General features: G+C 30.9%; 18 protein-coding genes, 1 long non-coding RNA gene and 1 pseudogene across 25 annotated transcripts; 11 read left to right on the top strand and 9 right to left on the bottom strand.

The window, feature by feature from the left end:
• Nucleotides 1–2,561: 2,561 nt before the first annotated feature.
• Nucleotides 2,562–4,211, bottom strand: LOC132942153 (zinc finger BED domain-containing protein 5-like). Its single transcript, XM_061010463.1, has 3 exons — nt 3,899–4,211; nt 3,242–3,739; nt 2,562–3,166 (listed from the first exon to the last, which is right to left on the bottom strand). Exons 1-3 carry the CDS (start codon nt 4,209–4,211, stop codon nt 2,562–2,564), a joined length of 1,416 nt encoding a protein of 471 aa, XP_060866446.1.
• Nucleotides 4,212–64,773: 60,562 nt separating this feature from the next.
• On the bottom strand, nt 64,774–71,947 carry LOC132941598 (probable serine/threonine-protein kinase DDB_G0281745). The gene is made up of 2 exons (XM_061009724.1): nt 71,774–71,947; nt 64,774–66,117 (listed from the first exon to the last, which is right to left on the bottom strand). Exon 2 carries the CDS (start codon nt 66,101–66,103, stop codon nt 65,234–65,236), a length of 870 nt encoding a protein of 289 aa, XP_060865707.1. The 5' UTR covers nt 66,104–66,117; nt 71,774–71,947; the 3' UTR covers nt 64,774–65,233.
• A 21,466-nt stretch (nt 71,948–93,413) lies between these two features.
• Nucleotides 93,414–117,743, top strand: LOC132940296 (uncharacterized). Its single transcript, XM_061007808.1, has 12 exons — nt 93,414–93,993; nt 111,303–111,464; nt 111,559–111,757; nt 112,031–112,157; nt 112,263–112,470; nt 114,198–114,418; nt 114,488–114,692; nt 114,790–114,974; nt 115,050–115,245; nt 115,384–115,599; nt 115,693–115,923; nt 116,976–117,743. The coding sequence occupies exons 1-12, from the start codon at nt 93,843–93,845 to the stop codon at nt 117,122–117,124; spliced, it is 2,250 nt and encodes a 749-aa protein (XP_060863791.1). The 5' UTR covers nt 93,414–93,842; the 3' UTR covers nt 117,125–117,743.
• A 4,040-nt stretch (nt 117,744–121,783) lies between these two features.
• On the bottom strand, nt 121,784–126,906 carry LOC132940298 (venom carboxylesterase-6-like). The gene is made up of 10 exons (XM_061007809.1): nt 126,580–126,906; nt 126,356–126,493; nt 126,127–126,283; nt 124,204–124,389; nt 123,912–124,102; nt 123,655–123,820; nt 123,391–123,575; nt 123,176–123,326; nt 122,321–122,447; nt 121,784–122,255 (listed from the first exon to the last, which is right to left on the bottom strand). Exons 1-10 carry the CDS (start codon nt 126,766–126,768, stop codon nt 122,051–122,053), a joined length of 1,695 nt encoding a protein of 564 aa, XP_060863792.1. The 5' UTR covers nt 126,769–126,906; the 3' UTR covers nt 121,784–122,050.
• Nucleotides 126,907–138,685: 11,779 nt separating this feature from the next.
• On the top strand, nt 138,686–147,006 carry LOC132940094 (esterase E4-like). The gene is made up of 8 exons (XM_061007513.1): nt 138,686–139,092; nt 141,049–141,186; nt 142,166–142,514; nt 144,442–144,632; nt 144,717–145,058; nt 145,835–145,991; nt 146,064–146,190; nt 146,628–147,006. The coding sequence occupies exons 1-8, from the start codon at nt 138,889–138,891 to the stop codon at nt 146,836–146,838; spliced, it is 1,719 nt and encodes a 572-aa protein (XP_060863496.1). The 5' UTR covers nt 138,686–138,888; the 3' UTR covers nt 146,839–147,006.
• Nucleotides 147,007–148,499: 1,493 nt separating this feature from the next.
• LOC132940095 (serine/threonine-protein kinase STK11-like) lies at nt 148,500–154,290 on the bottom strand. The gene is made up of 7 exons (XM_061007514.1): nt 153,650–154,290; nt 152,403–152,576; nt 152,191–152,323; nt 151,975–152,111; nt 151,729–151,914; nt 149,431–149,597; nt 148,500–149,367 (listed from the first exon to the last, which is right to left on the bottom strand). Exons 1-7 carry the CDS (start codon nt 153,991–153,993, stop codon nt 149,249–149,251), a joined length of 1,260 nt encoding a protein of 419 aa, XP_060863497.1. The 5' UTR covers nt 153,994–154,290; the 3' UTR covers nt 148,500–149,248.
• A 1,318-nt stretch (nt 154,291–155,608) lies between these two features.
• LOC132940838 (glycogen debranching enzyme) lies at nt 155,609–169,006 on the bottom strand. Of its 2 annotated transcripts, none has more exons than XM_061008625.1 (21): nt 168,363–169,006; nt 165,700–165,803; nt 165,398–165,629; nt 165,135–165,318; nt 164,503–164,637; nt 164,212–164,430; nt 162,802–163,040; nt 162,507–162,719; nt 162,261–162,443; nt 161,767–161,896; nt 161,544–161,667; nt 161,204–161,469; nt 160,435–160,757; nt 159,425–160,369; nt 159,146–159,362; nt 158,706–159,069; nt 158,428–158,645; nt 158,175–158,360; nt 157,889–158,107; nt 156,688–156,784; nt 155,609–156,571 (listed from the first exon to the last, which is right to left on the bottom strand). In XM_061008625.1, exons 1-20 carry the CDS (start codon nt 168,386–168,388, stop codon nt 156,704–156,706), a joined length of 4,608 nt encoding a protein of 1,535 aa, XP_060864608.1. In that variant the 5' UTR covers nt 168,389–169,006; the 3' UTR covers nt 155,609–156,571; nt 156,688–156,703. The 2 variants fall into 2 exon arrangements, with proteins under 2 accessions (XP_060864608.1, XP_060864607.1); XM_061008624.1 differs by lacking the exon at nt 168,363–169,006 and adding an exon at nt 166,033–166,079.
• A 2,306-nt stretch (nt 169,007–171,312) lies between these two features.
• LOC132940839 (uncharacterized) lies at nt 171,313–179,140 on the top strand. Its single transcript, XR_009664105.1, has 3 exons — nt 171,313–171,675; nt 171,732–171,828; nt 176,889–179,140. It is a non-coding gene; the product is annotated as an uncharacterized LOC132940839 (long non-coding RNA).
• A 3,192-nt stretch (nt 179,141–182,332) lies between these two features.
• Nucleotides 182,333–195,243, top strand: LOC132942043 (cytochrome b5-related protein-like). Of its 6 annotated transcripts, XM_061010327.1 has the most exons (7): nt 184,149–184,272; nt 188,088–188,209; nt 190,680–190,899; nt 191,394–191,791; nt 191,905–192,093; nt 192,499–192,702; nt 194,518–195,243. In XM_061010327.1, exons 3-7 carry the CDS (start codon nt 190,696–190,698, stop codon nt 194,813–194,815), a joined length of 1,293 nt encoding a protein of 430 aa, XP_060866310.1. In that variant the 5' UTR covers nt 184,149–184,272; nt 188,088–188,209; nt 190,680–190,695; the 3' UTR covers nt 194,816–195,243. The 6 variants fall into 6 exon arrangements, with proteins under 6 accessions (XP_060866308.1, XP_060866310.1, XP_060866309.1 ...); XM_061010325.1 differs by lacking the exons at nt 184,149–184,272; nt 188,088–188,209 and adding an exon at nt 182,333–183,552; XM_061010326.1 differs by lacking the exon at nt 188,088–188,209 and having other exon boundaries at nt 184,153–184,272.
• A 942-nt stretch (nt 195,244–196,185) lies between these two features.
• LOC132942046 (calmodulin-A-like) lies at nt 196,186–200,378 on the top strand. Its single transcript, XM_061010332.1, has 6 exons — nt 196,186–196,817; nt 196,897–196,930; nt 199,263–199,364; nt 199,687–199,971; nt 200,034–200,076; nt 200,239–200,378. Exons 1-5 carry the CDS (start codon nt 196,725–196,727, stop codon nt 200,063–200,065), a joined length of 546 nt encoding a protein of 181 aa, XP_060866315.1. The 5' UTR covers nt 196,186–196,724; the 3' UTR covers nt 200,066–200,076; nt 200,239–200,378.
• On the bottom strand, nt 200,019–205,094 carry LOC132942042 (general transcription and DNA repair factor IIH helicase subunit XPB). The gene is made up of 12 exons (XM_061010324.1): nt 204,695–205,094; nt 204,109–204,198; nt 203,780–204,021; nt 203,393–203,704; nt 202,530–202,774; nt 202,351–202,457; nt 201,753–201,875; nt 201,516–201,689; nt 201,179–201,447; nt 200,943–201,107; nt 200,519–200,854; nt 200,019–200,449 (listed from the first exon to the last, which is right to left on the bottom strand). The coding sequence occupies exons 1-12, from the start codon at nt 204,720–204,722 to the stop codon at nt 200,213–200,215; spliced, it is 2,328 nt and encodes a 775-aa protein (XP_060866307.1). The 5' UTR covers nt 204,723–205,094; the 3' UTR covers nt 200,019–200,212.
• Nucleotides 205,095–205,368: 274 nt separating this feature from the next.
• On the top strand, nt 205,369–208,210 carry LOC132942045 (WD repeat-containing protein 46). Its single transcript, XM_061010331.1, has 13 exons — nt 205,369–205,657; nt 205,839–205,939; nt 206,055–206,177; nt 206,243–206,371; nt 206,514–206,664; nt 206,765–206,900; nt 206,966–207,065; nt 207,134–207,290; nt 207,348–207,495; nt 207,561–207,655; nt 207,723–207,815; nt 207,912–208,019; nt 208,088–208,210. Exons 2-13 carry the CDS (start codon nt 205,839–205,841, stop codon nt 208,196–208,198), a joined length of 1,452 nt encoding a protein of 483 aa, XP_060866314.1. The 5' UTR covers nt 205,369–205,657; the 3' UTR covers nt 208,199–208,210.
• Nucleotides 208,211–209,476: 1,266 nt separating this feature from the next.
• LOC132941445 (uncharacterized) lies at nt 209,477–215,326 on the top strand. Its single transcript, XM_061009498.1, has 2 exons — nt 209,477–209,819; nt 210,983–215,326. The coding sequence occupies exon 2, from the start codon at nt 211,194–211,196 to the stop codon at nt 212,085–212,087; it is 894 nt and encodes a 297-aa protein (XP_060865481.1). The 5' UTR covers nt 209,477–209,819; nt 210,983–211,193; the 3' UTR covers nt 212,088–215,326.
• Nucleotides 215,327–243,717: 28,391 nt separating this feature from the next.
• LOC132940486 (torso-like protein) lies at nt 243,718–246,685 on the top strand. The gene is made up of 5 exons (XM_061008128.1): nt 243,718–243,943; nt 244,143–244,377; nt 244,527–244,711; nt 244,995–245,227; nt 245,992–246,685. The coding sequence occupies exons 1-5, from the start codon at nt 243,940–243,942 to the stop codon at nt 246,385–246,387; spliced, it is 1,053 nt and encodes a 350-aa protein (XP_060864111.1). The 5' UTR covers nt 243,718–243,939; the 3' UTR covers nt 246,388–246,685.
• LOC132940487 (zinc finger protein 91-like) lies at nt 246,594–251,842 on the bottom strand. Its single transcript, XM_061008130.1, has 4 exons — nt 251,603–251,842; nt 250,056–250,433; nt 249,687–249,875; nt 246,594–249,510 (listed from the first exon to the last, which is right to left on the bottom strand). The coding sequence occupies exons 1-4, from the start codon at nt 251,616–251,618 to the stop codon at nt 249,416–249,418; spliced, it is 678 nt and encodes a 225-aa protein (XP_060864113.1). The 5' UTR covers nt 251,619–251,842; the 3' UTR covers nt 246,594–249,415.
• A 3,079-nt stretch (nt 251,843–254,921) lies between these two features.
• On the top strand, nt 254,922–258,430 carry LOC132941201 (dihydropteridine reductase). The gene is made up of 5 exons (XM_061009142.1): nt 254,922–255,433; nt 256,753–256,836; nt 257,276–257,381; nt 257,487–257,820; nt 258,128–258,430. Exons 1-5 carry the CDS (start codon nt 255,350–255,352, stop codon nt 258,225–258,227), a joined length of 708 nt encoding a protein of 235 aa, XP_060865125.1. The 5' UTR covers nt 254,922–255,349; the 3' UTR covers nt 258,228–258,430.
• A 63-nt stretch (nt 258,431–258,493) lies between these two features.
• On the bottom strand, nt 258,494–260,550 carry LOC132941200 (negative elongation factor B). The gene has a single exon (XM_061009141.1). It carries the CDS (start codon nt 260,294–260,296, stop codon nt 258,524–258,526), a length of 1,773 nt encoding a protein of 590 aa, XP_060865124.1. The 5' UTR covers nt 260,297–260,550; the 3' UTR covers nt 258,494–258,523.
• Nucleotides 260,551–263,244: 2,694 nt separating this feature from the next.
• On the top strand, nt 263,245–264,324 carry LOC132942147 (ATP synthase subunit b, mitochondrial-like; annotated as a pseudogene).
• Nucleotides 264,325–266,667: 2,343 nt separating this feature from the next.
• LOC132942146 (ATP synthase subunit b, mitochondrial-like) lies at nt 266,668–269,138 on the bottom strand. Its single transcript, XM_061010457.1, has 5 exons — nt 268,988–269,138; nt 267,885–268,151; nt 267,154–267,317; nt 266,890–267,078; nt 266,668–266,832 (listed from the first exon to the last, which is right to left on the bottom strand). Exons 1-5 carry the CDS (start codon nt 269,136–269,138, stop codon nt 266,668–266,670), a joined length of 936 nt encoding a protein of 311 aa, XP_060866440.1.
• A 3,762-nt stretch (nt 269,139–272,900) lies between these two features.
• Nucleotides 272,901–277,096, top strand: LOC132941009 (glutamyl-tRNA(Gln) amidotransferase subunit B, mitochondrial). The gene is made up of 10 exons (XM_061008855.1): nt 272,901–273,144; nt 273,318–273,462; nt 273,543–273,656; nt 274,082–274,254; nt 274,589–274,737; nt 275,571–275,803; nt 275,872–276,030; nt 276,108–276,244; nt 276,316–276,439; nt 276,527–277,096. Exons 1-10 carry the CDS (start codon nt 273,047–273,049, stop codon nt 276,746–276,748), a joined length of 1,554 nt encoding a protein of 517 aa, XP_060864838.1. The 5' UTR covers nt 272,901–273,046; the 3' UTR covers nt 276,749–277,096.
• Nucleotides 277,097–288,358: the final 11,262 nt, after the last annotated feature.

Below are 288,358 nucleotides of genomic sequence, written 5' to 3'. Positions count from 1 at the left end.
ATACAATTCATAATTTGTCTTGCCTAGGTCAACTATAATAATCGTTCGGCTTTCTTGTACCTATATAGGAAATGATTTAAAATGTATTCATGTCGTTATTATTATACCGGTTTAACTAATTTGAATTGTAAATATTTTGTTACCAAAAAACCAAATGCCGTTAATTCCTATGGACAAAATATGTTTTACTGTTGGTTAAATGTGGGTTAAATATGGTTTCAATGTTATCATAACATATATATATATATATATACAAGGCTGGGCATTAACGAGTTAAAAAGTTAAAGTTAAGTTAAAAAGTTAATTTTATTTAAACTTTTTAACTTAACTAGTTACTTTTGGCTTTTCATTAACTTAACTGTTAACTTACTAAATTTCTTTCTTAATTAACGTGAAATTAACGAGTTAATTTTTCATTTTAAGAAATAAGTTAAGTTAATTTATTTTGTTTTCAATTTTATAATATTTCACTATTTCAGTCTATTTCGTTTTTATGTCAAAAAATATGTATCGTAATTGTTTGAAGTTAAAAATCGAATCTAGGTTATATGGAAATACTGTATGAAGTATAAACACTAGGTATATCCTATAATTATTTAGTTTTGGGTTGGAAAAAAATTAAGTACGCTAGCGTTGTATAAACAAATTAACTTTTTTTTAACTTAATAAAAAGTTAATAAAAAGTGTGTATTAACTTTTAACTTAACTGAGTTAACCTATAGTTAAATTAACTTTTAACTTTTAACTTTTTGTTATTGGTGCATATTAACTTAACTTAACTGAGTTAAAAAAAGTCATTAACTTGCCCAGCCTTGTATATATATATATACACGATATTACATTTATATCGCTACATAGATTATTAAAGTGTAGTATTTAGTAGTAATTGTGTATGTGCTAGGTGCATTTGGTGGTTAATACTTAAACCTACTATTATTAGTTTAATCGCATCCGTTTATAATCGGACAAGGATAATATACGAATAACCTACTGCAAAATAATTATAGTGTGTTTTAAAATCAAATACTTCAATTATTTGTACGTGTAAACATAATGTAAAGTTACCCATTTGGATTATTAGGTGCGCTGCAACATTTAGGTGCGGGTTAGATACCTATAGTTACCCAATTTTTGACATGAGCAATTCACTAATAGACTGCAACGTTATAATGTTAGGTTTTTCGAAGTAATATTTTCACTACAGTATGTAAGTATACCTACGTATTATACATACAGATATATTTTTATAAAGAGAATGTATTAATTGTACAAATTATTGATTAAAAGAACCAGTTTTGAGAATATTGAAACTACATTTTTAAATTTGTAACCTTAGACCATCTCGGGTTGTATATAATGCGGGGATATAAAATTACATTTTCTTATTTTTCAATTTGGCTTACACAGCCTTGAAAAACGTAATTGCTATATTCATAAATTGATACTTTGTAATGTCATATTATTATAATAAACTCTTTAGCTAACATTGATTCGATAAAATAAATATAAAACTCTAACATTTAAAATTTGTTTTTAAAATATTAAATGCAAACACATTAAAAATACGCATATTACAACATACATAATATAATCCAATATGTAATATTTGAAAAATGAAAATATCAAAGATTATTTGCCACAATATATTTTGTTTTATAAACATTAGGTGGTAGTTTACTTTTTGAAACTTGATGTAAACAATTTGTTCAGAAATACACAAGTCATAGTAATATAGGGTTTGGCTACAGAAGTTAAAATCAATAAAATATTATGCTCATAAAAAATCTAAAATATGACAAAAATGTATCGATAATATGCGGAAAAATAAATATTCAAAATAAACTATAACTTGTTATTTATTAGTTGTTCAATAGGAATAAATTTAAAAGATATTATTTTTTTTATTAAAAATAACTATGATATTAATTTTAGTAAACTTGGTGGAAAACTGGTTGGAAAAAAAAACAAAACGCCGCCGTCGTCGTCGTGGCGTATACTTCGGTCTATAACAAAAACATTGAATCATCAAAGGGTGTTGGTACGGGAAAATTGGCGTTTTGCTGATATTCTCAAAAATTAAATCCTCCGTTAATTAGGCGGGAATCGAGAATATTATAATTATTATACTGATGATAAAAGAAAAAGGCGATTTTTTTATAAGGAAAGGTTAATATGGATACAACTAATAATGAAATATACACTTTGTTTCTAAAATTGACGGAACACGCGTACGCTATAAGCACTATTAGCCCATTTTTTCGAGTTAATATTTGTAATTTGAACTTTCAGACTTTGAAAATATTTTAAATCCTGTCGTCATTTCTTGATTACTGTATAATGTGTACTACATAGGCTATAGCAGCGGTTCCCAAACTTTTTAAGTTCACGCCACCCTAAAAATTAAAAAAAATAATTGCGCCTCCTATAAAAAATTAAATTACAAATTTATAGTATTTAAATATACAAACACTTTTATTTTTATGAAAATATAAGTTAACAGTAAATATTATTAAACTTCAATTAAAAGTATTACAAAATACAATGCGTATTAATATTTAAACTTAATGTGAACAATGTGCTTGTTTTCTGTTTAATAATTCTTCAAAATTAGGTAGCAATGTTGTGACAGCCACACGCATTTCTTTTTCAATATTAAGTTTTGATCGATATTTTGATTTCAATACAGCAACTGCAGAAAAGCCTGCTTCGCATAAATACGATGTCGCAAATGGTAGTAGTACACGCAAAGCTTTGTTAGATATTTCAGAATATTCATCTTTAATGCTGCTCCAAAATTCTAAAAGTGAAAATGAAGAAAATTTCATTCGTAACGAAGAATCAGATGAAATATCGATAAATTGTTCTTCTTCAGTAGTTGTGAAATTTGGTAAAGGGTTTTCACTAAATGGATCTTTAATCCAATTGTATTGTACGATGTCTTCTGGAAAATATTTCTCGAAATGATTTTTAAGAGTCATCAGATGATCAGAAATTATGTTTAGTGAGCTCATTGGTAATTCAAGATCATTATCTTCAAGAAAACTTTTTAAAAATGAAAAACACGTGGTTTTACCGTTTTCTTCGGTTAGTTTCCTTTGCCATAACTCGATTTTTTTAATAAAAGCAACCACTTTATCATATAATTGCAGAATATTAGTTTCTTTACCTTGTAAAGATGTGTTGAGTATATTAAGTTTTTCAAAAATATCACATAAATACGCTAATTTAATTACAAAATCACTATCAATAAACTTGTTAAAATCATTATGACCTTCTTCACTCAAATAAGTGTAAAGTTCTTGTCTAAGTTCGAACACTCGTATTAGTACGTTTCCTTTTGATAGCCATCTAGAATTACAATAAAACAGTAACGCAGTATGCTCTGCTCCCATTTCTTCACATATTTTTTTAAAGAACCTTGCTTTAACAGGCCTTGTTTTTATGTAGTTTACTACTTTTATAACCGTTTGAAGTACGGTATTTAACGATGGACACATATTTTGTGATGCTAAAGATTCTCGATGAATAATACAATGAGTCCATATCATTTCTGGAGCTTTTTTTCGTATTAAAGCCTGAAGTCCACCATAATGACCAGCCATAGCTCGAGCCCCATCTGTACATACACCCAAACAGTTTTCCCAATTAATATTATTACAATTCATAAAGTCATTAGTGATATCAAATAAGGTTTGAGCCTTAGTGTCTCCGAAAATTGGTTTACAAAATAATAACTCTTCTATAATATTTGTTTTGTCCATAAAACGAATATAACATATCAAGTGTGCGTCTTTATTACTATCGGTAGCTTCATCAAGTTGAATTGCAAAATTTTTGTTTTTTAATTTACTAATAAGCTGTTCATTTATATTTTCAGAAATATCATGAATTTGCCGACTTATTGTATTATTAGACAAGGGAATATTTTTAAGTTGGTTTGCAGCAGATTCCCCGATCATAGTAGAAACCATATCAATTGCTGATGGTAAAATGAGTTCTTCAGCAATTGTATGAGGTTTTTTACTCTGAGCAACACGAAATGCTACCTTATAAGAAGCTAAAAGTGCTTTGGTTGGAACACTTGTCTGTTTAATACAACTGGTTGATTGTTTTTCTAATTGTTCACGTTGCCTTACAAAATAATCACGTTTTTTATTAATTAACGATCCATGATTAGTTTCAAAATGACGCTTTAATTTATTTGGAATCATACTATCGGCAGCTTATTAGTAATACCATTGATTTTATAATACATAGATAAGCAATTCTATAGAGTAATTTGGTTTATTATTATTTTTTTTCATCAGTATGAAATATTTGTTTGGAATAGTTATGACATTTCAACAAAATTATTGTTGATTCAAAAATATCAATATTTACCACGCGGCTCGCGCCTCCCCTGCCAAAAGCTTGCGCCTCCCAAGGGAGGCGCGCCTCACAGTTTGGGAACCGCTGGGCTATAGAATGATATTGAATACTTACTATATATATATGTGCAATGTGCATGATAATAATACATTATAGTACCTATCTGTGAAATCTGTTTAAAATGTAATTGATTTGCAAAGGGGTAACATTATATTCCCCCGTGGTACTAATTATCGTATGAAGTTTTTTTGAGACCACGTGACCCGTTGAAGGTTAACGCGAAGAGATTATTTTTGCATGGATGTTATATAATATTATATGAGATGTATGAATGGGCGTATGTCGAAATAAGCCTGAAATGGCATGTGTACGTGAAAAGTCAAAGGTGACCGAAAATCTTGTCCGGGCACACCTGTTGTATATTACTGTCAAGGTTCCATTGCAGCCGTGACTGCCGTAAACCTTATGTTTACATGCCGATATACCACCTGTATTGATTTAAAAAATAATTCATCGGTTCCGCGAACGAGAAAAATCTCTAGTCCGTGCATAATACAATTATACATGATATAGTGTTCGCAATGTCATGACAAATGCCGAATGGAAACAGTTTACAGGTAGTTGCTATTGAGTAACCGCGATTTTCAGTGGACGTCGCGAACGACAACCGACCGGAATATTATGCGAAATGAATTATATTGCTTCACACATTTTTACATTGATTTGGATATTTTTCGTATTTTTATCCTGCTATGTCATATTTAAACTATAGAGAGGGGAGGGAGGGGGGTATCACTATATTTAAAAATTGCTCTCACTGTTCAATTTCAAATATCCGCATGGAAAAATAGGTATAGCGGTATGCGTGTACGAACGTTCATTTTTCAAAAGATAATAATAATAAGCGCCAGATGCAAGGGCGGCCATTGGCGGTGGTGTTGGTGGTGGGAAGGAGAGGGGACACCCCCCTAAAAAATCATAAAGCATGAAAAAAAAAATGATGTATATGCTTTGAGTTCATATACTTATTTCTTAAATTTTAATGCTACACTTGATACCATGGACTTTTGCTTAATACTTATCACTTTTAAGAAATACCAATTTAGTATCTATATGCTATGAATAGGTTTTGGAATCTAGTTTAATTTTGTCCTCCCCCCCCCTCTCCTGAAAATTACCCTATGGGCACCTTCAGCCAAACGAGAATAAGAAACAAGTCGTCGATAAAAACTTATAAGCGCTCCTTAATCCTTAAAGCACTTTTGATGCTCTGAACTAAATGCGCAGTACACGGCCACTATGTAATCCCTCACAAAAACAAAATATATCCTTGACATAAATCAAGGCACTTTCGTAAGAAAAAATGTACAGTTGTGACGGTTGACTTAAATCTAGACACCTATGGACACTATACATGTTCTTTTTATTCCAGTATTTTAAATATTTTATAAAGCTGACATCATTACTCAACCATGTATTACAATCTGAAGTCTTAATACTATATAGACACGTTTTGTTAACGCCAAGACTTTGGATTTAACAATAATATTAATCATCTCAACCTAAGATAGACTCTTACTTTTTTAACATTGAACAGTTTTCAAACACGGTGGTGTATACAGTTTATAAATAAGCACTACAAAACAATATTTTTTTACCTCACACGAAATTGGTCCGATAAAAAGTGGGTTGCCTCTAACATTGCATATTATGTTGTGCTATTATACTCTTAGCGTATATAATGGTAATTTTTTAAACAACTATCGTTGAGAAATATAATATGAGATAAAAAAAAAAATAACAATTAGTAGAAAACATTGTAAAATACAAGAATTTTAATGATACAATAATAATCCATATCTTGCAGGGAACGCGTTATTCCTTAAAAAATATTTAGATCATTAATTCAGGGAGTGTCAATACACGATACGCTATATGTTGTGCACTACAACTTTTAAGTATAGTTATTAACAGTAATGAGCTAATCTAAATATTTACACCCAACATATGAGTACCTTGAAACCAACGCAGTATTTAAAAAAAAAAAAATTGTAACCTCATTAAATAATGTTATGTTAATATTAAAAAACGTTCAAGTTAAACAAAAAAGATTTTGGTCAAACTACTGTGGAGACTTCAACAGTGAGAACTATATGTTATATCACTTTAACTGTGTGTATAGGTATTAAGTCATACACAGCCTATTGGGTAGTATTCTGAATAAAGTATTCCAAATGAAGTATTCGGAATACTTTTTAAGTATATATAGAATACTTTTCAAATAATTTTGCCAACAGTATTCGGAATAAATATTTTTCTAAAAGTATTTTATTCCTATAAAAAAATACTTAATATTTACAATAGTTATTGTTTTCTTGTTTTTCTGGACATTTTTACAATATAATATATACACGCGTTTTAAAATTTTAAATTAAGTATCAACAACTTAAATTGTATTATATTTAAAATAATTATTAAATTTTATAATAACATATTATGTTGGCAAATTTTCCCGAAGAAAAGTATCATTGGTTCAATATTTAAAACAAAAATTAAAAATTATTTTTAAAGTATTTCGAATACTTTTGATTTTTGAAGTATTTGCAGACTCTGAATACTATTTTTCATAAGTATTCGAGTATCGTACTCCAAATACTTTTCAAAAGTATTTTACCCAAATCTGTCTGTACGTTGGTATTTTAACAGTTTTGTGTGAAATTATGAAACAGTCTAATGTGTTTCCGATATCGTTCGACATTCGTTTAAATAATTAAATACATAATATCATTATTATTTTTAAACAATCAGTTAATTATTGATTTATCGTCATACGCAGCAGTTGACACGCGACAGAGGGTGAAAATGTAGGTAATAACTTTAATACCGTCCAAAATTCGATAATATACCTACTGAAATATAACTGAATTGTATCTCTCTTTTTAACTGTACAAATTATAAATAAAGATTCGCGTCTCGATTTTTGTTGTTGAATCATTCAGCAAATTTGTTCTTCTTGAATGAAATTTGCTGAAGACTATCGACGTAACATTATATTTATTAATATACTCTATAATATGTACCTTGGATAGTATTAATTAAGTGATAAATCAAACTATCCGCCAATGGTTGTACTTTTACACACCGTAATAAACTCGGACCAATAAAATGATTGGATTTATGAGCACGCAGCGATCATTAATAGGGGTCACTGCCCACTGGTCGTTTCTATGCTCACTAAATACTGAAAAGTGTTAAATTACCTTTCTCGAAACATATTTCATATAATGTTATTCAAAATGAACGCACTTGGTGTTTAAATTTAATACATTTCTTAAAACCATTTTTTTGTTTTTACTTATTATAATTTATGGTATACCATCGTGTTTTAAAACATATACTTATGGTACCTATATGTTTTGATATATTACATAGTTATGACGTATTCTATACATCTTACTTTCTTTTGATTTTTATATTGGTAATTTTATATTTTAGCACTGGTTTAATGTCATTAAATGCCGCATTACGTTTATTTTCTTTGTGAAATGCTTCATAATTTTGTTGAATTAATAAATAAGTTAAATATTTAGAAAATATAGTAAAAAATGTTATCAACTTTCATGGTATCAAAACCGTAAATAGCTTGGTGTTGTTCTTACACAATCGTTCAAATCCGCTGTCACTTAAGCTTTAAAACTAAAACATAACTATATCAACTAGGTTTATTATGTTATACCTATATGGGTGTTATTCTGAACGCTTAATGGAAATTAATAATTCAACATTGGAATAATTCGCATAAATTAGTTCTGTGGGTACATAATAATTGGCCAATTTAGATTTTTTAAGTAGCACGAAAACAGTAATATCGTAACCTTTTTTTTTTTTTTTAATAACCACACAACTTTGGGTATAAACCAGAAAACACACTAAAAATCGTAACGATTTGCCCGCGGCGTGCCACTAAATATTTATTTTATGGACAATATGGCCCTGGTTGGACGCCCTCCTGCGGTAAGTATACATCGACTTTCATTATGCATGTCCGCGCCTCCGCGGGTAACGATTGTCTTGAAATGCTTTTGTCGTCCAAAGTACCTACACACGAAAAACAATATAGGTAATATTATTGTATATTATTATTATATTTATCTTATAAAACCCGTCACGAACTATAATATTACGAACGTCAACCGCGCAGATATTGTGCACGTGGTATACCGTATAGTATAACCTAATATATCACGGAGTGACACCATGACGTACGTTTCCCCCCACCCCCCTCTTCCCGCGGCCACACCGTCTATACGAATTTCGAAATAAAAAAAAATGTTCTCGATATTAAGCGTGCAATTAGCGTGAATTCGTCATTGACCAGTATTGAAGTTTGCATTTAAAGTTTAACTTTTGGGCTGCAGAAACGATTCTCATATCCAAATTTTAAATTTAATATTTGAAGAATTTTTTTTTGAAATTCGTGATGTGTGAAGGGGAGGGGGGAGCTGGACAGACGTACGTGACACCGTGAGTTGTTACGAGATACAGCGCCATTACGATCTTTCTGCCTCACCGGACAAATAAATTAATGATATGTACGAGTACAGGACGATCACGGAGTGACACTGCATGACGTACCTACGTTTCGCCAGCCCTACCCCACACTGACTATACGGATAAAATTTAGAAATAAAAAAATTTTCTCAATATTTAGCGTGAATTCGCCACTGACCAGTATTGAAGTTTGCATGGTACCCGCATTCGCGTTTAACTTTTGGGCTGCAGAAACGATTCTCATATCGAAATTTTAAATTTAATATTGGCAGAAAATTGTTTTGAAATTCGTGATATGTGCCATTACGATCTTTCTGCCTCGCCGGACAAATAAATTAATAATATACGAGCACCGGACGATCTCGCGGCAAGAATCGCATCCAGGTTTGAATTAATATTATTATTACGTTGTTTTCAAAGCTGAATATAGAACAATAATAATACATTGCCCGGTGTGACGCGGTGGTTGACTTCGGTCGCAAAACGTGTTCTGAATTCAAGCATCGGCCGTGGCCACTGCAGTTCCCGGATGGGTGACCGCCCGGGCTCTATATAGCAGAGGTGGCCACGACGAGGCTCTTAAATCAGTTGCGCGTGTGGCTCTTGAACCAAGCTTGGACTAAAATTAATAAATATAATTCCGTATTTCCGTTATAGAATCATGAGATGGTGTTTTTGTTGTCGTCGGTTTCGTTATCATTACAGTCGTTACTAATATAGATTGGAACGGCGTCGGTGACGTTGATTTTTAGTGTGTGTAGCCCAAATTGTGATGGAGCTCATGTTCCGGAAGCAAAATACCCACTAACAAAAGCGAGTGTGCTATAAGAGACTTATTTCAATCTTTGGGACTATAAACTTATGTGTGTGATAAAACAACGCTTAAATAGTTAAACTCGTTAAATCTAAATATAGCAGTGTATATTATTTATGCGTAGTGCAAAATAAAATTGATATAAAATTAAAAACGCGTCTTCGTTTTATAAGCATCGCTTTACGACGTGACTCGCCTCGAAGGTGGCTTTAGAAATTTTCCGCTCCAAAAATTAAGGTTAGCGGCCTGCACCCCTGCTCTACAGTGACAAATCTCCGTCACATGTAAACACAACGTGTTCAGGTGTTCTAACCAACTTTATACCTTCCCCCGCAGTTAAAAACCTACCGAAAATAACCACCCAACGTTTTCGCGGGTTATGCTTGATAAAAAAAAAAAAAATAATAATATTATATCGTACCTACTACGGTAGATTTGTATTGTCTGCGTGCAGCCGTCGCACCTACACACAATAAAATAATATCATAATAAATGCAGTTTATAACGCACGTGCAGATGGGCAATAATAAAACACACGGCCAGGTATATATAATCAGTGTTCGGACTTATCTAGATAAATAGTTATAAGGTATCTAAACGTTCGTCTTAGATAATTTTTTTACCAATCCAAATAAATTCATGTAGATACATTTTTTATTGATAAAAATCGCGAAATTGTACAAACGCATTTTAAATATTTATAAAAATTTCAAACCAAGTTTATGGTTTATAAATAATGTAATTATTTTTATTTATATCGTTATTATTATTATTATTATTATGTTCCTAGTGCCCAACTAAAATATACCTAAATTTAAAACCCATCTAAAAAAAAAAATTGTTTCTTTTTTTATCTAGATAAATATGAGTTAAGTTATCTGTTATATCTATCTAGATATATTTGAGCTCCATTATCTTTATCTAGATAAAAAAAAAATACTTGTCTAATCCGAACACTGTATACTATAATACACCATGATAATATAATATGGGTATAGGTTAGGTTAGGTATGCATAATATACCCATAACACTGTCCGTCGCGTGTACTTATAGATATTATATTATACACGTTGCCATTGATCCAATTCGCGGCCGGATCGTATGCACTACTATACTATACCTATAATATTATCATTGTCATATTATTATCGTTTATTATTATTATTATTATGTTCTCGCGGCTCACGCGCATTCCGCCTCCACCTCCGCCGACGCCGGCAGTGTCGTCCGCGAAAAGCTGCGATGCCCGGGAGACTATCACGTATCACATGTGATGTGGGTTCGAGGCTCAGGTCGCGGGCCAAAGTCGCGGCAATAAAATTATATATTTTATTACGTTTTATGCGAACGTCCGCGCGACACGTGTAAGTATATCACCCGAACGACAAGGCGGCGTACGTCGGGTACAAGGGAAACGGATAGGTAAAACCGTGATCGACGATCGATGTGCGTTCCGCATAGTGGTGGTTGGCCAGGTATATACCGGGGCGACTATACCTGGTCTGGCGGTCACATCGTAACCTCGGAGTTCGGCCGAAGGCGCTTGTCTGCAGGATAACATGTGTGGCCGGTGCTTAAGTATATATTTTATGCTCGCGATTTTTTATTTCCCCGTCACCTCTCGACACGCACACCGCCGCCGACACGACGGCAGCTGCGAAGCTATTTCGACCACCGCCGTGTAGATTATAATAATTAATAATGATATATAATATATATATAACCTAATCGTATGTACCATAGATTTGGTATGTATACCGGGCACAAGGAGAAGAATTAAAAATATAAAACGTTCGCGATGCAGACCGCCGCGGCTTCAACAGGTGTATAAGCTGATTTTAAATCTCATTTGATATTTTTATTTTTGAATAATAATAATAATAATAATGCAAAACTACGTTGAACCGCATTCTTCTCGACTCTACTCGGCTAGTCAAGTCAATACTATTTTCTGATACAAAATATATATAATAAAAGCCATTGCATATATTATTTAAATAACACATAAACATTGAATATATTAATAAATTATTGTACTTCAAAAATAATGTCATAGCGTTGTACTTCGCTATACTTACTTTTTAGTTTTTAAGTTTAGCACATTTATATTTATTATATAATATGCTTTAAATTAAATGTCCAATAAGTGTATCGTTTTCATCTTAAAGCATTTGTAATATTATTATATATTGCGTCTTAAATTTAATTTTAAAATTTTTTTAAAAAACAGTGTGTTTCGCCATGCATGACACACCCATTTTTCATTTAATAATACATTATTCAAATTCTGATTTTTTGAATAATTTTTAAATGTACTGGAATGAGAACTCCTCCCTCTCTTTTTTTACTGTTAATTATTTAGTGAATAATATCTTTTAAATTTTAATGTATCTAATACAAAATTAGATCGAGTATAGTTTTTTAGTTATTAAAATTTGTATATTATGTAACTTCATAATTTAAGGGTTGAACAAATGTTGAAACCTTCTCCGCGATATCGTTTAATAAAACCACACGAGTATCTTTACTACAGTGGTATCAAAGATTCTTTTTTTCGCATTTATATAAATAGATACACTGTGTAACATTGATAAAACAATGAAAACATTAAAGTCATAAATATAATATAATAAATTGACGTGAACCGTAATGATTTTATACTTGTATATGTGTTATTTTAGGTAACCTATTCGCATACAGTCAAACTCCATAATAGTTCTATATTGATAATACAATTTATAAAACCACATATTACCTACTTATTGTTTCCCGATAGAAATATATTTATTTTATTCAAAATATTGCACCTTTAATACACATTTATTTCGATGAAAATATAAAATACTATATTACAATATTATAATATACCTTTCGACGTTTTTCGGTGACATGCATACTTTGAGGTCAGTGTCATTTTAGATTTAAGAGGTATTTTGAGCGTGAAATGCCCATCGTGAAATTATGGTTTTGAAATGGATATAGCAGCTAGGTAGTCGAAAATCGAAAATTCCACGTGAAATATTTCACACTCACAGCCCGCAGCTGCTTTGGTATACAAACAACGAGAGTGGATTTTTGGCCGCCGACGGACACGCATGGCGGAGCCGAAAATCCGCGGCAGGAGATCGTTCCGCGACAGAACGCGCACAAACTTCAGCACGTTTTTGCAGCGTTAAACATGATATTATAATATTATGGTATGTACGGTATTAACATTATTACCATAGCATTCGTAATGTTTATTTCGTTAGTAATCTCGATGTTTGTCGAGAAAGTTTCCGCGAGGGTATTACACCGAGTTGCAGGATAGTACGCACCTACAGAGCAAACTTGTTTTTTTAAATACCAAATTGTCATTAACGTTCCCCGTACAGTAACTGCTGCGATATAAGTTCGCCTCCGATCTAATTAATAATATGATATAATAGCGATAGTTTTCGCGTGCATTCGTCGCGCGTTATTCGAGCGAAATTGTTTTGAAACAGCGCTCGCTATCAAAACTGAAAAGATAAAGAAGTATTGCATTTGAATATTATAATACTTGTAGTCTGCACGGTGACAACATTTAAATACCTCTGTATAATACTTGATAATACAATAATTTCTCCATAGTAAATAAATGTTGTTTGACTTAACTTCGATTTGCGTTCTTGCCAACACAATCATTTATGTCGCAAAAATAAAATCCGCTGTCGACATATTATACGATTTGAAATCGTCCGAGCTTCAGACCGAGACGGTTATAGACTTTTAAAATGTAGCCTATATTATAATAGCTGGTGACTTATACTATTTTGTTATAATAACAGAGTAACTTTGTAAGCTATTTGCTCACACTCATCGGACTTGTATTTTTCCGCCGTCAATCAAACCGTCCGCAGTGTTGATTATACAGCATTACACGTTATAATTTATAACGCAAAGAATGTGTAACTCAATGTCGTCGGATGAATACACAATTTATCGGTACGAGTGCGAAGCGACCTAGATTATTGTTCCGACCGATCTAGACACCGATTCGGGTAAAAATATTGAATGAAACGTGGTAAACCGTCGGATTGTTAATACGATCATCGTATACGAGCATAGCTGTAAGTCTATTCAAATGTGTAAAGTTCGTTATGAGTTTTGGACTTACGAAATTGAGAATTGAAATCCTTGTGCCTGAATTCATGCATGATTCGAACCAATACGCCACTGCGAAATAAACCTACCTATAAGTATTTCGTATATCACAGCATTTGTATTGCTCAAATCATAATAATATTATACACTAATATACCATATTATGCACCCACTCATTAATAATGGTCAGTTTAACTTTTCGCAATTTAGAACACTCGTTTACTCCGCGGATGAATTTATTATTATTTTTTCGTTCACGCGTTATGATTATCGTTTTCGCCAATAATTATTATTGTCCGTTGTGTTCAATAGTGCGATCAAATGCAGTTGGTACTTACACGCAAATGCATTATTAAGATCTGTTCGGCGCACATAACATCATTATATATATAACAATATTATATTATATAAAATCGTGATGATAATATCTCGTGTATTTTACTTGTTATAATGTTTTTTTAAACTTTCAAAAGGTTATCGGTGTATGTGGAATACACAATATTCCCGTTAACAATAATAACATGTTAAGTGTGAAAACAGGTTGTCGACCGGCAAAATATGATGTGAGTATCGATAAATTGTGTTTTGCGTTTGAAAATTAGCATAGGAATGATAAACAACTGAAACAGTTTAATATGATTCGCTCAGTAACTAAAATATTATAAGTTTACATCGACAAATTAATACTGTTCACTTGCGAGTATTATGAATATCGTTTTCTTCAATAATAAATTATTAATTGGCGCGTGTTCACTATTAGTCAATAGTGCGATATAGTGGCGCCGATCTCTATACCCAAGTGTAATGGGAACTGCCATGATGAATAATTTTTTTTATAGGCTTTCGAAAAGTTATTGTGATGTATGGAGGACATTTCTGACCCCCGAAAATTTCCAAGAGAGGTTTCAAAGAAAAATTTTTTATAATTTTGTTGCGATTAAATAGCAATAGGCTGTGAATGCTAAAATATTTCCGCGTAAATATTATATTGTCATTACCTCTGTGATTATGTACTTTTTAATTACGTTTAAAAACAAAATACTTAAATTAATATACGATTATTCGTGCAGTATATTTTGAACGTGATGAAATATACTTCAAAATGCAATGAATATTTCTAATTTTTACACGCCTGAAGCGTAAAGAAAATAAGCCCCGCCGTTAAAAATAAAATTTAATTTCAGGAATTTATAAAGAAATATCTCGAACATTAAATTTCTGAAATTTTACGTCACTACATTATACTACAGGTATAGTGTGTGGTATAAACAATAATAAACAACGTTGAGAGTAAAAACAGGGTGTTGATTGGCAAAAATGCAAAATAGCTGGCGTATATAGGCAATCGATAAATCGTATTTTGCGTTTAAAAATTAGCATATAGGAAGGATACATAGCCGCAATACGTATGCGATATTGCACAATTTCCATTAAGTACCCATGTTGTGATGATGTATGGAAAACGGCAAAATGTAAATATTTGAATGTAGCAAAGAAGAGTGTTCATTATTCACTGTATTTCCGACGTGTATATTAGATTGTGAGCGGAGAACTACGCGTTATTGGTTTTACATTTTCCGTTTTCTTCGTTTATGCTGCACCTACATACTTACCCGTCGTCCTTTTCGCGTGTGTACAACCGTAAGTGCTCTCCGAAAGTGTCGTTACGTATAATAACATGATGGTACATATAGTCCCTCGGTTTGTGTGGATTGAAAATTGGGCGCAGACGTATCACTTTATATTATATTGCTCACGTCAAACGGGTAACAACAATATTAATAATTGTACATGTATGTTTTTAAACCCATAAAGTATAACAGTGCTAGCGTATAGTGTCGTAAACACAAAAACAATTCGAGATAAGACGTTTTCGCGGGATGACAATTAGCTAGGTGGCGTGCGTAATTATTTTCGAATTATCAGTTTTGATAACGATCGCGTTGCATAACATAATAATATACCTAACATTGTTTATTACTCGCGCAATCTGCAGCATAATACGCGAATCAACATAATTAAAATTATATACAGTCGCTCTGAAATACCTCTATACCTACTTGCCTGCCTACCTTATTACCGACCGACCAACCTACCTATTTACCTACCTACCTATCTAATATGTGTTTTGATACGTATAAAGTATAACACAGCCAACGACCGACGGCGATAGCTTAGATGAATGACTGTTAAAAACAGCTCAAAATAACTGAAAAAAAAAAAACAAATATGTACACTCATAATGCACACAACATTATATTATACACTGTTTCGGATTACACATATCACTAACAACTCCGCAGCTAACGGGTCTCGGCGAGATATCAAAATAAATAATTCGTGAACAGACTTACATAAGTAGGACATGGCCAAACTTATGTAAGCTCTCTGTATAATAATAGTTATCAACAATATAGTCTAGCCTGATTTAGTGTAATACACACCGCCGCCGCCGCCGCCGCCAAGTTTTCTTCTAAATGCACTTGCATTTGAAACTAATCCTCGTTATACTGTCCGTGTAATGATATACCCCCACGTATTGTATCGATCGCGACTTCGTAAAATAAGAGAAAAAAATCAAGTTATATAATAAAGTATAATACAGTACCAATAACATACGTAGGTACTTACATTTATTACGAGTTTCAAAAAGAAATATTAATTTTACGATTTTTAAAATGTACCTGCTGAACGTAAAATATAATACAAAATGTATTATAATATTATATACCCAATTATCTATTCATTTATCGCATATAAATATACAATGTTATAATTTTATGTAAATAGGTACTAGTAAGAACACTATATGTATATCACGCACAAATTTATTCCAGAGGAAAAATAACATTAGACGATAAGTCTATAACGGCTTTTTCTATAACGATAATATGTGGGCGCGAATGTCCAATTTTGTGTTAGTTGCAAAATATTTCGAAAGAAAGCTCTTACTCCTTAGTGCAACTATCAAGCCGTTTTAATTCATAATATTATTTTCATGTTCGATGAAACGTGTTACAAAATGTGTGGTATTTCATGTAGCAAAAATCAGTTTCATAAACGTACGTCTTATATACAATAATATAATACGCGGCCATTATAACTATATTATAATGTGATAAACATTAGTGTAGACATAAGTGTGTTATTTACTTACTTATATCATGGGCTAAAAATGATTTCATGTCTTCGATTCCGCAATTCAGCTCGATTAAATGCAAAATAGTAAAAGTACAAAACACGTAGGTACATGCATTACGCTTGTTCTCAAAAAATACATAATGCTTATGCATAGACGATTTTGAGTTTCGAGACGCTCTATATTCATCGATCAAAATAATGCTTCCTAAAATAATGTTCTGAGGACAATATTGATGTTTCTCTATAGTATTATTTATTAATTAATTGTGTTTTAACATTATTCTTAAAAAGTGAAAATATATTGATTGTCTTTTTGTTTATTTTCTATAGAACCAATAACCAACATCCGAAATGATTTCATAGCAAAAGTCAGTTTCATAAACTTACGTCTTATATACAATAATATAATACGTGGCCGTTATAACTATATTATAACAGGATAAACATTAGTATAGACATAAGTGTGTTATTTATTTACTTATATCATGGGCTAAAAATGATTTCATGTCTTTGATTCCGCAATTCAGCTTAATTAAATGCAAAATAGTAAAAGTACAAAACACGTAGGTACATGCATTACGCTTGTTCCCAAAAAATACATAATGCTTATGCATAGACGATTTTGAGTTTCGAGACGCTCTCCGCCGTGCATTAGGTAAGTATATAATATTTATATTATCAAAGAAATTATGTGTCGATTCATCGATCAAAATAATGCTTCCTAAAATAATGTTCTGAGGACAATATTGATGTTTCTCTATAGTATTATTTATCAATTAATTGTGTTTTAACATTATTCTTAAAAAGTGAAAATATATTGATTGTCTTTTTGTTTATTTTCTATAGAACCAATAACCAACATCCGAAATGATTTCATAGCAAAAGTCAGTTTCATAAACTTACGTCTTATATACAATAATATAATACGCGGCCGTTATAACTATATTATAACGCGATAAACATTAGTATAGACATAAGTGTGTTATTTACTTACTTATATCATGGGCTAAAAATGATTTCATATCTTTGATTCCGTAATTCAGCTTAATTAAATGCAAAATAGTAAAAGTACCTAACACGTAGCTAGTACATTATGCTTGTTCTCAAAAAATACATAATGCTTATGCATAGACAATTTTGAGTTTCAAGACGCTCTCCGCCGTGCATTAGGTAAGTACTTATATAATATTTATACGTTATAACTTATGGGCGAATGGGTGTGTCGTGGGTGAAGTTAGGGATGTCATAGAGTTATTCACATCATCAAAGAAATTATGTGTCGATTCAATGATCAAAATAATGCTTCCTAAAATAATGTTTTGAGGACAATATTGATGTTTCTCTAGTATTATTAATTAATTGTGTTTTAACATTATTCTTAAAAAGTGAAAATATATTAATTGTCTTTTTGTTTATTTTCTATAGAACCAATAACCCCGGCGTGAACCTGAATCGATTCAAGTGTGTGAAAGAATCGGCGTGAAACACGAAAGTAACGTTTTTAAAATCCTGGAATCTATAGTATTACTTTTTCGCTACAACTCAATAAAAACGTAGTATCGTCTCGTGTTTTTTTCATAAACTGAAGTTAATTTTTTTTTAAATTCAATCTTTTAAAAAGACAACAGGCCCCACTGCCCTCCCCCCCCCCTGAAATAGGTTCATATGGGGGCCTACGAGATTTCAGATCTACCATAGTTGCAACATCTATGTACTGAATACAGTGGATTGATGAATGTAAAATAATCTATACTGAATAAATACACATCGTTTCCGACAAGATATAATACAGACAAAAAATATTTGAAAATTTGTATAAAATGATTAAAGTAAAGTAGTAGAATATGGCAAGTTAGTCTAGGAATATCAAAGTTCTCTAGGATAACATATGATGATGGACATTGTCCGTAGTGGACAGACCATACTCCGTATACAATCTATAAATAGTACTCACTATACTCTAGATATATTTCTTAATATATCGTTATTTGTTTATGATAAATTGTACTTTGACTTTGAACGACAAACATACCACGGTAGTATCTATACATCTAGCACTTACTCCCTGTGAAAAGAACCTACCGTTGGCAATGGGACATTTTAATATTGGAAGCCCTTGAAAAAAAAAATTGGCACCTATTATTATGCCTTGCATGAATCTAAATCATAAAATTGTTTAATTATTATATCGTGTCGAATGTTTAATTATTGTATATCTGATATTAGATCGTGTCTTACGGTTAATTATTATTTTAAATCTGGAGAAATAGAAAGGAGAAACTTATGAATGAAAAAAATAGATAACACAACCACTGCACGTCGTTAATTAGTCCTACTCTGGATCGCTTCCTAAACACACGCCGCCCACGTGCGGGGGGGGCGCCGTCTATTTCGATATCATAACTAATGCTACCGTCGTATTCCTTTTCAAAATTCATGTTGACATTCCTGTCGAGACAATTGCGTTTTTCTTCTTTGAATGATGATAAAAAAAAACGAAGACGAACACGACGGAGGATTAAATACACACGCTCGCGTTTATCTTTATCATAAACCCTCGTCTGCATTATACATTACATAATATTATATTTACACTGCGACGTATTTATCGCTGCAATGGTGCAACGCGTTATATTTATTTGAGTTATTTTTCTGTTTTAAGCACATAATATATATTATATATATATGATCATACATTCATACAGGTATCCATATGTATATATAGACTTGCCGATCTATAGCATCATTTATCGTTATTGTGTTATGTCTTTCATTTGTCATCACTTTATTATGTTATACATACGTCGTATAATATACGTCGTATATACGTGTATATTATGTATACGCGAGTACCTAAACAAATAAATACATTATGTGGACAGTGTATAATATAAATAATATCATGATATACACTGCAAGCAATCTCCGCACGTGAAATATATACGTACCTACCCACACCGTGGACTATACCATTTCTCCGGTATATAATATAGGTGGGTGTCCGACACTATATTATTATTCCAGTCTCAGTTGCATAACGCAAATTATTATTCTAAGGTATTCGATTCGGCGGCAATATGAAATTGTTGTAGGTAATGATATTCTAATTGACAAATACCATAATAATATTATAACATATTATATTATTATTGCAATATGACGCGGTTGTAAACACACATAAAATGCGTAACTTTTTAAATCACTTACACATTTTAACATGGACATAATAATATGTTATTTAATGACGTCTAGTTATTTAATCGAATTCAAATGTTATATTCGTCGTTCTGATAATTACAAATAGGTCGATAACATATGATTCAAAATATGAAAATTATATACATTATATATATTTTTTTTTTTTTTTGGTGGGTTATAAGCTGTTCAAACTTGTGCAACTGTATATTAACTCGCCGAGTGTTATGACGTTGTGCTGTGGACTATTTACATTTAGTAGACAGAACGGTTTTATTATTACTATACTGTACAACAACAAAGTATTATATTACAAACAATAGTAGGAACTTATATGTGTACGCTATTTTCCAACAGAATAAAGACGTGTCGCGGTACCATACGCACAATATATACGTTGAAAACATATTGTTTAAGACGCTGTCTCCATCTCTCCCAATCTCTCTGTATAATATAATATACGTATAAATATATATTGCTTTAAAAAGTCTAGTTAAACGAGTGTATCTCGAATTATTCTGTTTATTATTAATATTACAATTTATTAAGATTTTGAAATACTTTGAATTCATAGAAACTGAAAAATATTCAGATCAAACGATAAAACAATTTATTCAACGGACGGTTTTTTGAAACGAATCTACAAAAAAACTCTATGGAAAAAATCGTCACGGGTAATACGTTTTTTTCGCCTTACACGTCATGGGTAGGTATAGGTATACACGATTTGATACATTACCTACCCAACAATTATTTTTGTATGCAGAAAAAAATATATTTCAAGAATATTAATTGCTAGCAGCACATCTACATTTTATTTTTTTTTTCGTTAGGATACAGCTAAGCCAAGAGCTTAATTAGGTTTACATTCTTACCGCTCCAGTTTAATGTAGGCTGTCTGTTATGTAACGCAATTTCCTCTGTTATACTATCTTGCAATTATTTTATAATAATATAGGTATCGCGTTAATTTCATAAAAAAAGATAGCATGCAACTAATGCTATTGACGTCATATGCGACTAATGTGGAAACCACTGTATAAGTACTGCGTTTGGTGTCAATGAGAATATTTCAGTTTTGTGGAACATAATGTATGTGCTTACTATATTATGTAGATAGATACTCACCGTTAATAGAATAGAGAAATTTTCTCTCTCCGCACAGCGAAAGATCAATTATTTTTAGGCACCACTCTGCGTGGACAAAAAATGACGGGTAAACGTTTAAATCCAATTACGACTCGAAGTGATTATTACCGCATTGCAAAGATCGTACACGTTCCGAGTAAATTATAAATAATAAATTATAAGTCGTATACGGTATAATTCCAGTAGCTTTACGCTCACTCGTAAAATTCAAAAATTTTTATCGATTGCTTATCATATAAATTGAATTGTTTAGAATTGAACGGTTACCTATATGGTTATATAATTTATCTACCTACATTTTTTAGCAATCGCAATTACTGTCTCAACTCAAACAAATATAATATGTAAACATTATTCAAAAAATTGTCAATTCTATTAAATATCTAAAGAATATGAACGTAGTATTGTATAGTGATTTGTGGTTGAAAAAATGATTGAAAAACTTCTTGCCTAATAAAGTAAGTACTTACACGTCACATGGCTTCCGTTTCGCCACGAAACGATGTATAATATGTTCATCGTGGTAATTTTTTCACAGACTAACTAAAACTCGAAATACCAAAATTTAATTTAGAAATTCGAACCATGCAACTCGAAATTATTGTTTATTTATTAAAACTGTTGAATACGAAGTCTCGTAGAACACCTAAATCTGAAACGTCAACGAGATACGTTTTTTTTTTTTTATTCGTGTCAGCAAATAATAACCAAACATATCTCACTAAAAACAAACAAATAAACTGTCGTATTATATTTTCGGGTTGTAGGTGTGTCTTACCGCTCGAGCTGGGCCACCGGAGAAATCCGATCTCTCGACTATAGTAAACCTAAATTATTATTATTTATTCCGCATTATGCAGCAATCGGGGCAATCGTTGAAGAACTTCTTTCGTATGATATAGCTATATCGAAATCAAATAATACGATTCGAGAATACGACGACGTGTGTGTACCTGCCCATAGTTTGAAGGAAAAAAAACTTTTTTATTTTAAGAAACAATGAACTCGATAAGAGCCGGCCACACGACGGAACCCACCGAACGCTTTGTAAAAATTTCCTCGCCGCGTACACAATTAGTGGTGAACGACATAAGACTTATGCGATAATAATAATAATAATATAATGTACAATATATATATGTATATATATGGGTATTATATATTATATACTACACGTATTGCATCGGGGCAGATGGCATGTTGGATAACGATATATTATAAAGATTTTATTCGGCTCGGCGTGATTTAACGAACCGTAACGCGGATTTTTATTTTTTATTTTTTTTATCTTTCATTCCAGTTGTGAACACACAAACGGTCAGAACAAACTTTCCCCCGCATGATGTAACACACAATATAATATCATATTACGTTTCGAATGCAGATTTAATAAAAATCGACGGTTTTATTATTATCATTATCCCGTATTATAATAATTATTATTATTGTTTGTTCGCTCGTTAATCCTTATTATATTGTTTCGTTTCGTCACGTATCGTATTATTATCATCATCATCATCACGAGCGACCGAGAGCATACCGCAGCGGACCATTGTAACTATAACGCACTCTGCGGGTGTTTATGTACATATTGTAGCGCGGCGAGATGCTTGCTGGCGGTAGGTATATACCAACGATACCGGGCTATTACCGCGTGTACTCGACGCCGGGGCACGAGGAGATCACGATGACGGTACACGGACGACGATAACGTATGTAATGCCGCGTGCGTGTATACCAATAATATTGTTATCGGTGTGGGGTGAGATTAATATAGCGATACGTATATTATATGGGCACGCGACGGACGGAGAGGGACACGTATAGGCAAGCGAGTGAGATAGGTATGATAAAATATATCATGCACGCGTGTAGGTACCTACGACCGCGTGAGCTAGGTGTATATAATATTATTATGTAGGACATTTTGTAGGAGACTCGCAATGGCCTTCGACAAAAAAAAAAAAATTGAAAAAATACGACAAAAATGCGAATACACGCGTACACTTGCGCAGTACCTACATGGCTATAAGTGAGCGCATTGTGCACAAGCCATAATGTAGGCGGCGATAATTTTCACGCTGTACAGTAATATAATATAATATAATATAATAATAATTGTACATATTATTATAATATATTATATTGTGCTGTGCACCGGTAATATACGCTTTGCACACGTCGTCGGCCGCATAAATAATATTATGTACTCTGTATTATAGGTCATTACCGATACAACACACATTTTGTCGTTATATTATTATTTTTTTTTTGAATATTAATGCGAAAAAATAATATCATTGCGTGCTGTAGCCCGCGCGAGACTGTATATAAATTATAAATTATTTTATTACAATATCATTATAGGGGGCCGAGTTTTATCAACGAACTGCAGCACGGCTTATGTATTATTATTATTATTATTATTACAATAAAAGTAATTCGAAAACGTACGATTTTTCCGCAGAGCAATATTATAATATTATTATTATTATATTACACATTTACGCGGGTTTGATTGGACACATTCGATATGACCGCAGTCCGTTTGAACAAACTACTGGAATAGATCTGAGCGATGAATTTTATTCAAATGAGTAGACGACACACATTAGAACGTCGTCGTCTTCCACAGCAGTCTTCGGTTTTCGGGGAGATCCATCACTCGTGTTTAAATTTTGACATTTCGTTAAATACTGTTACAATGAAATGTCTATTTGAATAAACATATTATATTGTTATTATTGATATCATAATATACCTACGTTTAAATCAATATTATAATAAACCACATTTTCCGATAAGCGCTGATAATATTATTCTAAACGAATTCAACTATACAATATACATGTCATCTGTTCTATAAGTTAAAAGCCAAAGCGTGTCGCCGCTGTTTTCAAATCGTTTGCTATAATAGATGTTAGCTTTATCAGAAAACATAGCACGCGTCCTATAAATATTAAAAGTAAGTGATCACAATATAATATAACAAATCTCGGCGAAGACTCTTACAGGTTGTATATTAAGTCGTATGTTATAATATTATGAACGATTCGAAGGTTTACCGATGTCATAATAACTAAAGGGATGATATTTAAAAAAGTGTTTTCAATTTATCTGTGGAAGGAGAATTGCGATTAGGTACAAAAAAACTCAGCTCCGCCAGACGATAATATTTTAATGTCATTTTTATTTTGTACTCAGATTATTGGCCTTTTTAAACTCTTGGATTTGTTTCAAATTATTTTGATTTGTTTATAACGACTTGCGGAGATAACTGATCAATTTATATTCTACCCGTAAATCGTATGGTCAATAGGGATTAATAGTAATATTGCCACCATAAAAATTTGAAATTGAAACACTTAATGTATCTGTTTAAGCGCATATTCGTTAGATGAATTAAAAAATGCAATTTTTTTCTATTTGAATCCGATCGATTTTAAACATCGTATCGCAATAATAATGTAGTGGAATTAATAATAAATCGTTTTTATCGAGTACTTAATCGATTAATCGATTATAAATTATAATCTATTAGTATAAAATAATAAATAATAATCGAACAGCCTATAATCATGTTATCCACGATGGCGCTACCGGTATAATATAATATACCTAACGCCACCGAAAAACGTGTAATGATTTATGTACAGATTATATAGTTAACCATCGGACGTTTTATTCCATTATAATATTGCACGGTTATCAGTCGTAATGCGAAACCAATAGCAAACGGGCAATATTATTATTTTGATGTCCATCTAGTGGCGTGGAACGTTCATCGAATCGGTAAAATACCGGTAAAATGCATTTTCAGACTGCAGTTGCAGGAGTGTTGATATAACATATGAATATAAAATTTTAAATAATAATTAATATAATATTATGCGCGGAATACAACAATAATTAATGCGGTGTAGATATTGAAGTACGTATATATGGCAGGGGCGGCGAAACTTTTTTTGATCGAGATCTGCAGAAAATATATTTTTCCTTAGGCGGGGCCGACTAGTGTAAAAGAAATATTTTATATTAATAATAAACATATTATACTTATGTACAAATAAAAATAATAAAAGTGTGAACTCATCTAAAATTAGTGTTTCGCGTTAAGAATCTAAATAATTTCGAAATATATTAACTTTATACTGTTAGTGCGGAATCGTGCCATTACGTCATATCATTGTCATTTGTTAATGATTATAATTTCGCAAACTCTTAAACGTAAACGCTGCTCTGAATGATCATCAGAAAGACATAATATATCTAGCTCGACGACATTCAGCACTTTCATGTGAGAAAATTTAATTTCGCACAAACAGGTGAAATATGTATATTTAACGACTATATATCTACTAAATGCATAACGATATATCTAATATAAGTTCTAACGAGGGCGATCGATTTCGAAATCGTCCGAATCGAATATCTACCGACCATCTGGGGCATCCCCTGATATATCGTGTGTTAGTATGAGGTGCATTCGCGATGTTCCGTCAGTCGACCTAACCTCCGCCGCGTTATCATAATATTATTACACTACTGACCTATATTGACCGCCAAACCGAACATAATCGCCAGAGTCCTGCAACAGTCGGTCGCCGGGTCACGTGATTCGTTTTTCAGTTTTAGTCCTCGTCTAGAAACAATAATTATTATTAGCTGTGCATTTTTAACGAGTGTAATATTACTATAATGTGAACGTCGACAGTATATTATAATAATAATAATAATAATATGATCTACAGGTGTTTTTTTCGTTTCAAATTTTCACGACGGACGTTTTTTTCGCGTCCTTGTATGTATCATTGCCAGTTAATAATAATAATCTCGATAATAATATGGTCGCAAACTGCTAAACGAAAACGCTGCTCTAAATGATCATCGGAAAAACGTATAGCTCGATATTCAGCACTTTCGTGTGAGAAAATGCCATTTCACACAAACAGATTAATCTGAAATATGTATATTCAACAACTACATCTACTAAATGTGTAACAATATATCTAATATACGTTCTAACGAGAGGGTTCGATTTTGAAATCATCCGAATTGAATACCGACCATTTGCAATCTCCTGATATAATATTGTGTATGAGGAGCATTCATACGATATATGTTCCGTCAGTCGACCTAACTTCCGCCGCGTTATCGAAGTATTATCATATAATATTTCACTACTGACCTATTGACCGCGGAACCGAATAGTCGCTCGATCCCCACAACAGTCGGTCGCCGGGTCACGTGATTCGTTTTTCGGTTTTAGTCGGCTTCTAGAAACAATATAATTATTATTAGCTGCGCATTTTTCACGAGTGTAATATTATACTATCGCGAACGTCGACAGTATATAATAATATTATGATTATGATCTACAGGTGTTTTTTTCGCTTCAAATTTTCACGGCCATCAATCAGAACCTAGGAGGGTGACAATATCATAAAAATATAACTAAGAACCAACCAAATTGATTTTATTAAATAACAGAAAATAAATACACAACATAGATAAACGATGTACCTGTGTAATATTATGTCGTCTATTATAATATCATATCAGTAAAAATAATTTATCGTTTAAAATTACAAAAAATTACAATCATTTCAAATTTTTCTAGGGGGTTGATATGTCACCTCCTTGCACCCCCTAGTGGAAGTCCTGTCAACCTAACTTCCACCGCGTTATCGAAGTATTATCATAATATTTCACTACTGACCTATTGACCGCGGAACCGAATAGTCGCTCGATCCCTACAACAGTCGGTCGCCGGGTCACGTGATTCGTATTTCGGTTTTAGTCGACGTCTAGAAACAATATAATTATTATTAGCTGTGCATTTTTCACGAGTGTAATATTATACTATCGCGAACGTCGACAGTATATAATAATATCATGATCTACAGGTGTTTTTTTCGTTTCGAATTTTCACGACGGACGTTTTTTCCGCGTCCTTGTGTATGTGTGCATACGATGGCGGTTGTATAGCCACGCGGCTTTCACTAGGCACGTATACAATTATTACTATTATTATTATTATTATTATTATTATTAAAAAAAAAAAACCGTCATTATTTCGTCATTAATAACAATAATTTCATTGCGGCCAACCATAATATACCGATTCGATAAAATTCCAATTCGACTGTGCATATTATTTTTCTCGATCAAAAATCTTAACCGTAGGTATACATAATATAATGTTGGCAAATTAGTTGGTCTGACTTCGACGCCCTTGGCGAACTAAATTTGCATACCCATATTATACTTTTTCCGCGGCTGCAGAGCTTATAATATTATTACCTATAGTTCTACTCGGGCGTCCAGTATTACCCATGTGAGTTTAATTATGGATTACGTCTTAAACCTATTGTATAAAACACAATAATTACGGTATACATAATAAAGCTTGGACTATAATTAAAATACATTTCAATTGATCATGATGAAATTCGTTGACAATGTCGTAAGTAGTAGGTTAAAACGCCTTATTAAATGAAAATAAAACAACATTAAAATCGAAAATGATTAAGAACCACGAGAACGCAATCCATAACGAGTTTTATGAAAAACTTGAAGTACATTATAGTAAGTACATAGTTCTAACTTACAATAATCTTAAACAAGTTGAATAAAACATTTAAACTGCACCCACACTCGTGTCTTTAATTAATTTAAAAATTCCTCGACGAACCGCGTTCGGCATTTTACTACCTTTGTCCTTTACCATTCCACTATCGACGACAAACTATATATATAATATATGAGAGGATGTCAGCGCACTATTTGTTTTCTCTCTCTGGTCAACGCGCAATATGGACGAAACGCATTACCGCAGAATCAATTTTCCTATGTTTTTTAAGTTATCTTAGAGTAAAATCACCCATTACAAAAAAGATAGAGAATAATATTTTTGTGGGAATGACATATATCGATTTTATATTTTATTGTTATTTGACTTTGTATTCGACTTTCAAAATAAAGACGAAAATGTTGTGAATTTAAATTATGTTTAAATTCTTTTGAAACGATTTTCAGACAAATCGATACGTCGTTCCTTCAAAAATATTATTCTCTATCTTTTTCGTAATGGGTGATATTACTCTAAGATTACTTACAAACATAGAAAAAATGATTCTGCGTAAATGCGTTCTTTCTATGTTGCACGTGGGCTGCAGGAGAGAGAAAACAAATAGTGACATCCTCTTGATATAATATCACATGCGTATTGTTTAATGTCCATTTTGCCAATGTGGACCCGTCTCACGCCTTTTAAATTAATTTCTGTGTTTTATAAATATTTAAATGTAAGCACTATCTTGTAAATCCATTTGTTTGTTATATTATGTAAATGTGTAAATTTAACAAAACCGCTCAGCCCGTTTAATCTTAGTAGATAAATAAATAAATTATGAACGCCGTCTCGCACACCCCTCCTTCACATCGGTATCTTATTCCGGAAAAACTAAATTGAATTTAAAAAAAAAAAAAAAAAAGGTCAAGTATTTTCGCGTTACAAAAACCAGTATATTAGGTACACATTATAAGTACAATATATAATTTATTTATTTTTTTAACGCTGATAGGTACGAATACAATTAACATAATAATATCCCATTTAGATTGTCCAGCGATAAAATATAATATTGAAATCTGTCCAACGAATCTGTCGTAACGCGCGTTACCGCACCTAATTTGCCTATCGCAAACGCCGTGCGAGTGGAGGATTTGCGCGGGAACGCGAAAGAGAATAATAATATTACAATATTATATTAATATTCCGACGATTTACGATTAGCGAATCACGTCTGTTTATAATATTATATTTCCACGTATGCATAATATGTGTCGTGAATTGGATTTTCCGGATCCGGGAAATCGGCTGAAGACCGAAATATATTATTCTCAAACGGACAGCGAAGACGACGAAAACATCTCAACCCGTTCCCCCTTAAAAAACGCGACCGTCAAACACACAATTCGCGATCGTTCCCGCACAGCATTTCCTAACTACGATACAGATATTTTCGGGAAAAAATATGGTTGTCAAAATATTTTTAAAAGTTAAATAAATAAATAGCAAATATTATTGTAGTTATATCTTTGGCCGGAAAGATCGTATTTTCGAAAATATTTTATAAATAACTTTTACAAAACATTTTAATCATATGTTTTCGAAAAACGTTTTTACGGAGGCCTAATGAAAATAATATCAAGTCAACACTTTCATGCGATCATATCATAGCCTGCAATGTTTTGTTGTCATGAGAAGAAAATGTCTATAAAATATTACTAGCCGATTGGTATTCAATATACAAGCGCACTTTAAGATATTCACAAAAATATCACAATAATTTCCCAAAGTATGCTGTATGGATGGGCGGTCGTGCGTCATTCAACAAAATATTCGATAAATTCGGTTCGGTCGAAATTCGAAAACTTTACGGGGCGTCGCCCGCCCGCACCGACGATTGTCCGGTATAATAATAATATACGTCCGCGGTGTACATAGTGCGCGCGATTCGGTAAACACATACCAGGTACGTCGGCCGCGGTTTTTTTCTTTGTGAGCCATTGCGCCTGTGTGTTTGCTGTATCCGCCCGGGTGCGTGCGGCTGCACAAGGACCAATATCATGATAATAATTGTATTATTGTGCACCACGGGGCAGACGCGGTGGCGGTTTTGACGGCGGCGGCCGTGAACGAGAAGGCCAAGGACTCGTATACTTCCCATACGGCCAATTCGCCGGGCACACGACATGGTATAGCGGACCAGGATAAGGTGTAGGTGCGAATCGTAACGTAATGCGCCTGGATTTCCTATTCCGGGCTCTAAACGTAATAACAGAGAGCGAGAGATAGGGAAAACAGACAAGCGCTATAATACTGTGTGTGTGTGTGTGTGTGTGTGTGTGTGTGTGTGTGTGCGTGTGTGTGTTCTTGGTCCGGGAAACGCCCTGTTTAATGACCGATTGTTAATAATAATAATATAACGAGACAGTGTCGAGCGTCGGTCGTACACGCGCACGACATTATCTATTATATAGGTGCCCACTGCAAGTACAGATCCCGTTCGCGATATTTATTTATACATTTTGTGTTTTAATATTATCATTATTATTTCATGTTGTGAAAAAAAAATATGCAATTAGCTGCACCAGTAATATCCGCCGTGCCCGTTCTCCTCGGGTCCGCAAGTGGTTGCAAAATATTATTATAATATGTCCAGTACACAATAACAACATTGACTCCGACGGATATATTTTGTAACGTCCAATGCACTACGACGGTGTGCGTTTTGGTCTGTATAATTATATAACACTCGCGCGTGTGTGTTTTGGGGGTGAACTTGTACCGGTTATATATTATTATCATGCTTGCAGCACTTGGGTTTTATGTTTAAGTGAACGAGACTATATATCAGTGGTTTTCAAACTTTTTTTATTCACGGCACACCGTACACTTCAAAAAATTTTCACGGCACACTGACCTTTTTTTAGACGAACAAAATTGTTTTGAATTAATTATAATTTTATATACATTTAATTAGAAATGTGTGATTGATGGGATAACAAATATTTATTAATTATTTATTTATTTATTAATATTACAATTACAGTATAATTAGTTATTAAATTTATTTATAAAAAAAAGTGTAGTTTATAAATAAGTATATTTAATGAGAAATGTGTGCCTGATGGGCGTTACAAATATTTTTAATTCTTGGACGAATAGTTGACAGACATACTCACATTTCCACTGAATTTAGTTTTTCCACTCTTCATCCCCAAGAAAGTTGAATTCAGTTTCTTCCATAGTTAAAAACCGCGGCATACCTAGTGGATACTCGCGGCACCCAGTTTGAAAAACCACTGCTATATATGTTATTTTTTACGTAAACATCGCGTTTTGCAAATAAATTTAAGAAATTCATACCACGTGATAATATCATGTTTTGTACTCTATATTATTATGCTGCGACGTTTGGTGAAATGGTATATGATGGTATACCCGGCGGCAATGATGATCCTAACCATAGCTAACATTGGCATAATAAGAAATATTTCGTATCCATGTATTTTTTTATAAATATAAGAAGATGACTTTTTCTATGCAACAATCTCGTTCCTAATTTCGTTTTTTATCTGGTTTTTTTTTAAAAAAAGCCTTCTGTATTACACAATAATATTATAACTCAATAATAACATTAAGCAATAATACAATATTGGTGGGTATATCAATATAATATTTGAAATTTAATGATAACAATTAATGTTATTCCTCTGATTAATGTCAATATTGTAAAAAAATAACATGTACATCGTGTAATTAAATACAGACTTTTCGTCTGATATGAAAGGTAGAATGATAAAGGTAACCGTTTTTAGCGATGTTGAATATAATTTTAAATTATTAATTATGTACGATAAATAATTGTGGCACCTATCGATAGTTATTATAATTTTATTATTCGTAATTTATGGATCGTTCATGGGTTTATATTCTCGACGAATATGCTATAACTCACTGCTAAATTGCCGTCGATGGATGGTCACTTCACCTCAAGCCCACATGCCCGTTTATGTGTTCAGAGTTGCGCAGTCGGGATCCTAAGGTTGTGTTGGGGTTAACAGGCATAACGACGTAAGGAAGCTGTTCTACCGTTTGTTTATTGTTTAGTGGTTTTACTATATTTTATAGTTTTTTTCAATTTCAAACTAATATTTAACGATTTTACAATTTGTATAGTGCGTATTCAATAATTAATAGTCAATAATATTTTTAATAATAGTATTATAAAATTAACAAGTTCATAAATACGAATTGAGACATTGTAGAGTTCAGATTTTAAACGTGACCGTGTCACGACCAACAATACTAATATTGTACCCCGAAGCTAAGCCATATTTATGTAGTGTGCGATCAATCTATTGTAAATCTTTTGAATATTTTCGTCGTCGGTTTGAACCATTATGGCATCATGTCTTTAATTTCCGTGGACCTATTACAGCTGCAAATACGTACCTATGTTTAAGGTGAGTTTAATCGAAAAATTTGAAAAAAGGAATGATGCGAACAGAGTATACCCATTCCAATTAGAAATATTTTATATAATTTAATGGAAACTTGTTGACATGTCAATATTTACTGCGAATATCGAATTCGAGATTTTAAAACGAATAAGTGCATATTTTATTGTTTAAATGCGAATACCTATTTATTTGTCTTTAATTATGCGTAACTGTATGCACTGCAGTTAGTAGTTTCTTACATTTTTAGAATATTAAACATAATTTGTAAATAATAAACGCATGTGTAAATTAGTATGAAACGTGCTAAAAAAAAATAAGTAATGTACTTTATTCGCGGAGTGAAAGCTATAAAATATCGCCAAAACTATAAGCCGAAACTCGTGATTTGTCGGACTTTAATGACGGATTAATTCTTCCAAAATATGTCCTAAAATGTTCATATTATTTGGATTGACTTTAGTAAACGTATTGAGATAAAAATAATATTATTGTTTTCGATTGATTCTGATGGGACTATTGACGATTTGCCCAAGTTTTCGGGCAAATGTAAATGTCATATTCAATTTACACATAGTACCATCGATTGTTGTGGATTAACTGTAACTTATAAACACACGTGGGACACGTCCTATACACTCATATCTAGTGTTAGGTGTTCAACAATTATAATTAATTTGCTAGTTCATTTTGTACAAAATTTTATCGTGACTAATGTCGTCCGGTGTATTCAACTCAAGAGGACGCTACACACAGTCATTTGTTTTGTTTCCGTCTTGCAAGTGCGTTACATAGAAAATGTACGCTCAGCAGATCACGTTTAGCTCCGTTGGTTTTAAAATTGGAGTGAATCGATCTATTGTGCAACTTGATGTCAGGGACATTATCTGTGTTTGTATTCGGGTTTTCCACGATGATTAAATTTTTTAGCAAGTTATGGGTACATAACAAAGCGTAAATTAAAAATGCTCATAACTCACTTACAACCCGAGTTATCGTAAAAAACTCACACAGATAATGTTCTTACCATCAAGTTTCATAATAGTTCGATTCACTGTAATTTTTAAACTAACGGAGTTAAACATGATCTTCTGAGCGTAAATTGCCTACGTTACGCACTTGCAGTAAGACGGAGACAACAAAAATATATCAGTGTAGCGTCCTCTTAAATATAATTTTACATCATATTATAATAAACAATAGGAAAACATGCTAGAAATATATGAATACTAGTATTTAGAACTGGGAATTTCTACTTAAAACCAGTTTCGTAAAAATCTATTTTGTTTTTTTTTTTAGTAACTCAAAAATGAATAACTGTAGAGACTTGACATTTTGACCTAATAAACGTAATAGCATCTACTAGACATGTTATTGTTTTCAACATAACTATTTTTTTTTATTCATAGAAATTTTTAAATTTCTACTTATTTTTTTTTTTTTATTCCATTATATACAATCTGTAATGGTATTTATAATAAGCATAATATGTTCGAAAAAAATATGTATATTTACAAGACGTGGAGACGTGAAGATAGAAGTCACCAAGCAGTAACACTCAGATTCTACTTACCTATTTAAGTTTTTGGTCGATTTAGGCATTTTATGGGAAAAACATTTTGTTTTTGGATAAAATTCTTGAATATTTCATAGAAGGGTTATGACGTATGAACACTAATATAAATATTTGGTGCGAATTCGATTTTTTCAAAGATTTTGAGTAAAAATCTATTTCGATACATATATCACTGAAAGTTTGAACGTCAGTGAACCAAATATCGATTTTGATTCCATGAAATTCAGCTCACTAGATAGTAGATTTTACAGTATATGAATTCGCGTCAACAGTTGGCAGTCGAGATAACAGATAGGTAGCTGTCGGTAGTCGAGTTATAGGTACGAATAATTAACATTCAAGAGTATTATTCATTTCACACACAGTTTTATAATATTTATTTATATTTTATTAAAACTTCAACTGTTAATAATTTTAAATTATTCGACGGATATAAACATATTATTTAATATTAAATGATTTAAATGTTAAATGTTTGCAATATTTAATGACGCGCTCACTAAAAATGTCACAAATAATTGTATATTGTATAATATAATCAATGATTGTTTATGAACATAGGTTAACTCATGGTCATTTAATATAATGATAAATGTACTGTAAAATGCAATTGAATAAATTAAATATAAACATATTATTTTTTTTTTATCAAAAATTATTTTATATTCAACTTTTGTTTCGAAAAATGGAAAAAAAAAATTGAAACCTAGTGTACTTCATCCGGTTTATTGTCTTATCGATCATATTTCATAGAGACATGACATATTATGGTGGGGTGCTAAACATATTTGCACTTAATAAAATTTTATCGAAACTTTCATTAAATATTCAAAATTATATACCTATACTTGTAGCATAAAATGTCGTATCTTGAGGGGTAAAAGGTGGCTGAACATGTGAAATTTGATTTACATATAATTAATAGTAGGTTACTTTCTTCAAATTTCAATAGATGTATCTGAAACCAGTTTCGGCATCAATAACTTCAAAGACACCATTTTAGGAGTGAGAAACATTTTAGAAATAGCGACACGTTGAGTCGCGGACTCGTGTATAATATTATGCCTGTGATCACCTCCATCACAACAATATACGGTATTAAATGCTCGGATAATTATACTTGTATATGTCAATAAAAATCACTTTCAAATCTATGGTTTGAAATATATAATTCTATGTAGACATAAAATGTCCTCTATATGTAACACGACATATCTTAAGTAAATCATATTATATATGGTACAGTCGCTGTGTGCAAAAATAATAACTCTACTTTAATTTAACCCGTTTTAATTAGCATATATCTCTCATTACAAAAATAGTTAACTAACTATATGGGCACGGGACCTGTTGATTTGAACATGGTACGAAATCTTGAAAACGTTAAATTTTTATTTTTGAACTGTAAAAAAAAAAAACAGTTTACCCAACGACGCGTGTAATTTTTTTTTTTTTTTTGAGGGGTATTGCAGTATTCGTCGCGATTATCAACGGCAATTTAATATAATATATAATTTCAAACGTATCTCTGAAGTCCCGCGCGTCATCTGTAGTTGTCTCGAAACGCAATAATAATAATAATAATAATAGTAATAATAGATAGGCACACTGCTGCGAATTTATGGATTTCCGATCACGTTTTTCGTCATTTCCTGGAACACCGCACAGTGATATTGCAGGACGAATGATAAGAAATCAGATCGCACATATTAGAGTGGACGTGCGCCGTTTCGACGTGGTTCATCGGGCATAGGTTTAGCACAGCAACAAGTGGTGTTTGTGTGTATGGTGATTACGTTTGGTCACGAAGAGAACGATGGAAAAAAAAACATAAAAAATAAAAACGGACAAGGAGAGAGAGAAAGAAAGAGTACAAACGAGGACAATGACACTGATACGAATATATACCTACGATGAAAATATAACATAATATCCTTTGGTTATGTACCTATAGATATAATATGTACCGCAGTAGACACATATACGCATTTCTACCCGTGTAGTAACGAAATCGTAGGCCATACAATAATATTATTCTATATTGTTTAACCTACCTATATCAAACGTCATTTAAACATAATATAATGAGTTACAATAGAAAATGGTTTAAGTAATTACTTGTTTTTAGTTTAAATTTTGGAGGAAAAAAATATCGTTAATTATAAAACAAAACAGCTATATATAGGTAGTATATAATATTAATTTATCTCCGTACATCAAACTTTCTTTCGGCAAAACGAGTTTAGTTTAATTGTTGTATTATAGTTTCAATAGAGGTTCGTTGACCATCGCATTTGAATAATCGCGTACAAATCTGGTCGCTTAGTATACATATATACCTATAGTGACCTTCTATACAAACATAGTGCAAAACGAGTATTAACAGCTATAATAGTAGTGGGTCGGTGTAATTCGAAAATGAATAATTCGTGTCGTCTTCGGGTCTTCGCGGTCTTCCTATATTATATTTTAACATAACTGTCGAGGTCCTTCGCCGAAAAATGGTTCGCATAAGTGGGCTCATGCGACCTAACTGAAACAGAGTAACAGAAGATATTGGTATATAATATCTTATGAACTTCACCTCTAATGACTGCAGGCGGCGGCGACCTCGAACAAAATATCCAATATATCATTTTTTCGTGTTTTTATGAAATTTATTACAAACGTTTATTTTATTTTTTTCGTTCCACTGAGAGAACACGTTTTTTTTTATTACTTATTAGTTATTACCATACGAGAATAATTTATTATCCGATGTATAAATCATGGAAAAAATTCGGAAATTTCTTACGGTGATCGAAAATCGCAATGACGATTGAATATTCTAATTAATTGCACGTGTCGAACCAATTAATATCGAACTGAATATTCATACACAGTATGCTTCTGTTATTATCAATCATAAGTTTGTCAAGTTGAATAGAAAATCACCATTTCAAATAACTAATGGGTGTAAGTATTAGTTAAATATCACACCTGGTCACGAAAATATGTAATCAGAGATTAAAAATTTGATGCGTCAATATTGTCGTTGACGTTTTCATTATCGAAAGTGAACGTGTTTTTACTAAAACAAAAATTATATGACGTATAAGTATAACCTTGACTTTAGAAAGCCGATAACACGCATACATAAAATATATAGGTACTTCATTTCACTTATATATTTCGTTTTTTTCTGACGAAAATAGGACGATGACTCCTTCTTGGATATCTTATAATTTCGATTTTTAAAATACTAAAATATAATATACAAATAATTAAATATTAATTTACAATTTACAATTTTTAATAATTACATTCGAAAATTTATATTTGATGAAATTACTATTACTCGCCTACTATTAATAAATATAAATGTACATTAGCGCTATTTTATAGTTTTAATTAAATATAATTTAAGTAAATATCAGCAGAGTAATGTGTACAACAATTTACTAATTACTATGTATTACATAATTATATAGGTACCTACGTATATAGTCTTTTTATACTAAGGTTACATAGTACCTACTTACAATAGTAACATACTATAATATGTCTAATTAACAATATGTCAGAAAAGTATTTTAAATACTTTAAAATTTTAATAAAGCGAAAATATTTACACAACTATTAAACAGGTAATTATCGTTATAACATGGGCGGATTGGGAATACAAATTGGCCCCGAGGAAACAGAAAATTTGGCCCAATTTTGGGCTAATAATAAAATATTTATACGTTATCGGCCCAAATTTTCCCCAGGCTCAGGTGGAATTTGCCCACCCACTCACCCTAGCTCATCCACCCCTTATAACACATATAATAATTTAACCTGAACCCTCTTCACGTTTAGGATAAAAATGTATGTATTATATTATATTATGCAATAGAATGATAAAAATAAAACGTTTGGTATTTCAATGATATAATATTATTTGAAATAGTACAAATCGATGTGAATTCGTACCAATGTGTCTTTAAGAAAACGTTTTGATTTATTTTAGCTTTAGACATAAACGGTCTGTATATAGTTAAAGCAGAACATAAAATACGACTTAAGTGCATATAACATGGTATTATATCACGCAGGTACTTAAATCGATGCAATAATATTTAAAAGAAAATGTCGGACGTCGGTGTAGAGGAATGTCCAGACGAAGCTTTCTACTGCGAACATTCGCTGCACGACGTAGGCACTTTTGTACGTACCGGCTTACACGAGACAATAAGTTCAGGTCGACACAAGATATCGGTAACAGGGTGTGGGGCCAAATGAGTTGCTTTGCTATGGCTCACAGCAATAGAGCTCCAGTGTCGTGTAAATCGAGCAACTACAAAATACGTTTTATATTAAATATGTATTTACATTTTATTACGGCGTACCGATAATATGTAGGACTAGTCCTAAATCTCGTTCGTGGATAAATCGATGCGCCGATCAGAGCGGTCGAGGTATTCGAACCACGAACCCTACCATATTTAAAATTTACATTTTTAACGACGGCCTTACACGAAACAATAAGTTCAGGTCGACACAAGATATCGGTAACAGGGTGTGGGGCCAAATGAGTTGCTTTGCTATGGCTCACAGCAATAGAGCTCCAGTGTCGTGTAAATCGAGCAACTACAAAATACATTTTATATTAAATATGTATTTACATTTTACTATGGTGTCCCGATAATATGTAGGACTAGTCCTAAATCTCGTTCGTGGATAAATCGATGCGCCGATCAGAGCGGTCGAGGTATTCTAACCACGAACCCTACCATATTTAAAATTTACATTTTTAACGACGGCCTTACACGAAACAATAAGTTCAGGTCGACACAAGATATCGGTAACAGGGTGTGGGGCCAAATGAGTTGCTTTGATATGGCTCACAGCAATAGAGCTCCAGTGTCGTGTAAATCGAGCAACTACGAAATACATTTTATATTAAATATGTATTTACATTTTATTATGGTGTACCAATAATATGCAGGACTAGTCCTAAATCTCGTTCGTGGATAAAACGATGCGCCGACCAGAGCGGTCGAGGTATTCGAACCGACAATATGGTCCTTCTTATGTCCTACATGAACTTTGAGTTTACATTCTTCGACGACTAGTTTTAATAAATATAAATATAGGTACGTCGAAAAAAACGTATTGTTGTTTCAGTTGTCTTGGTACTTGTGTAATGGTTTTCTAGAAATTTTATTGTTATCACATTTTTCGTTAGAAAAAAATCCATTCGGCATTACATATACCTAATAAAATAAAACGTATCATGCTGAACACTACGCATACAGCGTGCTTAAATTGTTGCGATATTTCTTGAGCAGTTTTACGACCACCAAACTCAAAAAAGTGTTCCGTAAAGAAATAAATAATCGTCCAAACACGAATACGTATATAACATTTCAATATCTTCTAGCAGCACAGTTAATACTTTATTATTATTCTATCGATTTATGAATCAATCATGTGTGTCCGTGAGTAAATCGACTTGTCAAAAAAAGCGAAAAATATTATCGTGCGAGTCCTACTACATAGTATACTATACACCATAATATATATTGCGTAACTTTGATTACTCCACCGACGAAAGAACTGACTGACTAAATAAACTAAACTAACCACAGCTATAGACACTAAATTAAAATCGACAGTTACACCACTCGAAGCCGGTTTAGATAGGTGTGCACCTACTATGCGTAGACCGTTAGGTGGGTAGTCGTGAGAAAGCTTCCGGTTTCCGAGTTCACATCGATCCAAAAATACAAAACTCACCAGTACGTATACAAGGTGTACGGAAAGACTTGACGGGGAAAAAAAAAAACTTAAACGTATGACAAAAATTGTTAAGGTTATATGATGAGTAAATAATTTAAGAAATATACTCATGTCAGCAAATTCCCGAAAAAAAAATATTTTAAAAAAAGTCATTACCTTCCGAATTCATTTAATCAAAAAAATATTGATGTTTAAAAAAGTTCTACTGAATAAATGACTTGACTTATATATAAATGTTTTTACTATCAAAATTGTTCTTATAATCAGATTCAAAAATTGGCTATTTTGAATATATCCAAAAAAATTTAAATCAAATTTAGGTTTTTTATTTTCAGTGTTAAAAAATGAAATAATTTTTTGTATAGTATATATTATGTCGACTATAAACTATATATGTAAAAAAAATAATTTGAAAAAGTTATTCCAAAAATCAGTTCTATCTGCTACACCCTATAATGGACATTTAATTTTGTCAATATAGTCGTACAACATGGCCCACTCTTAGAATATATTTTACTATGCGGACGGGGTAAGGCCACTATTGTTGTTATCAGCGTGCGCAAACACTTCGCAACATCTCGAAAAAAACGTCAAAACCAAAACCTAATAAACATATCGCAGAAAAAGCGGTAGAAACGCAATTAATATTACCTAAAAGAGCCAACTGCACGCACGATGATTCCGCCGAAAACTCGTTACTCAGCAGTCGATAACATAATGTAACGTGGAAATTTATGAATCTACGACAACAAAAGATAGTGGAAGAAACAATGCAATCACTAACCGTCCAAAAAAAAAAAAAAAACCAAAAAAACGAAAATTACATATTATACTATGTTACCATGTTACCGTCAATGATGATAATATTCAGAGTTCAGACGTATAATTAAAAATAGCTCGTCCATAATATATATTGTCAACTATATACGTTATTTTGTATAGCAATTTTTTTGATATTATATTGGCTATAGTCGTTTTACCGAACTTATAAGGCAGGCAATGTCACAAACCTCTAAATAAAGATAATAACTTATTGTTGTTGTTGTTGTTGACCACCTGCCGTTATAAACGATTATAATCATTATTATTGATTTCGAGACGGTGTCAAAGATGAAATTAACAGGGCTGTAACACGACTAATCGGGTGGTACCTATTATTTAGCAAAAAATTATGTACACGGTAAATAAATTATAATTATTAACTGTGAAGGCATTAGCAAATTTGTATTACTGTAATTTTAAAAGAATTTATGTACATAATAATTATTATCGTATTATTATTATGTTATTATATATTTTAATTTGAACATGATTTATTATGGAACGGTGAGCTGCGGCTATGGTATTTTGAAATGCAAAGCCGCTTAGCTGAACGATGACAATAGTACGATATATTATTAGATTTGAATTTCAGTTTTCGGTGACATCGTTGAAATCCTTGATATCCTATAACACTATTGTCCTCAGCAGTAAATTAAGTCATTCGTCGTCTTTCTAGAACCTATAATAATCTAAACTTGTACCCGGGAAATTTGCTGAGGCATCATGTTAATAGGCGCAAAGAGTGTTTGAGATTTGGGGAAGTCACAGTGACTAAAGATATAACAAATGATAACACTGAATAAAGTTAAAAAAAAAGGACATTTTGAGGTGCCAAGTCCCTAAAGTCCCTCTCCCTATTTGCGCCTATGATTGTATTATTGTTTCACTAGCTATTTTCGATAATATCTAAACTTACGACATTTACGGTCACGTACTAACATATATTATTATGTTATATGTATTAGTAAATTTAACTGATAAAAGGACCACCCCCGGCATCGTCTATCCGATCTTAATGAATTTCCACTCGTCAAACACTTTCACGTGAAACTTTTTCGTTGTAAAAATCAACTCAAAATATGTACACACGCTATACCTGAGCGTTATTAGATAAGCTTGCGAAATGAGGCCGAAAGTATCATTTTGTATAATATTTTAGTTGACGGGATCGTAAAATTTAATCAAACGCGAATTACAAATTTAATAATAATAAGCCTTCGGGTATTTATTTTGAAAAGTCAACCACACTAAATCGTGTTTAAATTAATTTATCAATAATTTATTATATCATTACGTAGGCACGAGATGTTTGTACAACTTGTACGTTATATAATATTGGTCTTGCGTTAAAACGACTATAGAATCAACTAATTATCAGTGTTATGATTTACAATATTAAAGATCAAACAATTTATTTAAAAAAAAAAAAAAAAAACAGATAGGTATACGTCATGGACGGTATGAATGAAAGTGTCTAAAAAATGTAATTAGATAACTGTAACAAATATAATGAAAACGTATTAATATGTTACATTACATAATGGGCAACTCGCGCGATCAGAAACAATAATATCCAAACACCAATGTACATATTTGGTACGGTAAAATGTGACATTGATATACATTAAAAGGTTACCATATTTGGTAACTAAAAAAAAAACGAGAATTTCTACTTCCTCCCGACATCACACGCATTTACACACCACACAAACCCATCGCGATTTTTCGCATTATTAATTACGCGGAGTTGGTGTAGTGATTTTTCATAAAATCTCTTATCTTGTGCTCGATAAAAGTGGTATCTGCGTGTATGATAAAAGGTCGATATTAATATTGTTTTTAATAATTTTAATAACAATATGCAAACATATATAATAATTATTAAGCTGTTACGAAATGGATTTTTTAGGAGCACGGTGAAGTGACATGCGGCAAATTCGAAGGAATATAAACCTTGTTTCTTTTGTTTATTACTTTTGTGTAAGTAGGTAGGTACCTATATATTTTTATTTTTATTTTTAAAATATTTATACTTTTGTTCTTCAAATTTTTATTTATTTCATACTTTAATTTTGTTAGACAAATAAATGAAATTATTTATCTCAGTGATGTTTTGTTTTGAACAACTAAATTCAAAAAAAAACAACATATACTTTAGATATATAGTACAGTTTGTAAACTTAATTTGGATTATTCAAGTTTTTTTAGTAAACTTCATTTGTAAAAATCCACCCAAAAAGTATTATATTTGTTTCAAAATGTTAAAAAAAAAAATAACACGCCATATCAATAGGTGAACGATGCTCGATAGACGCCTGTTATCTGTTGTCTTGTCCAACTATTTATCTCATCATTATTTATCCTATTTATTTCAATTTGTTAATGCTATAGAGGTAACTCAAAAATATATTTCACTATAATAATTGTACGTTAAAATATGACACTATACTATGGTGTTATTGAATTCGAACCTTAAAATTGAACGTCCTTACCCAATCGTTTATGAAAAATATTATACAGTCTAAAGGTAACAATATTCCCAGCATTGGCGCACAATATTGTAATTAAACCCATTTGGCGCGCACGTTCTACGTTTCAGAATAAAAGGAGAAATTAGTTATGATGAAACACTCAATTATCCGCGATAAAACATTTTTGAGTATAATTTATAAAAGATTATAGGCTTCGGAGGTTGTGAAATGTGACCAAATCAAAACTAGGACCCGATTTAACCCCTAACCCTGGTCACTGAAACGTGAAAAACGCCAATCAATTTGAACGGGTTGATTGATCAGTGCAATACGATATATTACACTACAATTATTTCCGATTGTTTCACTATATTGTATCAATTATATATCAGTATCATCTACAGTCTTAGTAAAGGTACCTCTCGTCTCCCGCGCCACAAATAAATATCGTTATTAGTCTGTCAAAAGGTAATACCTACCTTTCTTATAAACCTCTGTACAAATCTACTCGGATTGCTCAATTCGGCGGAAAACTATAACATGTTCGATTTTATATAACGACGCAAATATTTAAATTCTTACGGATAGCGGGGTGCTTAAAAAATTTACATTGCAGTTAGTATTTCATATAATAATGGTCAGATCATGTTGTGCAGCATCTTTATGGAAAACGGAAAAATCGACCGACCGTCTGTGGTAAAATATGTGATCGATCTTTAGAGTGAATCCAGTTTCTATCAGAACAATTATATTGAACTTGATAAACATTTTTTGATCGTTAAATTTAAAATATTTGAATTAAAATAAAATAGTGACTTGTTGATTTGATGCATTACAACAACTGTCAACTGATCAGGTAGGTACAGTGCAGTTAGACGATCGATTGCCCGACACCAGTGCAATACAATATTACACTACAATTTCCGATGGTTCCACTTAGTATCAATTATATATCAGTATCATCTACAATCTTAGTAGGTACCTCTCGTGTTACAAATAAATATCGTTATTAATCTGTCAAAAGTAATACCTACCTTTCTATAAAGTTCTGTAAAAATCTACTCGGGTTGCTCAACTCGGCAGAAAACTATAATTTTGATTTTACAACGACGTAAATATTTATATATTCTTACGGATAGCGGGGCGTTTAAAAAATTCAAATTTCAGTTAGTATTTCATATAATAATGGTCAGATCACGTTGTGCATGATGGAAAACAGAAAAATCGACCGACTATATCCGCAGTAAAATATGTGATCGATCTTTAGAGTGAATCCAATTTCTATCAGAACAATTATTGAACTCGATAACGATTTTATTGATCGTTGAATTCAAAGTATTTAAATTAAAATAAAATAGTGACTTGTTGACTTGATGCATTACAACAACTGTCGACAGAGCAAGTAGGTATGTACAGTGCAGTTGGACGATCGATTGCCAGACACCTGGTTTCTGTAACCTGTCGGCACTTCTTTTTTTTTTTTTTTTATTTATACATCTTACATATTTATTATATCAGTGCATATAAATTGTTTTTTTCATATTATATATCGTAAAAAGTAAACCATAAATTATATTTTATTTTTGCTGTTTTATTGGAGAACGGTAGGTAGGTATTCGCGCAGTCTCAATAGAGTAATAAAATAAAATAAAATTAATTTTCCCGTACTTCTTCGACGGCAAACCTTAAAGTGTCATATAAATAATTTAAGCGTATAGTGTACTATATAACAGTATATAGGCTGATAAAATCTATCGGAGAGAATACATACGTCATCCGCAAGTTGTAACAGCTTTTCACGTTATCGTACGGTTAAGAATGCAAAATGTGTGTGTGTGTGTGTGTGTGTGTGTGTGTGTGTGTGTGTGTGTGTGTGTGTGTGTAGGAGCTGGTAGTGACCGTGATAGAGCAGTCTCAGTAGTGACTGAAATAGGAGCCGTCTCAAGTTAATGTAGCAGTAAGAATAATTTAAAATTATAGTTGAATAAATCTATATCATTGTAAATGTATATACTATATAGCTATATATAGGTTATAATGGAGACCGAGCTTAGGAGTATTGAAAATGCTTCAATATTCAACTTCGAAGTGGTTTCTTCTAGAAATGTGGATCTAGTTGTTACTCTTTTAAAGGAAGAGTCAAAAGTAAAAATTTGCAAAAACGTTTCATAACAATAGGATAATTTACAGAATAATGAGGGTATTACGTGTAATACGCTACACAAGTTTTTGATTTTATTATTTTGTTGTAATTAAAAAATGAACAATCGTAGATATAGGTACCTAAATGCAATTTTTACTAATTATTTATATTAGTATTATCTGTACATGATATATTTAAAAAAAATATATTTTGGCTCTTATTAGAGTTGTAATCATTTTAAATGTTCGACTTTTTAGTTTTTTTTTACTAATACATAGAAAAAAAATATTTTTGATAGTAAATATAAGTTATAAGTAAAATATAACTTTTACATATTAATATTTCATAAAATATTTTTAGTAATTGTATTAAAGTCTGACACACCTCAGAATATTGCTTTTCGTACGCAAGATATATCATTGAATTTAAATGAACATATATCCATTAATCCATTATAATGACCTACTCGTTGACAGGTTGTGCACTCGAAACCTACCATGGAGCAGAGTGACTTGCCAAGTATTTTGTTTTTATTTATAAATGTCGTTATTTTTGAACGGCTAAGTTTCGTCACGGGTAATTACTACAAAATTGTCAAACAAATAGCCGAACCGTTGCAAATTTTAAGTTTGAAACATATGTCACGTTTCCATACGCCTCTGTTCGGCAGACTGCAATAATATGAAAAATTAATGAAAAAAGTTAACCATTTAATATTTTAAACATTATAGTCTGAAGTGATGTTACGTCACTCGTCGAGTCGGTATGCTCTTACAGTGTGACGTCATAGTTCGGATATAACATTATTTGTTGACTACCAGCTATTAGTGACGTGCTTTTTCTGGCATTGACAACGTGCACCAATATTGTATTCGGATCGCATTAACTGCTTCTGTGTCTCGTTATTCGAGTCTAAATTGCCGCCCTAGAAATCGGTACCTACCTATATCGTCCGTATGATATTATAATAGTATCATATTATTATTATGATCGGCATTGCAGATCGCATGTAAGCGAGATGTTGGACGACTCCTCCCTCGATATATGGGCCGACTCGTAAAACCCATACGGGCTACGGTGTGCAGGTGCGTTACCTAGACCAGCGGTTCTCAACCTTTTCATATTCGCGTACCACCTGACCATTTTTTTGCTTATTAATAATGTATACGTTTATGTTATATGTATAGAATTTTCAGAACCAAATTTTACAACGAGTCCGAATTGTAAGTAACTATCGTCATGTTTACGATTCTCCTGTGTTCTCTGTTTTTAAGTATTTGAGCTTCCGCTTTCTGCAAATCTTTTCATTTTTACTTAATTTTATGTCACAAAAAAAAATTACGAAAAAATTACATAAAAATATAAAATATACAATTGATGCAAACAACTCGTAAGGCACTCGTGAATAAACTGAAAGAAATTACGAAACTAATGTAAAAACGCATTATTGTAAAATAAGAATAGGTACGCTTTATCCGTATTTATCGGATAAAGTTTATCGATTTATATTACCCATGTCCTACACTAAAGAGATATATCGTTATCTTAATAAATTGCTACGATTACAAACGACCTCCACATCTCCAAATAAAATAAATAATATTTAATGTTGATAATGTTTCATTCCAATTTTTTTTATAAAGGGAGATTTTCTTCGCGTACCACCTATTAGCATTCCACGTACCACTAGTGGTGCGCGTACCACAGGTCGAGAACCACTGACCTAGACAGTATAAGGGCCAGAAAACAGTGCTGCGAGTCGATACATATCGATATTACATTACACATATTTCGGATCGGGACGAGAAAATTCGATGACGCAACACGCTGGTCCGGCGCGTATCGTATTATTTTTCATTCCGAGGTGAAAACGAACCTCTCGCGAGTGTGTGTGTGTGTGTGTGTGTGTGTGTGCGTTGCACGTATGTGATACTGTGTGTCTTGTGCGGTTGGACGCAAACCTTGCGTACGATACGTGTGTCAACGCATAATGGGTCCGCACAACGTTACGTGTACGCAAGTGGAGCGTGTGTGTATGATATCACGCGAGTGTGCAGGTGGGGCAGAGAGAAATATTATATTATCATAATAATTTATGGTATGTATCGCAAGCGCAGCGGACCGGCCAGTAGACCTAACCTACACTATATAGGTACATGGCGCGAATCCGGTCAATTTGCAGCGGTATCGCTTACGCCGGGCTGGCGTATGCACACGACGATATTTTAATGTGTTCGCCGGTGACTTCAACGCTCCCGAGCGCGTACCTCCGTTGTAATATATTTCATATGCATAATAATATTATAGTAACACACCTATTAATTGTGGCCGCAGTGTTGTTTGCACAATATTCCGCCGCGGCTCGTTCTCGACTCGCACGACGCGTTTACCCGCGATATCATATTAATATTACTATTATTATCATTATATGTGCCGTTTCTGCGCTGATCGGACCGAGGAGCCTGGACGTGGGCGATGATGGTGGGGAGGGTGGCAGAGGGATGAGTGATGTACGATGATGATCGTATCGGTATAAGAAAATATTATGTACCTAAAGACACGCGAAAACGCACGCGTACGATTCCTGCAGTCGCTTACAGGTGGTCGCGTAACTCTGCAGGCAGCGCGTGTTTTTTCGTTCTGAGATCCCGATCTTAGCTATATACCTAGGTAATACATAATATTTATTATTTACGCGGCGAACAGGCGATTTTTTTTTCCATAACGATTAACGCGGTATAAAAATATATACCTAAACGAGCCGCGAAAACGCACGCGAACGATTCCTGCAGTCAATTACAGGTGGTCGCGTAACTCTGCAGGCAGCGCGTGTTTTTCCGTTTTGGTATCTCGATCCAGGTATCCAATACATGTTATCGTGGCGAATAGGTGATTTTTTTTTTTTTTTTTTTCGTAACGATTAACCAATTAAATGTACGTCGAGTACAACTACGGCCTACTTCGCGGGTCATAATTGCTCATAACATTTTATTAGATCGTTACGATGAGATTTACGGACACAGTATAATAACTATATTATATTATATACGCACGTTGTCCGCAATAAACGGTCAATGTACAGCTCGGGCCGGATTCTTGGGCAACAACGTGGGTGTAATACGCGCAGAGTATTTATTTCATATATATATAGCGCCCGTTAATAACCATTTGAACCTATAGGTTGTGTTCGGAAAACGAACCGTGTGAAACATTTTATTTTCTCACATCTATACATCGTATAATATTCAATTATTACGTATAGATATATTATTACGATTACTTTTCATAAGCTATTTCTGTATTTAACGATATTTAACTGATTTTCTGTTTTATGATTCTACGGGGCTATACATAATAATATTATATTGTATACATGCAATACTTGGGTAAACATTACATGACGCGCTTCAATAATTATTTATGTATTCTGTACAAGCTTTTAAGTTGAAAGCACAAATAAAAAATGTTTTAGTACGTAAACTGAGTAAAAAATAAACACGTAAGCTATTAATTTCAAGCTGTTTGCATAGGACCTCGGCGCGTTTGTTTCGCACACACCGCAGGTAATTGCACATCTATAATTTGCTTAACGATTTATTATGTATGCTTAACTAAAATTAATTACTCAACTTGAAATAAATATTAGATTCAAAATTTGGATTTGTTATTAGCTTTTTAAGAACCACGAAAATCAAATTTTAATTTTAAAATGAAAACTAAAAATACGGTAAATATATTATTAATTGTAGTTGAAAAATATTAATTGGAAAACGAATCATTTTAACAGTGTTTGTATTACCTAAATGTTATCATACAGATGTACTAGCTACATCCAAGTTTGTGGGTTGTGAAAAACTGAAAACCATTTTCTAAACTCGCCGAGCGTATATATAATAATATTATGATTGTTCATAACGAATAGCTATAACTAATAATTTTACAACACATTCATAAATATTCAAAAAACAGGTAAATTTGTCATTTATTTTGTACTGCATTCGATCACTAAGGTTTCATATGTCTGCAAAATTGGATTATTTATTAGCTTTTTAAGAAGCACAAAAATAAAATTTTAAAATGAAAACGAAAACTAAAAAATACAGTAAATATATTATTAATTGTAGCTGAAAAATAATAATTGAAAACGAGTCATTTTAACAGTGTTCGTATTACCTACCTAAATTTATTTTCTATACTCGACGAGCGTATATATCAAGGCTGGGTATTAATGAGTTAAAAAGTTAAAGTTAAGTTAAAAAGTTAGTTTTATTTTAAATTTTTAACTTAACTGTTAACTTACTAAATTTCTTTCCTAATTAACGAGAAATTAACGAGTTAATTTTTCATTTTAAGAAGTAAGTTAAGTTAATTTATTTTGTTTTGAATTTTATTATATTTCACTATTTCAGTCTATTTCGTTTTCATATCAAAAAAAATATATCGTAAATTGGTCAAAGTTAAAAATTAAAATCATTCGAATCTAACTTATATGGAAATACTGTATGAAGTATAAACACTATATCCTATAATTTAGTTTTGGGTTGGAAAAAATTAAGTACGCTAGCGCTTTATAAAGAATTTAACTTTTTTTTAACTTAATAAAAAGTTAACAAAAAGTGTGTATTAACTTTTAACTTAACTGAGTTAACCCATAGTTATATTAACTTTTAACTTTTTGTTATTGGTGCATTTTAACTTAACTGAGTTAAAAAAAATCATCAACTTGCCCAGCCTTGGTATATATAATATTATGACTGTTCAAAACGAATAACTATTATTAAAACGAAAACAAAAAAATACGATAAATATATTATTAATTGTAGTTGAAAAATATTAATTGGAAAACGAGTCGTTTTAACAGTGTTCGTATTACCTACCTAAATTTTATCATACAGATGTACTAGCTACATACAAGTTTGTGAAAAACTCGAAACTATTTTCTATACTCGACGAGCGTATATAATATAATATTATACTGTTCACAACGAATAATAACTATTACTAATCATTTTACAACACATTCATAAATATTCAAAAAAACAGGTAAATTTGTCATTTATTTTGTACTGCATTCGATCACTAAGGTTTCATATGTCTCCACTATTTATACGAGGTCAGATCAAAAACGCACTTAATATACACTCACTGTTGACAACCTACTTACCCTTGATCTATTATTTTTCAATACCGATTTTAGCGTTCAATTTTCATTTCATAGCCTTCGATATTATGTGCAATGTCATCTGCCTAAATGAAAATTAACATATTTACTTTTTAATTTCCATCCCGATGAGCTGTTTTTACCGTAGTATTATCGACTGCGTTGTATGAAATGTACGTTTTTCATTTATTTTTAAACGAAAAAAAATGTATCTCGTTCACTGAAAACATTAATATTAAAAAATATTATTTTACAAACGTTTAACTAGATTTTGTCCAAAGTGATTTGGCATAAAACGAGAATGTAGCACAATAACAGCAGTCGGTCAGTCTGTGTTTGGCACTGAAAACTATATTATGGTAAATTGAAAAGCGTATACCTTTTTGATAAAATGTAATTTTATGTTTCGTAGTTCGTAAAAAAAACAAAATTAATGACATAATTCTCAAGCGTGTATACCTAAAACGGTGTTTAATCAAAAACTATTATTTTTCATTTTTGCGATTGTGTTTATGAAACAAATTTAAATTTAAAATTCTATATGTATATATTATGTATTAAATCGATAGCGCGTGTTCCGCGTGGCATGAGAATTCGTTTTTTACGTATATGTCTTTAATACAACTATAATAATAAATATTAATTTGTTCGATGTTTACAATTGCATAACATATTATTCTGTTTATTCAACAAAAACGCCCGTCGTAAAGACGTGGACACGGCGGAGCTGCGGTGCGTGGGTAGTATAATAAATTGAGAAAGTTAAATTTATCAAGTATATTAATCTCAATATATTATAGGAAAAAAAATTACCTGCAATGTATAAATTGAAGAGTGAGAATTCTGTCAAGCGTTTCCGCGTGAGAGGAAATACCGAACATCAATATTATATGTATAAGTCGTGCAAGACGAGGTTTATGTGTTCGGTAAAATATAATATGTTTAAAATATTGTGTTTTAATACAATACGTTTGTAAATAATATCCGTTCAGAATTAAGCTGCAGTGTTTTAGAGAGGCGAAATGTTTTCCCGGTTCAAAAATTTTAAAGAGCATAATATACGAGACAGGTTTCCTGCTATAATATTAATATGAAAATAAAAAAAAATTTAAGTTTCGAACTCGACGAAATAAGTCTTCCTATTTCCCAACGATAGGTTCATAATTACGATCAATTATTGCAGTGATCCGGTTAGGCGACTGGGAACCGGTAAGCCGCAAAAAAAAATGTTTTTTCGAACTCGTTCGCGAGACTCCGAGGCAACTTATCCAATCAACTTGGTCGTACTTGGTCCCATGTAAAAAAATAAATTCTGAAATATCAAAATGTCAAAAAGTTTGACGCAATCTTGATTTCTGCAAACTCGTAGATTGTGTGTAGAACACATTCTATACAGACAAATTAGCTAAGTATAGCTAATAAAAAAATACTTGGCAAATATATATATAATAGCTATATACCCATATAATTTAACGATCAAGAGTAATATCGTTTAAAAACCGTATAGGTAAGTAACTCTTGAGTGGTTAGTGATTATAATTGTGTTTTAAAAATTACTCGACGTGAAGTTTTTTCTGTTTTTTTTTTCAGAAAAATGTGAAAGTTTAAAAAGTGAATAACGAGTTGGATCTCCGTAAGACTGGGTGTCTTACGAGAGGTAGATTTTCGCGTTCGCAGTGATATCTTCCCTGAGAGCAAAGTCCTTAAAATAAATAAAAAAAAAAACGGATCGAATACTATACAATTTAAAAAAAACAAACTTAAAATCGGCATTATATTATGAAAATATAATATATTATATTGTATTGAATTCATAAAATTGTTGTTGTGTGGACATGAAATAATATTTTCGCCGATTATTTTTCCATCGATTGTACAGTTTAAACTAATGGTTTATTTATTATAATATTTATAAATAATTCATCAAGCGCTGTTTTAGATATTCCTACCTTATAATCAATGAAATATTTATTAACATAATAATTTAATTACAATGCGCACGTTAGCTATACAACAGTATATGTATATGATAATTTATTTATAACTATGGCGTGGAGTATATAACGTTATGTTTAAGATCAACTATGTAGCTAGGTAACCACATCAGAGGTGCGCTCACGGGTGCAAGTGCTGCATCTGTTATGTGTTTGGGTTCGGTTGATGGACTGATAATCTACCTATAAAGTATAACCGCAGACGATTAACAGACATTATAATATTATTCTGGGGCAATCGTTTGCCAATTGATTCACACGCGTTCTTAAAACGCGCAAGCGACCGTTTTGATTTGAAACTAGGCGGAAATAGGTGACTGCTCTGCTGTACAGTCGTACGTGTCAAGTGCAGCGTGCCTCGTCATCGAGTAAGTCGGAGTAATGTGTTGATATTGAATTCAATGATAAATAATTGCACAATACGAAAAACGATTCCGAGCTGTGACTAAGTTCTGTCGGTATAATATATTTTTGATCTTACGATATATATCCTATACTGCTGCAATTATTAAAGTAGTAGGGTTGGAATAATTTTTCCCAAAAACACTGCATTTAAAAACGTCATCGTGAGTATAAAATATATGATGAATCATATTTATAATATAAGTGAAAAGTTTTTTCAAGCGTGCAGGTATTCACGAATATTATTTTTGAATTACAACAAAATACCTATAACTAAAATTGTTAACCTTCGTTTAAATAATTTTTTAAATGATACCTTATATAGAAAATGCTAGTATAAATATATTTTGGTGAACATTTTTGAGTTAGGTACGCCAGAAAACCAAAATCGGTTTCGTCGAAAACTGGTTTTGTGTGAAAATTCTCGTTTTTCCCAATTAGTCGAAAAATGCTTTAGACCCTATGCACGCTTGACGTATAATTCGCTACCAGAAACATAGATGGAGAACGGGGGGAGGACGATCTTACGGGGGCTTAGCCCCTCTAAAAGTCCGTCAAGCCCCCTAATATTAGCCCCCCCCCACCTGTATTGTTAATGGATTCCCGCCTATGAGTCCAAAAACCATCTTCAAAGAAGACAATTTAAGCATTTTATCTACTAAAAGAATGGTCTGCAGACTAAAAAAAAAACTCACACACGTCGTTGTAAAATCATACATTTATCATCGCTCGAAATCTAAAATATATAAAAAACAATTACATGAGTGTGCATACCTACAGAGTGTCGGTGTAACGGTACAGTGAATCGATACAAATTTAACTCACCATTACAGCTATAGCTATTGTTAATAAGAAAAAAAATTGCGAATAACTGTGGGTAATCCGACAGTAATAGCATCGGTTATAAATAGGTACTACTATTCGTAATCAATGGTAATCAATGGTAATCAATGGCATAAGACACTTGGCTGTTGTGAATTCGGCCATGTGTGCTCGACACTATGTTATCGCTTACATTACGAGGGTGGTTCGGGAATGGTTGAGAGGTATTTACAAATATTGAAATATGTATAACTTGAGTAGATAGCATATGGTAATATTATATGTAGATACTTGGTTCGTACCTAATATTTTTTCTAATTTACTAGTTTTCTCGAAACATTTTGAGACATAAAAATTTGTCTGTGGCGGGGTGTCGCTTGGCAACCGCATATTCCGACTTATTAATTTCGGACGAACCCAATTCGTTCGTAAATCTTATCCATGTAATATGCACTGCACACAGGTTTGTTCCAAATTCATGATTCCGACTCTCCAGTATTTTACACTGCATCAGGGGTCCGCTAAATACTCACGAATATGTTTGAATATTGGATCCACCATTGGTAAATGTTATCCGCGACGTATTGTAGAAAGTCGTTAGTAGTTAAGATTTTGACGGCTCCGCCGTGTACGATAACTCGCAACAAGTGTGCGTCGAGAATATTAGCGAACAACCATTTTCAAACGTAGGTAACGTATCAAATGATTTTTATTCCCATCATTTTTCATTTTATCCGTCCAAATAAGTTCCGATGTTAAACGAATCGCAAAATGTATCCTCGCACGAGATTCGAAAGTGGAGATTTGTCGGTGAAATGGACATTCTCATTTTCTGGTAGCACAACTTTGAATATAAATGTGCACTTGGGAATATCACTTATCCCAGTCCGATGTCCAAAACTGGGTCCGAAAGCCGGGGGAAATGAACCAATCAATGTTCAGTGTGTAATGTTTAGCGAGATTGATATCTATTCGTAAATATTTATCTTATATTTTTTTATAGGTATTTTTTTTTTTTTATATAATTAGCCCTATAATTTAAATTTCATAACCGATTTGTTTAAATTATTACCTACCTACTTGTTTGCGACGAATATAATTATTTTCTTAAAGATAACCCCAAAGTGCAGTCGGTGGACGGTGCGGTTAGTTATACCAATCGGCAAACACGTTGCATGATATTTTTAGAACACTTAATAATCATGTCCAAATAGCAAAAAAAAATTTAACATCATTTTTATATCTCCCGCTTGAAATCTAAAACAGTATTACGGCAACATCTTATATATTATATGCAAGGTGATTTATTAAGCGTAAAACACTCATTATCTCAAAAAGTATTAATGTTTTTGAAAATATTTTTTTACATAGTTTCAAGTTGTTAAAAAAACAACATTTTTATTAAAAAATTATATTTTTAAACATTTTTTATCCTTATCATTTTTAAGTTTTTTACTTTTTTGAATGACGGCATAGAGTATTAATTTCATTTTCCAAAGCAGAATATTTTTCCAAGTATTTTAATACATAAATATCGAATTTAGGACGAGTAGTTTATGAGTTATAAGTATTTAAGGTTTAGACAAGCGGAGTAGTGGACACACATTTGCGGGGTAACCCCATACCACTCCACTCCGCCAATCTAAACTTTAAATGCTTATACCTCGTAGATTACTCGCCCTAAATTAGATTTTTATGAATCAAAATACTTAGAAACATATTCTGCTTTGGAATATGAATTTAAAACTCTATGCTGTCATTCAAAAAAGTAAAACGCTTAAAAAATTATATAGATAAAAAATATTTTAAAATATAATTTTTTAATAAAAACATAGTTTTTTTAACAACTTGAAACTATGTAAAAAAATATTTTCAAAAACATTATCACTTTTTGAGATAATGAGTGTTTTACGCTTTATGAATCAATCTGTATAGCCAGTAAATAGCCTATATTAAAACCGACGTTCCATATCTCTGAAAGAAATTTGTCAACAAAATAACCAACGCTATACCTATCAAATATTGTTCTACTAAACTATGTCCACTAATATTTTTTCGCATTGTGTTTCTCAGCCATTGTATAATAATACAATATTGACTAATGTATAAATCTATTTTTAAAACGTACGCTTTATGACGGCTTTTATTGCGTACATAATAATTATGAACGAAAACCGGCCGATTCATATTTAATTTGAATCATCAATACTACATTTAGGCACGGTGAAATGATAGTAACTCTATTAGACGTTAATTCCATTTAGTGACCCCGACTAACAATAACCTTAGTATTTTTTAATTTTATTTATCAGCTAGTACCTTATTTTAATGTTGCATTGTTGCCCATAATTTCTATGAGCGTATTAAACGGTAATATTATCTGTAATCGTGATAACGTTTTATGGGAACGATTTAGATCAAGGAGATGCAGTGAATAATATGCAGGTACCAAAATTCTCAAAAACACTGATAATTTAAATTTGATTCGATTTCAACAATTATTGTAATAATAGGGTAAATGTTTTGTGGATGTGGCATTGAGAAGACCATCAGTGATCACTGAATAATGGGTAAATTAAAAAGGTTGAATCGGATGAAAATATCCAAGTAGGTATCAAAATATAACAAAATTTCACTTCAAATATTTTGTTACTAAACCAGTGATATAAATCATATAAATCAACATAGGTAGGTTAGATTAGGTTACATGAACTTTCCCATCTCACAATTTTATTACAGTTTTCAAAGCGAAAGTCGTGTCGATATATAGGTAATCGACAATCTGAAATGCTCCGCCAACTAAAAATGTATTCTTCGCAATTATTACTTAGATATTTTTAAGATATTAAATAGCTATGCCACTACAACGTCGAACGTTTAGATTTAAAAATTAAACGTACGACAATAGATACACAGGAGGTATAAGCAAATGACATTTGACAAACGACAAAACAAAACTCGGGAGAAAAGTAGGTACTTTAGTCCAGCACGATCGTATAGTTTTAACTTTTTAGCAATACGCAAAGCTAATGTGTCATTATATACTATACTTGAAACGAAGTCCATGAATACACTGTTTTGGACTCGGCTAATCGATTTTGAAGTCAAACGGTGACAAATTATTTGCAGACGAAAAGTAACAGTGTTTCGTAGTACCTATAAGATATTCAGTTTTATTTGAAACGGAAATATCTCGTACAGCTCATACGCATACCATAAATTATTCAACGTATTCCTTTCAATATAAATAATTCAATAAGACCTTTTAAAGTTTTCCTCTGTAAAAATCAATTTGTATGATTTGTTAGCTAACGTTTTTTTTCTGTTGTAATAATATTATGTTCATGGTTTATTCGCGTTTGTTGAACCTGTTGTACCTCCTTACGGTCTTAAATAATCTAATATAATATAATTGTTATATAAAGTATAATATTATGTAGATAATAAACCGTGTCATTGAAAAAATATCTAAATGTGCAGATCAATACAAAAAAAAAGCGGGCAAGTGGATGTCGCTCTGCTGCACAGTAGGTTACAAATGGATCAATGTATGATGTATTGTATTAAACTTGAATTCAATGATAATATAATATCATATTGTATAAGAAAAACGATATTACTATATATAAACTATATAAACTATATTACGTTGAAATGGAAGCATCCTTCTGGTAGAAATCTTGTACAGAGGATAAAAAAAATAAACAAACACCATTGTAAAACCACTATAGGGTATAAGATGTCAAAACCACGGCTGATCACTGTTATCATTGTGCACTCCTCGAACTAACAATAATTTTATTGTATCCATCACTCGTATCAATACGTCGTGATTCGGATGGCGTATATTATTTCCGAAGTATTTCCTCGACTAGGGGGTGTTCATAAGGTTTAACATTGGTCTCCTCCATTTGAATGCGTCACTGTCGTCATTTAGTGCTGTCTGCTAAACGGACAATAATTATTATCTAAGGTACTATTATGTTCACGCGCGCAACAAGACAATAATATTATGTTTAACATAAAAACGCTATTCACATCCGTTTATAGACTTCATAGTTTCATCACTCCCTCGTCGGATTGTTTTAGGCAATTAAATCGAACGTAAACAATGAAAATAAATTGCTATTTCACGGAGACAGCGGAATAAAAGGTCCCATTTCAATGGACACCGTTCTGTTTAAAATATGACTGGCGTCATTGGGAGAGCGTAATTCGATGTCCGTTTGAACGGTTCGGGAGAATACGAATTTTACAAATTTAGCGTGAACAGCGGGATATGTAGACATACAAAATAACATAGATACTAAAATAGTATATCGTAGATGGTTTATAGACGAGAAAAGATACAGTTATACAATACTATAATGTCATTAAGAATCATTATTAACTATGTTTTTCTTTTTATGCCTTATAAATTAAATATTTAAATAAACGTGATATAAAAACAATACAATACAATCACAAAATTTCGTGTACAATTTTCACCCAAAACACGCATCCAAAGGAAAAAAAATGAAAAAAAATATAAAAAGCTTAAGACCACACCAAACATAGTATTATATACAATATTTAGTTATTTATCAAAAAAAAAAAAAAGATAAACATATTAACACAATACGGTTTTATTTTACTAATATTTAAATATTTTGGACTAATAACCGATAGCCAGCTGTATAGGCAATCTTTTCCGAGCACTTCCAAATCCGTTGTTGTAATAACGACGACATACATATTTTTTTTTTTTTGATATTAAGTGTTTTTTAAGTGTCAATATAAATCGTATAGTGACTAGACATAATATATTATATTATGTGACTTATCGATTGCAAAACTATCAATAAAATAAATTGCCTATATATCTATAGGGTTATAGATACAATTTGTCCGCGGGCCGCCGTTTGGTGGCTCCTGCAATACTATACATTTGGATTTAGGACATAAGTTATAAGTACTGCGTGTTACATTAACGCAAAACTACTGAATTAGGTACTAGGAATTAGCTATTAAATATGTTTCCTATATCACTATATATATATATATTATTTATACGAAACAGTTTGTATTCTCAATAAGCCATAGGTAGTAATTCATGGACAAGTGCACTCGATTGGTCTAAATTATAAAACAAAAAGTGTGCTTTTTAACACTTTCTAGTGGAAAAATTTAACCTTACAATTACTATTATCACTTACACCGATACATATTTAAAAAATAATGTACAACGCTTTTATGTGGATGAAAAAAAAAATTTGAACATTTCCAAATCCATAATAAAACGTCTTAATCAACCTGAGAATAAATATTATGTTATAAAAAATCAATTGGATTTAATTTTAGAGCATAATATTAATAATATGCTTACAGCTGATTGGAATAAAAGATATAAAAATGATATACTTATATGATATATTTTAATACTCAATAAATTATTTTATTACTGTATATATTATGTTATGGATAAGTGCTCGTTTTGAATAATTTCTGTCTATTTATTGAATATTAATGAGTTTCAATAATTACATTCGAACGTAACACGAGTGTTACTTCGTTAAAAACCTGTTTAATATGATTCGATGTGCCATAGTGACAGAAATTACTGTGTTTATAGTATTGTAGGTCAACTGCAGAACAAATTATTATGAAAACCGGAGCACTACTGTGGGTAATAATACGCAATGCTCTTTACGAAAATCAAAACTGAATACTATATAATTGTTTTGAAAAAAAACGAACGAACCAAATATATTATTAATCTGTATGGTTATCAAATAACATATTAAAATGATATTATTATTGTATAATAATTAAAATTTAAACGCTTTCACGTATCGCTAAATTCAAATATGATAGGTAGATATTACGCCGTTGATTACAAAAACTATAGTATTTAATAAACCGATGGTATTACTAATAATTAACGAACGAGAAAAATCTGATCGGTGTACGATAAAACTCTCGATGAGTAGTGGAAAATAAATCGAAAGCTTTAATATGTACATATATAAGTGAATCGAGTAAAGAAAATTGTATCGATACCGTGGGCTAGCCAAAACGTGCCGTCGACCTAGGAAAGAAATGATTATAATATCGTGATGAAATACAATTTTGATTGACATCGAATAATTTAATATAGGTACCAAGATAATGAAGGTCGTAGATAATAATTATAATAATAATAAAATAGGTAACCCGCACACGTGATACTTGAACATATCTATAATTTGAATTTGTATACAAATTTAGTAGCATAATATGTGTAGGTACAACTATACACGTATACTGTGTAACCTAAACTATTTATGGAGGTAATAGACTATAATTAAAAATTTATAAACATTCTCAACGATTGGTGCGTGCATTTTATGCAAAAATATCGAACATGAACATAATCATGAGCAACATTATACTTTTAAAAACAATCCGCAAGTCTGAACAATCTATATATAAAGCTAATCATGAAATCAACTGACTTGTAGAGGAATAAGTCCAAGGCTGGGCAAGTTAATGATTTTTTTTAACTCGGTTAAGTTAAGTTAATATGCACCAATAACAAAAAGTTAAAAGTTAATTTAACTATAGGTTGACTCGGTTAAGTTAAAAGTTAATACACACTTTTTGTTAACTTTTTATTAAGTCAAAAAAAGTTAATTTGTTTATACAACACTAGCGTGCTTAATTTGTTTCCAACCCAAAACTAAATTACAGGATATAGTGTTAATACTTTATACAGTATTTCCATATAAGTTAGATTTGAATTATATACATTTTTAACTTAAAACAATTTACGATACATATCTTTTGACATGAAAACGAAATAGACTGAAATAGTGAAATATAATAAAATTCAAAACAAAATAAATTAACTTAACTTACTTCTTAAAATGAAAAATTAACTCGTTAATTTCACGTTAATTAAGAAAGAAATTTAGTAAGTTAACAGTTAAGTTAATGAAAAGCCAAAAGTACCTAGTTCAGTTAAAAAGTTAAAATAAAATTAACTGTTTAACTTAACTTTAACTTTTTAACTCGTTAATGCCCAGCCTTGAGAATAACAAAGTGTTTTCCTGATAATATATCGACAATAATGTTATATGAAAACAACACGATATGTATTATATATTATATTATACCTACCTATTATAATATTTATATTATAATCGTTTTATAAAGGCGTGCGCAAGGTGTCACTGCGATTCTAGAAAAGACATATTTGTATTCTCTATAGAGTTAAAAGTCAATTGTTTATACATTTTCGAAAATTCGCCCATGAAATATGTACATCAAAGATGTTGTAGACGCGAGTTAAAAATGCTATGAATATTGTTTTTTACAACGTGATTATTTTTTTAACAAATTGTGTACGTTTTTTTTTTTTTATAATTTTTTGATTTTATTAATATGGGCATCTTATTCTACTTTAGTGGGTAAGCGCTAAATTTTTTCCTACCCTGGCAATGATGATGCACACGCCTATAAATCGTTTGCGTTGGAATTGTCTATTTACGAAGAATCGAAGCCACAAGACGATATCCATCCTTTATAAATCAATAATCTTATGTGATGCGATCGACGAACTACACATTTAATTTAACCACCAGTTTCTAGTGAGTAAGGAGAAAACAAGTCAGCGGATGCAACAGGTGTACCCATAACGATATCGCAGGTGGGCTAACCCGGAGCAAAAGCTGCATGAGGTTTATAGGTAAGTGCAATGACAAACGGTGGTATAGAAATTGAGGTATTATAGTTCCACAGAACAACCGTAATAATGGTATGAGTCAGAAAACTGGTCAACTAGGTAACAGACATAGTAACAATATACAAACAAGTAAGGCACGAGAACGTATATGCTCGTGTAACGATGAGCGTCCAACACGCGTATTGTACCTATATTGTTTAATTTTTATATCCGGTCCACTTTAATGTTTTATATTCATAAGTAAATTCATTTATTTGAATTAACGATTATCATTATGAATTCAACTGTGCGAGCTATAAAAAAAACATATATTATTTTTACAGGTGAGTATATATAGGTATTTAACGTATATTTTATGAAAATAAATATAAATCTATTAAATATGAATACTAATTTGTGTAATTTACTGGATGCGCGTATACAAAGCAGCTGATTATCAGTGAATTATGGACAGTATAATATAATATTACCGGTAAACCCGACGACGGTATTTTTATTTTTAATAATTTTTTCCATAGTGATATCGAAACATCGATGGTATGCCGGTTAAAAAGAAAAACGCAAATATTGGCAGATAATCGACAAATCGCCGAATATGCAAAAATATGCAAAATAAAATTTCACATATCATTTTTAATCGCCTGCGGCATCTTGAAATGGATTTCGCCTAGGATTAAATAGGACATGGCGAGATTGATATGCAAATGCATTAGTTTACGATCCCCGATAATAACTGTACGAGTATACCATATCATATATTACTCGTAAGTCGTAGTCCACAACTGATGTATACGAATGCAGATTTTCAAATAATATTATTATTGCAATATTTTTGCCTTCTAGCTAGAACTTTTGTGTAAACGATGAGATTAGATTTTTGCTTCTTTTTTTTGAGCCAGAAACTTAAGCCATTAACGAGTTCGAATCGCGTTATGCGGTCGATTATTTTTGTCAAAAAAACTTGTGAGACGGCTTATCGACGACGATATTGGTCGTTTTGACCGAAAATCGACAACTGGTCTATTCGGTTGCGGGATGGCGCATCATGGTGCAATAATTTATTTAGAAACTCGGACGCGCAGAATCAAAACGACTTTATTGAATTCAGGTGGTATAACAGTCTGCGCACAGTATAACTTGAACTCGTATTACAATAATATGTACCTGTTGGCGGCCATTCGTAGTTTTAAGTCGTCGAATAGATATTTTGACGCTGTTTAAACACTTACAACGTACAACATAATTTTATAAAACGTATAGCGATTTCGTTATAATAATATTTAACTGTCGACATTTCACACGAATCCGCGAAGTTTATAGTTGACAATCTCACAAGTTACAACTACAGTGGATTCCACTTAATGGGGGGGGGGGGGCAGTGAGCACGTTGGGACAAACGCTGTTTGCCCACATTAAGTGGTTGTCCAAAAAAACCGAAATTAGTTGAAAAAAAATTATGATATCAAAAAAAGTTTTTTTTTGCACACGTCAATTATTTAATCGAAAAAAATGTTAAATTACCATATTATAAATAAGACTAAATATAACATAATATATACTAAATAAAACAACCGAAATCAGTTTTAAAAAAAAATTATAATATCAATAAAAATTTTTATATTCAAAACTAAATACATAATATATAACATACAAGATAAGATTACTATATTTCGATGTGAAAGATATCCTGCAAAACGTTGTAATCGCTCGTCGTCTAAGGTGCTTAGTGTGGTCGTCCGGTTTACATTTTATTTTATGTATGTACATTTTCTATTTCGTACCTGTTATACACTATCGTTATATGCAAATAAATCATCGACTACAAATAATAGAAACGACATTTTTAATTTTACCAATGTACAACGAGAGCAAACAATGCGTGGTAAATGATATCACATTCTAACGACTGTAATAATATATTATTAGATTCCTAGGACTTTATATAGGTTAAAATACAAATACAAAGTCGTCCATAATTCATAAATATTTAGCAGGCAGTGGTCGAACGGTCATGGCGAATAATCTTGAATAACAACGTGGAAATATATAATATTATATCATATTTTGCTGTGAGCCGTAATAATAATAATAATAATAATATAATCTATAGTTATATACAATAACACTGTTGTATACATTCGACGACTTCGTGTGTATACTTTTCAACGAAAGTAAACCTTTTTTTTTTTTTTCATAATATATCCGTTTCATAAAATATGTATTCAATCCAATAATTCAACAATTATACATTTGTATACACTGTACCGTATAGGTACTCGTGGACATTATTATATTATGGACACTGTCTATCAGACTATATATAATAATAATAATAATAATAATATGATTTATGGAACAATGCCATAAGACTCAATAAATCGATAGTATTAAGACTCTACGTAGGCATAATAATGTAATATGTGTCCGATTCGGTTAAACCACAGTATTGGGCAGTGTGTGTGTGTGCGTGTGTGTGTGTGTGTGTGTGTGTGTGTGTGTGTGTGTGTTTGTTTGATTTGAACGAAAAAAGTCTTCGACCGTAATGCAACTTTCCAATACATTATTATTATGGAGTTGTTGCTCAATATTGTGATTAGAGTGACATAATAATATGATTCGGATAATAGGTGTAGAAAGTGAACAGGGCGAACTAAAAGTTTGATAGATTAAAACATTAAGAGCGGTTTTGTGCTGTTCGTTTGTACATTATATTATATTTTACGAAAGTACAATAACGTATACGGACCATAATGAGTCTATATGTAGAGATAATATTTGACACTATGTCAGATCACTTCGAGGGTTCTAGTTGGTTATCACTTTATAGGTTGACTTTCGGCGACTCCTAAAATATTCTGATTTCATAACAACTAACCTCACCAAACACGATGTTGTTTACGTAAAAAAAGACGACTGTTGGAAGGATTGTAAGAATGAAATGGTATTTTCAATATTATTATAGAGCATATATTGTGCACAATATCATTACGATAACACTGCAGTGTTCAATGCAGTAAAATCGTTGTTTTTGAGCATGTCTAAGACCACAGTACAGAAATCGTATCAATTTTTTTACTATAATTATTATTACCTGACTAATTGTCTCGTCTTCGTCGTCGTCGTCGTACCCGATGAGCAATACAATAAAATAACAAAATAAATTTCGAAAAGAAACAATATTATAATATTATTCCGTAATTAATATTATACTTGTTACCTATATAATATAATGTTTACGTATTTCTAAATATTGTTCCGATTTCTCAAGCACTGCGTACTAGGCATTGTCGGGCTTTGGTCCGTTTTATTAGTTTGAATAAATTATTATTATCGAAATAAACTGACGAAATATTAAAATTATTCGGCGCGCGCGGGTACTCGACTATGATGTCGATCACTTTTTTTAAGTCGTAATTTAGTACGTGCAGGTGTGATGCGGGCCTAGTGAAGGCCGCGTGGGTGCGGTGATGTTGAGGTAGAGGTTTCACACGACAAAACAAATAAAGAAAAACACAAGTTTTGCGATGTGAGGGTTAAATTTATTTCGCGGGTGAACAAACAAGAAATCCGTTTGTGGCCCTGTCGGGCACTGAACAAAAAAAACAAATCAAACGGAAAAAAAAAAGAAACAGAGACGATCGGCCGGGGACGTGTGTGTCAGTCTCGTGCGGGTCGTCGGTAAAAAACTAGTGACATTACAATCCGGTTCCCTCAACGGCCGGCCGACGGTTCACAGCGCGGGTGTCGCGCGCCGGCGTCGACCATCGTCGATTGGCGGTTTGTTTGAGAAGCGTTGCGCGGCTTTCCGCGTAAAAGGCTATTTGAATTCAAACAGCTATTACGCGGGACCGCGTCATACTCCCCCCCCAAACTGCCAACGGCGGTGGTGTTCCGGCCGTTGCCGGTGTTGTCAAAGGGTGTGTGTGGAGGGTGGGTGTGGTAGACACCTGTCCGTGGGCACGTTTTTCCAGCTGTGTTCAGCGGACGTGGCCCTGGTGGTGTCTAGTCATGTTGGGGGGACGTGGGGGGACTGAAGTACATGAGGCTGACCTCCATGTCTTCAGTGCCAGCCATGCCTGCGTCGGTCTCACCTAACAGGTCCGCCTCCTCTTCCGGGGATATTTCCATATCCGCGGTTTGAGGGGTCGCGGCTGTTGGTTCTTCCGCGGTTCCGGTTGTTCCGGAAGTGTTTGTCACTTCCGGTACCGTGACCACGGTGAGGTCCGGTGTCGCAGGTTCTGGCTGTGGCGGGACGGGGGCTGGTGTTGGCGCCGGTTTTTCCAGGCGGTGCTGCTGGGACGTCTGCTTTGACTTGTAGTCCCGCATCCGCTGTTTGTTCCGGCGCTGGCGGGCGTTGAGTGAAACCGGTGGTGTTGCGTCGGTGGTGTTGTCCCTTATTGGCAGCGGGTTGACGGGCGGTCCTGGAGGCGGGATGGTTGATGTCCTCGGTGCCGGTACTGGTCTCTCCATCAGTGGGTGGGGAGGCCGTCTCGCCGGTGCCCGATTTGTTGTTGTTGGTGGCGCCGGTCGAGTTCGGGTCGCCGGTCGTGCTGCGGCTACCGGTCGTGCCGTGGCCGTCGGTCGAGTCACCCGCCTGGGGCTGCGCGACCTATTGAGCCGCATAGCGGTTGCGGGTTCGCCGCTCGTCGCCCTTTGGAAGACGACGGTCCGGTCCTCCCACCCACGCGTGTAGGCGGCCCACAGTACCGGGTCCCGCTGCAACTGCGCCGTGGTCATCTGGCGGACCCGTGCCGCCGTGGTGGTGTTGGTGCCCTCCTCCATGCTGACTGACCTCAGCAGCTGCTGGCTGCGTTCCAGCAGTTCCGCCGCTTGTTGGAGGGTGCTGGATGTGGCTGGTGGTTGGCGCTCCATTGGTGCTATTCCGACTGAAATGATGTACACCAAATGCTATTGTGGGTTTATGGTTGGGGTGGGGGTTGGGTGGGGGGTGTTTTGGGCGCTGCGGTGTTTGCGCGTTTTAGGCAGGACACGTGGATCTTGCGTGTTGGCTGTTGGTCTGTGGTGAACACACCTTTGCCTACGCGTTTGTGTAGCTTTACCGGTCCCCACCATTTCGGTGCGAAGCCGGCGTGAAATTTTTTGTGCGCGTTTGACAGGTGGTGTGCCTTGTAGTACACTGTGTCACCTGTTTTGTACTTTGTGTCCGTCGGCCCACCTGTTACCGGTGGTGTGGTCAGTACATTGTTTTCGCGACTCGCCCTAGCCATGTTTATTTGTTCGATCGGGTTGTCCGCTGTCCGCGACAGTATCCAGTCCCCCGGCCTTTTGCCCTCTCTCCCGAGGACGAGTACCGATGGTGGATATCCTGTCCGGTCGTTACGCCTGTTCCTGATCGAAAAAAGAATGGGGGCTAGCTTGGTGTCCCAGGTGTTGTGGTTGCCGTCGATGAGTAGCGCGCGTAGACCTTTTTTTAATTCCTGGTTACGGCGTTCGACTGGGTTGGCCCTCGGGTGATATACCGGAGTTGTCCAGCCCTCGGCCCCCCACTGTTCGATCGCTTTACGCATATCGTTTGCTACGAACTGTGGGCCGTTATCGCTTAAGCACACACGGGGGTATCCGAAACGTGAAAAGAATTCTCGTTCAAGCGTTTCGGTTATTGTTTTTGTAGTGGCTGTTCCGAGGGGGTATGCCTCGGTCCATCTACTAAACAGATCCGTGGCGACCAGTATGTATTGTTTTCCCCTACTCGTACGCGGGTAGGGGCCCATGAGGTCTATGCTAACCACCTCCCAGGGGTGTCGGGGTATTCTGGTGGTCGCGGGGTCATCTGCGCGCGTGTTCAGTGGTTTGGTACACGCGCATATGTGACACGACTTGACGTACAGTCGGATGTCGTTTTTTTGTCCTTTCCAAAAAAACCGTTGTTTTACCGCTCTGTACGTTTCTTTCCAGCCCGGGTGGTTTGCGAGTACGTGATCGTGGTATGTCCAGATCACGTTCTGCGTCTTGTCCTTTGGGATGACTACGGGTGTGTGTTCGCCCAAATTTATCCGCAGAAGACCGTCGGTAAAAATGTATTTATTTTTTTTATCCGTGGTACTTCCGGTATTGTGCGCTGGGTCGTCCGTTGTCATGTTGCGCGCTGTGTCTCGTGTGTTGGGGTCATTGGCCTGCCATGTCACGAGCATAGCGTGTGTGATTGTGGGACCACTAGTGGTGTTAGCCGGGTCCGTCGTGGCGAACAGATTGTCGGCCGGTGAGCTAGTAGCAGTGGTGAGTGGTGAGGTGGGTACTCCTACTAGTCGTTCCTCGAGGTGTTCCTCGTCTACCGGTGGCCCGGTGGTTGGGTTGCGGGATAGCATGTCCGGCGCCTCGTTCTGTACGCCGGGCACATGTGTGGTTTTGTAGTCCAGGTTAGCCAGCTGTAGTGCCCACCTGGTTAACTTGGAATTTGTGTTTTTGGCTCGGTGGAGCCATGTGAGTGCCGAGTTGTCGGTGAATAGGTCAAAGCGGCGGGCCTCTAGGTATGGTCTAAACTTGTCGGTTGCCCAGATTATCGCGAGGCACTCGCGTTCTACCGCGGCGTACCTTGTTTGCGTATCACTAAACTTTTTGCTTGCGTAGGCGATTATCCGCCTTTCGTCCGGGCTGTCACCCCGTTGGAAAAGGACGGCACCTGCTCCTATTTCGCTAGCATCGGTTTGTAGGCAAAACGGTTTTCCGTAATCTGGTGTCGACAGTTTTGGCGAATCGTACAGGGCGCGTTTTATTTTGGTAAATGCGGCCTGTTCGGTTTCGGTCCACGACCATTTGGTCCCCTGTTTGAGTCTATTCGTTAGGGGTGCTATGGTGTTCGCGTAGTTGTCGACAAACTGGCTGTACCAGTTGCAAACGCCCAGGAACTTCCGTAGGTCCCTCAGTTTGGTTGGTGGGGGGTAGTTTATGATGCCCTCTAGTTTCTCCGGTTGTTTGTCTATTCCTTCGGAGGTGACTAGGTGTCCGAGGAATGAAATTTCGGTGGCTCCGAATTTGCACTTTTCGGGGTTGCATGTGAGCCCGTGTCTCTGTAGACGTTCTAGAACTTTGTCCAAGTGGCACTGGTGTTCGTCCACAGTGTTCGAAAACACTACTATATCGTCTAGGTATACGCGGACGAACTCGTCCAGGTACCCCCTCAGGACTTCGTCCATTAATCGCACGAAGGTCATGGGGCTGTTTTTGAGGCCGAAGGGGAGGACTCGGAATTGGTATAGGCCCCGACGCGTCCGGAATGCCGTGTATTTTCGCGCGTTTTGGTTAAGTGGGACCTGCCAGTAACCCGACTTAAGGTCCAGGACGCTGAATACTTTTGCGCCTCTCATCTGACGTATCAGCGTATTGAGGTCGGGCATTGGGTAGGCGTCAGACTCAGTGATATCATTGAGCCGCCTATAATCAATGCATAGTCGGGGTGAGCCGTCTTTCTTTTTTGCTAGAACGATGGGTGCGGCCCACGGGGATGTGCTCTGTTCTACCAGTCCCTGCTCTTCCATGTCCCGTATCATGGTGTCGATTGTGGCCTGTTTTACCGGTGGGTAGGGATATGGTTTGAGTGCTATGGGTGTTTGGTTTTTGAGGAGGATGTCGTGTTCAATTAACCTGGTGCGTCCTACCCTACCGTTGAATACGTCCGGATAGTTGCGTACTACTTCGGCGAGTTTCGCGCGTGTGTGGTGGTCACCGTTTATTGTTAATTTGTCGACATCTAGTGCTGGGGTTGGGGTGGGTGTCCGCCCTTTCCAGCACGCTGTTGTTCTCCTATCCGAACCTAAATGGATGGTGCTCGTTGTGTAGTCCCAGGTGACTTCGTTTTGTACGAGAAAGTCGTGACCTAGGAGCATATCGCAGTACAAATTTTCCAGAATGGCTGCGTTGAAGGTGACCGTGAGGTCTCCGATTCTGGCTACGAATGTGGAGGTACCACTTGTCATTGTGGTATGTCCGTCCGCCATTCGTACCTGAGTTGGTTGTCCGTGTGGGGGTGTGCCATATTTATGTGCTATGTTCGGGCTTACATACGATTTTTGTGCTTGTGAGTCGAGTAGAGCTGTTACGGGGCCTGACCTAAATTCGAGTTCGACCGCGGGGGTCGGAATTTTGTCGGGGCATACACGTTTAGCGTTATTCGACGGTGGTTGTGATGTATAGCTGGGTAACTGGTTCTTAACCGCGTTATCGGTACCATGGGGAGCGGTTTGCACCGCCATTACCAGAGCATCCGTTTCGGTTACCTCTGTGCTATGGGTGTGTACCGTATGAGTACGTGTTAATTCCGTAGTAGGGGTCGTTGTGTGTGGTGATGATGACCTGCTACTTAACGGAATTTTAATGTTTTTGATGGGTGATATATCTGATGACGCCGAGTTTATCGATGCGCGTTTGATAGTTATATCCCCGTCTGTATTGCCGAGCGTTGTGTGTGGTGGCGTGGTTGTATGTGTGTGTGTGTTTGAGGCGGCGGCGTGGACAATTGTCCGTCGACTCATTTCCCGTTTCCCGAACGCGGCGTGTTCCCGGGGCAGTCACTGTTCCAGTGAGGACCTCCACAGTACCTGCACGGGTTGGGCGGTTGCGTTTTACCTGCAGTACCGTCCCGTGTACGCGGTTGCGGCTTCGGTTGGGGCGGGCGGGTTTGTGAATATGATTTGTACGCCGGTTTCTGCTGTTGTTGTGTGGGCGTTTCGTCTGGTGTGTATTCCAGGATTCCAGCGACCCGGCGGAGGTCTCCGAAAGTCGCTGGTCTCTGCAATCGGATATGCGTGCGGTATTCGTTGCGCGTTAGACCGGCTATCGTACCGACTAGCTGTGTTTCAGATAGCCCGGTATTGACGCGGCGCGCGAGTTGGTTTTTTTGTGTCACGAACTCCGTAAGCGATTGCGTTTGTGTTTGTCGGACGGATACTATCTCAGCCCGCAGTCGTGATTGTATTTCCACGTTGTCGAATTTTTCTAAAAATTCGGCGCGGAACTCATCCCAGGTGAGGTCCAGTAGTCTGATGGTGTTCCACCATGTACTGGCTGCACCCTTCAGCTGCTGCGTGACAATATTAGTCCAGGCCGACCTATCTATACGCGTTTGGTACAATATCGATTCCGCTTTGTGTATAAATCGTACCGGGTCCTCAGGCGTTGTTCCGAGGAACTCCGGCAGCGAATGTTTCGCTGCACATACGTCGTCGTATGGTATCAGCGTCGATTGTTGTGACGCATAGGTGTGTGTGGAGGAGGGGGCATGGTATAAATTTGGCGTGTCATCGAAACGTACCGAACGTTCGGCGTGCTGGTTACCCGCGGACGGCGGTTCGCGTGCCGCGGAGTACCTCGTACCGTATTCCGTGTTGTTCGATGACACGTTGTGGTGGGGGCGGGTCGGTGCTGTCCCTTCCGGTTGGTGTTCCGGTGCTTGGCGTGCCATACCCATTTCCAGGCGTCGCATTGTTTCTGCAATGCGGCGTTGGTCGTCGCCAAAGCGGGCCATGCAGTCCTCGAGCATGGTCAGTCGCGATTCCAAACTGTGCCCATGCGCCGAGTTTTCCGCCGCTTGCCGTACCTCCTTAATTATGGACCGACTCGCTTGAATCATGTCCATAGCCTGTTGGTGTGTGGGTGTGGGTGGGATGTTGGTGGTGATGTTCGATGGCTGGGCGGGTGATGATTCGACCGGTTGGTTTTCCCTTTGTCCGGCGTCAAGTATTTGACCTGTTGGCGGGTTGTTTCCGGTATGCCCGGCGGGTTCCATAGGCGGAAACCGGACTTCATTGGCCTGTAGGTTCAGGTCCGTGAAGTGTTGTATCAACCGGATTTCAAGATCATCCTTCGCGCCCGTATCCGACAACTCGCGCTGCCTGCATTCGTAGCGCAACTCCGCGGCGGTCAACTCATTAATATATTTTCCCGACATGACGTCCGGTTGTTTTTCCGGTGTTGTTTACGGGAAAATATAAAATGTGGCTGTTGTCGGTGGAACGGTCGTCGCGTTCCTTCGATCAGCTGTGTTGACCGTTTATCGGTGTTTATTTGCGTACGGAATGTAGGTCAGTGGGTTGTTATTGTTTTGTTATTGCGCTTGCCGGGCGATCACAGTAACCGGTTTTCGCGGAGTGTTGTCGCGGATGCGCGTGTGTGCGTTATCCGGCCCACTACTGCGATTAGGGAAGACGGCGGCTGTCGCTTTGGGCGGCGGCGACGGCAGTCCGATTATGTGGTATTTCTGTCCCAGGTAATCGCGTGTTGACGTTATCGGTGGTGGTGCTGGGCGGTGGTGGTGTGACCCTCTCGCGCTCTTGCGTTCCTACCTACCTACGTCGTGTGTGTGTGGACTTTGGAGCGTCGCGCGCGGTGTAGTCGGTGCGTCCGTAAATCGGGCGGCGCGGCTGGTCGTTACGTCCTTATGTAATATATTACGTAACGCCGGTTTTTCCGTTTTCGCCAGCTAACCACGTTTTTGTCGGATCGCGTCGGGGACTTTTTTCCAAGTCGCGCAACGGGAAGGGTATATGATGGTGGTAGTAAGGGGTAAGTTAATAAGTTTTCACTTACCGGTGATTCCTGTACGGGGAGCCAGTTGATGCGGGCCTAGTGAAGGCCGCGTGGGTGCGGTGATGTTGAGGTAGAGGTTTCACACGACAAAACAAATAAAGAAAAACACAAGTTTTGCGATGTGAGGGTTAAATTTATTTCGCGGGTGAACAAACAAGAAATCCGTTTGTGGCCCTGTCGGGCACTGAACAAAAAAAACAAATCAAACGGAAAAAAAAAAGAAACAGAGACGATCGGCCGGGGACGTGTGTGTCAGTCTCGTGCGGGTCGTCGGTAAAAAAACTAGTGACATTACAATCCGGTTCCCTCAACGGCCGGCCGACGGTTCACAGCGCGGGTGTCGCGCGCCGGCGTCGACCATCGTCGATTGGCGGTTTGTTTGAGAAGCGTTGCGCGGCTTTCCGCGTAAAAGGCTATTTGAATTCAAACAGCTATTACGCGGGACCGCGTCAGGTGTAGTCCCGTCGACTATAAAAAATACGAACCTAACCTTTGGAATGATTTCGAAAACGCTACCGACCAGAGGTTGGGTTCGTTGGTTTATTCGAAATGGCCCGTCAACGCGTTATAATAGACGTGCATAATAATATCATTATATTCTCTCTCGGTCGACTGTTATATTGTTATGTCGTCGTTTTAAACCAATTTCGGTTGTTCCGAATCTCACACGATGCGTCTGTTTTCGTACCACTCATTATTATTATTATTATTATTATTATTATTATTATTATTATTATATATATTTACTTCCGTCAGAACTGTAACAATTTAATCGTCCGACATCAGCTATGCGCCCGAGGTCGGAAATACGTATTTTTCGTGCGCTTTTCACTCTGACATCAATGACATTTTTTATACGTAGACAATTTACTTTTGCGATTCTCCGGTCGACTCGAGTTTTGTTTAACGCCAGTCGAGTTATCTAACAATGCGTGCCGTAATATGTGTCAGTGATATTATGCATGTCACAAGTCATCGGTGTATCGCTGTATTATCGCAGTGCATACGACGTAACGGTGTTTTCAATTAAAATATATATAATTTTATCGCGTCCGGCCGTTGTCACTTGTCGTTTCAAATTTAGCATCCGATTGTGCTGATACCGGATATCCATCATACCGATCAAATAGGCACACATAATATTTGGTCGTCGAATACGTCATATATCATATCAGCACTTAAAATCAGCTGCAGATTTCACCACTGACCATAGTAATAATAATAATAATAATAATAATGGTATCATGTTTCGTAATAGTCCAGCCATTCCTCGAGTCACGTATATAGGCCATTATTTAATAATATTGTCGTTATGATTGTTATATTGTAGATATTTTTTCAGCTAATAACAATAATAGAAAAAAAAAAAAAAAAAACGAGACAAACTCATATTATCCAATTATTATTTATCAGACGGTATTGAACGTGCGCACTCGGTACGAAATACACAACATTTGTTGTTATTGCTGTGGCCGTTTTCCGAAATCGACGAGGTATTCGGTCGACGGGCGGGGAGTAGTGTCCTACAATACAAATTTGGTCGGCGATAGATTTTCATTACGACAATATTATCTACCGATAAAAAACCTTGAATATAATATTATAATATTTTATTTTAATAACAAAAAAAAATTATTATAAACATAATATCATAATATATATATATATTATTTATAATATACATTTTATTATCGTAGACAATAATAATAATAACGACGACGACGACGACGACGACAATAAGAATAATGTATAATTGTTTGTATAATGGTTATTTGTCGTGGGTCAACGAGTATGTAGAACGTGATGATGCAACGGCCGCACACGTACGGTCGGTGCTATTTTCTCCCGGCACACGTGAAACGCGTTGGCCGACTCTCAGACGCCGCCACCGAAACACGCTTTTCCTCCCCAGCCCGTAGGTACGATGGGCGTTCAGCTGGAGGTACATTTATTTGTTTTCGCATCACACTCGCGCCCGGTGGTGACATTGTTGTCGGAACAATACGACGATAAACGGACGACGGTTTTCAAATTTTTTTTTTTTTTTTTTTAACGATTTCGGAATGAAAAAATACACAACTCCTTTTTCGAATTCATTCCCACACTCGTACGCCGCCGCCGCGAGACGAGTGCTGCAATAAACTATACGTTTAAGAATATTATAATATACAATATTAGATAACCGTTTTTCCGTTCTGACAGTATACTCGTACCGGAGCCGGATTCAAAAATATATTCTAAACAGGTACCTATAACCGTTGGCGCAAATAGGGAGAGAGGGCTCGAGGAAACCTAGTCCCCCCCCCAGTTCAAAAGTCAGTACTTAGTACTGAGCGTATATAGTTTTTTAGAAAATGTTATGGGAGGGGCCGCTATAGTCCCCCAAAATAATTTGCCAATCCGCGCCTATATATGCACCCAAGGTGCAGGCGTGTAGGTACTCGAACCGACCGAACGCTGAAAAAATATTATAACATTATATTATTATGGTCTCTATAATCACAAATTACGTGCACAATATTATTACAGCGACACAACAGTGCGTATATTGACTTAACGCCGCCCCTCGGGCTTGGGAACCATTGCCGCCGCCGCCGCCGCCGTATGATGCACGCACGACGACCACTCTGAAAGGACTACCTGTCGACTCGATATCGCAATGCACTTCGCAATGAAATTACATGACAAGTACTTGCCAATACGACGACGTTACACATCCGTAATAACAATACGACACTGTTTGCAGCGTTCCTACAGGCGAGCCGCGCATATACTGCGATATAGTTACATTAGAACAATATAAATATTAATAGACGACCGTTTTTGCCGTACTGTCGGTCACACACACACACACACACACACACACACACACACACACTACATCTACATATAGATTTAAAAACATATTCTGAATATCTATACCTAGGTGCAGGTATAAGCCACGAAGCATCAGTCGACAAACCAACCGCAAACACTGGCTTGATCTCGCAAACCGCAGCTGTGTAATGCACACACGACCACCTGCGAATGCACCCCGAAATGGCTGCAGTTAACTCCGTATCGCAATACACTTCGTAATCAAATTACACCTAGGATGCTGCAGCTAGGTACTAGAAAGCCGAGACCGCGGAACACCTGTTGAAAAACCAACCGAACAAAATATGGTCAGTAATCACAGATGATATGTGTATGATAATATTCAGGGGCGTCATGTGGAGTAAAATTACGGTGTATAGCAACGTATAGGCGTGCGCAGACTTTTGATTTAACCCCATATCCCTGCCACCGTAGATACGCTACTCGAAGGAAGTGTTCAAGACACTTGATAATATCCACCTTCGTTATCATATTATTATCATCTCTCGATAAATTGTTATTTAGTTTATACATACCATATATTATCAAAAATGTCAACCGAGGTCGGACGATCGTTTATCTTTACGGGAAAAGTTTAAACAAAATCATTTATAATATGTAATACCTATTTTTTTACGAAATATTTTTTTGCGACCCCGTTCAAATTGGCGGGGTAACAATTGCCACCCACCGCCTGCGACAATATAATATACTATGACAACACGTCAACACAACACAATAGAGTGCGTATTGTCTTAACGCCTTCCGTCACTCGTGATGGGAACCACCGCCGCCGTAATATGCACGCACGACGACCGCGCTGAAATTTAGGACCGTCGTCGACTCGGTATCGCAATAATTGCACTTCGCAATAAAAAATTACACGACGACGTATTTTTGTAACACGTCCAAAATAATAAAATACCGTTTGCGGTGTTCCTGCAGACGAGCCGCGTACTGCGATGTAGTTACATCAAAGCAATATAAATATTATAGATGACCGTTTTTGCCGTTCCGTCGTAGATTTAAAATCCTATTCTGAATACCTATATACCTAGGTGCAGGTATACCATATTATAAGCCACGAAGCATCAGTCGACAAACCTGCAGCCGCGAACACCGGCTTGACTATGATACGCAAGTGTTCAAGACACTCAATTATACCTATCCACGTCCGTTATCATATTATTATCTTCTCTCAATCGATTGTTATTTAGTTTAATGCCACAATATATCAATATTACCACAATATTATATTACAAGTGTCGACTATAAGGTCGGACGACCGTTTATTTTTATGGAAAAAAGTTTAAACAAAATAATTTATAATCGCATACCTATTTTTTGCGATCCTATTCAAATTGGCGGGGTAACGATAAATCGCTACCCGCCGCTACCCCGTAATGGCGCCAATGACAATAATATCGTGGCAACACGTGTCAACACAACACAATAGAGTGCGTATTGTCTTAACGCGCCTTCCCTCACCCGCCCCGCCGCCGCCGTAATACACGCACGACGACCGCGCCGAAATTTAGGACAGTCGTCGACTCGGTATCGCAATAATTGCACTTCGCAATAAAAAATTACACGACGACCAATACGACGACGCACTGTCGTTGCACATCTGCGACAATATAAGAGTCTCTATAATTTGCAGTGTTCGGTTTTTTTCCTAATAGATATTTCGCGGTTTCTCTAGCACTACGTGTATATTGACGGGGCCGTTTACGTCCGCGTACAGTCTAATATATTATTAAATGGCACCTATACATAGGTATCATTAAAAAAAACACAAAAATACAGATTCGTATAGATACGCACTCGATAGTAGGTACCTATAATATATATTATTATTATAATATTACAATATCATTCGATATCAAAACATGCTTTCCATCCGATTTTAATCACATCAAAATAAACCGCACAACTAAATTATTGTTTTCGATATTGTTGTTATTAATATTGTATTAATTTTTTTAATCGAATTTCACATGTTTCTGTTGTAGTAGGCAGATCTATAATACTCTGCAAACGATCTCCGACGCGTATTCTCCCGTCACGCGTAATCCAGTGCCTGACGAATCAATGTCTTTTCACCGTTATTGTTTATTTTCAGTGTAAACCATATTTGGTTAAAAATATTGTAAGTGTCAATTTACGTCATATTATTATATGCGTCGCAAGTACCTACATGAAAAAATTACGAGTTCAATCGTATGCGACGCCGCAGACTTGCTCACACAGTCATTAAATCATCAAAACTCATATTGTTATTCATTTATTTCAACGATATGATTCGTGTCCCCGCAGCCTATTTTGTAATCAACTATTTGATCAACGTCTTTACCAAAACTCAATATTTTCATGTTTTCCGCTACATTTCGATTGAAAATAACGACCCGCCTGGTTTGATCGATAGTCCGTTCATATGATATCTGTATTATATAAGTAGCCTCGAGTCGTTAAATGTCAATATCGATTATCGATAAAATATAAGAAATGTTGCCTGACACCTGTTGATATAGTATTATATATTTATATCCGCTGTCATAATACCAGGTATACATAATAATGTATTACGGTTCCATAAACGCAATAGTTTTCTTCGATAATCCGCAATAATTAGATTTAAAACCATTTTTCACCGAAAATAATTTATAAATATTGTGACAAAAAATAGTGCATGATCGTGTGCAGTAGTGTTGGTGTCATAAAAATATATAAAACGTGTCAAAATTATTCAACGAAAATAAATGCCAATAACACCGGGTCCGTCCACCCCATAAATCATTTCGGGTGGGTACTGTATTTTTTTTAATACTTTTTAATTGTTTTCGACACAACTAAAGGTTAAGCCTATGAAAGTAATCCAATAGTTTAGGCATTGAATAAAATTAACGATGCATCGAACGTAATTGATATATAAATTGCATATTAAATTATTCGGTCTGCCGCTGAATATATTTTATAATTTTATTATAAATACTTTCTCCCTTCCGAAACACTTATTAATAAGAAAAATTTGAAACGTAACAGTACATATTTTGTAAGGTTATGACGTCATTTTAAATTTCATTATAAATATTAAGTTTCCAGTAAAATTTGCACGGACCTGACTTCTTCAATCGTCCGTGAAAAGTATACGCTTTAATGAGGTAATCCATATTCTTTGTTAAATAAATATAACAATTAATAATACAAAATTTAGTGTAGCCTTCTAATTGTCTAATAATACAATTTTTGTGTGTGCGTATAGTGCAAGTACAGTTCACGCCCCATATTATTTTGTTCGATCGATTAAAAAAATGTGCTGATATTTTGCAAATTGTTTTTTTTGGAAATATTTCAAATATTTCAAGTCAAAAATCATTTCGGGTGGACAACTTCCACACGCAGTCCGATCGATTAAAAAAATCGAATGTCAATTGCAAATTGGTTTTTGGAATCGGCAATTCACCAAAGAAAATAAATATCGACTTGGAAATTCTATAAGCCGGATTTGCCGAAAAATTAGAGGCCTGCAACTCCACGGACACGATCCGAGTTCTTACCGTTTATTCTTTGCACGAGAGCAGTGTTATCTAGATAAAATTATTTCTTTAATTATCTTATCTAGATGATAAAAATAATTAAATCATCTAATTATCTCATCAAGATAAATGTAATGGTTATCTGTGGTAATTTATCTAGATAAATAATATAATAATAAGAATATTTTCGAATACTGAAATAGCCAATAACTTACGAGAACCGAGTACAGATTTTAAATTACAATATTATTATAGTTAAAAAAAGAAATGTTTACCGAAATATTGTCAGTTTTATTTTGTTATTTTATTTTTATTCAAGTTGTATTAAAAATTAAAATTGCATATTATTTTAGTTGAGAAATGACATTAAAGATTTATTAACTAATAAATATTATCTAATTATTAAATACTAATAAATTACATTATTTATAATATAATTTAAAAAAAAAATTATCTATTTTTTTCTCTAGATAAATGTATGTGTATTTTTATCTTCATCTAGATAAAAAAAAATGATGTTATATTTTATCTTGTCTAGACAAATTTTGAGTGAATTATTTTGTTATCTTATCCAGATGATTTTTTTGGTTATATTTTCCCAACACTGTACGGGAACGTCAGATTTCAAGTCTGGTCAAACTCATCTATATATATATCAGTTTCAGAACGTATTATTATGATGACTTATTATTCGGTCTGGTATGGAGTGTATTTCCAACTTTTTTGATAAATACCTTTCTCCCCTCTGGACTTGTCGTCAATTCAAACCGTGGGGCAAATCACTGAACGTATATAAGCCACCGAATAAGGTAGATTACAGAGTGGGAAAGACCTGTTGACAATATTGCGCGCGAACAAATAGAACGTGCGGTAGCAATTATAGCCGTGGAAGTAGCGTTCTGATTGTTTACCTTAAAATAATTACACACTCGCATGGTGTAATTGAAAAATGAAAACGTTAATTATTCGTTTCTAGTTAAGTAGGTATTTATTTTTTTTTTTTTTTGTAATAGGTAATAAGTGTACATAATACAATAGTATATTAATAGTGACAAAAAAGTATACTTGCGGATAAATTTATTGATTTGTTATAATTTTTTTCAATGAAATCCGAGTAAACCGATAACCATGACGATCGAGTTTTTTTCAGCAAAATTCTTAAGTTTAGACGTCCCGACATTCGTGTGGCTATTATATATTATCCTCTTATAAATAGAAATACTTTTCAATGTACATTAATATTTACCTAATTAAAAATAGTTTTGAGCATTTGCAATTTCTTAAGATGATACGGCTTGAGGTAGTTTATTACAATAACATATTGTGTGTCCACACTCCACAAGGATATTACAATTGAGGCATTTTAGCAGACGTTTTATGCCGTTAGCTTAAAAATTAGAATGAATCGATCTATTTTGAAACCTGTTGATAAGAACATTATCTGTGTTTTGTCGGAAGTTTTTTTTTTTACGATAGTTCAGTTTTTAAGTGAGTTATGAGCATTTTTAATTTACATTTATTATACACGCATAACTTTGAGTCAAGTTAAGTTTATTTTCTATCTCAACTTTAAACATATCTAGTTAATTTTTTTTTTTTTTTATTAACTTTTGACTACTGAAGGCAATTTAATTGAATTAACACAACTTGCACAGTTAATTATTTTCATTGACTTGCCCACCTTTGCACATAGAATATATTATTATTATATGCGGGTGTGGCGTTTTCTCAAAAGCTGCATAACTCCCATACGACGGCGACCCGATCGGTCAAACTTACTATTTCGACACGCTCAGGTTAGGTTTATTGGCCCAAACTGTTGCCCCATTATTGGTAACACATAAGTATAATTAAACACAATTTTAGAATAGATAGACACCCAGCTGCTGCATTATTTTATGCGGAATATTATGAAAAAAAAAATTAAAACAGAATTGTTGATCAATGACAAAAACGATTATAAGTTTGGGCGTAAGCCGTTTTTAACACGTTTGATCGAACGTCGTATACGTTATTTCAATATATTCCTCTACCCTAAGACTTTCATTTATCAATGCTACCGTTGCGTCATTTACTTGGATGGAATAATTATTATCACTTCCTTGTCCAATTATATTTACCAAGCAATTATAACACACAAATATGCATACCTACTTGTTGAATACAAACTTTTCTCTTATATAATGCGCGTGGCGAAGAATTGTCCATCATTTTTTTTTTCTTAATTATCCAATAAGCTGAAACAAAATGTAATTCCCAAGCAGTAACAAAAAATATTTAACATGGAATTTCACTTGTTTAAATATAAGTTAGGTATACTTTAATAACTATAATTATGGTTTTTAATATTATATTACGTACCAAATTAGTAGGTATATCGTATAACCGAAATATTAAACACAATAAAAATATATTCCACGTCGCTGTTTTCTTTTTAATTTTAACTTGATACCATAATATTATGATTAAAATTGAATTGTTTTAATTTTAATTATTCGTTGTAAACGCGCAGAGTCGAGGAACGATTTTTGAATTGAAACGGATAATAAGATCACACAAATTACTAACACTATAGTCATCTGAAATATTTGAAAAAGTTTTTGGAATTTTCATCTTCAACATAGACACCTACAGTATACTTTTATTGATTATTAAAATTGACTCCGCAGAGACTTGAATACTTTCATAACATTTTGAACAAATTCCGTATCTATATATTATTAAGAAAACAATTTTACAGTTGGAGGCTTTTCCTAGAAACCATGCTATACTATATGCGCTACGGAAGAATCCCAAACTCACAAACAAAGTCCTCTTCTCCCGGGGGACATTTTTAACCTTTGCCGAGAAAAAAGTCCTTATTAAATATTTTATGCTCGAACAATCTGTGTAACTGGTTTTCTAAGAATTAGCTATGCGTATGAATTATTTACTAACAAGCAACGCATCGATCGATATTATACTCATATTAAATATGAAACCCATCAAATTAAATAGGAGGTACTGTTGATGGACGGTTTTCCCCCCTCAAGACATTCAATTCATTTTAATTACCCATGTTATCAAATTTACTTATTGTACAAATTGTATAGATTGTAAATATGTTTAAATAAATTAAAAAAAAAAAAAAAAATATGAATAATATATTATAATATTTTTAAACAAGTGTAGGCATATTATTATGTCATGTACTCATGTGTACTCAAATAATCATTTTTTTTTCATTTTTTTATGTTTTTGTCACAAAAAAAACCGAATCTACATAATATAATTATAATATTTAAAAAATGAAAAAATTACAATACTGCATGCCCATATTATATTTGAATAATAATTGTTAGACTGTGGAAAAACGAGAAAACTAATAAATATACTTACTACGCAGTTTTCCTGCTATGTTCGAGGAAGTCCATTTCTTTCGTTCAAAACGGCGGTCGCGATTTTATTCAATTATTTTCTAACGGCCAACTACGTCCCAAACATAATATTATTATCATCGTCGAAACGCTATTCCGTATAATATAATAAACATATTGTTAGCGCCTCTCACAAAAGCATAATATTATAATATAAGACACATTTCCCCGTATACGTCCGATGCGAGGATTCATCATTATTATAATAATATGGTATTGCCTAAATTATTTCCATTGTTGTCCTAAACGGTATCATAATACAATAATATATCGGGGATTACGAAAGATCAATTATTATACGATTTATCGAGAACTGCAACTATATAGTCCGCATTATTACAAAATATTTACGATATTATCATCGTCATTAACGTCATCAAGTGTCGTTATTAAATCAATAACGAATAAAACCGATCGAAAACCCTACTCGTATGTCCGTTTAAGGGTGGACTCGGCTCACTCGTGAAATCTTTCGCGATGGAAAATATGTTTTTGGAACCGTTTAGAAAGTGGCAGGTGTAATACTCGATGCTGCGAGTAATTTTTTTTTCCCACTACATTAGACATAGTCATTGCCGTGTGGCTCGTCTTTACCTTATTCGTCTAAAATATATTCTGGTTCTCACGACCGAGCTGTTTGTTATGCATACATGAATCATAAACAGTGAAACAAATGAAACACAAGAGCGCAAGACGAGATGGGTTCTCAGATTGGCGTGATGAAATTGGAACACCGCCGTGGTCGTTTCGAAACCGATCGATGGAAATAATGTAAATTACGGGTACCTGTGATACAACATGGTGAGTCCAACTGTGCCTCTGCCCACAACTAGATCATCGTCGTGACTTAACGCGACGATCGGTGGTGGATCGATCCACCCGGGGCAAATGACACGCGGGTATTTCTGTTTCGTATTGAAGATTTTAAGATGCGGTTGCCAGACAAACAGCTATTGCGCCGGTTTTACGGCATTTTTTTTTTCAAAACACTTTAGGATGTCCTTCAAAAGTAATCGGTGCGGGGAGAGGGGTACAAATAATTTATAGCCGACTCTGCCAGTTACACTGAAAATTGAATTCATAATATTATAATATAATGTATATAAAAAATGTCGAGTAGATTTCTAGAAAGTAGTGAAAGACTTTGAATAAAAGTAAAACGTCAAGTGTCAAGTAGGTATAGATTATATATACTTCCTATAAATGTAAAAAATTCGAAAAATATTTATTCATTTGTACCGCAGCGTACGTCTTATCATTATAGTTGTGAATTGGTAATTGGTAATAATAAAGTGAAATAAGTGATTGCAATTTACATTTTTTTGTTAAATATTTAAAGTTTTCTGCACGTTTTTCTCAGATTCGTTTTTCAAATGAGGCGGTTCATTGTGGCTTCCAAATAGTTGACGATAAATATTGCAATTAAACAACGACTATACCCAGTAATATAATTAATTATATTCTTATAGTAAAGTGAAACGAAATACAACAACGAGTCTCTATATTTTATTCAAATCGTATGTCTCTGCACCTACCCGCGTTTTAGATTCTGAGCGAAGAATATATAATATTATTCGCATTTCAATTTAATTACATTTTTTTTTTTTTATGGTTTCCGAGTAAGAGTTAAAAGTTTTGCGCGTAATCTTTTGAAAATCTAAATACAAGTTTTGAACATATTGTCAACGAATATTATACATCTATAGATGGGTTGTCTCTCCGAGCGCGATGAAAAAACTACCTATACCGCGGTAACTGTTGGCAAAGTATCCAAGAGATAATAATGAGCGCAGTCTTCGCTGAACTGAACTCGGAATAATTGTTTGGCGCGATGTACATTATATTATCATTGTTTTGAAATTTTATATCACAATACGGTAAACGCGACCACGGTCTTGTTTCGCGGTCAGTGAAGCGAGACGAGTGCAAAACACCGGCCGGTTCCTGTCCGGCTTTTATTCGGTTATAATTTATGTTTGCGCGACAATTTATATTGTACCTATGCATAATATAAACAGCGTAAAACATAATTTTTAAACGTTTTAATTTTATTATATTCAACGCACAGTTATCGGCACCACGCGATGCAGTCGAAAAGTTTATAGGCGATGACGTGTAGGTGCTCTGGCGTGCTAAAATGCGTAGAACTGAGTAGATGTGACGTATTTTAATTATTTGCGAATTTCGAGAGTGTGCGTGCGGGGAGACGCACATCCGGTTGGAGCATAATATGTATATCATGTTGAACTGGTTTTACCACTTTTAGCCAAAGGTTAAGATCGAGGAAAAGTAGCAAATGGGTTATTTCGTTAAAAACACGAATTATTAAATGTACAACGACGATATTCTGGGCCGGTATAATATGCAACCGAATAGAACTCGGTATAAACTGTTACACCTAGTTGGCTAAAAAAATAAAACCAATAACAATAAACGCATTATAGTATAGATAGATTCGTGGGTCTAGAATGAAAAGATTTCAAATCGCGTTTTTTTCCAAAACTCACTCTTTGACTAAAACGGTTTTAGAATGCAAAGGCGCATCTCTTAAGCTAACATTTATGATTGTACGATCATTATTGACGATTTGTTTAAAAGTAAAAGGTTCTAAATCGCTAAAAATTAAATGATACATAATCACGATTTAATCAAATTGAAAACGCTCGGTTAATGGACCCAAATTATAAACGATACACGTTAGTGCGGAAAGGTTCTAATTAAATTAATCACTACCAATAGTATCTACCAAATAATTATTACATCTATCCATATTCAACGGAATTTTACGATCGAGATACAGATTTCGATGTTTCATAATTTTCACATTGTTTCGTGTTAGAAGATTGATAGCAATGAGAAAGCATTATTCTGAAAAGGGTTCAGCCAACAATAATAAAAAATAATAAATAAGAATAAAAAAGTTCTAATATTTTTTTTTTTTTTGTCATATTCATTTAGTTTGTACAATTTGCATAAAATATATTTACAATAAGCACAATGGAGGGATAAATATAATAGGTCATGGTTGACTTGATTGAAGAAGCTATTAAATAATAGCACTTCATGAAAGTTCTAATTAAATATATTTTTTTTTATTTTAGGATGAAAAGGGTCCAATACATAGAACCTTTTCAAACTAAATATTTTATAATTTGTATTTTGTTAATGTGTCAAACAGTCAACCAATACAGCAAATTATTATTATAATGTTGTGAATTAAACTATACAAGTTGCTGCATTCCTTAGAACTTAAATTTTCAAAAATTGTTATTCAAGGAGTAAAATATGAGTGAACTCAAACCTTCAAATTGATCTCCTGCAGGACAATTTCATAAAAAACGATTTGGAACCTTTTCATTCTAGACCCACGTATAATATATACTGTTTAGTGCAGTGGTAACCAATTAATATTTTTGAATGGCCGCATAAGGAATATCTGAAAATTGTTCGCGGGCCGTCAAAATTGCTGACGTTTGTAAAAACCAATTTTACAAAAATGATAAATTATTACAACTCCAGGACGTACAATATTATCGGTCGGTTTTTACTTTGTTTTTCTTGTCCGCGGGCCGTCATTTAGCATTTGGTGACCCCCTGCAATATTGAATATACATTTGGATTTGGGACATAAGTAAGTATACAGCATGTCACATTAACGCAAAACTACTATATTATGTTGACCGAGTACTAGGAATTAGCTATTAAATATGTTTCTAATATCACTAAATGTATATATTATTAATATGAAACAATTTGTATTCTAGAAATTTGAGCTCAAAGGCATAATAATTTATGGACAAGTGCACTCAATCAGTTTAAATTATAAAACATAAAGTGGCGTGCTTTTTAACACTTTCAAGTAGTTAAATTTAACCTTCCAATTACTTATTACTCATAGCAATATTTCAATATTTTTGAAGGGCCGCATCAAGAATATCTGAAAATTGTTCGCCGGCCATCAAAATTGCTGATGTTTGTAAAGACCAATGAACAAAAATGATAAATTCAACAACTCCAGAACGTACACGCTATTATCGGTGGGTTTTCACTTTTTTTTTCTTGTCTGCGGGCCGCCCATTTGTTAGTACAATATTATTCCATAATTTTATTCGGCATTAGTATCAGTATTTATATTTTAAATTTATATATACGGCTGAGGTGCTAAGGTTGTTGGCTCTTGTCGTTGACATTACATTTTAAAGATTTATACAAAAAGTATGATACACGAAAGGCTCGTATGTTATTTTGATTACACGGTGATATAATCTAAGTGTATGCGTCATATTTTTTGGATCAGGTTCGTCTGTTCGAGGAATATTGAAGAATGGAGGAGAATCGATGTCGTCTCCGACTATAGTATTTCACACGGATTTCTAGGAGGGGAGCATCGGTCTATTCCTGTAGTCCCTTGGCCGGAGGCATTCGGTTAACAGGTGTTTTTCGTATATATTATGTGGTATGATGTGAAAATAGGATGTGCGTGCAATACATACCGTATTTAACTCTTTTTATAAGCGTAATTCGTCATATTATATAATATCATCTAACACTTAATGTAGCACGCGTACATTTAGATAATATGATGTGTAGCTATATACTCAACACTATGAAAAAATCTCTAACAGACTCTTCAATTATTTCGACGCACCATAAAATAACATAAATCAGTATCTATAGTCATCGCGACCAGAATGCGTTTTGAACGTTATCATTTTTTTTTTTTATTTACATTACCAATTTTAATTACTTGAACAAACGGACCGTTCACGAAAGCATATTAAGATTATACCTATATACGAATAGGTACGCCAGCACTTTCGCTTTGATACACAATAATAATAATATACAAACGGTACACTTCATGAGCACACGTCGTGTTATTATTATTATTCAAGTTTGACCATATATTATAATCTACAGTTTTTTTTTTTTTTATGAGAACGATCTAAGTCATTTCTACTATAGTAGTATAGGTAATAATAGTCCATGAGCTGCGTATGATTTATGCGTTTGATATTGCCAATCACGGGCGGCTATATATTAAACAATTTAATGAGTGAAAAGCTTGTGTAAAAAACCGTTAGTAAACACATAATGTTTTATATAATTTGTATGTAACGCACATGATAATTACAAACCGAAACGCTAAAATTATTTGTAGATGCAAGAACGTAAACGATTTAGATTATGATAAATATAAAATAAATATAACGAATGGGAAGCATACCTAATATCATACTATTATTATAATTTCTCTTATGCGTACACGAACATGTACACGATAATATTGTGTGGCTTGGAAAATCCTTTCTTATAATTTTATTTAAATATGCAAAACATATTGTATCAGTTAAACACTTTTTGCATACAAACATAATATATTTAAATGTGTATTACGAAAGCACGTACGGCAGAATAAATAAAAAAATACCTAGGGAATACTGAACAAGTTGAAATGCATTTAGAAAAATTGACATTTTTTAATAACATTAACTCGTGGATGCAAATTTATAATTTATACCGAGTTATATAATATATTATGTTTTTTCATCACATCTAAATATTTAATAATATTATAGTCTTCGCGCGCAATTGTTTAATAATCCCTCGAAAGCAAAATTATTAATTCATATTTTATACAGTGTTATTATCGTAACAAAAACTTAAAATACATTATTGTAATACCTGTCATATATTTTAATCTTCGAAAATTGCAAGAGCTAATGATCAAATATCGAATTAAAATTACGAGTAAACGTAAAATAAGTTTGTAAAAATTATGTCACTAGGTAATCATTAATCACCGTGAAAATCCACGTCTATATTGTATAAGAAATTAAAAATTATAGTTATCGCGCCGAGTATTTCTGAATGAAACATGATTTAAATAATTTCAATTTGTATAAACCATTAATAATGTTCTTTAAAATCAATCAAAATAGTCAAAAAAAAAACTAGTGAATTAGAAAAAAAATCACCTACCTATATAGAATTAATAAATGGTCGAAATTGAATGTATAATAATATTATAATATTATACATTACTATACAACACCTCACATTTGTGATTAAGCAAAACGATATAATATTATGTGTAAGATGTTAACCAAAAAATGCAAACAACCATCATGACTTATAAACTTATAAGTAAAAAAATTGGATTTCTCACTTCTGCTAGATACTATTGCAAAGTAGTTTTTGAGTATGGGTGGTCACTGCAGCAATGGATGTGTTATATTTTTTAGTTCAATAACGGAATCATCATATACGAAAAATCTATTCTGATCGAAAATAATAGTAAGTTCATGTTTTATTATATTATTTGCATTAAGATTAAGTGTAGAAAATAATAATATACGTGATGGCAAAAGGTTTCAAATAGCTGCGGGTAATATTTTCTTTAATCACAACAAAATAACTAAAATCGATTGAAGGAAAACCGATACGATTTAATTTGAATATCCGATATTAATCATCCAACTTATAACACTTACCTATAAGAAATAATAGTACCACGAATTTTCGATATGTCTTAACTTTTGTAAGAACAGCTTCTGTTGAAGCTTGCGTTCAATTTTCAATTTTTTTGACCGAAAAACAAACATTTTATTAACATAAAATACAAAAAGTCAAACATTTCAAATATCTATAAATAGCTATAAAAAGAGCCAACATTTCATTACGTCTTGTAAATTCCAATAGTTAGAATAAATATTTGGTGAATATTTTAAATCTTTACAGCTGTTTTATCATACTTAAATTACAATTTAAATACAAAAGGAGGATAAGTGGATGTCGCTCTGCTGTGCAGTACGTTACAAGCGGGTCAACGTATAATGTATTGTATTATAATATTATTATTTTTGATTCGTTTCTATAGTGATAGACAAAGCATCAGAAATGAAAATCCCATTTTTAGCGGTTTTTCGTAATTAGTCGGTGGTTTTCCCCGTGGTATTGAGAAAATCGAAAAATTACCTCTTTAAAGTACCATCTCGATTCAATTATCTAAAAGAAAAGGTACTATATGTTGAAATCGAAGCACTCGTTCTAGTAGACATTTCGTATACAGAATAAAAAAAAATTAAAAATTAAAAATAATAAACCCCATTATAAAACCACTATTCTGCTCATAATCTAATTACAAAATTTAAAAAAAAACAGACATCATTGTAAAATCAATACACTCATTATCGTTCCGCTCTGAATCTAAAATCTATTTTATCGTAAACTGGTGTTTCGTAAATATTGCACACTACAGGGTATCGTTGGTCTTGACCCCCCCTCAAAGTACCAACTATATCAAATTTACTACCAGAAACCATCATCAGTATTCAAGATTCAAGTGAATCCAACTGCTCCAAAATTCAAAACGTTTTTTTGTTATGAACTCCTAAAAGCTTAAAGTATTATAAACAAGGTATAGTATACACCAATATAATATAAAAGAGAACTAATAATTTAGTAAAATTTACAAAACGACAAAACAAAACAAACAAATATATGACGGACTGAAGAAAACACACATCATCGTTGTAATATCAGCAATTCCTCGCTCCACTCATAATCTGAAATAAATCTTATGTTATTAATAATCTTACATTAAACCATATAACAAATCAAATCCAAAATATAATTACGGTTGTAAGTTGTTTTTAGGTCAGAACATTGACAATCGCAGCAGACCCAGTCAAAAATCTTTTAGTCATACTTCACATAATGAATCCAGGAAAAAATACTCTGGGAAGAAATACCCACAGAATAAATGACCAAGGAAATAACAACCAAGAGAAAAAATACCCGAAGAATATTATTATTACGACAAAGTAAAATATCCAATAAAAAATGCAATAAAATTTAAAAAACGCGAATTGTACACGAATGTTATACATTGTACACAAAATACAAATTATAATATTAAGAATATATATTATTATTATGTGTTATTTTTCGTTTGGATATTATTATTAATTGTAAGTGTTTTTTCCTCGGACGTTAATTCTTCCCATTACCGCATTCATAATATAATAAGTACATTAGTTAATCAAGGGGACGTCATATCTGCAAGTGATGTCTCCGTCTCATAAACGTAGCCAATATTTGAGTTAAACAGAACCAATTATGTGCTTTTACCTTCGATATTAGAGTGTATCAATTTTGATTATAAGAACATTATCTTGTTTTTTATGAGTACGACGATTCTTACAATATTTTATTTTTCAAGCGAGTTATGAGTATTTTTAAATTGCAGTGTTTTACACACTCACATTGGATAATGATATGCGACTCAAATTTCACTAAGAACTGCACATATCGCAAAAAAAATTACGTACAATCACAGCGTTAATGTTTTTAGATTTATGTTCATTATAATATAGGTCAACTCACTCTATGTTATTAATCCGACGACACAAAATTTGTTCTCGTAAAAAGACGCAAAGACAACGAATATATTGCGTACGGGCGGACATGATACAATTGTCCTCTTAATAGTTTTATTTTATAAATATTTCTCAAAATCGTTTTCTCCAAACAAAAAACATGCCAATTTCATGCAATCACACAACAATTAATCAAAGTAAATTTGAACACAACCGTTTAATTTGATTGAGGAATTTCTTCAACGTGATAATTTTTAATTTGTATGGATTGGTTCTACGATTATTATATACATACATTTACACATAGGTACATTATTACATATGTATTTCATATTATATACTTATATGACTATATTAGTATATACGACACTCTTACAGCGTATTTATTTTGAATATGTGTATCGGATAGTTTAGTACTCACCTAACTAATAAATCTGACAATTGTTGTACATATTAGTTTTACCTGAGAAGGCGTTCATAAATCGGATCACTTTCATGCGTACATATTCCCACGCACCTTGGATGATAATAAAATGCATTTAATGTATATAATTTAATATATATATATATACAGCATTGACCACAAACTTGATGCGTTTGTAAATTACCTATATATATAAATTATAACGATATAAACAGGTAGGTAAATAGATACATGGAAATATCCAGTGATTAAAATGTAGAACGTTTGACGTGCGCGACTATAAATACGTATTAATACATATTATATTTGCTTATCAAAAGCTATTCAAGGTCGGGTCGAATTAATTGTATGTACTCGATGCTTATTATTACTTACTAACAGATTACCATAAAGTATTATATATATAGGTACTTAATATATTATGCCAACGCTATAAAATTGCAGCGTACCTACGTCTAACCTATCCTAACTTAACCTTAAAGTACCTGTGATAGAAACACACATTTTAATTCTGGTTATACTATATACTATGCAGCTACTTACTTTAGGTATACCAGATGATTTCATACACTTCATCAATTTTTTTTTATAACTATGTTTGTGTAACGTTTAATTATATTTTTGATATTTATTATTATATTATATTTGAACTTATAATATTCAAATTTTGAAAAACTTTGGTTTTTTTAATATTAATAAATATAGTAAGTAAAATATTGATATAATTTTTTTAAATATTAACCCTTTTATAATTTGAACATTATTAAGTCAAATTTTGGAAAACAGAACGTTTGAATATTAAGATACGATTACTCGGAGGGAGGAGGGAATTAGTAATTTTATAGTTTATTATTATTATTACCCCTGTTCATTATTTAATATTTACGCACTACTCCAAACATTTAAAATAAAAAATCTTATCTGGATTAAAAATGTAAAATACAAAATGTTCTATTTAAAAAACCCATATCCTTCGTTAACTAGAATATATAATGGACAAACCAATAACTGTTTTGTTTGATTCCGTGTCCGGTAGAGCCGCACTTAGGGGGCTTGAGGGGCCCATACCCAGGACCTCACGCATTGTAGCAGAGGCCTCGCACTTGGAAGTCAAACTTTTGTTTTAACTACCTGTCAATTGCAGTAAAAGAAATATTACATGATAATTTAATGTTATATTATTTAAATTATTATTCAATTTGAATTTTAAATGCTTATAAAAATCTTGCCCATATATTTTTATGAGGAGCCTTGTATTAAATTTAAATGGTTCATTAACAGCTCAAAACAAGTCAAAATATTTTGAAAATGTTACCAAGTATAGAAAATAATAAAATAAACATATGGGCTAAATTTATAGTATATACAATTATTCGTTTTTGAATTGCAACAAATGGTAAATATACAATGGTGTAAAAATTTGAACTTCAAACGTTCATAACAATTTCATTTGACATTCCGGTAATCATTTTTTTTTTTTTTTTTATTAAGGTAGACAAACTTTTGAGGAATCTTATATTAATGTTCAAATTTTAGATATTAAAAATCTTATGTATTTACAACTCGAAATAATTTGCAAATGTTCGTGATTCTTACGAATTTTGTAAAAATTCTAACTTCATAAAATACTATTGCAAACTTTTTTTTAATTTCTACTAACAAAAACTTACAAGAAACTTTGTATTACATTTTCAAGTTTTTTTACCGAGTAAAAATTTTTTATTATCATTAAGTTTAAAAAATATAACAATAATCGAAAATTTCATATGACTATAAACAGTTAGTTATATTATACGTTAGTCAAAATGTTTTGAAAATTGTATGGTGTCTAGAAATTCTAATATAAACATTCATTGAAAATTCCATGTATCTACAGCAATTTTATTTCGGAGTTAAACCAAAACCCAAAATCTATTTTGTTGAAAACCGATTTTGCGGAAAAGTTCCCGTTTTTCCTTATTTTTTTTTTCCGCTACGTCGGAAACTTCTACTAGGAATTTAAACCTCCCCAAAGGTTAGGTTAGGTTAACACGTCAACTAGATTTACTTTCCCACTGGAAAAGATGCTATAATGTTGAAAATCTAAGCATTATTTCGACTACTTATCGTTTATACAGACATAAAAAAAAATTAACACATATTATTGTGAAATCATTATATTATTTATCGCTCTGCGGAGAATCTAAAATTATAATTTTAATAAAAAGTTTTCTTTACATTTAAGTATTTAGGTGAAGACTAGCAGGGCCTCGGAATAATATTTTGCCCCGGGCCCGTAAGTCCGAAGAGCGGTACGCCATGTCGTAATGGCTAATATGATATATATAGGTACGTATTTAAATACGCGTGAATGGTAATAGTATTTAAATATAATATTTTCCAATAAGTATATTTAAATAATATGCAACTATGTACAGACATAAAAAATATTGCAAATATTTTTAAACATTTACTTGTCTGTCGACGAGGGGTCTTCGGGCTATTTAGTGCGTTTAGTACCTATTATACTTATACTTTTCATTTAAAATTATAAAATCGCAAAATATTATGTAGGCATTTGGTGTACAACAAATTGTATTACCAGATATGGCGATAACTCTGCTCTGATCTACGACGGTTTTCACTTTTAAGAGCGTCTCATTTTTTGTGACCGTCGCCGTGAACACGTGTGTATTATAATATACACTAACAACAGGTAGTAAGCGAGTACTCGACATTTTCCAAACGCATACGAATGACATATATTATACGCGTTTGCTACGGATGTACTTGTAGATTCTTATATCATATCAAACCGAACGCACAAATATGGTCGAAATGAATAATTGTTATACATATTAGCCGGTTCAATAGTAATAATAATAATAATAATAATAAACGGAAGGCCGATGGAGCTGGGCGATGACGAAGAAATGGAAAGGCGAAGACCGCGGCGCTGCAGCGTTCGAGCGGCGGCGGTGGCGGTAGCGGCAGTGGTGAGGTCGTTAAAAGAGAGTAGTACCTACCTAGTAAATTATTCGCAGCCGACAAGAAATTCAGTCCATTCGCGAGTGTTGGTCCGACACGAGGACCCGCAGTCTATTTCTTCCCGAGTCGAACGGTTTCCGGCCGTCGCCGCCGACGTTGTAATATAATATAATATATTGTCAGTCTCTGTTCGTCGAAAGCAAAACAGAATATAATATATAAAAAATATATATAAATTTAATTTTTCTTCTCGACGCTGCGGCGTTAATATAGTAGCGATAAAAAAAGAAAATAAACCAAATATAATAAATAATACGATTAAAAAATACGCGCAGTGTCATTTCATGTGAGCTCACATCACATCGGTAGACGACCGCCGCCACCGCCGTCGGTTTTCTCGACGTCGTCGTTTTTGTTTCATTTCGCTCTTATATATATACATAGTTTTCATTTTTATTCGACTGCAGTTGTAGTTACGCGACCGCGAAAATGAACCATCATTACCATGTGTGGTGTTTGGCCGTGTTGGCCACGGCATTGTATTTGGCGCCGGCTCCCGCAGAATCGACCATAGTCCTTGCACACACCAACATGGAGAATTCCACCATGTTCGCCGGGACGAGGGTCAAGAAACGAACAGGTAATAATATAGTCGGTAAATATACGCGCAAGAGATAGTTTCTCACAATTCGCGTTTGTGTAAAGTTATTAGTATATTTCATTTATATCATGTTCACATAATATATAACGCACATTTTCTAAAATTAAGGTCATAAAGTGCTCATATTGTAATTTATTGTAAGTGGACATGATAATATTGTCAATACAAAACGTTCGTCACTTCGCGTTCGTTAAAGTCTCTGACTTTTATTTAATTTAAATAAATATAGTTTTCATAATTTCTTTATATATTTTGATACAATATAACATTGTATAGGGTTTTTGCTTTTTTTAATGCACTCGTGTAGTATTTCGAAAATAGAAAATAAGTAATCCTAAAAGGGTATTTTAGGTTAGGTTAGAACCGATCGAAGAATATAATATAGACGTAAGACGATGATATTATTATTACGATTCTGCAATTTATAGACGGGCAACGGTCAAGAAAATTCGATTTACGATGATATTATATCTTTCGCGACAGTCGTTTAAGTGACGTTCACAATAGTTAAGGTATTAACATCGTCATATATATACCTACAACGGAAGAGTTATTTAATTTCCAATCAATATAATATATAAATAATATATACAATTTTCTTTAGTATCCATTCAACGTCTTAATAGTTTCCGATTGTCAAGAACATCATTATACCATAATATATTATATTAGCCATACCTACCTCTATCTATTATTTCGCCTGTAATACGCATTTAACTAGATGAACGATTTCGTTGCGTATAGAATTTAAATAGAAACATAAAGTGAAAACTCAAGACCACGCGCCGATTTGTCTATTGATAATAACCTCCTATATTATTTCGTTTTCGATAGAAATGACGTCCGCCTGTGTACCTATAGTAAAATAATAATAATATAATCGTAGCTTGGACGTCTTTAATCTGAATGTCCACTGCAGTATGTTTTTTTATCGAAAAAATCATTTTCATTATCACTGAAAATTATTTATTATACCTGTTGTTAGTAGTATACCTGCAACAGTATATTATGCCGTTTCCGCGGGAGCAATTTTTCAGCTGCAGTCTGCCGATTTTATACACGTATTATTAATATATTCTCGTCGGCCGTTTATTTCGCGAATTCAAACAGGTGGATTATTATTATTATTATTATTATTATTATTATTATTATTATTACAGTAATCATACTGTCCGAATAAATGATTCATTGACGGCGTAATAATAATAATATTGTGTCTCGTGCGCAACGCGCGTATAGTTAGCCGGCTGCATTGGCCGGGAACAAAATAAAATAGCAAATCGGGACTACGGTGCAAGTCACGAACAGTGCAGTGCAGTGTCGCGTGTGGTGTACGATCGCAATACGTTTTCCACGCAACAATATATATTTTTCTTTCCATTTTGATTTGTTTCTATACGTCCGTACTATACCCCTTACACGTTATACTATACCGCTTACACCGGCCGGTCCGGGCCTTTCGCGTCCGACCGATCTCGACACCGAGCGCGGGCTACATGCGAATCGTGACTGTCGCAACCTGTTGCCACCAGGTACGCCGCGCCGGGTTCCTTACTGCATGCTTTTCCGTGTCACGGTCAGAGTTGATATTATTATTGCGATATCGTTCTCGCGTACACACGAGGGTACCACCGCCAGTGATCCTTGGTGGTCTGTGATGGGGAATAATGTAACGATATTAGAAATAGAAAAAAAAACAATTATCGACGTGGTCTGACCTAGACCCGACCGATGTGTACCGGCGGCGTTCCTACCGATATATTATATTATTATGTGCGTACCGATTTTTGCATGTTACGACGACGATCGATGTTCTTCAAAATTCCAAAACGGCGATGAAAACAAAAAAAAATAACGTCGATTGAACAATGCCTATAATATAGTATTGTATATAATAGCTGCACCGATCATCGTATCGGCGCCGTCCTCGGTTTGTCGTGTCCGGTGAAAATATAGAGACGGAAGTTTGTCGTTTTCCGCGGCTGCGTCCCAATAACATTATTATTTTACGTAATTGAATTATTATTATTTTGTCCGCGGACCGTTCGTCCGGCCGATCGGTTTATAGTATAAACCTGCTTTCTGAACTGATATACGTCTTATAACGATGATTTTATTGAATAGAAAGTGAATCTTGAACAACGGTGAAGATTATAAATGTATCGCATAAAATAAATTATACAGGTATATCCTCGTAAAGCAATAAGTACATAATATTTTATTATACAAACATTAAAACAATATATTTGTTTTGTATGTTTTGAATCTAAAACCGAAATCATTTGTACCTGAAGTATAATCGAAATAGTACCATTTTATTGTAAAATATTATCCAAAATACCAAGTGTTGGGTAGTAAATATATTAGGTAGGTATACTGCAGATTTTATAAATCCATTGACACTTGTTGGTGTGAGTGTGGTGGCCAAATCGGAAAGGAATACACGCCTGCAAATGTATTAGAGTGGCCGGAAGGTAACAAAAAAAAAAAAAGACGATGGCAAATTAATACGCATAAACTGTAATCACAAACGTTTGGATTTACGTTGTACCTACACGAGACACGACATTATTATATTTAAGTGGTTTCGGGATATCCTATCACTTATTTCACAACATGTATCGTTTAAAGTGTGATGTTTCAGGGAGTAACCGAAAGTAGGTATATATTATTGTCCAATTCATTTCATCCAATTTTTTTCAAGTACTGCAAATCCTTTATAGTCCGGAGTTCTAACTTCTGAGACTATCGTTATTATATGTACCTACATATTTTATATTATTATTACGATGATTTGGCGTTTTCATAGGTACCTCTACTTGTCACTAAATATGACTATATGATAAGTTTAATGTACTTGACGAATGTTATACTTGTAATGTTCTAAAATTTAATAATTGAGGGTCAAGTGCCACTAGTGGATGGCTTATTATTAAATACTCATGTATTATAGCCTTATTATCAAATATAATTATTGAGCATCAACTTACAGATTGTATATATTATTGTGCAAAATAAAAAAAAAATTGAGGACCTCTATCATAATAATATAACGCACATATATCTGGAGAATTTGACGACTTTGCACTGAAATCATAACGTTTCTATAACTATTCAGATACATTATAAATCGTAATATTATAATATTATGTGAAAACACATAATAAACCACTCAAATTTAAAACGATTCGAGCATTACAAGGAAACGGAATTTATAAATGGTATACAGCTGGTCCTTACCGCTGAATGCACAGTTCCTGCTGCACATAATAATATAATACACATGTTGCACGCATAATAAATTACTTGCACAAGCATTATTATTATTTGTGAAAATATGTAACTATATCATAAATAGGTATTTAAGTTGTTGCGGGTATTAATTTAATGTTATGTGATGACGATTAATAATAATATTATAGTAACAATAATAATAAAATATTTCTGTAATAATGCGCAGTCCAAGGTGGACAATTAATTCATTATTCAACACGATAATAATACCCTCGCTCGATATACCTAATATACCTATATAGGTAGGTAACGCAATTATGGGGGGAAATAACCGTGCCCGAGACATTGGAATTAAAATGTAAACGTGTTATTTGTTTGATTTCGCGTGTTAAATGTAATGTAAACAGAATCCGCAGAGACTTGCGTTCTGATTCGTTTTATTCTATACCTACAGCATGATAATAATGATACACCGATTGTAATTATTATTTTTGACTTGGTACTCGCGTAATTGTCTTACCATGCGTTGAAGACCCGGCCACTTTTCTTTTCCTTTCCGATTCTATTATTTCTGAGTCTGCTGGCAGTCTGCAGGCCACAGTCTCGTAGACTGTTTTATATGAAAAAGATAGACTATAGGTACTTCTCTGAAAACATTCGAAACACAAATGTATAGAAATATCAAATACTTTCATTTTTTTTTTCCATCAACTCTGTTGTAAAACGTACCTATACCATGGTATATACACAATATTATATAAATATATTATATATTGTGTGTGTATAATATATATTTTGTGATATATCAATGTATGTTATATTTATATGTATCCACGAGTCACAACACATACGATAGGATCGCCAACTGTGATACTCTGATTGAATTTCCGTCATCGTGAAAAATTAAACCCAATTTATGACTGCAATTGGAACTCGCGTCGATTCAACAGGTACTACCCATATAATATGTTATTGTACGTACACATTGTGCAGCTGTAGCAGTATTATTTTTAGTGAATTCCATTCCGAAGGTGAATCTAATCTTCGTTGAAAACCTGAATAATATTCACGGGTAAAACGCTCACCACTGCTGCAGTCTGCGGGTCAAAGGTCCCGAAGCTGATATATTATATGAACACCAAAGAAATTTAGGGCAAGGATATCGCATTGTTGATGTAGGTGGTATAACGTAATATTAATTATTATATTATAATACGAACAAATACGAATTTTATTAAACGCTCCTTAACAAACAAAAAGAGAAAAGGAAAGAAAACTCGTGAACCTATTATACCTATACATTATTTTGTTGGTAGAATCATCATAATATTTAGTATGAATATTATTATTACTATAAAAGTAGGTATACTGATGATAATGAACAAAATTATAAAATGGGTTATTTATTGAAACGAGGTTACACTATGATAATAGCGTAGAGAAAGAAAATCAATTGTCATTTTCACACGATTAACTGCGGAACAACGAAATGGTGTGAAATATTGTGAAACGTTACTCCATCGCGTAGGGTTAAGGTTTGTAGAGTATTAATCTATTTCGCTCTGTCGCCAACACGCGTGTACCGCCTACCGTCGGTTTTGTTTTTATTTTGCCATGATAATTATTAGCTATTTACAAATAATTATTAATCGTTTCCCTCGCGTTGACGGATTACCACCTATCCATCATCGCAATTTACGCAGTTGTAGGCACCTAGGTATAATAATAATATAATGATCATATTAATGACGGTCGGATGCCATGTGATGTTTACTCGCGTCTTGGAGACTTAAACGGTCTACTCGCGTAATCGCTATAATCTGACCTTATAATAATATTATACTACCTATATTTTTACACTGGTGCAAGTGTATAATATGTATTATTATGTACACTAATGAACTGGCGATTATTGATCATGATAAATATGATTTAAATGTTGTATACCGCGCTCTCGCGCATCATGTTTACACGTGTGCACCTGCCTATATATTGTGTACTTACACACAACACACGATAATATTATAATATTGTAATGTGTGCGCACAGTGTCTATTATTATATACCTAGGTACGTTATATAACCGCGTGCGTGAATCTTTTCCCAACTGCGGTAATTCCACAATGCATATAGGTAACGAATCGATTGTGACCGAACGAGACACGATAATAATAATATAATAATATATCGATAAACGATTTAACGCACTTTTGTTTTCCATGTTCAATCGGTTGTCTTTGACGTGCGTTTAAACGATTCGCCATGGATCTGCGGACAGTAGGTAGTCGTTGCTGACAGTGCCAATGTTCCCGCGTGTTTGTTTTGATAGAATATACCTATTTTACTATGGATAATAATAATGTTGTACATGTGACAACAACAGGTAAGTATACACTGTGCGTTCGCCTTGAACATTCCACGGCAAATTTTACGCGTATTATGAAATATTAAGGTGCCAAAAGGCACACCGCGCGCGTTCGTTATTACTTATTAATGTCATTGTTGTGCACTTTTGCACATTCGATCTACATATATGCGTTAGTGCGTTACATATTATACGAAATTTTGTTGTTTTTTTTTTTTGTTATTACCTACTGACAAAAATCTCATATTTCTGCTGAACATAAGTACTATACCCGTGTATGAATGTATTTATATTGTATTCATGTGCGCATGTACTGTATGTATTTATGAATACATATACCTATGTGCGAATGTATGTATATGCGTCTATATATTCTAGTACTGTACACATTATAGTGTTAAGCAATCAGACAATATAATATTTTAAATTTGTCAAGCCCCTCGGTAGTTTAAGTAGGTACAGTATGTCTATATAATACAGGTACCTACTTAAATTAAGTATATATATTAATATTTCAAAGCAAAAAACCTATTCCTACGATGGTATTATAGCTATAGGTATACGGACGACAATATTATTATAATATTATGTGTAGTTTAGTTTTATAATTTGCCCACGTCTTCCTGGTCGCATCTTTCAATAATAATTATTGTTTTCTACGAGAAACATTAGTATTGATATTATATACCGTTGCCTACAAATGGTCAACTATATAACCAGTTCCGTTGCCATGCGCCATCGTGTAGGATCACTTGTATTTGGCATGAACGGCATTAACCGTTATAACATATAATAATTATTATAATTTATAATATATCCACTACAGTTTCTAATATATAATAATATATTGACATGAATATAACGATAAAAACAAAAAATTTAAGTCTAATGAAATATTTAGGAACAAATGATTTTTTAATGCATATTGGAGTTTGCATCACTTACGTAATATTATTGGCTTGTACTGTCGCAATTTAATAGCCTGCACTTAAATGATTAATAAACATCATTTTTAATGAAATATAAAATTAGCGTAATACATTCGTAAATCTAAAAATGACATCTAATTATTGAAAAAGCGACCAAAGACTCCGACAACAGCTAGCTGCTGGCCAATCTAGACGTATAGTATAGTATATAAACGGTACCTACCTAATAGTCGGTCGGGCGATTGTTTTAGATTTTTTTTTATCGAAGAAATTTTTACGTATTCAAAATATACCCGGATCGATGATATGAAACATCGAAGAACTTGTCTTCGATTATTAACAACCATAAACCGACCACATGACACGTGTATCGATGTACGCACTTATGTGTTCCGATATCACTCAAGTGCATAAAATACAACGCTTATGCAATAAAACATATTATTTTAAAAATACAAGTACCTATGTAAGTACCGTTCGAATTTTAAATCATATAAACATTCGTTAGACGATCCGAATTATTGAGCATATTATCATATTATGTTTTCAAATGCACGTGAGACGTGTGTGCGTGTATATACGTGTCTGTGTGCACGTGCGTGCGTGTGAGTATTATAATATTATGTAGAAGTATGCGATAGGTGCATTCAGCTTAATGATTTTTGTACATAAAAAAAAAATATACAGTTATTTTTAATACTGGTGAAATGCTACGACCAGATGCGTACGTAGGATAATAATTTAGTTTCAGCTAAGAATTTAAATGAAGTCGAAAACCATCGAAGAAAGTGCTTAGTTGTTCTGAAACCATAGGCCATTACGTTGTTTTGTGCCGTTGCGGTTTTATTTTATACATTTTATTATATACCTGCCTACCTCCTACTAACGTAATATAACAATAATAACGTCACATTGGATAATCTCCGATACAGCTTCTGCATTATGTACTGATATACGATATACCTGCCTACCAATATTTGTTACTATTGTATTATTCGGTATTATATTAATGATTAATGTCAACGCGTCGATTCAAACACTATATAGCTGTTTTGAAATAAATTGAAATGTATTATCCATGGTGTAGGTATCCGAAATAACCAATGTATACTTATATGTACACTATAAAAAACTCATAAATATATATATATATATATATTATATGAGTTTTTTAAATTTTAATAAATTAACAACTTAACCATTGGTAAGCATAGAAAAGGTATTGTTAAAATGAATACTTTCTCTGTTTGAATATTTTATAATATAGAACATCTAATATTGTTAAGCTCATTCGGTAGGTGCTGTAATAAATAATATTAATTCATTTAATTTACCATCGTATATTCAATACTACTGCACGTCATAATATATAATTTTAAAATGTTTAAATTAAACATTATTCATTGAAAACTAAAGTAAAACATAATATTATATTAATATGTATGATTAATAACAATTATTTATATAGAACGTAATATTACTTCCTATCGCAATTATTTAAAATTGTAGCTGTAGGTACTGTCATTACTTACAAGTTAGTTGTCATGAGACAAAAATGCACAGCACAATAATATAACAAGACAGATGAAAGGTCGATATCGTCTCGAAAACGTTGACACAAATAAATAGCATACAAAACTGAAAAGCCCCGCCAAAAACTAACACTTTAAAACGTATCGATGTATAAAAAAATTATATATAATCAACTCGGTTTCTAAAACTTTATTCAAATTAATTAAAAATAATATACTGCACCGAATATTTCGTCATGTCTTAAAAATCGTAATTACGATATAGCTTACATCCGTATAATAGATTATGAAATAATAATCTGCGTAATTTCAATCAAAATACAACCGAACATTTGCAACGAAATCCCTCGAATGTGTGACAAACTCCACTGAACCTGTAGTAAACGAATAAAAATATTAGAATCGTTATTGAGGTACTTACATTAAAAAACACACACACACACACAAACACAAACATGATAATGTTTAACGTGGAAATATTTTACTGTACCAATACGTCGTATAACGGCACACGGGAAGAATTTTTTTTTTTTAATCCTTTACTAGATTAATAAACTTTACACCTTGATATTGAGTGAGAGTTCGAGCAAGTTTTGAGTCTTAAAAAATGACGTCAATAAAGGGAAAGCACAATGAAACCTGAAAAATGTTGAAAACCTGAATTAAAATTCTACCATGGCGGTCAGTCGTAAAAGGTGCCCTACAAAGTTTTTTCGCTTATTACTGAACGTTTCATTATTATTATTATTTTTTATTTCAATAACGTTTAAAATCTCTCTTTTTTACCGTCACACATATTGTCCGTTGCCAAATCTTATTTTTAATACTAAATATTTACATTATATTAATATCATAGCGCGCATTATTAATAAGGTTTAGTGTCTGATGAAGGGCAGTGATGATATATTACGTTACCAACGATACAAAATTATACGGAAACAATACAATATATAAACATTATTAATTAGTGATTACGAATGTAATAGAATTAAGCGACACCAACATAATTTTTTAACATTTCATTTAAGTATAATATTATAATAATAATATGGTCTGTGAACAGTGTCCCTCGTCTAAATAGGACATATTATTATAGCACAGACATTGTAAGTAGTTGAAACGCAGCCTTAAAAAAAAAACCCCTCAGAAAAACGTTTTGTTTAATTTGTCACACAAATATGACATTGGCGTGTGCAGTATACCTATGATTTGATACCTATGTCTCTGAAGCGGTTAATTACCGATAAATCTTTCTGCACAATATGTGATGTTTCCCGTTTAATTGCGCATTTATGGTACTATCATTACACCGTAATATGTTTTCTTAACGATTTGAAACGAATATAACCGCAATAAAACTGCTAATGCCGGTCAAACATATCGTTAGTTTTCACCGGTAAACGGTTCATATTTTAAAGAGGACAATAATTAATAGGTATTAAAATAATGACATCAAATATTAATGATGGCTTTGGGAATGGAGGGATTATGGACTATATGAAAATATTCTATAATACAAGTAATCAGTTTTTGATATTTAAAATCATTTTGTTATTTTGAAACGTCTTACTAAATATAAGTACGTGAAATCTGATGGTAAACACTGGAACAAAAACTGAAATTTATCAACGACGAACAACCTTGAAACCCGATCGATGGTATATTATGAATAATATTAAATAATCGCTTAAAAATATGATAATATAAACATATTATTATAACGGTACTTTATTATTACAGTTGTATACCTATATAGGTAGTAACTGGTATTGTACGGTAGTATTGTACGGTGACAAAATCTGTAATAAAATAATAAAACATTATTAAAACATAATATTATATAGTACGATATAGGTAATAAACACTCTTAATTAAAATGCATTTGGTAGGGCGTATATTATAATATACGAACATAAAAATATATTAAAATATTATATTTTAAGTAAACACTTTCACTCGAGAATTTCTCGAAACGAAAATAATATCATTGCGCAGTAAAAATGTCTGAATATAAAAATATGAAACAATACCTACGCGTACGGCGTTCATCGAACGGAGATATAAAATAACAATAATATGAGAGCAACACATAAGTATCACTGTATTATAAGTAAGCGCGTACTATAGGCAGTTGGTGCCTCTACACCCATAGAAGAATATTATAACGAGATAAGGTGTATAAAGGTATGTATAATCAAAAGTATCTACGACGAATAAAATCCAATACCGTCTGCACTCCCCCCCGGAGACTCGTTACAAAATATGTCGGTTTTTTTTTTTCTATTTCTTTACCAATACAGTTTAAAGCTATCGCCGTCAGCTTCCGTTCTCGTCGGTTGCAACAGGTATTTTAATATTTTCTACAGCTATGATTAACCGGGAGAAATTCGCGTTGCCCGGGCGCCGCCGCGGTTCGATGCAAGTGAAACTAATTACGTATGCCCCTTGCCGCCGCTATATAAGTCGTGGGTGCCAATGGAAGTGTGAAATTTGGCGTGTGGTCAAAGTACACGCATTGATCGATGGACGACGTCCGATGTCACTACTGATCGATTGTTCATATATTCGGCTAGTGGGGGGGGATCATCGGGGACGAGTGTAATCTATGTGGGGGGGAGGGCAATATCGAATAAACCGTGCGATGCAGCCGCGGCCGCGTTGAATAGATATTATTATTGTGATTTTTATTTCAATTTTTTATATTATATATTTTCGGAATAGTAGCCAAGTCACGATTTAATATGGAAATATACAGAACGTGTGAAACTTGTATTATTATACTTTATATCTATAGGTATATAGGTACTTTGCGCGACATCATCATCGACTCGGATAAGAATGCGGTCGGCCATATCCTACATATTATTCGTCTATATACCTACAGCTCGATCGCAATAATATTTAATTTGCACCGTTTTTTTCGGGCGATTTTAATATATAATTATCATCATAATAATATATCGATTTTAATTTGAATTATTATTAATTCGTACGCGTTAATATCTGCCAGTTGAAGTTCAAGTGTGTTCCGACTAGATATTACACACAACTATAAAAATGTTTGACTGAAAATTGATACAATCTTTTATACCATAACAAGTTTAGCGCGAAAAAGTATAATATACACGGTCATCATATTTATGTTTAGTATATTATATACCTAGGTATATCATAATATACCGTCATGAACAAATCGTACTATTTTTTTTTTCGTCACATAAATTTACCGTAAAATGTTTAAACTTGAAATTTTTTTTTTTACAATTATTATATTATGGACATATAATGTTCCCTTAAGTGCTTTCAATTGTATGTAAAATTATTTGTTTCGTACGACACGCGTCCCGTATAAGATACGTCGCAGTTCATGAGATTTTTTAACGTAATTTCGAATCAGTTACATCGGAGGGTCGTATTATAGGTATATATTATAGTCGTACAAATCTAATATAAATGCTTAGAAAGTTTCGAATACGATCTACATCCGGTTTGTGCGGTTAAATAAAATGTAATTAATAAAGACTAAAACTATAGTATACCTTCGTTATGCGAATGCTATTAATTTACGGCTGTATAGTAATCAGTACTCATTTATTATAACACACACGTCATACCTATATGGACATAATATGGTACATCACTAATATAGTCATAAATAATTTAAAACGCGGTACCGTGATAACGTCTTACCGCGAACATTCTAAATACTATATATTATTCTGTTCGACAGTATTCGCAATGTATAGTTGGACCATTCGAGATGATGGTTTCGACAGTAATGATATTATATCGGGGACACCAGTAGAAAATTACCTTACTCGTTTACCATCTATTTATTATTACACTACATATTATTATATGTTTTAACATAAAAATTGTGAATTTTATTCAAAACGCTATTAGAATACCTTCATTCACAACGTAATCCACAACGGACTGGGACTTTTTCATGCCAATGTGCATATTACATTCCAAATTGTGATAGATATACTTACATAATACATTCACATGTTTCGTTTGTATGTATATTATACCTATATAGGAAATTATTTTACAAAACTAACAATGGTATTGGTAATCATTGTAACGAAACTCGCGGACACTACGTACAAGATACCTATGCCGTGTTCTATATTATGCGTGGTACCCGGTGGTATACAATACTTGAAATAATAATGTATAAAATGTAACGGAAAAATTTTAATTCCTAAAAAATTTAGAGCATGGTCATAATCATTTTATTTTCTGAATAACCGTACGCGTAAAATTAACTAATTTATAGTTAATGAAATTCATTAATTCATTGCTAAAATATATTATATTCCGAACGTCATGGCTGCAGCATGGCTGAAAATGCAATAAAGCTATAGATCCATAACGAAATAAATAAAATAAAAATTATTTTGATCATAATATAACGTTTGTAAGACAATATTACAAAATCAAAAATATTACACTGTACCTATATAATACGCACCTTTCAACACGATGAAAATATTGAATCAAATTATTTTTATTTAGGAAATAACTATAATGATTTATGATTACTATTACTATCATAGTTATAGGTGTCCGATGTAGGTTAGATAATATAATTTAGGTATACCTATCTATACATATTTATAGCTACTAACACATTTAAAATCTAAAACGTCCGAGTTTTTCCAGTTGTTTTAAAACCATTATGAAGTATAATTTTGGAGTTAGACAAACTTCGTCTGTGACCGATTCCCGATCAATTGCACATTGCTTATACGAAACTTTTGGAATACTTACGGCTTTCACATCGCCGGAGAGTATTATCCGAAAAAAAAACCATCTCCCTCGCGGATAGATTTGCTTCTATAAAAACTCTAAGCCCACGAGCGTAGACGGATCAAAACAATAAACGTACAATAAATGTAATACATTCAGAAATCATGCGAGTTGGTTCGTACAGCATAATATAATATAATACAATGTTCACGTCATAATAATATTACGGTCGTAGATTTTTCTACATATAATGGAAAACGATGGTTATTTTCTTTTAAAATAAAAAAAATAAATAAATAAATACGCGCGTCTTTGATTTCTACACGTCTGAACCGGATTCCACGTTATTTTTTAGTGATGCCATTTGCTATTACTGTGGCAATTTACCACTATATTACGATAATAAGACGTTTTGAGAGATATAGAAACCGTCGTCGGTCGTCCTCAACCGTTAATTACACAATTTCACTATAGGCGCGTGCCCGGAAATTTTTTTCGTACATCGTCTTTTAGTTATTATTATTATTATACCTATATTTATACGGCAATAATAGTTTAGGTGTATTTATCTTACACTTATCGAGAAGTCGTTATTACTAGAAACATACAAAACTTCGATTAAATAGGAATGTGGACACTGAACATATCAAAAGAAAAAATTTCACCATATTTCTGGTTGCTCTTCTAATATATAATAATTAATATATTAGTTTTAAATATAAATTCCTAGTGAATAATCGTAGTCCTGCAGTCGTCGAGCAGTTTCTAACAGTTAAATACATTTTAGTTGTATCATAATTTCATATTACACATTTTAAATTTTAATAGTCTATACACTTATTGCGGGTACTCATAAATACTTATAACTATGAGAAAAAATAACTATTTCATAGATACTCTACTATAAATGAAATCACAATTCCATAACTAAAAATGATTACTGTTGAACTCTGCGAGACGAGGATTGGATACGTATTTGGATATGCAGGACCTGATGGGGCGTGCGATAGTGTTTAGCATGAAGGGCTGCTATCTTATATTCTTATTTAATTAATTTGGGCTGGTGTCAGAAAGAGGGGGATGGGGAGTGGAAATATTTTAGCACAATTGGCTAAAATGTCTCAATTTTGCCCAGCGGATATGCGATAGCAATGACCCTACAGTTAATTCGTATAATAACTATTCAATTTAATAAATAAACGCAGTATTAGTTTATACAGATATACAAATTCTGCGTAACTATGTAAAGTGGAAACCATCGAGTTGTTGATTGAGGCATAGGTATACAATTTTATCGATCGATTTATGTGGTTCTGTTTGTGGATTCTTGTTTAATTTACAGCTTTTAAAAAATAATACGATTTTGTAAGATTTAAAATGAATAACCGTCGCCCTTCCGAGTCTACTTCACAAACGTCATCCGGCGTTAAGCACCGCAACCAGTGGGATAATACAACTTACAGTAATAATCCAAAAGACAATCGTTTGTTTACAAAACAACAAAACTGGGAAATCAATAGGAACAACCAAGTAGTTCAGAAGAAAATTGACGCAGCAATGACGAAGCCTAGACGCGCCATTTCACCATTCATAAAACCGGCAGGTAAATCTAGTGCAGCCAATAATCAAACATTGAAAGCCAAAGAAATATTAAAGGCCAACCAAAAGATGGCCATCAGAATAAAAAATGTCAAGTCCACGATCAACAAATAAATGTTAGCAAATATTTTTATCTTTATAGCAAAATATTAGACAGTTTTAAAATATTATTACATTTTTTAAACAATTAAGTCTTAATCGGATTATACCATAATATTATGTAAATTCATATTGGAATATTGTATGACGATTCGTCAGATCACATAATATTATGCATCTGAAATATATAATATCAAAACATTGCTGCAATTTAAAATTTGTATTCGTCATTTTCGCCACAACAATTAAACAATTCTCACTTCACTTGCACACTAGGTTATCTATCATATTATTACAAAAAGCATGTAATATGATATAAAAGTAATTAAATTTTAAAGTGTTATATACTTAATTACTTCTTTTGTTTACGTGTTTTGCGGCAACGTGTAGTGAAAAAAACAATATCGAAATCTTTTCATAAACCAAAGAATCTGCTTACTGCGTTTGGTAATGTAGTGCAAAATATTGTGTTAATTAATTATTGTTTCATCTATCAAGGAACTCGAAGCAATCATGCCATATAGATGTTTTTCGTAACTTTCATTGGTCTTGATAAAAAAAAAAAATAATAATCTTAAATCACTGCGCTGTGGATAATAATATTACGATCTAGTCATTACGACAACTCCATTTTGGTAAAATCTATTTAAAGTTTCCGTTACAACCTAAATTCGGATTTCGATCTCGATCATTCATTTTTTTCTAACGGAATATATACCGTATAGGTTAGGTTAGGTACCTAGGTACCTAAATTGTATAATTTAATATGCGAACGCATTGCAGTTCTATTTTACATAACATATTATTCGAGAGTTACGATACAAAAACGCTATAACAATAACAATTGTACTCAGAATAACAGCACCATAGATGTGATAGTCAAGCACATATGACGTGCCTATTCCTAGTCAAAAATATCAAAACGATTACAACACGGGGTGAGAGATTATGGGATTTTGATTTCCGGGTTATGCGATTATCAGCCCGTGCACAATAATTTTATTATTGTTATCACAATGAAAAAATATAATAATACGAAACGCCTATAATTATGATTGCGCAATCGAAAAATAAATAATATATTAATATAAACATTATAATAATGTATGCAACAGGTGACGAACCAAATGAGATACTATAATAATATGTTCATTATTTTCAAACCACAAACGGATACTTAACCGTTTTTAAAACCGATACAGACGTAACAATATGATATAGTAGTACCATGGTACATGGACACTTAATCACCTCATTATTTGTCTATGATTACAATTATAATAATATACAGCATAAACAATGTTCTCTATTTTAACATTGAACACTTTTTAATCTATATAATATGTATAATGTATTGCAGTTACGACACTGCAGGAAAAGTGGCAAAAATAAAAACGGTCGCACGTTCGAAAGCGAACAAAAAACTCGATTATTAATACATTTAGATAAATCTTTAAACTTTCGACTTTCTTTGCCGGTACAATTTATTGTTTAAATTAAAATATTATATTAAACTAGGGGACTCGGTTCCTGTATAAGCTTCGCTCACCAACCAACTCTTCAATCTTATTTATTTTTTTTGAGAGCTGACAGTTCATAACTCTGACATAAAATATAATCTGAATGAAAAACCATACAAAGCTTTTGAATCATAAGTAAATTATTTACTGTATTCGAGACATTATATTATGTGTTCTAGTCTATAATATTTTGAAACCGATAATAAATGCACACGATTTTGTCTTTGAACCATATATTATGCGTTAGAACAAAATTATTTCTAAACAGTAAAATATCGTACTGAAACTTGGATATCGTGTTTCGTTTTTTAATCGACGCGACATTCTGTTATTATAATATTGTCACACGTTCAACCGTTTTACATCGTATAAAACACCCCACTAGAAGTCGTGTGGACAACCGTCACGTGTTCTTTCGGGGTTGTATAATCGTATCTGCCGATCTCGAATAATAATAATAATTTTGTAATAAATCATTTGCCGTACAAACGTATATATGGTCATATTATGTATGGATAAGTACAATATATTTGAATAAGCAAATACGATATTATATTGCAAACGTTTGACTTATTACGACAGTAAATGGTTTTGAATAGAACTATTGAAACGTATTGTTTGTATATAATATAATATATATATATATATATATATATATATATACGTTCCTACATATTATCTTTTATGTGCCCGTAACATTCCGATTACCTTTCGCATATAGATAGGTTAGGTACATTTTATTCATGTTCACGTTTTAGAACGTACGTTTTAGGAAATACAAACACACCAGTTTAATCCGTAACTCGTGTAAACAGGATTACAATTAAATTACTATATTATTATGAATGGAAAACCTAAATGTTTTTTTTTTCATTATTATCGGCAGTTTTGAGCAATCGGCGCTTATCTTTACACATATCGGTTAGATAAACTGTATTTTTAGCATTGTTACGATAATCGGTTAATGGTTTGGTGTGTAACAACAATTACACTTTGTACTAAAACATTTATTCTTATTATTTACGTTTAGAAATCGCGTAGGCGATACACTACGTCTATATACAGAAGAATACTAGTTAATAGTTAATAGTCATATAGTTTATTATTATTATTATTATTATTATTGTTTCGTTCCGAGTTTCGGTGTAGAAATAATAATTCAAAGTCAAAATAATAATTTCGACAACACAGTTACATATTTTATACTTACAATACCTACATCAATATTATTAACACTGTCATATTATCTGTTTAGGAGGTGAATCGAATGACCAAGCAACAGCTGAGTCGTATTGGACTCCGGGACACGTTCAAGCTGCACAGGAAGATGAATCTGCCTACGCTCAGCCAGAAGACTATTTCCCGTCCACTCACGGACTTGTACAAACTCACCCAGCCACCTTCTCTGGGTTTGGAAGTGAGTGATCTAAAAAAAAAAAAAAAACGTTTATTTTATAACTAAAAATATTATATCTCAATATAAATTCGTACGTTTATTTTTTATTCAAAAGGTATTTCTGAATCATCGCACGGTAATTTGCCGCCTTTGGGATATTCATCACTAGACTTCGACAAGAGAGGTCTCGACGAATTGCGTAAGAACTCTGAACTTTCGTCACCCGAAGAGTGCGCAAGAGCTTGTCGCGAAGGAGAGCCACCCAGGATATGTTATTATCATTTCACCGCAGAATTATACAACGTACTGGGAGCGTAAGCATGAACATTACATTATACTGTTTCGGTGTTGGTCCCTATACGTAACTTGTCATTAAACATATTATAATTCGGAACATAATAGACGTCTCTCTGTCTCTCCGTCTCTCTCTCTCATATGTATACTCCAATAAACGCCTTACGACATTCTCTCATCGTCGTCGTCGGTTTTGATTTATAAAGTGAACATTTAGTTCATTATCATTACCCATTATTTACCGCGTTTCGAACGAAAATAAATTTTCTTTGTTTGAATATACAATAATGTAGAGCTTGTCAAGTGTGCACACCGAACGCCACCAATTCTTTGTGGAGCCATTGTCAGTGCATATTGGCCGATGGTGTCGAAAGAGGAATGTTGGCTGTGAATCGTATGTTGCCCGGTCCAAGTATACAGGTACATTATATACATCCATCGCGTTGCGATACACTTTTCGTTTTCTTCTCGACGTGATATTTTATTAATTCTCTCAACCGTTGTGTCCCGCGGGCGTATCTATAGGTCTGCGAAGGAGACAAGGTCGTCGTCGACGTCTTGAACCACATGCATGGTATGGAATTAGTTATCCATTGGCACGGACTTCACCAGAAGGGAACTCAATACTACGACGGTGTCCCGTACGTCACCCAATGTCCGATTCACGAAGGAAACACGTTCAGATACCAATTCGACACCAACAGTGGCACGCATTTCTGGCACGCCCATTCCGGTAAGCCTGAGTTGACCGTCAAAAACCGATACGATATCTCTACTCGAGAACTCGTTATAATATATTAATATCATATTATAATGTATATAATACACATACGGCACCGTCTATATATTATTCACTCCACGTCCGACATACCTACACTCGCCACTGCCTATAGTCGAACAGGATTTATGATTGGTTTTGTTAAAATAATAGCAATATTATGCATACGTAGGTATATATATATATGCGTGAGCGATCAAATTCCCATAAAAAAATATACATAGTCCGGGTATTCCTATCCGGCCGGCCGTGATTCACACACATTAACCCAGTTCTAGTTCCACGATAATGGTAGCAATGTCTACACGTGGCCTTATGTAATGCATTAGTACTGTAGTAGTAGAAAATATAGCGTAGTAGTGTAGTCACAATTTGTGAAAGTCATTATATTAATATTATTATCCAAACAAAACCACTGAAATTAAAATATTTTAATAAATATCACACCGAAATGAAATGTCACTATACTGTCGTAAACAGTATACGAAAAAACAAATATAAAATACGAACTTACAATGAGTTTCAATGCATAACGCCGTTCGATAAAATTAAATATTACCCTTCGATCGCCCACTTTAACTTCAGTAATTATTTTTTTCTCGACAAAATTATACGGTGTTCCTACAGATGTTTCAGATAATTATTACCACTGCTCGTATACGCATAATCAACGAAATTAATACATTTGAAAAATATAACAGATTAATAAATCAGTAAAAATGAATATATACCTACATGATACCTACCTTTGTATACGTCATATTATTTTGTATAGTAATTATTATTATGTAGGTATATGTATTATGTGTAATATAATATCTTAGAATTGTATATATATATATATATATATATATAAATAGACTCAAGTCAAGGAAAATACTTTTGATTTATATTTATCTACAAGAAAATAACTTTCACAAACGTTAAATAAAATATGTTAATATAAATATAAAACCATAAATTAGTTTGATAGTTAACCCATCAAATACTCATTCATTTAATTATCTTCACTTTCTTATATAAGATAATTAACATAATCGCTATCCATTATGAATTATTTAAAATTTGACAAAACAACTAATAGTTATATAAGTAATTCGCACTTAATAACAGCGCCAAATATGCATACTAAATACCATAATATTGTGTCATTATAAATATTTAAAATGTTAGCTTTTACCTTTTTCAAATGGTATTTAATTGAATAATTAATTGTTTTATGCAAAAGTTAGATTCATTCATATATTATACTGATAACTAGATGATTGTGAAGTGCAAAGTTGAATATTGTCTGTACGAGTACCGACGTCAATATTGATATCTCTAGACAACCATAAAAAGTGTTAAAATAATATAATGTTCAATTTTTGAACCATACATCTCCATATGAAATACACTACATATTATATACATATAAAATTCCAGTAATATAATCAGTCCCTTAAAAGTGGCCAAGGGCCGAAGGCTGCATAGGGACACAAGGCTGCATAGGGGCACGCTCCAATATGTATTCGTTAATATAATTTTAATTTTAATCTAATATAAAATATAATGTAAACATAGAACCTTTCTTTTTGTACATTTAATCTTTATAAAGTTTAAATAATGAAGTAGTTATAGTATGCTGATAAACCATTGTCTTATCATTCAATGTTTACAATCATTATTACTATGTTGTTTAGGACTTCAAAAAATTGATGGTATCTACGGTAGTATTGTTGTACGACAACCACCATCGCAAGATCCCAACAGCCACTTGTACGATTACGATTTGACCACACACGTGGTACTGTTGTCCGATTGGCTCCACGAAAACGGAATGGAACGATTCCCAGGTAGATTAGCTGCAAACACCGGCCAGGATCCCGAGTCTCTGTTGATCAATGGCAAAGGGCAGTTCACGGTGAGTGCGGATGAATAAATTTTATTTTAGACAATAACTGATGGTAAAAATTTTGCTATTCGATCACAGGACCCTAACACTGGATTCAGTACTAATACGCCTTTGGAAACTTTTACCATCACACCGGGTAGAAGATACAGGTTCAGAATGATCAACGCCTTAGCATCTGTCTGTCCAGCCCAAATCACCATCCAAGGACATCCGCTCGTGCTAATTGCTACAGACGGAGAACCTATTCAGCCGGTGGTCGTCAACACAATCATTTCATTCTCGGGTAATGTTCGAGATGATTAGTTGTTATTTTTTTACGTGTGCAATGTCGACCGTTTCGTAACAATATATTATAATATATATATCATTGTGGCCGGCAGGAGAGAGATACGACTTCATTATTAACGCGGAACAGCCCGTCGGTGCGTATTGGATTCAAGTCAGAGGTCTTGGTGAATGTGGAAACAAACGCGTGCAACAATTGGCCATACTCAGGTATGCAAGAGGACCATACCAACCGAAATCAAAGGCCCCAACTTATGATGTAGGCTTACCCCAGGGTGTTGTAAGTGAATATTAATCATTTATCACAGTATATTCGATATTATATTATAATGTATTTTAATTTTAATGATTATAGGTAATGAACCCGTTGGACGCTGTCTGTGATCGCCCAAGAACTGACGCCATTTGTGTGAACCAACTGAAAAACGCCAAAGTTGTAGACAAAGGTCTTTTACAAGAAAGACCCGATGTAAAAATATTTTTGCCATTCAAATTCTTATTCTACAGGCCCGACGAACTTTTCCAACCTCATCAATATAACAAATACTTGGGTATACCAATAAACGTTAAATATATATATTACATTATAATAACAATCACCGTTTGAGTTTGAGTATTTACTCTGTCTACGTTTATTTGTCAGTAGTTTGTGCAAATAATAATAAAAACATTTTTTTGAAATTTTTCAGTGGCACCCGGCGGCGGAGACCATGTAATCAGTTTAGTGGACGAAATCTCTTACACCTCTCCAGCATCTCCGATGATTTCCCAGATAGACGATATACCTCCAGAGTTATTCTGTAACGGAGACAACAAGCCAGCAAATTGTGGCAGAAATTGCATGTGTTCGCACAAAGTCGATATTCCAAGGCACGCTGTTGTGGAAGTCGTGTTGGTCGATGAAGGTAAATTCATACATAATATTTTACCAATAATAATATCGTACAAAATGTGATAAATTTGTATTGTTATCATCATCATCATTTTTTTTTCTTTAGTCCAACAACCGAATTTGAGTCATCCGTTCCATCTGCACGGTTACTCGTTCAACGTTATCGGTATGGGACGATCGCCCGACAAGAACGTCAAGAAAATCAACTTAAAACACGCTCTCGATTTGGACCGAAGGGGACTTTTAGACAGGCATTTCAATTTGCCACCGCTCAAAGACACGATAGCCGTGCCCAACAACGGTTACGTCGTATTCCGATTCAGAGCCGACAACCCAGGTAAGAACCCCGTCGATAGGAATAGATTTAATATTATCGAGCACGAGAAATATTATAAACCGTTAATTCGGTTAGCCTGGTTACTTTTTTTTTCATATACTATATCCCACCCTTGAAATAATAGTGACACAACATAAAAAATAAGTTTTACAAGTTATTACCATCAAAATTTGCACAATTTCATCCTTTATATTTAAGACGTATGCTTGACATTTTTGATTTATATAATATTAAAGACAGTAGGTATGAACTCAAATGTCTTTATTGCTGCTTAAAATAAAATATAGTTTATTAGTTTCCAGCTGGAATATCGACACTTCTTATATGTGACTTTATTCTGGCCCGACTAATGATCAGACACAATATTTTTCTAGCCGGAATAATGTCATACCTATCTCAAAAGTAACAGTTTCACAATTATTTTAATTTTATTAATATAATACTATTGTACCTATAATATGAATAACTGTATAGTAGTTTTATCAATATTATAATCGTAAACTATTTATAGAATGCGATGATTAAATTGGTGTAAACTATAAGTAACAAATATTTATATAGCTATAATTTTGTGTTTAAGAGTTATTGATCTTAAATGTTATAAGACAAGTACATTTGAATGTTAAAAATAATATTATTATCACAATTTTTATTTAATTATGTGTGGCGTAAATAAAAAAAATATTTTTTTTTCCAAGCTGAAATAATGACACAAGTCTCACTGAAACAGATTTACAATAATATAAAGGCGAAATGGTACTTAAATTATTATTTTAAGCATATAAATGTAAACTATACAATATTAAGAATAATATAAGATTGAAAAAAGAAAAATTAATTAAAAATCCTATTTCTAATGAGTATAATTACTAAATCACATAATGAAACATTAAAAGTTGATTTCCAACATTTTGATATTTTGATTTGTGTCACTATTCTTTTAGGGGTGCGTATTATTATTATTATTATCACGCGTGCCTTACGTCGCATTAACATATTATTATTGTAAAGAGTTAACTCACCGTGTTAACACACATTAAACTTGTCCGCAGGCTACTGGCTGTTCCATTGTCACTTCTTGTTCCATATCGTAATCGGTATGAATTTGGTGCTCCACGTCGGGACACACGCCGATCTTCCGCCGGTTCCCGAAAACTTCCCTCGTTGTGGTGACTTTTTACCTCCGGTCAGTGTACACTGATCACGTTCATAACACGTCAGTTCAAAACTAAGTGCTCATATAAGTAACGCAATGCGGTAACCACAGTTATAGAAGCGACAAAAGAATAACATACTCATCCATGTACTTTATAGATAGTATGTTTTTTTTTATTTATTTTATTTTAAACGTATATATATATATATTATATATGTATTACATTTTTGTACCTTAGAAATAATGTGTTATGCCATAACGAACATATGTTATTTAAATGTGTTATTATTAGTCACTCGTTCGATTGTTTTTTTTTTTTCATTATATAGTCTAAGTCATTTCACAATATTAATTATTATGTATAATATTTTTATCAAGCACAAAATTATCGTTTATTTCTATCTTGCCTCTATATACATTTGAAACTCATCAATTGCTTGCCAATAATTTTTTAGACCGTTTTTTACATTATATATATTCAACACAATACAATGCTTAATATACTATAGATACTTAATTCTTTACGTCAAATTCATCTTGTAAATAATGATCTATACAATTAGTAGATTCTAGTTAATTAATATTTTATGAATATTATCAATGTATAAATTAGAATAAACGTTATGTTTTAATGTAAAAATATTTGTACTATATTATTCTTTTTGTGCTATAATAACAAAATCATTATTTTCTTTCACTAATTTTTACTATTAAAAATATGTCAGTTAATTTTATACCGTTTTTGTTTTTTTTTTTTAACGAATAGTAGCCAGTTAAATTAATACCAAACCAAAATACTAAGAGTTATTTTTCAAAAGTTAAACAAAATCGAAACCACCTATTGGTTTTACATTGGTGTTTATTTTTTATTTTTATATTGTATACAAACTGTCTACCAGTAGAAGTGCTTCAATTTCAATATAATATAGTATCTTATCTTTTAGCAAATTGGATCAAGATGGTACTTTAGAGAAGTCATTTTTCGATTTTCTCAATAGTTATTTAATGCCACGGAAAAAACCACCGACAAATTACGAAAAACCGCGAAAATGGGATTTTAATTTATGACGCTTTGTTTATCACCATAGAAACGAATAAAAAATTATAATAATATTATAATATCAATTCAACTTACAGGCTATAATAAATAATAACAATATAAAATATCCAGACTGACAAGCCGTCTCCGCTCAGAATCGTTTTTCTTATACAATGATATTATATCATTGAATTCAAATTTAATACAATCCATTATACATTGATCCACTTGTAACCTACTGTACAGCAGAGTGACATCCACTTATCCGCTTTTTTTTTTAAATTAGAATTATACGTACCAATTTTAAAACAATAATTCAAGAAATCTCTACGTTATTTCGATAGTTTTATGGAAATATGAAACACACAGCCCACACAAATTACTTTTAAGAACAGCAATGGAACAGTATTGCGGTCTGCAATAACTTGTAGTAAAAAATATATTGAAAAACGTAGTACCTTCTAGCATCAATTAAATTTTCAATTATGTATTCAATCTTATGGTGAGTATTATGTGAACCAACTGAAATTCTCATTCCTTAAATCTAAAACAACGCAACATGTTAACATATTAATACGACTTATGCAATGGATCAGATACAGTGATATTGTATCTGATACACTTATTAAAGTGTATGGTGTAATTATTGTATAGTAAATACACCACGTGTCTCAAAAAAAACTATGGATTCTAAACTGCTGTAAATCAAATTTAATTCTGTAAAAATAACAAAAAAAACATACCATCCTCTTCAGGAGTTTATATAGGTTCAAAGTAAAAAACAGAACTAGACATATCACCGAGGGAGGCCCCATACAATTGCTACAGGCAATCATTCGTTTCAAGAAATTGACCATCACCCGATCACACGTATTGGCCCATTGACTAGGACACATCATCAAATTTCTCGTTTAAGTCGTCCAAGACATTTCGGACTTTATTCTGGTAAACTCGTGACTTGAGAGTCATAAAAAAATAAGACTAAGAAAAAAATCACACGCCGTCAATTATCAAGATCACCAAGAATGGAGGCCTTTTCAAATCTGGCGTTCTTTTTGACTTTTGAGACACCATATACTATAATACGTACGATACTACGATGTTTATAGTAAAGGAGGTATTGATTAATTTCCGGTCGAAAACATAGCTCAAGACTTCAATCACTACGCCCAATATAATGTTTTGATATTCATTTTGAAAGCAGATTTGAATTTGTCACTAAATTATCTTCGCTTTGACAATTTCATTTTTCTGATTTTTATTAATTTTTACTTAGAAATTTACTAATAAAAAGAGTAAAAATAGATCGTACTCATAGTTAAAATTTTAATACATCGATATAGAATATGAAAAATGTAAGACAGTTAAAGCATAGAAAATTTAGAGGAGAATTCAAATCTGCTTTTTAAATTTAAATCGGAACATCCCGCTGAGCGTAGTGATTGAAGTCACTGGCAGTATAATTTGAAGAAAAAATGTTTCTAACTTTATAAAGTAATATGTGGTGACATGAGCATGCACGTAGGTAAAATGACAGACGTACATATCCAGTCACTACTCACTATGATGCTCCTATACAACGTGATCGCCGATCGGTACTACGAATTACACACATTAATGATCATTTACTTTCAACACATTCACAAGACCCATATGAACTGAAATATAAAATGCCTAGTTTTTACACCTTAGAATGGATTACGCTCCAGCCTCCTTAAACTATTAGTTATCCGTATCGTGGTCGCATTGTAAGATAGGTGCAGAAAAAAGTGCAAACGAAAGCAGCTGTTTGAAGTTAGTACCTATGTATAGTATTGACGCTGTAGGTATTACACGACTTGATGGTGGACTTTGGTACTGTTAATGATTCGATAAGGCACTGCTGTCACACAACTTTTGATAAAACTATTATTTAAATAAATATTTGTTAACACGTTCATCGACAGCATTTTTTTTAGGCTCAGATGATTTGTAAGCTAGGTACCTAATATTCATGTATCGCCACCACTAAAAAGATATATACTTTTGGAATTCACATATACATCTAAAATCTTAATACGTTGATCATTCGATATCCCATTGTAATAGATGAGTTGATGCGTTTACAAACCTTCCGACCATGATTTACAAATTTTAATTGCATTTATCCACATATTTAATAATAACAATATAGGTACTCATACAGTATATTTTGTCAAAAGGAATACATTGAAGAACTAATAAAATGTAATTCGTAAGTTTAAAATAATAAGCTCACCTCAAAGTAACACACTGAAGTCGTACGTAGAAAGAAACACGTTTCAATCATACTAATCATACTGTGGCGGCGTCGTAGTTAGGCTACTGAAAATACATCAACGTCGTCGTCGTGACGTTGGCCCTTTCTCGACACGATGTCCATGGACGATGAGAGTGGACAGTTTTTAAAGGGTTAAAATTTGGTTGGATGTGTGTGGATTGAGGGGTGACATTTTTGTACATGAGTAACTATATTACTCAAAGAAAATGTTGCATGTATCCAGTAACGGTTTGCACCTTTCAATACAAATATAAATGGTTCACTGTAAAATAGTACACATTTAAATATTTACGTTTACAAATACTGTATAGGCGTATTACTGGAAACCAGCGACACGACACGCTGCAGTTTGAAACTGCAGTGAACCCAGCTTATCTATTGTGTTTATAAAATATATGACAGGTAAATTAATACTAGAGCAGCTCTGATGAAAATTTCAATTTATTATCATAGTTATCGAAATAGCTGTCCAGCACTCCAGTGTTCTCGACGATAAGCAGTGGCGAGTTATGCTGTACTTGTGTATGTACCTATATAGGCACCCATCTCACAGTTCGATAAATCACTGGGAAAAGATTGTATAAAGGCACCCTTCACTAATCAATGAGACTTGACTTGACTTGAGTGTTGTGTACGGTTCTTAAAGGTTTTTGATACTTTTAACATTAATATGTTTTTGGGGTGGTTTTTTGTTTCTTACCGATTTTTTGAAAGGTTTCCGTGTCATGGTTACTTATTAGTTATTAACAAATATAAATATTAACATATATTTATGATTCATAGATTATCCTTGTATAGAGGAAAATATCGAGTAGCATGCTATAGTTATTTTTTATACTTTTATTACTATTGGTAAATGGGTACAAAACTTGACATAATTAATATAAACTATTATCCCCATGTTATTAAATATTATACCTATGTTCTTATAATTCTATAAAATATTATAATTGCTCAAATTAATTACCAACATTTTAATCTATAAAAATGTTGATAGGTTTGAGTCAATTTAAACGAAACAAAACGTACAGATTAACCAACGCAAAGATTTCAAAACCAGTTTTGCTATTTATTACCCGTGAGAAAATTATAATAATTCTTATACCAAAAAAAACAAATATTCTTCAAATTATAAATTAGGTATTTAATTGATTTTTTTTTATATGCTTACCAACAAATTTAAATAAGTATACGTCATGATAATACGTATGAGTACCTATATAATACGATGTTTTATTAAATTTGTTGTTGTTGGAAACAAATTTTCGAGAAGAAATAATATTTCCTGGTTTTGTTCAATAAAAAATAAATTATACAATTATAAATATGTTAACTTTTAGGAAATCAAAAAAAAAAAAATGAATCATTATATTACGATTATAAATTTTAATAAAATAATATAAAATAAGAAAAACAATACAATATTAAGTATTAAATCTAAATTCCAAAATATTATTTAACGCAAATTCAAAAAAATTAATAAGACCTACCTATTTTGATTATTTAACAAAATAACTAAAGTCATGCACAAATTCAAAAAAAAATAATACTTTGTATCTCATGACCTAAACATAAAAATAAATCCAACTGAGGATTATATTATTATTATGGGTAGTAAATTTAAAAAAAAAAATCAAACATCTTTATTTTCATGATAAGAATAGTGTTCATTCTCGTTAAAGTCCAACGAATCCCAAAAACTAGTTCTTCCCATGTCCTCGACTTCACTCATAGTTATATTAGTAGGGGAAGATATTTTCAAAAACGATACAGCTAAATGATTAGGGTCTTTGCTCACAGGATTCCAGTCGATAGAGCTAATTCCAGTTGATGGTATTCTATTTCAAAAAAAAATTGTTCCTTGATAAATTGATTCCAAAAATTTTAAATAAAATATTGTTACCCTTCAAAAGCAAATGATGTCCAAATATCAACTATAATTGGCACTAATGATTTGTCCGATTCTGAGTCTTCGACCTTTACATAAACGTTTTTTAGTGCGTAACCTGTGTCATCTGCATGACTAGCTCCTAATAATAATATAATGACAATATTGTATAATCATTAATCTGAATAATACTATGATAATAATATAGTTTAGTATAATTTTTCTACCCATAAGCGAAAATTGGAGGATGAGCCCCCCCCCCCCCCCCCCAACAAAAGATTTATAGGAATATGTTTATTTGTATTTGATTTATTAATGAAATAATAATAATAATTATAAATTATTTTTACATTCACATAAAATATAGATATTAATTATTATGAATAGGTAATAATGAGTATTATTATTACTAACAATCACGATTTAAGATAGTACCATTTTAAATCGTGCTAACAATAATACTAAAGCTGTGAATTTTTAGAAAAATGCATTATTTTTAGCTAATAGTTAACCATAGTTTCTTTAACGCAACGTTTGAATTAGGTTCCTTCTGTGCTAATGAATTCAAGTTTGAAACTTTTAGTTTGTAATTTTTTTTCTATTTTTTATTACTTTTTTCAATATTTTTTTTATAGTTTTAGTAAATTAAAACTTTTTACATCCACTTTATGAATTATTTTTATTTATTTAATTTTCATCTTTTAAATATCATACACGTAAATTCCGAACGCGCGTAATACTAAATTAATAATATCTTTAATTCAAAATATTTTACTCATGATAAAATGTTATATTTTTAAAATTATGATTCTAAATTTATTCCAAGTTTACAGCCCCACCTTCCAAATTTAAAACTTAATTTGTCGTTACCATAATTTTCGTTTGATTGAGCAAAATGTTCCGAAAGACTGTGTCTACCTCGGTATCCAAATTGATATAAATATACCGGAGATTTATAAAGTTGCGCATGCATTTTGGCAGCTTTTATAATATCGACTACAAACAGGCGATCGCTTATCATCTGCAAATTATGTCAAATTATAAACTACTATCTGACGAACAACAATATTATACAAATTCAGTACTTGAATAAATTGTTCTGTATTTCCTTTAACCAGTTCTTTACTGCCTAAATATTCTTTTCTGATCAGTTCTGACACGTCGTCGATTTTATCTTGCGGTATTGTGTAGTTGTAATCCAGTATGTGTGGCATGACTTTGTTCCAATTTTCGTCGATATACTTCAACAACTCAGGGTTATTGATAAATTCTTAAAACATAATACATTGTATTATTAATTATTCTTTACGACGATAGCGTACCCATATAATATTAGTAAAATCGAATACCAGAACCCGGGTAGAGACCCTCGTGAGTCGCAACACTAGACAACCACGGTACATCGGTCGCTAGGCCTTTGGCGAGAATATGATAGGGCAGTTCGCTTATAAATGCATTTTCACTAGGTAACTCGACAACCGGTCCGAAGGGAGAGTACGGGTTGTACAAGAACGGCTACGAATTCCATAACGATCGCATTAAAGCAAATGGTACGTATATTTAAAAAACGAACAACTGCGCATCGACAATCCAATTTGCTACTTACAAGAAATATTTTTACCGCTTCTACGATGTGTAAAGCTGGCCTTGTCCTTAAACATTCGACCAAATCTTTCGATGGACGAGTAGGACAACCTAGGTAAGCGCCGACTGCTGCTGATTTATCTGGTACATTTTCGGCTATTGTCCAAGGGCACAAAGCCGTTCCGCTCTGTGAGAATACTCTTTGAAACAGTCCTATATTATATAAAATATGTGTTATATGTCACATCAATAAGTACATTTTACATTGACTAAGTAGAGTAATAATAAAAAAAAAACATAGACCAATGCGCAACCTCTAGACAACGGTGACAACATATGAAAATGAACACTGGCACCTCCAGCCGACATTCCACTAATCGTAATATTCTCTGGATCACCTCCAAAATACATTATATTTCTTTTCACCCATTTTAATGCTTGTACTTGATCTTTTAATCCATTATTGCCCGGCACTACGGAATCTCCAGTGCTAAAAAAACCTATTTAATGTGTATGTCTTAGATACTTATTTTTTGTAGGCATAATATTAAACACATGTAAATGTAAATATAATTTGAACCTTACTAATATAATCAATATTATAATGAGTTATTATATAAGTAGTATATTTAAAAACTACTTAATCCTTATATATTATACAAAAACAATATATTATATAACCTTGAATTTAACAAATTGAAGGCTTCATTGCCAAGGTTAAACGTAAGTACACTGCAGTTCTATAAAAACCAATGAGAAAAATTATTTATTTAAATCATTCTACAATTTATAGCTAAAATTGTTTGTATTATATTCAAATTAATTAAATGGGAAAAAATATATGACGTATCTACAGTTATTTATTATTATCATTATTACCTAACTTTTAGTCAGTGACTTATATATGACAGCTCGACGGTTATTTTTAAAAGGTACAATATATTATGACAATATCTAACAAAACAAAATATAAAAATTATAATATACTGAAATGAGCTTCTGATATGAAAACAATTATTTTTTTTTTGATGACCGCTTCAGATTTAATGTTGACAACAAAGAAATGTTGGGGGGAGATTAATTAAAGTAACTGAAAATAGAATAAGATAAATACGGTAAGACACGATTGAGCATAGAATATTGTCTATGCAACGTTGCCACTTATTGTTTATTATTTTCACGTATTATTACAACAATAATTATTACGATACAGAGCTTACACGAACCACGAGCCGATCCCAGCTTTATCAATGATAATATTATTATGGATCAATAAACTAGTATCGCAATAAAGCAATAAAATATAAATATTTGTTTTACCTGTGATACTTCAGACCGTTATAATATACGTGAAGTTTTAAACATTTACAAAGAGCATATTTTAATTTTATAGGATAAGTAGTTGCACCAAATCTCAAATTATTATTTAATTAATTCAATATATTTTGTACCTACTGTGTAGTGAGTGTTCGATCACCTATAGTCCTCCACATAATATGTCAGTGCGTTAAAAAAAAGTTTTAAACGTGGTGTTTTATTTTTTTTATGCAAACTATAATTTATACCTATATTATATAATACCTAGATAAATTATATTTTATCTGAAAAATACGCAAGGAATATTAGCCCTAGTAAATGTGTACAAGTATAAATGAATTTGCGAGCGGAAGAAAGACAATATTTTGAGACGGAGGTTAAGGTCTGGACTATAAAATAGTGTTATTTTTTTAACTCGTACAGTATAATGTATTATCATAATTATTTAAATAATTATTTTAGGTATAATATATGGTTCAAAATGGTGGCATATGCGCAGAATTATTTATGCTCAAACGTATTTCTGTATCCTAATTGTATCAATAAGCCGACAAACTTGCTCAATCGTTTCGTAAAAAAATGTGTTTTATGCTAAATCGTGTGATAGTCAAAAGAATTAATAGAATAATATAACATACCTAAGTTTTGTTTTTTTTTTTTAATTGTGGTTGTTATTTTACTTTATTTGGTTTGCTTGTGGCAGATTGTGATTGTTTAAGCAGTAAGGTTAGGGTGAGGACAGTTACTAGAGAGTTAAAGGAAGATTTAATTAGGAGGGACCGATATCTACAGTTGTTATTTAAAATATATTTAGTTAAATGTAAATTGTATAATATTATTTTTTTTAATATAAAATCATAAATTCATAAACATAGGTGATATTTGTTTATTATAAAGTCGATGTCATAATAATATATTACCTATTGGGCCGAGCCGGTAGTTAAATGTAACGAGAATTATATCTTTGTCCAAAATGTAATCAGGCTGGTATATAGATCCGTAAAGGAACATGAAGGCACCTCCGTGTATAAAAACCAATACATTTAAAAGTTTATTACTTTTTCCTCTTACCGGAAGCTATAGATTATTAAATTAAAACAATTATTATTTGAAATTAAATTTTAAAATATACATATTTGAATCACTGACTTTCGGTGTATACACGTTCGCGTAAAGACAATCCTCGTCTCCATCAATTAAATAACTTGAATGGTCGTATTGAATACATTTACTACCCGGAGACGATGCGTTCCACACTCCCGGCCAAGGTTTTATCGGTTGAGCTTCCTAAAATATATTATTATTATGTGTGTTCCGACATAATATTGTAGCTATAATACACCTGTAACACACTGCACGTCGGAAAATCTCACCTGAAATCTCAGCTTCCCCACCGGAGGAGTGGCGTAAGGTATCCCTTGAAAGCTGTAAATAGTTCTTCCTTTCCATGTCTTCGATAGTTTCCCGGATATGGGCCCACTTTCGGTTACTACTACAGGATGCTGATTACCAGCCACGAAACAATACAAACGTGTCAGTAATAAAACAATGACAAGGCGCATGTCGAAAAAACAGAAGTAAAAACTAGTCGGCGCGAAAATTGCTGCAGTGAATATCAATTGGCCACCGGTTGACTACGGTAGACAATAATATGTTGAATGCATAAATGGTTGTTATAATATAAAACTAGAATATAATGCGATGTACCTGGTAACAATATTACAGTATATTATGCTCGTTCCCCACTTCTTCGTGGGAATACAAGGTATGCTACAAACAGCTGGACATCCTTCAGTTAAGTGGCATAATTATAGGAATTCGTTCAGAGGCGAGATATAATTTTTCTCTGATTAACTATAATTACATTTCGTTTTGCGATAGTACAATTTACAATATTTATCCACACCCCAAACTTCGGATGCGTACGAGTTGATTCCCGGGTACCTGTTTACCTGCACTGATACCGTTGAGTTGACACCCCCAAATTAATTATATTAAATCATTTATCACCAATACAAAATTAATTAATATAATATGTACTGTTGTATGTGGTGTTTTATTGCTATTCATATACCTAAACAGTTAAAAAAAAAAACTTTTTCAAAATACGTGTACTTAGGTATACCTTGTTTGTAATATATACAAGTATCACATAAACTTATAGGATATTTTAAATATTTGAATAATAATAGTTATGCAATAAAATATAAATTATTACATTCTCAGGCCTTCAACATTGCATTGTATATTTTATAAAAAAAACTATAAATTATAAAATATTTCAAAAATCACATACTTATCTTAAAACTTGTCAATACATTTATAAAAATAAGTATTACGTAAATAAAAATAAAAATAGCCGATAAAAATGTCTGGTCTCTATAGAACTGTTGTCTTCTGATAATTATAGAAAAATATATAAAATCGAGAATGTTTAAAAATAATATACAGAGCGATTCGCCTAGTATCCTCATCCCCATTTTTTTCGTTCAATAATGATTTTATTTGAATTCTGATTTTTGGAATATTGAAGTACCCATGCATAATGAGCTTATTTTCAGTGGCGCATTTTGGGGAAGGCGAAAGGGGAAAATGCCCCAAGCGGTAAATATTTGTGGTGGCAAAAAATGATAGTTTTTGCTTATGATGTTCCATGATTTTTTAGATTATTAATTTTTAAACCTTTTTCAGTATTGGTATGTATTTAAAATGCATACCCACAAATTTTGTATTTTGAAGAATATTGTTGACCATCTAATAATAAATTGAAAAATTATACCTATACGATACCCAGCCACCTAGGTAATAGGTATATTATATTATATATTATATTAAACAATAAGATGTTCAATGTTCATAATAATTGACAACTTTTATCTGTGGGACCTCGAATTTAACTACCGGACCTGGTAGACGTAGTGAACGACTTCAACTGTCTACTTGTTATACTTTATTATTATACACCTAAAGTACTATATTATTACTATCCACTGTTCTATTAACTCGTTAAAATACGTAGGATCTTAAAAAAAATTCAAAATTTGTTAAAGGCTCCGGTGTCCGGCGGTAGGTAAACCGCAACGTTGGTTCCATTTATAAAGTGTCATGTAACGATACAAATCATCTATAGTTTTAACAGAAAATTATGAAGATGAATATTTTGAAAATTTCGATCCATCCAAATCAAAATTTGAATGAGTAGTTTTATAGTTATTCAACTTTGTATACTAAAATAGGTTTGGATGAATGGGGGCTATGCTGCAGATTTCATAATAATTATAGTATTTAATCCATCAATTTTTTATTATTCTTAAAAATTGTTAGTAGTATTACATAGTAAATATTACATTACATAATATTAGAGTAATTTTATTGTTTTGTAGAAACATTTTTTTCACAAATTATCCTTAGTATATTAATTTTAATAACTCCGAAACTACTCGTAAAATTTTGATTTAAATACATCAACATTTTCAATTAAAATCATCGGCTTCGTAATTTTCAAATAAAAAAATTGATTCTCAATTTTCATTAAAAATGTGCATCACCACATGGCACTCCTTTTAAGATTAAAAAAAATTCTATGTATCTGTTAGTATAGTAGCTACTTAAATGTACTGAAAAATTCAGAATTTAAAATTTGAATAAGTTTATTTTTTAAGGAAAAAATGGAGATAAGCATACTAGGTGAGTATACTAGGTGAACATACTAGGTGAGCATATTAGGTGAGCATACTAGGTGAATCACTCTGTATATTATAAAGAAACGATAATTATCTCTTAATTGACCATTAAGTATTTAAGTCACTTCTAAAAGTGGCTACAAATACGTGCATATAAGTTTCTAGAATTAGGTATTTAGGTATAATTAAGTATTTATTTTTGATAAACATTTAAAATGGAATTTATATACGCATAATTTACTAGAAAAGTTGAGTACAGTAACATACAAATTTATAAAGTTTAAGAATTTGATACCTACACAGACAATTCGTATAATATATTTTACTTTGTATCATTTGATTTATCAATATGGGGTGGACTAGGTGATGGTATTTTAAAACAGCTACAAGTAAATCAAAACAAAATAGTAAGAATATGTTTGAATAAATGTGCTCTTGAAGGGTCGACTAGTTGAAACTATAGGGATTTGGGTGTTCTACCAGTAAAATCCCTTAATAAAAAAAATAGTTATTATGTTTATATTTAAACGATTAATAAAAGGAAAAAATAAAATATTTTTTGAAAATAAAAGAGAAAATATGGACTATAATATTCCTGTCAAATATGCAAAAAAAACTTTTGATCAATCATTTATGGACTACTTAGGACCTACGTACTTTAACTTAATGCCATATGAGTATAAAAAATACATCCATCAGCATCAAAATAGTGTTTAAAAATTTGTGTATAAGTATTTATTCATAGAATTAGTTTAAACTATTATTGTATTATTAATATACTATTATATATATACATTCGAGTCAATTTGATTAGGTTATTAAAGTGATGATGATAATAATAATAAATTGTGTTTTATATTATTTTTATTATAATTCTTAATTTTAAATTGTAAATAATATGTTCAAAAATTAAATCTATTATTTCTCTTTAATTTTGATTTCTCTATATTATAATTATTTTATTTAAATAACTAATAATAATGTACATTATTTATATAATTGTAAATTTTTATTATTTTTAGATATTTTTTAGTATTACATTGTTGGACTCTCTACCTCTAACTCAAGCTATCTACTTAAAATAGATAGATAATCATAGTATAATTGTTATAATATAAATTTGTGTATTGTAATTTTTAAATTTGTATTCATTAATAAAACAAAACGTTGAAAAAAAATACGTGCTGGGTCCCAAATTACTTTAGGTACGCACGACACTCTATAGTAAATGGGTGCCAGATTTTTTTTATGCGTATCGGGTATACATGAGTAATTTTGAAATGCATAAAATACTGTGCACCCATGTTGGTATTTATATATTATATAATATCGTATACGAGTATATTATATTATGATGTTTGCGATAAACATTGAAACGATACGAACGGCAGTAAACATAAACGTGGTAAATCGGATTTTTCCATTGTTACGCAAACACTGGTTTCACACTAATTGCGCTCTTATAATATTATTATTGTTAATATACCTTCTTATAGTGCTCGTACGAAAACAAAATGCAACTAAATGTACACCCGTCGCAATCTCGTGGCGTCCAATAACAGTTGTACTGCTCACCTAACCTGCGACCGCGTCCATTTGACGTTTTTCATTTGAGCAGACATTTCGCCATTGTATATTAACAATATAAAAGTGCATCACGTCACGAGTTGTACTTACCAAACTTTGGCACCCAACCGGTACATTGTCTGCTAAGTGTGCAGGGCCGGACTGGGCCAATGTGCTAATATTCAACGCGAGTCGCGGCTGTGTCGAAAATAAAATATATAATATGATCAAATAATAATATTATTATTTTGTATTATTATTATGCCAATACATAATATGAAGCAATACAAAACATCATAATATTACACTCGTGCAACGCCGCGATGGTGTTTAGGGCAGAGGAGTAAAATATTTAAAAAGTTTTATTTTCCAATATAATGTAACCGGCCTGTTATCATAAGCTAATATCATATCGAATATAGCTAATATAATATCAAGCTAAAATTGTTATTTCTAAATAATGAAAAATCAAGAAAATAGACGAGTTGACGCTGTCTGACCCGTGACTAAATAAATGTGACTACGTTTTTCCTAACACTGCGCATTTTCCCCAGACATGTCAAAAACAGTAAAATCCCTATACAATAGTAATGCAAATAACATTTTTGTTCTATGATATTAGTTTTTCTTCCAAGTCTGTGGAATTATAAAATATTATGCGTGCAGTAATCTAGCGATCATGCCTGTTTATTTAGCCATGGTCTGAACGTCCCGAGTTGTGCATCGATAATATTCTATTATATGAACTATACCCGTCTCCCGCGTGAATCGAGTATAGGTAGTAGAATAGTTTTATAATTTCTTTGTATTAAATATTGAAAAAAGTGGCAATTCGAAATGCTGTAATCGATTCTAATAAAATGTTTAAGTACTGGTATTATTTAGAAAAATATAACAATCCGTTAATTTATGTTGGGCTGATTGTTTACGGAGAATTGTGGGGCCGCACCGCCCCAAAAACATCGTTCTAGATTATAGATTCTAGCCCTGTCTGTAAGTTTTCCTATTTGTCTGGGACTCAAATCAAATATACACCGATAATAGCATGTAATATTATGACGTGTGTATAAAATATAATATGATATATGTATTATATATAAATACATATCTGTGATAACTCCCTGCAATGTCCACTGCAGCTGACTAAGTCATCTGTATTCTTTTTAAAAATAATAATAAAATAACGAGGATATTTTAGGTACTCGGTACCTAAGTATTTCATGATTTTTTTAATTTTTGATTTTTTTTAAAAATAACTATAAAACATTAAAAACTATTTCTTTGGAATATTTTTTTAATCTTGAGTGTTGAAAAATAATCTAAAGTATTAAGTAGTAGGTATATGAAACTTTTTACTTTTAGAATACTCCTTGGCGCAAAAAATTATACTACACCTGAAAAAATATGGCAAAAATGATAAATCATAGTTCTTAAACCTAAATCTAATTATCTATAATCAACTAGATAACAATCCGTTAATTTATGTTGGGCTGATTGTTTACGGAGAATTGTGGGGACGCACCGCCCCAAAAACCCCGTTCTAGATTATAGATTCTAGCCCTGTCTGTAAGTTTTCCTATTTGTCTGGGACTCAAATCAAATATACACCGATAATAGCATGTATTATGACGTGTGTATAAAATATAATATGATATATGTATTATATATAAATACATATCTGTGATAAGTCCCTGCAATGGCCACTGCTGACTAAGTCATCTGTATTCTTTTTAAAAATAATAATAAAATAACGAGGTTATTTTAGGTACTCGGTACCCATATATTTCATGATTTTTTTAATTTTTGATTTTTTTAAAAAATAACTATAAAACATTAAAAACTATCTCTTTGGAATATTTTTTGAATCTTGAGTGTTGAAAAATAATCTAAAGTATTAAGTAGTAGGTATATGAAACTTTTTACTTTTAGAATACTCCTTGGCGCAAAAAATTATACTACACCTGAAAAAATATGGCAAAAATGATAAATCATAGTTCTTAAACCTAAATCTAATTATCTATAATCAACTAGATAACAATCCGTTAATTTATGTTGGGCTGATTGTTTACGGAGAATTGTGGGGACGCACCGCCCCAAAAACCCCGTTCTAGATTATAGATTCTAGCCCTGTCTGTAAGTTTTCCTATTTGTCTGGGACTCAAATCAAATATACACCGATAATAGCATGTAATATTATGACGTGTGTATAAAATATAATATGATATATGTATTATATATAAATACATATCTGTGATAACTCCCTGCAATGGCCACTGCTGACTAAGTCATCTGTATTCTTTTTAAAAATAATAATAAAATAACGAGGATATTTTAGGTACTCGGTACCTATATATTTCATGATTTTTTTAATTTTTGATTTTTTAAAAAATAACTGTAAAACATTAAAAACTATCTCTTTGAAATATTTTTTGAATCTTGAGTGTTGAAAAATAATCTAAAGTATTAAGTAGTAGGTATATGAAACTTTTTACTTTTAGAATACTCCTTGGCGCAAAAAATTATACTACACCTGAAAAAATATGGCAAAAATGGTAAATCATAGTTTTTAAACCTAAATCTAATTATCTATAATCAACTATTTTGGAAAATAAGGCTAATTCGAGACAAACATATTCCACGTTTATTTCAACGTTTCTGTGAACAGTGATTTATGCCTAATTAGTTATTATATTATGATAATATTCATCTAAAATTTTTTAGAATTAAAATTAAAGCAGAGTTTATCGATTTGCCAATATGAACGTCTCAATTATTTCATTATAATTACCGAGCTCAACTGTTTAGTGTTTACTGCACAAATGTAATATAGCCATTTGAAAACATACAAATATTACAATTAGTAGTTAGGTGTGATAAATATTTTTGATCTTTATTATGTTTTACATCGTTTTATATTTGTATATAATTTATAGAACCATATTAATTTAATCTTCTTTAAATTAACACACTTACACACACCCATACATAAATATAATATTATCATATACAAATATTGTTATCATACTTTTTTTGACGGATCGCTATATTATACATTTTGCTTTATTTAATCATGCTTATGGGAAAAGGTCATAAATAATTGTCATCATTTGGGTACCTATTGCAGATACATGCACTATTTGAATCATCTCTCATTATTAAGCTTTTATTGATGCTTAACGACAAAACATGCCTTCCGGCTACCAATACCTGTAATTATTTTATTATACGTTTCCAATTTTGAAATATAATACTAAACTAGTTAAATTTTATCTTTAAAGTATCATAATAGGTTAATCAATATATTATAATTAAAATCGTAGTAAACAAACCTATGACCCTAAATATTAGAAACGAGAAATACTAATTTGATAACAATATGTAGGTACCTATCAGCTAGAGATTACCATTTTATTTTTTAGACTCTGAGCACTGAGTGATTAAAATAATATTTATTTTAAGACTATATGTTTTAGATTCCGAGTGGAACGATGAACATATTGATTTTACAATATGTGTTTTTTAATTAATTAATTTTTTTTTGTGTGGTGTACACGATAAGTAGTCGAAATAATGCTTCGATTTTAAACTTCAATATATTATTCGAAGGGAAAGTGAATATTGTTGGTAGGTACTTGGGAGGTCAACATTTGAAATTCCCAATAGTTTTCAAAAGCGCCGTGAAAAACAACATAAAAATTAAGGAAAAACGTGAATTTTTACGCAAAATCGGTTTTTCACAAAATCAATTTTGGTTTTTGTTGTAACTCTAAAACAAATAAACTTATATACATGAAATTTTCACTGGCTGTTTATATTTACATTTTCTATACATGATAACATTTTAAAAATATTTTGATTTGTTTTGAACTGTTTAGGAATATTTTCAGTTTCCAATTTTATTAGTCTTTTTTCTATGAATGTCAATAAAACTTTATTTGTTGGGTAAAAAAGCTTGATAATTTAATACAAGGCTTCTACTATATTGTTACAATACCATTTTAAAAATATTAAATATCCTTAGTCACATTTCAAGCATTTAAAGTTTTTTTTTTTTTTTTTTAATTGATCTTGAGCCCGGCAGCTGAGGCCATTAGCTATTTTTAGTTTTTTACTGTAGGTTATTAAGTCGGTAGGGGGAGGAACACGTGTGTGTTGGGTTTGGCAGAATTTTTGATTGGGCACCTGTAGGTATCTGCCATGGCCGGGTGGGGGATGGCGGCACTTGTTCTCCGGACACCGTGACTTGCACGGAGAAAAATGCCGCCCGGTGGTCGAGAATCGAACTCGGACCGGCTGTGCCGAATCCGTCGCGTTAGACCGCTGGGCCACCTCGTCCCCCCATTTAAAGTTTAAATCTTGACAAGATACGGAAAAATCACAAAAATTAACAAATTATTATGAGTTGGGAATTCATAAAAATGTTTCTTTTTCTTCTAAAATCTGAAAATATAATACAAGATTCCTCATAAGATTGTCAACCTTTATCAAAAAAAAATTGTCTACAAGCAACTCAAATTACATTTTTATGAGCGTTTGAAATTCATATTTTTAGAATATTGGATATTCACTCAATTTCTCATGTAGCGGTTTTCTTATTTTGTTGTATATCAAAAACGAACCACTGTAGATGCATAACAATTTGACTGAATGTTTATATACCATAAAATGTTGAAAATATTTTGTCTCTTATTGAGCTGTTTACGGACATTGACAGTTTTCAATTTTTTTAGTTTTTTTTTCTATAAATATCAATAAAATTTTATTTGTTGAGTAAAAAAGCATGCAAATTGAATGCAAGGCTCCTGATATATTGTTACAAAAGCAATTGAAAAATATTAAAAATACAAAGCACAACATTTTTATTTCAAACATTTAAAGTTTGAATTTTGACAAAATTTATCAAATTTAAAATTTAATAATTATTTTGTAGTTAAAATTTATACAATGTTCAACTTTTAGAGCTAAGGATTGAAAATATAAAACATGTTTCCACGTAAATAGGTAAATATTATATAAATTACTTTATTCACAATAATATCATCAAATATACTTAGTAATATCATAGGCTGATTGACCGTTTTCGCTCAGAATCGTTTTTTTTATACAATGATAGGTATATCATTGAATTCAAATTTAACACCATCCGTTACAGTGACCCACTGGTAATCTATTGTAGCGACATCCACTTACCCACTTTTTTCTTTGTATCTGAATATATACTTTTTGTAGTAGAAAAAAGGTTGCTAATAGAAATGTGAATCTAGTTGATACTTTGAAGGGGGAGATCAAAAGTAAACATTTCCAGTACTTTTCTCAATATTGAGGAAAGCAAAATAAAATAGAAAAAATCAGTTATTTATGTTTAGTTACAATTTAAAAAGAATAACTACAGATACTCGAATTGTTCACCATATTTTTCTTTATACATGGTGAAACTTCTATATGTTTGACTCTTTTTAAGCTATTTTTAAACATTTTACACTTCTTTTTTAGCATAAATCTACAATTATTTTTATACGCGTTTAGAGTAAGAATTTTGACGAATTTAGACAAAATCACAAAAATTTAAAAAAAATGTTGCACTCAAATATGAATTAAATGCTTAATTTGTATGGTTATGGCTACACAATATTTAAGACAAGGTTCCTAATAATTATTTCATACTGTAACCAAATAATCTGAAAAATATATAAACACAATTACTAACAGTAAAATAAATTACTTTAATAGCAATATACTCAGTAGTTAGTAATATATATAATATACTGAGTACTGACAGACCATCTTTATCAGACCGTCTTAGCTCAGAATCGTTTTTCGTACAAAATGATTTTAGATTTATTATCGCATTCAAATATAACACATACATTACACGATTATAGTGGTTTACTCAATAGTCAATGACTCTTGTACGGCACCTATTGTATATATCAGTGTGGTTACCTACTTTTCCACATTTTTATGTAACTAAATATTTCTATCCTGCACTTGGATTTTGCAGGGAAGAGCTAGATATTGAAATATGCATTTTTTGCTTATTTTTATAACTTTAGCCCTTTCATAGTGCTCATGAGCATTACATCTTGTATTTTTTGAATGGCAACATGTGTTTTCTGAAAACCAATGATTTGGAATGACCTAATTATTTTGGGTAATTTTGACCTTTTAACTATATTTTAAAAATGACTTTTAATGAATTACAACGAGTTCAATTTTCAATTTAAATAACTAAATTATTGAATTTTTTAACGATCATTCTATGATTATCAAATTTTCATAAAAACTAACTGTAAGTCATTGGGATTCAGTCAATTTTGATTTTAGAGCTTGGATAAAAAGGTTAAAATTACTTAAAACATGTGTTGTATCCAATTCTAAAAGTGTATACACTTAGAAAATAGGTGATGAAAAACGCAAGTTGTATTGCACTAACTTTATCTAATCTAACGTTCTAACCCAGGGGTCGACTGGTCGATCTTTCTAGGAATATAGGTCGATTGTTACAAAAATTAATTTTACTATTATCGGTCGATCGCATAATAAATAATTGGATAATGTGGATTGCTATATTTTAATTTAGGAATTCAACGACTTTAAAATACTTGAGCCAGTTGCGCAGCTTATATCAAATCTATTTTCCGGGGATGTTCAGACACTAGCGAATGAAATTGGGAATTTGTTCGATCTTGATAAAACCGTTTTGGAAATGGAAATAATAACGTTACAGAATGATTCAATACTTAAGATTACCTCGGAGTTTTGGAAACACACAAGTACTCAAAAATACCCAAATATACGAAGCATTGCCATTCGTATAACTTAATTTTTTGGTTCAACTTGGTTATACGAGTCAACATTTTCGAGTATGAAATATTTTGGTAAATACTTAAAGAATAAATATCGGTCAAGAATTACAAACAGTAATTTAGATTCAAGTTTACGAGCGGCTGTTTCTAATTATTTACCAAAATTTTCAAAACTTGCAGAAAACCAATGCCAGTCATCACATTAAAAAATATTAAAAATTTTTTTTTACTTTTTTCTGTGTATTATTAAAATATTACATTATTATTATTATTAAGAAACAATAAATAATTATTCTTTGGAGCTTAGACCTTTATTTTTTTTTGCTCATCAAACAAATCTCTTCCTAAAGACCTAAATTCTCCTGGATGTCGATCACCAGGGACTTAAAATTTTAAATGTTGCTCACTTGCTTGAAAAGGTTAGCGACCCCTTAGATAATCTAACCTTTATATACTTTCATAGTTATGAATATGTTTTATCTTTTTTTAATATGTACCTATACTTAGCTATAGGTTAGGTTATAGCTATATTTGGAGTTGTGAGCTTTAATAAAAATAATACAAAATATATACCGCGAAAACTGCAGGGTAAAACAAAAATGTATATATCACGCTAACATTGACATAAAAAACATAACATGATTATCAGTACGGAAAACAACGTCAATTTACACGGTTTAAACGGGTGAACTCTGCTTCGATTTAATATAACTGAATGGTCTATTTTTTTTTTTTTACTTAGCTCTCCCCACGATTGTATCACTGGATTATGGATATAGGTACCGCACCTATATATACTTATACCACCATTGATTACAGATATTAAATAATTTTATAATAAATGGTACCACGACTACCACGGGCTAACCATCGGTACCCGGTAGGTACTCGGAATAATAATCTACGATTTTCAATGTATATACCTAATTCGTCGTACGCTATTATTGGACCGCATGTCGACTCCGACTATATGCAACGGGATTTGTTAATCATATTATACGCGCGTTTACGAATGTATACCTACTTAGTACTTACACAACGCCCGAGGGGGGTGTCGGTGAAGCGACGTGTTTTATTAAGTTTTAATCACACACTGTACTTATACATATTATTATTATCATCATCGTCATAAGAGTACGGCCTGCGACCGTGTGCGACGACTGTACCAGGCGAATGATTTACGACGGACGGGCGTCGGCAGCGTGTTGTTGCTTCGATACAATTTTCTCGTTGATAAACCTCGGCCTGACGTCATCCAAGCACAATAATTGTAATATTATTGTGTGCGTGCGATTATAGGCGCCCGGGAGTAGTACTATAGCGCATGTCGGACGGAATTTTATGACACTTCACCGAGCAAACAGTAGATGCGATAAGACGACTCGAGTCTGGTATGAATTACTATATAAAAGCGTGTGGTGGCGGTGATGAGGCACATACCTACTCAGTGCACCGCTCAGTGTCAGTCCGGTCACGTGTGTCGCCGCCGTGGTGTCCGTCCGTTCAACCGAAAAATCTCGAAATCGACAATATTACGTTCTACACACCATCCACATCCTCTATTGTAACTGTTATTTGTTAGGTATTAGTTAGTACTTACTGGTTTTTTTTTTCCCCCGAGGCCGCAATGGCGTCGTGGTCTATCGTCGCGTACATCTGTCTGACGTCGGCGGCGATCTGTTACTCGACACCGCTGCCACCGCCGACAGTGCGCATCGAGTCCGGCGAACTTTCCGGCAGCGTAGAACACACGGCCATCACCGGCCGACCGCTGTACGCTTTCCTGGGCGTACCGTACGCCAGTCCGCCCGTCTACAAGAACCGTTTCAAAGTGGGTGTCAGGATTTTTTTATTTTTTTTTTTTTTTGGGGGGGGGCACATAAAATTGTTTTTAAATACAAAATAACAGTATTTATTTTTTTAAATATGTACAGAAATCCGAATGCGCAATGTTGTGCGCGATCTTAGATCATATTTTAGAGACAGTATACCTATGCCTAATACAAATAACAGTAAGGTCAGGTGGGGTAAGAGCCTAACGGGGCTAGTGCCTAATCGGGTTATAAAAAATACAATCTTTCAATTTTAAAGTTGATTTCATGAAGATTACGAAGTTTAATAGTAATCGAATGTTGTTTAATGTTGGGTACACTTTAGGATATTAAACACAGCAGTTATCACTATTCAAAAAGCTAATCAGTTATTTACTCGTATTTTTTTAAATCGACGATAATTCAGTGGTCTAGTTAACACGCCTAAATTGCTCAAAATAATTTCAAATTAGGTAAATAAATGTTATTTTATATTTATAATAATATTTCATTTATGAATTATGCCAATTGCACGATACAAATGAGTATTAGCCGATTATGCATTTCCCCCGTGTAAAGTTTCACACGGGGAACGTGCGACATGATTTATGGGAAAAGTGCGACATGCTTTATTTTGTTAAATAGTTAAAAAGATTTTATAAACATTGTTTGTGACTAAAATATTTATGAAATACAAATATTCATTTTTAAATATGTAAATAGTTGACAGTTAAATTTTGAATATGTGTTAACATTATATCAATCAAAACTTAAGAAACTAATATGACGTATTAACTATAAATTTAAAAAACTGATGGTCTGTCAAATGTTGATAAAATTAAAATAATTGAATTCTTTCAACGGAATTTCTTTGAAGATTTTCATTAGTTTATGGCACTTGCCCCGGTCAAGGAATAGCTTATATACAATTGTATTAAAAGTACCGATTTTGCACTTACCCCGTTAGCAGGGAAAGAGCGACACTTTTATTTTTTTTTAATTATTTTTTTTCAACTAAAAAATTATCGAAACACTTTTTTGAATACAAATTAATGGATGATAAAAAACTATGTTCCACGTAAGAATACAGTAAGATGGTATTGTTCCATTAAACTGAGATTTTGCAAAACCTCGTCGCTGTTAGGGTACCCCCCCCCCCCCTCGGGGTGTGTAATGACCGGCCGGGAGTAATTATGATGATATTAAGTTATGATTATATGTATCATGTACCTGCGTAATATGTATAAGCCAACAACAAAATATAACGCTTAACATTAAAATAGAAAAATGATTTAATACAACCTAAAGGTAGATCTTGATATCAGTGATGGGCTGAATGACTCAATTTTGAAGCGACTGCGTCAACTTTTAAAAGGGGGTGGTGCCACCCCGTGACTGTGGCGCCGATTAATATGCTAAAGCCCGACCTTATAGCTCTATCAACCACATTTTATTTACATCATAACTTTTAGCCTATGTATTTTTAATATTTTTAAAACGATAGAAGAACAACACTGTATATTATATTGACAGGCTTTCCAAATAGTTCATTAGAATAACAAAAGCTAGGTAGCTAATTTAAATTTGTATGCTAGTATATTTTTAGTGTTGATGACGCAATAAGCTGAGACAACAATTTTTAATTTTTTCATTAGTAAATTATAATACAAATTTCTATAGCATAGGTAGGTCAACTAATAATGTTAGTTGACCATACATTTTACAGTAGGTTTAACCGTAAAATTGTCGAAAAACCACATTATCCTGGAGTACCCATATCCTCCACTGAAATATTGAGCGCCCATTTATTTGTCGTGACTTTCACCAGTCATCGTTCACATCGCTTGATAGTTGGTATAGGTATAAGATACCTACATTTATTGTATAGATATAAGAAAAAAATGATCATAGTATAATACTATATGTAGGTATATTGATAAATAATAATTAATAATTAATATTTTCTAATTTTTTAGGAACCACAACCAGTAAAACCATGGTTTGGAGTATGGAACGCCACCATGGCTGGGAGTGATTGTATAGGTCTAGACCACTCAAAATTCACGGTAGTTGGAAGTGAAGATTGTCTATACCTCAATGTTTATACTCCAAAAGTCAGTAATATTATAATACTTTAATAACAATTTGAAAAAATTATGGGTTGTCCTATTTTATACCAAAGACTATATTATATTGATTACTAATAAATAAAGGCTATAGGATATATTTATATTATTATTGTCGTATCTTTAAGCCTTTTGGCTATTAGCCATTAGGAGGTATAATATTATGTTACCAACATTGCAATTTGTATAATTCGGCACTATGTGTCTATGTAGTACCTATATGTGGTATGTACCATACCTCGAATTATTTAAAATGTCTAAGTATAGGTAATATAAAATATAAATCACTTGGCCTTTATTTAGTCCATTAGCTTAATATTATAATATTATACTTAATGAGTAATAAATAACCAATGATCAATATAATACTAGTGAACCATTTACAACTACATTTCCTATGATATAAGACCTAAATGATAAATCGTTTGCACAAATTCATCGTGTGACAAACAGCCAAAAGAGTATAGTGTAAAATTAGCCAAGATGTACCATAAAAAGACATTGAATTAAGGACTATTATTGCGAAGGAACAATCGACAAAAATACCTATAGAAATGAGGTAAATGCGTATTTTATACAATAAATTAAGTAGCGGTTCCAGTGACTACAACCCAATCATTTGAAAAAATGTTCGGTTTTACAACACAAAAAAAGGATCGTGGACTGAAAAAAATAGTCACTGTCATTATAAAAAATTGTTAAAGGATAGATATATTTCTATTTCTTTTACTATTGCACACTCTTAAAAACGTAGTAAACTTATAGGGCTTTCAGTATAATATCTATAATATTATTGTGTATAGATATAATATACCTAATACCTATATAATACCTTATACATTATACAGTATACTATTGATACCAAAAACGCGATTAATCTATCGATATATACCTGTAATATTATTACTAGTGTAATAGTGTCGAAAAAAAATCCATTTGTATCGTGTATGTGGTGTGTCTTACGCAGCTACCCCAAGAAGGGCTGATATCCGGCGGCCTGATGAACGTGATCGTGTACATCCACGGCGGCGCGTTCCAGTTCGGCGCGGGCATCGGTTACGAGCCGCACTACCTTATAGACAGCGAAGATTTCGTGTACGTATCGATCAATTACCGGCTGGGGCCTTTGGGATTCGCAAGCACCGGTGACGACGTATTGCCAGGAAACAACGGCCTCAAGGATCAGGTGGCGGCCCTCAAGTGGGTCCAGCGCAACATCGCCGCGTTCGGTGGCAACCCCGGTTCGGTGACCATCGCCGGAATGTCTGCAGGTGGGGCTAGTGTCCATTACCACACCATGTCACCCATGTCAGTGGGTAAGTCGTCTAAAATATTTTGCACGCTATATTAATTTACAAAGTTAAGTGTCGTGTTTTTATGTATTGTTTTAATATTGCTTGAAGAATTTTAAGTAATAGGTATAGGCAAACAGAGTAAAATGGTAAAGCAGTGCCGTGCTTACTCTCATTGGTGCCCCTGCAGGGCAATAATATTTGGCACCCCTAATAAACATACATTTTTAAACATTTGCCACCCTTTAAAATGTTACAATTTTGGCCGCCCTAGGGCACTTGTCCCATTTGTCACCCTCTTAGCACGGCTCTGTGGTAAAGATTACACGTAGGCGTACTACACCGCCAAACCTTCGGCTCGTTTATAAGTACTGAAATTGAAATCTTAAATTGCTTATTAATGAAAATTATGTAATAAAAGCTCCAATACAATACCGATATAGTTGAAGGTATTACGATACAGTAGCTATATTTCTTCTATAATTTTTCGATTAGTTTAGTTTGTTACCGCCTTATCGGATGTCTATTCGAGAGTGAATAATATATTATACATTTGTAACATAATCATTCGGGTATTATACAACTATAACACTTAGTATATTATTATATGCATTTTGTTGATACGTTCAGATAAATGGACAAAGATCCAGAAATCCAGGATCCTAAGAATAATTCCGTTAACATTCACAGTTTCACTTTTCTGTGAAAATAAATAATAATAATATAATAAAATATATAATATAATAATCTGCGCGATAATAAATAACATGTGATATAATGTACCTTAAATATACCTACCTAATTTAAATAAAAAATGTATACTATATTTTTGTATTTGTATAAGTTTCTCTGAGATTAGCGTCTAACATAAATCTTTGCTTAAGTTCTATAAGTACACATTATATGAACATTAAAAACACAAAACTTACACATACAAAATATGTACTTACCTATCACGTTTTTTAGAGTAGTAATTATGGTTGAAACATCGCTTCGCTCACAATCTAAAAGGTGTAGACTTCAGGTTTATGATAACACGTGGAGTTAGAAGAAAATTAAGATAATAAACAAATAGACATAATAAGATACGTCATACGATAACGGATGTTTAAATAATTAGGTATATATGTGTGTCATTTATCTAATTTAGTTTTTATCTTAGATACTTTTATGAGGTATTTTGATTTTACTTAATAATCTAACAACCAAACGTCAAATAATGACTAGGTAAAGAAAATAGTCAAGTATTTTATAATGACACGAATTTCGAAATAACCAAACTGCTACCTGTTTGTTTTCATAAACAGGCAGTAGGTTTTCACTTAGTGGTACCTACCATTGATATCCATTGGTTTTCAAAATCAATTTCCGCTTTTCAACTCTCTATACTTCTGACTTCTCTAGTCTAGATTCGCTTAGTTGAGTAGTCCCTTTAAAGAAACTGTTCCATTACTTTTATTTTACATTTTGATATTTGAACTTTGAAGTTCGTCTATATCATGTCGAAGTTACATCTGTTCCATTTTTGTTCTTAACCAATCGGCAAGTACTGAAGTACCAACCATCTAATATGGGGTGGAGCTATGTCGGATAGTAGGTAGGTATGTAAAATTTTTATATTTCCGTATTTTTTAGACATTCAGTGATTATTCTGCACGTTTTTTTAGATGTGTGTCAAGTATTTTTGCATGACTTGAACGACACCATAATATACTGTGTTCGCACATTTCTCCGTAGAAAAACATAGCAATAATTGTTCTAACGGCATTTGGTTCATTTAAAATAATAATACAATACCTATACCGTTGACTTTTATCGGGAAAGTATTCAGTCAATAGGTATCTAAATGTTGTCAGTATGGCCTTTATTCACAGTTATATACTATTAAAATCGATCGGTAAAATGGTTAACAGTACAATAATTCATTAATAATATAATGTGATACTTACAGGTTTATTTAATCGAGGAATTGCTGAAAGTGGAAGTGCTTTTTGTGGCTGGGCTTACACAGAAAACACTGTTCAAAAGACTAAGGAATTAGCTGAGTCACTAGGATGTCCTACATACTACTCGAAGGACACCGTCAAATGTCTTAGATCAAGACCAGCATTAGCCATTGCAAACTCTTTGAAAAATTTCTTGGTAAAAATATTTTTATTTAAAAATACTTGTGTAGTTTTGTAAATACTATACTACAAATATTAATTATTTTTCAATACTCGTTAGCCGTGGAAGTACAATCCTTTTACACCATTTGGTCCAACTGTCGAAACAGCCGGAACAGAACGATTTTTAACAGACTTACCAGAGAACTTACCAGTTCAAAATGTCCCACTGTTGTTCAGCTTTACTCAAGACGATGGCCTATATCCAGCCGCTGAATTTATATCACTCGAAGAAACTCTGGTTGACATGGAATCCAACTGGAACGAAATACTACCATTCATACTTGACTACAATAACACAATTGCAGATGAATCACTGAGACCGGAAATCGCACAGAAAATAAAAGAATTTTACTTTGGAAACAACCCAGTGTCTGTAAACACTAAAAATGAAGTCGTCCAAGTAAGATAATTAGTATTTTAAGTTCATACTATATACATCTTTGGCGTATCTACAGGGAGAAGGTGGAATTTTGTACACAATACAACATGTATATAATAATATGAATATAATATGTGTGTCTATTAAGAATTGTATATCCTCCCTAGAAAAAGTCCTAGATACGCTACTGATATACATAGCCACAATAAGGTACATCGTACATCGTGCCAGATATATCAAACATATAAAATACCTTATTATGTAGGTATTATCTACCTATAACAATTTTATCAATTTAAATATTTCAGAATAATACATATTATTAATTATTAATTATTATTGAATAAAATATATACTAAAATGTGTTAGAACTAAAAACATATATTAGGTATACAGCGTCATAGACATGCTCGTCGAATCCAAGTAGCTCAACCAAAAAAATAAATTGTAAAAATGAATAGGCACGGCTAAAAGCTTAAATCCTAAAATTATCAAATCCAAAGTTCGAAATCATACATAAAGGATGGTATAACTACTAAAGTAAAAATATAAATTATAAGCATATGCACTACGCTGAATACATTCGCATAAAGGGACTTATTTATTTTACCCATTTCATAATTGCGTAGAAAAATATATAAAAATAAATATAATTATTATTAAGGTTTTTGAATAAATAGAGCTGGTGCTCTAACCCCTCCTAATAAGTTTATCGGGATAATCTTTCCTATGATACAAATGTACTTACAAATTAATATTAAAACACGATTTGTGTAAAATCGAATTATCCATTTCAGATGCTTACAGACAGGTTGTTCAAAGAACCGGTAGCTAGAGCAGCCCGGCAATTGGCTTCAACAAATACATCGCCGGTATACTTTTATGAATTTAGCTATAGGGGTAAATACTCCCTTTCAGACAAATATTCCAAAAGTGGATCCTCTCAAGGAATGGGTAAATAGGACCTTGTTAAGATGAAATCTGTTCACCTATTACTTATGTGTTATAATTATTTATTCGATGTAGGAGTATCACACGGTGACGATACAATGTACGTTATAAAAACCCGATATGGAAATCCACACGACAACGTCGAAGACGCCAAGTTAATTCCAGTCATGGTGAACATGTGGTCGTCATTTGCCAAAACAGGGTACGTTTTTTATTTATATTATAGGTACCTACTACCTATAACCTATAGGTAGTTATTTTATTAGGTACCTAGCACAATAATATTCTTGTAGACGTCTTCCGCGTTTTTCTTTTCCTTTTAACTAGAAAATGACTAATAAATCACCATTTAACTGGCAATTTGAAACAGATTCAAAAATATTGTATTACCTGCAATAGATAATTCTGTGTCGACATTACAAATTTGTTTAGGTAGCAAACTGGCCAAGACGGACAAAATTAAACAACCTTATAATGTCGAGTTAACTAAAATTTTAAGTAGACGTTGATGATTACACATTTACACTTATACAAAATATTGATCTATACATAATATTATATGTATAGTATATTGTATAATAATGTACTAAATACACATTTGTACGTAATATACCTACACGTCTACACATAATGTTTCAGAGTTCCGAACGTAGGAAACTCTACAGTATGGTCACCGGTGTCAAGAAACCCTTCAGATCCACTAAAATTGATTAAGATCACACAGAATCAAACATTCGAACAGCAAGAATACTCAAATCCCGGCAACTATGATTTCTGGAGCACGTTGCCGCTAACTGAGTTTCCCGCAGCCATTAATCCGTCGCAAACCATAAGCCACAACGAATTATAAGAAAATCGAAAAAAAATTGTCTTAAAGTACCTATCTATTACTATTAGATAATTTTACTACTTTTATGTTTTAAAATTAGATAACTACCTACAAGGTAGAAAAATAAGTCAAAACGAAAGTAAAAACATGTTATTTGTATTTAATTAAATTTATGGGTACTCAAAACAATTTGTACTTCTTTTTGTACCTTTTTTTTTTTGGAACTGCAGTTGACGACGATGCCACGCTGCGTTTACAGCTTTTGCATTACTTCCGCGACTATAACCATCGTTTATTATGTAGGTCGTAACCTAACCAGTGGTGTGACATTACATTACAAATTGTTTGACACTCCCCGAATGTCGGCAACTGTAAATAGTAAATAGTAAATACTAGTTGGCAATTTTCACAATTCTCAAAATGTAATATATTATGAGATCATTGAAACTTCCATATTACTAATAAGTTTAACTAATACACATTAAGGGGCCTGCACGTACCCCGTTTTTTTCTCAATCACATGCCTTACAGGAAAAACTCTCACGCCTCGTAAAGTGATCTGGTTTCGATTTTTTTTTTTTTGAATGAGAATCACTTCTTACAGGGCGCATTGGACATGGATTTTCAAAATTCTATTTCTAAACCATATATTACGATTTTGAATATGACCAATGTTCACAAGATTTTGTTATTTTTACTAAATTTGTTTTAAGCAACGAAATTAAAAATCAAAGTCCAATGCGCCCTGCAGAAAATTATCCCCTTTCCAACGAAAAAAAAATTAATCAAATCAGACCTCTCTACGATGCATGAGAGTTTTTCCCGTAAAGCGTGTTTTGAGCAAAACGTCACGCATTTTATTTTTGGTCAGCAGTGCTGTTGACATGTGCGCACATACAGTGCGTGCGTAGATATCCCGGTACCATACAATCACCCTCAAACTAATCATCATTGACGACTAACACAAATGACATCGGCGGCGGCAACGAAATTGCATATTGCCCCTTATTAAAGGCCCGTTAAGTATTAAACTCGTAATAAATATCTTACATTATTTTTGGCAGTCAGATAATCAAAGATTAGATAGTTACACTGCAGAAGCCAAAAGAGCCCAAACTATTCTGTTCGTGTAATAAAATTGTTTTCACTAATATTAATATCTAAAAATAGAAATGGAAAATTATATATATATGTCGCAGTATTAGAAATCTTTACAAGTTTTAATTCCAACTTTTTTTTTAATCATGTTCTTAAATTTGCTGTGCATTTATAAAAAAGTATGCATTTATGTTCTTAAAATGTCAAAATATGCATTTAAAATAAGAACCATAAAATATGATAAATAAAAATAATATTTTTTGATTCAGTAGAATATGAATCAATTTGTATCTAGGTCAGCAATAAAATGAATGAATAAAAAAAATGCAATTTCATAATTATTTGATCCCTAATTATTACTAAAGGAAGATGTAATTATTATAATATTTAGTATACAGTCAGCAGATTTATCCTTAAAAGTCTGCAATATTCACTCCGAACCCCCTAAAAATAAACTCTAGGATCGCCCCTGCTTTGAGGTTATGACTTATGGTAAGGCTAGGTATGTAGTCAGAATATTAGGTATCACTGAATATACACCTAATTTTTTTAATATTCTTCCTTCAACTACAATATACTATACATATTTATCTATATTTCAGCACTATAGAATCACATAATTCACACCACATTGGAGTCACAACATTTGAATAATACAATAATGTATTTATGTATTTTATAAATAATAGAAATTAAACAGTATAACAAAAGATTTTATATACTTACTATAATCTGCTTGGACATCTTAACATCAAACTACTTTATTTATTTTAAATACTATAACACCAAGAAGCTTGTCTTTCATTATATTCTGATTTATTGTTTTTTTTTATATGTATAAAGAATAATATAATATTTGTATATAAATAAACTTAAAAAAAGCAAACAAAATGTATTTAATATGAAAAGGTTTTTTTTTGCATATATATATATATATAAAAGTAAATAATGAATAAACAAAACATTAAAGGTATGTGAGCATTAGTTTTTCTCCTTAGTACATCAAGTCTAGCAGTCTTTCCCACAGTAGTTTTAATTTTACAAGATATACACTAATTAAAAATGTTGTGGTTTCCATTATTATTAAACTTTAAATAGTCAAAACATTTCAAAAAATATTTAGTTCAATAGTTTTTAATAATAAGTAGTATAACTTGGATAATTTCATTGTTGTTGTGAAATTACATATTTTACACAAATACTTGACTTGATTCCATAAAAGAGAAAACATCCACTTCACGTGTACCTCAAAAAATAATTAAATCTTCTCAACCAATAATGGTTATAATATAAAACAATATGAAAGATGCAGTACTATAATGAGCGACAAATGTCACGACAACCGACATGAGGCCATTTTTTTAACATTACACATGATTGGCTTGTGCCAAGGTCGTTTAGATGGATCATTGACATCATCGATGGGAACTGATGTACTCCCATTCGGTCGATCTGGATTATGATTAATAAAACTCGGTAAAATATAATTTGTCTAGTTATATTTTAGATTATTACCTTTAATTAATTGTTCTGTTATATATTCTTCTTCGTTGTCTGAAGGCGTTTCACATGAATGATAGTTAAATAGGTATGGCAATACAGTCATGTTATGCATGAAATCACCACGCAAAGGAGGAAAAGGTACTTTTTCAGATGTTCTTGGATGTCTACAAACAAACCACCTAAACAGTAAAATCAAATAAGAACAAATTATGGAAATACATATTTATTTTAAACAAAATGATAATGAAGCAAGAAAAAACGTATTATTTTATAAATTAGGTATACCTCTGAAGTTGTGTACAATTGTAATATAGTAATAATAAATTATAGTATTTCGCCCATCATGTTAAATAAAATAAAATATTCAAGGCGACAATAATTAATTAAGTCCATACATAAAATGGTGGGTAAGAGGATGTCACTCTGCTGTACGGTAGGTTACAAGTGGGTCACTGTATAATGGATAGTATTACATTTTAATTCAATGATATAATATCATTATATACAAAAAAACGATTCTGAGCGGTGACGGTTTGTCAGTGTGGATATTTTATATTATTATTACTTATTATTGATATGGTAAGTTGAATTAATATTATAAAATTACAACAAATAACTAAAATCGTTATTCTTAGTAATTTAATATGTAATTTCCTCCAAATTTGAACATAAAAAAACTATAAAAAAACTGATTTTATATTTTTGAGATTTTTAGTTACAGAATAACCTACTTACTTAAGTGGAACCTTGTTGTAAGTTTTCAATCCTTAGCTATAAAAGTTGTATATTTTATACATTTTTAACTACAAAATCATTTTTAAATTTTAAATTTGATAAATGTTGTAAAAAATAAAACATTAAATGCTTATAAAAAAAAATTGTGCCCAAGTATTTTTAATATTTTTCAACTGCTCTTTAAGCAATATATCAGCAGCCTTGTATGACATTTTGATATTTTTAGGCCCAACAAATAAAATTGTATTGATATTTATAGAAAAAAAAACTAAAAAAATTGAAATTTTAAATTGTTCATAAACTGCTCAAAACAAGTCAAAATATCAAGTATAGGAATTGATAAAATAAACATATAATATAAATCTCAAGTGTCTATGGGCATTAGTTTTTTGAAAAACAACAAAATAAGAAAATCGTTACATGAGGAATCGAGTGAATATCCAGAATGTTGTAAAAATATTAACTCCTAACACTCATAAAAAAAGTTGCTATTGTAACAATATATCAAGACTCTTGCATTAAATTTTCACGTTTTTTACTCAACAAATAAAATTTTATTGATATTTATAGTAAAAAAAAACTAAAAAAATTAAGCTCAAAAACAGTCAAAATATTTTCAAAATGTTATGGTATATAAACATTCAGTCAAATTGTCATGCATCTACAGTGGTTCGTTTTTGATATACAACAAAATAAGAAAATTGCTACAGGAGAAATAGGGTAAATATTCAATGTTGTAAAAATATGAACTTTAAACGCTCATTGGAATTTAATTTGACTTTCTTGTAGACATTTTACTGAGTATATCCGTAAACAGATCAAAACAAGTCAAAATATTTTGAAAATGTTTTCATGTATAGAAAAGGCTAATATAAACATTCAGTGAAAATTTCATGTATTTATGATCATTTGTTTTAGAGTTATACCAAATACCAAAATCGATTTTATCAAAAATTCCCGTTTTCCTTAATTTTTATTTGTTTTTCAAGGCCTTTTAAAAAATATTGGGAATTTTAAATTTTTACCTTCCAAAAGTACCAACTAGATTCACTTTCCCATCGCATTATTTTAACTACTAATCGTGTACACAGACACAAAAATAAAAAAATAAAAAACATACATCATTGTAAAATCAATACATTCATCACTCCACTCAGAATCTAAAAGTAAATAAAAAAGAAACACACACACATTATTGTAAAATTAATACATTCTTCGCTCCGCTCAGAATTTAAGGTTACAAATTCGAACTTGCAATACTCATATTAAAAATATTATATTTGAATGTTAACATAACAAAAGAAACCACGCACTATCCAACATAATTTATTTTTCAACTTTTAAAAAATATATATTTATATTAATAATTTGTATGCATACAAATGCTAACATTTTTAAAGTATTTTATAATTGTTTGCTATGTAATATGTATGAAAAGTATAGTTAAACCTGGTAAATAAAGATATATTTACTCATAACTGAAGAATTTGATTAGTTAGTTTCGAGTTAAAGAAACTCATTATTTATTTGTTTATTTTAGAAATCTCCATTGTTTATTTAAAACTGTTAACTTACGGATGTGTTTGTATCGTTCTTAAGGTAAATCGCTTCTTTGGGTCTTTTTTAAGCATTCCAACTAGCAAAGATCTCAAAGGTTCGGTCACAAAGCCTGGAATTTGTATATTACATTTCCCAATTGCTTCAAATAATCTATACACATTATCACCTTCAAATGGATACTCTCCAGTAACTAAGTTATACCTTAAAAAAGTATGATTTTGTTATTATATGAACATTTTTATAACTCATTGGTATTCATACAATGTAACCCCACTGCTCCAAATATCTATTTTAAAGCCAGAGTACTCATCAGCCCCGTTTGCTATTTCAGGCGGTTGAAATGCTGGTGAGCCTTGACTAGATGCACAGATACCTTCTGGATCAAAAGGTGACAGTGCCTAAAAATTATGATTGACAATATATTAATATAGATGAATTATATTATAATAAAATTATAAAATTATATTTTCAACATACCTCAGCAGTTCCAAAGTCTGATATCTTAAGTGTTTCATCAAGTGTGAGCAATAAATTCCCTGGTTTGATATCTTTATGAATTATTCCACGGCTGTGTAAATACTCTAGTCCATTTATTAATTGACTAAAGTAACTAATAGCACAGAATATTCAACAACATGAATTAATGTTCATAACACTACTTTTAACTAACTAATAATTAAAATACGTACTTATGGGCTTGCCAGCATGGAAATTTACTTCCTGGAGAGTGTTCTAGCATATCTTGAAGACCACCTACACAATACTCCAAAAGAATATACATCTTTTCTTTTTCTTCATTCACTATCACATCTACTAACTCTATGACATTTAAATGTCTCAATGTTTTTAAAAGTTGAATTTCACTGTAAAAAAAATAATAATAACAAATTGTATTAAAATATAACTTATAAGTTTAATATAGTTAATATTTCATCATATTAAACATAGGTATTCAAAATCTATTAAATAAAATCTGTGGATTGGTGCAAAAAGGGCCAATGTCACATCTTGAGGAAATTGAGATTATTTGAACAACATCTTTAAAATTTGTTTATGTACTTGCGTTAAAAGGGCCAATGTCTCTTATGCTGTATGACCAAATTAGATTTGACAATAATTGATAAAATAATAATCGATATATTATGGTCTATGACAACATTGGCCATTTCGAAATCAATTAATAAAGTTTATAAAAGTAGAAGTTACTAACATTATGTTGAATTTTATTATTAGGTTTTGATAAAAGTAAATTTCTTTAATTATTAAAAATTGTTTATTTTAAATAAAATGGTTTTTGGCCAATGTCAAACCAAAGTAACTTTTTTTTCTGTGGGGCCAATGTCAAACTAAAACATAAATATTTATAGTTAAAAACAAAATGAGAGCCATATGAATAAATAGAATACAATTTAATTAAGTAACGGCATTTTAGAGTTCCTATCTAAGCGGACACATGTACCATGCCCGTCTTACAAACATACAACATAGCAAATTTGCATTAAACAGAACCAATGTTATGTTATTTGTTTTAATAATAGATTGAATTGACCTAATATGAAACTTAAACGTAAGAATATTATCTATGTTTGAACATTGGTTTTAATCATAAAACAAGTTATGATAGTTTTTAAATTGAAGTATTTAAAATATCCAACGTGCAAACTCTAGGTAATGTTCTTAACTTTAAGTTTGATAATACCTATAGGTATATTCATTTTTTTATTTATGCTAACAACACAAAATTAGTACTGCTGATACCAAATTTGCTGTTATACATATTTGTAGGACTGAGATAATGCATGAAGGTGTCACATCCTCTTAAGAAAAGAAGCATATAGATTATTTTTGTTTAATAAGCCTAAATGAAAGAAAAGTATAGATATTTTAGAAATTATTAATACTAATTATTACTATGTATAAAAAATTATTTTATTACTTGAGCACATTTTTTTCTCCATTAGGTATTCGTTTGAGTTTTTTCTTTTTTAATATTTTAGCTGCACAGCGAACAAGAGTTTCGGAATCGAGTACTTCTTTAACTTTACCATAACTACCTTCGCCTAATAAATCGCCCATCACATATTTACCAACCGTTTTACATGGTTTTTTTTGGGCCCGATATACCACTTCATTGGGATCAAATGAATTGAAAATACCAGTGGACAAACAATCATTAGCTGACCAATCGGCCGGTACATTTAACAAGTCTTTGAACACGTCTTCGTCATCATCTATAGCACTTGGCATAACATCCTCGTCAAATTCTCTCTGCTCCATCATCGTTACATCATTTTCATTAAAATATGATATACCTATTTTTAAATTTCAAATTTGTTATCTAATAAATACTTTTCGTGTTCGACCAAAAAAACTGAAGGATAATTCGATTTATGATATAATTTTATGGTACAGTACGATCGCAAATCAACAGACAATTTAAAAACGATTACAATGTTTACAAATAAGTACCTGCGTCACAAAAATATATGAACACTCAAGTAGTCAGTCTATAGTAATGGTGAAATTTGTTTTATCACAATGCTTAGCACTCTTCGCGGACATAAATTATAGTAGTCCGTTCGTGTAGTAGTATCGTCGATACTGATAATGTCCCATTGCAATTTTGTTTGGTAAACAGCAAATCATATGGTACTCACGGAGGTCGGAAAACTCAAAGACGTTCCAAAAAGAACTGCGATCCGTTTACACGACACCACGACCACAGATAAATACAATTATATTTAATATTATATTTTCAATTTTTATTTATCTGTACGACTACGACATTAAGGCACGCAAAATTATAATAATATGCACAACGCCTGCAATGATTTCTATATAATCATAGTGTAAGAAATTATTATTATTCCTTGTACTATGCATGCAAATATATTATACCGTATTATATTGTTCTATGATTATAATATAGAAGTCCGTGTGCCCCCGCAGCCGTCAGCTTAGATCATAATATTATTATATTATTATGTTTGCACGACCGAAACGGACCATATAGTCCATCCATAGTATATAATCTAACTAATCTAAGGCCTACACATACAGCCTTACAGAGTACAAGCTACAATCGGAAATTCGAGAGTTCGAGACCGCGACAATACCCATTATAATTTGTAAGCGTATAGTACATAATTATCATACGACAATTAAAACAATACTATAACACTTGTATGATTGTATATTAGAAAATATCAGATAGAATTAATAATTATTCATACTTAAAATACCAACTTGATAAGAAAAGAAATCTGGAATCGGTATTGAATCTCTCTCCGGAATCTACATCCAACTAGCCTAGTCTATAGATTATATTGATTATTCATTTACGGATCTTGCCCTACTCAGTGCTCTGGATCTATAATAATAAATTGTGATCAAAATGCAGCAGGTTCCAACAATAATTATTAATTAGGTAGGTACCTGAAAACATTTTCAAAAGTACATAGTACATAATACAAACATTTACAATATTATATTTTTACGCACATTGTTTTCGATGGAAAATAAATGTATATTTATATAATATTTTATGGATAGGGTTTTACGGTTATTCAGTTTTTTAAGTGAGTTATGATTTTAAGCGGAGCGATGAATGTGTACTTATTGATTTTACAGTGATGTATTTTTTTGTATATATTTTTTTTGTGTCTGTCACCTTTTAGGACAGTAAAAATGCCTCTATTTTCTTCAACCGTATCTTTTTTGATAGGAAAGCGAATCTAGTTGATATTTTGGGAAGTCGAAAGTAGAAAATTAGGATTATCTGGATTTAATTAAAACAATGTCCGGTTGTAGGTTGTAATATCTTAACTCTCGAAAAAAAAATATATTTCAATATGGAATATGCATTTACAAAATCAAATAAGAAATACATTCATAATTATACTATTCATCTCTAATGCATTTATTTAGCATTAAAAATTACAAAACAAAAATAAAATATAAATTAGAAAGTAATCATCAAGTTAAAATTTTTTTTTTATAAAATTAAAAATCACATACATATACTGCAGTAATTAAAATAAGAAGAAAATATAGTCTCTACTTCATAACACAGAATCTTATAGATAGTATTTTTAATTGTTTTCTAGATAGTATAATATTAATAATCATCACTTTTATTATAGTAGGCACGTCATACATAGGTAGTAGGTATATAGACTACAAATTTCACTGAGGAATATTTTATTACATTAATAAATATTTTATTATTATTTTTGATTATTTCAATAATAATAAAATATTTAATAAAGTTTTAACTATTGTACAGATGTATACAATATAAATAATTTATATTTTATACGCCTGTGCAGTATTAACCAGTTTACACATCAGGTAATGGTTTAAACTGTATATACTTAAGTGCAATTATATAATCTATAGTACCTACTAGATAATAATTTAATAACACTCATAAATCCGGTTAAAGCAAACTAAAAATGATGGTAATTAATTTTAAAAACAAACTCCATCAATAAAAAAGATAGAGAATAGTAAAACATAAAGTGTATTATTAAATGTAAGTAATAGATTGTTTTAGTTTCTTTATCAAATACTCAATTAATTAATGTTATACTATAATAAAAAATAGAAATTTCACAATAATTCAATAATGGTATAGGTATATAAAAATAAAATCAATCTGTTCTATAAAATGAACAACAAATTCTTTGAGACACATATTTGGTAAAAAAATTCTTATCAGTCTAGTTGAATTATACATTTTTAACTTTCACAATGATTTTCATTTAAGTATTAACATTTAATATAAATAATAACAAATAAATAGTATTTTTACAAATTTAATTTAAATTTGGTTCAAGTTTGTAATAGCCATTAAAGTCTGAAAAAGAAATCAAACATAATATTTAATATCACATGATGTATTTATAAATAATTATAGTGACATTACAAAATTAGTGCTTAGCTGCTTATGTTAGATGAATGCAAGTATATTACTTATTAGTATATGGGGTTAAAATATTTTGGCGATCAATGCCAATACTGCAGACCCATAAGACGTGCGCACTTGAATAGGTTGTTTTTCATGATACAACTATAAAAAATATAGTATAAAATTGTATTTAACATTGATGAAACTATAAAATCATTTAACAGGCCTTAAAGCCTTCACATAGATATCTGCGATCTTGAATACTTGGTTTAAACGTTTAGAATAAAAATAAACAGCTCTATACATAAAACAATTAAGTTAGATTTTAATTTAGTTTTTATTTTTTTTTTTAAATTTAAATGTATTTTTATAATTGAAATATTATTGTTTTTGTCACTTTTATTTAAGTTGACACTAAGATTAATTAGGTACTCACATGGTTTAATATTTATTATTTTTAATAAAAGAAAAAAATAATATTAGCTGTGTTCTTTAAGATTTTGAATATAAGAAAAATGTAATTGATTTCACTACTTAGTTTTTGAAAACACAAACTTTACTAAAATTATATTATATTATTTATATCACCTATTATATTTAGATTTTAAATGAATCTTAATTGTGAATGAAGAAAGCATTTATTAAATCCCAAAAAAAATAAACAAGACGTACAGAAGCCTTATATTACATTTAGCATTCAGTTATTAGGTAACAATTGCCAAGCTTATAAGCATGGCAACAGGTCAAATCAAAACAGGCACTTTACATGAAATGAAAATGAAATAAAAAATTTCAAAATGTAATTACATAATTCATTAATTTATTAATAACAAAAAAAAAACATGATACATTGATGATGAAATTGTATTTTATTTATATATTTAAAAAAAAATTATATACAACACCAATATTATTAAAAGATAAAATTAAAAAGAATTCTATTTTCATTTAATGTTATTATATAATTTTATTGCTAAGACTATATTGATATATTTTACTATTATTATGGAAATATAGCATTTGATTAAATTAGTAGTTCAACTAAATGTATTAATATTCAATTGTGCAACTAATATTTAAATTAAATTAATTTCCAAGCAGATAGAGAAAGTAATTCTTATTATAAGTAAAAATAATTAATTAGTTAACAATATAAGCTATATTAGGCAAAGCTATACCCAAAGCATATGAAATAATACTAATAACATTTACTAAACAATTTAATTGTTAAGTAAATACTAAATAGGTAGTTTATTTTCTTCTTACCTCAAGAATTGTAGCAATACTCCAGGCTTGAGTTGGACATGATCCAGCACAAAAAGCTCCATCTTTATTGGTTAATTCAGGTAAACCTTTCCAAACTGATGTTTTTATGTGTTCAAAATGTTTAGATAATATACCTTGAATTTCAGATGAAGTTTCTCGTTGACTTGTGGAAAATGTTAGCTTTGCTTTTAAAAAGAAACCAACAGGCCACAACCATTCCTAAAAATATATATGATTTTTAATAACGATTTAATTTCATACGAATTAATAAATTTAATGATCTTACAGGTCCCTGGTGATAATTGAAACCATTGGCTACTTTTAAATCAGTAGTATCGTTATCATTATTGTAAAAGCCATCATACGCCCAATCAGATGGATCTAGAGTTTTCATACCCAGTGGCCCTAGAAGTACATTTGTTACTGTTTGTAAAGCTATTCTTGCATGATCTGGGTTAAACAACTCTGGTGCCTAATATATAAACAAAATATATTTAAATTGATTAAGAAGTTACAACACATAACGCTATTAAACTTACCACTGCCATTGCTACAGCATAATTGCATCGCAGTTGATAGTCTCCCCATTTGTTTGTTGCACCAACTGTATCCTTATAAATACATCTACGATTAATAAGTTCTGGATGAGGTTCAACTTGCATTTGACCATTTTTTTCCTCAGGTATCCAAAAGTGTATTTCAAAATTGTTTTGAATTTTTTCATTCCATTCTTTATATGTCCACGTAGTTTCTGATCCTAAAATAAAACAAAAACTTAATGTCTGGTGTACAGTTTATTTTGTTTTTTGTGTCATACCATCTTTATTTGTACGAGTAACTCCTGAATACTTAAACTGCCCATTTTTTTTTAATTTAGCTAACCATGCGACAGTTGTCTTTGACAATGCAACCAACTCTATAGCTGATCCATCACGAGGGGTAGCAGGTCGTCCTCGGTTACCAGCTTTATCTGAGGAACCCATTTTGTCCATCCAAGTACCACAATTCCACTCATTACCACCAAACACAAAGCCTGTTAGAGGTTGAACCCCAATTTGATTATCAAAGCCAGCACTTTTCATGTGGGCATCAATAGAAGTTCCAGCATTACGTTCACGAAAACATAACCCTTGGAAATGTTTTACCATAACCTCTTGAATTACTTCATGTAATGGTTGTTCCTGGTAATACAATTAAAATATGAATAAGTATATTATGATACATGACATGTACAACTTATTCAAATCTAAGACTTACAACTGATGTGGGTTCAGAATCATCATTTGGAAAAATTCTATTTACTGGATCATCTAAAATACTTATACCTCCAGGTACCATTGTAACATACTTTTGAATTACATATAACCACCACCACACAGCATCACGACAATTATAACGTGGGTTGTTGCCTCCATCTAATAGATTAGGAATAAGACCATGTCTCAAACAACCACCAAATCCTAAAATAATGTACCTAAAAATAAACAAGCATTTTTACTTAAAATACTTAATAATACAAATTCAATAATGTTATACTTGGCTTCATCATAACGTCCAGTAATCAACAATAATCCTCTCAACGAAATGAAAGTATCTCGGCCCCAGTTTCTCATGTAACCACTAGAAAAATGTGGCAGCCCAGCTGCAAGTGTTATACACTCAGGACGATATAATCCATCAGGTCCAATTTGCATTCTGAGTAAAGGTGCTAAAAGGTTTGGCGAAAGAGTAGGAAGAGGACTAGATTTAACTACTCCAGCAAATTGAATTGAAGCAAGAGCTAAATTTTTACAAAATGTAGAACCATTTCTTATATCACTAGGCATCATTGACCATGTGCGGTTCAACAAAGCATTGTATACTTTTCTCAAAGAAAATTCAAAATAACAGGGTACCAAATATGATGGCAAATTCCTGATGGGTTGTAAATATCTTTCTAAAAAGTCTCCAAATTGATACAATGCGCAGTTTTCAAATTCTTTACGTTTTAAACGGCCACTTACGTAATCTAGAATCCAAAAACCTTTTCGGAGATTTTCACATAGTGGATGGCCTAAATCATTATTTGGAGACACTGTATCTAAAATTGACATGAACCCTTGGATTCCACAATACACCAATTTACCAAATCCTGGTACATCATAAACATTCCCTTCATCTTCTTCCGGACATCTGAACAAAACATAGTTCATGTCGGTTAGGGTTAAACGACTCACTGCTTGCTCCAAATCAATATCAGACAATAACTGTTCAACAGCTATTTTTGTTTTCTCTACTGGAAAAATTGCAACTGCAACTACACAACCAGGTTGAAATTTTGCAGTAAAATTCAATCTAACAGAAAATTTATCAGCTGAAGGTATTATATCCAACATTAAACATTCTTGAGGAGTAACATTTTGTCTTAAGCTCAGTATATAATCTTCTAGGCCATTGATCTTATTTGCATCTTTTTCAAATGCATTTGTATTGTCCAATATCCTGAAAAAAAAAATAATAAATTATGTTTAATTATATTAAGATAGAAAAAAAATAAATATATTTACATGTGTTGCAATGAAGTTTCAATTAGTACATTATCAACTCTTCCAGTTACAGTTATCCCTTTTCCCAAACCATTTTGGTTAGATGGAGTTGAAAAGGAAGTATATGACATCAGTACAACACTTTCGTGCGTTTTGCTATTATGACGTGTCACACAAACAATATCAGTATCAATTTGATCCACATAAACTTGATCAAAACCACCTTTTCCCAGATTATAGTGAAGTGCATTTAAAGCTTTTTTTCCAGCTACAATCCCTGTAGTAATATTAATGTCTTTGGATGACCATTGCATATATTGTCTTTCCTCTTCAACAACATGAATCTAGTAATAATAAAAATATGCTGAAGTTTAACATATATATTATGTTTTAGGGCTGGTACAAAAATTTTTCTGACTATTACTACAGTTGCCATGGCAACTAAACAATAATGAAAATTAAATGAATGTTATAACGTTATAATTTTGCATTTCAGTACCTAAGTTGGTTGTCGCTAGCAACCAATGAATAATATATTTGTTACCATAGCAACCAAAAAAAACCACAAAATCTGAAAACAATTTTTTTTGTTATTGGATATTTTGAAAGATTGCCCTTAGCAGTTAGCAACCAATGATTAATATAATGACGTTACCATAGAAACCTCAATATAAATATATTTTTTTTAAATCATAATATGATTCAATATTTTTCCTTACAACAGAAAATATCAAGTTACACAAGTTTTTAACTAAGATTTTTGAGATTCTTGCTATACAATTTAACATACATGATGTGGAACTAGTTGATCGTAACCCATATTGCTTCCACTAGCGCAGCATGCCATGGATACTAAAGCCGCACTAGGCAACAAATTATAAACTGAATGTTTCTCTATAGGAGATGGATTATCATGAGTTTGATCCATGAAAAGAGCATGTGCAACAGTAGGACATACAAGTTGTTCTAGTGGTTTAAAAAATCCACCGACTGGTTCACCACCATAACGGTGAACCAAGCGTCCAAGCTCATGTGAATCCCATGCAGACATTGCTTCTAAACATTCCAATATTAAAAATATAATTAATATATAAAATTATATGATGTATGAATAATAAATTGTATCTTACCACGAATAAGTGATGTAATTCCAAGTCTATTAACAAATATATTGTCAGTAGCATCTGAATTCGTAAACAACTCTGCCACAACATATAAATCTGGTTTAACTTTTCGAGCAGCATCAAGCAAATACTAAACCAACAAGTTATCAAAAATTTTAATATTTATTTTTATTTTTTGTATATTATTATATGCATAATATATTTTAATAGATTAATTTATTAAATTTACTTCAGCTACATGCAATGGCGTCGAGTGGCAATTATCTAATCTGACACCGTCAAATATTTTAACTGTTTGTTCCACATAACACTGCATATGATTCCATAAAAATGGGCAATCTTCAGGTTCATTTCCATATCTAAAGACGACAATCATTATTTTGGATAATAAATAAAATCTAATAATAAAAATACACTGCAGCAGCCAGCAGGGTTTATAATAAGAAACAACCAAACTTTTTATACATCATAAAATTATGATTTTAAATTATAATAATATGAGTATATGTTTAGAAAAAATAACAAAACTGAAAATATATAGCACTTCAAATTTGTTTTGATTATGTTTGACATATAACATAATATAGTTTAATAACAAACTTTTATATAACAGCCTCATACAAAATAATAACAAAATATAACTATAAAAAGTGTATCAGGCTGATAATGTTGGTTGAAACAAAATTGTTTTTCACAATCTAAGATTAATGGATGAAAACATACCTTAATTTAACACTGTCTCCCCAGGCAATTAATTCTCTACGTAAATAAATATTAGAGTCTGGTCCAGCGAAATTTTTAAGTGGATCACCACCCATAACCCATCCATTGTGTGCCATAACAAATTGTCCATTTGAAGAATGCAATACCTCTTCAGCAGTTTGATCTTCATAGTCAGTAAAATACCTAAAAATAAAATATATTTTATGCTTTAAAAGTTGTTTTTTTTTGTTTTGTTTTTTTTTTTACCTTGGTACTAGAGGATTAGTAATAGAAACTTTGGTTAATTTAGGTCCATCTGGTTGAACTCTGAAATATCTTATACCAGCAATACTATTATCTACTGCAGCTATTAAATGTTCTTGAACTTCATTAAACACTATATTGTTCAAAGTTTCCAGCTTTAATTTCAATTCTAAACTACAACGACCGAGCCTAGTATCTTCATCAAAACAATTGCTTCTAAAATAATTTTGTTCAACAATATTTTGAAGTAAAATAAATTTATATATTTAATATGGTTTATCGTGTAATATTCATCTACCTATATATATTGTATAATTTCAATGCTTTGTCCATATCAATTGTAGCTGTTAATCGGCCAAATTCTAAATCAGGTATAATTGTTAATTCTTCATCAAGTTTTTCATTTGTAGCTACCGGAGGGAGACCAGCACGGACGTTTTCTTGAAACTCGGCTACAATTTTGTCAATATTTAATTGGAACAGCTCATGAATTTTTACTTTTGGTAATACCGCTGTTAATAATGCATGTCGTATGGACTGTAAAATTATACAAAGTTAATTATTGAAGATATAATTTTAAATTTAGTGATCTTTAAATATGCATAACCAGTTTAACACTACAGAAATGCAAGAGCGGATTCGCAATTTTTTTTGGACGGGAAAAATTAATCAAACAGGCTCTTGAGCCTTGAATCGCAAATATAACTTTTTTTATTCCGCGAAAACAACATTTATTGTTTTTACACATACATTATAAGGTGTTCCTTAATTTATAATTTCAAAATATGTTTGGTCTCGCCTCTACATTAGTAAAATATTTAATAACCATAATTTATAGTCTTGGAATAGTCAGATAAGGTTAAGCTGTTCCAAAATGCTTATAAAAAAAATTGTGCCTATGTATTTTTAATATTTTTCAACTGCTATTGTAACAATATATCAGGAGCCTTGCATTAAATTTTCACGCTTTTTTACCCAATAAATAAAATTGTATTGATATTTATAGAAAAAAAAACTAAGAAAATTGAAAACTGACAATGTTCCTTAACAGTTCAAAACATTTTTTAATGTATACTACCTAACCTAACCAGTGAAAATTTCATGTATAAACGTTAATTTGTTTTAGAGTTACACCAAAAACCAAAATCGATTTTCTCGAAAACCTGCGTAATTCTTTTTATTTTTTATTTTAATTTTTCTTTTATTTTTCACGGCGCTTTTGAAAACTACTGGGAAATTTTGACCCCCCTAAGTACCAACTAGATTCACTCTCCTATCAGAAAAGATACTGTTAAAGAAAATCTAAGCATTTTTACTATCCTAAAAAGTGATGACAAACACAAGAAAAAAATTAAAAAAATTAAAAACAAAAAACACACATCATTGTAAAATCAATACATCCATCATTCTATTCAGAATCTAAAATCAATTGATTTAAAAAAAAAAACTGAAGCTTTCTTGAAAAATAATTTAATTGATTTGCTAAAATCAAAAGTGGTGTAAAGTAATTAAATTAATTACACAAAAATGTATCAAATTTATAGAATATACTTGACATTAACAGATATGACTGGAATTTATAAATATATATTAATAAAATAAGAAACTAAATGTGTATTCATATTCTATATCACAATTACAAAATATAAGTAAAAATAAATAAACCGAAATATTCAATATTTAAGAATGTTAAGATCAAAACACTTACTGCAAGATGTTCTTCGCTATTGACAATCACAGGAACTCCATAAAATTCCCACATACCTTTAGAAACTTCCACAGTAAAGTGATAAAATGTATAATCTAACAAATAAGCTGGTTTTAAATATGGACAGTTAACCAAGTTGTAAGCAGATTCAGGATGTTCCAATAGCCACGGACTATCATTGGATGTATGATTCAACACTATATCACATATACTTAATATCTGAAAGATATTTAACCTTATATTAATATAGGTAATGTTCAATTTAGTAACTTAGTTAATCTGAATTATTACATTCCATTCGCTTTTCATTTCATCAGTCAAAGTCTTAATATCACCAAATGTAACTTTATGATTACAATCATTGAAAGAAGGATTTAACTCCAATTGATTTCGCAAACTGTATGATGATTTTGAGCCTCCAAGCTCCTAAAAATAATAATTTTATTGTCATTTAAAAGTATTACAATAAACAAGACTACATATTTACAGATCAATTATAATGATTATTTATATACTAATATTATAGAAACATAAAATACAAAGTAAAATAAATTACAGAAATTAAAATTAGATTGTACTGTTATAATTTCACAAATGCTACATTACTAAATGCGTCTTACTTGGGTACTGTCAACAGTTTTATGAATTAAGTGAAAACCCTACTATTATTTTCATTCTTAAAAATATTTACTTTTACCAAAATATTGTAACATTATAGCAAGATATAAAAATAAAAAAATAAAATTCATAATAAATGGAAACCTAAGGAAATGGGTTCAAGGAACATGGTTCTATTGATTCTTTTATACAGATAAAAGACTGTATACAAATTAAACTTAACTTGGAAACAATTTACATATTTAATCTGAACTTGAATTATTTATAAATATTATAAAATGTAAACAAGAATGTTCAAATCATACTTGAATGGGAGTAAAATGCACCATGTTGTATCCAGACTCGTTCGCGACTTGTAACTTAGATTTCCATGAAGAAAATGGTCCTAAACATTTTGCTAAAACAGATACAGTTTGCAACGATTCTAAAGGTATATCTTTATTTCCAGCAACCAAATCTGGATCAACATTAATATAACCACATCCTTTCCTAAAAAAATATTTACAAAAGTAAATGTTAATTTCACAAATACTAGGTATAATAAAATTAATGCACATTTGACATTTACTTTTGCCCTTTATGTTCATAATAATAATGAAAAGATCCAGCTTTGTTCATTTGGATAAGACAAGACAAAGACGAATCATCAATAATTATGTCATCACTTGACCACTCTCTAATCCAATCAAGGCAACGATAAGTTTTTCTATCAAAGGCTGATCCTTCTGCTGGTATATTAGTGTAAATAGTAACGTCACGTCCAAAAAGTGATGGGCCCATCCGAAATTCTAAATACCAGCCTATAATATAAAATAAAAACATTAAAAAAGATTCAAAACATATATTTTAAAAATAAAAATTTATATTGACCTTTTTTCAGTCTATATAGTGTTTCATCTTGAAAATGACCATCTTCCAATGTCACAATACGCATTTTATGGTTATTCTGTGGCTTAACATCCATAGCTTTATTCCTGGAAAATATTTTAGTAAATAGTAGTGTGATTAAATTCCAAAAAAATGGGATGATTAACATGACAAAAATGGCAATAGTTACAAAAATGGCTATAAACAAAAGTAGAATAGACATGGTTTTGCCATTGGAAATTATTAATTATTAATAAGCTAATTTTAACATTCAAATACACTAATTTTAAATATAATCTTTAATCTTATCTAATTGACCTTTATATTATAGCTTACGAATAATATTTGTTGAGTATAACAGTGTGCATAAATATGAAACACAAGTCATTATTATTCTAATATCGAATAATATAATAATATAGAAAAACTTTAAAGGGAATCAATTATTTCATGCATAACGTAAAGGCATACCAGCAGGAGGCAGTAACACTAAAATGCTCGAAAATTGATGTTGGTTAAATCGCCGAACAAAATAGGTAGGTACCTAGTTGACAAATGGTAAGTATTATCGAATACAAATCAACACTATAATGGCACGGTGTAGTGAAATACACCAACTGAGCGACATTTAAATGCACACATGTACATACCACTTGAAATTCAGTCAGAATTATGTAACTATTGTTAATTGTTATAGATCTACCACCACTATAAAATAATAATTATTATTATTATCTACCTACCGATACATCATATTACAATTTGCATGAGTGCATTTAGTTATTAGTTGGTACTCAAAAGTCAGAATGTATGGATTTTGACGACATATAAATAAGTCGTAAGGTCAACTATCATAAAATATAAATGGGTTGAGATAAGAAAAACGAAGAAATGCACAATTTTACGAGTACAGGTAGTTCGTCGAATAAGCTGATTTTTTAACTCTAAAACATAAAAACACATGTCAACAAAACAAACCGACTAACGTATTAGTTATTTTATTTTATTCATAGGTAGGTAGTACAATACGAGCAATAAATATTATTTAAAAATTAATGGTTTTTCGAAAAACAATAAAATATTAAAAACTATATAGTTGCAAATATACCCAGTGTAGACTGTAGAATAATCGAACACACGATGTATAATAAAACAATTTAAGTCCGGCGTCGATTTGTATTTTATTATTATTATTCAGGAAAACGTAATATATTATTACTTATTATAATTATTATTTATTATCGTTTATCATAATATAAACTTGTGATATTCTCTTGTGCCAGCACTTGATAACCTTTAAACGAAAACAACACGTACAGTTGTTTGACCTATAAATACTATTTATAAACCTCATAGTGTGCGCTGATGATAACGACGAGTAACGACCGTTCTGTACTACCCAAGCAGTGGTACTAAGTCCGTCTGGCAATCAGCTTTTGTGTAATATTGTGTGTGAAAATAAATGGGAAATAAACTGTGATGAAATGGGAACGTATTTTGTCAAAAACGACAGAAATAAACACGTGACAACAGTGCAACGTTTAATTATTTAATAGGTCTATAAATGCAAGTGATGTTATACATTTCGAGACGATTTTCGATACACGGGCTCGGTTGGATATTAGCTTTAGTTTCAAAGCGTGTGAATCGTCAAAGTTCTGATATTACAGATTTTTGGTGTCTCACATTGATAAGCCAAATTTGTGTTTTCATTTGAATGTGGGTCTTGAAACCGGGTCGTACAGAAAAGATTTTTAGGGAAATGGCAAAAATCCTGTTATAAGTATTATAACTAAGTAAAAAAATAAACATTTTCGGAGACATTTGCTGGCCGGTAGACTCAGTTTGCGCAATGTTTATAAACTACAATCTTCATTAATGTTTTTTTATTTTATGATTTGATTTTTGATTATTGTTTTATCTTTTCAAAAATGTCAAATTATTATCTATTTATTACCTCGAGTACCTAATTATGTTCTTAGTCGCATAATGTTATTACCTAGATTTAAAATTTCCTACAGGCGATAATATGCTATAATATAACCTGTATATTATACCGACATCATAAAATACTCATGACCATATATAATAGTTAATTTGCCATAGTTAGTAGGTAGGTATTAGGTTTAGGTAGTGCAGTAACAGACTTGTCCACTTTCTTAAATTTTAATTTTAAACAGATGCAATTGTGTAAGTAGATTATAATTTAAAGTATTAACTATTAACTATTAGTGTAGCCATAGAATATAGCCTATTCTACAACTATACTAATTGTTTGAAATCAATCAGTTTATAGCACGATAGTAATGACGAATTTAATATTTGAATCCAACGATATTATAGAAAAATGTATTTTTCTAAAACACAGAAATCAGAAAATATAATATTAATCATATATTTTATTTATATTATTGACAATTTTTGTCTTGCACGTTATATAAATTTAAACATACTATAGCACGTGTACAAGATAGTTTTCAAACGCTCGCAAATAAAATTCGAAAATAGGACACTTGGCCGCTAACCGTGTATCCAGACATACAATAATAATTACTACTGCACTATAGTAGGTATACAATATAAAATATATTATTATATTATATAATGATATAATGTAGGTAGGTAAAGCAATAATATGTAATGTAAAAGTGATGAAAGAAACTCACTGGATTTTGGTGGGTTGTCCTCCCATTATGGTTGATTTTCCGTTCGGTTTCTAAACAAGAAAAAACACCAGTGATCCGAACGACTCGAGAAAATCCATACACTTGACACGCAGGACAGTCTGAATAATAATTGAATCGCGACGAAAGGCCAAACACAGTGGACGTGTTTTATTATGCGAACCGAATTTAAATCGAAAAAAATTTGAAATAGTAAGTATTATTAAACTGTTATATTACTGTAGAGACGAAAGACGACGAATAGACGATACTGCCGAACATAATAATAATATATGACTTGACCGCGTGAACCTCTTCTATAACAATGACTGGGTAGGTATAACGAGGAAATTATATACGAGATACGGTTAATGGTTATGTCGCAGTTGTAGCAGGTAAAGTACCTTTGCGAAACGCAGTAAGTCACCGGACAAAGGGAGCGAACGAGATCGAATGAGTTGCGCAGCGGACGATCGATAATAAGTTACAATGTTTATTGTTATTTATGAGAGTAGGTATTATATTTTTATTAATAAAATAATATTAATTATAAACATAACAATATCAATATCATCGTAAAATGCGAACGGTCAGTCTTGCCATATAAATGCTAAGGGTATTCACTATTTATATATGTAGGTATATTCGTTCAATTTGTAATACAGTCTACAGCGATAATAATCCGTATAATATAATAATATTAATAATATTTAATTATAATATGAATAATAAACCGTCGGACGACCGCAAAAGTTCGAGAAGCGAGCGAGTTTGAATTATCATTTAGGTATATTTATATTATTTATCTCTCCCGGGACGCACAAGTCTAATATAGTTAGCAACAAGTTCTTCATTATTTATTAAATATTTATCAAAATAAATTATTCATAATCACGATATCGTAGCTCTCATTATCAATTAATTACCACAAAATCATAGAGTAATATTACTCTATGCACAAAATATACATTATATAATATTATTATCATATTATATTACTTTTTTTTACCCACCTAAAATTTAAATGTGCCTATTGAAGCCCGAAGTGATCAATGTTATGCGGCGTATATCAACTTTAATCTCATAATTTGGCTAATTAAGTAATTTATATCACATTATGTGATTCACATATCTGTAGATATCTAATAATATTAAGTTTAAATTGTGTTTTAAATATTTGTTGATTTATTTCTTATTTATATAGCTGAGGGCTGAGAAGGTTATTTGGTTTCAGTTGTGTCGATCATGAATTTTTAATTATTACTTAGGGTGTCAATAACTGACTGGGGTTTTTGACTTTTGTGCTCAAAATATAAGACTTAAAGTCCTTTTTATGTCCTCTGTTGGAGATGATACTTATGGCAGGCAATTCTACCTTTATTATAGTCAATAGGGTGTAGGAATATAAATATTTCCGGCGTGGTAAAAAGTATATACCTATAAATATATTGGTCATATTATATAAATATATAGCCATATAGAACATAGTATACATCATATATTATATAGTATATTATAGATGTAGGTTTACTTATTAGTATATTACATTGTAATAATAATGGATTATAGTATAATTTTAGATAAAATATTATGAAATCCATAATATTTTAGATATAAACGCTATGTTTTGTAAATTAATAGACGTAACCAATTATATACATAAACATTAACTATAAAATAAAATATAAAATACATTATAATATGAATGTAATAACTTGTACTGGATAGTGGCTAGAGCTATTGATAGGTACTACTGAGGTGTATTGGTGTTTACTATTGTATATTTAGTATTTTATCTGTTAAACATATAAAATGTAAGTAGTAAGTATAAATAGAATAATGATAAAAAGTGTATCAGTTTCAGTTGTGAGTTAGTGTCTTCACATAAAAAATTGTATATTTGTATATCGATAATCGACATTCGGGACTACGCGATATATCAACTTTGAAATCGATTGAGGCATCCCTATTATACAAGGCTAATTTAAATTTTAAAAACTATATTATATTTCTTTTTTCTTTTAATCAGAGAAGGTACCTATTATAATAAATAATAATTAATAGTAATAAAGACATATTATAGTGTATATTAGTGTATTATAATAGGCCATTCGTATTGCGTATGGGTACCTATGTACTTATTATATATTATTATATAGGGTACCTATTTATATGATATGAAAATTAATAAATATGATATCACGATGGAGGATTTAAGATACTCGGCGGTTACATTTGTACCTATATCTACTTATTTAACATCTTTACTTACATCATCAGCAACTTTCAATATTAATATATAGTATATACATCATACATGCTAGTATAGTAGTATGCTGCAATGCTACTAATGAATTTAATATTTACCGCAGTGGATTTTTAATATACATTCATATTGATTAACACGAACTGAAGATATGTTTAAGCAGTGGCGTGCTGAACGACGTTTACCTAATGTAAAAATTGCATATTGCCTAAATGTTGCCCCTTATTAAAGACACACGACCAGGCAAAAAATAATTACGAAAAATCACATCCGACGTCGAAAGCGGAAAGTTGAACGTCACGACCGACAGATGACGCTGCCGTTATCGTCCGGTCCAGATGTAATTATCGTTCAAAGACTATCGTTGGCCATCAACACCGCAGATGTCTATAATATGTAATATTCATAGGAAATATAGGTATACTGTTGAGAAATTTAACTCTAAATCATACATAAAAATATAAAATTCTAATTAATGAATGTTGCAAATTTGAATTTTTACTATAATAAATGTACATAATTCCACATAACATTAAGGAAATCCTCGACGAAGGACAGTAGTAAGTGGGTCCATATAGAGGCGACACTCCACTCCACACACACTCCACCACCACACATACTCCACCAACGCATACACTCCACCACCACACACACTCCACCCATACCACCGCCACCCGGAGACCGGAGTCCCGGACCGTATATGATAATATAACGCAAAAATGTGTCCGCCGACTGTTTACCTGCAAGGTCACCGCTAAATGACCACCCCTTTCAGTCTTCACCCCGTTTTTGTATAATGTTTAATATAACGTAAACACCCACATACTTTTGTCCGACGACTGTACCCTAACCTACAAAAGATCACCGCTGAATGACCACAACCACCCTTTCAGTCGTCACTCCAATGTATAGTCATACAAAACCATGACGTCTCCGTGTTTAAAGTATTTTAAAATGTCGTGTACCAGCAGCCAAGTGTCTACTATAAATACACCAGACATATCAGCAGGATTTATTGATTTTTTAGCGAGTGGAGAGTTTGATGAAATGGTAAGTTAAATTATTTTCATATTATAATTAAAAATAATACAGTTTATATATTATAGCTATCAAATACACCAAGACGAGTCTTTTATAACTCGTTATTAAGCCAAGAAGAAAATATATCTGTTGGCGATGAACAAAATGACCAACGAACAGATGGTACGTTCATTTTATAATTGTTTTTATACATTTTAATATATTTACCATTATAGAAAACCAAAATGATGTATGGGGTGAAGACTGAAAGGGGTGGTCATTTAGCGGTGACCTTGCAGGTAAACAGTCGGCGGACAAACTTTGCGTTATATTATCATTTACGTATAACATTATACACGAATATTTTTTAAATAATTACTTTCTGACGTACACATATTAATTGTATTTTGATAACGCAGGATATAGTTGTGCTGTGTGGGGTGGTGGTCGCCACGGGTGGTGTGGCGGTCAGTCAGGGTGGAGTGTGTGTGGTGGTGGAGTGGTGTCGGTCGGTCCGGGTGGAGTGGCGGTCTCGCCGGGGTGGAGTGGCGGTTGGTCCGGGTGGCGGTGGTATAGGTGGAGTGTGTGTGGCGGTGGAGTGTCGCCTCTATGGACCCACTTACTATACTACTACTAACTGATACGAATAATACTAACACTAATTGTATACGCTCGTATACTCGTATAATATATTATATCTATTAGGTTTAATCAAAGTTATATCTTATAGATAATATATTACGCTCGTATACTCGTATATATATCTATTAGGTTTAATCAAAGTTACGAGTTAACGACATTACAGTCATAGAAAAGAATAACTAATTACAGTATTTAATTTTTGGAGAAAAGTGGCTACGGCCAGTGTAATAAAATCCGCGATAAGAATACCTGTATATACACACATTAACATCATGCGTAGAATTAATTCGTGTCCAGGCGGTGTACCACTGTATGCAATATGACGTACTATTGTAACATAATTATTCAAAAGTAAATTACATAAGTATGAAATATTTAAGTTATAAGTTTTTAATATTTTAGACCTAATTGCGCCAATGATTTATAGCCGGGACCCAACTTACCTATTACCTTTTTATACCCGGGACTCAACTTACCGCTTTCAAAACGAACCCAAATTATCGTGGACCCAATTTACCTAGCTCCAAAATTAAATGTTAAATGAATACAGGTAGTTAGTTCGATATAACTTTATAACTATGTGCATATTCATTTGGCACTGAGGGTGACGGTAATTTTAAGGGGAGTTTATAGACTAGTATTATCCTTATTATAATGCTAGTAATTTCTTTATTCAACAGGTAGTTGTGTACTAAGTACTTGTGTACAGTGGCGTGGCAAACTTCATTAACTTATGAGGCACAATAATTTATATTAGTAATTATAAATACTTATACATAAATAATTACTTATTTACGTAAATGGTAACTGAGAATGATTGGCTCAGTCTTACTGTCTTAGTGTGTACACTATACTTAATAAATTATTTACTATATTTGAAATGCTCATATAGTCTCCAGGATACCCCCCACCCTTAAAGCTGAGGCACGTGTCTCAAATAAAGTCCTTCCTCACGCCACTGCTTGTGTATAAATTTCCACACCACCTTTGCGAAAACGACAACATTGAAATAATGAAGTCCGTTTAAATGCATGAGGTATTATACATAGCGCGTTTTTTTTATTGTGGTATCCCCGTTAAGGCCTAATCCACATGTACAAAAAAGTGTCAATTTTATCCACACTTTCACCACAAAGTAATTTACTGTTAATGATCAATGGCGGATACGTTTTTGTTTTTAATGTATCTATATAAGAGTTGTTTAATAGGTATGTGTTTTGACAAAGGACCGTCACGGTAGACAATAATTAGAAAAATAATACTGTGATGATGGTAAAATTTGCAAAAGTCTGTCCATGATTGGATTGAACGTTATGGAATTTAATGATGCAGCTTGAGTTTTTTTTTATATGGCAAATTTATGGATTTAATTTAAAATCAATAGGAAATATTTTAAGACTTTAATTATTTAAATTATTAAACGCATGCACTTTTGAATTATTATTCAAAATATTTTATTTTTTTAGGTACTGTTTATTTTTTCTGTCAACACTCATAAATTCATAAGTTACACGAGTTCATAATATTATTAGGAAATAGGAACTTCACTTTTTTTAATACTTTAATATGGATAATGGATATTGGATATTGGGGAAAAATGTAACAGTAACAATAAACCAACGTTAGAATAGTGGCAATAAATATATAAACCATTTAATTAATTTTAAATAAATGAAATTGACACTTCATTTGCACTTAAACTCTTGTAAATTACTTACCAGACTTACCTGTAAAAATATTTATATTAGAAATTATAAGTTATAACTAAAGTGTTCGGAAGTTATAGGAACTAAAAAAGGAAAAATATGCATGAAATATGCACAGCAAAATTGTAAAACATGCATGAAAAAAATGTCAAATATGCAAAATAGTTTGATAAAATATGTTGATAAAAATTTTAAGATCCAAAAAATCCATTTTCTGTTGTTATTAAATTGTACTAAAAGAAATGTAGAATTTGAAAAAATAAATTTATAATATTTAAAATATGGCGAAAAACTGTATGACATTTTGACATTTCATTGAACTGAAAAAAATATATTTGAAAAGATAGTAGGTACATCGGAATATGGGCACGATAGAGATTAAATGCGTATCGCGCCGTTTTCGTTAAAATTTAAATGAATAGTCGCTTGCGGTGATAACAATAAATACCTACCTACATCAATATGGAGTTATATATTCAATATTATTATTAAAATACACAACTTAAAAAAGAAAAAGATCAATTGATTTTTTTTTTAAATATATTAAAATGCGTTTGAAGATCAAGAAATATGCACTTTTCCTCTAAAATTGACAAAATTTGAGAAGTATGAATTTTCAATATTCAATTTTTAAACTGACCATTTTATAGCTTGGATTATTTTAGCTCAGTGTTCTATAAATCAAGAGAATAATATAGAATAATATACAACTCATACTACAGTGGCGGATTTTCAACATTTTTCTAGGGGGGGGGGGGGGAGTCCTAAAAAGTAATATGTACCTATTATTTTTATTTTTATAAAATTAATTAATTAATTTTATATATATATATCAGTGTCAATAAATAAATAAATCCGCCACTGCTCCTACAGTCCTACAACTTCCGAGCCCTAATTATAACATTTAAAATACTATTCTCGTCACCAACTGTTTTCATTTATCTATATTATTATGAAATATTTTTAAATCATTAGTGCATTATTATTAATTTCATTCCCATTGAGAACTACTAATAATGCGTAAAAAATTAAAAATTAAAATTCTCACACATGCATTTTCTAATCATAACCAGCGAGATGGAAGAGAGCATATTATAAAAGGACAGTGCGACCTTTTCTTTTTTTCGGTATCGACGACGTTGCTGGAATTTCTTGCGAATTACTTAGACAACTTCCGTACGGCCTGCAGTGTTGAATGTTGACTGTTTTAAGTGGAGGAAAAACAATTAAATTAATTAAATTTTACTTTTAAGTTAAGACACTCAATATTAAATCTAAAATTCAAAAGAATCAAAATAATAAAAGTAATTGGAAATATTTAAAACAATTCACTGTTGAAAATATTACGGTATAAATAAACAAATAAATTCTATTCGATTAAACATTTACGTATACAAAACTGAAATATAGTCTCCTTTTTAGCCAGCACGGTATTACACTTATATTTATTTACTATAGCCAACATAATATCATTGATTACAATATAATTTTTTTTTATATGCATAAATTATTTATATTAATTATTTTATTATTTACTGGAGGAAAATGGACAGTGGAGGAAAACGGTATCTCGTTTTTGTAGGAAAATTGCTACGGCCTATTTCAGGATATTGATTAATAACTAATTTTATTTATTGAGAATCTTATTATTAAGACTAATAAGTTCACGCGCAAATCGGTTTAGGTTTTTACCACCGCCTAGGAAATTGAACAACCAAATATGTAAACAACTTGTAAAAAATGTATTACAGTATTACCACAGAATAATAGTGTTACCTATGTTTTAATATGAGTAAAAAATTAACAGATTAAGAAAATTAAATCATAAAATTTCGGATTATTCAAGTGACCTGTCCAGCTACTCCCCTAACAGTTTAATTCATATACCTACCCATGAATCATGAAAGAAATAACAATTTCTACCCGGAATTAGAAGGGCCACACGCCGAACCACAGCACTTTCAAATTTATGATAAAAAATAGTTTCTAGTATGTACCTACTACCTCATACAGTAATACCTAACTTTTAACTAATAAATATATTTCACTTTTATCGTTTATCAGAATGATAAATAATTGGACTTGACTGTGTGTCCATTTGGACACAAAAAACATCCTTAAAAAATGGCCTGCCAGATCGCAGGTTACATTTTGTATTCCCGGATGTAACCCATATGGAACGAACTAACTATGTGATGAATTGTCCGATTTACCGTATTGCAACTCACTAACATAAATATAACATAGGCATATTATTTTCATTCATTACTTAGCTTTGAGCAACATTTAAATTTTATGCTTCTCACTAGGTATATTGATATCAATCTACGTTAATTAGTTTATACACTTATGCATGAAGGTATCTTTGTATTGTATTACACTTTATCATTTTTGTAATGTTTAATTCTCAACTTATTACCTACTCCATATTTTGTTTTGTTCACTATGATGCTTAATACATTTTGTGACCAATCAACATCGGCATCATTATAAATTCTTTTTGTATAATATGTAACTGGGTTGTTTAACGCGTTTAATTAAAAATAAATAAATACATACATACATATATATCAGGGGTGGCTCCAAGGGGGTAGGGGCCGCATACCCCTCCCAAGCCCGTATTTTTAAGAAATTGCTTATTGTTAAAAACAAAATTATAAAAATAATATAATGTATATATATATGTATATAAAATATAATGTTAGTGAAACATATGAGTGTACCGTAAGATATATATTGCCACTTTATCGCACTAAAAATATAGTTTTAAAATATCCGTCGTGTTGGCCTTATATTTAAATCCATACTAAATGTGTGACTGCTTCGCGAATGGTTATATGATTAATATCATGTGACAAAACGGTAAATTAACAACATAATACATTTTTTTTTCAGATTATAATTTTTAAAAATTGTCAATATGTTTGTGATGACTCGAGGTTTCCTCCACACATTTGGGCATTACATTCTGGAACGATAGCAGTAGCACAAACAACAAATTCCGTCAAATCTTTTCATTTACATTTCAAAGATAACTTCAATATCTACGTCACATATATTCACATTCAAAAAACCACAACTTATTTAATGTTTTATCAGAAGTAGGTATAATAAAATATTTACATTAAAATTAGAAGCGTATAGGCACACAGACAACCAGGAAACATACTTTAATCTGTTAGAATTCTATTAAATGAAATAAAGAGAAAGAGAAAAAACCAGATTTAATTTTGTACAATTTGTAGGTCATTACTTTAAAAATTGTTGTTTTTGACTAATAATTATTTTTATTTTTTTTTTAATTATTTATTTATACGCCTCCACTGTTAAGGTTATTGCATAACTAATTATTTATTATTTAAATTATTAGTTATTAATTATTATTAACTGATTCTATACGATTTTATATATTGTGTTCATATTTAATTTAATATTATCGTGGCTTTAGTGAATTAATGAATATGAGAATTACAATAATTTGAATTTAAAATTATATAATTTGTACATTTAGTCTAAAGCCAATCAAATTTCTAACATGACGTTTATTTTTACTTACAAATGAATAATTCAATACAAGCATTGTTTTTTTTTAAATTTACAGGTTAAGCAACAACCAAAAATAATTGATGCTATTGTATATTTATAAATTATAATTGTATTGCTAAATTAGGTAATATACTAAATGGCAAATTATATTTAAACTTAATAATTTTTTTCAAAATAATGTTCATGACTTTATGCTTTTAGATTTTTTATATTATATCCAAGGTAGTTATAACTTATAATACGGCATGGTAATGCAACTTCACATAATCGAAATTTCGATTGTTGTTTATAATCGTTGCCGTAACAAATTCATACTGCCAGTATATGGTGGAACCAAACATATTAAAGGAATATAAAGCACGATACTTGAATCTTGTTATCTTATAGTATATTTTTTATTAATTTGTAACATCCAGATAAGTACATACTATTTAATATTAATTATATCTTAATTATTTATAGACGATAATAGTTTATTTTATACTAATTAGGTACTTACACTATATTATCGGTATTTATTTATTAATTATTATATTTAACGGTCGAGGCCGATTACATTAAGTAGGTAATATGCCATATGGAAATACATAAAACAACCATGTACCTATAGAGTATATTATAGAGTACTTGATTTTGTGTAAGGTTCCATTTACATTTAAGTGATCAAATTATTAAGGTAAACATTAAAAGAATCAACAGAATTAGTAAATATTCTATCAATGTTAAAATTGTTTACATGTTGCAATTTATTATTCTAATCAGTGGTGGCTTAAGGAGGGGTGGAGGCAAGGATCGTGCCCCTCATATTCCAAAAAAATAAATAAAAAGAACAGGGGAATGGTAGGTACCAACTATACAATTTAATTTAATATAATATACGATTTTGTTTTTAGGGTACCTATATTATAATATTATATTTCGGCGGTTCTTACAATAACACGAGATGTTTTGTAAAAAAAAGGTGTTAAAAAAAAATTTGATAAGGGGGTCTATGATTTCTAAAAATCTTTCATCAGGAATTCGTGATCTACAAATGATTAAGCTGTTATATTATATTAAATATTAATATAGGTACTCGATATCGTTTAATATTGTAAGCTCTCTCGTTTTGTAGTCGTTATCTTATATTTTCGTGTACCTAGTACGCTAAACGTTAGTACGTAGTACATACGTGCATAGGCGTAAACAGGGGGGCTAGAGGGCTTTAGCCCCCCCCCCAAAAAAAAACTAATGATTTAATTATTATAATTTAAAAGCATCATAAGAGTATAGACTTGAGCTTCAGCCCCCCCACCCCAAATTTCAAACATTATATTTACGCCACTGCATACGTGGTTTTCAAACAGGGACTCTCGGGTTCTCTATTTATAATTCTAATTTGGTTAATTTATGATCGTTAATATTATGTTTGACGACTGTCATCGTGTTTAGATTTCAAAGTAATTTATTGTTTCAATGCTATTGTAGCTGTGAATCAGAAACCACAGAAAGATCCTTTTCAACACTACGACGGCTTAAAATATGGTTGACTACAACACTCCAGGCCGTAACTAAAAACATATTTCGGGGGATCCAAAATTTTTTTAATATGGATACTACGAAGGTCACATCATTTTACTTCTTGTTATGGTCTCGCTCTTAGGCATATCCATCGGGACAATTTCTAATATTTTCTATAGATATAAGATATAGATAAAGTTGAATAATTGATCAATTTGCAAAAAATATATGTAAGAATTGACAGTTGGATTTTGTACCTATTGCAGCTGTTTGTAGAGTTGTTTATATTTTGAGATTTATTTTATCTTTTGACTTTTGTACTATTTTGTATAATCTCTACACTAATTACTTTTGATATGAAAACACTTGTGAGTTTAATAAAAATAAAAGTTAAGTCTCATAGATGTTCTAAATTTAAAATTTTTTTATAAGGGCATATGATTTTACAAATTAATTTGTGTATTAATTGTGTCCGGCTTCATTTTACCGGCGTTACCGCTACCGCTATCGTTGCAGTGTATACTGAACCATAGGAGCTGTACAGTTCATATAAATATAAATCAGTAATGAGTAATTTTTATTAATTAATTATTTTTAAGTACTATTTTGACATAGTTATAAAATGTGTACTACTTGATTTTAAGCACTCAATGTGGCAAAAAACAAAAATACATACAATTCGTCGATTATGGCAACTACCGATTTTGGAGATATCATAACAGTAAAAACCTTCACAAATCATTATTAGTTAAAAAAAAATAGCATATTATTACTTAATTTCATCGAAACCTAGGCGACGCGTGACGTGACGCGGACGACTAATGAAACAAACAATGCCGGTAATTATCAATATATTTTGATTATGATTTATGATTTATGAATTATTATCGTTCTAAGTCATAATAATAAGTTTGTAAAATCATATGAATTAAATTAAATTTTTTGCTCAAAATATTTTTTTGTATTGCATTTTAATTTAAAATTTATTGAAAATGCATTTTACAATTATTGTATATTCAGGCACTTTATAATTTTGCGGGCTAAGGTGCCAAGACCTGTACTTTAAACTTCTGTAGGAACTTATAGTCCCATTTTAATTTTAAATGTTGGTAAAAAAATTGTTGCATATTATTATTATGCATTTTTGATATTTATCAGTTTTTGTATACAGTCTTTTAAGAACAAACTATTATGAGGAACTCATGAGTTAACTTTTAGACCGAAAAATAATTGTTTATCATTGTAAAATCAATACAAGCTCAGAATGTAAAACTAAACATTTAATAATTTTTAACTACAAAATAATTTACAAATTTTAGTGATTTAACGTATTTATAAAAACATATAGGTAAGTACCTATTATTATTATGCATTTTTAATATTTTTATAATTTCTGTGCAAAAAATTTATGAAAAATCTTGTCTTTGATTATCATGCTTTTTGACTTAGTTTATTCCGTTTATGTATGATACATCTCAAACATTTTATAATTTTTACCGCCCAAAGTACCAAGTACATATGTATAGATCCAATTGGCTAACTGCAGAAATCATACCTTAAAGTTGAATATTAATTCGTTTTTTCTGATCCAAAAGGCGAAGAAAAAAACTCATTGAACTCAGATTATTATTTTATTTAAAATAATTGTATCATTTGTAAAAAAAGAATGCTTATTGTATTATTTTTGTTGACATATCATAAAGTTTGAGATTAAAATATTGAAAAACGGAGTTCGATGTGGCCTGTAGAATATTACTCTCCATTAGTTAAAAAATAAATTACCAAATTTGGTTATTTCTACGGAACAAGATCATGAAAAGGGCATTTTTTTTTACAAAATTACATTGGCACCGGGAACCTTAAGTTATTTGGCAATTTTGTAAATAACTGTGGGTTTAATGGCCAACAGGTTAGGTTAGGTTTGGAAAGATATTCGTATGATGGGTATGTACTTATTCGCAATATCTCAAGATTTGTATATATAGTAGGAAAGAAAGATTTCAGGGACAGATGTTATTGATAGGTATTTATTAATTATGTATGCAGATTCCATTCACTTTATAATTATGTGTAATAGACTAATAGCTAATGCTACAATACTATTAGCTCAACATTTTTTAATTTATCATTAAAAACCCGGAATGAGTTTGCGCACAAAATATTATATAATTAACCACTAGTTTGCGCAATATGTAGCGTTTATATAATAGGTACGTGTTACATTTGGACATTACATTAAAAATTGGACGGGATCTCGCGGGTTATTGGGATCCGGGACACCGGGATACTTATCTCGCTATACTTACATATGGTTAGGTATTTTCCTATAGCCTGAGTGTCCTACTTAATTTACTCAGCTGTTTACCATTCAAATTTTCAATTATAATTTTTACGTGTCAGTAAACGGTATTATTTCATATATTAGAAAATATACATATTATACTTCGGCGTAGGCAACTAGAGTAGCGTTATATCATTGAGTATAGACTAAACTTAATGGTAATATATAGGACAGAGGACTAGTAGCTCTAAAAAAATCACTAAATATGCACTTAAATATACAAAATATGCATTTTAAAATGAATATTTTTGAACAAAAAACAAGAATTTACTGTAGGTACCTATTATTTTAATGAATACATTTTATTTACAACTTTATTTAGCAACTTACAAATTACAATTAATCATTTAAATTATGTGGATTTATTTTATGGGTTTTCTTGTCTGGATACTTCTTCGAAACTTTCAACTAACAACTTTTCAACTACTAAAGAACAATTGACAAAATATTTTTGTTTCAAATTTTTAAGATTAACACACATTTTTACCTTAGAAGTTACATTGAACAATAATATGTTTTTTCAAATTTCCAAATTGAGAACTTTTTCTATGGTCAGCTAACAGCATTTTGAACGTTGAAAAAGTACGTTCAACATCAACGGAATTTATAGGAGCATAATATATAAAATATGCTAAATCGCTCAAGATTTCAGGTATTTTGACCATTGAAGTTTCTCCTCCAGATAAAAATTTTGAAATTTGAGTTTATATAGGTATTTGGTAACCTTTATTTTGTCTAAAACATTCATCTTTTCTTGAATCATTTTTCCCACTGTACCGGGTACTTGGTTAAATTTTTAAAAAAACCTTTTCAATTATTTTTATAGTGATTTATTGGTGTTTGCAATAATAACATGCGACTTTTACCCACGATCCCAACCTTGTAATTATAGGTTCCGGAGGAAATAAAGATTAGGTGCTGATCAAAATTTAAAATAATTTTAAATTCAACGTTTTTTTGGTTGTAAAAATAAATTATAAAAAACGTTGTCTAAAAAATATTGATAAATTGATAAATTATAATATGCATCTAAAAGTACAAAATGGAAGAAATATGCGCTAAAAACCAAAAAATCGCAAAATATGCATTTATTTGCATAATCATTTTTTTAAACTAGCTTTGTGGAAGCATAATGAAACGTATTTGTTTCGCACTCTGCTATTTTTGTGACTGTTCGAAAAAAATATGCAAATGCTACTAGTCCTCTGCCCTGCTGTAATAAATAAACGTATATCTAAATATCTATAAATCCATTTCGACTATGAAAAAAATGCTAATAACTCAATTTTAAAAGTTTTTCTTGAATGTAAAAATTGTATGTTGCACCTGCATTGCATTTAACACAACCTATTGGTTTTGTCGAGTACAAATTAGTAAAAAATAATAATTATCCGAGGTCGGTAAGTGCTTTAAATGTTTTTTCGGTTTGATGTATATTTGCCATTGGAAGAAATAAGGATACTATATTTTGCAAATTGAATTGCTATTGCTCTACCTGATGGGATTATACTTTTCTGATTATGTTTTTGCATCACATATTTTACGTGTAGATATAATTTAAACTTATATCCATTCCTGTGGGCTGTGAAATCAACACAACGAATACAACGATGGTGACTGAAGCTCTCTATAATGTAATGATATCCATATATCATACACAATGAATATTTGTTTTATAGTCAATTAATATGACATATTATTGTAATTATTATTCACTTATGTATAATTTACTAATGTATAAAGTTTAAGTACAAAATGTCATGATATAATCATTGTACATATCAAATTACTATTGACATTCTAAATAATCTATAATCACAGTAAACATACTTTGTTTCACAATAACAATTAGTATAATAAAAAGAAAAATACGATAGTGACGAAAAAAAAAGTAGCATAAAACGCCATCCCACTGGCTCATTGTTAGACAGTCTTCTAACGTCTTAAATACGTACACTTTCAGTGCGTAAATGTGTAAAGGACGCCCATGAAGGCTGCAGTTATTATTTTCACGTATCGTCACCATCGTAGTTATGTTTTAATTCAAAGAAGTGTGTTCTCTTTCTTTCTTTATAATTATACTCAGATTCTATCTCCCTTTTATCCCTGGAACTCTGTCAACTTTCATCATCAATGCAGCGCGAAGCAAATACACATTCATCTTCGCAAAAGGTAAAAGGTTATATTACTTACAAACCTAATCTCTCTGTATTGGCAATTTGGTTCTAAAATTCAATCATATATATATTGGTGAGTTTTATAAGGTATTCTATATTCATATATATAATAAACTGGGTCCCTTAGAAGAACAGTTGTGTTCTTCATAAGTAATTTTGTAGTTGCTTGTAACAGAATTCACGACCCCAACAATAATACTTCCTCTGATAGGAAAAGGTAATTAAAAAATATAGGTATACCTTTCTACCTCTTTATTTTTTATTACAATAACGAGATATAATTTATGCGCAAACAAGTTGTAAAAATGTGCGTAAAGTAGGAACGTCCGAAGCCCGTACGATAAGATCACTGAAAATTGAAATATATTGTTTTAACGGTTTGTGATCACGGACTTGGAATTAATTTTTTGCATTTTTAACATGCATAATTGAGCAATTCATTTGTTGAAGCTAAAATAAAATTATATTTAATTGTTTTTATTCATGATAATAGACAATAATAGTAGTAGTAGTAGGTAAACACGATTGTCCTTGAATGTTATTGGTCGAGATTTGTGTTCCTTATAGCATGGTGCCTATAGTTGTTTGAATCAAATATATACCAATTTATAATCGTTTGAGCTACACGCAATAGGTACTTGTAGTTTTTATACTCCGACAGGTCAGTTTAAATTGTTTGATTCCGCCGTTATATTTTCATTTTTTTTTTAAATAGGTAAGTACAACTATATTTTAAATTTAAATCAAAAACACATTTTATTATTATGTGGTTTTTCCTTTAAAAATCCCATTGATATGAAATCATTCTAAACGGAAAACAATTCTGAGCGAAAACTGTTTATCAGCTTATATTACAAAGTATGTTTTATGATATTATTGTAAGGTAGATAGAAGAACTGTATAGTTAGAGATGTGAGATTTGAAATGTGAAAGTGTTGGAACATAGAGTACAATGGAGAGAAGCAGTGTAATACACAAGCAGACGAAGGAATTATGTTTGTAGTGCTGGTCTTGAGGGTAGTTACCCCCTACCCCCTTTCGCCAAGATGATATTATTGGTATTAAAGTAATTAATTTTTTTATTAGTAAATAAATAGTAGTACAGTAGGTTGATTTAATTCTCGAAGAAAACATTGCATATTTTAAAATTTTATTGTGTGTATAAAATATAATATAATATAAAAGTTCGAAGTACCCACTATACCCACAAATTATATTTTTAAATTACAATGTCGTTCAAATATCTAATTTCGTCCAAATTTGAACTCAAAATATCTATAAAAAATTGTGTTTATTTATTGATTACATTTAATGGTTTAAGTATGAACTATACTCATGAGAAACCTGGTTTTAAAATTTGAAATATTCAATCTTTAGCTATAAAAATTGAACATTTTATACATTTTAAATTTTAAAAATAGTTTTTGATTTTAATTTTCGTGATTTTGGTTATTTTTGTCAAAATGTCAACTTTAAATTCTTATAAAAATCGTGTTTATGTATCTTTATTCTTTAATTTTTTTTTATCTGCTAATATAATTTATAGCAACTTATGAGGAACCACGTATTAAATGTTTCTTATGGCTATAAATAGCTCAAAAAGAGGCGGAATAATTTGAAAGTTTCATTATGTATGGAAAATGATTATATAAACCATTGGTGAAAGTACAAAATTGGAGCATTTTTACTGCCTCAAAAGGTAATGATGGACAGAAAAAAAACACATCATTGTAAAATCAATATACTTTTTCACTCCGCTCACAATCTTATAAAGTTAGGTCAAAAAATTAAACAATTTAATTCAAAGCTCCTCATGCATTGATTTTATTTTAAATTCTGAGCGAAGCGATGAATGTATTGATTTTACAATGATGTGTATTTTTTTTTTTATTTTTCGTTTTTTTTTGTGTCTGTCATCCCCTTTTAGGGCAGTAAAAGTGCTTGGATTTTCTTCAACAGTAACTTTTCTGATAGGAAAGTGAATCTAGTTGGTACTTTGGGTATGAGTAAAAAGGTGGATAAGTGGATGTCGCTCTGCTGTACAGTAGGTTACAAGTGGGTCACTGTAATGGATGGTGTTAAATTTGAATTCAATGATATAATATCATTGTATAAGAAAAACGATTCTGAGCGAAAACGGTCAGTCAGCCTATGATATTACCAAGTATATTTGATGATATTATCGTGAATAAAGTAATTTATATATAATCTATTTACGTGAAGCCTTGTTTTAAATTTTCAATCCTTAGCCATAAAAGTTAAACATTTTATACATTTTTAACTACAAAATAATTAATAAATTATAAATATGATAAATGTTCCGAATCTAAAATTTCCCAGTAGTTTTCAAAAGCGACGTGAAAAACAAAAGAAAAATTAAGGAAAATTGGGAATTTTTACGCAAAATCTGTTTTCGAGAAAATCGATTTTGGTTTTTGGTGCAACTCTAAAACAAATGACCGTAGGTACATGAAATTTTGTCTGAATGTTTATATTAGCATTTTCTATACACCATAACATTTTCCAAATATTTTTAGTTTTTTTTTTCTATAAATATCAATACAATTTTATTTGTTGGTTAAAAGAGCTTGAAAATTTAATAGAAGGCTCCTAGGTTATTGTTTCAAAGGCAGATGAAAAAAATTAAAAATCCTTAGTCACCGTTTTTATTTATAAGCATTTAAAGTTCAATCTTGACAAAATAAGGAAAAATCACGAAAATTAGCAAATTATTTTGAGTTGGAAATTAATTAAAATTTTTCTTATTAAATCTAAGATTTTAAAATGTAATACAAAATTCTTCGTAAGTATGTCTACCTTTATCAAAAAAAAAAATGTCTAAAAGAAAATCAAATTAAATTTGTATGACTGTTTGAAATTCATATTTTTACAACATTTGGTATTCACTCGATTTCTCATTTTGCTAATTTGTTGTTATTCAAAAACGAATAACTGTAGATACATGAAAATTTTACTGAATGTTTATATTTTTATTTTCTATACACCATACAGTTTTGATATTATGTTGACACTTTTTGAGCTGTTTACGGACATTGTCAGTTTTCAATTTTTTTAGTTTTTTTTCTATACATATCAATAAAATTTTATTTGTTGTGTAAAAAAGCGTGAAAATTTAATGCAAGTCTCCTGATATATTGTTACAATAGCAGTTGAAAAATATTAAAAATACATACGCACAATTTTTTTTTATAAGCATTTAAAGTTCAAATTTTGACAACATTTATCAAATTTAAAATTTAATAATTATTTTGTAGTTAAAAATTTATAAAATGTTTAACTTTCAAATATACTTGGTAATATCATATAGGCTGACTAACTGTTTTCGCTCAGAATCGTTTTTCTTATGCAATGATATTATATCATTGAATTCAAATTTAACACCATCCATTACAGTGACCCACTTGTAACCTACTGTACAGCAGAGCGACTTACACTTACCCACCTTTTTTTATAGTTAACATTAGACATTTTAATAGATGAAATCCAACAAGTTTATCTACCTTTATCAAAAAAAAAAGTTAACCGGACAGTAGCGGTCATTTTTATAGGCGTTTGATTATTTGATTTTTTTATATTTAGAGGTTTTTAATAATTCCATTTGATTATTCATACATGTACCTACCTATGCTATGATGACACATCACCTCCGCTCAAAATCGTTTTTCGTACCTATGCAATGATTTATCATTGAATTCAAATCTAACACATCCATTACAATGACATACTTGACAACTATTGTACAGCATATAGCGGTACCCACAGACCACTTGTCCACCTTTTTTTATAGCTGAGGATTGAAAACTTTAGTAACAACCTGGCTACCTAGTTCATACTTTTACCATAAAATCTAAAAAAAAAAAAAAACAGTTTTTTTTATAGATATTTTAAGTTCAAATTTGGACGAAATTAGAGGTATAAACTTTGAATAACAATCTCATACTTATTTGGTTGTAATTTAAAAATATTCATGAGTAGGTACTTGAAGCTTTTAGATTTTAAAATAAATTATTATATTTTCAACGCACAATTACGTCATCTTAAAATATAATATTTTGGCACAAATTAATTCTACATACAGTATGACAAATAGCAAAGTGAATGAATTTTATATCAATAATTTATAATAGGTATCATAAAATATATTTAATAGCTATATAGGTTATAATAATATGTCATAGCTATAATGCCACAATAAAGTATAGGTTGACAGACCGTCTTCAGAATCGTATTTCGTATACAATGATTTAATATTATTGAATTAAAATCTAACACATCCATTACGGTGTACCACTCGACACCTACTGTACAGCAGAGCAGCACTTACTCACTTGCGCACCTTTTTTAAGTCTAACATTTGGCTATCTAATGACTGATGTATAATATATATTATATGTATATACAAAATTATTAAATCAATAAAATTTGTATATTATAATATGCAGTTACCTATTATTGCTTATATAGTGCTTATGCGACATAATATAAAACATTATATTTTTTTACCAATAGATACACATTTGGTAGTTTCTGTGTAGAGGAGGTGGGGCCCCCCCGCTCATTCAAATGGAGCTCATTCGACGTGCGCGAAACGATCCCGTCTCTTGTGAAAGGGAGTATACCTATGTCCTATGGTATTATATTATTATATTTAATTTTACACTATTTACTTATGTCGTTTTAACCATGCTAATAATATTGTTTTTGATAAACAGTAGACATTCTCGCATGTCAATCAGGAAATTAACAATTAAGTGAACGTTACAACATGCGATAGAGCACTTTTCCATTCATTAAATTCAAATAACGATGCACGGATATCATATAATTTTATAATTATCCTTCATTGGATCGAACTCCGGTAAATTGAAAAATTGAAAAATAATAACAAATCTAATATGCCATCAGTATATGCCACGGGCACAACATTGAAACATTCACAAAAAGTTTAAGGTTGAACCACTACTAATTTTACCCGCTATACGAATTGCTGATACGATTATCTCTATAATTATTTAACCAACCAATTATAATATTAATTGTTATTTTTGTCTAATATATACAATAACAACTTATAGCCTAATAACAAAATAGTACAGTTATTGGATTTTAATTTTTGTTGAAATAAATAAAAAATAAACTATAAGTTAACCCATAGTAATATGTAATACCTATATGTTATATATATATTATGTATAGTATACAGGATGATCCATTTTAGTGTCTTCACTCATTATATTTCAAAAAGTTTTAACTTTATTATTTTTTTTATATTATAATTAACTAGCCGATAATATCCCGGCTTCGCCCGTGTGTGGTTTTTATTTTTGTGGAAAATAAAAGTTGTGAGAGAAAAAGTGCAAGAAAATAATAGTCCAGCGCAATTTTTTTAATTTAGTGTAGTATGCCGCTAAACTTCAATTAAATTATTAAAATAAAATGTTGATTATTATGAACCTATTTATAAATATGTGGACATATAATATGTGACCAATTTCACCAATTTCATTGATAATCTAATCGGGTTTTTGGTCAAATTTATTATAATATATTTATGTAAATTATTTTTTTCACATAGGATGACATTGAAGTCATTTTGTAATTTATTCTGGCCTTAATAGTGGACAGGAAAAATATGTAATTATCTAATCAAATTTTGTTTTAATTATTAGAACTATTGTATAACTATTTATACTAATGTATATATGCTGCAGCGTGATTCATCAAGCACGCTCACCCATTTTTTTCGTTAATAATGAATTTATTCAAATTCTGATTTTTCGAATTTGAAAATATGGTCTATGAGTAAGTATATTTAAAAATTCGAAAAATCAGAATTTGAATAAATTCATTATTAACGAAAAAAATGGGTGAGCGTGCTTGATGAATCACGCTGTATATACATTAGTATAAATAGTTATATAATAGTTCTAATAATTAAAACAAAATTTGAATTTTTTGTACTACTTAATGAGTGTCCTGTACTGATACAAACTGAATACTATATGTATTATACTTGGGCCTTTTTTTATAAATTATTTATATTGATAAATTTATTAATGAATACCATGGACCTTTATCCTTAGAACACAAAGTTGAATTACTCAAAAACTATCCGTATGAATTTTGATTCTGATACGTCAAAAATTTCAGAAAAATTATCCACTACACTGTATAGTGTACGGTTGAAAACGGATATTCTCATTTGAAAAACAGAAGTTTGTATCTTCACAGGACACTCCTTAAATAGTTCAATAAATCTTAAGAATTTGAAAATATGGTCTTAAAGTACATTTAAAACTTCCAAAAAAAAAAATTTTAAATAATTGTATTATTGAAGAAAAAATGGGGTAAGCATGTTTGGTGAATCAACCTGTATATTACTATAGCTGACTCCGTGTATTCGTTGTCCCTTAAAAATGTCAACTCTATATAGGTACTTTTAGTAATATTATATTTAAAATCTTTTATAATCTTTTATTAATAAATAAATCAAAACTAAATTTGCAAGCTATGCGATTAGAAAAATGTATTATTTATCTGTGTACGATTTATTAGAACAGAATTTCCACTTAATAAATGTATTACTATCAAAATCTACATTATACAACATGGTAGTCGGTAATAACCAAAATCATCAAACATTTAAGCAATACAAGTGATGATAGTCTATGAACGTGTTTTTCAATTTACTTAAAATGATATTAGGTATAGATACTATATTATGTTCAACCATTGTAATGTTCGATTATCAAAAAACCATTTTTTGCGCTATTCGTGCGCTAAATCATAGTGTGGTCAGCTACACTAATAGGCGTGAGAGGGTGTGGACAGTCAAAACATTTTCTATGGGATTACAAATTGAATAAAAAAAAAAAAATACGCATCAATAGCAAAGTTTTTAGTGTATATACTTGGTGACTGCTGTTCCCCTTAAAATCAAATTTTGAATAACTTCATTCTGGAGAAAAAAAGGTGGTGAGCATTCTTGGTGAATCACCCTGTATATAATATGTAATATGTTTAATTAAAAATTATATTAAAAATTTATACACAATGTATAAAGGAGAGAAACAATTCTGTTTTCTTATGATTTTGTTTTAGAACTATAAACAACATTATGGCTCCAAGAATTAGTAGTTGGCCTGAATGGAATAATTTATCAAGTACGGACCGCAATATAAAATCGGCGGACAGTTGGATCGAGGCTCGCCAAAAGGAAGAAGGCGCTGACGGGTTGTGGAGAATTTATGATGGACTGTATGATCTTAAACAATGGATACACAAGCACCCCGGAGGACCACAATGGCTAGAAATTACAAAAGTATGTACCTACTTCGTAGAAATATGTATAGTGGCTGTGGCACAGTGGTACACATTCAAAGCATTATCATATTCTAAAAACGTGCAATTTTTTTTTAATCAGAATATTAATTTATCTGTTTAACGACGCTGTATAGGTGCCTATTAAACATTAATGTAGGCATATGGCCTATAACGGGACATGCCGGGTATACCTATACTATAATACCTCTTCCCACATTTTAAATTTACCTATGACCAGCCATATTGTTATGCATACCATTTTTAATCATTACCGATTGCCATTCTGAATGACGGAAACTTTTATGTTTTATTCCGAAATAATATTATAGGTATTTAACATAATATATGGAAGAAAAAAGACGTAATTTGGTTTGTTAATTCATTGATTTGACATTTGTCATCGAATAATTGTAAATATTGATAGAAATAAAATGTCAACATTTAATCATTAATTGTATAAATAATTTATATTTGTATTATATGATTATTTAGGGTACGGATATTACAGAATTATTCGAAACGTATCATTTTAATCAGAAAGCCGCAAGGGACGTGATGGGTACATTTTACGTGTGTCGAGCGAAGACACCGAGGAAATCGCCTTTCACGTTCAAACCCGACGGATTTTACAGTGTGTTGAAGTCTAGAGTTAAAAAGAAGTTATCCGAAATTAACCGTCGTGAAGTTTCCATCAAATCTATACTGGTCATCGATACTTGGTTCTTCGCGACACTCATCCTCTGCGCGGCAGTCGCACAAACACAAAGCGCAGTTTTGGCCTTATTTGCGGGTATCAGTTTGGGGCTTGGAACCGTTGCAAGTCATAATTTCACTCACCTCAAGGACAATTGGAGGATGTATTACATGCAGCTGAGCTTGTTCTCAGTGCGGTAGGTCCTATAATGTTCAATATATATAGTATAGCTTCATATTGATAATCCGTCGTGTAGGTACAACAGTTTAATAGTTATAATATTTTTACCGTTATTTTATAATAATATAGAGAATGGAGAATATCACATGTTATCAGTCACCACGTTTACACCAACACAGTACAAGACTTAGAGATGACATTGTTGCATCCGTTTATTCATTGGTTTCCGACCGATGACAAACCGCCTTTAGTTCGTTATACACCTTATCTTACTCTCATCGCCTACCCTCTCATTGCACCGGGACAATTCGTCATCAGGTGAGTTTACGTAATCATTGGTAACGATCGGGATTATGGACTATTATAGGGAGCGTTATTTAACTATACCTACACAATACAAAATATGTTTTAAATAATAACGTAATATATACCTATGTAAGTTTGTGTTTTTTTTTTTTTGGTCGAGGCTTCGACAACTGAGGTCATTAGCCTGTGGAACTGTGGGGGAGGGTACGTAAGTTTTGAACACGTGTGTGTTTGTTTTGGCAGAATTTTTAAGTGGGCACCCGTAGCTGGTATCTACCATGTCCGGGTGGGGAATGGCGGCCTCTCTCTCTCCGGACACCGCGACTGCCCAAAGAAAAATGCCACCCGTGGTCGAGTTCGAACCGGCGACTATGCAAGTGTATAATAACATTGTAATGTATAACTATTGTGTTTCAGAACGTTCAAACGCATGAATGATAAAGCTGACCTTTTAATGTTCGTCATTCCGGTCATATTGATGATTTGTGGTCGCATGACCATTGGCTTAGTACTTAACATGTGGCTTATTATGGTACTGTCGAGTAGCTCTGTGTTTTTATTCCTCGGATTCAGTGTTTCTCATCATTTACCCAATAACTTCCATGACGGAGACCACATCAAGTAATAAAATCAGATATTCAATATTGTATAATATATTATTATTTATTAGTTAAATAATTATTAGAGTAGAGGTACCTTCTGTTCCTACTGAGCATAGTGATAAATTGTAGTACAAGACTAACTTTATCTGATTATGATATTTAATAAGAATAATAACCTTAATATTAATTACTAGGTGCAATTTTATATAGCAATTAATAACTCAATCACAGTATTCAAAATAAATGGTTACATTTTTGCTGTGTTTATTGTAAATGCCACATGGGTAATGGCCAATGTGTGCTGCGTTAGAGACAAGGTAGATCACTCAAATAATTAATTGCCTGATAAAATGTTTCGCCACGCTACTGTAGAAGACTAAGGGGGTCTTACCGATAAAAGTATTAAAATTTCAATATAACGTTTAGTTTTTTAAATATTAAAAATTTTTGAAAGTGATATTTTTGTTAAAAGAAAGATGTCACACGTCTTTTTTCAATTACTCATAAGTCATAAGTAACTTATTAAATAATGTGAGTGGAAACGGAAAACATATATCGGCTATAACATTATTCTTTGAATTGAATATTCTTTCAAATTAAAAAAACTTATTTTTTTGTGTTTTGTGCTCCTTTAAGATATAAATGTATAGATCTCTGAAATGTTGGTAGGTATACTTTACAAAAATTTTGCACTTGAAAAATTTAAAATTTTGATCTAAAATGTTAAAACAAATATTTGTAAACATGTACCTATCACCTTCACGGCTTTACGTGTATGGTATATCCAACTATCCAAATCTTTATGTTTTATTTAAAGTTGTTAGAACATTGTTATCTATACCTGCTGAAACTTCCTTTTTAAAAAAGTTATTCTGCAATACACAGAAAAAATTAAAACAAGATAATATTGTACATTGAAAATAAATGAAATTATTTAAAACAAATTTTCAACAAAAAAAACAGAAACAACAGTGTTAATTTTAATATACAGAAAAAAATGTTTATTAAAATAAAAATGCACTAACATGTGTTATTTTACATACATTTTCTGTACATAATGAATTTTTCAAAATATTTAGATTAATTTTAAATTTATATTACATAGGGAGGTCGGAGGTATTGAGTGCTAAAGGTAGGTACTTATACTAGTTATGCATTTATTGATAGCATCTTCGAATTTTTATTGACTATAATATTATGCCATATGTATTTGGATAAATTTATTTCTAAGACCTTATCATTTTCATAATAATAATAATACATGTATTACCTATGCATATAGGTATCTATCAGAATAATAATATAGATAAAAGTGTATTATGTTATAGGTAATTGTTTATATTGAGATTAATGCGAAGGTGTAAACAATTTAAGTTGTACGAAAGGAGGGGGTGTCGGGGGCAAAACCCCCACCGCCCACTGTGATCTACATAAATCTAGCACCCCCATAAATTTAACCCAAATTGAGCCTATGTAATATTAATACTGTATTATAGAAGGCATATAGTAGAGTGACCATAGGCGCAAATTGACTAAATTTTTTGGGAGGACTCAATCCCCCCTCACCATGGCCATATGCCCAAATTGCTTAGTACCACAGAATATAAAAATTAGTACTAATTACTAGATTTTGAACTGGGGGGACTTGACCGACATTTGGGGGGACTAAGTCCCCGAAGCTCCCCCCCATTTTTGCGCCAATGAGAGTGACAATGTAATATCCTTGGTTTTTTATCATTAATATTATAATAAAAAACGGTACTTCAGTACTTGTGAGTATAAAACGATAAAATTATTTACTAATGTATAATATTATTATTATGGCTTTGTTTAGTGGTAAAGACATCGATTGGGGAATTCATCAGATGGACACCAGCGAGGAACGGAACGAAATAACAGATAATATATTTGTATCTTTGGTAACGTTTAGTGACCATACGTTGCATCATTTATTTCCGTCTTTAGACCACAGTTTAATACCGTTCTTGCAAGACACCTACATAAACACATGTGAAGAATTTGGCTTGGATAGAACATCAAAACCCTTCTCGTCCATTGTACGCGGACAGTTTAAACAATTAGTCCGCCTGAATCCAAACGATCCGAAGAGAAAACAATGTTTGAAAAACTGACCTAAACATACAAAATATTGTCTTATTGTTTTGTATTTTTCAAGCTTATATTATTATAAATGCTATTTTGATTTTTTTTATAAGTGCTAGTAATAATTATCAGGTGCAAATCGTAATCATTTTACCAGTCGACAGTCGTTTACGGGGAATTATATCACAATATCACATCCTGCACGGCTTCTAGTTGGTGTGTCGGCTTCTAATGGTATTAGTGGTAATACGCATATTTCGTACCTAGGTATATGGCTAAATACAAAGTTTAGACTTTTATGTAAAAATAAACCTAATTTATTAACTTTAGAGTACCTATACTAGAATAATCCGAATAAGGATATTGTCATGATATATTTATAGCCGTATAGGTACACCTAACCTAAATATTGTATTACAAAATATTTATAAAATAAATAATACATTTTACTATAATATTGTATATTACAATCTGTTATCATAAAAATATCTTAGCTGTATCAATTATCAACCACGGGCGTATGTCATCAAAAGTGAAGAGTTATTCATAATTTAACGATTTTGTACTCATTATACGGCCTAATATTATTATACAAATACTTGATACATTGATACGTGTTGTTAATCATTTCAAATTTGACATATATATAGTATACTTACTCGTCTTACTCAGTTATTCTAAACAAATAAACTTTAAAATATAATAAAATTGGAAACAATTAAACGTACAAATGTAATAATGTTTTAAAGTTAAAGCTAAGTGTTAATGTTTTTTTTTTTTTTTTTATTAGGCAATCTAGCTGTTACGAAAGTCAAACAATAAGCTAATTGATAATTTTTTTTTAGTACACACAGGAAACACAGGGTGAAGAGACCTCCCAGTGGAGGTACTTCGTCGAGTGTTAATGTTTACGGTTTATAATTTTATTATTATTTTTATGTGCTTTTTTTTTTATAATTTTAATGCTTATATTTTATTTAATATATTTATAATTATTCTTACCTAATACACAGTACCTATGCGTATTTTTTAGTTATTATAACTTGCAGGCCTGTCGTTAGATATTGTCCGCCCTAAAGCAAACATTTTAACGCCGCTCTCTCCTGCCGATATTTCTTTCATTCTTCCGCCTTCAATTTCTTTAATATTGTGTGCCGAAACGCATGACTTGCTTGTGCCCTAGCGGTGGGCCCATAGCCGGACATTTGGTTGAAATTTTAGGGGGGGGGTATAAGTGTAAAGTTTCGATTTGGGGGGGGGGGACATTAAAATATTTAGGGTGGCCAAGCCCCCATAAGCCCGTACGATGTCCGCCTATGGGTGGGCCTGATCATTATAGGCACCTTTATCTACTTAACACTTATTAATATTGTGCACAGGCTAAACTACCGGTCAGGACAGTTTCAGGCCATGACCTGACCTAATATTCCCGACTTAATAGGATTTGAAATCAAAATTAAAAACTTACTTTGTAATTGGAATTTTTATCATTTGGCCTGCCCCGATAAAACGTTCTATTATTACAGTTTCGCTTATGATATTGTGTATAATTTTTCATCCACTAGCAGCTTAAGTGTTTAACACTTTCGTCTAAAAATAAATTGGCTTATTTGCTGCAGTGGGAGCCGTATATACATGTATATTAATATATATTAATAACGAAAATAATAAACACATCCAACTTTCTGAAGATGACGGCGCCAATTCCTTTTTTCTTTTCCTCGTAAATATATACTATTAGTACACTTATATTAAAATATTATTATGCTGTGCACGTTTTGATTACCCGAAAAACGTGATTCAAACTTTCAGTTCATTAAATCGTAATAATTGCGTTGTTTAAGGAAAAAAAAACCCCCCTAATATCACTGTTTAATAACGATAAATCGATCGATCGAATAACCGTTTGCGGGTATAATACCTACCTAGGTATACAACATGAGTGCACAAAATAGTGATAACGACCGTTATAAAAAGGAATATTCGAGAATAAGGAAACTGACGAGTAGATATGACATACGGACTCAATCAGTACTGCCCATAATACTATTTATTATTTCAATAACTTATAATGAGAAGTAAGAACACTCACAACAACATTTTATTTCAGAATGAATTTGGTTTGTCGGAAGATCAAGTCGCGGGTAAAGTTTTTTGTATACCTATTTTTATTATTTAGTATATAAATTATTAATATCCATAGTCACTATGTACTATTTGAAGTGCCTATAACTACCCAATTAGGTACAATATACAGTATATTTATTATACATTGTACTCATTGTACACTATAGTATTATGTAATATGTTATTTATGAAATATTCTTGTATTTTGTAAATAAATAAATAATTATTATTATTATTATAAAATATAATATGGTATACCTATTAACTATTATTGTTAGGGCTCGACTTTCGATGCATTTTAATCTTTTTTTACGGAATGCTTGACACAATAATCCTTTTCAAAAGATACAAATGTGTTTCAAGTAAACACTATAATATGCTAACAACGAACTTTTTGACGTTTAAATGTTTTTAATAGGACATTAGTTATTTTTTTGGGTAATTTCTTAACCTATTTCTAGAAATATTACGAAACAAAATAAAAATATAGTGTATACAATTATGAATACTCATAGGTATTAGATATTGTACTAAAACAACGTTAAGTACCTAATCTAAATAAAACAACTCACAAATTTATCCTGATTTCTGATTCCGGGAAATATTTTTAGGACACCTTTAATAGAGTTTTTACGTCATAAATGCATAGGTATTTTGAAAGGGCATTTCACGACGTTTTTGAGGGTATTTAAATCAGAGCCCTAATTGTTACCTATACTAATATACCATACCTACATTGTCTGCATTGTAATTAATAAATTAATATTTTAAACTCTTATTCAATAGTATAAATGTATAATATATGCGATTGCGATATAACATGCAATTTAAGCTTTTAACTGGACCTGAATTAAGCCAATAAGGAACGATGTGATGCCGAGCAAAATACATTTTCCGGATTTATATCGTAGATAATGGCTGTATTTTAAATTTTTCCAAGGTAGGATCTGATGTGTTTACTTTCGCTAAATCTTTGTGTCTGACAATCATCGCGGAGGCATGGTCAATAATATAATATATTATAATATTGCATTATTACACAACCATCAGTTTCATACATTTATAATAGTAATAATATATTTTTTATTCTTATTATGATTTTATAATAAGAAAAAAATTATTAAAACATATAAATACATATTTCATTTTATTAATTAACACATTAAAGAAACTAATTAAAAGATGTTAAGAGGACGTTCGTTATACCCGCATGTGTTGTCTCCGTCTTACAAGTGCGTAACATAGCACATTTTACGCTCGGCAAGACACGTGTAGCTCCGTTAATTTAAAAATGAGAGTGAATTGACCTCTTATAAAATCTAAAGGTAAGATTATTATCTCGGAAACCTCATGGGCTTTTTAGTATATTTTAATTTTAAAGCGAGTTATGAGTATTTTAAGATGTATAAAAAATTTACAATTTTAAAATACTCATAAGTCGCTTTAAAATTAAAATATAATAAAAAGCCCACGAGGTTGCCTAGATAATAATCTTACATTTAGATTTTATAACAGGTCAATTCGCTCTAATTTTTATACTAACGGAGCTACACGTGTTCTGCTGAGCGTAAAATTTGCCATGTTACGCACTTGTGAGACGGAGACAACACATGCGGATATAACGTCCTCTTAATAGTGAATTATTATATTATTTACTATTAGCATAATGATTGATAAATTGCCGCCTAGATGGAAATTGGAGTAGCATTTTGTCCGTTTTTTATAACGATTTCCAACTCTTACATTGAGAAAATTGATAGTTACATGGCATGGGCGCAAATAGGGGAGTTTTAAGGACTAAGCCCCCGCCAAAAATGTCAATAGCCCCTCAACCATTTCCCAAATTGTTTTTAAGCTTATTCGATGTTATTATATAGAAGGGCTTCTGCCTCCTTCCAAATCTCAATCACTATTTATCAATTATATACTCTATAGTTAAATGGTATACTAAAATTATTATACCATTTATACCTATTAATTTCTCTGTACTGTGCAAATGCTATGAGTCCTAAACCATGCTTCACTTAAAAACTGAATTAAGTATTGTTATAAACCAACATTCAAACACAGATAATGTTCTTACCATCAAGTATCATATCATAAGTCGATTCAATCTAATTTTTTAACTAACAATGGATACTTTAACTAATTAAGTTATTAATACTATCCATCAACTTAAGTTAATTAAAAAAAATATTAACTTATTAATTAAGTGTAAAACTAAATAATTTATTTTAACTTTTTATTTAGTTCATGCGTCCAAAATTTTTAGCAATACTTTATAGCTTATTAGCTTATAAGTTATAATACTTAAATATAAATAATATTCATAAATTTGACTTTATTTAGAATTCAAAGAAGCATTTATGTTGTTCGATAAAGACCATGATGGACGGATTACTGAGGCAGAACTAGGAGTGGTCATGAGATCTTTGGGTCAAAGGCCTACAGGTAGGTCAATCTTTCGCAATTAGAATAAAAAAAAAAACAAAACAGATATTGGTCGTAAACTGATTTGCATAAAATATTACTGTTTTCCCGCGCATTATTTTGTTAATTTTTCATCATTATTAAGTAAAGTAGAGGGAATTTCTCCAAAAGTAACAACTGTATCAAATTTACTAGCAGAAACCAATTTTAAATATTGAAGCAAATTTTCTGCTAAAAAAATTTGAAAAAAAATGATTGTAATACATACAACCAAGTCCTTAGAATGCAATATATAGTTAATATGTATTAATTGAATCTGAACTTTCCATATATCTATATCTAGAAACTGATTTGCAAGGTATGGTTAAAGAAGTGGATAAAGATGGCAATGGTAGTATTGAGTTTGATGAATTCCTGCTAATGATGGCTAGAAAACTAAAAGCAGCAGATGGCGAACAAGAAATGCACCAAGCATTTAAAGTATTTGACAAAAATGGCGATGGATTCATAACATTTGATGAACTCAAACGTGTTATGTGCAGTATTGGAGAAAGGCTCACAGATGAAGAAATTGAAGATATGATAAAAGAAGCCGATTTAAATGGTGACAAAAAAATTGATTATAAAGGTAAGGATGAATGTTAATATTTTCAATTAAATTAAAAACAGTAAAAATATTTTTTGTTTTAGAATTTATTACAATAATAAGTTCCAAGAAATAAAACAAATAACGGTAAGCAAAATAGATTTAGTTTGATTCTTGTTTTATAAACTTAATACTACTGAAGTACAAACATTTGATTTCATTACAAAACATTTATTTTCTTAGATTACAAATATAGTATAATTATTAATTATTATTACAAACATCATTTTCTGAATTTTTTGAACAAAGGATGTTTTACGCCAGAATTTCTTCTGAATTCTGCATACACCGCATCATCAGCACCAGACATAGAACTCATTTTGCCAGACATTTTCTTATAGGACTTGGATGTGCCTTCATATGGCATTCGTTCCTCGTCTGCATCTGTGTCATTGGCTGCTAAGACTTTACTTAATAATAAACCTTGATCTTCTCTACTGGAATAAAATAGCTCTGGATCCTAAAGTAAAATATACAGTATAATTTCAAAATAGTTGTATACTAATTTTTTTTTAAATATAGAGTGTACCTCATCCATTCCAGCAAGTTTTGTAACCACTTTGTAACTGTATCCTTGATCGATAAGAAATCTTTGTCTTTTTCTTGAGTAGCTCATCTCCATTGTGTCTTGTGACACTAGGGTATAGAAGAATGCGTTATATTCTTCAGCAATCGCAGTTTTTTTAGCACGTAAGATACGACCTAGACGTTGCGCTTCTTGACGTCGACTTCCACCATGAGAGGAAATTTGTATAAGAACGTTGGCATCTGGTAAATCAAATGATGTATCTGCAACTTTACTGACAAATATGGTATTCACTTTTGGATTTAATTTAAAATTTTGTAATATTTGGATTCTTTCTGCCTACACATATAAAAATAAAATATACATTATATTAATATTTAATTGATAATCTAGAAGAATTGTTAAAACATTAATTAAGATATATTACCTGAGATGTTGGTCCATAAATATATGGTTTACTTAACTTTAAGGCATATTCTTTAAGTGCAAATACATTATCAGAGAATACAATAGTTTTGTCTCCTCGTTGTTCATGATAACGTATTAAAAATTGACAAGCACGAAATTTATTCGGATTCATCACAAAAAATAGCTGTACAAAAAGACAATATAATAATATATGATTATATCATTTCAAGAAACACCAAAACTGTAATACAATACCATTTTTTTACATGTTCTAGTAGCTAAATATTCACGATAAAATTCTGGAGCCATTGGACACCATACTTCTGAACACTGAACTTTAGCTATGTACCCTCTTTGTTGTAGTTCCAACCAATTAGCTTCATATAGTTTAGGACCAATTAAAAAATTTAAATCAGCAATTTTATCATCTTCTCGTAATAATGTTGCTGTTAAGCCCAATTTGCAATGTGATTGAACTAGTGTTAATACACGTCGGAACATTTTAGCTGGTATGGTATGTACTTCTATAAAATTAAAATATAAGCAATACATTTTAACTCCTGCAGAAAAAACTGTGAAAGTTGTTTCCTACCATCCAACACCATTATACCCCATTCTTGCTCTTGAATCCACTTCATTGTTTGTTCAGCTTCCCAAGATCTCTTTTGTGTATGTGTTATCATTGAATAAGTTGTAATAAACACACCACAACCCATTAATTTGTCTTTAACATCGGATGTAAATCTGCATACCAAACTGTCATCAGCTAGGAACAAATCATATAATTTTAAATCTGTATTCTTTTAAATTTTTAAGTAATAATAAATACCCGTAGACCACATTTTAAATTGATACTTCCACTGTTCAACAGACACTGCTGAATTGCATAGAACTAATGCACGTTTACGTACAGTACAACAAGCTGTTACACCTACCAAACTTTTTCCAGCTCCTAAAAACAAGATTAAACACTTAACACGGCCTACAACTAGTAAGTAGTAGGTATACAAAAAATTATCAAGAGTATTTATTAAATAAATAAATGTTGCTACTTAGGTATTTTTTATACTATATCGATGCCCCAACCAAGTTAGATACAAAATAGATAGATATGTCACCAACTTTTTAATATGCATCTTGTTTGCCAACCACTCCTCACTCTGTCTATTAGCTGGTTCGCCTCTGTAAGTTGGACAGCTATTTTAACGGCCAATGATATGAGGCAAACTACGATATGGCTGGGAAGGGTTTGATGCGCTTACAGAACAAAACTCGTATAGTTGCTGACATACCTATCTATTTGTTCATAGTTTTATTAATAATAGATAATCATTGGTTTAGTGTTATCAGTGGATAATTGTACATTTATAATTTTATAAATTTATAAAATATATTATAATTTATAATGTAACACAGTCTATATTTACCACATGGTAAAACAATAATTCCTGATCTTGCACGACTATTTCCAAACATTTTTCTCAAGCTCTTTTCTTGATAAGGTCTTAATGTTGCTTGAGGTTTTAAATCTATGCTATAAATAAAATTAAAAGTTACTACTTATTAACTTTAAATAATTTTATATTAAATAATTTTATTTATTTACTTAATGTCTTTATTGACTTTGTCATTTTTAAAATCGTATTCAACTAACAGAGGTGTATCAATCTCTATACAACGCTTTTGTATTATTTCAATTTTTTCTTGTTGTACTTCAAATGAAACAAGGTTTTGTGTTTTTTCTTCTTCTTCTTCTTCAACTTTATCAATTTTCTCATATAAATCTGTTATATCTTTTGGAACTACATCATTCAAATGATCTTCTTTGTCTTTTGAAGAATCTCCAGGAAACTAAAAGACAAAACAATATTTACTTCTTTATTAGCCATAGGAATTATCATAATATTGTGACCTAATAAAAAATAATTCTTTTATAAACAACCAATGTAATTATATTCGAAGTATTATTTTAAATTTTTAATTAATCATAAAATAAGACAAATATAAACAGTCATAAATCATAATATGTACATTTCAATAGTTTCAACTATAAAAAAAATAGTCTTGGAAGTAATGTACTAAAGTTACTTTTTTAATTAACATTATTGTAAGTTAAGTGAGTATTTTTTTTTAACTCCTAACTATACTCTATTCAGAATAAGAATGCCCACTCAACCGGCGAAAACTGTCGACGTCACCCTCCCCCTACCATTTTCACAGCGGCAGCCGCTGAAAACGTGGAATAACAGTTCTTCGGGAAGAGGGCATTCTTATTCTGAATAGAGTATAGTTACTAGTTACTTTTGAATAAACAAAAGTAATGTAGTATTTTGTATTTTTTTTTTAAGTAACAAAATAATAATCTAGTTATAATCTTATTATATGTTACTTGGTTACTTTTAAAAAGTAACTTACCCAACACTGAAAATATATTGTAACATAATATTATAAATAAATAAGAGTATATACATGTGATTTTTCAATTTTTTGTTCTTCTGTGATCAATGCATCAGTATCCTCCAGCCTTTTAAGACGACAAGAACCAATAACAGGATCTTTAAGAAGCTTTTGTAAAATATCTGGATGTTGTGATTCAATGAAGTATCGATTATGTTTAAGTACAAGTTTAACTTTTCCATAAGAAAGTGTACACACAGTTATAAACTCTATTATACCGTCAGGTATACTAGTCTTACTCAAACGTTTCAAGTATTCAATTATGTCATTAGTCTCTAATCCAACACTAACAGCTGCATACAATGAATAAGCAGTTAATTTATACTGAAATAAAAATAAAATAACATTTTATAGGTCTTATTTAAATTGTAAATATAATAAATAAATAACAATATTTACTTCATGTAAATGAGTTGGTCTACAAACTGGTTCGGCAATAGCAATCATAAAGTCATGAGCATGGCGATACACAGGGGAATACGATTCAAGAAATATATGTCCATCAGGAGCAACCCATAATGGTCGAGATGCGTGATCTGTCTTAAGATTCATTTGTGATCTATAGTCTTTAGCTCCAAACTCATCTTCAACACTGTTATTAGCAGTTTCAGCATTCTTTTTAGCAGCACTTGGTAAACCCTCTAAATAACAAATTAAAGAAAATGTTATTTAAAAATGTAATTTCAATAGCGTACTTAAATTATTTAAAGTACATTGTTACTAAATACCTTCTTCGTTAACAGCTAATAACACAGGATCATCCAAACCCATAGAATTTTCATCAAAATCATCCTTCTTTCTTTTTCTGCCCCTTTTCTCTGAAAGTGAAATATTAATTTAAAGTTAAAAAAGTTTACAAGAATTTTAAGTTTTAGTATTTTAAAATTAATAAACTAAGAAAATCTCACTTCATAAAAAAAATAAAATGGATCGTTTTTTACAATAAACGTTATTTGGTTTATTTGATAGTAATAATAATATAAATAACAATAAATTGTACTTATTTCATTTTATTTTTATGCATTAAATGCTTATATTATCATTATTTTGTAGTTCCTAATAAAATAAATGTCCATACATCTAAAATGACATATTCATTTTTGATAAGCAAAAAAAAAGATATTTGGTAGAGGTAATTTTTCAAACTGAGTAGGCGGCTAACTAGTGAGTTTTCGAGAAAACCTCAGTGACCACATGGTGGTCAACAATGAAGCTTTATTAATATAGTTACATAATTTGGCGACATTGTACATCGGCTTTGAGAGTACGATAAAGTATAGGCCATTTTCAACAGTAAACAACTATAAACATTACCTGGATATTCTTTTCTCGTTTTGCCCATTTTTTTTTTTTTTTATATAATGCAAATGTATGAAGTGGTCAATATGGGAATATGAAGGTATAAGGTTGTTAAAGTTGTAAATATATTTCAGAATAAACAACCGTCGACCAAATTATTCTGTATTAGCATTTATTGTTCTGTGGTAATAGCGTATCACCTAATAGGTGATGACTAACGAGTAATAATTAATTCACAACATCGAACACAAGAGTGACGAGTGACTAGTAACCGGCTAGTGGCCCGTACACCGAGTGTTTGAAAATTTAAAAACTAAAAACCATAAACTACAGTAGTAAGACGTAACTACGTCATGTGAAAACATAAACAACAACCTTCACGTCCTCGACTAAGTTAATGATAAAAAAAATCACTATCAAGTAATCACTATATGTCAAGTATTCGTGATTCTGTGGTACCCTGTTTGTGGTATCAACCGGATCACAGTACAATAAATTATAATTATTTTAAATCCACATTTTACCCTTTGTTCTACAAAACACTTGTTCAACGTTAGCACACGGCGTAGAGCTGAAGATCAGCTGCAGTCTCTCTACATCGTGATTTGTTAAAAGTATTTTGTTGAGTTAAATAATATCGTTTTTCATGGTAAATATTAGAGAACGACCAATGAGTAAATAAATTATACTGAAACTTTGTGCTGGCAACACTGGACTATAGGCATGGGCCCTTCCATTTCTTTATCTGTGGAAAATTAAAAAACTTGATAATTTATTGATATGGATGTGCCATGCGGACGTGCGGCATTCAGGGCTCAGGCATTCAAAATCGACGTATGAATTGTAGACATTTATCGTAGTCTTTACCGACCTGTAGCGTTGTATGAAAATTAAAAAAATCTGTAACTGCTGCCCTGCATCTGCTCTACTATCGATGTGGTTCTTGTAAACAGAAGTCAATTTCTCGATATTGTTAAGGTGAGACTGAAGTACTGGCTTGGTTAACTGTTTAGTTAAAGTTTAAGATCAGATAAAATTATTGAAAACAAAACATCGATTTCTTGAAACGTTAATCGTTTTGATTATCCGTGCACAATAGTTTTTACTAATTTTTAGTTTTTAAATTCATTGCGTAACTAATAATTTAACATTTATATAGATGGGGAAAGTTCACCAACGCCGAATAGTTAGTGAATCCAAAAATAAATTAGCGGCCAAAATATCAGAAGCAGCAAATGTATTGTTGCCTGAAAATTCTGGGTAATAAACATAATACTTAATATCCATATTGTCTTGAGTTGTTCATTTCTTTTTTGATTTGATAATTTAATTTATCATAATTATTTTAAACTAAACAATTTGTTTTCCTTTAAAGTTATATCATTGCTGAACCCGAAGAGAAAACAACAAAAATCACACAAACACAGCTATCAAATTCAGTTGATGTGACTAGTGCTAAGAAACATTTTGATTTAAAACTTGATTTTGGTCCGTACGAGTAAGTATTTTATTTCAGCCGTTTGAATACAATTTAAACTTAATTCAATGTATGTATTTCTTTAGTATTGACTATTCATTAAATGGTCGTCAGTTATTAATTGGTGGACGAAAAGGCCATGTTGCTGCTATGGACTGGATTACAAAACATTTGATGTGTGAAATAAATGTTATGGAAGAAGTGTATGACGTCAAGTAAGCCTATAGTAAACTATAACACCTATGTCCTATAAACATTTTCAAAAACTATTTTAAATCATCACTGATTTAATTTACTAAAAATTACAAATAATATTGTACTCACAAGTTACCACTTATTATAACTATTTGTTTACAGATGGCTTCACAATGAAAATCTTTTTTCGGTTGCACAAAAAAAGTGGGTTTATATGTATGACAATCAAGGTGTGGAAGTACATTGCTTGAAGAACTTAAACAATGTTTTACATCAGGAATTTCTACCGTATCATTTTCTTTTAAGTACTGCTGTAAGTTTCACATAACGTGTACACTGTACAATAGTTTTTAGTATTATGATTCTAATGGAAACATTTGAAATTACAACTATCATAAATTTATATTTTGCAGAGCGAAGAAGGATTTTTATCTTGGTTAGATGTGTCAATGGGAAAATTAGTAACACAATTTAATGCCAAAATGGGTCGATTGAGCATCATGACTCAAAATTCTAATAATGCATTGATCTGTCTAGGACATACAAAAGGTCATTATTAACTTTTTTTTTAAATCAAATAGCATTATACAATACCTAACTTTGTTTAATTCTAGGTGTTGTGTCTATGTGGAGTCCTAATCTTCGGGAACCTGTTGCTAAAATACTTTGTCATGGAAATATGATTACATCACTTGCTATAAATTCTAATGGAATGTAAAAATAACGTGATTTTATATTTCACAATGGTTATTTATAGTTTATTATTAATTTTATCGTTATAGGTACATGGCTACATCTGGTATGGATAGGAGTATTAAAGTTTGGGATATACGTAGATTAAAAGGACCATTAAAAGATTACCAAGTTAGGACTAGTCCAAGGAGTATGGTATTCAGTCAAACTGGATGTTTAGCTGTGGCCATCAATAATGTTGTTGATGTAAGTATGATACTCTTTAGTATAATGACATTCATAAAAATTAAACTGATAATCTAGGTGTATGAAGAATGTTGTACAAAAACTATACAGCATGCTTATCTCAGGCATAATATTGCCAGAACGATAAACAATTTAGCTTTTTGTCCATTTGAAGATGTCCTTGGAGCTGGACACGATGGTGGTTTTTCTAGCTTACTAATACCAGGTTAGGAATACTTATTGAACACATAATTAAGTAAATAATATTAATTTTTAACAATTGATGTTTAGGATCTGGTGAACCAAACTTTGATGCTTTGGAGAGAAATCCATTCCAAACAAAGAAACAGCGTAAAGAAGCTGAAGTGAAAATGCTTTTAGAAAAGGTAGAGTAGTTGTAATTAAAATTCTTCATTAAAAACTTGGTTAAAAATAATTATAATTTTACTATAGATCCCAGCGGAAATGATTACATTAGAATCGACCGTGGATGAAGTTGATTTAAATACGTTCCAGACGAAACTAACGGCTAGAAATTCACTTCAAGTAAGTGTAACCAATAGCCGTAAAAGTATAAACTATAATTCAGGACTCATAAATGTACACTAGCATAATGTATTTATTCATTTTATTTTGATGTAGACTGTAAAACCATTGAAAATAAATATCAAAGTAAGGAATAAAATCAAGAAAAAAACCCTAGCTAACCCTTCAAAAATAAAAGAAAAAATATTAGAAGAAAAAACAAAGGTATATACTAAATTGTGATTCACGGATTAAAACTTTTATTAATTGCTAACAAATAAATTTTTTTTCAGGAATTTGTTAGAGCACTGAATGCACGGCCAAAGGATGAGATTGATGATGGAAAATCAACACGTTTTGGTGTACTGGATAGGTTTAAAAATAAAAGAAATAAAAAGAAATAATTTAAGTCTTAACTATTCTTTTTTTTTAATTGTTTGTAAACATTTGTTAATCCACACATTTTTACAAAGCGAGAATATTGAAGGATATGCTCATGAATTTTTAAAGAGTGTTGTAATATGTAACTTATCACAAATAAATTATATTTAATTTAAAAACGATAATGAAATTCATATATTATCATGATTTCTGAATTGGCATTTCAACTATTCTTTTTATATTAAGCAGTGGAGCATTTATTAAATAATTCAACTTCTCATAGATTAAACTGATGTTCTCGTGCTTGTTTCTTTTTTTCTTGTGGTTCTTCCACTGTTTGGTTATTCTTAGTTGAGCTCACGGACCAAGATATATCTTAGTCCGTGGTTGCACTTAACTACTATCAATGGTGTGTAACATAGGGTCCAATTCATAGACCTATAAAATAATTTAAATAATAAACTAGTTTATAGGTCTACGGTCCAATCATACGACCTAGCCGTTTTTTTCATGTGTTTGATCATTTTTTGTTGATAAGTGTTGGCATCATTGTCTCCGTTCTCTAGTGTTTATGTTTAATGTGTCACGGACTAAGATAATATACAATGGATACAGCTATGTGTGTACTTTGTAATATTCTCGTATACCGAGAAGCTGTGTCCAACATAACCCCCCCACCGACAATTTGATTTCAAGGTACATAGGTACAACGAGTCATTACGCATGCGTTTCGCCAACAATCACTATAAAATAACTAATAAGTGGGGGGTTATGTTGGACACGGCAAATGATTAAAGTAGCTCCATCCATTGATTGATAATATTATGATCCAAGGATAATATAATGGGCTGAAAACGAGCAGCCCAATATCGCGGCCATGAATGTATTCACAAGAGGCCAAGTGCAGGGGGTCGCCCATGTGTTCTTGGAGTTCACAGCGCCCTCTGTATAAAACACGGACTAAGGTGCCGGTGGCTGGCAGTTGTCCGAATAATGATAAAGACCGATAAGAGTGGTTGTACGGTGGTTCACCTGTGGTTACCCTGTGACCAACTAGAGGTGGTGTTGCACAGCAAGTCGGGGGATATTTTCGATTTGCGGAGCGGAGCGACGGCGCCGAGGAGCGTAGCGACGAGTGCCGCTAGCATGGCATCACTGTACGATGCTTTTTCAAATTGGTGTCACTGGAATATGCTGGTATATGCTGGTATGGTATTGTTGTATAAACTGCCTTATCATTTTTCGGACAACTGCCCCCAACCCTTATCAGCCAAGTGACACCTTTTCGAGGCCGATCCCCGCCGACCATGTCGTTTCCAGTCCGTTTATCTATTCTGTGATTATATCTTAGTCCGTGGTTGTTTACTGGTTAATGTTTATCGCCATGCTGGCGATTGGGCAAGGTGTGTTGATACCCCTTGGGATGGGGACAGTTTTGGGTCCCGTCATAGAAAGCGGTCACGCTCCCAAATGCCAAAGTCTCTACCGTTTCGGATTTTCAGTTTCTAATATCCTCGAGGCTCATTTCTCATTAGTCAAGAGTCATTACTCATTAGGCAACATAACGACAATACACGTTATGATCTGCCGATCAGTGTAACAAGACGCCATGACCCACTGCTTCTATCAGGAATCTTGAATTTCGTAAGTATTTCCGTATTTTTTGCCCACCTTTCGTAGATATGAATTATTAAAGCTTAATTTAATTTCAATTACATATACTCCATTACATATAGTATGCGGTCTACCGGCCGTTGTCATCTGCTGTAGAGTATGTGGTCTACGCAGGGCCGTGTTTACACTTTTTGCGTCCTGGGTTAACAATATTTATATCACTAAGGTTATCCCCCCCCCCCCGCACAATAAATAAAAAATTAATCCGTTTTTTAATTGTTTAGTTGTAGTTCTTTATTCATGAAAATTTTGTTAAAAACAGATCACGATGATACATTATTTTAATTATTGTCAAAATGTATGACAACATACAATTGTAATCTATAAAAAAATTACAAAAATTAATATTTATCATTGATTGACAAAATAAGTAAATTATGCCAAATGGCCGTATCATAGTCATGTAATGCAAAAAGTCCAAATACAGGTATTCAAACAAATTCTTACCAAAAAAAAAAAATGTTATTTATATAATATACACCGCCGCATGGCCGCTCTCCTAAATGAGTCAAAAATTGGCCGCCCGGTGCAAATGTCCTTGTGGCCCTGGGTCTACCTGTAGCCAGCCGATTTTAGGACGTCACTTTTTGCGTGACACTACAATTTATTCTACATATTATTTTGACACTCACGCAATCACACTCAATATGGCAAAATATGTTTTTTTAATCATAAGTAGTAATGAATCAACCACTAATTTTTTAATTAATTAAAATGTATTAGCAAACAATGAAAATGCCCAATGTATTAAGTGTGATGAATTTGTACATACGTTAGGAAAGAAAGAAGAGTTTTACGGTACATTTTTTATTTTCTAAGTATTATTTTAAAATTAAGAATAATTGGGCTGGCATGAATTTTTTTTAATTTGAAAAGCATTCTCCGTCAAATGTTTTGCATGTTTGGAAATATCTAGAAATGTCTTTATTTCTAAGACTCGCAATTGTATTGGTGAGTTGATTGATTGAATGTAGTGTCTGGGCCGAAAGCCAAACTGAGTATTATGTATAATTTGGTGCTCATGTAAGATAGGTCAAATTTGAAGGAGAATTCCTTTTTCAAACAATTTTATTTATAAATAAATGCAATATATTTTTATTGAAAAATAATTTTAATTAATGTTTTATTTCAAGGTTTTCATAACAAAACAAACCATTTCTGAAACGCTGGATAACTGCATTGGGAATATGTTGGAATATGTACAGTTAATATAATTTATCAATCAACACTTATCATTACCAAATTTATGTTCCTAATCAATCGATTACTATTGATATTGATTAAGACCAAACAGTTAATTATCCCTGTAAAACGAATACTTATAAATATCCCTATCAAAGAAATATGCGGGGAAATAATATTTCAGTAAAAAAAAACCTAACTTTAGGATCAAATGTGTGGGTCAACACGCATTTTAAAAATAAAGTTCAGTACAGACATATCATTACTGAAAAATTTCACAAAAAGTTGAAACTGCTTCAACAATCAAATAATGAACTAGTTTCAAGAATTAATATTATGGCGACTAACGCACGGGACTGGCAAGATGTTAATTTTAAATATTTAGCACTTCAAGAAAAAGTTATTGAAACAGAAACACAGTTATTGTTAAATGGTATAGATACATCAGAATATTCAGCATTTTATGAAGAACCTGTTGTTAAAGAAGCTGTTGTTGAAGAAGCTGTTGTTAAAGAAGCTGTTGTTAAAGAAGATAGAGATTCAGACGTTGAAATTATTGATGACCTTAAATGTGAATTATTGTTAAAATGCGAAATGAATCCAGAAAATTGTATTCCAATAGATGGACAAGATTTTATAGATACATCAGAATGTTCAGCATTTTATGAAGAACCTGTTGTTAAAGAAGCTGTTGTTAAAGAAGATAGAGATTCAGACGTTGAAATTATTGATGACCTTGAATGTGAATTATTTTTAAAATGCGAAATGAATCCAGAAAATTGTATTCCAATAGATGGACAAGATTTTATAGATACATCAGAATGTTCAGCATTTTATGAAGAACCTGTTGTTAAAGAAGCTGTTGTTAAAGAAGATAGAGATTCAGACGTTGAAATTATTGATGACCTTAAATGTGAATTTTATTTAAAATGCGAAATGAATCCAGAAAATTGTATTCCAATAGATGGACAAGATTTTGATAATACGGCTATCTGTTTTACCAAAGATCAATTACTTGATGGAAATTATGAATGTTCTGATGATGAGTCAAGTTAACCTTAAAAAATATCATTAAGTAACTACAGGGTGATTCATAAAGCGTAAAACACTCATTATCTCAAAAAGTATTAATGATTTAAAAATATTTTTTATCTATTTAATTTTTTAAGTTTTTACATTTTTGAATGACAGCATAGAGTTTTTAATTCATATTCCAAAGCAGATTATTTTTCTAAGTATTTTGATACATAAAAATCTAATTTAGGCCAAGTAGTCTATGAGGTATAAGCATTTAAAGTTTAGATGGGCGGAGTGGAGTGATATGGGTTACCCCACAAATTTGTGTCCACTACTCCGCTTGTCTAAACCTTAAATACTTATAACTCATAAACTACTGGTCCTAAATTCGATATTTATGTATTAAAATACTTAGAAAAATATTCTGCTTTGGAAAATGAAATTAAAACTATGCAATCATTCAAAAAAGTAAAAAACTTAAAAAATTATAAGGATAAAAAATATTTAAAAATATAATTTTTTAATAAAAATGTTGTTTTTTTAACAACTTAAAACTATGTAAACAATTATTTTCATAAACATTAATACTTTTTGAGATAATGAGTATTTTACGCTTAATAAATCACCCTCTATAGATGATATAAATTATAATATACAGTGTGATTCCTTTTATTTATCACCAAAATTCCTACTATGATTTGTAATAGTTTAAGATATTAAAAATAATACCTTCGTGGGTATTTGATCTTTTAATATATTGGTTTTATGCTTAATTTATAAAAAATATAATTTTTTTTTTTGTAATTATATTGTAATAATTATAGCGGCCCGGCCGGCCCATCGGGAAGATTCCCGATTTCCCGATAGGCCAATACCGCCCCTGTGACTATAACTACCTGTTCTATAAGGGTAATAAAAATAAAAAGCTGTTCGTTGGACACCACACAACCGGTTGGTTGGCAGAACGGTTTGTCCGGTTTAGCTGATTTTCTTTCAATCTTCTCATAATATTCCAAATGAGGTTTTTATGGTTTTTTTTTTGGCGAAAAAAGAACGTTTCTTTTTTTTATGTAAAGGGATGTCTTTAGTTATACCATATTATTATGTCGCACTGTGAGTACATTGGTATAGTAACCAAAAAAATGACGATTTTGAGTTATACATGTTTTCTTATGGTAAAAATAGCATTCTTTGCAATGCACTAGTGTATTATGTCGTACCGGCAAAATTGAAAGCGTTAAACAATATAATATGGTGCAACGCCAAAGGAAATAAATAAATTGAATCCATGCAGTAGTGTATTATTTTGAGTTGTTACCATAATGCACAAACGTATGTTTAAAAATACCGGTGCATTGGTGTATCATCTCAAAATAACATAATTATTGATATAAAGAATTATAAATACAACATGATAACAATATTGTATTTTATACATCATTCTATAACGTAAAAACGTATTAATTTATTACTATATACGCCTTGTTGCTGTCATACTTTTTTTTTTATAAAATATTACATTGCGAGTTTGTTTCAATTAATAATAATGGCGTTTCAATCTCGAACACAACGAATGCTTTCTATAACAAAAACAAGTAAAACTAACTATACTCAGCAACTAATTTCAGTCTCGATGGGGTAAGTACCTATAATAATATTACTAGTTTTATTTTTGCTCTCATACAATTATTAAAACTGAATTTTTTCATATGAATTAATAACTATATTTGTATGTGTATAAACCACAATATTACATTATTTATACTTTTGTTTGAATACATTTATTTAAATACTTTACAAGACTGATAATGGCCTATATCAGTGGTGGTGATCCACAGATTCTCAATTTTTTTACATTACTTTTATAATTTGTAGTGACTAATATGTATGTAAACTGTTTTGTACTATATATACATTGTTTAATATATCATACAATTTAAAAAAATGTATAAATACTGTTTTATTTTACGGCTGTGTTACACAAAAATCTTATAAAATATTAAATGTTATATACATTATTATTTACTATGTACTAAAATATTATTACTTTTGGAGATGTTAATCACGGTCAGTGTAAAAATATAAATTACACTTAGGTAAACGTGGTGAAGAAAATTATATTATTGAATTAACCAATGGCGTTATACAGTTTATAATCCATTGTTAATTATTCAAATCAGTTTCGTAGCCAGAAAATATTTTGGGGGGCCACTTAATTTTTTTTTCTAGCCTTTGAAATGCTATAATATCTAATTATGACCCATGCTTTGTTCATAAAGTGTATCTACTCTTTTTATTACTATATATTTATGTTAACAACTATGGTACCTACATTTAATATAACAATGTATTAATAATATTATTGTAAACCATAGGTTAATGTATTAATTAATATAAGCATATTAATATATCATCATTATATGAAAATGTGTTGTAAACAAAACATTCCATTTTTTGTTCGAATATTATTAAAATTTACTAACAAAAATACAAGACTATATTCAGTGGTCAAAGTGGCTCAAAATACATGGAGGGATGCCTTTCATATTTTATACAGTTTTCATATATGAAATTAATTATAATGAGTGAAAAAAGTGGAGGGATGGAAAATGTAAACTATAAAAAGTGGAGGGATGTCATCCCACCGTATCCAGGGGGCACTTCGACCACTGACTATATTAGGGCTGTTGAAAGTTGGTCGTTTTTTGTGGATTTAGACCTATAAGCGGAAAAAAAAATATACTTTCAGAAATCCAATTTGAATTTTGAAAAAATATAAGTATTTCTCCCCTTTATGTCTGTGTTTTGTAAGAAGCAAATTTTTTTTTGTTAATACCGTTGAGTATAGATAATATATAGTATATATACTATCTATACTCATTGGTAATACTAAAAAAATGTAAAAGTTAATTTAAAAAAAAAAAGAAGATTAATTTGGTACTACACTAATTAAACAATACTACAAAGCACAAATCAAAAATCCATTTCCTATATAACCTAGAAAAGAGATTAAGGAATTCAAATATGTTTTCAAAATTAAAATGGGGCTTTGGTACTGGGTGAATTTTTCTTCCGCTTTTTGGGAGTTTTGTGGCACATGGGAGTTGAACATTTTTTTATCACAAAATATAGTGACGTTACTGCGCGTATGTAAGCGTATGCGAGATCCAAGAATCTTAGCCGTCATTTATCTTTAATTACATAAAGTGTTCGTGGAACTCACACACACACTAATGATCAGTCATTGCATAGGGCATAGGCCATAGACAGTATTTATCATACAATTATATATTGAAAAATCTTAATAAAATGATCAAATTATTGTTGTAGATTGGATGAGATTGGATGTTTGTAACTTTATATAAAAAGTAAATTAAATAATAAATAGGTACCTACCTACTGTAAATTGTATTAATTTTAGCACAAATATATATTTTTCGATGAATAATTCAATTAGTTTCTATATATCTAGGGGGGGGGAGTGGCCCCTGAAGCCGCCCTTGCCTCAAGCTTGGATAAACTTCTTCTCTTCAATTTCTATAATAAGTGTTCCTATCATAATATGAGTATATCTTATATTATCTATGGATATAAACCGTTTTTATTCTAATTTTTATTTACCGTCCGGTTGAAATGTTTTGCTTTTTTTAAGTGATGGGAACCGTGGATGGGAATTTAAAGTACCAAATTATATATATTTGATACAGGTATACATCAATAGTCCCCCGTGGACTCTGGTAATGTAACTGTAGTTAAACAATTTGAGTCTAAAACAATAAAAAAATTAAAATTTTAAATAAAATTAGTATTCACATAACACAAATAGATAGCGCTACGTGTATGTTTATGGTGCCAAGTTTGAGTGCTTGACTGTAATAATTTTCCACTAATAATGAGATATAAATTATAATAGTTATTAGGTATACTTATTACTTATTAGTCATTAAGAAAAGATTCTGCCATTTTGGGCGGAGAAACCCAGCTGGCTTCACAAAAATTAACTCAATTTTACGTCACTCTAGTCCTCCAATATTATTTTTACATCACACTTGAGGATTCGCGTTCAATCACTACGTACAAATGTGTTTTATAAATGTTAAAAACTGGAGGTAAGTGTAAATAATAAGTCAATGTGTAATGTACTTTATTCCATGGCATATTTGTATTATATATTCGCACCCCTGAAAGAATAGTGACACAACTCAAAAAATACGTTTTTCGAGTTATTACCATCAAAATGTGCAGAATTTCATCCTTTATATTTTAGTATACTTAAAATAATAATTTAAGTAGCATTTCGCCTTTGTTTTATTGTAAATCTGATTTTTTTTTTGACTAGTGTCATTATTTCTGTTTGGAAAAAAATAAATATTTTATGATGTACGGCCACATAAAATTGGGCGCATTTGGGCCTCAGGGCTGAAATTTCATATGGGCCCTTTTGACAAGACATGCTTTCAAAAACCACTCGCTATGCCCGCAGGTCGCAGGAAGATATATTTTTCTAACTATTTCAGAAATTGACAGTTGCATTGTAAAATTATAAAATGAATAGGTAGGTATATGTAATTTATGTCTATAAAACTACTAATTGTAGTATAATAAAAGTTAATACTTCATATTTCATTAATTTAAATTCAAATTTTCATAGTGACTTTTAAATTTATTAACAGTATACTTATTTACGACAAATATTAAATAAATCTTTGTCTTTTCTACCATAGTGCTTTTGTAGGTATTTACTATTTAGTTGTTTTTGTCGATAAAAAAAAATTGTGTTTAAAATATAGAAAAACTATTCTTTAAAATCACTGAAAAATGTGTATCAGCTTAAAATTGTTTGGGCCTTGATTAAACGTTTATAAAGTACAATTTACAATATTTTGTATCTAAAATAATGGATACGATTTTTTATTTATAGTTGGAAAATTAAAACCCTTGTATTAAAATATGTTTAAAATAATGTTAAACATTAGTAATAAAAGAAAAGAAAAAAATTACAAATTCCATGTGATTTTGTTTTACAAAACTTGTAATTTTAGTTTGGAAACTAATGTACGGAATACGGATATATAGGTGACTATATATTTGTATATATATATGTATTACTTAAATAAATAAATGGTGAAAGTTTCAATTCTCTAGGACTATTATATTGTTTGAATCACGAACAATTAACCGAAATAATTTTAAACTAGGTAGTCTTCGTAAATTTCACTAGACAATTCGTTGGTAGTTATTCCTTATGCTTAGGGAAACTATATTGAGAAAATCTTACAATGACACATTTAATGCACAAATTATTAAATACAATTTCTAATCTTTAAGTAGGTGCCGTATAAGTGTACATGAAACGTTCGAAACACTATATCCTCCCATCTTCAACAGTGGCCACAAGACACATACCTATCACCTATGTTATAAAAATCACATCATTTTAAAATAGTAGTCATACTAGTTATCAGGAACCACTATAGTTGTTATTGTGTATCTATTTTTTTTTATTTTTTAATATTCATTTATCGTTTATTTTATCAGATTCATCTGTTTCATTTTTAAAATATTATGATTCTCCTCGGAATCTTAAATAATAATTATAAATACACATTTGTAAAAAATGTAACTCGATGTCATATTATATTATAATATATTATAATGCATTGTTATTTATATTCATATGCAATTCATTCGTGCATTAGACATAGGCAGGTTGAATAGGTTAACGCCTCATAATGTATTATTATATAGTTTTATTTTGGGTGTTAAATAATAACCTCAAATTCTGGAATTTTTGCGCTTAAATTATTTATTAGGCCTGGAGTATATTGAAAACGCGACGATATATTTATTAAACTATTGTTATAAGTTACAACTTAAGTAGGTATACAGATTAAGTTAATGTGTTGGTACCAGAAACACGCCAACTATTTACTGTACTTTTTTAGGCCAGGGGCACAATTATATGCACCTTGGTTGCATAGTATTGTGCCTAAAGGTATGTCTTGTCGTCATGACCTCTGAACCCTTAGCGGCTTAGCCTTCAGAAGTGGATTCCATTAGACACTGTGGGTGGTTAAGTGGTAAAATCATCAATTAAGGGTTTCCTAATAGAACATCACATACCTATCGTGTACTATAGAGATAAATGCAAAAGATATATATCATCGTATATATTTAGGGTGTGGTGCACGTAAGACGAATTCTTTAATACATTAATTCTATTGTGTAGTCTTAGTGTGTCGATAAAAATACAATAGCCATAGAAAATAATATAATATAAAAGATGTTCAATTAAAAAAATGAAAATGCTAAAATCAAATTATAATAAATCGAATGTCCACATCTGGTGTGCCTATATAGGTATAATGCGCGACCGCATTACTATATTTGAATAGAATATACACTATAGGTGGTTGGATGTCATCGGTCGGTACAATTGTACAATATAATAATATCTAAATCTACCAATAATAAACCATTACGGAGTTATTTTATAAAGTCATAACGACACAATTATCTGTATGGACTCGGGATTTGTATATGCATCACGCACAATACATAAATAGCATAATATGATATAAGTACGATTGAACATTTTGATTTTTTTTATCAAGACTATAATCAACTGTACAACTTAGGGTTTGAACTCTATACGTGCCTTATTATTATGATAGAAATCTAAATCTCAATTTGTCCATGTATTGATTTTTTATAATATAAATTAATATTAAAATGTTTGAATTTTGAAGGTTGAAATAATATTTTTTTTTGGATCCCAATAGTTAATGCGATAACCTACGTTTCTTTTTTATGTATTATTACCTATTATTGAACATGGTTCTAATTTTTTTATTTATTATTTATCCGAACACAATACCTAGTTTAATAAAAAAACGTAACACTACCTAATAGGTACTCTAAACGTTATAATAACAAATAGTCTGAAATTTAATAAAAACTTGACATTTCTCGTGTTTCTGTAATCTATATATATAGGTACGAGTATGCGCTATGCGGTAGTTAAAGAATAATAATAATAATGATATTTCAGATATTTTTAATAGCCACTATGTGTAGTGCCACTATGTACTATATATGTACAGTTTAGCCATTATATAGGTACTCGTATTAATATTTGGATAATATTAATCATTAATGTGTTTATGTGTTTCGTGTATGTATAATGGGTTGTTATTTGTAGTTCGTTCTGAGATCAAGTTTTTAGTGTGTATACAGAGTGATTCACCAAGCATGCTCACTCAATTTTTTTCTTCATTTATGCAGATTGCAGTTATTAAAAATCCTATTTTTAGAGTTTTTAAATATACTTAAAGACAATGTTTTCAAATACTTTAGATTTTTTGTACCTACTACTATAATCAGAGTATCCTGTGGAGATACAAACTTCTATTTTTCAAAAGGAATCTCCCTTTCCTACTGTAAATTATTTAGGGAATAATTTTTTTGAAAATGTTGACGTAGTAGATCAAAATTCGAACGAGTACATAGTTTTTATGTTACCTATTTAACTTTGTGTACCTATACCTATTAATAAGGACAATAGGTCCACGATAATAGGTTTGGGAGATATGGGTGATTTGAAAATTTTAGTAGCTAATTAATATTAATTTATAAACATTTATAATTTGTAAAATAGTCCAAGTATAATAAATACTAGATCCAAAATAAAATCTATTTTATAGTTTTGTAAAACCATTTTTAAGAACTACTATCCTTAGTACTTTATTGTAAGAACTGAGAAACTATAGGTACTAGTTTAAATTTATTTTAAACGAGGTAGGTAAATCTACATTTAAACAAAAAAATTATCACTAAACAGCTCACAGTAAAAAAGTGGGGGGAGTTGTTATTTTGAAAACGGTAGTTTGTATCGCAACAGGACACTTCTTAAGTCGTAAAAAAATTTAGAGAATTTAAAAATTTGGTCTTTGAAAATCAGAAATTGAATAAATTCATTATTAAAGGAAGAATGAGAGCGATCATGCTTGTTGAACCACCCTGTATATTATGTTGGTAATTTATACCTACTACCTTTATACTATTTGGTAGTAGTTACTAACAGTAGGTAATACCCAAGTATAGACTATAATAGGAACTATATAATTGTAATTATAAATTAATGATTTTATTCAAGAGTCATACCTACATTGTGTAATGTGTAGAGTGTAGACGTACCTATAATAGTAGTATAGTGTATAATAACATAATATATTATTTATACAAACTATCACGAAAAGCGTGCGGTATAAACCTATATTTATTTTATTTCAACTGTAGGGAAGTTTTCTAATTCTAAAGTCAATCCGGTTTATATACGTAGGAGAGCAAACTTTTTACTTCACGGAAAACATATAATCTGAATTTATGCATATCTTATAATTATATACATACTTACCTACAGACATTAATCATAGCCCGTTCAGGCAATACATAGTAGTTGATCATATCACTGTCACTGCGTTCATTTTGTACATATTAAATGTAACAAATTATATGCATCTTGGGCCATCCTCCAGTGTTGTTGATTGTTATAGTTATACATTTATTGTTGTTAACTATTTGATATACGCTACATTTTTTAATTATCTATAGTTGGCATAACTAGCTACTATTATACTATATGTTACGATGTATCCGCATACAATACGATTAGTCTTGTATATTTGTTTTTCGTGTCTTCGCCCTTAGGAATATTAAAATTTCAAATTGGAAAAATATAATATGATGCATTGATGATTGGCACCTACTTACAAAATTAAAAATGACTGATAGGTATTATAAAAAATAACATCAAGTTTAAAAACTAATAAATTAACTGGCCAAAACATCAAGTCAAAAAATGATTAAGTTTTGAATAAATATAAATATAAACATTTATATAGGTATATATTTGGTATGTACTTTTTAATAATAATAAAATAAAATTCTGTTATTTTTGTACATTTGTTGTATGTAATTTTACTTGTGTCCTAATTATTTTAGTTTATATTTACTGTGCCTGTAATTCTGCTGTATTTTTTAGGCCATCACCCCTTGTATATGTTAGCTATCTTATTTTACTGAATTATTGTTATGTACTGTACTAAATAAGGAATTTTTATTCCGTGAATTAATTAATAAATAAATAAATAAATAAATAAACTATTGTAGTACTGTTACTGTTTAACTGTATTAAAGATTTCTTTCAAAATTTCTGGATAATTAATGTGGGATTACAAAACTAAAATAAAAAAAAACCAAAATATCATATTATATTATATTATTATACTATATAATTTATAAAACTCGCAACATAATATTGTATGTATATAATCTATATGCTCTGATTATTCTGTACATATACTCAAATAATTAATGCCGTAGATTTTGTTTTGTTTTTTATAAGCACAATATTTATTTTTTTATCAAACTTATTAACTCGTTACCATTTCATCAAGCGATTCGTGTTTCTGCATTTGTCTTACCTATATTTAAAAAAAAATTATAAGACTACAATTATTATACATTTTAGCAATTACGGCGGCAGCGTGAGCGTGGGCACCACCACTCTCTCATTTTAAGTTTAAAGCAGTTTAAGTTCACGGTTCACCTATATAATATATTAATATAGTATGGTCAGAGGTGGGTTTTTTTTTTTTTTTGGGGGGTAACCTAACTCCCCACCGACCACCTTTGCATATGTAAAGAGTTAAGTGTAAATATGAAGTAATTCTAATAGTCATCAAAGTCATCAATACATAAAATATTTATATATCATAAATTCATAAAAAAAATTATTTTCATATTGAGGTATTAAGTGTATAGTGTAAAATGACTTCTCACAACTCATTAATAGGAAAAAAGTGAGATATTTTATGTGTAGGTACAGTGTATAATATCTTATTTATTTTATCTAAGAGGCAAGTAATCTATCTATCTATCATCTATGTATATAAAAAAACAAAAAATGTCGGCGACTGACTGACTGTGTCCTTTATGCATTCCTAAACCGTTCATCCGATTGCGATATGCAATTTGGTACAGGGATGGATTAGACCTTGAGCGAAGAAGATACATTTTGTCGCGAAAAAGGTAAATAAGAGGTCCAACCCGGGGGTGTTGTCAAACAGAGATTTTGAGATTATTATTATTATTATTTTTTGTTCATAAATGGTTGCCATTGGTTTTAATGACAATAATAATAATTAATATTATTATTATTAATGCGATAAGCCTTTGCATTTTAGTACAGAATGTATTGAGTTCGAACCACGGTTTCGGTGCACCTATTTTTTGATACTTTAGAGTTGAATAAATTATACACTTCCGTAAACACCATGCGGGGTCCGCGATCTACTGCAAGTAGATTGCCTACCTGAGAATAAACTGCTCACATAATCACAAAAACCTAGCAACGCATTGCCGTGTCAGCTAGTATTTAAATAAAATTATGGCTAAAAAAATAAAACGTTATTTTTTCTTTATTTATTTCTTATATTATATACCTTCATAATAAATGATTTTTTTTTTTATTAGGGTTAAGGCTTCGACTACTAGGTCATTAGCCTGTGGTACTGTAATGGAGGGTACTGTAGATTTGTTTACACGTGTGTGTTTGTTTTTGCAGAATTTTTAATTCGGGCACCCGTAGCTATCTGCCATGCCCGGGTGGGGGATGGCAGCACTTGTTCTCCGGACACCGTGACTTGCCCTAAGAAAAATGCCGCCCGCGACCGAGGTATCGACTAATATTATACCTATACGTAGGTCGTAGGTGTCTCTAAACATAATAATAATAATAATAATAATAAAGGTACAGAAACGCACGCACGCGGCTGCAGTACGCGTCAAAACGAGAGACGATGACAGACCGCGACCGCGCGCGTGTGTGTGTCCAAAACAACGCGCGCGTCACACGAGATGACTGATTATGCGTATAATAATATTATTATTACAAAAACAATATATATATTATAATAATACAATTGTGTTTACACCTTAGAACAAAACTGGTTTTCCGCGATAGGCTCGTCGAACAGTGAACGCACACTATTACAATAATAATAATAATAATAATAATGTCATAGCCGCGTTATAGTGCATAATAATAATAATAATATTAATAATAATAATAATAATTTTAAAATGTATAATAATTATTATTATATGAGGCGCTAGCGACGCGTAGTCGTCCGCGTAAGTCGCACACGGGGAAGGGGTCAAGGAGGGAAAAAACGCGCGCGCGTTGCGTTCGCGACCGAGCGGTGGCGACTGGCGACCCGCGGAGAGCAGCAGCACGCAGTCCGGCGAGTACCGCGCGGCGCTGTGGATTCGATTTTCGACCGGTGATCGCGACGGACACGCTTTTAATCATTTTAAATATTAATCATTATCAGTAAAGTGCACCTTTCCGTTACCTTTATTTCTCCATCTGTATCTGTTTTCACTGTTATTTTCATTTGATTTGTATTTTTTTTTTTTTTATTCTACACGCCTACTCGTTTTGCTATATTTTTTTCTCAACGTCCGCGTACGATTTTTCTAGTAAATAATAATTTAATTTAATACAATATCATCGTCACTGGACTTGTATCGGTGCATATTTGCGATCGTATTTACGCGCGTGGCGCCAGTCGAATAATAATTACAATAATAATAATAATAATAATATTATATTATTAAAATATAATTCGTGCGTTTGTAACATCGCCCGGCCGCGAAATATATTTTCATCCGAGTTTATATTGTACTTGTACATAATATATAATATATCGTAAATCGCAATATTTCAATATAATATAATATCATATTATTATTGTGTCACGGCGGGCATGGATTGCAAGAGTTTAACCAGTAGAAAAGCTCCGCGCACGTTGCAGTAGATAGGTACGTTCTCCCGTTGTAAATTAATCGTAATACATATTTGTGTAGGTACGTTATTATTATTATTATTATTATTATTATCATAATATTATGCGAGAACAACGCGTGCTATTTTCAGTCTCGCAGTCCGAGAACCAGATTTGTAGTATTTTAATATTCCGTATAGGTAGCGGCGATATATGTCATAAAGTCATGAATATATTGTTATGTACCTACCTATATAGGTTTGTAATTGTATATATTATAAGTCCGCCCCTGCAACAATGTCAGTCCGTTCTCCAGGCGTTTACATGGGCACCTATAATATTGTGGTCGTCTGCTTATTTTATTATAATTTTTTTTTTTATCAACTAAAACACGTTTATGCATAATATAATCTTCTATATATATTTTTTATCTTGCAAAATAGATACTCGCGCGATTGATGGTACTTTCGCAACAGGTGTCTGGCGCACGTTAACTATATGTATATATCTCGCACACGAATATCACACCGCCAATAAGTAGGTACATACTTACCTTATACTTACTCGAGGCCGTTGGATTTATTCCGAAATATAAACATTTCAGTTTGTTTGTATTTTTCTTTTGCGTTTGGTACTAAATAATATTACATGCAAGCAAGTACGTAACTACGTAATAAATGTCCGTCGACTCAAAATTGAAATTTATTTTAATCATAAATCACGACATTCAAGGTCAAGTTATATCATATTATTATTATAGGCATATGCAAAACATCACTGCCAAAAACTTATGAGATAATTACAAATATTAATTACGTAATAATATACGTTAAAAACATCGCTGTTTAATAGAAAGTCGTACAACATATTAATATTTTATTTTACCGTCTTCAGCAAAATAAATGTCATCAGCTATGACACCCTATATTATGTATAATATTATGTGGCTACAATGCGTATTTATCCATTTGAAAACAATTCTTTTACATTATTTTGTTCGTATACAGTATTATGAGTATATATTATACTCCTACTTTTACTTTGGTGTATTTTGTGTTTTTTTTTTATTATTATTATCAACGCCCCCAGACCTAGAATAACCTTGATATGTATTAATATTGTATCGACAAACAGTAATTTCAAAGTAAAGCTTGATAAAGGAGATATTATACATAACATTACATTTGAATTAATCTGTATCGTGTCAATAAAATGTTATTTAATCAGAGGCTAAAATACCTAAATTTTCGTACTGCACACTTTACATGTGAAAAGTGAAATAGATATATTGTCTATAATAATAGTTTGTTTTAAAATATAATATACTTATAAGCTAATAAACTTTAAATATAATTGTATAATATTATAATGATTCATTATGTAGTCCTATGTTAAATATATCAAAGTGCACAGATTTCCGGTTTTTATATATATTAACTTTTAATACAACATTCCGGAGATACATTATATTGATCACAATTTATTAGTATAATATGATTTAAATATTTAATGTATATTAAATATTATATAGATTATTATTTATAGCCTGTACTATAGCTGTATTATACTACTCCATCTGGGGAAAATGTACAGAGCACAGATATAAAATAAAAAAGTAGTATTGGTTCCACTGAATTAATTTTATTCTTTACAATTTATACAATATGAGATTTAATTACAGAACCCACACACTTAAACCAAAAAATAAATGAGAAATAAATTGATAATCATGAAATCAACATTTTTGTGTAGCGTATAGTGTATACAGTATACTGCTGTATAGTGAGAGAAATAATATACTTATCTAATACTCAAAGTAATCATTCGTCGCTAGTCAGAAGCCAGGATTTTAGTTCGGTTAGGGTTTTACTTGAGTAAATAATTTACATTATTTTTTTCAAAACAGTTTTTATGTTAAAAATTATATAGTTAGTCTCAAATTTAGTCTACATTTACAGTGTTTAACCTGATCATCTATAAATTCTCCTCGGGCCTTAATAAACGTAGTAATAATCGATGATACACACCATCGATTATGGTAGACGTTTAGCAATGTTCTAAATCAACCAAAAAAAAAACTAAAACTATGATTATCGACGTCTTTGTCATATTCAATAATTTATTTTATATCTATTAAAAATGACCAACAATTGATGTATCAAAATGGTAGTAAATAAGATTTTTTAGTAGACAAAATAATTTTAGGCGACACCTCGAACCTAATCTAACCTAGAACCCTACCCCTGCGTACGCACTGTCGCTAGTCAATACGTGTTACATTTGCGTGTAGACTAATATCTGTATCAGGCGCGGATTCATGGGGGGGGGGGGGAGGTCTGTGGGTGCTCGGACACCTTCTGTCGTCTAAGTCCTAATAAAATAAATTTGTATTCAAAATTACGTAATCTAAAACAGAAAGGTATAACCATTTTTTTGAGCATCCCCTGGTAAAATCTTCTGGATCCGCGCCTGATCTATATATTATATAGTTGATCATTTTGTTATTTAAGATCATTAATTTAATAAAGTCATTCCTTATACGGTTGTGCGTTGTTTTGTATCAATTATTTAATTGTACAGTTTATAATGGAATATACTATATATTGTACTAATTCATAAAATTTAAAACAATTGTATTCCTTGACAACCGTAAACCGACAGTGTAACCCACAAATCAACTAATGACCTGCTTAATTTTTAATTTTACAAATATCCGTAACAATATTATTTTTGAGGTGAAAACGTGGATGTGGACTGTGGAGAGAATCATGGGTAAACAATTGGGGCTAAAATATAGCTAGTGTTTAATCTGGTGGCTATTTAGTGTATATACAATAGTTTGGTTGAAATTTATTATTCTAGGCGTTCCAGAGTTATGTACATTATACATACATATCCGTGCATACAATTTTTTAACAGATTTATTGAAATTGTATTTGTAATTGCAATTTTTTTACTTCTGGACTTATTTAGAGGAATATAGGTTGTAAAAAAATACCGAAGTATAAAAGTCTTCAAATTTTCACTTTCTGTTTGTTGAGTACAAATATATTTTAGTCGAAATAATATTATTTACATAATTAATTCAGAGGAAATTTGAATATGTATAGATAATATACTGTATAGAGTATATTTTAGTGATTTTCCTGTATTATAAAGTATTAACTATATGAAATAATTTAAATTCAAATTGGGAAACCAAATTATAATTCTATAAAAAAAAAAAACAATATTATTTATACATTTTATCAAAAAAAATTTAAATTTTGCTATGCAATTTATTATTATTCTAATATATTATTTAGCCTGGTATTCAATTTACATAGGCACATTTGAAAACCTGTTCATTATATATATACCTAATATACTCCAACCTACCTAGGTATATGGCATATAGTAGTATTCAGTCTACTGAATGAATTGAATAGGTACATAATCAGTGCCATTTTTAATTTTTAATAATTGTTTAAAAATTAGGAAATCCTTAAAAGTTAAAATAATATGATTAAATTACTAAAATAAGTGAAATCAAAATAGGTGTTTAGGTATAGCTTGACATGTTATTGGCGGCATACATTTAGACTTGTTGCGTACGTGCTTTGCGAGCACCTAAATAAGTGAAATTTAAAAAGATGTACAAATAAATAATAATACCTTCTCAGTTTTTGGCCAATAATATGATTCGTGAACCTCGGATATTTTATTTACGTGTTTCATTTTTAAATAACAGTATTTATCATGTTTATATGTGATACAGTGATACGTACAATAATCTGATGACAATGAAATTCAATATTAATTGTATCAAGCATTGTTTGTTTTGAAATAACACGAGCTAGGTTGAGGTGTAAGATTGCGAGTATTTAAAGAAAAAACCATGTATAGTGTAAAAAAAATGGTTAAATAAATTATTTCTAAAATATAATAACGCACTTAAATCGCACTTGAACGCATCTTCATTTTATATTATAATATTTTTACTCGGTACAAAGAATTGAATAACTCCTATTAAAAAAAATATATAGATACCTACTGGCATAAATAATATTCTCTTTGATTCTCGATTGTATTCAAATTTGTAATTAAATAATACACGGTAGATACTCAAGATACCCTACAAATTAACTACAAATTATAGTATTGTGTTTGAACAATAGTTTAAGCTGAACATGATATCGCTGTGAACGCGTGTGACCATTAAGTCATTCACTATATAATATAATATTAGGTATATTGTATAATATTGTATAGTATATACTATATAGTAATATAGTTCCAAGTTCTTCGACCTTAAGGTCAAATCTATTTTTTTAAATAGCTAAATACTTTTTACGTAAGAACTATTAGAGTTATTACTATAATAGAACGAAAACTTATGATTGTAATTCTGATCTTATAAGGTTATCGAATTTTCAAACTATTAGGTACTTACATTATTTCTTATACCAATATAAACCATCATTATTCTTAATAATGTATTATTATTTGATCATTTAAATTGAAAACAAAATTCCCAAGAATAACAATAATACTGTACTATACGAGTATATTTTATAAATTAAAATTATATACGTAGAAACTAGAAATAATAGGCGATATGCGTATTTATTATGCACTAGTATTTTACAAGTTGAAATATAATATTTAAACTATATCAATGTTATTGATATATGAATTATTAAAAAATATTGTTTTGATTATTCCTTTAGTTGTGTTCACTGAAAGTGTCCAATGATGTATAACCGTGTTATGGGTCATCCTAATGGCATTGTAAGAAATTTGGCAATCATTATCATATATGTTTAAACATTTTTATGTGGGTCATCAACGATGAACCTAATCTCATTGTATTAGGAAATGAAAAAACAAGTAATAAAACACTGCGAACTATTTTTTTTAACTAGATAACTCTGTTATATTACCTATACTAAAGATTAAAAATGTAAACCCATAAAACCATTTCAGATTCTGAGTAAATCGAGAAATTTCGAGATATTTCGATAATGCGTCAATAAAACATGTTTTGCGTTTTTAGTCGTATCTTATAGTAGAAATTGTGTTAAAAAAATGTTCACTAAATGATGTTGACATTATATAGTATCGTATCAACATGTTTGGTATTTAATCATTTTTTGGGTTATAACGGTAATATTATACTGTTTTGGTAATTATTATAACTGGTATTTTTCCTGTTTTTCCTGTTTTTATTTAATTAAAGCCTTATTTTTAAGATTTTAAGACTTTTAAATTTAATGAAACTTTGTAAATTCCTTATTACGTACTTCGATACCTCATACCTATATGGTTATGGATTTTTGATTCTAAACGAACCGAAGAATTTATTGGTTCTACGCTGTTGTGTGTGTGTGTGTGTGTGTGTGTGTGTGCCTGTTTTTTGTTTTTGTATCTATTATAGTCATCACGTTCTGGAGCAGAACAAAATATGCTTCGATTCTCAATATTTAGGGCGATTTCTGGTGACATATGTACCATGATATATTTTCTTAATAATTCGGTAAACTAGCAAAAACAGCGAGAAAACGGTAATTTACGCAACTCAAGTTGTTGACAAAAAATTTCGATTTCGATTTGATATTTTTACCAATTATTTAAACTACCATTTTCTATAGATGTGATATAATTTGTTGTATCACATCTGTTTTATTTTGTTTTTGGCCATTTATAGGCAACTTGATCAAAGTCGAAAATTTGAAAAAAAATGTATAATATCCAAACGAACAATAACGATTTTTCATCTAACAATCTTAGATTATTTTGCTGTAATTAGAAAAAAATATTAATTGTAGCGTGTAAAATATATATTGTGAAATATCTTTATATTACTTAGGTATATTATTATTGCCCATTTGCCTATACATAATGACATTTTCAAAATATTTTCACTTATTAGCCATTTAGTCAATAATACCACGAAACCTATACCATATGATATGTGTCCGTATATTGGCATATATACCATTAAAGAAAGAGGTTGACACTGTATCCGCTCAGTATCGTTTTTTTTTGCATAATTATTTATCATTGAATTCAATTATTCAAATCTAACACATTAATTATTGCAAGGACCTAATCAACGTCGAGGTACACTCGTAATCTACTATATTAAGCAGAATGAGTTCCTCGGGTTTTTTGATTTATACGAATTTGTATATGTTTTAAATTTTAAATTTTAATAGAAAACTTGACATGAATAATCAAGGTCATTTCTTATAAGTCGTTAATATTGAAAATAATGAATAATATTGTGAAGACTGATGGCTATATTTAGAATGTTAAATATCTGAATACTATTGACACTATAATTTGAGAAAAACTGTTTTCACTATAAACATTTAAAATTTAAATTACACATTTCATCTTTTTATTTTATTTATGCAATATTTTTTTATTTCTTTTTATTTAATTGAATGTATTTTAATATTTATTTTGGATATTAAATTATATAATACAAGGTTATATTTATGCGTATATTCGTATCGCTTTATTGCTATTTTCGATATATTTTGAAATCGTAAAAGTGATGTTCTATTATTGTAGTAATTTAATTATATAATTAATAATACATGAGTTTCGCACCGAGATGAGCGAAGCGATACGACTAGTCACTCAATTTTTGTTATATTCTGTCAGCTGTCTGCCTTTTATTCATTTAAATTATTCGCTGGTTATGTAAACACCTATACAGTAAAACTGTTGATAGTTTGAATACATCACACTTAAAACGATCTATATAGTACAATATTGTCATGTTACATATTTACGAAATCGTATCGCCCTCATTTTATACCGGCCAACTATGTAATATATAATTAGTCGTTTACTGTGTCTGCTGTATGTATAAACGCATACTGCAGGTGCTGCAGCGGTAGAGCCTTAGAAAGGTGACTATAATCCTTCTTAATCGTTTTAAATTATGTACGTAGACATTTTTGGTTGTATACTTTTACCCATACTTATATGGAAAAAATCCAAAACTGACCGCTCACAAAAAATTTTTTTTTTAAATCTAAATTTGCGCCCGTACTTCTAGCTATGCCTAATTTCACTGTTCCATTTACAAAAATTATAATATAGTGACTAGGTAGTAGGTATACTATATTATATATAAATTGATACTATATAGTTCACATTTAAATATTTAATTGTATTATAAGCTGCAGACTGTAATATTATACATATCTATATAATATATATAATACGATATGTATTCACCTAAGTATAGACTATATATATAATATATTGTGTGCATATATAAATACATAATAATATTATACATATTATACGGCGGTCATTGCAGTATGTCGCGCTGCGCATGGATAAGTACCAAATAGGTAGGTATAACATTTCGATATTGATGCTTGACACGGTATCTGGTTAACCGAGTTGGCGTACATTTTGGTAACGCGGCGTACATACGAAGGTCGACTGAAACACAGTGCGCTTCGAGTTGTAGGTATAGGTAGTATAATACATATTATATTATATTATTATTGTTAATTTATACGCGCATTTTACGCCGCAGCCTGCAGTATAGGTACGTATATGATGCATCGATATACCTATACGGGTATATAGGTATAATAAGGTATACCTAGCTAGATGGCCAGATAGTTACATAGATACAGCGTGCATTTTACGCGATAGTTACTTATTAATATAATTCGAGTCGAAGCCCGAAGGTTTGAAAAGATGCGTTCTTCAGCGAAAAATTAAAATATATATAATACAGTACCTATATATCTATACAAAATGTAAATTATTAGACACAGCACCTATACATCTAGCCTCTAGGTCGACAAATTCAAATTCGTATATAGGTGATCTTTTGACCCGTAGGGATTGGATAGACCATAGACGCCGAGTCTATAGTTTGAGGTGAAGACACTATTATTATACGTTCTAAAATATGACCGATACGCGTATTTTTTTAAATCACATTTTACGGGGCCTTGATTGATTATTGAACGATTAACGATTGACACGATGGACACGCATCGCGTATTAATGCACAGGTATACGTGGGTAATGTTATATAATGTGTACAACATAATATTATGAGTACCTAAGTACGAACGTTGGTTTATAATATAGACGTAATAATATATATCTATACCTAGTTGTATATTATTATGTCTAATTGTTCTATTATTATTAATTAAAATTGTTTTTCAGACTGTAATAAAAACCACAGTAAATAGCAAGTATAAGACGTAATGCACGATATTTAGGAGTGTATTGCAGATAAACATTTAAAAAAATGTTTTTGTCGGGTAGGTATAGTGAAAAAAAAAACGTGCCGATGTTATTTATAGATAATATTATTATTCTTGTACAGGTTACAACGGTATACCTAATTTTATTTACATTCTGAACGAAAAATACCAAGAGATATACACATAAAATTCAAATACTTATACGTATACATGGAGCGAGACGTGGGGGTAAATAATTCGACACATGATAACCAGTTATTGCTAACCAGTGCGGTGGAGTACCTGGGTACATAATATACAACATTTCCGGGAAGGGGCGGAAAAATATAAAACCCAAACTGGTAAACTATCAAAGCAAACATTCCCTTCGAATATGCCATATCATCTGTATGGACATAACAATAATAACAATATATAGTTTATTCATTTGACAAATACCTTTAATATCATGCATTCATGTTGTTCATATGCCCGTATAATAATAATGTATTGTATACCTACTATTTAAAAAAGAATGTCCTGTACTGTGTATTATATTTACCTATGGCTATGTGACGATAGAAACGATTGTTTTTTTTTTTTAAACAACAAACGACCTTTTTAATGTAAATTGTTGAGCAGATGAATTTTTTGAAAACGTCGATATATCTAAATCAAAATTTGAACGAATAGATTCTGCAGAGTTATTAAAAACAAAATCAAAATTCGAATAAATTATCATTATTGAAAGGAAAAAAATAAGGGTGATAATTTGATACGATTGGTAAATCACTCTGTATAAACTTAATACCTTATTATTATATATATTTAAATTAATTATGGCATCGAACCGTATAACGATTATATCTGTTTACCTTATAATATATTATAAGTACCAGTATTGTATATGGGTCAGTAGCGGATCCAGAAATCACCCAAGAAGGGGTGCAAATTTTCAAAAAATAATAATTACCTATTTTAGTCCAATAAAAACGTAAAAACACAGTCCATAGGGGGGGGGGGGGTCGCCCTTATCCGCCACTAATATGTGTACAGTGCACATAACGTACCTATATCTATATCCAAAAACATATTTCCTATATCTATAGGCACCTCGCGGAGATCTACGATTCGAGATGATGTTGATCGCCAGTATTTAAATTCACCGCGTTCTATCATAAACTTATACATAAATATTAGCTGTATTACCTACCAGACTTTGCCCGGGTTAAAATTAATTTATATTACTATCGTTGTTCGTATTGTTTCAGTTAAAATAGGTATAAAATACGAATTATTCCTATAATTATGTATTTATGTTAGTTAATTTTATGATTTTTCATTTCTTAATTCTGTACATATTTTTTGTGCAAATGCAAAAAACTACAAGAGACAGATTCAACTAATGCTTAAAAGCAAACCTAAATCAAAACATCGTTCATATTGTTATTCGTTTTTATGTGTTTACATAAAATATATGTTCAGAATTAAAAACGGAAATCATAAAAGTAATCATTGTAATATTGTGTTAAAAAATATTTGGTTTTAAAATTTGTTGTTTTTTTAAAAAATATAACTGTTAACATTTTTACATCTCATATAGGTACTTCTATTTATTTTAATAGTAATATTATCACTTACAGATTGTTGTAACAATTTAAATACACAAAAAAAAACAACTAAATTCATAATGTGTGGTCCACTCTATACCAACCGCTATAGAGGGAGGAAAACAAAAGTTATAAACACCCTCCTTGTCTCAAGAAATCTAGGTATTGATCCTAAATAAGGATATAACTTTTATTGAAAATGGTCTAGTAGATGTTGAGTCTATAGAGGACAAACAAATTATTTATATATGTATATAGATTGTTATTTGTTGGTAAGTTTGTTAATTCTTATAGTAATTTAGTGGCGACACAAATTATGGATATATAATTATATTATATATGTCATTAAATTTATGGTATTTGGATGTTTACCCCGTGCCTTTTCAGTTTTCACCCCCGGGTTTTTTAGCGGTACCGGACATTTCCCCCTGAATCAATATAAATGTTTTTTTATAGCTAAAACTGGTTAAGTAGAAGCAATAATATTTTGGAAGAGTGGAATAAATTTCAGGGAGGGGCTAACATTATTAACATACATTTGTGCGGGAGGAGGGGGGGGGCTTCGATCCCGCACAAATAAAAAAGGAGGGCGCTTAACCCCTTCGATTTCCGCTCAATGGAGACATTTCAAATAATATTAAAACAGAATCAGTGTTAGATAACACATATAGCACAAAAATAAAGAAAATAGGTTTAAAATAATACATTATATATTCTTATTAACCAATATCAAACGTCTGTAGTTATTTGGATTTGTTAGGTATATAGTTGTAACTTGTAAAATATTATATTGTAATAATAAGACAATTATTTACTTGGTAAGTGTAATAATATTTACAATTAAATAGGTAATAAAGTTGAAGTTATAGCAAAACTTTGTTATTAATTGACAAAGCCCCTCACGAGTTAAGTGTATACATTATACATAATTTTAGCACCCCCTAAAATGTAGCTCTAGTTGCGCCTTTGCCGATGGGGGGGGGGGGGAGGCACGGGGCCTAGAATCTTAATTGATGTTGGTATATCTATAATTATGGCATTATTTCACTTCGACTGACCACAAACAGTTTACCCATTGGCAATTGATTCTTTGATATAGTCTATATCAAAGAATCGGGGTAGATTTACCACTGTAACTAGTATTGCACCTATCGCACCTATATATTACTAGGTATTTATCCAGCAAAAAAAAAAAAAAAATATACACATAAAATAATGTTACAATGATTGCTTTTCGATCTGCAGTGTATACCTATCATAATTTATAATATACCGTATAGTATGTATACATACGTATTGTTTTCGAAAAAAAAATAACATGACGAATTCACAGAGACATTGTATTTTTAATGTATTATCTTTATACTGGAAGACCAGATTCATACATATAATTTTAAAATGGTTTCGATGTCGTCTACGTAGGTAAGTATACAAAAGAAGATTTTAATTGGCGGTCGAGTCACTAGGTACGAGGTGAGTGGTAGTACTGGTGGTCTTTTCGTTTCGTGGAAACATACCTACTTACCGATTTCGGTATGTCACGATCGGGTGGTCAATTAATCCAGGACGTACCCGTTCAGGCGTGTCACCACTGGCGGGTACCTATCTACAATAAGAGCTCGGCATTACGTCACCACAAATAAACGCCACTGCGGCCGCGTTCAATCGTAATAATAATAATAATAATAATAATATTGTCCGATAGGTACCTGCCTGACAAACGTAAATAGCTATGTAGTCAATATTATACCAGATACCTACGCGATTCGGCCCGTATCGACGTACTTTTCGGGGTGTATGTACGTTGTTATTACTTCATTAGTTCCGCAACGCTCGCCGGTAATAACAATAATATTATTATACATATAACTGCGGCTGCAGAGCCGACGGGTCCGGGATATCGTTGGCCGGTTTCTGGCGGTTATATATGCCTATGGTAATAGCTGGTACATAATAATATAATATATGAATATACCTGTAGATTAGACACCTTCAGCTATATAATAATAGCTAATATATATCATATAGAAACGTAATGTATATATATAAAGCATTTTTCGGTGCAATTACACTAATATGTATAGGCACTGTGCGTAGTGATGAGTGTGTAATTTAATGGTTGCATGTATACAGAGTGATTCACCGAACACGTTCACCCCCGTTTTTCATTTAATAATGAATTAATTCGAGTTCTGATTTTTGGAATTTTTAAGCACCACGTTATAGAGCACCACGATATAAATTAGTATTAAGTATTTACACCCCCACGAACTCCTCTCTGCAATGAAGCCCATTATCAAAATCAGTACCTACCTAAATTAAATATTTACAATTATCTATAAGATATTTTTATACCACTTAACATGTAGGATTACGGGATATTCCTGCCTTTCTAAATGGCGAAACTAAATTCTTTATTTCAAATACCTAAGAACTGACCTGTTTTACTAATTTACTGTAATATGTTAAGCAGATGACTTTTTTAAAATTGTTATGTATCTAAATGAAAATTCAAACGAGTAATTTTCGAGTTAGGTATCAAAATGCATACTATAAAATAAATGACATTGAATCTACTATTATTAGTTACAACTCTGACAACCTTTATACAAGTTATAAAATGTTGAAAGATATAAGTATTAATCACTATAATTTTCAAACCATCATGATCATACTATGTTTCAAACCTATTATCATTGACCTATTATCCTAGCTTAGACCTATTATACTATTATAATTTATAGTACATAATATTAAAAAATGGAAAAACTGCTCGTTCAAATTTCGTGATTTTGATATAATGATACGTAGATAAACATTTTTAAAAGAGTCATATGCTTCAGTACTTCCATATAGGTGGTTCTCATTTGAAAAATGAAGTTGGTATCGTCACAAGACATTCCCTAAATGGTATAAAAATCTGGTCCTTAAGTATACTTTAAAATTAAAATATAAATTAGTTTATTATTAAAGGAAAAATTGGTGCGGTCAGCGTCTTGGGGCTTCTATATACAATTAGGGGTATTTGTTTAGTATGTGACCTACCGAGTGAAAATTGAGTTTAGTATGTGACCTACCAAGACGATTATCTATGTTATGTACGGGTAATGTACGGGTACCGATCTATTAACAGGTATTTTTTAATTAATAAACAAAAAGTATTTTAAAAAATTAAATTAAATTTGTTTATGACATTTTTAGACTAATTTAATGTATTCATACATTTTTTTCAACTCACATTTTGTTTGACTGATTTTGACATTATTAAATATAATACTGTATTATTTTATATTTGTATTACTAATTAATTAAATAATTATTAACATAATTTTATGATTTTTAATTTGCCTGTTTTCAAATTAATTATCGGTCTTGTAGGTCACATACTAAATTAATTAGGGCAATTAATTAATTTAATACCCAACTAGGTAGATACATACTACATATTATATTATTGAACTGTGATAAACATGCATGAGTTGAGAGTTGTCAGTCATCGTACGCGTATTATTTAAATTTGATTTCAGTGTCAAATAGTCAAGTCCGTCAATATATACATAAATTATATACTGCAACGAGTGTGTACCGCGATCACCACGGGTTTACATCATTACACGCGATTAACTCTCCGGAATTCGAGTATAATAATAATATTTAAAGGTTTCCGCGTGTACCTATATGTATATGTTTGGGACAATGAAAACTACTCGAGTTTGTGGTTCATGATGGTCATCGCCGGCTATACCTACACATATGCACGCAAGTACGCACAACATCACTCGTATGTGTATTATAAGTCGACAGTACACATATATAATATAACGAGCGTAACATAAGTGCACGCCACTTTTTATTGAGATCAAATCTGGGAATTTTTTTTATCCGTCGAAGGACACCCGGACCGGCCGCCACGGAGGTGAGATCAACAAATTGTTTTTATTTGTTCGTTATAAACATGCAGTACGGACAATTTTCCCCTTAGGCGACATCATATAAAACACACACACACATCATTGTTATACTATATTATGCATTATGTACGCGAACACACCCGTTTAATATTGTCTAAATATATATAATATTGTGTAGCTCAGGCAGTCGTTTTTTGTACAACTCACGCGTTTTGTGTGTATAAAACAATCCGAATATAATGACGATAATAATAATATGCGCTTTTTTCTTTTTTTGCAATAACTTGAAGGCTACAATGTCCGGTTCACTGCTGCGCGATGGGTAGGAGATTTCACGATTTTTTTCAATGTTACCTACCTATATATAATATTATAATATTATAGTATAACTATATAGGTATACCATATACCTATACCATGATAATAAATTAGGTTTTGAAATCGCGCAAGGGACTTATTGTGATGACGACGCGTGCAGATTTCATGTCTATATTATACATAATAAATTATTATAATTATACCTATCGTCCAGCGTGTCTATATTATATACATACAAATTAATATTATTACGAGTCGACGAGATTACCTGGGTAGGTATACATTAAGTACCTAGGTATGCGTGGGCCGGTCAGACATTTAGGACGTTAGTGTACGATAAGTATGAAACTCATAATATCCCTATTTTTTTATTCGTCGACGACCTGTTGATGTACATAACAGATAAAACTCATTGTTTATAATATTTTATCGTCTACATTACCAGAGGAAGAATGGTCGAAAATACGCTCACATCTGTAATCTGTATACATAATAATATGCGATTATACATTTAACTATTTAAGTGGCGTGAGTGCGTGCGTAACTCTATATTATATTAGGTATATCTCATCAATACCTGTTATTATGTGCATTGTATATAGATATAATGACTAATCCGATTTTAAAAGTAAAATATCCGTAACGGTCACGGAAGTGTTTCGATAGTACCTATAATGTTCTTCTTCGCTGACGATCTGCCACTCTATATATATTTATCTATGAACCGGAATTGAATAAGGACGCGGACTAACGAAATCGGACCGACTGCATTACCGAAAAACATTCTGTTAAATCCCGTCTGAACGTTTTTAGTTCAGTTAATTGCATTTCGATTCAAATTTCTAGTTACACACGATTAGTGTTGTAGGTACTTGTATACAATTTAATCCTATAAAAAAAAAGTATAGGTTAGGTTATAGTATAACCGTATAAAATATGTACAATGTAGCCATGCAAGTTATGCCCGGTCTGATGTTACAGAGTGCAGGACCATCATAATATATAGGTACACAGTATACGGTGCATACACCATCATCATTATTATTATTATATTATACTTTTGCACTGTTTTTAAAGTACCCTTCAAAATTATTTTTTCTTATGATGTTTTACGTCGATCTTTTTTAAAGACATTGACGAATTTTGCGCAACGCTGCCGACTAATAATACGCGTAGACTTCGGAAAGATTTTTTTTTTAATAAAGATGCATAGGTCATGTACACTGGCATCATACGCTGCATATTGCATCATGAAAACTTTATTTTTTTTTTCTTAACAAAGAAATGTGAGCACGGTAGTGGTATTTTTATTTTTATTATTTTGATTCATTAGACCGACGATTGAATAATGAACCACCGCAATGTATTGTAATAGATAGAGAATGATGCACGTTTTAAAATTATTTCATTAATTGTATAGTTACCCATACAGCCATAAATATGTCATCATTATTCAAAAATTGGTTGTGAAATTGTATAATTTGTGTAGTATTATTATGTATGAACGATTTTAATAAGGTCGATTAGTCAAAAGAATAATATTATAATTATACCAACTCGTCGACCACCAAGTTGTACACAAAACACAACAATATATACCTATATAGGATAAACAATGATAATTATATGTTTTGTAGACGTGTAGGTATATTATTGTCGGGAACATTATTATTTAATATTTTTTAATTACGATATTGTGGGGTTCTATAGAACGCTGCACAGTAAATCTCACTTTTAAAATGTATTTTATTAAATATATTTATTTATATTTTATTTTGAAATCAATCATCTCCACAAACAAATTAACTTCTTGTGCAATGTCGTGCTAACTGCTAGTTAGGTACCTACCTACTTCAATACTTCATGTGCCTACACAATATGTGAATTTAATATTAACTATAATAAATAAAATAATTTTGTAATCTAATACATAAAAATCTCGTGCTCCGGTGTTAGTGTACGAACTCCTCTGTAACGACTCGACTGATTTTAATGAAATTTTTTTTTATATTTGGTAGGTATGAGAATGGGTCGTAAAGTATTTTTCACCCTCCTACCACCACCTTGGGAGGTGCTCAAACGGAGACTGAGATTTACGGTGGACATCTTTGTTTATAAATGGTTGCCATGGTAACCTGGTTATAGGTAGTAGAATTAATTAGTAGAAATTAGTATTTATTTATTATTGCTTGCCATTGGTTATTCGGTTATCACTTATCAGGTCCATACATTATTAAGCTCAGGTACAAGCTTGCATCAAATCGAATTTTCGAACGTTGCCTATACCAAGGTGGATGATTTGAACTTTGTCCGCGGTCTGACGCACCTAGTCGGATTGCCTACCAGGGTGGCTGTGTTGCACTTACTGCACCGACTTACACCCAAAAGGAGTTGAACAATCATAATTTTTTTAAGAGTTGCCATTTTCACGGGCAACAAAGTGCACGGGATCAACTAGTATATATGTATATTATATTTAAAATTATTTCAACTTCTATATTATGTTGAATATTCCATGTCGTTATTATAATGTAGTGTAAACATATACATTATACACATCGTCGTATACCTAAGAGCCATAAGAAAAAAAATTAATAAGGGGTGATCAAATCTCATCACACTTCCTCTAATAAACAAACGTTTTTGCTAGAATTATATTTAACATTACATAAAAGTAATCCGTGATAATGATTTATACATATTATTTTATCAGCATAACTTATAATATAATATGTTAGCACATAATATAATAAGATTATAATATTATTACTGCAGTTCTCTTCCTCCGTGCTTGTTCCCCGACATTTTTTTATAGCATGGTGAATGGTGTGACTATTTATAAAAACTTATTTTATATAATATTATATTTTAGATTCTGAGTGAAACGATGAATGTATTGATTTTACAATGATGTGTGTTTTTTTTTTTTTTTTTTTTTTTTTTATTTTTTTTTTTTATTTTTTTATTTTTGTGTCTGTGTACACGATAAGAGTCGAAATAATGCTTCGATTTTCGACTTCAGTATCTTGTTTGATGGGAAAGTGAATATCGTTGGTGCATTGGGGAGGTCAAAATTTTAATTTCCCAGTAGTTTTCAAAAGCGATGTGAAAAACAAAAGAAAAATTAAGGAAAAACGGGAATTTTTACGCAAAATCGATTTTTAACAAAATCGATTTTGGTTATTGGTGTAACTCTAAAACAAATGACCGTAGATGCATGAAATTTTCACTGGTTGTTTATATTAGCATTTTCTATACACCATAAAATTTTCCAAATATTTTGACTCTTTTTGAGCTGTTTACAGCCATTGTCAGTTTTCAATTTTTTTAGTTTTTTTTTCTATAAATATCAATAAAATTTTATCTATTGAGTAAAAAAGCTTGAAAATTTAATAGAAGGCTCCTAGTTTATTGTTTCAAAGGCAGATGAAAAAAATTAAAAATCCTTAGTCACAGTTTTTAATTATAAGCATTTAAAGTTCAATCTTGACAAAATAAGGAAAAATCACGAAAATTAGCAAATTATTTTGAGTTGGAAATTAATTAAAATTTTTCTTATTAAATCTAAGATTTTAAAATGTAATACAAAATTCTTCGTAAGTATGTCTACCTTTATCAAAAAAAAAAATGTCTACAAGAAAATCAAATTAAATTTGTATGACTGTTTGAAATTCATATTTTTACAACATTTGGTATTCACTCGATTTCTCATTTTGCTAATTTGTTGTTATTCAAAAACGAATAACTGTAGATACATGAAAATTTTACTGAATGTTTATATTTTTATTTTCTATACACCATACAGTTTTGATATTATGTTGACACTTTTTGAGCTGTTTACAGACATTGTCAGTTTTCAATTTTTTTAGTTTTTTTTTCTATAAATATCAATAAATTTTTATTTGTTGGGTAAAAAAGCGTGAAAATTTAATATTAGACTCCTGATATATCGTTTTAATAGCAGTTGAAAAATATTAAAAATACATTTGCACAATTTTTTTTTATAAGCATTTAAAGTTCAAATTTTGACAACATTTATCAAATTTATAATTTATTAATTATTTTGTGGTTAAAAATTTATAAAATGTTTAACTTTTATAGCTAAGGATTGAAAATTTAAAACAAGGCTCCACGTTAATAGGTTATATATAAATTACTTTATTCACAATAATATCATCAAATATACTTGGTAATATCATAGGGTGACTGACCGTTTTCGCTCAGAATCGTTTTTCTTATACAATGATATTATATCATTGAATTCAAATTTAACACCATCCATTACAGTGACCCACTTGTAACCTACCGTACAGCAGAGCGACATCCACTTATCCACCTTTTTTTTTTTAAATGATAATACATAGGTACCAATAATATAATAGTGTTTTTTTTATGCATTTGTCGATTCTCTTCATGGGAAGTAATAAAACTTAAAAGGGTTAGGTTAAACTATGTGACGCAACAGTTCGTCTATAGTTTTTAACAAAATCCAGACAATTTTTTAGTTTATGTATGCCACTCTAAAATCTCGTAAAATAAAAATATAAAAGTACCCTTGTTTTTTTCTAGATATTCACTCTACCCTTTACCTATTATAAAAGATTAACACTAACCGTCATTGCTCATAAATCAATCCAAATAAGTTTTTCACCTCTGATGAGTATATAGGCACGCAATAATAAATGTGAAAGCGGTTGCAAATAATAGCAATAAAATACCTAACTTTCCAGTTTTGGATTCTTATATTATAGTTGTGGATTACCATCATTTATTTTATTCGTTTTTGTAAATTCTTGTTCAACTATAATGACAATAATACCCATCGATTAACGTTTAATATTAATATTTTTAATTTTAATTTCAATTAATGATATCAATAATATCGTAATGCAAGTTAATTCATGACAGAACACACATTTACATTTACCTAAAATATAATACGATGTATAAAAGTCCCTGCACTATTACAACCATCCATAATATAGTACCATTGATTATAAATACTAGTTATTAATACTAGTATTTATAATCAATGATAGTACTTATCGTATTTTTTTATGGAGATCAACATCGGTAATCGGTATGGACGGCGGATAAATATAAAATACTGTACATATACATAATAGTGTATGTGTATTCTCGCATATACCTTCCTATATAATATTATAGTTGTTATTATAGAAAATAGTTGGTCTAGCTAGTATAATATAGTCATTCCGTGTTTAATCATGCATGTCTCGTATACGTGTGTACTGTGTATATTGTTTATCGTTTTTCGTTGTAGGTATCTAAATACATTATTATTATTTATTATGTTATTTCGGTGCCAGATTATATATACTTACTTTAGAGTGTAGCCGTGTACATGGGGGCACTAGAGTACCTACGTACGTATATAGATAGACACGTAGTGCCTATGTAATAGTGTATGTTACAATATCTAAATGTATAACCATTACCTAGCCACCTAGGTCATACATTAATTATCGACACTTAAATATACAAACAATGAAACATTAATAAATAAAACAGTTTGAATCACGTTCGATCTCACAACGAACATAAAACAGTATAATTTTATAGATAACAAAATATACCAATCATAATAAATATAATAATGGGACCGTATATATTAATAATAATATGATTTTTGCCTTATTATAGGTGACGAATAATATTTTATAGTTTTATAACTAACCTGCGTATTACGTAAAACCAATATTGATTTATAAACATTAAGTTCATTCCACATTTTTAGTGGCACGCCATTGTAGGCATTTGTAGCTAGTCCGACTTAAACGATCAACTTCTATTAATTTTATTTTTCAGAACTTTCCAAGTAGTGTAATTTTTTTTATCTAATATCGACATTTATATCGGTTTAATCATTTGAGTGTTGAAAAAATGTCAATATATATCATATAGTGATTATATTTAAAATTTACCGTGACTATATTACACACCTAAACCATAACTACAGCTCACCCAAAATGTGTATGTGTATCCCTTATAATATTATATTCGCGTACCTCAGTACCTGTGTTTAATATTAAAAATGCAATTAAAATATAACAAAAAATTACTTTTGTCCGCTGCACGCAGCATGATATTATCGTATGCCTGTACCATATTATGTTGTAACAATGGTCAATGATTATACCAATTTAATATAGTATGTATTGTCATTTTACAGGTCAAGCGATGGGCCTCGATGGGGCCAAGGCGTTAATGGTTTTTATTCTTTACGCGTTGAGGCTTCAACAGAAGGCTCAAGCGGACATCAAAGTGGGTAACGCCATCAACGTGTTCAATCGTTATGGATACTTTAGCATAAGTATGAGAGTGGTCCCCAGAAATGACACCGATCATTCGTGGATATTCAGAGAACCCACGGTCGACGTGTTTACGAATCTGCCAGAAAAACAAAGGTTAATATTGAATGGATATGGAATAAATAACATAATTTTTACGCATATATATATTATATTATATTAGTATATTATGGTGAATATGCTATTTTAAAAAGCTTTTTGTATCCAAAACTAAAAGAAAAAATGTATGTTTACGTTAATATTAGCCTCAAAAGAAGCATCGGAGGTGGTGGAGGCCAAGTCTTCCAAGGGGATTTCCACATGGAATTTTGCGATAACGTAAAACAATTAATGCAAGCCTACTTTAGAGATTTTTCCGTGGAGAGACTGGACAAGCCGTGGCAGGCGTTCACGGGCAGCTGGTCGAAATTTACGTTGGCCAGGAATTTAGGTTTGTTGGATAATACACAATATTATATACATGACATATTACTGCAGATAAGTCCAAAACGTTAATTGGGTACAAGGCGTACCTATCACCTATGTATGGTGAATAACATTATGGTATAATGCATAAACATAATACATTTTACTCGTGCATAATTAATAAGTGCCACCAAAATTAATTGATCTGTTTTATTTCGAAACAATGCGCTACGTACAATATAATATCTATACCGTCGTGTATTATTATTTACCTACTAACCAACGATGTATATAATATTTCAATGCAGGTTTAGACGTGTCTTATGTAACCGGCGATCATTGTTATGTTCTCGTCAGGGTGGCTAGGCATAGGGAGACAGCCGATTTGGAAATGGATATGGAGAGCACCGACCTTCACGAGCCAGTGGCCAAACAGGTGGCCTCTGTTAATGTCGGCGATAGTTTGTCGGTCATTGAATTCGTCCGGAGTTTTGGATCTCATTACGTGACGTCATATGTCACAGGCAATTCCCTCTATCAGGCAAGTGTCCATTGTTTTTGCTGCAGTTAATCCATTGGCAATTAAAGCATAAGCACAGCAGCCGTATAAACCATATAGCTGCTATAATACAGTTTATTACGATATAATGATGACGCGCGACACAGCATTCGTCGCAAAACTATTGCTCAAGAAACCTTATTAATAAATCTGCACAAAATATATCAATTACATACCGCCTACCAGATGTATTAACTTTTGCTGTCTGAACTCTGGAACTCTGGAGCGATATACTGATATTGCATGATATTTAATCAAATTTTTTTTTCCATCCCAATATAATGTATGTCGAAAATTAAACACACTTCAATCATTATTGAGCTAAAAAGTTTGCAAATGACTTTTAATTCGACTGAATTTTATTAGAATAGATATTATGAAGTACGAAATATTAAAAACAAATTTAAATACTATTAGGTACTGTTTAATACTATCTACCGAGGGCAAATTTAAAGGGGGGGGGGGGCACAACGTCCCTGTCTGTGCTTCCTCGCCATCATTTGTCGATGTGATACATTTTATGATAGTTATTAATAATCATTATCATTAAAATGTATTATATATTTGACATTTGTAACTAGATATGTGAACAAATTATTATGCATGCAACTAAAGCTATATTATGGAGGTATTTAATATTATGTAGTTTAATTTGCATGTGCTCCTCCCTCCACCATTATATTTTTCTGAATAATCAACTGCTATCAATATATGTTACTTGTATTTAATTTGTATTAACTTTTTAGGTGTATGTATATGCTCCAAACGCTTACAAAGTAATTAAAGAACGCTTAAAAACAAAAGGCGTGTCGCAGATCTCTAATCAAGAGTTGATTGGATACTTCTCACCGTGGTACGCAGAACATGTGGGTAAAATACAATCAGCTAGTGGTAATGCAACTGTTGAAAATTGGGCACACCAAAGACTAAGAGTGAAGTTTTTTGTCTTTGGGTTTGCCTCCTTACTGAAATTGCATGGAGACACGAAATTGTTAAGTGAATTGAATGGAATGTTAGGCAACGAAGCATTACTCAAGCTCGAATTAAAAACCTTGGCGCCGGCTTTTAAAGACGTTCAAAAACGAGCTTGGTTCCATGAAGTAATGGATAATAATTTAAAACTATGGGAAGTTAATATGTAATAAAAATAATATTCCTATAAAACCCAATACTAAAGTGTATTTATTATAGTAGTTTTACTAATTTGTTTTAAGGTAAGTACCTCCACCTTTCGCTCAAATGCCAAATACTAAATGTACCTAAAATCATTACCTATATAATATACCATTTTAGTATGTTTTCTTGTTGAGCAACAAGTATTGTATTATAAATAATTATTGATCGCATATGTTTTTAATAAAGTCTTTATTTATGTAAGTTACAAACAAAAATTATTGTCATTTGTTTTTTATTGAGTTACAAACAAAAATTATTGTCATATTTGTATTTTATTGTCATACAGTATCCTTAATAATACATAGTAATTAATATTAAAATCTAAGACTAGATACGACTAGTAATAATTATAAAATAGGTACTTCAAACAAAAAAATACATTTTATTTACCTAGTAAAAAAAAAATATTGTATAATTGTTTAAAATAACTAATGCAAAGTACACGGAAAGCTGTCCCCTAATTACTCTCATTGATTTCCCATTACATAAGTAACTATTGAATAACAATTAACAAAATTATATTTTAAGATAATCAGTATAAATCTTCTATATTTAATGCTTGAATTGGTGAAAATATAGTGACAATATTTGAATGTTTAAATTTGTGTTTCTAATTATTTAATGACTTTTGATTTAGACGATTTAAGTAAGTGAATTTCTTTTAAAGAGAAGAGGTTCTTACTTCCCCTGCCAATTCAAGCATGAGAGTTGTAGTGGCGGCGTGAAATTTTTTTTTTATGAAGCGACTATTTAAAATAAGTACCCATTCACCAATTGTTTCTGTATTAATGTGAATGGCCAAACCCAATCCATAAAAATTACATAAATTATTCGTAAATTATAAATGAGTACAACATTAAAATATACTCATCGCCACTTTTACATGAAGTACAAGTTAAATAAAATAGCTATTTATGCCGCCACTGCATGATTATATAGATGTCCATTGTGTACTAACTCATCATAAAATATGTTTGTTATCAAATAATTCATTTGTGTACTGAGAATACTTAAGCACATCAACGCACTTTTTAATAAATAATAATAATAGTTATACATTTTTTTATACAATTATTAATAGGTAATAAATTAATTGATCATTTTTTGTACCTTATAAGGATATAATATGTCAACAAATAGATCCACTATAATGTGTGTATTTAACTATTAAAATAATACTGTAGATACATATTTGTAATACAATTAGTTTACCAGGTATACAAGGCCATTACTGAGTTAATTTTTAAGGGGAGTGTTACATTTTTAAATACCCAAAGTTCAAAGGGGAAGCTCCCTTCAAGAATTACAGAGAAAGAAAACATTTTATGAGACATTTAAACTCTTAAAATTACCCATATATTGCCTTACAGGTAAGTAAAAAATAAGTTTATATTTAGAACAATAAATAATAATTATAAATTAAAATACATAGGTAATTATAACATGAAAAGAAATGAAAAAAAATATATACGTATTTGGTATACTAATAATATACCTAAATTAAATATGTATATTTATAATGATAAAAATAATTCATTCTTATGAGTTACCTATACATTTTTAAGTAGGTATAGATAAAATAAAATTATAACAAGGTATATACTGTATTATATTATATATTTGAAATTATTTTGAAACTTGTTTAGTACCTACTACCTACAAATAGCTGTAATAATCTAAAAATTATTTCAGCATACAACTTAATCAAAATATTTTAATATAAATTCACAGACTATAGTTGAAATTTACCAATTCATATAACACTTTAGAACACAAACTAACTCAATGACTCATACTCGACTGTACTCAATCTAACTACAAGCCTAGTAATAAAACTTTGTTGGTTATCTCAAAAAAATATAAGTTGCATACTAACCTACTGAATTGTACATAGGAAACGTACGGGAACATATTATTAAGTATGTACCAATTTTTTAAAGATGAAAATCATTACAAAAAAATTGTTAATGTAATTAAAAATAATGCATAAAGTATCCTACATAATATTAGTTTTACAAAAACAAAAATACCAAACAATAAAGTATATATTATTATATTTTAGAAATTATTGTACCGATGTACTTTTAATTATATAGGATAGTTATTATTAGGGCTCGGATTTTGCATTTTTTCTCTGAAATATTCGACTTGGTACTTCTAATATACAAATGTGTTTTCAGTACACATTATGCTAATACATTTTGAGTCATTTTTTCATTTTTCAATGTTTTTGATGTTCAAGGTCATTGTTTATTTTTTTTAGGCAATTTTTAACATATTTCTAGTAATATTACAAAAAAAACTATATTTAAATACATATAATGTACTTAAACAACATTAGGTAATCTGGTGTTTAAATAATATGATTCACAAATTTATCCTAATGTCACACATACCAATTAGCTGATAACCAATTATATAGATAGCTGATCATTTATATGTTTTTTTTATCCTACTATAATTCTTTTGGTGGTACACATTTTTTGAGTATTAGGTCATATAAATCAGAGCCTTAGTTATTATTTTTAACTTTAATTAATACTATTTTGAAGGAACTTTGCCTACTCTACTATACAAGTAAAATTAGGGTAGTTTAGATAATAATCTATATTACATTTTTACGTAATGAAACATCTGAAATTAGACTAGGTACCTAACTGTTACAAGTCCTAAATATTTTATTATTTTATCTGGTTTATGCAATTCACCAAGGATAATATCTATATAACTAATAATCATCATGAAAACATTCAAAAATTAATATTGATATAATATTATGAATTACTAGTTTCAATATTATTTACTTGAATTCAATATAGGTAAAGGGATTTTTAATTTTAAAACTACCTAAATTGAATTTAGATGCACACAATTGTGGTATAACCTCCCTCCACAAATAAATTTAAAAAAAAAAATGTTTAAAGGAATTTATACCATAACTATAATCCTTTTCATAAGAGAACACACCGCTTTCGCGCATGTCGAATGATTCGATTAGTGCGTTGAGAACCACGTGATCACGCTAACAATAGGAAATTGGGGGGAATGCGCGCCGCCGGACATAAATTGGTCGCCGACCGGTATGTTCTCTTTTGAAACAGAGTATACAAAAATATGGTGATATCAATTAAATAAAAATATTACTCAAATTTAGATTTTGTACACATTTTAAGTTCCTTGGTAACAATTTTTATTTAGGAGTAGATGGTTTGTTTTAAGTAAAATCATTTATTTTATTGACTGTCATTATCTGACGCAGACTTACTATGTTCCCTTTGGCACTCTAGTTCCTTCATTTTTAATTTTATTTCTGTAACATTAGCATGTACATGGTTCTCCAACTTCTTCGATTCATCTTCAGATACCTTTTTATGAGCTCGAGCAAAATGTTTTTGAAGTAAAAAGTTTCTTGTAAATGCTGCTTGGCATGAATTACATTTAAAAGGCCTTTCTCCTTTAAATAAACAAATCACAATACATTTAATTAATTAAATTAATAATAAAAATTGATCTTTCTTTTTTAAATACTTTCAATGACAATAAAAATCATCAAAACAGTTTTTTTTTACTAAACTAATTTGTAACAATAATATTTGAAACAAATAACTATATGTAAAAAACATAAAATGAATACCTGTGTGAATGAGTAAATGCCTTTTAAGATCAGTTGTCCACCCAAATTTTTTACTACACAAACTACATTCAAAAGTCTTGTCTTTTTCTTTATTTTTTTTAGTTACTTTTTTTAATGGTTTAACTGGATTATCATTATTTTCTTCATATGTGGCCAAACAATATTTCCAAGGATTAAGAGTTTCACCCACTGTCAAATTCAATGGTTTAGAAGATCCATAATTGCTAGTTTCTACATGTTTTTTTTTAGAAGTTGAACTATTTTCATTATTATCGGCATCAACTAATTTTTCTTCACCAACGTGACTAAAAAAATGTACTAATAATGATGTAGCAGAATAAAAACATTTGTGGCAATCTGGACATTTTTGAGAATAATCTGAAAATAAATGAATTGTTTAGTTAATTGAATTATTATTTAATAGAAAGATAGCTAAGTATTGCCAGTGGGCGGCTTCTTATTCAATTTCTCACGTTCTGTATTCTCTTAACACATAAGCTTATTGTACATTACTTGAATAGATTGTTTATTTCTAATAAAAAAAAAAAAAAATAGAAAGTAAGTATTCATTTTTAAAGTACAGTGGAACCTCGATAGCTCAAATTTTCGATAACTTGAAAGAATGTCTTGGTCTCTGAGCCTATGTACAAACAATTTTTTCTATAACTCAAATTTTTGATCCCTAATTTTTTTTTGCCTCTGACCCGATTTGAATAATTAAGATTCCACTGTACTTAAAAATTAAAATGTATTATTAGTAAAAGTGAACTTTGTATAATACGTTCAGGTATAAATGAAAACAGGTTTGTCAAAACTAAATTTTAAATATGATTAGTAGGTACTTCAGACTTCAGTACCTGAATGGCTGTATGTAAACATCAAAAGTCTAATGAGGCCTAAAATATTATGACTTTAATAATTGTTATGGCAATTTGACACTAGTTGTAAGTTATAATAATACTGCATCATCAATGATCAAATAAAAATTATGAGATCTACAATCACAAATGAAAATTGTATTTCAATTAACAGTTTCTATATCGTTATGTTGATCATAAATAATATTGAAAAATGTTTGTGTCTCATTTACAACTGTTCTTATATTTTTTTTGAAACTACTTGGTACTTTTAAGGAAATACAAACATTTTATTAAACAACTAATGGTATGTAACACATAAAAATGTATATCAAAGAAGAAAATCTTTCTTTATGTATCTTTTTTTTCAAAAAAAGGTTTACTTGTCTTTAAATACTTACAACTAAAATGTATGATACCTAAAATGAATAGGTACAACGATTAATTGTAATAAATTCATAGCTAGGGGACTAAGCCCATGTAAATTTTACACATTTATAATATTTTTTTTTTGTGGTTTTATAATTTAAGATTCTGGTATGGAGCGGAACTTCAGCGCCCTAAATCTCAAACACTATGGGTGCTATTTATACAATTTTACAATGTACTAGTGAAAATTCATAAAATATTGACTTTTAACAGAAACAAATAGTTGTAAAATATTATTGTTATAATTTCAGAACCATTTACCTGTATAAATATTCATCAGATAATACAATCGTCAATTAATAAAACTCAAGTACACATTACATTAAATTTATGAAAGGGTTGAGACAATATTTACAAGTACCTATAACAAGATATCACTCAGAACAAAATAATATTATATTATGAAAACTATTAAGCTATTTTCAGTCTATATCTATTTTAACAGAATAATGGTTACTTAAAAATATAATTTAATTGTTAAATACTTATAATAAGTTAATGTTTATACTTTATATCATTATCATAAAGTTTTTGATAATACTGCTTATACTTAGTTGTTATCTATATTTATAAATCTATAACGACATTAATCCCAAACAACAATTGTGCTAAATATTTATCGGGCAATACCACAGTTTCTATAATACAGAAGTTAGTACAGAAGTCTGTGGGGAAAACGTCATACCTATTTAAATTAATTGTAATTTAGATAGGTATAGGCATTATTGCCGTGTTAATATTACAAAGCTGAAGAATTTGTGTATTTGATAACGCTAATTGCGAAAACTACCGAACCAATTTCGGTAAAAAGTTTTACCAATTAATTCAGAGGGTGTTTCTCACCGCTCAGTCCAGGGCTTCTATATACATAGGGTGATTTATTAAGCGTAAAACACTCATTATCTCAAAAAGTATTAATGTTTTTGAAAATAATCTATATATCTAATATTTTTTTACATAGTTTCAAGTTGTTAAAAAACATTTTTATTTAAAAATTATATTTTTAAATATTTTTTATCCTTATAATTTTTTAAGTTTTTTACTTTTTTGAATGACAGCATAGAGTTTTAATTTAATTTTCCAAAGCAGAATATTTTTTTAAGTATTTTAATACATAAATATCGAATTTAGGACAGTATTTTATGAGTTATAAGTATTTAAGGTTTAGACAAGTCGAGTAGTGGACACACATTTGCGGGGTACCACTCCACTCCACCCATCTAAACTTTAAATGCGTATACCTCATAGACTACTCGCCCTAAATTAGATTTTTATGAATCAAAATACTTAGAAAAATATTCTGCTTTGGAATATGAATTTAAAACTCTATGCTGTCATTCATAAATGTAAAAACTTAAAAAATTATATAGATAAAAAATATTTAAAAATATATTTTTTAATAAAAAAAATAGTTTTTTTAACAACTTGAAACTATGTAAAAAAATATTTTCAAAAACATTAATACTTTTTTGAGATAATGAGTGTTTTACGCTTTATGAATCACTCTGTATATGATTGAGCCCTTTGGAGTGGGTGGTCGTAGTAGTGGCCAAGTTCGGTCATGAGACAGAGTTCGGGTCTCGTATTTGGTATGCTGGTCGGCTCGTATCCTTCGTATGGGTGTTGGCTTTCCAGGAAAGATGTAGACGTATGACGACACCTTCTATAGTTTAAATTGTTTTCACTGCGCTTTTGCAACGACCTCCGCATGTTATACTATACTAATTGCCTTATTGGTTTTATAGTGTCAAATATTATTAGAAACGTGCGGGGCGCGCTGTACATAGTTAATATATTATTACTTAATTCGTGGGTACGTAACACAGACCTCGGCAGCTCAAAGCTCAAGCTTTTAAAAAAAAATTTCTTTAATCAGTGGCAACTCTATATAGGCAACAATAAACGTTCATACGTGAATTTCGTATCACGAAAATCGAATAATATTTTATGTCTATAGTTACCTACCTATACAGAGTTTCTAATTATAGGCGTAATTTTGGGCCTCCGAATGTGTAAATGGGCCGCTTAGAAGTGAAAAATTCGATGGGCAGATACAAGCTTTTAGAAAAAAATTAATAGTCTGTTTGGACTTTGGGCGACTATCATAACCATACAATATATAATATGGTATTATTAGTATTGCAATATGTTTACTGTTCAATGAGACAATAATCGTGCAATGTGTCCGCAAGTATCCTGAATTCGCAAAATAGGTTTTCAACTCCATACTATTGGTACTTACTACTTACTAACATATTATCATAGTAACATGATATTAGTATTATAGGTTAGGTAACTCAGGTTAGGTTAGGTGTCAGCTATTACTGTAAGAATTTGTACGAAACACTATAAAACGTTTAGTCGTAAGTAGGTACTTCAGAAAGTACCTACCCAAGTACACTTGGACATTTGAGGGTCCACATTTTATCAAGACTACGTTATTATTAGAAAAATATAAAATGTTCAACAGTAGAACTTGGAAAACTGTGTTAACTGTATGTTAATACTGAATACTGTAGTAAGTTTTGGTTTGAGTCAGGGACTTGAGTCAAATGGTCTTTATATGTTAGGCAAGTCCGTAACCGAATACAATTTTTTAATATAGACACTGGACACTTCTCAATTTTACGTTTAAAATATAAAAACTCTTTATTCTCATTATCATTGCACTAACCAAATTATAAAATTATAATAGTCAATAAATAATGTTCACAACGGACATTTATCTACTTTTAAAATATTTAATGGGCTGGGGGTTGGACTAGCCTTGGTTTAGGCTGTAGGCTGTAGCCCTAGGCTCTACGTGACTGTGTCTATTAAGTACCTATAGTATTAAGTGCCTAATGGCTTAGTGTCTTTTTTCTATTTAATAGTTAGTTAATCCGGCCCTGTGCCGATAGTAGCTCGCTAATGTCATGGGGGGGGGGCAAATCCCCCCCTCTCACCAAATGACGCCACTGATATGCCTGCGTTCTTTTGGGAAAATGTGGTATAATGGGAACGCTTATCAAAATCAAAAACTGATTTAGGAGCTGAGTTCCCGATATTCCCATGCGGGGGGGGGGGGACGCCCAATTCGAACACCGGCTGTATTGAACAATCTTCTATCAACAACCGTGGTAATAACCGCGCCCTTTGTGTTATCCTTATCACTCATCGTGGCATAATGACCCGACAAATGATTTTACGAGTGTAAAACGGTCGGCTCACGAAACGACAGAATAACAAACCATCAAATATCATAGATTACAGCGGCTATTTTTCGTATGATAAGTCGTTGGTGAACATGATGAAATATATCAATAAATAATAATATGTTATGTTGTCCGACACATATTATGCGATTCTACAACAGGTGATGTTCCCTATTTGTATTTCGAGTACGCATCTAGGTGGATCAATCCTGAATCCACCTCGGTATACGCACTACGGTGTGATATCAAAGGCATAATATCGTCAATTAATCATGGATAATATAAGTGCAATTAATAGTCTGATAAAAAAAATATTAGCATTAAATAATGATATTATCACGCATATTATTTTGTCGTGCACCCGGTCCGCGCCCCGCGATTTCAAAATGTTAACGCCCCGCGGCCACCCGGCGGGCGCAGACGTATGCACCGCCCGTCCGTCCGGTCCACGGTCCACGGTCCACTGCCTTTCTATTACGGTTTACAACCACAATAATCACAAGCCATCACGATATACACGTACACAAGGATTACTGCATTCGTGTTCGCGATAGTTGTAGTCTCAGCTCACTATATTATATATTATTATAATATTATAGTTGCCGACTCGCCGCAGTCACTTGCGACACGGTCACGCGTACACTTCGATTTGCTCCGCAGTCGTCCGTCGTCGGTCATCGTGACACTCGCCGCCGCCTGTTGATTTCGTTGGTTCATACCACAGCCGTAGACAGTAGTAACCACTAACCTGTCGCGGGTCACTCGCCATTTGGGTGTCGAATATATAATATTATACTGTCGTCTATACGCTGCGATGGCTGCCGGCAAGATATTGGTGTACGGAGGAAAAGGAGCGTTGGGATCGACGTGCATATCGTTCTTTACGGCCCAAACATTTGTAAGCATAATGAAATACACGGGTTGTACCCACCCGATGATCAATGTAATTTCTATAGCGCGACTTGAACACCAATGAAAGTATACACCTAACTATGCGAGCGATATAATAATCATACGAACCGTCGTTATATAATTCGAGGTCATCTCTACCTATACGCATACTAATAGGTACAATAATTATGGTTTCACGATCATTTGAAAGTGTATAAATAGTTTTTACAACGCCAATATACATTTTTACATTATAGTATGATTTTAAATCAAATTAGAGCTATAATCTGAGCATAAGTGAACTATAAACTCGCTTTTAGAAAATCGTATAATTAAAGCCAATTATATTTCTGAAGCCAGATGAAAGCGAATTACATGTTTTAATTAAATATGATTATATTTTTGTAAAAATTAGTCTACTGAGATGTTTAACTCTATCAATTCATAAGAACCTAATTGTTGAGTATCAATGATTAAAGAGTAATCTTTACATAACATTTAATGATGAAAAGTGATTATGTAGTTATGACTTATGTGATAAACGAAAAACTAAAGTACCTATTAAAATTAATTTTGAAAAATCTTTATTAATAATAATTTTAATTATATTTCATAATGATTATTCTAACATTCAAATAACACATAATTATTTGGTTTTATTAATTTAAAGTTTGAAAACACATACATTTATGTACCTACCTACTTAAGTAATATTATATCATAGGTATTATAAAATAATCAATAAAATAAGTGCCTACAGAAATGTGAAGACCATTTAAGTGTTTGAAAAATCAAGTGATAAATAATCAAGTTATGATTATTCTAGGTATATACACCTAAGACCTAACTATATTTATAATAATTTTTGTTACATAAAATAGTTTAGTTTTATTAATATTTACACATCTGGAAAAATATTTCAAATAATAAGTATCTAAGGTAGATACTCATAAATAATTACCATATTATAATTATCATTTCAAAAATGTTTTGTTAGTCGTTAACAATACACTTAATATACTTAGTAAAAGCAATTAATTGTACGTTATAAAATGTTTAGCCTGTTTAGGTAATATGAAATAGACAAACAAACAAGCAAACAGTTATTATATATTACATAATGACATAATGTGAATATAATACTTTTTATTGACTTATTATATATGAATATACTAATCCTGTCAATTAATGGATAAACTGTTAAAAGTTAAAACTAAAATTTAAAATATAATTAATGCCTACTATTTAGATAATGTGAATGTATAAAATATATCCTCATAATATTATAGTCATATAACATAATTAGTATTTATTTTTAATTTTCAGTGGGTTGGATCAATAGACCTATCTCGAAATGAAGTTGCAAATGCTAATGTGATTGTGGAACGGGATGCTACAATATTAGAACAAGTAAAACAACTTCAAAATAGAAATATAATATGAAAAAGACTTTTGACTTGAAATATCTTTTACATTTAAAAATTAACTTAAAAATGGGAAGTGGCTGTTCTCTAAATTAAACTGTTCTGTTAGTTCTTGTTAAGTCTTTTCTGTGCATTTTGGAGCAACAAAAATTACTTAATACACGACTAGGCACTGCATTAAAATATGACTATACTGCATTGAATTCACTTGATTGAAAATACTTATTTTGTGAAGATTTTCATTCTGTTTGTGTCAATTTGCTGTACATAAGAAGACAGCATAATATTGCTGTACATAAGAAGACAGCATAATATTATACATGACGACAGTAGTAAAATTATAATTCAGTAAAGTTAATAAATAATAATTACCTATTTGTTAACAATTGTTATATTAAATTATTACATTTGTGTTACTTTTTAAGGAATCACAAATTTTGAAGGAGCTCGATTCAGTTTTAGGATCTGAAAAATTAGATGCTGTAATATGTGTTGCTGGTGGTTGGGCCGGCGGTAGCTCAAGCTCTGATGTTAAGTAAAAAAAATATGCTTTTTTATTTTTTGGTGAAAATTGTAGCTTATGTAAAAATGTTTATACATGTATATTATAAATTATTATTTTATTTTTATACACAGATTTTGTAAAAAATACTGATTTGATGTTAAAACAAAGTGTTTCGAGCTCAGTATTAGCATCATCCATTGCATCCAAATATTTAAAACCTGGAGGTATTTTAGTATTGACTGGTGCTAAAGCTGCTCTTGGTCCCACACCAGGAATGATTGGTTATGGTTTAGCTAAAGCAGCAATACACCATTTGACAAAATCTTTGGCCGATGAAAATGGTGGTTTACCTACAGGAGCTCAAGCTTTTTCAATATTGCCTGTCACACTTGACACACCCATGAATCGTAAATGGATGCCTAAAGCTGATACTTCAACTTGGACTCCATTAGAATTTATTGCAGAGTAAGTACTGTGCAGTGTATCAACATTTAATTCTTAAAACAATTTATTCCTTAAATATATTGTACTAGTTTTTGTGAAGAAAATATACAACTTGTATATCGTATATGTTTATTATTCCTTTAGTTATTAATTTTTTTTTTTTTTTTTACAATGAACAATTTTGAATATGATTTAGATTGTTAAATTGAAAAAAATATTAAGAAGTCATTCTTTTTTTCTCTTTATAATTTATTTGTATTATTATTATGCATTCCTTTTTTAACCACAAACAAAAATGAAAATTTTTAATATTTATTTTATTTTTCAGATTATTTTCTAAATGGATTAAAAATGAAGAAAGACCTCCAAATGGTTCACTTGTTCAGTTAAATACAAAGGAAAATAAAACAACTTTGGAATTTGAATAATTCTTTACATATAAAAAAAAAAATAATTTCAAACCTTCAAATTTCTGTTTGTTAAATTGTACTTAATACTATTTAAATATAATAACTACAAACTTAAAAAATAAATATATATTGTCCTACTCTATGGATAACGGAAAAGTTTATAAAGCATAAAATTATTATTTTAATATTTTAATAAATCTTATTTTATTTTACGTCAGAAATCAACTGTCATAATATTATATTATTTTAAAACTATAGGTAATAATAATAACTATTATTAAATAGTATTGATAAAATATACAATAGATAATTGTTTAATAATGTGACGGTGTAGGTACACTCATCAATGGCGATTCCAAATAATCAAAACTTGGCGGTTCTGGTGGAGGTTCTGTGTCTGTTGAAATTTTTTCTACAAAGTCTGTGTATAGTTTGTGTACAGCTTCATCATGTGTTGAACTTGGTTGTAAAACTTTGGTTAATGTACTTAATCTACTTGGCGGTAACTTTGGATAAACATGCCACACTAGTTTTAATACATGTCTAACTACATTTTCTCTGCTCAGTCCAGTACAAAAAAATTCATCAAAAATTACAGTACAAAAATCTTCAGCAGCAAATTCTTCGACTTGTTGTATTAATAGTGCCACCAAAAAATGAAGAAATGGATCCTCGAAAGCACGGTCATGATCACAGTTGGCCAAAGATCCCAATATTCTCATTAACGCTAATCTGTCTTTAGCTTTAGCAACATGTAATGTATAATACATGGCAACTGTACATGCAACGCTACTCTCTTGTATATATGCTTGCACAGCATCTGGAACAGGTCCAGAGTGTTCAATAATGGTAATTGCAGATTCCCTTTCATCAGGAGGCATTTTAGTATTTAAAGCTCTAACTTGATCATCTACCATGAGTGACATCAGGGCAGGCATAAACTTAGTGACTACTTGACTGTCCAATTTTGGCTCCTTAAAATCTTGGGTATCAATCATAACCCAAGCGCTCAAACCAAGAGACAACATCCTCAACAATAGAACTAATACATGATTTTCCCTCGGTAAATTTTCATTGTTAATTAAATGATGAAGTATTCGAATAGTTGAAGTCGCTAAGAAATTAATAGCGTATGGATCACATAATGTCATGGATAAATCTCCTAATACTGTTTCGTGTCCTCTTTTAATGCTATCTAAAAACCCTTGAAGTTCACGGGATCGTTTAACATCAACATTGCGTTCTCGAATACAAGCATCGAGACACCATGTGAACTTATGACATGGATCAATGGATATAATATCTTGAATTTCCAGATCGTGCAATGCCATCAAAAGTTCAGCTCTTAGTGTACAATAATGTACATTGTGAGTACGCAAGAATAATGTTCTCAAAAATTGCAAAACCATATCGTATAATTTTACACTTGAGCCTATCATATGTGCAAGTTTTTGTACCACTTCTCCTTGACGTCTTAATTTTGGCGATGGTGTAAAGAATAAATTTGTCAAATTATTGTGGTCGAAAAGAATATTTTCTTTTTCCCTTATGTACTGTGTTAGTAGAGGTGACACTTCATTAACTAATAGTGATTGATTGTCCTTCCAAATTTGTCTTTTCACTTCTGTATCTGTATCTTTATAAAGTTCAGTGTCTTTAACTAATACATTTAAGTATTTATCATCAATATGAGATATGTTTTTCAGAATAGCCATAATTATGGGTCTTAGTTGTTTTATATGAACTGAAGGAAAACTCTTTGCCAACATGTCCTTGAGCTTACGATCCCGGTCACGTCCTTCTTTTTTACCAATTTCTTCAATATGAGCTACTAATTTATCGCGCAGCGCTTCCAATATAGAGTTATGAAAATCCAAACGCCGAATGCCATGGAGATCGAGCAAAGGTAACATTTGACGGAGCGACGGCAAATGAATTCCATTGTCTACTTGGAACTCTTCGATAGCTTTTAAGGGATCCGTGCAGTTTGTCAGTGTTTCTAATAAATACGTTTGACCATGTATACCTGATTCAGACTGTTGGTTTGGGTGAACCGTGAACATAGAACGTTGACGTCCACCACTCATTTTGAATGATTTAAATTTGTTTCGTACTATTATGGCATAACAAAACTAAATATCAAAGATCGAAATTATTTGGTTTGCTCTGAAATACATAACTACTGATTATAAAAGTAAATCATAAGACCCTATTTGTAGTTAGTATATTACGATTACACAATTACACATGCTTAAACTAAGAATATTTAGAACTTCCACATTCCACTTTACAGTAACTTAATTTTGTTAATTTTTGTAAGCAAACCAATAAATAACAATAACATCGAAGACGTCATATCAGTGATAACAAATTGTTTATGCGAAGAACTAGGTTAGGTTCAAATATTCGGTGACGTATCACCTAGATCCCCGTCTTACTAGATCCCCTGTGATCAACTAGATCCCCTGTGGTCAACTAGATCCCCTGTTAACTAAATCCCCTTGGGCCATCTAGATCAGCTATACATACGGTCTTTAAGAACACCGAATTTATATTTTCCCCTAAAGATCTAGTTGATCTCAAAATTAGTGATCTAATTGACCAACATAGGAACAGTTAATGATATAATTAGCATAATTAAAATAATTACGTTATATATTATAATTTATTTATAATTTACTATATTATACTATATTATCCAATATCCATTAATTATACTTTAAACTAAAATTAATAATAATAATTTATACACAATTCTATAAAATAGCATTTTTTAGATTCTGAGCGAAGCGATGAATGTATTGATTTTACAATGATGTGTGTTTTTTTTTTATTTTTGTGTCTGTCATCACCTTTTAGGACAGTAAAAGTTCTTGGATTTTCTTCAACAGTAACTTTTCTGATAGGAAAGTGAATCTAGTTGGTACTTTGGGGGGTTAAAAGTAAAAATTTCCTAGTAGTTTTCGAAAGCGACGTGAAAAACAAAAGAAAAATTAAGGAAAAACGGGAATTTTACACAAAATCTGTTTTCGAGAAAATCGGTTTTGGTTTTTGGTGTAACTCTAAAACAAATGACCGTGGGGACATGAAATTTTGACTGAATGTTTATAATTGTATTTCCTAAACACCGTAACATTTTCCAAATATTTAGACTTATTTTGAGCTGTTTACGGACATTGTCAATTTCCATTATTTTTAGTTTTTTTTCTATAAATATCAATAAAATTTTATCTGTTGAGTAAAAAAGCTTGAAAATTTAAGAGAAGGCTCCTAGGTTATTGTTTCAAAGGCAGATGAAAAAAATTAAAAATCTTTAGTCACGGTTTTTATTTATAAGCATTTAAAGTTCAAATTTTGACAAAATACGGAAAAATCACGAAAATTATTTTGAGTTGAGAATTCATAAAAATTTTTCTTTTTAAATCTAAGATTTGAAAATATAATACAAGATTACTCATAAGTTTGTCTACCTTTATCAAAAAAAAAATGTCTACGAGAAACTTAAATTCAATTTTTATGAGCGTCTGAAATTTATATTTTTACAACATTTGATATTCACTCGATTTGTAACACTCATGTAACAATTTTCTTATTTTATTGTAATTAAAAAACGAATGACTGTAGATACTTGAAAATTTCACTGAATGTTTATATTAGCATTTTCTATACACCATAACATTTTGAAAATATTTTGACTTATTTTGATCTGTTTACGGACATTGTAAGTTTTAAATTTTTTTAGTTTTTTTTCTATAAATATCAATAAAATTTTATTTGTTGGGTAAAAAAGCGTGAAAATTTAATATAAGGCTCCTGATATATCGTTCTAATAGCAGTTGAAAAATATTAAAAATACATAGGCACAATTTTTTTTTATAAGCATTTAAAGTTCAAATTTTGACAACATTTTACAAATTTATTTGATTTAATTCAAACTTTAAATGCTTATAAAAAAAATTGTGATTATGTATTTTTAATATTTTTGAACTGCTATTGTAACAATATATCAGGAGCCTTGCTTTAAATATTCATGTTTTTTTACCCAGCAAATAACATTTTATTGATATATATAGAAATAAAACTAAACAAATTGAAAACTGACAATGTCTGTAAACAGCTCAAAAAGAGTCAAATTGTTTTCAAAATTGTATGTCGTATAAAAAATGCTGATATAAACATTCATTGAAATTTTCAAATATCGTTTTTTAATTACAGTAAAATAAGAAAATCGTGACATGAGAAACCGAGTGAATATCAAATGTTGTAAAAATATTATGTATTTGGACGCACATTCTTTTATAAAGAATTAACCAGAAATTATCGTTTCCTAATGTGAATGTTAATAAGTAAGTACACAAAATATCGTCTCCGACTATTTTTATACTATATTTTTTCTGTAGTTTTTGAATTTTTTAACCTTATGTTTATATAAATTGGTGGATATACTGATACGCAATGAATAACTATTACGTAGTATTACTTACTTACTTAATACTTTGCTTTTCCTCGTTTAATATGTAAAAAATAATATGTATTATATAATGAGTATTTGGACTATATTTTTACACCTGGGGCGTTGGAATCCAGTCCTGTTTTTGCAATAATGAATATTTTTCTCAGATTTTTATATCAGTCGATATAGTTTAAACTACTTAAATTTTAATGCACGTTCTATGAGTCTTAAATCATTTGAGACTTAACTGCAGATCGTCCCGTCCGATGTACTATAGCTGGAAAACTATGTTGCTGTAACCTGTAAATCTGTATACCGTTTTCACAAGAATACATATTCTTTACTAATATATTTTTGGTTAATCTATATATTTAAATTATAATAATTCAGTAATATGTTTAATAATATAATAGACAATAAGTATATATATTTGTTTTTTATTTACATAAGAACATACACAAATACATAATCTATACAATTAAGCACAATGAGCCGATTATAAGATAAAGGATAATACAGGGGATGCCGCTTTTTTAAATTGTATTATAATTTCATGAAAACAAAATTGTTCTTTAGATTCATATGTTCTGGCTGCTGGTATCATTACATATTTGCGAAGTAAAAAATGATGGGGGTGACGAAGTGGCCGAATGGACTAAGGCGTCAGTTGTGACTCGCACCGACGCTGGTTATGTAATATTAGTTGTAAAAGTTAAATTGACGGATTCAATTATTGTGCCGGCGTTCCCAAAACCTAATGGCCTACCTCAACCGAATCCGTTTAACGGTCCTGAAAGTGATCTGGTGAATTTTCCTAGAATGGTGAAGTTAGAAGAACCACCTAAAACTAGGTATTTATTCGTGCCCGAATAGTGGTTTGAAGTATTTTACAAAAATACTGGAGTCACAGGTAATGATACAAAACGTTACCCCATTACCTAGATGGTGTACATTTTTTCCAATAGTAATTTTGCATACTCATAACTTCCCAGACATCATTTTGTAATGATAATAACGTTATACTTTATAAGTCCATATATTTTTGCTGCTGGTATCACTACATAATATGTACCTACCTATTAAGTAAAGAAATACGGGTGGTTGAACATGAGTTCCCCTATGTATTAGCTACAAATGGTTTGTTTTATGTTGGATGGAAAAAATTCGAAGCATCTTTAGCTGATTTCCTTAATAAAGAAATTGATTGTAATAATTTTTATTAAATTCTTGAATGTAAATGACTAACTAATACATCTTATTTGATTTAGGAATATGAAGCATCTTGTAATGATAGTGATAAAGATGAAATTGACAGTTTAACAGAAAAATGGAGAACTAAGCTCAAAATTATGTAATTCAAGTAAAACGGGAGAATGTAGGTATAGATATTCAGTTTGAAGCTATTTATCGTGAACGAGCTATTCAAGCGTACAACCAGGTATTATATTTAATTGTAAAAAAAATACATTAGTATCTATAATATTTTATTTATTTAAAGGTAAAAAGACGATTGGATTCTCAATTTGATTTGGCTAACCAGACATGTAAGGTACAACACAGAATGATATGGTAAAATGGATTGTACCTATAGACAATGTTCTAATGTCTATAACAAATGAACAAGAAATTAAAACTTTTAAAAAATGCACTATAGCTGCATAAGCATAAATAATGATTGCAAATCTACCATGCGTCTTTTAAAGTTTTTTTCTCTTGTGCATTTGTCATAGACATTAGAACATCGTCTGCGATCCAGTTTGCGTAATTCCGGACACTATTATAGTTCAACGTGGTATAAGCGGATTAAACGGAAATTACGAATTTTACGACAGTTTAGCGCTTCGCGCTGAAACGTAGTAGGGTTTGTAATGGATATAATTTTTTAAAACATTATTACAATATACCAAGGCCGTGTCTTTAATTCGAATAGATTCAAATCAATTTTCAGTTCAACCATTAACTTATGATAATGTATTATATACAGTGTTTTCAGACATATATATGTGTGAATGTAAACCAAGACAAGAAAGAGCTTTTTCTAAACATTTATGCTCAGTACATGAAATATTTTCTAATATTTCAATTGCTCCAACTTTATCTACAACTGACAGAATCAATTTAGCTAAAATCGCATTAGGGAATTTAAATAAACACGATGAAAATTATTACGGATAGGCGTTATGAATTATAGAAGTGTAATTTTCAAGGTGTGGTATGGTATGAAAATAGATACAAGTAGGTTGGAACTTTATAAAAGTGATACTTCATCCAAGTATATAGGTTTGACTATAGGTAATTTTTATTGTACTTAGAAGTATATATACAATTGTTATATGTGTGGGGGTCGTGATGACATGGCTACTGTAAGGAGTGTGAGATAGGGGTAAGGTAGATAGGAGGTGTTGTAGAATATAGTTACTATATGGTTTGGAGGCGGTATGGTCTACCATGTATAAGATAGGTATGAATGATAGAATAAACATTTGGAAATAATAATAAATACTATAAATATTTAAAGACGGTGTGATAATTATATAGATGTGTGCTAGGGTATAAGACTGGAGACGTTCTGACTGACTAGTGACACTTGTAGCACTAGGCAGCTATCGATTTGTGATATTATATTTTAGTGGTGGTAACATTTTGAGCCATAGATTACTAAAATATTATTTAGTAATTTATTATGTTAAAATAATAGCTACTAATGAGTGATGAGGTATTAGATAATAATGGTTAGATATATGTGCAAAGTGCTAACTTGGTATATATAAGGAAAACAAAAAAAATCTATATAAAATTATATATAACAAATCAAAGATTACATCAATAGTATTTAAATGAAAATTACTGAAATAAACTATTAATATAATTTTTATAGATTGTAAATTTTTTTAAATTATGTACATTTAAATCATGATCATAACAAAACTGTATAAACTTGAATTGTGGGCATTGCTGTCCAAAAACTGTCATAATTATAGGAATAATGACATTTGACTTAGATTCAAGTCTGGTACAATAATTATGACTTGGTACAGCAATGTCATCCTTAAAATTATACATTCATTAACTAATATTTTTTAGGTGCAAAGATTGAAAATGTAATATATTTAATTCTCTATATAATTTTGATGTTTGAAACAAGTGATCCCTATTAAAAATGAATTTTACCAGCGAATTTATCGTTACTTCAAGGTTGTAGAGATGGGCTGGATATGCACCTCCCCAAAATGAAATACCATAAAAAATAATGTAAGAAAATGTAAAAAAATGTATATGATTGATATGAATATTCCATTTTAGGTTTTCGTCAATGTTACCCAGATATTTAATCGAAGGTACCCTATTTAATGAAACACAGTTACAAATAATTGTTGGGTTGATATTAATAAGGCACTTGTGCGAGTGAACAGTAATTTATAGTTCTTTAGATAAAGGATTGTTTCTTATTCCAAAATGAATAAATTTAGTTTTTACCATGTTTATTGATAATGAATTATTGTCCATCCAATTCTTAAGTGTTGCGAAACTATTCTCTGCTGTTTTGTAAAAATCCTTTATATTATAATTCTTAACAAGAATAACTGTGTCGTCAGCAAAGCAGATTAATTTTGCTGCCGTATTAATATTGAGAAGGCTATTAATATAAATTATGAACATTAACGGTCCAAGTACAGTACTGAGCAGTGGCATACGAAGGATTTTTCAATTGTGGGGGGGGGGGCTTAAAAATTACCTACATTGTATTAAATGTTTTAAAAAATTATATCTATTACAAACCTTATTACTACGTTTTTGAAATGGCGTAGAATTTCGGTTTAGCCTACTGTGTTAAACTGTACTACAGTCCGGAATTACACGAACTGGATCGTAGACAATTTACTCAAGTCTACACTAAATTTACATGATACGAACACTTTTAAAAATGTATGGAAGATCAAGATTTGTAAACATTAGATGCAAAAGAAAAATAATGTATGGTAGATTTACAAGCATTACCTATTTTTATTTTGCAGCTAATGTTTGCAGATCTTCCATACATTTTTTAAAATTGTCCTTCTCATTTATTGCAGACTTCACATTGTCTACGATCCAGTTAACCATAAATTGATGTTGTACCTTGCGTGTCAGGTTAGCCAAATCCACTTGATAATCCAAACGTCTTTTTACCTTTGAATAAATAAAATATTATAGATACTAATATAATACTTTTTTACAATAAAATACCTGGTTGTAAGCTTGAATAGCTCGTTCACGACGAACAGCTTCCAACTGAATAGCTATATTCTCCCGTTTTGCTTGTATTACGTGTTTTTCAGCTTCAGTTCTACGTACTTCTATTTTTTGGTCTTCAATGATTTTTTTTAAACTGTGAATTTCACCTTTTCGAAAAGCATTACAAGACGCTTCATATTCCTAAATGAAATAAGTTATATTAGTTATATAGTTTTTATTAAGAATTTGATAAAAATAATTACAATCAATACATACATGAATTTCTTTGTCAAGGAAATTAGCTAACGATGCTCCAAACTTTTTCCAACCAACATAAAACACACCGATTGTAGCCAATACATAAGGGAACTCGTGGTCAACTACCCATATTTCTTTACTTAATACAAAAGTTGTAATACCAGCAGCAAGAACATATGGACCTAGAGAACAATTTTGTTTTCATGAAATTATAATACAATTTTGATAACATTTACAAAAAATAAATAGTTTTAAACACATTAAAATGTTTAGTTACCTAATGATATATATAATTATAATATATATTAGCAAAATAATTAAAAATATTATGTTATTATAAATATTCTAAAAGTTTTGGTATTAGGTATTAATATTAAATTTAGATTCATGATAGTCGTATAATAATATAACGCAGTCATGATGTGCAAATGATGTATATGTGCCGTATGGCACTAACTTTATTATTCTAAAATGTGTATCGAACACTTTTATTGCCCACGACGCTTATTTGTATCGTCAGGTTTGATTATAATTTGGTAAACTTTAAGTAATAAACTTATTATATCTAGTGTGAATTGTTAATTGATCTATTACCTGTTAACTAACTTAAAGTTAATATTTTATTGTTATCAGTGTTTGTACGTTGGATTTTTAAAATATTCTAATTTTTAAATAAGTTATGAGTATGCAAAAATACTATAGGGAAAATGTACAACAGCTAGGTAATGGGTTATGTTTCGTATCATCACCTGTGACTCCAGTCTTTTCGTAAAAGACTTCGAACCATTTTTCGGGCACGAACAAATATCTCATTTTCGGTGGATCTTCAAATCTCACCATTCTTTTAAAGTTCACCAGATCACGTTCAGGACCGTTAAATGGATTTGGCTGAGGTAGCCCATTTGGTTTTGGAAATCCCGGCACAATAATTGACTCATTCGTGTCAGCGACTGCCGGTTTGGTTTCAATGGTGCGCACGGCACTGGTACAATATAGTGATGCTATTTTGAACAGTTCTGCAAAAAACCACATTTCAAATAAAACCATATTTGAAATTGTTCAAGTTCAAATTTTGACTAAATGTATCCAATTGAAAATTTAAAAATTATTTTGTAATTAAAAATGTATAAAATGTTCAACTGTATTATAGCTAGGGATTGGAAACTTAAAAGAAGCTTCCATACGTAAGTAGTTAATTCTGTAACCAAAAAATATAAAAATATACATGAACACAGTTTTTTTTAAATATTTAACGACTAACTATTATAATCTATTTGTATATCGTATCCGTTTTGCCTCAGTTAAGAATATCCTCAATTGTTTTTATTTTTGTCAAAATTGGAAAAAATTATTTTTTTAGTATTGACCTATAAAAACATCAACCACACACTTTGTATCTTATAAACATAATATTATAGCTGATACTCAATTTTGCATTTTTATTTAATAGTTTTATGAGCTTATATGACAAAATATAATACAATATGATATGATAAATATATGATATCCTATCATAAAAACTATTATAATATTATCTGTAACCAATAATGGCAACCTTATAGTACAAACAAAAATATATTATAAATATATTTATTCATATATTTATATTTACATTATATAAATTTTCGTGAGCAGAATCTATATTAATGTGTGACTAAGTCTGAGTCACCCTATTTAGCGACCTGTATGGGTCAAAAAACAAAGATACAAATCCTCCCCAAGTCTAAGGAATCTTTTAGTAGGTATAACTTTTATTCAAAACGTTCCAGTAGTGTTTGAGTTTAAAGAGAACAAATAAAGAATGAAACATTCATTCTTGTTGTATATAATAATTATATATAGACATTTTTACCTGTGAGTGATTTATTATCTACTCCTGGACCGCGATTTTCAATTGCAGCACCCGTAATTCCTTTTACTTTCAAAATATCGGCCAATTTATAATTATTCATGTAATTGATGAAATCCTTTTTTGTAGTCATAACTTTCAGTTTTCCAGGCATATTACCGTACAGAATAAAGAAGCTATAAATATAGCAATTATATCTATTAATAATCTACAGGTAGGTAATTTTAATATTATGAATTTTTTTTATATTAAAACAATATTTAACTTAACTTAATATGGTCTCTAATATTTCACGAGTTAAATTTCAAAATTAAAACAATAAATCACCTAGCTATATTATGACTTAATTCAATTCATATTATTATTAAAATTGTTAATTTATCTATTCAGCACATTGTAAATATTGAGTGCTATATTTTTAGTATTTTGTCATGGTTGGGGAATGAGGTGTTATATTGATTTATCATTAGGGCCTCGGACCTCGGGGTAAGAACAATATAAGCACTAGAAAATTATTTTCAAGATAATTATTATAGTTAATATTTTTTTCAGTTCAAATATATTATAGACGCGTAGGTCTTCGAATAAAATATAAATTCTAAAAACAAAATGATAACTCTTAAATTTATCCATGATTTCAAAAAGCCTCTATAATATTAGAAGATATTTAAAATGCTACGATTTTTTAATTACGTTTTAGCTGTAATGTTTCGTATTATAGTTTAATTTGTTCCATCCCTCTAGGTTCTAGAGTCTAGAAAAATATATAATTAGGTACGCCATTGAAGTAGGTAGACTCCATAATTATTTAGGTCCCTTGCGTCTCTTTTCTATAAAATAAGGCTACTTTTGTATAATGTTATTTAAGATTAGAAATATATCGAGATAAAAAATGTGGTAAATTAGATTGCGTGAAAAGCTATCTGATTTTTTTATTCAATTATAATATTAGCTGGTCAATACTTTTACCCCCACCTATTAAAAACTGAAATGACACCACTGAGCACGCACTAAGATGGAATACATCTCATATGGCCATATTACCGCTCATAGAGTATAGGCACTGTAGGAGTAATTTTATTTGTAATTACAAAATAATATATAGCTGCACGTACTTATCTTTCACAATTTTTAAGTTTGACTCCAACTTTTTGAAGGGCAAAATGTTCTTTTCGAATATGCTCATCGTTGGTACTTTTCTAATTGCGCGTAGCACAGCTTTAGATTTGGAAAACATCGAATTCCAGAACGTCATATTCAATCGATTGAAAAACGTAAAGATTTCACTCTTTTTATAAACAAACAAAATATATTGATTCACAGCGAACTATAGATAACAATACAATAATGATGTAACCAAATAAACTTAGATCAATAAATTGTAAAAAAATTAAATATCCATGGTTACGTAAAAAATATTACAATTCAAAAATGTTTTGATATTATTTTTAAAATAAACGTAAATGTTTTTTTTTTTTTAGCTTAAGCCCGTCAACTTTGGCCATTAGCTGGTTTTAGGTTGTTTGTAGGGGGAAGAACAAATAAATTATAAGATTTTATCATAATAAGATTGTAGACGATGGTTGTTCATGAATCATGCATTTATTTATAGATACCTTCTAATCGTTATAGTCCAGTCGATATCCACTTTTTACCATGGAAGTATTCCGTTAAACACGGCATGTTGGATAGGCAATATAGGTACATTAGGTACTATGTCGAAGAGCAATGCCTTACAACGTTCAAAACTTGAATGTGCCATACTTCGTATTTGTTTCATACCTAATTCGTAAATTAATTAGTATAAATAATTTATGATCATAGGTAAAATAATTTCACGACCACATCGATTGAACCAAGGTTTTTTCCGAAGTTCCTTTCTACATCACGCTTGGGAATAAGTTGGGGCGACGCCGCATAGGTAGGGATAACTATACCGACGTGGATTTAGGGTAAAAACCATGGTTGAAATTTACAAGTTATTGCACATGGATTCGGATTGTTATCATCAGAAACAAAATGGATGCGTAAAGGGATATCAGATATACATTTTTCTTATCATCAAAAATACGCTGACAATAGCTAATAAATTCAAACACCGCGCATATAGGTATACTTGATTATTATTGGCTCCCTTAACGCTGCCGTTTTTATTTTTATCATCAAATATTTGATTGAGAAGGGGTATAGATGCAATGACCTTGTATATTTCAACCATGGTAAAAACAGATTTACCTAGGTGGTAGGTTTAGTAACCATATTCGACTTAATTTCATCAAAATAACATATTTTCTTCACAAGTCGGAAAAATATTGTACTCTTTAATAGATTTGTTCATTTGTGTTTTAACAGTTTATACATTTAATTATGGTAGGTGTGTTTATTTTATTTTAATAGTTTATAAATATTAGGTATACCTACTAATTGATTATATATTAACTTCTGATGCATTGTGTTCGAGAAAACCAGAGATAAATAGGATTACAATTATAGAGTTATGTAATATTGTAATGTACCTTTATTTATAAAATAAACAAAAATAATAATAACTGTTGTATTTTAAGGAACATAAGAACACCCGTGTTTATATACTTAACACTATCTTTTTTTTTTTTTAATTGATCTTGAGCTCGCCAACTTAGGCCATTAGCTGTTTTGTTTGTTTGTAGGTTGTTGTCAGTAGGGGGAGGAACGGTGGAAAACACGTTTTGTATGTGTAGCAAGGATTCGTTGCTAAAAATCCCGGGTGGTCACCCATCCGGGAACTAACAACGCCGGCCGTTACGTACACTCAGTGCATTTCCGCAGTTGAGTGCACATGTGATGGTTAGGGTAGATAATTTACCACTCCGTGAAAAGGATATTTTACTTATTTGAGGAGTATACCATGTCCCAAGAGCATCTATTTCTGGCTTGGCTTTATTAGCTATAGAATAAGAAGAGTACGAACATTTAAATTATGAAAAAAATCATTAAATATTTCGTGGCTAAAAAGTCTAGAAAAATTAAGTGTAGTGTTTCTTTGAAAACAATCTTGAGATAATATTTAATTAATAGTCTCTTGAAAATAATCCTTTTTTGAGCACTGATCGAATGTCAACAAGAACGAATTAAAGTTTTTAGTGAACATTTCGAACACTGTCTATACCTAAAAATGACACATTTAGATGATCAGATTTGAACACTGGAAGAAATGGCGTTGTTTATTTTCCAAATATAAGTGATGCAGCAAACGCCAGTGTATACCGCAGCAATTGAAAAGTTTTGTACTTTTGTCACGCGTGAATGGAAAAATAAATTCAACTCCCTAAAATATAGGACAAAGGTACAATAAGGTTGTAACTGCTTTTAAAGAAATACAACTTGAAAATATTTACACATACTCAATTATAGCCTTTTAATGCCATTCATAAAATATCTATAATTATGTAGGTAATTGGCTGGGCCTGAAGATTATTTAAAACTTTTTGAAGATGATTGGATGTTTTTTAATTCTCCTACTACCATTCCTTAATAATATATATCGACATATAGATACCTGAATAAATATATTTATTACTTTATATTAAATGTATGATCATAAATTCTCTACTAATTCTATCATGACGTAGGATATAATATCAAAATATACTTACTACTAGCGCTTCACGCGTGTGGAGGAAATATAAACTACTGAACCGTAACACAATGACCGAGTTAGTAGATGATATCTAACCTGTATATTATCTTAACCCTTGCTGATACCTTAGCGTGAATATAAGATCATGATCACGATCTACTACTATAGTACTATATTGTGTTCGTGATCATGATTTTAAAGAATATTAAAATAAATATTTTTATTAAATTGTATATTAATTAATATTATCTTTAACCACAGAACAGTAACCGTGATTAAAATAAATTTGATAATATTATCTATATACAGATAACACAAAAATTCGCCGCTTTAAAATATTATATTTATTGATAATTATATTGTTATAAATTATAATACTTAAAATGTGATTAATATTTAATAACTATTTTGTATTACAATATAGAAACTAATAAAATAAGAAGATGTACGTCAGAAAATTATTGATGAAACATACCTTACAACAAGTATTAAATCGGCATAAACTTTCGAGGAATAAGAGCATGAAAACTTTTGATAAAAAGTAATATTTCATATTTTAGATCTATATCAAATGTTTCATTATTTCTTATATTCATTTTTGCAAAAAATATAGTTCAAGTTTATTTCATAATGTCTACCAATATATTTATTTGGAACAAAATTTAAAATCGATTATATAGCTATATATTTTTAAGAACAATTTATGCTTTGCAGTAAATGGAAAAGTGTTGTCGGATTGGAAATACATGCTCAAATTTCAAGTGAATCAAAGTTGTTTAGTGCTGCGGGTACTAAATTTGATGCAGTGGTAAATTCACAAGTAGCATTGTTTGATGCTGCAATTCCTGGAACACTTCCTGTATGTTTTAGATGATTTAATGGCGAATAACTCATATAAATGTATATTAATTTTAAAACATATAACAAATTTGTTTACAGAGTATTAATGAAAAGTGTGTTGAGGCAGCCATATTAACTGCGTTAGTATTAGGATGTAATATAAATACAGTGTCATCATTTGATCGTAAACACTACTTTTATGCAGATATGCCGGTAAAATTATATCTTATTTTATATATTTATTTAAGCATAATTTTAAGTTATCACTGTATGGCTATAAATCAAAAATTACCCCTACATGATACTGAATTTAGGTATAACCAAACTTATGGTAAGGAATATTTATTCTTTGTTGGAGAAATAGTTTGTTGAAGATAATTGATGATTGAAATATGTGGTTAATGGTGCCAATTAACGCAAAGTTGACTTTACATGTAAAGTACCTAATAAAATACAAAATAGTTTTGTTTTTAATTTTTCATGGTACATCTGAAATATACATGAATTTAAATCATCATACAAAGCTTATATTTTATTGCTTTTTCTAAATATGCTGTTTTTATGTGTTATAATTTATATTATATTGTTAACATGCGTAAAACAATTATATAATAATTTATTATCTTTAATATTTTTAGGCAGGTTACCAAATAACTCAACAGTTTCATCCATTAGCAGAAAACGGCCAACTTACTTTTCACGTTATAGATGATAATATAAATAAAGTTCCCTACAGTAAAACTTCTTTAATCAAACAAGTACAGCTAGAACAAGACAGTGGTCGCACAATTCATGATGATTCTACTAAAACGTAATTTTTTTATTATAATTTCAATTATATCTTTATTATTTATAATTTCCTACCTGATTAGCGTTTTTTTAATGGTATATACTATATTACATTATTACTATGCTATGTAAATACTTTATATGGAAATCTCTGATATAAACTTAACATCGCTATTGTATATTACTGTATCAGTAATGACTGTCAATTTTGAGTGTCCTTTTTGCATACTTACACAGTTAAAAATGTATTAAGTATATAATGTATATTAAATTTAAATGTCTTCATATTATAAGAACATTACATGCTGTAACATGCCATGTTCATTTATATTTAAAATACTTAATATATTCTTTAGTTCACTTATAGATTTAAATCGTGCTGGAACAGGGTTAATGGAACTTGTGTTTGAACCTGATTTGTGCAATGGTCTTGAAGCTTCAGCTTTAGTCAGAGAATTATTACTAATATTTGAACGTATCAAAACATGTTCTGGTCGAATGGAAGGTAGGTACTACTAGACTAGTTTAATAGTTTAAGTTACAAGTAATAATTTTATATTATATCCATGTAGAACTCAGATATATTGTCTAAATGATCTGTGAAAATATAAAATATATCAAACGACAAAAAATTTCATGTTTAGTAAATAATTTATTATAATTTTTATATAAACAAAATTATATAGTCAACAACAAAAATGTATAAACAAAATAAAAGTAATTATACATTTGTTTCACAAAATAATATTATTCCTGTACATTTAGTTAAAAAATATTTACCAAAATTAATTTGCTAAAATAAATTAATTATGTGTACATGGTATAATAATTATCAGACATTTTTAAAGATCGAAAGTCAAAATGTCTTAATATGTAATACTTATAAATTATTATAAATACTATGTATAAGTATTGCGTTTTTACTATCAAAATAATGTACTTAACATTCATACCATATTATTATATTTGTATACTAAAATTAACTAGCAAAACATGCAAATGCATAATATAATTTAGCCCAAATAACTTATATAAATTTATAAGTATATATAACTTAAAATACACAAATACCTAAGTGTTATAACAAATTAATATTGTCTATGAAATACGTGTATTAGTGTTCTTATAGAACATCAGTTATAGATATTATATAATAATAAATTGTACATCTTTAGTAAATAATAATAACATTTCAAATAAAACAACATATTTTTTATTTATTATTATTTATTTTTTTATGATATTTTATGTATTAGGTATTTTAAGTATTCCTATATTATACTTTTTATTTCATTATTTGTTATTACTTGTATTAATGCTGTATTTTGTATTAAATAGAGGGTGCGTTAAGAGTTGATGCAAATGTTTCAATCACAGATAGTGATCAACTAGGCACACGGACTGAAATAAAAAATTTGGGAAGTATACGTGCTGTACAGCTAGCAGTTGATTATGAAATTGTTCGTCAATTAAACCTGGTAAAAGAAGAAAAAGAAGTAGTGAATGAAACAAGAGGATGGGATTCTGTTACTAACAAAACAGTATCAATGAGAGACAAAGAAGTTTTACAAGTAATTTAGTATTAAATTATATTATTTTATTTAATAATAAAACATAAATTAAATTTTATTATTTTTAGGATTATCGATTTATGCCAGAACCTAATTTATTACCACTTAATTTAAATATGTTTGATATTAATAAATTACAAACAAAAATACCTGAATTACCAACTGTAACTCGTAATAATATAATGAGTAAATATGGCTTCAATATAAGGAAAACTACTACTTTAATGGTAATTTAATACTCAAAACATTTATGTTTACATAAGTTTTGAGTTATTTATAATTTTTACATTATAATGTTTTTTAGAATGAACCTGTTTTATTATCAATGTTTTTTGAAATAATGAATTATGATACATTTAGAAACCCATCAAGAGTTTGGAATGTGTTGACCATTGAATTTATGACAGAGTTAAATAAGAGATCCATCGAACCTAGGCGAAGGTATGTTATGCTGTTTGAAATATTTTCCTCTATACACATTTAATACAAATAATTTTTTTTTTAATATTTAGTGAAATTCCATCTTCTATCATCGGCGAAATTGTAGATTTACTAGATAATAAATTAGTGAACTTGGTTCATGCAAGAAAAGTTATTGCTAAAATTTTTGATGAAAAAAATAAATCTCCGTCTCAAGTAAGATTATTTTTTAATGTAACTAATTAAAAAACTAACACAGTTTTACTTAAAACTTAAACTATTCAAAATTGTTTTAATTTTTAGATTGTAGAAGAAAATAACTGGCAACAAATTTCTGATGTAGAAGAAATAGATAAATTATGTAAAGAAATTATGCTTGAGTATCCAAAGGCTGTTAAGGATTATCGTAGAGGAAAATTACAAGCCAAACAATTTTTAATAAATCATATTGCAAAAAACACAAATGACCGTGCAAATTTAGCTCTTGTTTCAAAAAAATTAGAAGAATTCTTAAACAATTATTAGATTGTGTTTGTTAAGTTTTATTATTGTTTTGTATAAATTAAATTTGTGGTCTGAAATAATTGTTTGAATAGCTAATAACAATAATCAGTTCAGTCAGTTTGTTAATTTTATTTTGTTTAAATTTAAATATATTTTTTTATTCACATTTTGTAACTTATTAACATAACTAAATAGTAAATTTATCATCGATCATAGTGTATAACTTTTGGCAGCTATTAGTTTGAACAACTAAGTATCTACCACTAGATGTCCTTTTCCTTCGATCTGAATCTAGGTGCCCATACTTCAGTATTTAAACATATACCTCCATGTATTGTAATAGAAAAATATATTTATTTTTTCTGTGGATTTTTTTGTTTTGAATTTAAAACGTATTTACTAACCTAGTAGTATAGTTTAGAAAGTGCTTTACAAAAGTTTTCATTGGGTATGATACAAAGTTCAAAGTGATCAAACTATATTATTATACTAATATTATCATAGTGTAGTGGCATTTCTATCCCAACTTCAGTGGTTAAGTTATATTTGGTTTCAACTTAAAGGGCGATGTTGGCACTGTAGACCTCAATATAATATACATACTATATATTATATGTTTTATTACTTTTATTTGCTACTTGCAGAAAAAAATCTTAAAAACGATCTAAATCATAATAAATTATCTAAACAAACAAGTAGCTCATTTTTTGTCTATTAAGAGCCGCTCTGGTGGCTTTTTGTCAGATGATCATCAGTAGACCGTTCTATTAGAACTAATTGTTATTTATTTACATAGAGGTAGGTAATGTTTCTGAAATGAGAATCTTAATTTGAAGTGTTTAGGTGTTCTCAATATGTTGAGGGCCTCTTACAAAAATATTTTTAAGGCCCTTATCCTTTAGATATGTAGAGCATACAAGTGAATAGGATGTAGCACTGTAGGCTGAAGCTAAGTTTCCCAAATATTAGCCGACAAAAATTTTATTCTCATCATAGATGTTATAACTTACATATTTTATATTACCTATATTTGAGGTGTTAGAAAACTCTTTTTACTGTTTATCAACTTTAAAGCCGTACCTACTCTACAGCATGTGTTGTGACTACTGAATGAGTATCTATTGCATTGTCGGGAATGAGAACATTCTAAACGCGGCAGTGACAACATTATTCACTAGTGTCTTGTTTTCCTGCCATAAGTCATTTGTTGTTGGATCATTAGGTTTGTATTTAAGTACAATAGAGAAGAAAGCATACATATGTACTTACACACCGTCATCTGCTAAACAAGGTGACTAAGCCTTGAAAAAGTCATCAGAGACCAGAGTGGTCCATATAGTTTTTATTAGGCACAATAATTTTTTATTAATATTATTATTAATCATAAAAAGGTGGGTAAGTGGATGTCACTCTGCTGTACAGTAGGTTACAAGTGGGTAACTGTAATGGATGGTGTTAATTTGAATTCAATGATATAATATCATTGTATAAGAAAAACGATTCTGAGCGAAAACGGTCAGTCAGCCTATGATATTACCAAGTATATTTGATGATATTATTGTGAATAAAGTAATTTATATATAACCTATTTACGTGGAGCCTTGTTTTCAATTTTCAATTTTTAGCTATAAAAGTTGAACATTTTATAAATTTTTAACTAAAAAATAATTATTAAATTATAAATTTGATAAATTTCGTCAAAATTTGAACTTTAAATGCTTATAAAAAAAAATTGTGCCTTTGTATTTTTAATATTTTTCAACTGCTATTAGAACTATATATCAGGAGCCTTATATTAAATTTTCACGCTTTTTTACCCAACAAATACAATTTTATTGATATTTATCCTATCCGAAAAGTTACTGTTGAAGAAAATCCAAAAAATCCAAGCACTTTTATTTGTAAGTATAGGTACCTAGTTAGGTACCTAATATATCAATAGCTTAGAACGAAAATGTGATAAGGCAATTCAAAAATATTGTTCAAAATATAAAAGCATAGGCAGACACACCGATTTTAATAGAAACAATTTTTTTCGTATGTGCAATCATGCAGGACTAAATTTTTTCACTATTTGGTCCTTTTTAGTTTTAATTTTCAAACAACGAATTTGATTCAAACTGAGTAGTATATCACGTAATAATATAAACGGATTTTTAAAACTAACCTAATTTTTTTCGAGTAGGTAGGTATACAACGGGCAAATCGTTGGCGTTTTTAAACTATTGTATAGCACGTAGTGGATCCTTAATATTCGAATTGTGGACCCCTATTAGGTACCAACTTTTTTTCGAATAACATTTTTTTATTTTAACAAAATATTGTATGTTATCATAATCAAGGTATTATAAATTACAATATTTATTTATTTTATGCTATAAATCACACATTAGCAGGAGCACACGAAAAAACAAATTTTATATTTTATTATATAAGTTTGTAAAATGTATTCCACGAATTAAATTTTTATTTACTTAATGCGAAGCATGTGTTGCCATTTCTGTCATCAGTTTGTGAACATCGGGCTTAAAGTTTACTCGTAAGCTTTAATCATAGTTTGAACTAGTTTTCCGTGTGGTTTTGAAACACGTTTGTTATATAAACAAGAGCGGGGAATGCTTTTTGCACATAAATAAGTCGTAGGGAATTGAATTAAAACTTTCAGAGCTCCATAATTGATATTTCTGGATGATTTTTATCGTACCTACGCGAAACCGGAACATTTTTAACGACGATACGACATTAGATCAAACCGTGTAGTTTTTAACTCCTACAGTTTTTAGAAAAATAAGGCTATCTCCTTCCGATAATGTCAGTTGTTTTATATTATGATGAGTATCAATTGAAATGTGTCAAATCCACAGTTCGTGTAAAATATATATTATGCGTCCATATTGCCGGAACCACCGAGATGAGCCGTGGCCTGTTGTACGTAATAATCTATAGTAGGTATAACATTTTTTAAGACATCTATAAATTGAAATTTTTGTATGGGATTTGAGTACAACACTAGGACAAAGTATTCAATTTAGAATGGATAGTTTGACGGGCATTAGTGATTCTTTAAATGCTACCTTACGTGACTACACCCTGCCCGAACACGAGGAAGAATTTTCAGATATATAATATCATCAAGGATAGTATTCGATTGGTGCAATGGCCATAAGTTTATACACAATACTCGTTCGAAATTTTAGTAAAAAAAATTGTCGAAAAAAAGCATTTTAAAAACCCACCAATAACTTAATCAGATTAATATGTTTGTTATTAAAGGGTGATTCGGCGCTGTGGGTATGCAATTTAATAACACAAGTGTGTAGAAAGCACAGCGAATTACATAATTTAACAATTCCAGAGGACTTTTTAATATTATATTAACGTGCCCAACGGCTATATCGAAGAGTTCGAAGAGCAGTTTAAAATATTTTAAAGTTCAAATCTTGAAAAAATACGGAAAAATCACGAAATTAGCAAATTATTTTGAGTTATGAGAATTCATAAAACTTTTTCTTTTTAAATCTAAGATTTGAAAATTTAATACAAGATTCCTCATAAGTTTGTCTACCTTTATCAAAAAAAAAAAAAAAATATCTACAAGCAAATCAAATAAAATTTTTATGAGCGTTTGAAGTTTATATTTTCACAAGATTGGATATACTCTCGATTTCTCATGTAGCGTTTTTGTTATTTTGTTGTAATTCAAAAACGAATAACTGTAAATACATGAAAATTTCACTGAATATTTATATTTTCATTTTTAATACACCATAACTCTTTGAAAATATTTTGAGCAGTTTACGGGCATTGTCAGTTTTAATTATTTTAGTTTTTTTTTTATTATTGTCAATAAAATTTTATTTCTTTGGTAAAAAAGCGTAAAAGTTTAAAACAAGGCTCCTGATATATTGTTACAATAGCAGTTGAAAAATTATAAAAATACAAAGGCACAATTTTTTTTTTAAATTTAAATTTTATCAAACTTAAAATTTAATAATTATTTTTTAGTTAAAAATTAATAAAATCAACTTTTATAGCTAAGGATTGAAAATTTAAAACAAGGTTCCACGTAAATAGGTTATATAAAAATTACTTTATTCACAATAATATCATTAAATATTTTTAGTAATATCATAGACTGACTGAGTATTCGCTCAGAATCGTTTTTCTTATACAATGATATTATAAAGGCAGCAAGTGGGTGTCGCTCTGTTGTACAGTAGGTTACAAGTGGGTCCTATTCTAACCTAACCATCCATTACAGTGACCCACTTGTAACCTACTGTACAACAGAGCGACACCCACTTCCCCACCTTTTGTCTTATTGATGGTTAGATCAGAACAAAATTTATTTGATTTGTCTTGTCATTCTGTTATAGGTACACCTAAATATATAACCTAAGATATCGACATCGCGTCGATACACGAGCTGAGCTAGGTGAGTTTTGATAATATTACATAATATTATATTTTTATTTATTAGTTTTCAACAAAAAGTTATTATAGCTCAATAATTATTGCTTATACCTAATTATATTTTATTATTATTATTAATATAGGTTTATTGAGGTATATATTTTGTCCTTGGATATTTTAACTTGTATAGATTCCCCCTGAAGTCACCACTGCACTCGGCACTCTTAAAAATGATTTTTTTAGACTTAACATTTTTACTAAATGCTATAATCAAGTCTAACCCAAAATTCTAGAACCCTAACTTAACCCGTACAACTATTTTAAGTTGACTGGGTGTCAGCATGACATCAACAAAATTCCAAGCAATCCGATACATTTTTAGTAGAAACAATACTTGAATCTTTAACATAGAGAGTGGTTCTGATAGAAAATTGGATGTAGTTAGTACATTTGGCTCCTTAGGAGTTCAGAATTGAAAATTCCCAGTTTTTTTTTTTCAAAACAATTGGGGTAAAATAATTTTAAATATGAAGTAAACACGGAAATTTTTAAACAAATTCGATTATGTTATTTGGTTGTAATTCAAAAACGAATTACCGTAGATATTTGATTTTTTTTACCAAATGGTTATATTTGAATTTTCAATAGGTGCCTCACGGCGGTGGTGGCTCGTGGGTAAAATATTTGGTGGTGCACACGCCACACAGTGGTGACTGGTGATGTTTAAAGTATATGGTATGTAATTATTGCAAAAAAACATATTATAATAAACTCCAAATTCAAAATCTTTTAATGAAAAAAATAAAAATAGAAAATACGGAGTTAAGGGGGCTGGAGCATGACATGTCTTAAGGAGTACCTGTGTTTAGGCATTTAATATTACATGTACATTTTGACTGTGTCAATGTGTGAGAAGTAAATGAACATTAGTGTGTGTAAGCTGTTATCGCACTTTTCGCGACGAAATTTGAATTCCCGGACTTACGATTTATTTTGTTTTGTTGTAATATTTATCGCACTAAGATTCTTAGAAATGTTCTAACGCCCATAATATGTGCATGCACATAAGTCAATGAACACGAAGAAAATACTTTTGCTCCGGCCGTAGGGCAGAAATTTGTTGTAAACAGTACCAAAAGAGGAATAAAAATTCACTATGTTTCGATCGACTTATATTAGTTTTGAAAAGATGAGCGTGTTTGCTATTTCGTTAATCTATTTTCTAGGTTTGCTCGGAAATAGATTTACGACTTTATTTTCAGTTACTATAATATAATGCATAGTACGCGTATATTTTTATCAAAATAAACTTAGACTTGACTTAGTTGTAGATAGCGACGAAATGAAAAATCCACTTCCGAGCAAACTTAGAAAAGAGGAGTACAAACTAAATTTGATTTTCAGAATTGAAATCGTGCTACTGCGGAAGTATGTTTAATTTTCTTTCACTTATTGAGCTATATGTATGGAAAAAAATGGTTGCTGCTCCAGCCTCCTTGAGAAAATAATGCTAATACGACAATATCGCTACAGATAAGCAACTAGGTATGCTGCACACCGATTACCGAGGTCCCTTTTATATTATGTTGACCTCCACCACTCAACGGCCGAACGTGTTTACATCACGGACCGATGCCGATGGTGTTCTGACAGACCTGCCGCACTAGTTGATGTGTGTTGATACCTTAACATTTTTTAATTTTTTTTCCACAAATGTGTTGGTACACGTCATTTTTTCACCCAGTCAAAAGGCTTAACAAGGTCATAAGTACTAGGTAGGTTTCTCGTAAATTGCTTATACTTAAATTTAATAAAAACGTATTGCGCCTATATAATATTATATTATATTATCTACAATAACTTTTTATGATCGTTTGAAGTTTTTAATTTTAAAATTTAATTCAATCTACTGACATACCTACCGTGTACAGTAAATAATGAAATAAATTACTAAAAGCATTAAAAAATATAACAAAATATACTTAGAATTACAGGCTGCAGGCAGTCCGTCGTCTGCTATAATCATTTTTGTATTATGCAATGGTTCATTATTGAATTCAAACTTAACACATCCGTGATCCATTAGTCATTACTAGGGTTCGGATTTGAAGGCAATATAATCAATAAAAAAAGCATTTAAAATGTAAAAAAAGGCATTTAATTTATATTTTGATAAAAAAGATCTAAAAACGTCATTATTCAATTTATTCATAGGGATATTTGCCGCAACCAACGCGTTACACAAATCGTAATTGAAATCTGACTTAATGGTATTTTTATTAATGAAAGGCTGAATTTTTTTTACTATTTTCAATTTTTGCAAGCGCATTTTTGTATTTATCTCTTCCGATATGTTGTTGAATATGGAATTTTTTCTCACTTGACACTTTGACGTCACAAATTTTACAATATAAAATTAATCCATCGGTTGAAAAAATATTTTCACCGAATTCTGAAACATACTTTTTCAACTTGGAATTTTGATTTTGTTTAACTTTTGGCATAATTAAAAAAACAGAATAAAATAAACGTGTGGAAAAATTATTTAACGACAATTATTGCGATCGACAAATGCTGGCGGACTGACGAACAATCTTGAATCTACGCATTACGAACATATCTTAATCTTTAAATAGGTGTACGGGTAATTTTATGGCCATACCAAATACTCGATAAGACGATATCCATAAATATTGCGAATAATAAAACCCATTTGTAGGCTTGTAGCGATAATACGCAAGCGGTGTATAAAATTATAAAATCAACTGAAAAATTAAACACAAAATAGGCATTTATAAGTACAAAAGGTAAAAAAAAAGCCAAAAGGCATTTATTAGTAAAAAGGCAATAAAAGGCAAAAAAAAAGGTTCCATCGTCTAAGAAATTAAATGAAACACAATTTTGTATAAAAATTATTTTTCTATTATGATTAATAAAAGAAAGGCATTTGCCTTCAAATCCGAACCCTAGTCATTACAATAACCTATATACCCAATGACGCGGTACGCTCGACTCCTAACTTAGTGTACAGTAGAGAGATTATTTACTTGTTTTGACTTTTTGAGTTGACATCTTCACAAAATGTTGTAGCCATTTTGTAACCAAATGCTTGTAATTTATATAATATTATATCTCAAAACCCTGACATACCTCAAGTATCGTAAACATAATTTTAAGTGACGTCAACATCTTGACACCGTGCGTATACTCCCGCACTCTTGATGTTAGTAACTTAGCTCGAATCCCATAAAATTTGTTATAAGTTGGCCGGGTGCCACTGTCACGTCACTCCAGTACCCCGATACCCTTCAAAACGATTTTTTTTTTACTTGACATTCTCTCAACATTTTGTAACCATTTTGTTATCAAATGCGTGTATCTCCAAAGTCAAAATTCATATATTTTGATATAACTCAATAATATCGTAAAAATAATTTTAAATTAGGTAACCTCAATACCGCAGTGCCGTTACGCTTATAATAGATTATACTCTAGCACTTCTTAGCTAACTTTTTTGATTTTAAGTTTTAATATTGTGTATATATTATATATATTCATATTTATAATTTTATAAATTTAATTAATATTACCAAATACAACACTGTTCGTTTTTTGGTAAAATAATAAAATATCGATTAGTTCATTATTATAGCCTATAGACAATGTGTCAATATGACGACTGTTAAATAAGTTTACTTAATGTAAAAACAAAAATCAAAATTCGTTATATGCGCTGGGTAGTAAGGTACAGTGTTGTGCCCACCATGCGTATAAGCGTAAAATCGCAAACTTTGGATGGTTTCAAGGATAATATAATACTTCCGAAATGATGATTCCCACAATTTTTTTTTTGTTAACAATTTTGTTTAACCCCGCTACTACTGAGAAATACATGTTGTGTAGAGTATTTGTTTTCCCGGAAGCAACATGCCAAGGAGGCACCCCCCTCTCGGATCCACGCCTGGGTGGCAGAGGGCAGACTAAGATAGAACTTAAACCGTTATACTGTAAACAATGCGTATAGTTATTCTATATATAGATAGTATTATTATCCGGCTATGTGTGTAAGTACCTACTTAAATACTATATGCTAAAACAATGATAGATAAGGCGCAGACCGTTTAGGTAAAACGATCTTCGTGGTGTTTCACTTAATATAATTATATATTTTAGTATCTGCAAAAACACGAAATTTAAGTTTAAAAATATAATTTTTAAAACCCGAAAAATCTCGTCAAAATAATAGTTATAGTGGAAAACGTCAACCACTAACGACTCCACGTTGCCATGTTGGGTAAATTAAATTAAAGCATATAAGTACGACCTATTGACTATTTCTTAGCATTAATTATATTATTAATATTATAAATATTAAATTCTACTAGTATATTCCAATTAATAATTAATACATTATACGTAATCCACACTATTACACTAATACACTGTTATATTTATCACAGTTAATATAATTCTTACTATATTGCTTACAGATCTCAGTTTGAGATAGGTAGTTCATTTTAATATGCTAAAGGACAAAGGTTTACTTGAACATTTTTACTCTTGTGGTCCGATCTTAAAATAAAATTACAAGAACATTCTAAATCAGGATTCTTGAAATTCTTTAGTTCCCAGTATTATTATACCTTCACGGCAACATATCGATGGTTTTTATATCTTCTCTTGACGAAATAAAACAGTTAAATAAATATTTATGCAATTAAATTTAAAATGGTTTTTGATTTTTTTATAATTTACAGCATTCAAATAATGTTTATCAAAATGGATTAAATTAAAAATAATAATTATATTACGTTTTGATAGATGACAATTAAATTAAATTCCTTTCAAATTTCGACAACATTATTTTTAACGACTCGCGTTATTATTTATTTATCCAGGAATAACCAATAATAAAATAATTATAGTTATCTTTATTCCTCTTTATAAATTATATATTTTATTATACATGCTTAAGGTCAAATTTAAATAACTGTTCCTAAACAAAAAATAATCTATTTCTAACGACTTGAATGATTTTTCTATGTTTGGCAAACATTTCTTGACACACCTTTGTAGTTAATTTTTTTTTGTGTTTTTCCTTCTTCAATAACCAAAATAATTTGTTGATCTTCTGGTGGAATAAGATAAAATTAGAACTATATACTTCAAGTTTTAGAGATACGCATAAGGCGTCCACCATCTACCATATATATTAATTTAGAGTTTTAAAATTTCATGAAATTTATTTTCTTGAAATATTTTATTAACATGAAAAATAAAAATAAAAATAAAATGTATATTATATCTAAAAGTATACCTATCTAACATTTTTAAAATTTGGTTTATTGTATGAAACACAGATAATATGTAACATATTTACATATAATTTATAAGTTGTTTAACAAGTCTATAATATAAAAAATTGCTTTTTGACTCTTAAGTTACAAACTCGTAAACCAACTCCACATTATAACATATTGTTGAGAGCAATGGCTCTGCGAATGCATATTACATTGTACTTCAATATAATTATATTATATTCATTTTTCACAATGTATAGACATAAACAAACCACTCTTAATAGTTGTGAGTGACCTTTTAAAATATACAAAATATGATCTAAGTATTAAATAAAAGAGTCCAGAGCCTCTCCACATGAATCACATCACTCAGCCACATACACACATACACAACTTTTGTACACTTTATAATTAATGAAAATACACTATTATTTCATTCACCGTTGAAATTGACTTAAACTTTATTTCAAACCATTATCTTTTGGATCCCTGACGGGTCCGCATACAACGATATTTTAAAACTCATATAAAAAAAGTTTTTACTCTCAAAATAATGTCAGGAATATTTTTCAGAATTACAAATAGAATATACAATAAATACGAAATAACGAATCAACAAAAACAATATGTTTTCTTTTTTTCGAAGTGTGTAATCAGTACATTATTTCTAATCATCTATAACCAAACACGTTTAAAAGAAGAAAAATTATTTTTCATAATTTCATTAAAATATTTCAAGAAGAGTGAAATTTTCAATTGAAAAATTTCAAGTGAAATATATTTAATTCAGAACCCTATTCATTATAGATATTATATTATGGTACATGTGACATGTCTATTATTTACCAGTTTGCCACATAGCCACTATGCCTATAACTCAATATATTTTAAATAATATCCATGATGTACTGATAATAATTGTTGTGCCTTAATTTATCAGAATAATATAATATATAATCTTCTGAATGTTACACGGCTGGGTGACTTCTTTCATCACGTCTCCACGTCTTGTATATTTATATTTTTTTTTCGCCCACATGCTTATTGTAAATACCATTACAGATTGTATATAATCCAATAAATGTTAAAAAAAAAAAATCATCTAAATTACTAAGTATTCGATAAATGCATAAAATCGCTGTATCAATATTATGTGTGTAATATATATAATATGTGTGGCATATACTGGTCGTAAAAACGATCTTTTCAATAACTCGGATACAGATTGCTTGGAAAATATTGCCTGTCGGCGACGGATTTGAAATCGTCATAGTGTCATGCGTGTAGGCGAACGAGACAAATTACAATGTACCTATAGAAATAAATTGAAGAGAAAAGAAAATGTACAACATCAATTTTAGTATTATAAATAATTACTGTAGGTAAATATGCTTAACGTCGGCATATTGACGTTTCTAATAAATATATATAATATTATATGCTACAATATAGGAACAGATATATACCATACCAATAAAGTCCAGTCTTGTAAAGAATACTTTATTTTTTTGTTCGGAATAAATGAGTATTTAAGTATTCCGAATAAAAGTATTCGAATATAAATTTAAAAAAATATATAAAATTAATTAAATATATTTGTCAATTTTTGGATTGGTTGTAAATTAACGTGGGTTAATCATAAAATTTATCCAAAGAGAAAAACGATTGTTTATAACTCATAATGTGCCCGATTTTTAAAGGAAAATTTGTTTCCGAAAACGTCGATAAATAATAATATTTAGTATTGGGTCCTAACCCAGTGTAGTTTCTAAGTTCATGAGTCATGACATATATTAACATGTCATAAATATAAATTTGAATGCATTTTTGAATAGTTCAGACGAGAACAGTTACATAATATAGTTTATTTAGTTACCTATATATTATACTCTAAAGGGAATTGTAACGCACTATAATA

This window comes from Metopolophium dirhodum, chromosome 3 (genome assembly GCF_019925205.1).
Source record: "Metopolophium dirhodum isolate CAU chromosome 3, ASM1992520v1, whole genome shotgun sequence".
Classification (NCBI taxonomy): domain Eukaryota; kingdom Metazoa; phylum Arthropoda; class Insecta; order Hemiptera; family Aphididae; genus Metopolophium; species Metopolophium dirhodum.
This window is presented reverse-complemented; position numbering and strand designations above follow the sequence as displayed.

Coding starts and splice junctions, on each gene's coding strand:
- LOC132942045 (XM_061010331.1), top strand. CDS start 205,839: ATGGGGAAAGTTCACCAACGCCGAATAGTTAGTGAATCCAAAAATAAA. Junction 206,178..206,242: donor CTTGATTTTGGTCCGTACGA/GTAAGTATTTTA, acceptor GTATTTCTTTAG/TATTGACTATTCATTAAATG. Junction 206,372..206,513: donor GAAGAAGTGTATGACGTCAA/GTAAGCCTATAG, acceptor ATTTGTTTACAG/ATGGCTTCACAATGAAAATC.
- LOC132941201 (XM_061009142.1), top strand. CDS start 255,350: ATGGCTGCCGGCAAGATATTGGTGTACGGAGGAAAAGGAGCGTTGGGA. Junction 255,434..256,752: donor TCTTTACGGCCCAAACATTT/GTAAGCATAATG, acceptor TTTAATTTTCAG/TGGGTTGGATCAATAGACCT. Junction 257,821..258,127: donor CCATTAGAATTTATTGCAGA/GTAAGTACTGTG, acceptor TTTATTTTTCAG/ATTATTTTCTAAATGGATTA.
- LOC132940094 (XM_061007513.1), top strand. CDS start 138,889: ATGGCGTCGTGGTCTATCGTCGCGTACATCTGTCTGACGTCGGCGGCG. Junction 141,187..142,165: donor TCAATGTTTATACTCCAAAA/GTCAGTAATATT, acceptor TGTCTTACGCAG/CTACCCCAAGAAGGGCTGAT. Junction 146,191..146,627: donor TCGTCATTTGCCAAAACAGG/GTACGTTTTTTA, acceptor ATAATGTTTCAG/AGTTCCGAACGTAGGAAACT.
- LOC132941200 (XM_061009141.1), bottom strand. CDS start 260,296: ATGAGTGGTGGACGTCAACGTTCTATGTTCACGGTTCACCCAAACCAA.
- LOC132940487 (XM_061008130.1), bottom strand. Junction 249,876..250,055: donor GCATTTACTCATTCACACAG/GTATTCATTTTA, acceptor GTTTATTTAAAG/GAGAAAGGCCTTTTAAATGT. Junction 249,511..249,686: donor AGAGTGCCAAAGGGAACATA/GTAAGTCTGCGT, acceptor CTGTTTCAAAAG/AGAACATACCGGTCGGCGAC.
- LOC132940486 (XM_061008128.1), top strand. Junction 244,712..244,994: donor TACGTTGGCCAGGAATTTAG/GTTTGTTGGATA, acceptor ATTTCAATGCAG/GTTTAGACGTGTCTTATGTA. Junction 245,228..245,991: donor CAGGCAATTCCCTCTATCAG/GCAAGTGTCCAT, acceptor TTAACTTTTTAG/GTGTATGTATATGCTCCAAA.
- LOC132941445 (XM_061009498.1), top strand. CDS start 211,194: ATGCGGGGAAATAATATTTCAGTAAAAAAAAACCTAACTTTAGGATCA.
- LOC132942043 (XM_061010325.1), top strand. CDS start 183,368: ATGAAGGCTGCAGTTATTATTTTCACGTATCGTCACCATCGTAGTTAT. Junction 183,553..190,679: donor CACATTCATCTTCGCAAAAG/GTAAAAGGTTAT, acceptor ATTTTGTTTTAG/AACTATAAACAACATTATGG. Junction 192,094..192,498: donor CCGGGACAATTCGTCATCAG/GTGAGTTTACGT, acceptor ATTGTGTTTCAG/AACGTTCAAACGCATGAATG.
- LOC132940296 (XM_061007808.1), top strand. CDS start 93,843: ATGAACCATCATTACCATGTGTGGTGTTTGGCCGTGTTGGCCACGGCA. Junction 115,600..115,692: donor AGTCGTGTTGGTCGATGAAG/GTAAATTCATAC, acceptor TTTTTTCTTTAG/TCCAACAACCGAATTTGAGT. Junction 115,924..116,975: donor ATTCAGAGCCGACAACCCAG/GTAAGAACCCCG, acceptor ACTTGTCCGCAG/GCTACTGGCTGTTCCATTGT.
- LOC132941009 (XM_061008855.1), top strand. CDS start 273,047: ATGTACGTCAGAAAATTATTGATGAAACATACCTTACAACAAGTATTA. Junction 273,657..274,081: donor ACTTTTATGCAGATATGCCG/GTAAAATTATAT, acceptor TAATATTTTTAG/GCAGGTTACCAAATAACTCA. Junction 275,804..275,871: donor GAGACAAAGAAGTTTTACAA/GTAATTTAGTAT, acceptor TATTATTTTTAG/GATTATCGATTTATGCCAGA.
- LOC132942153 (XM_061010463.1), bottom strand. CDS start 4,211: ATGATTCCAAATAAATTAAAGCGTCATTTTGAAACTAATCATGGATCG. Junction 3,740..3,898: donor CTTGTCTAATAATACAATAA/GTCGGCAAATTC, acceptor CAAATATTATAG/AAGAGTTATTATTTTGTAAA. Junction 3,167..3,241: donor TTTTAACAAGTTTATTGATA/GTGATTTTGTAA, acceptor CATCTTTACAAG/GTAAAGAAACTAATATTCTG.
- LOC132940298 (XM_061007809.1), bottom strand. CDS start 126,768: ATGCGCCTTGTCATTGTTTTATTACTGACACGTTTGTATTGTTTCGTG. Junction 124,390..126,126: donor CTACCGGCTCGGCCCAATAG/GTAATATATTAT, acceptor CACATTAAATAG/GTTTTTTTAGCACTGGAGAT. Junction 123,821..123,911: donor AAGCGGTAAAAATATTTCTT/GTAAGTAGCAAA, acceptor TGGAATTCGTAG/CCGTTCTTGTACAACCCGTA.
- LOC132942046 (XM_061010332.1), top strand. CDS start 196,725: ATGAGTGCACAAAATAGTGATAACGACCGTTATAAAAAGGAATATTCG. Junction 199,365..199,686: donor TTTGGGTCAAAGGCCTACAG/GTAGGTCAATCT, acceptor ATCTATATCTAG/AAACTGATTTGCAAGGTATG. Junction 199,972..200,033: donor CAAAAAAATTGATTATAAAG/GTAAGGATGAAT, acceptor TTTTTGTTTTAG/AATTTATTACAATAATAAGT.
- LOC132940838 (XM_061008624.1), bottom strand. CDS start 166,064: ATGCACACTGTTATACTCAACAAATATTATTC. Junction 165,804..166,032: donor ATACTCAACAAATATTATTC/GTAAGCTATAAT, acceptor AATATTTTCCAG/GAATAAAGCTATGGATGTTA. Junction 161,668..161,766: donor CGCCATTGCATGTAGCTGAA/GTAAATTTAATA, acceptor TTGTTGGTTTAG/TATTTGCTTGATGCTGCTCG.
- LOC132942146 (XM_061010457.1), bottom strand. CDS start 269,138: ATGCCTGGAAAACTGAAAGTTATGACTACAAAAAAGGATTTCATCAAT. Junction 267,318..267,884: donor CGAAAAGACTGGAGTCACAG/GTGATGATACGA, acceptor ATTGTTCTCTAG/GTCCATATGTTCTTGCTGCT. Junction 267,079..267,153: donor TCCTTGACAAAGAAATTCAT/GTATGTATTGAT, acceptor TATTTCATTTAG/GAATATGAAGCGTCTTGTAA.
- LOC132940095 (XM_061007514.1), bottom strand. CDS start 153,993: ATGATGGAGCAGAGAGAATTTGACGAGGATGTTATGCCAAGTGCTATA. Junction 152,112..152,190: donor CAGACTTTGGAACTGCTGAG/GTATGTTGAAAA, acceptor CATAATTTTTAG/GCACTGTCACCTTTTGATCC. Junction 151,915..151,974: donor TGGAGCAGTGGGGTTACATT/GTATGAATACCA, acceptor TACTTTTTTAAG/GTATAACTTAGTTACTGGAG.
- LOC132941598 (XM_061009724.1), bottom strand. CDS start 66,103: ATGGAGCGCCAACCACCAGCCACATCCAGCACCCTCCAACAAGCGGCG.
- LOC132942042 (XM_061010324.1), bottom strand. CDS start 204,722: ATGGGCAAAACGAGAAAAGAATATCCAG. Junction 202,458..202,529: donor AAAGTCAATAAAGACATTAA/GTAAATAAATAA, acceptor TTTTATTTATAG/CATAGATTTAAAACCTCAAG. Junction 201,108..201,178: donor CTAGAACATGTAAAAAAATG/GTATTGTATTAC, acceptor CTTTTTGTACAG/CTATTTTTTGTGATGAATCC.